The sequence below is a fragment of the Tursiops truncatus genome, chromosome 6, assembly GCF_011762595.2.
Source record: "Tursiops truncatus isolate mTurTru1 chromosome 6, mTurTru1.mat.Y, whole genome shotgun sequence".
NCBI classification, from domain to species: Eukaryota; Metazoa; Chordata; class Mammalia; order Artiodactyla; family Delphinidae; genus Tursiops; species Tursiops truncatus.
In genome coordinates, this window is record NC_047039.1 from 15,427,942 (window position 1) to 15,666,367 (window position 238,426).

A 238,426-nucleotide genomic window follows, 5' to 3' on the forward strand; every position below is an offset into this window, starting at 1 on the left:
GGGCAGAAGGCTGTAGTGAGAAGCCCAGAGCGGTAGCTCGGGAGCGTCGTTGGCCCTGGTAAGGGACCCGCTTCAGGAAGGGTTTTTAACGCCAACTCCGTCTTTTGTCCAGTTCAGAGGAAGAAGGAGCTTCTTATTCGCCCGGCACTGATTGCGCAATACCCGCGTAAGACTAGGCGGGGCCACCAGCTCTCCTCATTCACCCCAAACCCGCGAGAGTGGTGCTTCGGAACCGCGGTATCCCGCAGACTTCCAGCAACTAGCAATCAGAAGCGGACTTTCTCGCGTTCAGCAAAAGACACTCTCGATCCCTGATGGCGCTGCCGGCTGTCCCCTCGAGGCGACCTGAACAGCGAGCGCTCCCCGACCGCACGAGGCAGCGGGGACGTACCGCGCCGGCCGCCTCGGGCTCCCGGGCCTCGGTTCCTAGTCCCAGGCCTCCGTTCCGGGGCCCCAGGGCTCTCATCTTCGTCCTTTTGGGTGTCCTGCAGTCGGTGAGTCCCTATCGCGGATCCTGGCTCCGGAAGGCGCGCTTGGCGGCCGGGAAAGGGGGTGGGCGGGACGTGGGGACACGGTGGGGTGCCTGCCCGAGTCACCTGCGGCCCGGGTTGTCTGAGCGGGACCAGCAGTGGGTAGAGTCGGGAGAAGGAGCAGAGTCATGACCCGGCAGGACCGACCGGGCCCAGAGGGAGAAAAGCCCGCATTCCTAGGCTTGTCTGGCTGTCCCCGAAGTAAATTCCAGAGAGAAGAGTTGAAAACTCCTTAGCAAGCCTTGATATGGCCCAGCCCTTCCCTCTCATTACCTTACTCCGCTTCGCACCCCCTCCCCCCCTCCCCTCCCCTCCCCTCCCCTCCCCTCCCCTCCCCTCCCCTCCCCCTCCCCTCCCCCTCCCCTCCCCCTCCCTCCCCTCCCCTCCCCCTCCCTCCCCCTCCCCTCCCCTCCCCCTCCCCCCTTTTATGCCTCTGTTTAAATTCTAAAACATGTTCATTGCATCTATTCTTCCCATTGATTTTTACAGATAAGTAGCTTTCCCATCCTCCGTTGCATTCAGCACCCGTTCTTGGCTGCTGTGAGCAATTTGCCAAATTCCTTCCGGGCACTTTCTTCCACAGCAACATACAGGGCTTACAGGGTAAACCACCAGTAATCATACAGCTAACCCCAGGGGCTCTGTCTTTAGTTTAGGAGGAAAGGGTGTGAAGCTTTTATTTTTATTTCCATTTTGAGATCGAAACAGGTAAGGTGTGCATTCTGGAAAAACTATTTAATGGCTGCCCTGAGCTAGGAGGCGGAAGGCTTTAGTGTTATCGTAGCTTGTCTTTTTACCTATACAACAACCATCCAAACCCACAAAAATCTCAGAAGAAACAGACCTCAGACCACAAGAAGACCTTGAGAACAAGTCTGACGCACTATGTCACAGCTGCTCAGGTTAAGAGTAAAAGACAAACACTGAATGATATTACCTATATGTGGAATCTGAAAAATACAACAAACTAGTGAATAAAACAAAAAAGAACCAGACTCACGCATATAGAGAACAACCTGGTGGTTACCAGTAGGGAGAGGGAATCAGGGAGGGGCAATATAGGAATAAGGGGAAAAGAAGTGTTGTTATGGGATTATATGAAATCACGCGTGTGTGAAACGTTTGAAAATTGTAAAGCACTAGAGAATTTAAAGAATCTTTAAAAAAAAAAAGAGTAACGGTGTAGCTTTAGGGTGTGTTTGTCTCGTCAAGCAAAGAGTAGTGTTTGTTTGGTTGACTTATCAGGAAAAAGAGAGAGTGAAGATCAAACTAGACTGTTTTGCAGTCTAAGGGGGGGGCGGGGGGGGAGGGCAGGAAGCGACGGGGGCGGGAAGCAGGAGAGGGAAATCCCTGCTCATGATTCATCTCTGGGCAGAGCAGGGTCAGTAGAGTCTACACAGGGCTCAACTTAACACACTTCCACATCTCCTCCTTCCTTCTCATTTCCTCCCTCTTTTTTTTTTTTTTTTTTTTGCCATGCTGGCAGCATGTGGGAATCTTACTTTCCTAACCAGGGATCGAACCCTTGACTCCTGCAGTGGAAGCGGGGAGTCATAACCACTGGCCTGCCAAGGAAGTCCCCTTGTTACCTTCTCTCTTTTGTCCCACGCTGCTGCTCCAGTGCAGCCCTCCTGTCTCCCTCCTCTGTCTCTGTCTCTGTCTCTCTCTCACACACACACACACCCCGCCCCCACAGACACACAGGTCTGTGGGTCGGCAAAGCCTCAGATCTCCACCACACCCGGGTCCCTCAAACAGGGTGCAGTGGGGATTACACACTAGGAAGCCTCCTCCTCGCCCACCCCCTCCCCCTTTTACTTTGACTTCGTTCTTGTCTGTGATCCTGTCCGTGTGGACTTTTCACCCCATGTCCACCAGTGTCCCTGCCACCAGTAGCATTGTCACCTCTGTCTTGCAGCCCCTCCAGGCTCTTTTCACCTTGGTGACCTTGGTGGTGTTTATGGGGGTGCGGGGGGGTCTTTGTGTCTCTGCCTCAGCTCCCTGTGGCCGGAACTGTCCCTGCACAGGGCTGCTCAGCAAGCTCCAGACGTGCCTCCCCTGAACGCACATGGGTTCTAAGATGCCTGCACTAATGCTGGTATGATGTCCTTGTCCTGTTCTAGGGGGTATTTATGGTGGGAAATATGACTGGCAGGTTGGGAACAGAACAGAGGTAACTGAATGTCCTGTTGAGGGATTGCCCAGGTCCAAAGGCACCATGGAGTCAATTTCAAGTTTTCACTTGATGTTACCAAAGATTTTTAAAAAGGCACCATTTGTAGTGTTAAAAGTGTCAATTCATCAGGAAGACATCTTAATCATAAATATTATGTGCCTAATAGTAGAGCTTTAAAATATCAATACATAAGGCAAAAACTGATGAAATTAAAGGACTATCATATCACCCTTTAATGAAAATGAGAAAGGGTAGTAACACTATCAACCACCATGGGAATTGCCCCGCAGTCCGGTGGTTAGGACTCTGTGCTTTCACCACAGAGGGCACCTGTTCACTCCCTGGTTGAGGAACTAAGATGCCGGAAGCCCTGCGGCACGACCAAATTAAAAACAAACTTAAAAAAAAAGAACAAAAAAAAACCTATCAACCACCTTGACTTAATTGACATTCAGAGAGCACACTGCAACATCTAATGAAGTCTCATTCTTTTTTGACGAACGTGGTACTTTCATCAACCTAGACCACATTCTGGACAATTTTAAAAAGTCTAAATAAGTTTAAAAGCAATGAAATCGTATAGACTCTGTTCTCTGACTTCAATGAAATTACATTACTAGTCAAGAATGATCTCTAGAAAAAAAAACTCCAAAATTTGAGTTTAAAGCAACATACCTCCAAAGCATTCATGGTTCTTAGATGAAATCAAAAGAGAATTTTTTTTAATTTCAAAATAAATAATACTGAATACATACCACATGGAAATTTGTGGAAGACTGCTAAAGCAGTGCTTAGAGTAAACTGTGTAGTTTGCAATTAAAGACCTTCCTTCTGTTAAAAGAAGAGGGGGTTGGGAGAAATAGGGAGTAAAATTTTAAAAAATAAAATAAAATCAGTGACTGGAAGATCCTCATTAATCACCATAAAATAAGTGCAAATTAAACTCAAAAGAATAAGAAGGAAATAATAATATGAGTAGAAATCAATGAGATAGAATACAAACAGTTAAAGGAATTGACAAACCAAGCATTGATTCTTTGAAATAATCAACAAAATGAATAAAATAAAATCAATAAACCAAATTTTAAAAGAAAAAAAACCCAATATAAAGAAGTAACGATGGGATATTATTACAAACTCTGCAGCCATGAAAAGGATAAGGGGATCTTATGAATAATAATTTTATGCTGATAAATTTGACAACTTGAATAAAATGGACAAATTCCTTGAAAAATACTACTTAGCAAAACAGATACAAGATGATTCTACTCAGGTTCTGGACATTGCTCTAAGTCAGAGGAGAAAGGCATAAAGATCGGAAAGGAAGAAATAACCAACTGTATTCATTTGCAGAGAACACCTGCTAGAACTAAGTGAATCTAGCAGGTCATAGCATGCAAGTCCGGGAGCATAGGAGGCAATAGGATTGTGTGAGCAGAAAAAGAGGACGCAGCCATTACCTAAACTCAGAGGAGGCCCAGCCTGGAAAAGGGAGGACTAGAGGGACACACATTAGCATAGCTGTCTCTAAGTTCTTCAAAGAATTTTAGGTGTCAGAGGGCTGCATTTTGTCTTATTTGGATCCAGCCAGTCAAACTGGGCTCCACATAACTTGTTTTTGGTTCAATCTTCTTCTTTTTAAAATTTAACATCCTGACTTAAAACACTCTCAAATTACAGGAAATTGCAAAAACCGTACTAAACACATTTCCTTGAACCATCTGAGAACAAGTCAATGACAGAATGCACATCACCCCTTAATGCTTCGGTGGGGGTTTCCAACAAACCAGAACATTCTACCCCCATAGTTAAATGCAGCCTTCAGAATCAGAAAATTAACATCCAAAGGGTACTATCAGCTAATCCTCAGACCCCATTCATATTTCTCCAGTTGTCTCTATGATATCATTTATTGCACAGAGATCCTATCCTGAATTGCTGTTTCATCTTTTTCTGTGACTCCTTGATATTTAGTGGGAAATTGACAGACTATTTTTGAGGACAGGTTGTCAACTTCCTTTTTATTTTATTTACTTATTTACATGTATGTTAGATGATTTTGTATTTTTCCTACGTGCCTGTTATGGGCTGAATTGTGCTCCTCCACCACCAAATTCATATGTTTAAATCCTAACCGACAGTAGCTCAGAATAAGACTATGTTTGTAGATAGGGTCTTTAATTTATTTAATTTTTTAAATAAAAAATATTATTCAATTTATTTAAACTGAAAACCAAAACCATACAAAACAGTTCATCCATTTCACCCATCCTGCACTCCTACCCCACCTGTTGCAACCATCAATCTGTTCTCTGTATCTATGAGCTTTTTTTTTAAATTTTTTTTTAGATTCTGCATATAAGAGAGATCATATGGTATTTTTCTTTGTCTGACTTTTTCACCAAGCATAATGCCCTCAAGGTCCACCCACGTTGTCATGCATGGAGAGATTTAAATTTTTGTGGCGGAATAATATTCCACTGTGTTTATATATATATATATATATATATATATATATATATACCACAATTTCTTTATACATTCACCCATCAATGGACACTTCAGTTGTGTCCATTTCTTGAGTATTGTAAATAATACTGCAGTGAACATGGGGTGCTTATATCTTTTTTAGTTAGCGTTTTCATTTTCTTTGGATAAATACACAGAGGTGAAATTGCAGAATCATATAGTAGTTATATTTTTAACTCTTTGAGAAATCTGCATACTGTTTTCTATGGTGGTTGCACAAATTTGCATTCCCACCAACAGTACACAAGGGTCCCCTTTTCTTCACATCCTCCCCAACGCTTATTCTTTTTTTGTCTTTTTGATAATAGCCATTCTAACAGGTGTGAGGCAATATCTCATTGTGGTTTTGATTTGCATTTCCCTGATGATTAATGATGTTGACCATATTTTTATGTACCTATTGGCTATCTGTATGTCTTCTTTGGAAAAATGTCTATTCAGAACTTCTGCTAATTTTTAAATGGGATTGTTTGGGGGATTTTTGCTATTGAGTTGTATGAGCTCCTTATATATTTTGAATATTACCTGTTTATAAGATACATGATTACAAATGTTTTCTCGCATTCAATATGTTGCCTTTTCATTTTGTTAACAGTTCCCTTTGCTGTGCAGAAGCTTTGTAGTCCCACTTTTTTATGTTTGCTTTTGTTGCTTTTGCTTTTGGTGTCAGATTCAAAAAATCATTGCCAAGATCAGTGTCAAGTTGCTTACTGTCTATGTTTTTTTCTAGGAATTTTATGGTTTCAGTTCTTATGTTCAACTCTTTAATCCATTTTGGGTTGATTGTGTGTATGGTATAAGATAGTGGTCCAGTTCCATTCTTGTGCATGTTGCTGTCCAGTTTTCCCAACACCATTTACTGAAGAGAATGTCCTTTCCCATTGTATATTCTTGGCTCTCGTGGCATAAGTTAATTGACCATATGTGCATGGGTTTATTTTGGGGCTCTCTATTCTATTCCACTGATTTATGTGTCTGTTTTTATGCCAATACCATACTGTTTAATTGAAATAGCTTTATAATATAGTTTGAAATCAGGAAGCAAGATGCCTCCAGCTTTGCTTTCCTTTCTTAAGATTACTTTGGCTATTCAGGGTCTTTTGTGGTTCAGTACAAATTTTAATTCTTTGCTCTATTTCTGTGAAAAATGTCATTGAAATTTTGATAGAGATTGCATTGAATCTATAGATTGTTTTAGGTGTATGAACATTTTAACAGTATTGATTCTTTAAATCCATGGGCATGGACTATCTTTCCATTTATTTGTGTCTTCTTCAATGTAGTTTTCAATATACAGGCCTTTGACCTCCTTGGTTAAATGTATTCATAGGAATTTTCTTTTTTAGATGCAATTGTAAATTAGATTGTTTTCTTAATTTCTCTTTCTGCTGGTTTTTTATTAGTGTAAAGAAATGCAACCAGATGTTTTCATCTTGATTTTGTATCCTGTAACTTTACTGAATTCATTGATTAGTTCTAAGAGTTTTTTTGATGGTATTTTTAGGATTTTCTATACATAATATCATGTCATCTGTGACATGTGACAATTTTACTTACTCCTTTCCAATTTGGATGTCTTTTATTCCTTTTTCTTACCTAATCACTCTGGCTGGGACTTCCAATACTATGTTAAATAAAAGTGACAAGAGTGAGTGTCCTTATCTTGTTCCTGATCTTAGAAGAGGTAATTTTAGCTTTCCACCATTGAATATGATGTTTGCTGTGGCCTTGTCAGATATGGCCTTTATTATGTTGAGGTCTATTCCCTCTATATCTGCTTTGTTGAGAGTTTTATCATAAATCAATGTTGAATTTTGTTAGATGCTTTTTCTTCATCTATTGAGATGATCATATCATTTTTATTCTTCATCTTGTTAATGTGGTGTGTCACATTGACTGATTTGTGGATTTTGAACCATAGTTTGCATCCTTACAATAAATCCCACTTGATCATGTTGCATGGTCCTTTTAAGGTATTGTTGAATTCAGTTTTCTAATATTTTGTTGAAGATTTTGGCATCTATGTTCATCAAGGATATTAGCCCGTAATTTTCTTTGTGCATGTGTGGCTGGCTTCCAGTCATCCTGAATCTAGGCATTGAGATTTTCTCCTTTGGGATAGGACACGTCTTGGCACATGCTCAACTACTGGGAACACTTAAAAAATATAATAGGCTGCTTCAGCAATCCCAAAAGTTTGAGAGATGACTAAGAGCTGGGGGAGGGCTGAACAAAAAATTCATTGCCTACACAAGGCTACTTCTTCAAGACTGGGAGAGAGATGGTTGTTTCATCTACTGTATAGAAACAAACACAGAGAGTCAAGTGAAATGGAGAAACAAAGAAATCTGTTCCAAATGACAAAATAAGATAAAACCTTAGGAAAAACACTTAATGAAATGGAGATAAGTAAGTTCCTTGATAAAGAGTTCAAAGTAATGGTCACAAAGAAGCTTGCCGAACTGGGGAGAATGAATGAACACAGTGAGAACTTCAACAAAGAGATGGAAAATATAAGAAATCTAAAACATTGGGATCCTTTTTTTTTTTTTTTAAAGACTATCTTTGAAATTCAGAGTGTATTTTTCACTTGCAACACACCTTGATTCAGAGAAGCTATTTGAAGTGCTCCATCCCCACATGGGCCTAATGATTACTGTATTGGACAACACCACCTGGGTCTCTAGAACTGAGAGAAGAAAGTCCTAATCCCTGTCCTCAACGAGCTGCCAGTCAATGGAAGACACAAAGAGGCACAGAAGTAATACAATAAGGAGGGAAAAGCCTTCAGATAAAGCTCATGCCATCTGCCCCGGCAAAAAAACAATAGGAAAAAATTTACGCTGTGAAGAGTCAAATGGTGACCCAAAGAAAGGGGGTTCTGTGCTCTGGAATGCAAAGGTATTCTCCAGGAACTGAGCTGAAGACTTGCAGGAGCTGTCACGACCTGGGAGCCCATGTCCCAAGGCTTGACCTTCACCTCCAGGCTCTCCTCCTTCAGGTGACCTCACTCTTCCCTGCAGGATCTATCTGTCATTCTCATCTAATTCATACTTATCAGTAATGAAAGATACTCTAAAAAAACCAACTTTCAAAACCTTTCCTTAATAGTGTGTTATGATGATGACACTTCCTATCAATGATAAAAAAGTGACTATTCAATAATGGTGATGGAGCAACTAGGATGACTTCTGAAAAATAATAGTGTCTTCCTTATGCTCTTCTTATATTAGAAAATTAAGACTAGATGGATCAATGAATTAATTGTAATATATGAAACAAAAAAGTACTGCAAAAATATGAGAAAAAAATTCTTACAAGTTCGGAGAGGGGAAAGGCTTCTTCAGTATGACAAGAAACTATAAAACTTGCCTAAAGTCAACTATATAAAAATTAAGAAGAAAGCTGCATGGAAGAAATCATGACAAAGTTAAAAACAAATTAGAAAAAAAATACTCAGAATACAAAGCACACTTAGAAGTGCAATTTCCTTAATCTATAAGAATTCATAATGGGGACTTCCCTGGTGGTCCAGTGGTTAAAACTCCGAGCTTCTACTGCGAGGGGCACAGGTTCAATCCCTTGTCGGGGAACTAAGATCCCACACACTGCATGGTGTGGCAAAAAAAAAAAAAAAAAGAAGATCAACAAGGAAATAGTAGACTTGCACAATACTATAAACCAACTAGACCTAGCAGACATCTATAGAGTACTTTAGTCAACCACAACAAAATACACATTCTTTTCAAGTGCACATGGAACGTTCTCCAGATTAGACCATATGTGAGCTCATAGAACAAATATCAATAAATAGCAAGCAGAGGAAGGAAATAATACAGATTAGAGCAGAAAGTAATGAAATTGAAAGTAGAAAAACAACAGAGTGTGTGCTGATGAGTGTGTGCTGGGCCTTGTGGTGCCCTAGCCCTTCTGCTTGCCCATGACCATGGTAGAAACAGGGAAAAGCCGATGCTGGTCAGGTCTCCTGTGCCATGGGGAAGGGGTGAAGGAGGGAGATCAGGGTCACGGAGGGGAAAGGAACCTGCTCCCGGCTATGGTAGACCAGCAGCTCTGTGAGATGTTATGCTACTTATTATCTGTCTTCTTTTCACTAGCTATATTCCTAAAACCTAAAACAGGCAGGCACAGAGTGGGTACTCCCATGTTTGTTGAACGATTAAATAAAGGCTGCATAGTATTCCACTGTGTGGCTGTTACATAATTTAGTAATAATCTGCATAACACTAAGAATTTTTGATTTTTTTCAAAATTATTATTACATTGAATATATGTGAAAATAAATCCATATATATTTTTCTGATCATGTAAATAGGGTGGCTTTCTAGAAGAATAGAATCTGGGTCAACCTGCAAAAGTATATTTTTACCGTAGACCTGCATACACACACTCACGTGGTCACGTGTACATCCGGTTGTGGTTCATATAGTTCAGTAGTTTTGATCTTATGTTGTGGGCCTTTTTTCATTTTTGCTAACTACAAAAAAATCGGTTTAAACTTGCATTTCTTTATTTTCATTATTTTTGTTTATGATTTTGGTCTTTTCTGCTTAGAGTCTTTCAAAGAAGACAAGCTATCATGCCTGTGCATTTTCTCACATACAGACAATAAGTTCCTAATTTTTTGTTATCATTTTATTTAGTCTAATATTTTAGTGTACAGAAATTTTCATTTTTAACTAGTGAAATTTGTAGATACAACACTTTTTAATTGCTTATAAGCTTAGGGAGACCCCATATAAGATGAAGTTCTCTAATCTCGTAAAGAATTTTTAGTTTTTTTAGCGTGTAGCTATAACCTAAATGGAATTTATTTTGTGATTGATATGATGTATTCCCTGAATTGTTCTGAGTCACTTTCTGGTTCTTCCAACCCCATTTAGCAATGGATTCTCCTATTTCTCTCTGCTTTTGGTCTGTCCTTGATCACAGTTCAAATGTTTATACAGACATTGGTCTCTTTCTGCCTAGACAGTTCCTTTTTGCTCATTTCTTGCTCAGTACACATTTTAACTTAATAACGTGAATGTAAAAAAAAAAAAAAGAAAGAAAACAAACATTTAAAAGGTCAGTTATCCCTGCATCCTGATTAACTGCTTTGATATTTTTAAAAAGAGGTCAATACACGTTCAAAGTGAGAAAATTGAAATAGTACAGAAAGGTTCTCAGACAATAGTGAGATCTCTTTCACTCTTTTCCCAGCCCCCTGGCTCTTTTTATTTCAAGTAACTAGGAGAGGGAATTTCTTGTGATTGTTTGCCAGAATCTTTATGTATATGCCATGTATATATGCATATGCATATGTACAGCTGTATATTTTTACATGCAAGACATTATACTATGTAATATGCTCTTCCCAATGAAATTTTCTAATATATTTTAGTATGTAACAGAGCAAATACCTTTTCCTTACTTTTTTAAAACTTATAATTTTACCCAGGCAGAATTTAGAATTGTTTCACAAGATTTCCTCCACTCCCCCCCAAAAAATCATTGAAGTTTTTATTAAATTTATCTTAAAATTAAAAAATAATCTAGTAAGAATTTAGATATTGTCAATATTCAACATATTTCTTATGAAGATAGAATGTCAAGTCAAGTACAGTCGTCCCTCGGTTCCTGCAGGAAATTGGTTCCAGGAGTTCCCACATATGCCTAAGTCTGCAGATGCCCAAGTCCCTGATATAAAATGGCATGGTAAAGGCAGCCGTCCATACCCATGGGTTTTACATCTGTGGATTCAACCAACTACAGATAGAAATTTCAAAATGTGCAAATATGGAGAGCTGACTGTATATGTTTTGAAAATCCACATATAGGTGGATTCACAAAGTTGAAATCTGTGTTGTTCAAGGTTCAACTGTATTATAACTCAATTAAGATTTATGCTTTTCTTCACATAAATTATTACATTTTCTGGTCAAGGCTGTTCTCTTTGTATTTTAAGCATTTTGTAAGTTGGACCCTCTTGTCATAAATTTTCTGATTCAGTTTTAAACTCTACAATCATATCTAAAATAACGACTGTTTTACCTGCTCCATCCAAGAATCTGCCTCATTTTTTTTTTCACAACATGCTTCATAGGCTAGAGTTTTCAGAATAATGTTCAACTATCCTTAGAAAAAGCAGGTGTTTTCATATTGAATGGACTCTCTTGGAGAGGCCCTTAGTATTTAACCATTAAGAACAAGGTTGGGGATAAAAGGTCATACTGTATAGCACAGAGAACTATGTTCAATATCCTATGATAAACCATAATGGAAAAGAATATTAAAAAATATATATATGAATAACTGAATCACTTTGCTGTACAGCAGAAATTAATACAACATTGTAAATCAACTGTACTTCAGTAAAAATTAAATTAAATTTTTTTTAAAAGAATGAGGTTGGGACTTCCCTGGTGGCACAGTGGTTGGGAGTCCACCTGCCGATGTGGGGGGCGCGGGTTTGTGCCCCGGTCTGGGAGGATCCCGCATGCCGCGGAGCAGCTGGGCCCGTGAGCCATGGCCGCTGAGCCTGCGCGTCCGGAGCCTGTGCTCCATGATGGGAGGGGCTGCGGCGGTGGGAGCCCTGCGTACCGCAAAAAAAAAAAAAAAAAAAAAGAATTAGGTTGGGTCTTGGGTTCATGTAGAAATTCTTATCATTGTGGATGCAGCCTCCGATTTTGAGATGGTTTCAAAAAATCAAAATTGGTGCTTAATTTTACCAAATATCTTTCCACCTTCCATAGAGACTATCAGATGCTTTCATTCCCTTATTTAGACTATTGATATGGTACATTATTACTGATCAAAGCACCTTTGCATTTGTGGAATAACCTTTACTTCTATTTTCCAAAGTGCCCTCATGTATATTCTTCACTTGAGTCACATATAGCCTGGGATGGAGTGCCTGTCTCCTGACGGGTTGGTGAGAAAGGACTGGAAGGGGCAGAAGGGAGCTGTGTGGAGTGCTGGGAATGTTCTGTGTCTTGATTGGGTGATAACTACTCAGCTGCATACAGCTGTCAAAGCTGGAGCAGACACTTAAGAAGTGAGGATTACTGTAGGGAATGTGTCCATTAAAAAAATATCAAAAGGAACCAAAACGAAATTGTAGGGCTGAAAAGTCAAATAGCTGAAGTGAGAAATCCACACTAGAGGTGTTTAACCACACATTTGACAGGTAGAAGAAAGGATCAGTGAACTTGAAGACAGGACAAAAGAACACAGGGCAGATAGCCCATGCACGTGCATGGGAGTGGAAGAATTGATTTAGGAAATCACAGTGTCCCTGGTTTATCTCTTCTCCTTGAAAGGGAAGCAGTTGATAATCCCTTTGAAGAGTTTGTCAATAATATCAAACAATACAAGAAAGGCCATCAGCTACAAAATATTTACATATTTATGAATCCATGACCAAAATATGTAATTTTAAATAAAAATAAGTGTGTGTATTTTTCTCCCCCATCCTCCTGCTCTCCTCTGGAGCAGTGCTGAGTGACCCAGGTGCAGGGGTGTGTTTTCTTGCTGTGTGACCGGCTCCTTCCTTCTACCCTTTATGCCTCAGTCTCACCTTACATGAGTGTGTCTCCTGCTCTGACTCTGGATTTCCAGGCGCCAGGTTCCTGGGGAACTAGAGTCCAGCCCCTCCTCCCTCCTTCTCCTCCCTGCCCTTCCCCTGGGAGAGGGACCCCAGCCTGGCCTGGCTTCCCACAGCCTCCCCAGGTGATGTCTCTGGGCCACACCTGGGCCTGCTGGGCTCCCTTGAGGTGCAGACCGGCTCTGACAGAGCTGCTGGGAAGGGGGGGTGGGGCCCTGCTTGCTGGGGTCATTCTGTGACCCCTCACCCTCCTGCAGCTCCTGGGCCACCTTCCCTTTCTGTCCCCACTGTCCTTTCTGCATCCTCATCAGTGGGCCCAGTGGCTCAGCCCTGCAACCTCACAGAGACCCATTTCTTCTCCCCTGGACTTTAGGCCCTAGCTCTCCTTCTCACTTAGAGTTTCTGGAAGGCTTCATGGTCCCACCTCTGTCCCCTTCCCAGAACCAAGGTGCTGAGTACACAGCTGCATCCCCCACACCCAGAGGCTGCCCTTCTGCCCCTGCCCATTGGTACCTCAGCCTCACCCTGAAGACACGGAAACCACAACCTGCTGTTTTACTCTTCCATAGTCCTCGAGTACCATCTCTCCCCTCCTCCACAATCTGCTCCTGCTCAGTTATCCCCCTTTCTCCTTCCCTTTTGCTCCAAACCAGTACTACGTGTCCTCTTACTATAGGGCATTCCCATTCTCCAGCCTTGTACCTTTTCTCCTGCATTTCACATTTGCCCCAACTTCCCCACCCCAACGCAGACAATAAACCTTCTGTGGGGTCACCTCTGAAGGTGAGGAAGATACCCTGCCTTCCCAAGATGGCAAGTGTCCATTGCTATGTTGGAGCCCTGCAACCATCCCCTCCCCCAATGCTCAACAATCACCAGCATCCTGATAGCCAAGAACTTGTGAATATATTTGAAAATATATCTTCAGTTAGATTCTTGATCATGTTCTTAAGGTAACTTCCTAGAAGAAGTGGAATATTGAGTTAAGATATAGAGGTATTTTTTTCCTCTACACACACACACACACACACACATACGTGCACACATGCACATATGCATGCACACACACACACACACGTGCACTATTTTGGTTCCTACCAACAGCTCGTTCATTTTGGTCTGGAGATTTTGGGGGAGCTATGGTCAGGGTTCCTCACAATTGATTCCGTGCACTCGTTTATCCCCATGCTGGAGAAAGGTCAGGCGCAGGACTGGGGTTGAGGAGGCAGAGGGTCATGCTGGGGCTGGGAAGCGGCAGGTCTGCACAGAGCTCTCCAGGGCCCTGCAGGTGGATGAGGACAGACCCTGGCAAAGTATTCACACCTTGAGAGGGATCAGGGCATCCTTAGGGAGGGAATGTCCTCACCACAGGGTGGGAAGATCCCTGGAAGGGAAATGGCCCAGACAAAGCTCACCTCCATCCCTGGTTTGCAGCAGCAAGCAGGGACCTACATCTCCTGGCTCCTGAGGTTTCCCTGGGAAAATCCCTTCCTGCACCCACTGCTGTCTTGTGAGTTGTTCAGTCATTACTACCATTATGGTTATTCTAACTTCCCTTATTCAAAGAAAAGAAGTGTACTGAAATTAGTGTATCAATTTAGAGGAGAAAAATATTCACTTATATACCTGATCATTAACTTTACGCTTAACATCTTCCATCTATATCTGCTTACTTTTCTCTGTCATATGGGCCCAAGTCCTAATCTACCTTACTGCCATTTAGAATGTAGAATATTGCAGTACTGCCAACAGGTGGGATCTTTAACAATATCCAAAGGTATGTTTAAGGGAGAACATGCAGGATTCTTATTTCATTTTGAAAGTCAGGCACAATATATATCCAGTATTTCAGTGTACATTAGGAAAACAACCAGCTCATCAAACTTGTGCTTTAGGGTTTGGAACCCTTTCTATTCTTGTACCTTGTCTTGTACATGTTTTAATGATCCATTACTAGGTTACTTTTACGTCAAATTTTCTTCTGATTTTAAAATAATCCATGAGGCAGACACACCCTGAGATGACCACCAATGAGTCCAGCCCTGTGTAATCCCACCTGAGGGTATGGACAGAATCTGACTTCCTTCTCACCAAGAAAATGCCAAGGTGATAGGATGTCACCCCCTGACTGGGTTACATTATGTGGACAAAGGGATAGGATGCCACTCTTTGTTTCTATTAGTTGCATCCTCCGTCCACTAAATCTCCAACCAGACTCCTTCTCTCTCCACATACTCCCTGTGTCACGCAGTCACTAGGGGGCCTAGTGATGGTGACACTCAGCATACGCAGGAACGTCATGAGATTTCCTCTGAGGCCAGAGCACTCAGAAGTGCTCCTACAGCACCCACAAAGGCTGTTCAGACCCTGACCACCAGGCAGGCCCAAAAGGGCCAGAGGTAGGGGGCGGTGGGTGAACTCATGCCCACTGGCTCCAGTGAGGTGGTCTCTACACTTGCGTGGTTCTGATTCTTCTAGCTGGCCAATAATCCAGGCAGAAGAAGTTCTGGAGGATCCTAGGTCACCTTCCTCATGGAGAACCTAAAACCCCTTCAACACTCACCATGCATTTAATTTTCTCCTTCTCTCTTTTGGGAATATAAGATGAACAGGATGTTGTTAGCAACAGTTCTCAAATAAGTCTCATCAAAATTTGTGTGTACATATTGTAGAAAATAAATGTCCCATTATTGCAACAATCAGATAATACATAAATGTTCCTATAAGAAATCTCTCTCCAGCATTGTCCTGGTTGGCTCTTGACTTAAGCTAAGGACAGGGAGGAATCTGTCCATGAAAAGATGCCCAAAAGAGGTGATGGGGTGACACATGAGGTCACCCATCCGAGTCACGTCTGTCCCGGGAGAAAGAGTAATGAGTGTCACAACTACTGCCCTCCTGAAAAGCAGATTCACTCTTGTGGAGGGGAGGGCTCCACATATGACTGGGCTTTTGAAAGCATAGTTCACTCACAAGAGAGGTCTGAGAGCAGCCGAGTGGTATTTGAATGTTGTGTAATGTTTTTTGATTGTAACTAAAGGGCAGTAGTTACCCTTTGCTGATCTAGATGTGTCTTCCTTATCTGGAAGGTCTCTGCGTGGTATAATTCACAAGAATCTGAAAACTCTTCCTCTAAGATCAGGAATAAGACAAGGATACCCAGTCTCACAGCTTTTATCCACATAGTACTAGCCAGAGGAATTAGGCAAGAGAAAGAGATAAAAGGCATCCAAATAGGAAATAAAGGGAGATGCAAGAGGGAGGAGATATGGGGATATAAGTATATGTATAGCTGATTCACTTTGTTTTAAAGCAGAAAATAACACACCATTGTAAAGCAATTATACTCCAATAAAGATGTTAAAAAAATAGGAAAGTAAGAAGTAAAACTGTCACTATTCTCAGAGAACATGATATTATATATAGAAAACCCTCAAGACTCCATCAAAAACTCTTAGAACTAATAAATGAATTCAATAAAGTTATCTTTATTGATATAAATATCTATTGTATTTCTTTACACTAATAATAAACCCTCAGAAAGTGAAATTAAGGAAATAATGTCATTTACAATTGCATCAAAAAGAATAATATTCCTAGGAATAAATTTAACAAAGGAAGTGAAAGATCTGTATATTGAAAACTACAAGACATTGAAGAAGACACAAATAAATAGAAAAATAGTAAATGTTCATGGAATTGATGAATCAATATTGTTAAAATGTTCATATACCCAAAACAATCTACAGATTCAATGCAATCCCTATCAAAATTTCAATCGCATTTTTCACAGAAATAGAAAAAAATGATCTTGACACTTGAGGTAAGGAAGATGGCAGAGTAGAAGGACATGCTCTCACTCCCTCTTTCGAGAACACCAGAATCACAACTAACTGCTGAACAGTCATCGCCAGGAAGACACTGTATCTCACCAGAAAAGATACCCCACATGCAAAGGCAAAGGAAAAGCCACAATGAGATGGTAGGAGGGGCGCTATCAGAATAAAATCAAATCCCATAACTGCTGGGTGGGTGACTCACAAACTGGAGAACACTTATACCACAGAAGTCCACCCACTGGAGTGAAGGTTCTGAGCCACACATCAGGCTTCCCAACCTGGGGGTCTGGCAACAGGAGGAGAAATTCCTAGAGAATCAGGCTTTGAAGGCTAGCGAGATTTGATTGCAGGACTTCGGCAGGACTGAGGGAAACAGAGACTCCACTCTTGGAGGGAACACACAAAGTAGAGTGCATATCAGGGCCCAGGGGAAGGAGCGGTGACCCCATAGGACTGAACCAGACCTACCTGCTAGTGTTGGAGGGTCTCCTGCAGAGGTGGGGGGCAGCTGTGGCTCACCAAGGGACAAGGACACTGGCAGCAGAAGTTCTGGGAAATACGCCTTGGTGTGAGCCCTCCCAGAGTCTGCCATTGGCCCCACCAAAGAGCCCAGGTAGGCTCCAGTGTTGGGTCACCTCAGGCCAAACAACCAACAGGGAGGGAACCCAGCCCCACCCATCAGCAGACAAGTGGATAAAAGTTTTACTGAGCTCTGCCCACCACAGCAACAGCCAGCTCTACCCACCACCAGTTCTTCCCATCAGGAAACTTGCACAAGCCTCTTAGACAGCCTCATCCACCAGAGGGCAGACAGCAGAAACAAGAAGAACTACAATCCTGCAGCCTGTGGAACAAAAACCACACTCACAGAAAGATAGACAAGATGAAAAGGCAGAGGGCTGTGTACCAGATGAAGGAACAAGATAAAACCCCAGAAAAACAACTAAAGGTAATGGAGATAGGGGACCTTACAGAAAAATAATTCAGATTAACGATAGTGAAGATGATCCAGGACCTTGGAAAAAGAATGGAGGCAAAGATCGAGAAGATGCAAGAAATGTTCAAAAAGACCTAGAAGAATTAAAGAACAAACAAACAGAGATGAACAATACAATAACTGAAATGAAAAATACACTAGAAGGAATCAATAGCAGAATAACGGAGGCAGAAGAACGGATAAGTGACCTGGAAGACAGAAGGGTGGAATTCAATACTGCAGAACAGAATAAAGAAAAAAGAATGAAAAGGAATGAAGGCAGCCTAAGAGACCTCTGGGACAACATTAAACGCAACAACATTCACATTATAGGGGTCCCAGAAGGAGAGAGAGAGAAAGGGCTCGAGAAAATATTTGAAGAGATTATAGTCGAAAACTCCCCTAACATGGGAAAGGAAAGAGCCGCCCAAGTCCAGGAAGCACAGCGACTCCCATACAGGATAAACCCAAGGAGAAACACGCCGAGACACATAGTAAGCAAATTGGCAAAAATTAAAGACAAAGAAAAATTAAGGACAAATTTTATACACTGAAGTGTATAAAATGGATGAGTAATAAGAAAAAAAATAAAAATAAACATTAAATAAATAAAATAATCTTAAATTTGTATGGAACCACCAAAGACCCCAAATAGCGTAAACAGTCTTAAGAAAGAAGAACATAGCTAGAGGCATCCTGCTTCCTGATTTCAAACTATATTTCCAAGTTATTGTAATTAAACAGTATGGTATTGGCATAAAAACAGACACATGGATCAATGGAATAGAATAGAGAGCCCAGAAATAAACCCATGCATATATGGTCAATTAATTTATGCCAAGGGGGTCAAGAATATACAATGGGGAAAGGATGTCTCTTCAATAAATGGTGTTGGGAAAACTGGAAAGCCACATGCAAAAGAACGAAACCGAACCGCTATCTTACCCCATACACAAAAATTAACTCAAAATGGATTAAAGATTTGAACGTAAGAACTGAAACCATAAGACTCCTAGAAAGAAAACGTAGGCAGTAAGTTCCTTGACATTGGTCCTGGCAATGATTTTTTGAATCTGACACCAAAAGGAAAAGCAACAAAAGCAAACATAAACAAGTCAGACTACATCAAACTAAAAAGCTTCTGCACAGCAAAGGAAGCCATCAACTAAACAAAAGGGCAACATCCTGAATGGGAGAAAATGTTTGCAAATCATATATCTGATAAAAGGCTGATATCCAAAATATATAAGCAACTCATACAACTCAATAAGATAAACCAAACGATCCAATTAAAAAATTGGCAGAAGATCTGAACAGATATTTTTCCAGAGAAGACATACAGATGGCCAGCAGGTGCATGAAAAGATGTTTAATATCACTAATCATCAGGGAAATGCAAATCAAAACCACAATGAGATATCACCTCACACCTGTTAGAATGGCTATTATCAAAAAAACCCAGGAAATAACAAGTATTGGTGAGGCAGCGGAGAAAAGGGAACCCCTGTGCACTCTTGGTAGGATGGTAAATTGGTGCAGCCACTATGAAAAATTATGGAGGTTCCTCAGAACATTAAAAATGAAACTACCATATGATCCAGCAATTCTACTTCTGGGTATTTATCTGAAAAAAATGAAGACACTAACTGGAACACACCCATGTTCATAGCAGCATTATTTACAATAGCCAAGATCTGGAAACAACCTAAGTGTCCATCAATAGATGAATGGATAAAGAAATTGTGGCATATATATATGTATACACACACACACACAGACATACACACAACGTGCTATTATCCAACCATAAAAAGAATGAAATCCTGCCATTTGTGAAAACATGGATGGGCCTTGAGGGCATTATCCTAAGTGAAATAAACCAGACAGAGAAAGAGAATACAATATAATCTTTCTTACATATAAAATCTTAAAAAAAAAAAACCCAAAAAACCCCCAAATCAAGTTCACAGATACAGAGAACAGATTGATGGTTGCCAGAGGTGGGGAGGGCGGGTGGGCGGGGGTGGAGAAATGGGTGAAGAGGGTCAAAAGGCAAAAAGAAAAGAAAAAAGGACTGTATGCAAACGGAGAGTTAAGAGACTCAGAGACAGCTCCATGACTGTGGGCTTTTGCACAGGGGCTGGGGAGGATTTCCTCTGGCTGGTTGGAATGTCTCTTGCTTCCTCTTCGTTCTCAGTGCCATGGTAGGTGACGAGGCTGGGGGGTACCCAAGACCTCCACCAGCCTGAGTCATCAGTTCCATCCAGTCTGCCTTGGATTCTCTCTGGCAGCTCCCCTCCCCAGGAGCAGCTTAGACTCCCCTTCCTCTAGTTGGACTGTTACTAGAAGACCTGCCTCAGGCCACCGGCGTCAAGGGGCAGTGTGTAAAATATTTTAAAAATGTTTTTAATTAAAAAAAACTTTCCTCAAGTCACACAGGGATTTATTGACTCAGGGATGATTAGAACCCAGAGGTCTCCAGTGGACATGTTGGTATTCTGGTCCGCAATTAAAAAAAAGAAAAAAAAATCAAATATAGGGTCTGGTTGGGGGCATTGCTGTGACAAACAGCTAATACAGAAGCACTTCCCTACGAGGCTTCTGGGCCCTCACCAGGCTTCTGAGGGGGCAGCTTCCAGAACACCTCCCAGTTGTGGTCCCCCCCCACTTCACCCCACCACTACCACCATGCAGCAAAGGACAGGGACCCTTGTTCCCAATCTGCAACATCCTAATAGGAAGTAGGCCTGTGGAGCAAAATGATGAAGGAAAGAAAGGAAAGGCATAGAGGGAAGAGGAGGATGACTTACTCTGCTTTGAACCAGGCTCACCGGGAATAGATTATTCCTTTCAGTGGAAGAGGTTTTCATAATAAAGGTTCCTTTCTCTTTATTTTGCATCATTATATCTGAAAGGTGCCATAACAGACTTTGATGGAACTTTAAAATTTTTTTTAACAAAGTATTTGTACCTGCATTGTGTTGTAAATGCTCATACCCCCCTAGGATAGAGGGCCCAGCACCAGTGAAGAATGGGGGACAGACTCGGGCTTGGGAACAGCACCATGGAGTCCATGGCAAGAGCCCGCAGATATCAGAGGCCCAGACACTGGAGGGTGAGGGAGAGGGTAGAGGAAGATGCTGGGAACCCTGAGGGGGTATTCACCAGGGTCCAAATGTTCTATCAGGTACAACTTCAGGTTTATAAAACAAACGTGATGAAAGTAAATTTATACAGCCATGCTAATGATAATTAAGGTCCTTAAAAAGTAGAGTTCACAACAGGAAAATATAGTGTGTATCCTTTGCCTTTAAATAAATACTTATTTGTAATTCGATAGTAAATTGATCATTAACATTAATTACGTGAATAGGCCCAGGGCAAAAAATCCCACCAGGTCTCTCTCATTCTCTAAGCACTTAAATCTCAGAAAGTGCAAGTGAGTCTGGCAGTCTACTCATTTTTCTAACAATTCAAGGTTTCTTAGTTCACACCCCTACAATACGTGCAGGGCATCCACTCTGTGCCAAGGGGGGCTGGAGGCGCTCCGCAGACTCTCGCGGGGGGGGGTCTACTTCTTGGGAGTCCCTGTTCTCTGGCCTCCTTGGGGCCCTGGTCAATGGAAGGGGGGCGGGGAGGAGCAGAAGCTGAGAGTGGGCAGAAGGCGGTAGTCAGAAGACAGGTGGTTCAGGGTTTATGAACGGGTGGGGCATTTGCCCTGCAAAGGGGCAGGGTCAGGACCCGCCTTGAACGCAGATTCTGAATCTCACAGCCCGGATCACAACAGAGCATGTGGGAGGTGCCCTGTCCCCACCTCCAAAGGCACATCCCCGGGCATCAGCCGCCAAAGCAGGCAGTTTCCTCTTTGAAACAGAGGTGCCGTCAAGGTCGCTGGGCTCCTCTCCTGAGCCACACGCGATTGGCTAGAAGTGGTGAATGTTTACGTCAACTCGACGGAAGGCGTAGCTCATTCGCCCCCGCGGGTGACGCAACCCGAGGATATAAAGCTAGCGTCAGGCTGACTCATTAGACCATAGAGCCCTGCCCCGCGCATCCCATAGGCGGCAGGGACGATCCCGCGCCCCACGAAGCACACTTTCATTCCTGATGGCTACTCCGCGGCGACCTGGACAGCGAGCGCCCCGCGACCGCACGTGGCAGCGGGCACAGAGCACACAGGCCGCCTCGAGCACCCGGGCAGGGCGCACCCCCGGTCCCAGGCCTCGGCTGCGGGGCCCCTTGGTTCTCATCTTCTTCGTCCTGGGTGTCCTGCTGTCGGTGAGCTCCCGCCGCGAGTCCCGGCTCCAGATGGCGCGCTCCGTGGCCGGGAAGGGGCGGGGGCGAGGGGGGCGGGACACGGCTGGGCATGTCCCGGCAGCACCCACCCGGGCGAAGCCCAAGTACAGGGGGTGAGGGGGTGGCGGAGTGCGGATCCGGGGCTGGCAACATCTACCTGCGGCCCCGAAGGAGAAGAGCCCGCTCTCCGCCTCCGGGTCCTTGGAGGGTCTGGCCTCCAGATTGGTCCCAGGAGAGCATCAGCGAGTGACAGACAGATCGCCTTTTCTTTCTCTTCCCCTTTCCTTCCTCCGATCCTCCTCACTCTTTTTCTCTCTCTCTTTTTATTTTGCACTACGTTTAACTTTTAAAACGTGTCCTTTGTAAATCGATTAACCGTGTAGGCCCCTGCCTTCCCCCACCACTGCCTTAAGCTCCTTTGAATTTCCTTTTCCCTGAAAGGGGAGCAACCCTTAACGTTGCTTGCTGTTTGTTGCAATTTATGGGTGCTGTGTAGAAACCATCAATCAACCCACAGTTGGGACCAGATTCTCACCACTTCTTTAGGAGGCGAGCTGGAGGCTCTGGGGGCGATTTATCACTATCAGTGTGCATCCTAAAGAAACTCACTATGGAAAAAAATGTGCCTCCTTCCACTGCTTTCTCCGGTGGTTTGAGGCTCTTTTCGAAGTTTCTTATATGTTCACAGGAAAAAAAAAAAAAAATTAAGGGCCTAACAAGGTTACAGGAATCATGAAAATGTGTACTTTTCATTGTACAAATTAGTACTAAAAATCAGAAAAGAAATAGCGTTTTGTATTCACAAAAAAATATAGACTTAGTTTTTAAAATTATCAGTTTATCATAGGTAGGATTCATGTTGAACACGGCTTGATGAGTGGCTCTGGGTGCCTGTACGCACTGTCGAGTATCCCTGTAGCCATGTGCATTGTCCGTTAGGTAGCTCCTTAGAAGTGGAACTGCTGTCAGCAGGTTAGATAATTTTACACTTTTGTTTAGATAAGGATAAACTGGCCTCTAAAAGAAGGCTGGACGATTTTACCTCACACCGAGAGTCCACAAGTGTGCCTGTTTCCCTACCCCTTTGCCACATTAAACTTTAATTCTTTGCTAGTCTAAGAAGTAAAAATGGGGCACCACAGTGCTGTGGTTTTGATTCCTCAGTGCCAGTAGAGATTTTCAAAGATCCGTGACATTTCTGAGACTGGGGGTGGATGACCAGGAGACCCCAGATTAGGCAGCAGGGGAGGGGGCAAAAATACAAACAGTAAAAGAACTGACAAAAATCTTGCACAAATTCTTTCAGACAACATAAGAGTTCTTCAGTAGATTCTAAGCCCAGCATAACCCTAATAGTGAAACCTGACAAAAACATTTGAAAAGAAGAAAAATATTAATATGTTTCAATATCCTTCCTAAAAACAGAGGCAGAATTCCTTAACAAAACAAATAGTAAACTAAATTCAGGAATATTTAAAGAAGAAAACATGCCATGACCAAGTGGGTTTAGTCACAGGAATAACATCTGAAAATGAGTCTGTTTTTCACTATGCTAACACCATGAAGGAGAAAAACTATATGAACAGCTTAACAGATGCAGAAAAAGCATTCGACAACTCTTAACCTCCCTGTCATGCTAAAACCTCTCATTATATCAGGGCAGAAGAGACCTTCCTCCATCTGATGAAGGCCGCTTCCTCTTGGAGTCACATAGGAGATTAGGATAACCTAGAAAGGGGTGTGAAGGAATGTTCTGTAGTCATGCTAATTTCCAGGATCTAGATAGAGGGTTTGGGTTTCCCAAGTGTATGTATTTTTAAAAACTGTTTGAATGGTACCCTTAAGAATTGTGCATTTCTTTCTTTGTAAATCTTAACACTGAAAAAAACTGTAAAGAAATATGGAGCTCAAGTTACTGACAATGCTGAAGTATTGAGTTGCAGACGTGAATTTCATCATAAAAATAAGACACATAGGAGAATGGACAGAGGGATAGATAAAGAAAGAAATTTGGGGCTTCCCTGGTGGCGCAGTGGTTAAGAATCCGCCTGCCAGTGCAGGGGACACGGGTTCAAGCCCTGGTCCGGGAAGATCCCACATGCCGTGGAGCAGCTAAGCCCGTGCGCCACAACTACTGAGCCTGCGTTCTAGAGCCCGCGAGCCACAACTAGAGAAAGCCCGCGTGCAGCAACGAAGACCCAACGCGGCCAAAAATAAATAAAAATTAAATAAATTAATTTAAAAAAGAAAGAAATATGTGATAAAGCAAATATAGCAAAATGTTAGTTACAGAATCTAGGTGGTGAGTATATGAGAGTTTACCGTACAGATCTTTAAACTTTGTTGGATGCATGAAAATGTTCATAATAAAACATTGAGGGAGAGCGCCTGTGAGAGGAGAACCAGGAAAGAGAGGAGGGAATAGGACTGTGAAGGCAGGGAAAGGAGATTCCACCAACTTGTGGGGAGTCAGAGGAGGCCCAGCCTGGGGAAGGGACGACTTAGAGGACGTATGTGGGCTTAGCTGTCCCCAAATACTTGACAGACTTTTCTGTGGAAGAGAGCTGCATTTTATCTTTTTTAGATCCAGGCAGTTGAACTGGGCTCAACGTAAGCTGTTTCCATCTTAACTGTGTTTTTCTTTCTTTCTTTTTTTCCCTTAATTTCACTTTCTATTTTGTCACTCCCAGGTTAAAGCAAAGTTGCAAAGACTATACAACCCCCACCCCTTTTTCCTGTACCATGTGAAAAATAGCTGCTGATATGATAGATCCCATGACTGAAGAATGTATATTTCCTACAAATGAGGACATTCTCCCCCAAAACTACTACACAGCCTTCAACATCAGAACACTAACATCAACACGTTAATCCTCATCAAATCCTCAGACTCCATTCAGATTTTTTCGACTGGCCCCATTGTGTCATTGTTAGCGTGGAGACTCATCTCAAAACTCTGTATTGCTATTTCTTCTTCCTCTATGTGACTCATGTGGAACGCTAGCAGCTTCCTTTCCAGGACAGCTTGTCCGGTTAAAGCCAAAAGTTCATTACTCAACTGTGATCCTGTATCCTGATTTTGAAAAAGTGTGTGCATAGTATGACTCATTTGTGAAAATGTGTGTGTGCGCGCACGGACGCGCATGTGAGAAAGAAAGAGAGCGAGCCTGAGAGTATTACACGTATGGTCAAATAGAAGAAGTAAAGACACAAAATAATGGATGTTTTCTCTAACTGGGGGGATCCCTGTGGTTTCTGTGTTCTTATAAAAAATTTTTCCTTGCCCATGCTTTCTGGAATAAACATATTTTATTTTATTATAAGAGAAAGGAATACCAGGAAAAAAATTTATGTGTAAGTTACTTGGTAGCACAAAAGGCCAGGGGACAAACATGAAAAGAATGAGAGTTTATAGCTGGAAGAAAGGCCCCAGTTCTGTTTCATTTTGCAGGCTGTGGTCAAGGGACTGTGGGATACATCCTGGGAGGGATGAGAGTCTGAAAGCCACTCATGCCTGTCCCTGCTTTGTCTCCACAGATTGCAGCTGCTTCAGCCATGCCCATAAGGCAGGAAAAATTTCACCAGCAATTAGCTTCCCCGCAGGGAGGGAAACACAGCCGCTCAGAGAAGTGTCTACCAGGTACATTCTAAGACTGATCTCCAACCCTTACCGCACCCTTATCTTCATGTCCTTCTGGTCCTCTGATTCCTGCAGTTCCCGGCTCTTATTCCACAGGCATTTACTGGAAGTCTTCCGTGTGCCAGGCGCTGTGCTAGTGGAGGGCACGAGGCCCCCGCCCTCCTGGAACACTCCTCCTAGGATGGTACCCAGACAGATGGACAGATATGACAGTCAGAGAGATGAGATAGAAACCGTGAGGATAATTGAGTGATGGGTGGGACAGAGTCGGGGTTGGTGAGGCCTCCTGGGGATGGTGACTTTGGTGCAGAGAGCCAGGTAGAGTGCTCCTGAGGGGGCCCCGGGAACTGTCACCCCAGGGGGCAGGGCTGGGCTTGTTTGAGCAAAGCTAGGGGGCAGCTGGGGTGAGTGGAGGGTGGAGAGGTCACCGGGACAGGTGGGAGGAGGCCATAAACCCTGAACACTGTGAAGGGAGCATGAGTTTTATTTTTTTAGTGAGGTATTAAAGTAAGTAAAAATCTCACTGTTTTATATCGATACATGTTGAAATGATACTGTGTTGGATATTGCCTCTTTCTTTTTACTCTTTAATGTGCCAACTGTGAATGTGCTTTTATGTGTGGCTTGTAATATATTCCTGTTGGCAGTACTGGTCTAAGGTACGTGGTAGATGCAGAATCAAAAGATTAAAGCCAGGTCAGGGAGAGTTCTCTGTGTGGATTCCACGGATGGCCGAAAGAGGCAGCCCTGTCCACACTGCCAGCCTCTGGGAATCCTGTGGGGATTTACTCACCAGCTTTTCCCTTCCTTCCCAGGGTTCCACATGGAGGAAGCCAGTGGAGATTGTGTGCCGTGCACGGATAAGGTGGATTACACCAATTATTCAAACACCCTGTCTTCTTGCTTACTCTGTAAGACTTGCAAATCAGGTACAGAACCTGTCCCCATGCCTACAGTTGGGTGATGAGATGGGATTTGAATGGAACGGGAAGTCAGCAACCTGATTTCCAGCCCAGCTAGGTCTTCGTCCTACCCTGTCTTAGGTCAGTAAAATAAATGAAAACAGAAATTATTTGTATAACGTATGCCACCTGGTAGGGAAGTCTTCCAGAGCATCAGTTGGAAGGGGGGGAGTAATGTGTCCCGTGACGGAGGGGCTGGTTAGTGACAGCACGGGAGGCCTGGGTGAGTGGGACAGGGCTGGGTTTGAGCTGTGTGGCGAGTCTGGCTCTGGGCCGGTCCCCTGTGAGCCCTGTGACTTCTGCTCCGGGATCTCAGCCTCTCTCATGACCAGCTGGGCCAGGTGTTGGGAAGTCACCAAAGCTGTCCTCTCCATCCAGAGTGTCTCGTATTACACCCTGCCCCACCCCCACCCCAGCACTTGCTCCTGATTTGTGACCTAAAACCTTTTTCTTCCCAATCCTGATGTGATCTGTAATGACGCATGGTCCCTTTCATATGCCTCCATTGGTGACACGTGAACAGTGGCTGTCCTTTGGATGGTCTGTGTGTGTTGCTGCAGAAAATGGCCCCCAAATTACTTCCTGAACTGAGTAGAACTGAGTGGGTGGGGATCTGGGTGGTGAAGAATGGCTGAGAGACACGTGAGGGAAACACACCCCCAAAACCTTACCTTTGGTCTCCAGGGGAAGAAGAGAAAAGTCCGTGCACCTCAACCAAGGACACTGAGTGTCAGTGCAAACCTGGCACTTTCCGTAGAGAAGATGCACCTGAATTCTGCTACAAGTGCAGAACCCGGTGAGACATGGGAGCCTAGGGGGCTCCCAACCCACAGAGACCCCCAGTTTCCTTGTACCCCTTTCTCCGGTTTCCATGCAGCCCCTCCTACCTCCTCAGGGCTCCCTTGTGCCTGTGGGGTCTCCTGAGCGTGCAGCAGCCCCTCCCCATTCCTCTGTGTGTCCTTCCCCAGGGCCCCCTTCCCACACCTCCTCAGAAGGAGCCTAGAAAGACAAGTGTCTACCACAGACAGAAGTCATAATGAGGCCATATGTGTGCTCCTTCAAGGTTCCCATAAAACCCGAGCCAACTCAGCTGGCCTCACATCCAGCCCTTGTTCCCCAATAAGATCTGAATCTTTCCTATTTGGGGATGTAGGAGCCAATAGTAATTTGCTCTCCTCTGACGCTCCAGTGCTGGCTGTGATTGGTAGGAAGAGTCAACAGGTGGAGGACAAGAGGATCCTTGTATTAAAGCTTGACTGGAGGATGAGGCTTGGCTTGTGCCCAAACCCTTCTGACCCTTGACTTGGATGAGATGCCCCCTCACATAGGCTTCCCCTGCAGCCCAGGGAGGCCAGTGCAGGCCTTGCAGAGAAGGCCCAGCTCCTGAAGGGGCAGCTCTGAACACTCAGCAGGAGCCCTGGGGGCTGGAGTGCACAAGCCCAGATCCTTCTCCCCAAAAAGGGGGACTGAAGGGACCCTGCCCTGAAGACAGGAGAAGCCCGTCCCTCCTGCACTGTCTTGTCAGGGTACCCCAGGTGGGAGTTTTCTCCCTCTTTCTCCTCATCTGGCCAGTTTTCCCTGACGGATCCCCTCCATGTCCTCCCTGTGTCTGTACCCAGGTGCCCTGATGGGATGGTCGTGGCCACGCCCTGTAGCCCCTTCAGCGACCTCACATGTGTGGACCGAAAATCAGGTACCCAGGCCAGTGGGGAGGCCCCGGTTCCTGGTGAGACAGTGACCATGCGCCCAAGACTGCCCACCACTCCCTCTTCCTCCTCAGACACTTCACAGCGGGTGATCATACCTGTAGCTGTAATTATAGTTGGCTGTGTCCTGCTGCTGATCGCATATGTTTTCCGGCGGTGCTACATTCAAGGTGAGGTTCTGGGAGGGAAGGGGGAGGTGCTGGCCCCCTCCTCCATCTCCCCAGTCCTCCTGGCTTGGCTCTGATCTTGTTCCCCGGGATCCCCCTCCACCTCCCACCTCGCCTGCTCCTACGAAGCCGGGATCGCATGAGTCCCCCATCTCAGCTGACGGTCCCCTCTTCCCCCTGGCCAAGTATGGTGGGCGGGGAGCAGGGTCAGTTCTTAATGTCTTTAGGACCCCCAGCCAGGGCAGAGAGGTGGTCAGCACCTTGACTGGGTGACAAGAGTCAGGGGAGAGGGTCGTTCAGCAGAACCCCACAGAGATTTTACATGGGTTTCATTTTCCCCCTTCTCTTCTCCCTCCCTGAGTGTTCTCCAGGTTTGGAATGGCCCGCTCCCTGTCACCAGGCCCGGGGCTCCTTGTTCAGTGTCTGAGCCCCCAGCCCACACCCTGTCCCTGGCACTGTCCCTGGGGAGGGAGGTGCTGCAAGAGGGCGCTCCCCACGGCTCAGGCGGATGCCTCTTCTCTTCTAGGTCGTGGTGTGGACCCTAAGTGCATGGACAAGGTGAGTTGGTTTCTCCAGGACCTGGTGGCATCAGGCCCTCAGTAACTGTTTGGCCCTGGGTGGACACGGTCCCCAGTTTGTCCTATGCTGTTGTCCCTGGCTCTCTCAAGTGGCCTGAGGGCTCTGGGCTGACAGTAGGAGAGCAACTGGCCTGTTGAGAGCAGCTCTAAGGCTGGTTGGCAGTGCTAGCCCTGTCCCTCTTCCTGCTTGTGAGACGCCCTCACCCCATAACCCTGGATGCACCCTGGGGCACGGAGGGTGTCAGGAAGGGGTGCTGAACCCCCCTTAGCACAGCACTAGGGTCCAGGTGCCATCAGCAGAGCCCTGGATGTCTTGAGTCTGTGCCCACCTGGGGGGACACAGCATGGGAGTAGGTGGGGAGGCAAAACCCACAATGTCCCCCGCAGACACTACATGGATCTGTGGGTATGGATTCCTGAGTCAGCTCTTTGCCTTCCCAAGGTCCTCTTCTGGCGCTCACATCCCTTAAGAGGTTCTGGGGCTCTGGACAATGCCCACAACAATATGCTGATCAACAGAGATTCGCTGATTGAGCTGGTCCCTGAGCAGGAGGCAGAAGAGCAGGTGAAGCCGACAGATGCCACGGCCCAGTCCCAGGGGGAAGCAAAGCGTCTTCTGGTGAGTGTGGTGCCCTGGCCCTTCTGCTTGCCCAGGACTGCGGTAGAAACAGGGAAGGGCCGATGCTGGTCAGGTCTCCTGTCCCATGGGGAAGTGGTGATGGAGGGAGATCATGGTCATGGAGGGGAAGGGAGCCCACCCCCTGCTATGGTCGACTGGCAGCTCTTATGCTACTTATCATCTGTCTTGTTCTCACCACGTTCCTGGTGTCTAGAACAGCCAGAGTGGTCCCTCCCATGATTGTTCAGTGATGGAATTAAAGCTACGTGATATTTTTCTGTGTGATTGTTACATGCTTTTAAGCCATTCCTCATCACGTTAGGAATTTCACATTTATTTCAAAATTATTATTAAGTTGAATCTATTTGAAAATTAGTATTTGTCTCAATGAATAGACATATTCGTGGGGTGGCTTCCTAGTAGAAGTAGAATCTCTTTGTCAACGTATAGAAGTATTTTTCACTTTACACACACACACACACAGACGTTTGGGGTCATATCATTTCAATAGTTTTGATATGACATTAATATATTTCTTTTTTGGTAACAAGCAAAAAACTGACTTAAACTTGTATTTTTTTTGTTTTGATTATTTTGAGATGATTGTTGTCTTGTCTGTTAAGAGTCTTTCTGAGCACACATGCTCTTGTGCCCATGAGTACATGCATGTGTGTTTTTTCATTTGGTTTAGTATTTTAATGTGCAGAATTTTATAATATTAACTAATTAAATCTGTCGATACATTTATTTTTTCATTGCTCAGAGCTTTTAAAGTCCTTCATCGGGACTTCCCTGGTGGCGCAGTGGTTGAGAGTCCGCCTGCCGATGCAGGGGACACAGGTTCGTGCCCCAGTCTGGGAAGATCCCACATGCCGCGGAGCGGCTGGGCCCGTGAGCCATGGCCGCTGAGCCTGCGCGTCCGGAGCCTGTGCTCCGCAACGGGAGAGGCCACAACAGTGAGAGGCCTGTGTACAGGAAAAAAAAAAAAAAAAAAAAAAAGTCCTTCATCAAACAGAAGATAAAATTCTCTAATTTCTTAGGTAGGCTTTTAATTTATTTTATTTTATTTATTTTTTTGGCTGTGTTGGGTCTTCGTTTTTGTGCAAGGGCTTTCTCTAGTTGTGGCAAACGGGGGCCACTCTTCATCGTGGTGCGTGGGCCTACCAGGGAAGCCCAGGTAGGCTTTTTTAAAATGATGTGATTGGTAGCATAGAGCTTATAAGCTAAATGGAGGGACTTCCCTGGTGGCGTAGTGGTTAAGAATCCGCCTGCCAATGCAGGGGATACGGGTTCGAGCCCTGGTCCGGGAAGATCCCACATGCCATGGAGCAACTAAGCCTGTGCGCCACTACTGAGCCTGCGCTCTAGAGCCCACGAGCCACAACTACTGAGCCCACGTGCCACAACTACTGAAGCCTGCACACCTAGAGCCTGTGCTCTGCAGCAAGAGAAGCCACTGCAATGAGAAGCTCGCACACCACCACGAAGAGTAGCCCCGGCTCGCAGCAACTGGAGAAAGCCCGCATGCAGCAGTGAAGACCCAACACAGCCAAAAATAAATAAATAAATAAAATTAAAAAAAAAAAGTTAAATGGAATTTATTTTGTGATAAATAAGATATGAGGAGCTCCCTGAATTGTTCTGAGTTACCATCTCATTCCTTATACTCGATTTAGCTGCTAATTTTTTGAGTATTACCTTAATTTATAAATTAATCTAGGAAGAACTGAGGTCTTTTAGATATTCTGTATTTTTCTTAAGAAGAGAGGTAGCATTTTCAAGTCAAGGGTTTTATAATACCTCAAATAGATGTGTGTTTTTCTTTGGTAAATTTCTCATTTCTTGTTGAGGCTGTGTCTTTGTACTACAAGTGTTCTGTAACCTTATAAGTTTATCTGACTATTGTAATTCTTTATATAATTTATTATCTGCTACAATTTTTAACATTCATCCATCCATACATTCACATTTAAGTATTGTTGCTAAACCATTAGAGTTTTGTAAGAATACAATCATATATCAAATAATGACTATTCTGTCTTCTCCCTTCAAATATCCTACATTGTGTTTTTGTTTCATTTATGGCTGCATATGCCAGAATTTCAGAACAATGTTTGCTAGGCTCAGTTCTGGAACCCAGGACCCCTGATTAAGACCAAGGCTGTTCTCCACTGTGTTTTACAGGAACCAGGAGAAGCTGAAGCGTCTCACATGAGAAGGCTGCTGGTTCCAGCAAACGGTGCAGACCCCACTAAAAGTGAGTGCTTTCCCCGGGCACTGGGGCAGGAGTGGAGGGAGGAGGGACAGTGCCCTAACTGCCGTCCCCATAGCTGTTAGGGCAACTCAGAGCAGGGATGGCTTGTCACTGGACCTTTGGGACTCTAATTCCCTCTCTGCCCCCTCTTCTTCTCCCCACCCTGCACCCCTCTGTCCCCTAACAGTGTCCCCTAACACCTCCCTGTCCTTCCCTGCCCCCCATCCTCCCTCCTCCCCTGTTGCTCAGGGCCAGGTTGGCCCACCCTGAGGCATCTAAGGGGCTGTGCCGTCCAGCAGGGCACCCAGGGGCCGCAGGAGGCTGTGGAGCATCTGACCTGTGGCCAAATCTGATGAGCTGTAGTGTAACTCGATACTGTATTGCAAAGAACTGGTAGGAAAAAGGACTGTAATATGTCTCATTAACAGTTTGTTGTATACTGATTACATGCTGAAATGAAAATTTTTAGAATATATTGAGTTAGTACCCTATTTTATGAAAATTAGTTATTACTTGTTACTTTTCACGTTTTTCAGTGTAGCCGTTAGAAAATATAAATTTGTATCGGGGCCCACCTTATGTACCTATGGACGGTGGTGTGCACTGCATTTCACACACGTCTCATTGAATCCCCAGTACAGTCCCGTGAGGTGGGTGGTGCTTGCTCCATTTTATGGGTTAAATTCTTGCTCCGAGTCTGTCCCCATCTAGCTCTGCCACAGTGTCAGTCAGCGAGGCCGAGCTGGGTGTGAGGCCAGAGACCTTCCTCCCTCCAGGCCCTTGCTCTGTCCCCACTGCAGAGGTGGCAGCCAGGGGACCTCACTCTCGTGAGAACGGCAGGTGTCCTCCTCTGAGGTCTGTTGCACCACTGTGTCCCGCCCTCTGTCTCCTACCACAGACTGCCTTCTCCCTCCATGACGTCCATCTCCCCTCCCTGGTGGGCCCTCATCCCCCCTTAGGGCAGGACTCTCTGGAAACCTGGACTCCCTGCAGTGCCTTGGGCACAGGTGAGGCCCATGCAGTGTGGCCTGATTCTCTGCTGATGGGAAGCATGTCAGGGACGCAGAGCAGCAGGTTCACCAGCAGGGGTCACTCCTCAGCTCGCACCCTGGGGTCTAGGCCTGACTGAGGGTCCTCTGCCCTTTCTGAAGCCTGTCCCAACTCTGTCTCTGTGACTTTCCCCGAACTTAGGCCTGAAGCTGTTCTTTGATTACTTTGCAACCATCGTGCCGTGTGACTCCTGGGATTTGCTCATGAGGCAGTTGGGCCTCACGCAAAATGAGATCCTTCTGGTCAGAGAAGGGGTCCGGGTCCCTCGGGATGCCTTGTATGAAATGCTGAATACTTGGGTCAGCAACAAGGGACGGGAGGCCTCAGTCAACACCCTGCTGGACGCCTTGGAAAAGCTGGGGCAAAGATTGGCAAAGGAGACAATTCAGGACCACCTGCTGGACTCGGGAGAGTATGTCTATGAAGATGGTGAAGCAGGCTCTGCTGTGTCCTGAGTGTTTGAGGACCTCAGCCTTTCAGTTGAAGACACTTTTTTATCATAATAGACTTGCACTTTTCATTTGTATTTGTTATTTGTATTTGTCATTCATGTTGATATGTATGCATTTAATGATGTGTAACATAATACACATCATTAAAGTGCAAACATATTGTGAATCTTCATACTTTAATGTTTATATATATATATTTATATAAGTGTAAAAAAAAATTTGCAAATATACTTTCTAGGTTGTTTATGTGGGTTACCTGGATGAGAGCTGGGAATCAAAAACAATTAGAAATACAAAAGGAGGAAATTCCCTGGCAGTTCAGTGGTTAGGACTCTGCGTTTTCACTGCTGAGGTCCCAGGTTCAATCCCTGGTCGGGGAATTAAGATACCAAAAGCTGCGAGGCAAAAAAAACAAAGCAACAAGAACAAACATAAAACAACAACAACAACAACAAAAGCAAAAAAAAAAAAAAAAAAAGGAAAGGAGAAAAAGCCCACTGTGGGGAGAGCACTGATAGCATCTTCTCCCTCAAAGGAAGTTTGGTCACTTTTGGATGCCTGGTGACTTCTCCAGGGCCCACTTTAAACATGTCAATTTTATAGCTGTTGAATAGTTACATTTTTTATAGGTAGGAGTTTACATCTGAGCAGAGAGTGAGGAGAAGTGGCATCCACGTGCAGCCCTGCATCTGGGATCCGTGAACTGGGCTGTGGTGCCTGGGCCTCCTCCTGTTCACCTGAATTGGCTATATAAAGGATCTCATGGCCTTCTGCAGAAGAGACTCACACAAAACTACCAGCTCTTAAATACTGTGAGAATTGACCTAAAATGGCTGCTATATTAAGGTTTGGTCCTTTTATTGCTTTTTAAAAATATCTTTCTGCCATTAAACCCTTCTCCATAGTGTTCCAACTGCTGCAGGATAATTTAATGGTGGAAGCAATTCTCAGGGGTTTTTGGTCTATTCCATCTCAAAGCTTTGTGTGTTGTCTTCCCTAAGGTTGATGTGGCTAATGTGGCCAAACCTGGAACTGCCTGAATCTAGGCACATCAGGATATAGCATGTGGAGTCCACTTGAGTTTCTAGAAGGGCCGACCCTGTGGTCTTGGTGCTATATGCCCCTGGCCCTGATGTCCCTCCCTTTTCTGGAAGTCAGGTGTTTCCTGCCTTTGCTGTTCCTTCTGTGCAGGACACTTTGCCTTCATCTTCAGTGGGAAGTATAAATGGATTCTTGTCAATCAGGTGTTGGGTCACTTGTCCCTTTCTCAGAAGACTTCCTTGAGTGCCAATCTAAAGTATTAGCCTTGCCAGTGTCTGTCAGCTATATTCACTTGTTCGCATGTTTATTGTGTGTTTTACCAATGAGAATCTTTAAGAAACGTGAACTCGCATCCTGTATTGCTTCATGCCAGTGCAAATATGATACTTTTGAAGTTTTACTTGAAAATTGGATGTCTGTTCAAGTCTCTTCTCAATGAGAGGACCCCTTCTTGAAGATTTTGTTAGAAATATCAAGCAATACAAGAAATATCATTAGGTATAAAATACTCATGTGTTTATGAATTTGTGACCAAATTATGCAATGTTATATTTAAAATTTTATAATTTTATATAAATATGCATTTTTATGAATTCGTGACCAAATTAAATATGCAATTTTATATAATTTTATGTGTGTTTTTCTCCTCCATCCTCCTGTCCTCCTGTAGAACAGTGCTGAGTGACACAGGTACAGGGGTGTGTGTTCTTGCTGTGTGACCTGCTCCATCCTTCTCCCTTTTATGCCTCGGGCTCAAGCTCGCCCTGCATGGGTGTCTCCTGCTCTGACTCTGGATTTCTGGGCGCCAGGTTCCTGGGGGACTGCAATCCAGCTCCTCCTCCCTGCCCTTCCCCTGGGGGAGGACCCCAGCCTGGCGCGGCTTCCCCACAGCCTCCGCAGGTGATGTCTCTGGGCCACACCTGGGCCTGTTGGGCTCCCTAGAGGTGCAGACTGGCTCTGACAGAGCTGCTGGGAAGTGGGGTGGGGCCCTGCTTGCTGGGGTCATTCTGTGACCCCTCACCTGGGGGCCTCCTGCAACTCCTGGGCCATCTTCCCTTTCTCTCCCCGCTGGCCTTTCTGCATCCTCATCAGTGGGCCCAGTGGCTCAGCCCTGCAACCTCATGGAGCCCCAGTTCCCTTCCCCTGGACCTTAGGGTCTGGCTCTCCCACCCACCAGAGTTCCTGGGAGGCCCCATGGTCCCACCCCTGTCCCCTTCCCCAGAGTGAGGGTGCTGGGTGCAGAGCTGCACACTCCCTTGGGCCCCCCTCCTGCCACTGCCCCTGCCTGTGAGTTACTACATATTACATCAGGATTGGGAAGAAAAATATTTTAGATCACAAATCAGGAGTAAGAGGTGAATTTATAATTACTTTAAAATAAATTCTTGAAAAGAAATTTTGCCTGTATGAGGCCCTTGTATCGAATCATCTGAATTGTCCTTGAACTGGGCAGTCTGATTGGGCCTCCATCTGTTTCTGTGTCTGTCAAAGTTTTACTGGAGCCTGCGGGGTGAGAAGGTGAAGGTGTTAGGGGCGATATTCCATGGTCAACAGGCTTTATTTCACAGTCCACTTGGGATGAACCTGAGCAGTTTTGCAGGATACGTAAAAGCCCGTGTTACTAGAAATTACTCTAAAACTTAGTGTTTTAAAAACCACAGCCTTTATTACATCACCATTTCTATGGATCAGGAATCCAGGCCCAGCGTAGTTGGGTTCTCTATTCTGGGTCTCACAAGACTGGGGCTGCTGTCACTGCAAGAGCTGAGTGGGGAAGGACAAGCTTCCAAGCTCACACACGAGGTGGTGGCAGGATTCAGTTCTTGGGGGGCAGTTGGCAGGAGGCTACCCTGGGTCTTTGTGCTGTGCGCCTCTCCATAGGGCTGCACACCACATAGCAGCTTCTTTCATCAGAGCGAGAGAGCAGGGAGAGACTGGGGGGAGTGTCAGGGTGACTGAAGTCACCGTCCTTCTACCCTGATCTTGAAAGAGACGTCCCACTACTTCTGCTGTTCCATTTCTCAATATTTTGTTTGAAACCCTGACAGGTCTGAGATCCTACTAGTGAGTTAACAAGTTACCTTGCCACAGTTATATACGGGAGTCCTTGTGTGTCTGTGTAGACCTGGGTAGCATGTATGTATTTGTATCCATGTATACGTGTGTATATGTATGTATACAAACATACATGCTAGCAGACTATACACACACCATCACGTCGTGCAATTTCTGGATCAAGGATCAGACTGTTTAGTTGCCAAGCAAACTTAGCCCCGGTTACCCAAGCCCCAGGTCCCCATGGAGTGAGGGGGTAGAGGCAGACGTACCTGAGCATGCAGTGGGGTTTATGCCACTGGAGAGGAATCCCATATCATGAAACTCAGAGCTTATATAGATGGTTGACACACCTGCGCCTGCTCTCCTCCTCAGTAAAAAAGATCATATATTTTACTCTGCAATAGAAACAGAGTCTCTTGGAGGAGAGAAGCCTAGAATGTGAGCACATGCCCCTGACAGGGAGGGGACAGCCCCTAAATCGCTCCAGGGAGGTAGCCAATCTCTACCTTCTAAGGCATGTTTACCACTCAAAGAGCCTTTAAACAAAGTAGCCCACAATCGTTGATCAGAAAGCTTAAACTTTAAGCAAATCTGAAAAATGTCATCATGTCCATTTTATAAAGGCAAAACAATAGTATGAAAGGCCAGAAATTCATCCCAAGTAGTAAAGAAGATAACCAGAGTGCACACAGCCTCATGGCCTGGATGTTAAACATTCACTCTGGAATTTCATGAAATACAGATAAACTTCTAAACCCACACTATCTTGAGATTGGACAAATAGAAAACTCATTTTTAAAAACAGATTTCCACAAAAGCGTTAAGTGACTTTTCACCCACCCCTTTCCTGTGTCCTGAGTCATCTTTGCCATTTTTGGATTCCTCATACCCAGGTTTTACCATCTTTCATCACTTGTCTGCTGGTCTTCAGGTTTCCTCTTCTCTGTCCTTGTGGGCGCACCTCATGTTCTCCCTGCTGAATCACTGCAAAAGGTCTTTCATTTTGACAGCTGTCTCTCTCCTCCACTTACTCTTATAATCCTGTAGGAGCTCTGGAATCTTGCTGATCCAAACCACTTCCCAGGATTTCCACCCCTCCCCATGCCTCCCCCTGGAGAGTGTCCAAACAATGTCTTATTAAGTGGCTTTTGCTCCATTCTCTGAGTCGCTGAAACCATTTCCAAACGAACGACCATTTTAATCTACCTATTAGCCTAGTTAAATAATCATGGATTATAGAAACATATGCACACCAAAATGTTTCTTGTAGTATTATTCAAATGTCAAAAACTTCAAAATAATTAAAATGTTCCCAATGGGATTCTGGTTAAATTACTGGTGTTAACACTCATGCAGTATGTTAGGGAGTTATTAAAAGTAATACTGTAGCAAAATAATTAATGAAATGAAAAAATGTTCAAAATATGTTAAGTGGAAAAAATAAGATTATTAATAGTATTTACATGTGGTGGTTTTAAGACAGGTGCACAAATTCTTTGATATTTTTCTTTCAGAAGAAAAAATACCTGTCTGGATGACAGATCATCCAGACAGAAAATTAATAAGGAAACACAAGCTTTAAATGACAGAAAAGACCAGATAGATTTAATTAATATTTATAGGACATTCCATCCAAAAACTCAGATTACATTTTCTTCTCAAGTGCACACGGTACATTCTCCAGGATAGATCACATCTTGGGTCACAAATCAAGCCTCGATAAATTTAAGAAAATTCAAATCGTATCAAGCATCTTTTCCGACCACAACACTATGAGATTAGAAATCAATTACAGGGGGAAAAAACGTAAAAAACACAAACACATGGAGGCTAAACAATACATTAGTAAATAACCAAGAGATCACAGAAGACATCAAAGAGGAAATAAAAAAATACCTAGAGATAAATTACAGCAAAAGCACGTTGATCCAAAACCTATGGGATGCAGCAAAAGCAGTTCTAACAGGGAAGTTTATAGCAATAAAAGCCTACCTCAAGAAATAAGAAAAATCTCCAATAAACAATCTAACCTTACACCTAAAGCAACTGGCGAAAGAAGAACAAAAAACCTTCAAAGTTAGCAGAAGGAAAGAAATCATAAAGATCAGAGCAGAAGTAAATGAAATAGAAACAAAGAAAACAATAGCAAAGATCAATAAAATTAAAAGCAGGTTCTTTGAGAAGATAAACAAAATTGATAAACCTTTAGCCAGACTCATCAAGAAAAAGAGGGAGAGGACTCAAATCAATAAAATTAGAAATGAAAAAGAAGAAGTTACAACAGACACCACAGATATACAAAGCATCCTAAGAGCAACTCTATGTCAATAAAATAGACAACCTGGAAGAAATGGACAAATTCTTAGAAAGGTATAACCTTCCAAGACTGAATCAGGAAGAAATAGGAACAGACCAATCACAAGTAATGAAGTTGAAACTGTGATTAAAAGTCTTCCAACAAACAAAAGTCCAGGCCCAGATGGCTTCACAGGTGAATTCTATCAAACATTTAGAGAAGAGCTAACACCCATGCTTCTCAAACTCTTCCAAAAAATTGTAGAGGAAGGAACACTCCCAAACTCATTCTATGAGGCCACCATCACCCTGATACCAAAACCAGACAAAGATGCTACAAAAAACATAAATTACAGACCTATATCACTGATGAATATAGATGCAAAACTCCTCAACAAAATACTAGCAAACACAATCCAACAACACATTAAAAGGATCATACACCATGATCAAGTGGGATTCATCCCAGGGATGCAAGGATTCTTCAATATATGCGAATCAATCAATGTGATACACCATATTAACAAATGGAAGAAAAAAACCCATATGATCATCTCAATAGATGAAGAAAAAACTTTTGACAAAATTCAACACCCATTTATGATAAAAACTCTCCAGAAAGTGGGCATAGAGGGAACCTACTTCAACATAATAAAGGCCATATGTGACAAACCCACAGCAAACATCATTCTCAGTGGTGAAAAACTGGAAGCATTTCCTCTAAGATCAGGAACAAGACAAGGATGTCCATTCTAGCCACTATTATTCAACATAGTTTTGGAAGTCCTAGCCATGGAAATCAGAGAAGAAAAAGTAATAAAGGAATACAAATTGGAAAAGAAGAAGTAAAACTGTCACTGTTTGCAGATGACATGATACTATACATAGAGAATCTTAAAGATGCCACCAGAAAATAACTAGACTAATCTATGAATTTGGTAAAGTTGCAGGATACAAAATTAATGCACAGAAATGTCTTGCATTCCTATACACTAACAACGAAAGATTAGAAAGAGAAATTAGGAAACAATCGCATTCACCACTGCAACAGAAAGAATAAAATACCTAGGAATAAACCTACCTAAGGAAGTAAAAGACCTGTATGCAGAAAACTATAAGACACTGATGAAAGAAATCAAAGATGACACAGAGAGATGGAGAGATATACCATGTTCTTGGGTGGAAGAATCAATATTGTGAAAATGTCTATACTACACAAAGCAATCTACAGATTCAATGCAATCCGTATCAAATAACCAGTGGCATTTTTTACAGAACTTGAACAAAAAATCTTAAAATTTGTATGGAGACACAAAAGACCCTGAATAGCCAAAGCAGTCTTGAGGGAAAAAAACGGAGCTGGAGGAATGACACTCCCTGACTTCAGACTATACTACAAAGCTACAGTAATCAAGACAATATGGTATTGGCACAAAAAGAGAAATATAGATCAATAGAACTGGATAGAAAGCCCAGAGATAAACCCACACACCTATGGTCAACTAACCTATGACAAAGGAGGCAAGGATATACAATGGAGAAAAGACAGTCTCTTCAATAAGTGGTGCTGGGAAAACTGGACAGCTACATGTAAAAGGATGAAATTAGAACACTCCCTAACACCATGCACAAAAATAAACTCAAAATGGATTAGAGACCTAAATGTAAGACCAGACACTATAAAACTCTTAGAGGAAAACATAGGAAGAACACTCTTTGACATAAATCACAGCAAGATCTTTTTTGATCCACCTCCTAGAGTAATGGAAATAAAAACAAAAATAAACAAATGGGACCTAATGAAACTTCAAAGGTTTTGCACAGCAAAGGAAACCATAAACAAGACGAGAAGACAACCCTCAGAATGGGAGAAAATATTTGCAAACGAATCAACAGACAAAGGATTAATCTCCAAAATATATAAACAGCTCATGCAGCTCAATATTAAAAAAAAACACACAACCCAATCCAAAAATGGGCAGAAGACCTAAAGAGACATTTCCCCAAAGAGGACATACAGATGGCCAGGAAGCACATGAAAAGCTGCTCAACATCACTAGTTATTAGAGAAATGCAAATCAAAACTACAGTGAGGTATCACCTCACACCAGTTAGAATGGGCATCATCCGAAAATCTACAAACAACAAATGCTGGAGAGGGTGTGGAGAAAAGGGAACCCTCTTGCACTGTTGGTGGGAATGTGAATTGATACAGCCACTATGGAGAACAGTATGGAGGTTCCTTAAAAATCTATAAATAGAATTATCATATGACCCAGCAATCCCACTACTGGGCATATTCCCAGAGAAAACCATAATTCAAAAAGACACATGCACCCCAATGTTCATTGCAGCACTATTTACAATAACCAGGTCATGGAAGCAACCTAAATGCCCATTGACAGATGAATGGATAAAGAAGATGTGGAATATTACTCAGCCTTAAAAAGGAATGAAATTGGGTCATTTGTAGAGATGTGGATGGATCTAGAGACTGTCATACAGAGTGAAGTAAGTCAGAAAGAGAAAAACAAATACTGTATATTAATGCATATATGTGGATCCTAGAAAAATGGTACAGATGAACTGGTTTGCAGAGCAGAAATAGAGACACAGATGTAGAGAATAAGTGTATGGACACCAAGGGGGGAAAGTGGCGGGGGGGTGTGGGGGTAGTGTGATGAATTGGGAGATTGGGATTGACATATATACACTAATATGTATAAAATGGATAACTAATAAGAACCTGCTGTATATAAATATAAATAAAATAAAATTCAAAAAAAAGGAAAAGAAAATACTGTTCTCTTCAAACCATAATTTATACCTTCAGTATATTGCGTGTTACTAAGTAAAGTAACCTTACTCATCTTTGCATTGTGAAAGAATACAGATATCTACTCAGTGAATGGATGAGGAAAATCTCTACCTCCATGGCCTTAAAAACTTATATTTTGTCTATATCCACAACTGATATTTTATGTATAACTTAGGACTTCTTAATGTCATTGAATAAAGTTTTACAGATTACTTAAAAAAATAAAAATAAAAAAAGGAACAAAATTGGGTCATTTGTAGAGACGTGGATGGATCTAGAGACTGTCACACAGAGTGAAGTAAGTCAGAATGAGAAAAACAAACATCATATATTAACACGTATATGTGGAACCTAGAAAAATGGTACAGATGAACCATGAGAGACAGAGATGAACCAAATAGAGACACAGATGTAGAGAACAAACATATGGACACCAAGAGGGGAAAGTGGCGGTGGGGGTGGGGGTGGTGGGATGAATTGGGAGATTGGGATTGACATATATACATTGATATGTATAAAATGGATGACTAATAAGAATCTGCTGTATAAAAAATAAATAAAATTCATAAATTAAAAAGAAAAGGTACACAGTGCAAAAGAACAGATGGTCAGTGTAAACCAAGAGATGGAAATTCTAAGAAGGACCCCAAAAGAAATGCCAGAGACAAAAAACACTTTAACAAAAATGAAGAATGCCTTCGGTGGACTTATTAGTAGACTGGACATGGCTGAGGAAATAATCTCTGAGCTTCAGGTTACCTCAGTAGAAACCCCCAAACTAAAAAGCAAAGAGAAAAGGACTGAAAAAAACAAAACAAAACAAAATCCAGGAGAGACTATCCAAGAACAGTGGGATAACTAAAAACTATAACATAAACATAGTGGTAATACCAGGAAGAGAAGAAAGAGAGCAAGGAACAGAAGAAATATTTGAGACTATAATGAATGATGATTTTCCCAAATTATTGTCAGACACCAAGCCACAGATGCAGAAGCTCGGAGTCTACCAAACAGGATAAATGACAAAAACTATACCTAGATATATCATATTTAAACTACAGAAAATCAAAGTTAAAGAAAAAATCCTGGAAAAAACCAGAGGAGAAAAAAAAAAAACCTTACCTGTAGGGGAGAGAAGATAAGAATTACAGCTGACATCTAAGAACCCATGCAAGCAAAAAGAGAGTGGAGTGAAATGATTAATGTGCTCAGAAAAAAACCCCACCAAACTAGAATTCTGTACCCCATAAAATTATCCTTCAAAAGTGAAAGAGAACTAGAGACATTCTGGGACAAACAAAAATTGAGGGAATTTTTTGCCAATAGAATTGTACTGCAAGAAATATTAAGATCTTCAGAGAGAAGGAAAATGATATACTGACTCCAAACACATGCATACACCTAAATCTTAAAGTCCTTTACTCCCTACTCTCTGATTTTGATAATGACTCAGCCAGCTCTCAGGTTAGGAAATCCTTCTCTCTCTTATGAAACGTATCTTATCACCTCCAGTGTTATAGTGACCATCTCTCTCAGATCCATGTCTGCCTCCACTTTCCTCTTTCTCACTGGTGCAACCTAACCATGAGGACACAGGCCAAATACTGCTCGGGCCAAGTCTGAGTTCACACATCTAGTCCACCATCCACTGAGAAAACAATTTTGTCTTTATCAACAATTATCTTAGTGCTGGTTTGATCAGGGCCCACACAGTGAAAACTGGCTCTGGGAGCCTATAACCGGGGCAGTCCCTCAGCATGACATTCACTTGCCTCTGTTCTGTTGCCAAATTGTTGCAGGAGACAGAATGTGGGGCGCGAGAGGATGGTCACATCCCAGGTCTCAGGCGAGTCCCTGGGACGGCCGCCAAGTGTGGGTTCTTGGCTTCAAGCAGGGAAGAATTCAAGAGTGAGCCGTGGGCTTCCCTGGTGGCGCAGTGGTTGAGAGTCCACCTGCCGATGCAGGGAACAGGGGTTCGTGCCCCGGTCCGGGAAGATCCCACATGCCACGGAGCGGCTGGGCCCGTGAGCCATGGCCGCTGAGCCTGCGCGTCCGGAGCCTGTGCTCCGCAGCGGGAGGGGCCACAACAGTGAGAGGCCCGCGAACCGCAAAAAAAAAGAGTGAGCCGTAGTCATGAGAAAGAAGGTTTATTCCACAGACAGAGTATGGGCCATCTCGGAAGGCAAGAGCGGCACCAGGGTATGGGGTTGTCCGTTTTTACAGGGGTGGGTAATTTCATAGGCTGATACGTGTGAGGAATATTCCAGCTATTTGGGGGAAGGGGTGCGGATTTCTCGGAATTGGGCCACTGCCCACTTTTTGACCTTTATGGTCGGCCTTGGAACTGTCATGGCGCCTGTGGGTGTGTCATTGAGCGTGCTGATGTCTTACAATGAGAGTATACTGAGGCTCAAGGCCTACTGGACTCGTCCGCCATCTTGGACCTATTTGGTTCTAATCAGTTTCTGTTGTGCCCTCGGGCTATGTCATTCTTTTAAAGGCTGTGCCCTACCCACTTCCTGTCTCGAAACCGTCGGTCATATTTCCCACCACCCACGTAAATACCCTCTAGAACAGGACAAGAACATCGTACTAGCGTTAGTGCAGGCATCTAAGAACCCATGTACGTTCGGGGGAGGCACGTCTGGAGCCTGCTGTGCAGCCCTGTGCAGGGCCTGTGGGGCATCGGGGACAAGGCATGGCCTTTCCTTTCCTCAGGACAGTTCCAGCCACAGGGAGCTGAGGCAGAGACACAGAGACACCCCCCCCGCCCCCGCCACCTCCAAGGTCGCCAAGGTGAAAAGAGCCTGGAGGGGCTGCAAAGCAGAGGTGACAATGCCACGGGTGGCAGGGACACAGGTGGACATGGAGGGGAAAGTCCACACAGACAGGATCACAGATAAGAACAAGGTCAGAGAGATGGGAGGGAGGGGTGAAGTGAGGGAAGAGGAGGCTTCCTAGTTTGAGGTCAGCCGTCTCTGCTTGAGGGATGCAGGATGTATCCAAGGTTGGATGTGTGTGTGTGTGTGTGTGTGTGTGTGTGTGTGTGTGTGTGAGAGAGAGAGGGAGAGAGAGAGGGAGAGGGAGAGAGAGAGAGGGAGGGAGAGAGAGAACCAAATGTGAGAAGAGAGGAGGCCCTGTGTTCCAGTTCTTGGGCGGCATAAGACTCCATGGACCCTAGCTCTTCCCAGAGATGAGGGTCAGCTGGGAATTTCCTTGTCTTTTTTTTTTTTTTTTTTTTTTGCCTCAAAGCAATGCATGCTTTAGACTCTTCTAGAACCAAATTTGATCCTCACTCTAGCTCGGTTTGTTGGATCAAGAGTCAACTCAAGCAATCTCCTTTATCCCCTCTAGAGCATACAACCCTTAAAACTGCCTTGCTTATCTTAAATTAAGCTGTAATTTGGTAAACTGACATCAGCTTCAGATCTGTCCTCAAGGTCTTCCTGTGGCTTGAGATCTGACTCTGAGGTTTATGACTTCTTTTTAACTGTGTAAAAAGACCACAGGGTGAGAATCCAGGCGTCAGGCTTCTCATCCAGGGCCAGACACTAAACAGCTGCACGATCCTGGGAAGTCACTTCCTTTCCTCTCCAACCTCACATTTACCCTTATTCAGGTAAATAAGGGTAAATGTGAATAAGGGTAAATATGAGGTTGGAGAGGAAAGGAAGGGACTAAATGACCTCTCAGGGACCCTCCAGTGGTGGCCCTGTGCTGCCTGACTGCACGCCTCAGAGACCAAATGTTCACCTGGAGAGTGGTCAGCAGGGGACCCAGTTCCCAACCTTGGGGCTGCTCACCTGCCCGCCCCTCCACCAAAGAGCTGGGGGACCTCCAGCAGGCCACGTCTACCTATCTTCATCTCACATTGCTCATCGGACAAGAATAATCAGAGATCTTACCCAGCAGGGCTTTTGTGAGAATTCAACGAGTGTCTATGTGTATAAAGACCGTGGCCTGTGGTAAAAGCTGTATTTCAGTACAAGCTCTCTTTAGTGTAATCATTACTCAGAAAGCTGATTTTAATTTAAAAAAAAAAACAAAAAACCCACATCCTCCAATAGTAATATCATAACCCAGGGCCTCACCTCTGTCAGAGGAAATCTATAGAGGAATCACATCACAGGCTCTCTGGAGGTGGGGCGAGGCGAGGGTGATGGGATCTCAGGCCATTTTCTTTTGGTTATTTAGGTCCCTGGTCTCACTTCCTCCACAGACGGTGAGCTCCCAGGAGCAGGGAAACATGGAGTCGTTTGTTTCCTTCCCCCAGGGCCCAGACTTTCCCAGAATGAAGAGCTCTTCAAGTATTGGGTTGACCAAAAAGTTCGTTCAGTTTTAAGTAAAAATGAGACACATTGTTTCATTTTCACCAAGAACTTTATTGAACAACATGTTCATTAACCAAATGAACTTTTTGGCGAACCCAATACTTGGTGGGTGAATAACAGCACCCTCCCCAGGACACAAAGGAGGTGAGCCTAGGGTTGGCCTCAGCATCCTGCCTAAGGACAGTTTCCAGGCTGAAGCTCAGGAAGGGACCCGACAGAGACCCCGTGGCCTCTTAAGGGAGTGAGAGGAGTTCCAGGAGGCTGAATGCAGGGCGAGAACTGGAGAAGAAAAGCTGCCCAGAGAGAGCTCTGGAGACGTGCAGAGGGGCCCATCCAGTGTGTGGGTGAGTGCTCATCTGTGCACGCGCGGGAGGGACCCACCCCCGGCTGAGAAGAGACCGCTAGAAACCAGCCGGCTGACAAGGATCGAGGCTCGCCCGGGGCTGGCACTGTTCATGCTGCCATTAACCAGAGTGGACAGACTGCATAATAGGGGTGCTGCCTAGATATCAGTGGTTAACTACTGACTAACCCTTAATACTTAACTGAACTCCAATGACTTAGTAATGAAGTTCTTCTAGCTTAACACTGAAATTGTCTTTATATTTTACTTTTAAAAATAAACATCCCTATTTTCCCCCTCTCCCTCTCAGTTCCTCTCTAGAGACTTCAGACCCAGTACACTTTTCCTCTCTGAGCTATAGTTTCTCATCTGTAAACTGGAATTAGCTCACCTCCCCTAAATGTCCAACATGGTTGTCTAAAGTGTTAGCACACTGGGGTGTTAAGTACAACGTTGACCCTTTCTTCCTTTCCCCCCTTCTCACATATACCTGAAGAGGAACTGGCAGGAGATGCTATTCCCAGGGCAAAATATACCTGCTATTATAAAGATGGTCATGGGCTTCCCTGGTGGCGCAGTGGTTGAGAGTCCGCCTGCCGATGCAGGGGACACGGGTTCGTGCCCCGGTCCGGGAGGATCCCACATGTCACGGAGCGGCTGGGCCCGTGAGCCATGGCCGCTGGGCCTGCGCGTCCGGAGCCTGTGCTCCGCAGCGGGAGAGGCCACAGCAGTGAGAGGCCCGCGTACCGCAAAAAACAGAAACAAAACCAAAAACAAACAAACAAACAAAAAGATGGTCAGGCCAGAAATGTATTCCTTCTGAATCTCATTTTCTCTATATTAAACACAGGTTAAAAACCATCCCTATCTCCCTGAGTTGTTAGGAAAATTACACTGAATAACGGATGCCCAATCCCTGGTTGAGTGCAGGATACAGCTGCCCAACGGCACATGCTCCGTGCATGTCACTGGCCCTACTCCTCCAGCCCTGACACAGAAGGTTGGAGCCATGCTTCTCTCCATCCCTGGCTGAGGGGAAGTGGTCCAAGGACAGGGACTGAGGCCTTCTTAGCAGGGGCCGTGGTGACCAGCCACGTGCAGCCTCATGGATGGATACCTTTACCCTTCAAACTGCACCTGTGCAAGGCGCTCACCAGAGGGACAGCTGAGAGCACTTGGGCTCACCAGGCCCTAGGCCCTGCACTGCCATCCCCGACACCATCTGACGCTGGGCTCCTCTGAGTTCCTCCAGGATGCCCCCAGCGCAGCACTCCACCCTGTGATTCAGAAGCTCCTGCCCCACCCCAGGGAGCCCACAGCACAGTGCCAATACATGCAGGTGGCAGCCACTGCGGGGCTGGGGGGTGGGAGACCACGTACCCTGTGGCCCTCCCAGCACCAGCGTGACCGACACCAGCCCTGAGGATGGGATTCGTCCTCCCACACAGCCTCACATAGCGCCCACACAGCTCTCAGCAGCTTCAGAGGGCCCTGCAGACGTTCACTTCCTCCCGTTTTACAGCAGGAAGCAGGGGTACACAGGGTCCCAGAGCTGGAAGGAGCAGAGCAGGCCTGCAGTCTCCAGCTGCAGTCCCAAGACTCCTGTGGCCTGACTGAGCCTCTGAACCTCACAGTTCCCACTTTGAAAGAGAGAGAAACCTGGGGTAGAAGACCTACAACAGAAATGGGGCCCCATCACATGTGCAGAACAGGGACCTGGGTGAGGACCAAGCTCAGCTCTGCAGCTCATCTCATGTCATCCTTCCAAGAGCCCAAAGACATGGGCCTCATCTCATGCCAGGCAGGACTGGGGGCAGTAACTGGCCCTGGGTGACACCATTCAAGTGCAGAGCTGGGACCGCTGTCCCCCTGTCCCCTCCCCTGCTGCCTAACCTGCGGTCTCCTGGCCACCCACTCCCAGTCTCAGAAATCTCCTGGATCCTTGAAAATCTCTACTGGCACCGAGGAATCAAAACCACAGCACTGTGGTGCCCCATATTTACTTTAGATAAGCAGAGAAGTAAAGTTCAGTGTGGCAAGGGTGCGGGGAAACAGGCACACTTGTGGACTCTTGATGTGAGTTAAAATGGTCCAGCCTTCTTTTGGAGAACAGTTTGTTGTTATCTAAAAAATTTTAAAATCATTTATGCCACTGATGAAACAATTCCACTTCTAAGGAGTTATGTAATAGACTGGTACACAAGTCTATATGGATGTGTGATATGTACAAGTGTATTTACTACCATGCTGTTGGAATTAGCAAAAACATAAATAGGATATAGTTGAAACAACTATCCAGAACAGGGGAGAGTAAAAGTGTGGTTCATTCAAACAATAAAATACTCTGCCATTATTTAAAAGAATAAGAAACGGCTTCCCTGATGGCGCAGTGGTTGAGAGTCCGCCTGCCGATGCGGGGGACGTGGGTTCGTGCCCCGGTCCGGGAAGATCCCACATGCCGCGGAGCGGCTGGGCCCGTGAGCCACGGCCGCTGAGCCTGCGCGTCCGGAGCCTGTGCTCCGCAACGGGAGAGGCCACAACAGTGAGAGGCCCGCGTACCGCAAAAAAAAAAAAAAAAAAAGAATAAATCAATGTACTTATAAAAACATCTAATATAATTTGTTATTGGCTTCAGATTTTCCAGAATGATGGCACATATAAATGCATAGAAATGGCAGGACTTATTGGGGGCCCAAGTGGAACTTTTTTCCATAGACATTTAAAATTATTTGTTAAGTAATGACCAATTTACCATTGAATTGCTAAGACGATTTTATGTATAAGCAAAGGACTGTATTTTACTATTGTGAATTAACTTTGGCCTCTATAATTTTATAAATTTAAAGCTCTACATCATAGAATATTTTGGACATGTTAGACAGTTATTTTTCTTTCTTTTTTTTTGAATTGAAGTAACACTGGTTTATAATATTACATAGGTTTCACGTGTACTGCATTATACTTCTACTTCTATATACACTACAGCATGCAAGTGAGATCCACAAGAAAGAATGTGGCCTGGATGTGATTACAGAGCTCAAACACTATTTTATAGATAAATAAACTGTGTATTATTTATTTTCATGACTCTCTGAATGTCTCTCCATGGCAACAGGGCCCTGATTTCACAATTCCATGTCACTATCCACATTGGGGCAAGGCTGTGCTTCCTGCCACCAGGCTCAGACATATGTCCAGGTCACCCTAGACTGCCCCATCTCTCTAGTTTATCAGGACTAAGCTGTTTCCAAGCCCCCATCCCACTCCTCACAGTTCCCAGCATCTTCCTCTATTCTCCATCTCATCCACCAAGATCTGGGTTGGGCCTCTGATATCTGTAGGCTGTTGCCATGGACTCCACAGTGCTGTTCCCAAGCTCATGTCCCTCTCCTCTTCCTCGAGCCGCACAGAATCATGGGAGGCATTTTGTTCACTGAAAGGAACTTGGCACTGGCCTTGACTAAAGTGCAGAATCGGTGCCTGGGCTCTGTGAGAGGATTTGAAGACAATGCATGAGGGAAAAAAACTCTGTTGCTATGTCAGGGATGATATTATCAACATAGTTCAGAATTAACAATGCAAAAAAAATTTTTAAACAAAAAAATCTTTATTATACAATCTTTCTCCTTTGAAAGAAAATGCACTCAGGAGTGAGCATGAAATCAGAAGCACGACTGGTGTTTGTTGGGCTGTGAGCCTCAGCTACTTTTGCCAAAACATGCTAACTGGATGGGTCTGGTGCCCTGTGCGCTGGACTGCTGGCCCGATTCCATAATACAGGGCAGCTCGCATGGGCCAACCGTGCCTGTGCTCGGCGGGCAAGGCTGACCCACCCTCCTGTCCTCGTGGGGCAGTGGGAGGGACAGATTAAAGACATATTTCCATGGATTACACTTCAGAGGGGCGCTAGGCAGGAGAATGGTGCTGATTTTCTTGATTGCAGTCCAACCCCACCTCCTCTTCCATCTTCCTGGCCTCCTCCAATCCTCCTGGATTTAACACCAATTAATCCTCTACTCCAGCCCCTTACCTAGTTCTTCCAAGAATTTGTTTTGTTCTTGGCTAGAAATGGGAGGGGAAAAAAAACCCAAAAAACTTTCTGGTTTGTTCAAATACTCTGCATGATCAGGGATTTCCTGCTTAAAAATACAGGATGTAGCAGCAGAACACTACATTTTATTCTCTTTTACTTCCTTTTAATAGTTAAAAATATCACAAGGTGCTTTGGCCGAAAGCCAAACTTGTTCAAACTCTGTGACCCTACCCTATAAAGCGATAATCACAGAGACTCTGCAGAGCTCCACCCTCTCACCCCACCTCACACAAACCCCAGACCCTAGCTGGGACCTAGGCCAGGCTGCATTTCTTGGTCAGTCTGCTCAAGATGGACACTTACGTAATTTTTATCTTCTTATAAGCAAAAGCAGAAAATCTGGAAATTATTTTTCTAAAGCAAAGCAAGGCACATTCAGGGGATGGTTAAAACGGCAATAGTTTCATACTAATTACTTTTCTAGGTCATTATTTTTCTAAAATCATGATATTGGATGCTTAATACATGGTACCATTCAGTAAGTTCATTCTGTTACTGCTGAATCACAGTGATTACTGTAAATGTTGGTAAGCAGTTGACTCTTCAGGAAACTGGCTGGAATTTCCCTTTCAAAAATGTTGTCTCGGGTCTAAAAAATTTTAGTATTTTTCACGGTAGTGCTTGCTTACAAGCATTTGGTTTGTTGGGAGAAATAATTACATGAAAGTAGATTCTATCATACTAAAAAGGCTTCTCTTATAAACAGGGTAGAGCATTGTACATTTAAAAACAATATTTATATTTTAAGTTAGACATATTTGCTGTGGAAGATTAAAATGATACATATATACAGAAATCTCACTGGTTTTCCATTATCTAGATATATCACCCTCAGCATATTAGTGCATTTCATTAGACATAGATGAATAAACAGAAGGGAGGGACAGAGGTGGGAAGGGAAGAGTGAGGTTGAGTGATTCATTGGTATCCGGTCCTCATTGCATCATGTACACTGTACTTGTTATCTATTGCTGCCTACATATCTCCTGAAAATGTTGAAGCTTAAAACTACAAGCATTTATCCGACTGGGGCTGGAGGGTCTACTGCCCAGATGGCTCATCACATGGCTACTGAAGAAGCCTCCATTGCTTGCTGGCTCTTGGCAGGAGGACTCAGTCACTTGCTGCAGGGATTTCTCCATAGGACTGCTTGAATATTCTCATGTCAGGGCAGTTGGCCGCCCCAGAGAGAGTGATCTAACAGAGAGAGGAAGGAGGAAACCACAATGCCTTTAATGATCTAGTCTTAGGAGTCACACACTGCCACTTCTGTTGTACCCTATTCATTACAGGCAAGTTACTGATTTTAGCTTATGCTCAGCTGAACCATTTGAAGAGAATGATAAAAAAAATTTTGAACTTCTCCTAAAACCGCAAAATATATACTCTATTTAATCCTCTCATGTTTTCCTCCTGCCATATTTTGATCATGCTGTGTATCATTAATTATCTTGCTACATTATTTTAATAACTCTCTAATATTACACTATCATTTACTCAACCAGAATCCTATAGGGATTCTTGCAATGTGCTTGATATTTTATATAATGCTTCAAGAAACATTTTTGTACATAAATGTTCTTATAATCTATGATTATTTCCTTAGGTTAATTCTTTAGACTACTAGGGTAGAGCAAAATGGTCATTAGTGTGAGAAAGGTTTTGGTGACCCAGAGAAATGAAGCAAAAGCCACCTGACAAGACATTGCCTGAACACTCTCTAGGAGGCTTGGAGAGGGTTAGAAATCCTGGGACGTGATTTGTTATTTATTTATTTTGATTTTTATTTTATTTATTTATTTTTTATACAGCAGGTTCTTATTAGTTATCTAGTTTATATATATTAGTGTATATATGTCAATTCCAATCTCCCAATTCATCCCACCACCACCACCCGCCCCCCACTTTCCCCCCTTGGTGTCCATACGTTTGTTCTCTACACCTGTGTCTCTATTTCTGCCTTGCAAACCAGTTCATCTGTACCATTTTTCTAGGTTCCACATATATGCGTTAATACATGATTTGTGGAAGTCATGTAGAAATAGTAGAAATTAATAAATTGGGTCTACAAATGACCCAATTTCATTCCTTTTTATGGCTGAGTAATATTCCATTGTATATATGTACCACATCTTCTTTATCCATTCATCTGTTAATGGGCATTTAGGTTACTTCCATGTCCTAGCTATTGTAAATAGTCTGCAATGAACATTGGGGTGCATGTGTCTTTTTGAATTATAGTTTTCTCTGGGTATATGCCCAGTAGTGGGATTGCTGGGTCATACGGTAATTCTATTTTTAGATTTTTAAGGAACCTCCATACTGTTTTCCATAGTGGCTGCACCAATTTACATTCCCACCAACAGTGTAGAGGAGGGTTCCCTTTTCTCCACACCCTCTCCAGCATTTATGATTTGTAGACTTTTTGATGATTGTCATTCGGACTGGTGTGAAGTGATATCTCTTTGTAGTTTTGATTTGCGTTTCTCTAATAATCAGCAATGTGGAGCATCTTTTCATATGCCTGTTGGTCACCTGTATGTCTTCTTTGGAGAAATGTCTATTTAGGTCTTCTACCCATTTTTTGATTGGGTTGTTCCTTTATTTTGATATTGAGTTGTATGAGCTGTTTGTCTATTTTGGAAAGTAACCCCTTGTCGGTCACATTGTTGCAAATTTTTTCTTACAGTCTGTAGGTTGTCTTTTCATTTTGTTATGGTTTCTTTTGCTGTGTAAAAGCTTTTAAGTTTGATTAGGTCCAATTTATTTTTGCTTTTATTTCTTTTGCCTTGGGAGACTAATCTAAGAAAATATTGCTATGATTTATGTCAGAGAATGTTTTGCCTATGTTCTCTTCTAGGAGTTTTATGGTGTCATGTCTTATATTTATGTCTTTAAACAATTTTGAGTTTACTTTTGTGTATGGTGTGAGGGAGTGTTCTAATTCCATTGATTTACATAAGGCTTTCCAGCTTTCCCAGCACCACTTGCTGAAGAGACTCTCCTTTCTCCACTGTATGATTCTTGCCTCATTTATCAAAGATTAATTGATTGTAGGTGTGTGGGTTTACTTCTGAGCTCTCTATTCAGTTCCATTGATCTATATGTCTGTTTTTGTGCCAATACCACACTTTTGCTTACTGTAGCGTTGTAGTGTTGTCTGAAATCTGGGTGAGTTATGCCTCCACCTTTGTTCTTTTTCCTCAGGATTGCTTTGGCAATTCTGGGTCTTTTGTGGTTCCATATAAATGTTAGGATTATTTGTTCTAGTTCTGTGAAAAATGTCACGGCTAATTTGATAGGGATCACATTAAATTAAAGTCTGTAGACTGCTTTGGGTAGTATGGCCATTTTACCAGTATTAATTCTTCCAATCCAGGAGCGTGGGATATCTTTCCATTTCTTTGGATCATCTTCAATTTCCTTTACCAATGTTTTACAGTGCTCAGTCACCTCCTTGGTTAGGTTTTGCATATATTAAATATAAATGGCCTAAAAGAGGAACCAGAGGAAGGAAGTGGATGAGAGAAAAGACACTGAGAGGGAGTTGATGATTCTGCCTTGTTCTTGAATGAGCTAGCCCCTGCCTCCCATTTGCCCCACCCACCACTCTGGCCACCTTCATCGAGGACCTTAATAATTAGAAATAACAGCCATGGGGACTTCCCTGATGGTCCAGTGGTAAAGAATCCACCTTCCAATGCAGGGGAACAGCGTTCGATCCCTGGTCAGGGAACTAAGATCCCACATGCCATGGGGCAACTAAGCCCATGCTCCACAACTACTGAGCTCACGTGCCTCAACTGCAGAGCCTGCGTGCTGCAAACTACAGAACCCACGTGCTCTGGAGCCGGTGCACCACAACTAGAGAAGAGAAAATCCTCACGCCGCCACAACTAGAGAGAAAATGTGTGCGCCGCAACAAAGAGCCCGCGTGCCACAACAATCAGCCGGAGCACCGCAACAAAAGATCCCGCGTGCCTCAATGAAGATCCTGCATGCCGCAACTAAGACCTGACACAGTCAAAAAATAAATAAATAGTAAGTGAATAAAAAAATAAATATTAAAAAAAGAAATAACAGCCATATGGGAAGCTTAAATAGTCCCAGTGAAGAAAAAATGTATTGGGTCAAGCTTATGTCTCCATAAGATCAAGATCTATGATCAGTGAGCAAACTGTGTTAGACAACATATGTAAGACACAATGTGGAAATAAAAGAGATATCTGAAGTAAGAAATAGGGAGGTGGAATAAGAAAGATTTTATAGTAACAGAGTTATCTGGTCAGAATACATGCAGTCTGCAAACAGAAAATAAAATAGAAGGTAATACATGTTTGTGTCAAGTGAGTAGGAGAGATAATAGCTACTATATTTCCAAGAAAGAAGAAATCTTTTGAATGAGATGGAATAAAGAATGAACCTTAAGGTAAATGCCATCATGATGGAGAAGATAAAATAGGACACTCCCTTTAAGAACGAGGTATAAAGTTCCAGTTATAAATTAAATAAGTCCTAGAGATGTCATGTACAGCATGGAGATTATAATTAATAATACTGTATTGCATATTTGAAAGTTGCTAAGAGAGTATGGTATGGAATGGCCATCAAGGATCCCTCTGAAAATGTGGGCACAGGATCCAGAGAAGTCTGCTAGAACTCTTGATAGCCTGATGTTCCATTATGCCAGGAGCAACTTCTGCTCTAACTCTAAAACAGAAAGCAAGTGTGAAAGATACGACCATGTTCATTTAAAGAAGAAAACTGAGGATCGGAGAGGCCAAAACTTAGTCCCAGGGAGTAAAGAAGATAGAGCAGGCGCACACCACTTCACTGCCTGGATGTAACATGCCCACTACATGAAATTTCATTAAATAATTTATATATATGTATATATATATATATTTAGTTTTATTGAAAACCCATAGTATCTTGAGATTGGACAAGTTGTGGTATTTCTAGCACGTGTTCTGAATCCATTACTACAATAGTGTATTTTCATCCACCCCTTTCCTGAATCCCAAGTCATCTTTGCCCTTTTTCTTAGGCTGCACATATTCAGGTGTTACAGTCTTCCATTACTCGTCTGTGGTTTCTCGGGTTTCCTCTTTCTCCTCTACTCCTGAGGGCGCACTTCGTCCTTTCCCTGCTGAATCACTGTAAAGGGTCTGCTCTTTGACAACTGTTCCTCTCCTCTACACATTGAACCCAGGACACCGGATCCATGCATTTAGCGTGTTTTGGTCCCACCAGCTGAGGACCATAGCCAGACAGCCACCAACCCCGCTCTGAACCAGGCTCCTTCGTATAGATTTTCCCTTTTAATAGAGAAGCGTTTCATAATAAGGGTTCTTTTCTCTTTCTTTTTATTTTGTGTCATCAAGTCTGAAATGTACTGTAACAAACCTTCCATGGAGCTTTTTAATGAAGTATTTGTACCTGCATCGTATTAGCAAATGTTCACACCTCCTATAGGATAGAGAGCCCAGGACCACCAAATCACACAGTGTCAGAGCCAGCCTTTTCCTCCCAGTGCCAACTGACAAATTATTTTCACTGGAGCCGCCGGTGTCCCACTTCCTCCTTGGCATGAATAAGAGAGGAGGGACGTGGGCTTGAGAACAGCACAATGGAGTCCTTGGCAACAGCCTACAGATAGCAGAGGCCAAACCCAGACATTCCAGGATGAGATGGAGAGCAGAAGAAGATGATGGGAACTTGAGGAGAGGGATGAAGGTTTGGTACCTACTTGGTCCTGACAAACTAGAGAGATGGGACAGTCTGGAGTGACCTGGACATATGCCTCTGAGCCTGATGGCCCAAAGTGCAGCGTTGCCCAATGTGGGTGGTGTCCTTGGATTGCAAAATCAGGGCCCTGTTATCATCAAAGGACATTCAGAGAGTCATGAAGATAAAATAGGCCAGGCACAGAGACGGAGGTATAGGGACAGCTGAAAGGGCCTGACCCACGTGGGGACCCCCTCTTGGCCCATTTGGTTTAATGTGCCAATTAGTCTCCAGCAGTTCTGTTTCCCAAGGGCTTTATGGAATCTACAGGGAAGGAAAATCCTGAAGAAAGGCTGAAATGGGTTCCTCCAGCTTGCCTGACTGCAGGAGCAGTAGGGCTGAGACAAGATAACATGAAGTCCTGAGTGTGAAAGTCAGATGATGGACCTGAAACTACCAGAACATGCAAGGTGGTGATGGGGGAGGTCGGAAGCCTAATGGTGACCTGAATTCAGACCCAGCGATCAATGCCTCTGTGAACTTCATTTGGTCGACTCACCTGTTCATTGAGTGTCTGCTCCAGCCAGACACCTGGCTACAGAGATGCTAAGATCAAGGCCCTGACCAAGAAGCTTCGCACTGGGACAGAGCTGCAAAGTGACCCTGGGTGCAGTGAAACATATCAACTCAGTCAATGAGACTCTTGCGGTGGCGGTGGGGGGGGGGGGGGGCGGGTGAGGGAGTAGCCGTGTGAGGAAAACGCCAAAGTCAGGGCAGGTTAGTTCAGAGTTTATAAACACGGGAGGCTTTGGCTCTGGAAAGGGGACGGGATCAGGACAGGTCCTGGGTTCGGACTCAACCTCACTACCCTGGTCACAGCTGAGGGCACAGTTTCTGGGAGTGGTCAGCTCCCACTTCGTCCCCCCAAACTCCTCACCACCACCTTCTGTGCCTGTCCTGGGAAGGACAGGATCCAGAAACAAACCACGTGCCCAGGGTAGCCAGAGGGTTAGTTCTATGTCCAGCCCCCCACCTTCCGGAGGTGTACCTAGAAGACGACGGCCTTTTATTCAGAGCCTCTCTGCCAACACATCACGTGTTTCAACAACGGTGTGCCTATTCGCTAGCTGGCTTCCGTTCTTTGCCCCGCCCAGGTGACTCAACGCCGCCGAGTACAAAAGTCAGGACGGTCCACCCTCCCAAGAGAGTAAAGAGAGAGACAAGAGTGAGCTCCCGCACACCCCACGGGCGGCAGGGACGATCCAGAGCCCCACGAAAGACACTGTTGCTTCCTGATGGCTCTGCAGGCTGTCACGCCGCGGCGGCTGGGACAGCGAGCGCCCCGCGACAGCACGGGGCAGCGGGGACAGAGCCCACCGGCCGCCTCGGGCTCCCGAGCAGGGCGCCCCCCCCGGTCCCAGGCCTCGGCTCCGGGGGCCCTTGGCTCTCATCTTTGTCGTCCGGGGTGCCCTGCTATCGGTGAGTCCCCGCCGCGGGTCCTGGCTGGGGGGAAGGATCGCCTGGTGGCTGGGAGGGGGCGGCAGAAGCGGGGGAGGGAGCGGGGTGGGGGGAGTGGGCAGGCGGACATGGCTGGGTGCCTGCCCGGGTCACCCGCGCAGGACCAACAGTGGGCAGAATCGGGGGAAGGAACAGGGTCACGGCCCGGCAGGACCGACCCGGGCCCAGAGGGAGAAGAGCTCGCGCTCCCCTTCCCGGTCCGCGGCCCGGCTGGCCTTCTGAGCGGTCCCAGAAGTGTATTCCAGGCATTGGAGCGGGCAGTGTCAAGCTGGAAACTCCCTGGCAAGCTGCCTGGAGCGACAGAGAGATTGGCTGTCTTTTCTTTCTTTCTTTTTACTATTTTACACTTATGCTTAAATTCTAAAACATACTCATGACAAATTGATTAAACAGCAGCCCAAGAAGAAGGCTGCCTTCCACACGTTTTGTTCTGACCCTTGAGTTTCAACAGGAAGGAGGTTCCCAGTTCCTTCTAGTCACATTGCCTGCGAGGCTGCCCTTAAATGACCATCAGGCAGCCAGGAACTGGAGCCGCCCCTCCTTCCTTAGAGGTGGGTGATGCAAACAGGAAAACCCATGGTGATGCACATCCTAAAGACACTTCAAGTGGAAAGGCTCCACCCCTGCATGTTCCAGGTTCCTTATATGTTTAAAAAAAAAAAAAAAATTAAATGTGAAACCAACATTACAGGTGTCATGAAGTTTTAAGTACTTTCATTTAACAAATTAATTCAAAATTCAGAGACGCAATAACATATAATCACAAAATGATTACAGAATTAATTTTTTAAAAAATTAGTCTATACTAGACGAGACCCATGTTTAAGGCTGCTGCATGAATGAATCACTTTAGTACAACAGGTGTTTTTCCAGGTGAATGTGAGAATACCTGTGTAGACAAGGTCAAAATATGATCTTGATGGTTTGGGGAATGTGAGACCTAGGCCTCTGACATCCCAAACTCCCGTTCTCATCCCTTCTCATGGCTTTTTTAAAAATGCATTTACAGTCATGATCACTTTTGTTATATTCTGAGTTAATAACCAATTCCGTTAGATGTCTCAGGTCAGTACATGCGGATTTATCCTATTCTTTTTAACAGCATAACATTTTATTGTATAGGTAAAGCAGATGTGGGTGAACCAGTTTATTTCATTCTTGTCTTTCATGAATATCTTTCTAGATTATATCTTTTTTTTTTTTTTTTGCTAATTCCAACTGTACTGTAGTATATACCTTTGTATGTGTCATACATGCATGTGTACCGTCTACTGGGTAACTCCTTGGAAGTGAAATTGTTGTGTCAATGGGTTAGGTAATATTATACTTTCGTTATATATAATGGCAAACTGTCCTCAAAAAAAAGGCCAGACCATTTTAACTCACATCAAGAGTCCACAAGTATGCCTGTTTCCCTGCACCCTTGCCACACTGAACTTTACTTCTCTGCTTGTCTAAAGTAAATATGGGGCACCACAGTGCTGTGGTTTTGATTCCTCGGTGCCAGTAGAGATTTTCAAGGATCCAGGAGATTTCTGAGACTGGGAGTGGGTGGCCAGGAGACCGCAGGTTAGGCAGCAGGGGAGGGGACAGGGGGACAGCGGTCCCAGCTCTGCACTTGAATGGTGTCACCCAGGGCCAGTTACTGCCCCCAGTCCTGCCTGGCATGAGATGAGGCCCATGTCTTTGGGCTCTTGGAAGGATGACATGAGATGAGCTGCAGAGCTGAGCTTGGTCCTCACCCAGGTCCCTGTTCTGCACATGTGATGGGGCCCCATTTCTGTTGTAGGTCTTCTACCCCAGGTTTCTCTCTCTTTCAAAGTGGGAACTGTGAGGTTCAGAGGCTCAGTCAGGCCACAGGAGTCTTGGGACTGCAGCTGGAGACTGCAGGCCTGCTCTGCTCCTTCCAGCTCTGGAACCCTGTGTACCCCTGCTTCCTGCTGTAAAACGGGAGGAAGTGAACGTCTGCAGGGCCCTCTGAAGCTGCTGAGAGCTGTGTGGGCGCTATGTGAGGCTGTGTGGGAGGACGAATCACCATCCTCAGCGTGGTGTCGGTCACGCTGGTGCTGGGAGGGCCACAGGGTACGTGGTCTCCCACCCCCCAGCCCCGCAGTGGCTGCCACCTGCATGTATTGGCACTGTGCTGTGGGCTCCCTGGGGTGGGGCAGGAGCTTCTGAATCACAGGGTGGAGTGCTGCGCTGGGGGCATCCTGGAGGAACTCAGAGGAGCCCAACGTCAGGTGGTGTCGGGATGGCAGTGCAGGGCCTTGGGCCTGGTGAGCCCAAATGCTCTCAACTTCGGATCTGTTTTATTTCTCTCTCATTTTGAATAGTTTCTATTGCTTTCTCTCCAAGTTCACTGATTTTCTACACATCCTAATCTGCTGTTAACCCCATCCAGTACATTTTTTTCCTTTGTGTGTGTGTGTGTGTATTATCATGCTGTTTGTTTGTTTTGTTTTTAAGACTTTATTCTTTTAGAGCAGTTTTAGAGTCAAAATAAAATTGAAGGAAGGTACATAGATTCCCCGTATACCCCCTGTCCCGACACATACATGGTCTCCTCCATTATCAACATACCCACCAGAGTGGTACATGTGTTATAACCAGTGAACTGACACTGACACATTCTAATCACCCAAAGTTCATAATTTATATTATATTATGGTTTATATTTATATAAACCATAAATTTATAAATATAAATTTATAATTTATATTATGGTTCACTCTTAGCGCTGTAAGTTCTATGAGCTTGGACAAATGTATACTATTGTTACGGTATCATACAGAGTATTTTCACTGCCCTAAAAATCCTCTGTGCTTTGCCTATTCATTCCTCCCTGGCCCCCAACTGCTGGAAACCATTGATCTTTTTACTGTCTCCATAGTTTTGCCTTTTCCAGAATGTCATGTCATTGGATTCATACAGTCTGTAGCCTTTTCAGATTGGCTTCTTTCACTTAGTGATATGCATTTGAGGTTCCTCCATGTCTTTTCATGGCTTGACAGCTTATTTCTTTTCTGGCCTGAATAACATTCCATTGTCTGGATGTACCACAGTTTATTTATCGATTCACCTACTGAAGGAAATCTTGGTTGTTTCCAAGTTTGGGCAATTGTGAAAAAAGCTGCTATAAACATCTGTGTTCACGTTTTTGTGTGGCCATACATTTTCAAGTCATTTGGGTAAATACAAAGGAGCACAATTGCTGGATTATATGGTAAGAGTATGTTTGGTTTTGCAAGAAACCACAAAACTATCTTCAAAGTGGCTCTTCCATTTGCATTTTTACCAGCAGTAATTGAGAGTTCCTGTTGCTCCACCTCTTCATCAGCATTTGGTGTTGTCAGTGTCCAGGTTTTGGCCATTCTTATAGGTGTGTACAGCATCTCATTAGTGTTTTACTTTGTATTTCCGTGATGACATATGATGTGGATCAACTTTTTGTATGCTTATTGGCCATCTGTATATTCTTTGGTGAGGTATCTGTTAAGGTCTTTTGTCCATTTTTTAACACAGTTGTTCGTTTTCTTATTGTTGAGTTTTTTTTAAGTTCTTTGTATATTTTGGAAAACAGTCCTTTTTATTTATTTATTTATTTATTTTTAATTTTAATTTTTTTTTGTGTGCAGTATGTGGGCCTCTCACTGTTGTGGTCTCTCCCGTTGCGGAGCACAGGCTCCGGGCGCGCAGGCTCAGCAGCCATGGCTCACGGGCCTAGTCGCTCTGCGGCACGTGGGATCTTCCCGGACCGGGGCACGAACCTGTGTCCCCTGCATCGGCAGGTGGACTCTCAACCACTGCGCCACCAGGGAAGCCCCTGGAAAACAGTCCTTTTTAGATGTATCTTTTGCAAATACTTTCTCCCAGTCTGTTACTTGACTTCTCATTCTTTTGATATTGTTTTTTTCAAAGCAGAATTTAACTTTAATGAAATCCAGCTTATCGGTTATTTCTTTCATGGATCATGCCTTTGGTAGTTGTATCTAGAAAGTCATCACCAGGGACTTCCCTGGTGGTCCAGTGGTTAAAAATCTGCCTTCCAGGGGCTTCCCTGGTGGCACAGTGGTTGAGAGTCTGCCTGCCGATGCAGGGGACACGGGTTCGTGCCCCGGTCTGGGAGGATCCCACATGCCGCGGAGCGGCTGGGCCCGTGAGCCATGGCCGCTAAGCCTGCGTGTCCGGAGACTGTGCTCCGCAACGGGAGAGGCCATAACAGTGAGAGGCCCACGTACGAAAAAGAAAAAAAAAAATCACAACCTGAAAGTTGAGAGTTATGTTTTATTCAGCGGGAATTTTTATTTAATTTAATTTATTTATTTGGTTTTGGCCATGCCGCATGGCATGTGGGATCTTAGTTCCCTGACCAGGTATCAAACCCACGCCCCCTGCATTGGAAGCATGGAGTCTTAACCACTGGACCGCCAGGGAAGTCCCTCGGTGGGAATTTTTAGGACTTCAAGCCCAGGAGGCAGCATCTCAAGTAACCCTGAGAGAACTGCTCGGAGGAGGCGAAGGGGAAGCTAGGATATATAGGAGTTTGCAACAAAGGGCAGGTAGTTGGGAACATCAAAAGATTACTGTTAATGAAAGAAAACCCAGATATCCCAAGTTAAGGAATTTAGCACCTTTCTATATATGGGAAGATGCAAGAGTCAGGTCTCACGGAAATCATTCCTTTAGTATGCACCTAACCTATCTGGGGCCAGAATCCTGTGTTTTCAAATCCTGAGTTTCCTCAGGGTTTTCACATCCTGAGCTTCCTCAGGCCACAGGTGGCCGCAGCTGAAGGCTGCTAGATGGCAGGTATTCTTTCCTTCCTGAGGTCTGTATCTAGATTTGTTTTTTGCATGTGGACATCTAGTTGCTCCAATCCCGATCACTATATCTGTCATTACAGATATGGTTACTTTTTAAATTTCTAGAAGTTCCATTTGGTTCTTGTTTGTTTGTTTGTCTTTTATATGTCATCCATCTCTCTCCTGATTGTGTTCATTTTATTCTTTTATGTCCCTGAGTATAAGATTCAAATAGCTGTTTTATAGTCTTTGTGGATTAATTCAATGGTCTCTGTCACTTTCTACAATTTCTATTGATTGAATTTTTCCTACTTATTCTGATGTTTTCCTGCTTCCTGCTCTGTCACTTTTTATTAAGTGATACAGATTGTGAATTTTGTTTTCTTAGGTATTCATTTTTGTTGTGTTCTTTTAAAGAGGGCTGGATATTGTTCCAGTCATAGTAAAGAAAATTGAATATCAGTTCGATCTTCCAATATTTGCTTTTAAGTTCGATGCCTGGGCTACACTTGCCTTATTTGGGCATTAAATTCATTAACTACAAAGGACATAGTAGTTAACCACTGATATCTAGGCAGCACCCCTATTATGCAGTCTGTCCACTCTGGTTAATGGCAGCATGAACAGTGCCAGCCCCGGGCGAGCCTCGATCCTTGTCAGCCGGCTGGTTTCCAGCGGTCTCTTCTCAGCCGGGGGTGGGTCCCTCCCGCGCGTGCACAGATGAGCACTCACCCACACACTGGATGGGCCCCTCTGCACGTCTCCAGAGCTCTCTCTGGGCAGCTTTTCTTCTCCAGTTCTCGCCCTGCATTCAGCCTCCTGGAACTCCTCTCACTCCCTTAAGAGGCCACGGGGTCTCTGTCGGGTCCCTTCCTGAGCTTCAGCCTGGAAACTGTCCTTAGGCAGGATGCTGAGGCCAACCCTAGGCTCACCTCCTTTGTGTCCTGGGGAGGGTGCTGTATTTTTATTCTGACATATTTTCTTAATTTATTAAAACACTCAAAATTACAGAAAATTTGCATATATTGTACAAAACCCTTTATCCTGACCATCTGAAAACTAGATGCTAACATGATGAATATCATTCCTGAACACTTTGGTGTGTACTCCCTACAAACAGGAACATTCTCCCTCATAGCCACAATACAACCTTCAAATCAGAACATTAACATCGACACATTACCATCTAATTCGCGGACCTCATTGAAATTTCTCCAATTGCTCTTATGTCATTTATAGCTCAGAGATTGTGACACAAATTGTCACTTTTCTGTGACTCTCTGGTATTTAATAGATCCTGGACAGGTTCCATTAGGGACAGCTTGTCAGGCACCTTAAATTTTTTTTTAAAATTGTGGTAAAGTATACATCGCATAAAATTCACCATCTTAACCATTTTTCAGTGTATAGTTCACTAGCATTAACTATATTCTCATTGTTGTGCAACCAATCTCTAGAGCTATTTTCATTTTGCAAAACTGAAACTCTCTACTCATTAAACAACAACATCCAAATTCTCCCCTCTACCCAGACCCCGGCAATGGCCATTCTACTTTCTCCATGAATTTGACTACTCTAGGGACCTCATGTAAACGGAATCATATGGTATTTTGGTGATTGGCTTATTTCACTTAGGATAGTGTCCTCAGGTTCATCCGTGTTGTAGCATGTGCCAGAATTTCCTTCTTTTTTAAGGTGAATAATATTCCATTTTATGTATATACCACATTGTTTATCCATTCATCCACTGATGGACATTTGGGTTACTTCCATCTTTTGGCTATTGTGAATAATGGTGCTATGAACATGGGTGTACAAATAACCCTTTGAGACCTTGCTTTCAATTCTTTTGGATATATACCCAGAGATGACATTGCTAGATCATATAGTAATTTTATTTTTAGTTTTTTGAGAAACCCCCAAATTTTATGGAAACTGTTTTCCATAGGGGCTGCATCATTTTACATTCCCACCAACAGTGCACAAGACTTCCAATTTCTCCACATCTTTGCCAACACTTGTAGTTTATGGGTTTCTTTTTTTCTTTCTTTTTTTAATAGTGGCCATCCTAATGGATGTGCAGTGGTACCTCATTGTGGTTTTGATTTGCATTTCCCTAATGATGCGTGATGTTGAGCATCTTTTCATGTGCTTATTGGCCATTTGTACATCTTCTCTGGAAAAACATCTATTCAAATCTTTTACTTATTTTAAAATGGTTGTTTATTATTATTATTGTTGTTGTGTTGTAGGAGTTCTTTATATATTCTGGATATTAACCCCTTATCAGATATATGATTTGCAAACATTTCTCCCATTCTGTGCGTTGCCCTTTCACTCTGTTAATTGTGTTTTTTTTGATGCACAGAAGTTTAAAATTTTGATGTTAGCACAATTTATCTATTTCTTTCATGTTGCCTGTGCTTTTGGTGTCATATCCAAGAAGTCATTTCCAAATTCCAGTTCATGAAGAACTGCCCCTATGTTTTCTCCTAAGTGTTTTATAGCTTTAACTCTTATGTTTCTATCTGTGATCCATTTTGAGTTAATTTTTGTATACGGTGTTAAGTAAGGGTCCAAGTTCATATTTTTGCATATGGATATCCAGTTTCCCCAAGATTGTCCTTTCTCCATTAAATGATTTTGGTACTCCTTGTCAAGTCATTCGACCATATATGCAACAGTCTATTTCTGGGCTATCTGTTCTATTCTATTGGTCTAGATGTCTGAGGCACCTTTTTAAACCAGAAATTCATCATTTAATCAATATTTGGTGAACAAAAAATTATTTAATGTTTGACTCTGTATCCTGATATTTTTAAGTTTGCATATTATATAACCCTCATTCGTAAATGTGTGTGTGTATGTAAAAGAAAGAGAATATTCACACATATGGTGAAATAGTGGAACTAAATGAGACAAAACATTAATGGATGCTATTTCTAAGATGAGGGGATCATATATAGTTTTTGTATCCTTATAAAAATTTTACCTCCTCCTATTTTCTAGAATAAACACGTTTTCTTCTATAAGAGAAAAGGATAAAGGAGAGTTTTTCAAGGGTATGTTACTTGGCTAGCCCCAAATCATGAAAGTTCAAACATAAATACTGAAGAATATTTAAGACTTTGGAGCTGGGAGAAAGGTGTAAGTTCTGCTTAGTTTTGGAGGTGAGGTGAAAGGATTGTGGAATGGATTCTGGGAGGGGTGAGAGTCTGGAAGCCACTCATGCCTGTCCCTGTTTTGTCCCTATAGGTCACAGCTGCCTCAATCATGCCCACAGGGAAGGATGGAGTTCACCAACAATTAGCTGCCCCACAGGGATGGAGGCGCAGCTTCTGGGAGTTGTGTCCCCCAGGTAAATTCTACGACTGATCTCCAACCCTTACCTGACCCTTGTCTGCCTTATCTTCATGTCCTTCTGGTCTTCTGATTCCTGCAGTTCCTGGTTCTTATTCCACAGGCATTTACTGGAAGTCTTCCGTGTGCCAGGCGCTGTGCTAGTGGAGGACGTGAGGCCCCCGCCCTCCTGGAACACTCCTCCTAGGATGACACCCAGACAGATGGACAAACGTGACAGTCAGAGAGATGAGCTAGGAACTGTGAGGATAATTGAGTGATGGGTGGGACAGAGATGGTGTTGGTAAGGCCTCCTGGGGTTGGTGACTTTGGTGCAGAGAGCCAGGTAGAGTGCTCCTGAGGGGGCCCCCGGGAACTGTCACCCCAAGGGGCAGGGCTGGGCTTGTTTTAGCAAAGCTAGGGGGCAGCTGGGGTGAGTGGAGGGTGGAGAGGTCAACAGGACAGGTGGGAGGAGATCACACAGGGTCCTGGACACCGTGGAGGGAGCATGGGTTTTATTTTGTTAGTGAGGGACAACTCCAAAAAGTTTTAAGCGAAAGACTGAAGGAATCAGGTTTGTTTTAGGCAGAGGACCAATGCGATAAGAGCACACTCTTGGATTGAAAGGGGGCAAGACCAGAAACAGGTGGAGAGCCTTCCAGGGCATGTCTGTGAAGTGCACCCCTGGTTCTTCTACCTGGTGTGATGTCTGTTCCATGTGGTTCTATGAGCCACAGGAAAACAGCAGAAACCATGCCTGGCAGGGTGGTTGACTGGGGTTTTTGCTTTGCACGTGTTTCCTTTACCCCAGGAAGGAAAGTGAGTTAGAAGTTGATTTTCTGCACAAGGGCTTCCGGAGCTGGCAAGAGTAGTACTGAGGGGTGCTTAAAAACCCTTTAAGACTGTGCATTTCCATGAGCATTATAAGAAAGACTCTTGTGCCTTTCCATTTGATGTTCAGTGTGGGCTTGTCAAAGTGTCAGGATGTGGACAGGGAAGAGCTTAGCCCCAAACAAACACAAAAACGAAACTGTAAATGCACAAGGGCTTCCAGCACCTGTTGCTGTGGTCCGGGGTCAAGATGGGTGGGCTTTAATATGGTGGTGAACAGAGCAGATTAGGAAGGATGAGGGATATACTGAGATAATTCTTTCTCTTTATAAAATTGTAAGAGAAATTTCTCATATATATATATTTTTTTAACATCTTTATTGGGGTATAATTGCTTTACAATGGTGTGTTAGTTTCTGCTTTATAACAAAGTGAATCAGTCATACATAAACATATGTTCCCATATGTCTTCCCTGTTGCGTCTCCCTCCCTCCCACCCTCCCCATCCCACCTCTCCAGGCTGTCACAAAGCACCGAGCCAATATCCCTGTGCCATGCGGCTGCTTCCCACTAGCTATCTACCTTACTGCGTTTGTTACTGTGTATATGCCCATGACTCTCTCTCGCCCTGTCACCGCTCACCCTTCCCCTTCCCCATAACCTCAAGTCCGTTCTCTAAGAGGTCTGCGTCTTTATTCCTGCTTTACCCCTAGGTTCTTCATGACATTTTTTTCTTAAATTCCATATATATGTGTTAGCATACGGTATTTGTCTTTTTCTTTCTGACTTACTTCACTCTGTATGACAGACTCTAGGTCTATCTACCTCATTACAAATAGCTCAATTTCGTTTCTTTTTATGGCTGAGTAATATTCCATTGTATATATGTGCCACATCTTCTTTATCCATTCATCCGATGACGGGCACTTAGGTTGTTTCCATCTCTGGGCTATTGTAAATAGAGCTGCAATGAACATTTTGGTACATGACTCTTTTTGAATTTTGGTTTTCTCAGGGTATATGCCCAGTAGTGGGATTGCTGGGTCATATGGTAGTTCTATTTGTAGTTTTTTAAGGAACCTCCATACTGTTCTCCATAATGGCTGAACCAATTCACATTCCCACCAGCAGTGCAAGAGTGTTCCCTTTTCTCCACACCCTCTCCAGCATTTATTGTTTCTAGATTTTTTGATGATGGCCATTCTGACTGGTGTGAGATGATATATTTGCAGTAGTTTTGTTATTTTCTATTTTATAATTAAGTCATTGATTCACCCAGATTTTATTTTCTTATAAGAAGAGAGTAAGAAAGACATTTCATTGTTTTCCAGTAGTCTTCTTAGTTGCCCCAGCACCATTATTAAATAATCACATTTTTATCATTGATATAAATTGTTATCATGATAATACATTATTAAGTTTTCTGTAAGGTAGGGTTTTTAGAGTATATTCTTTTTTTTTTTTTTTGTGGTACGCGGGCCTCCCACTGCTGTGGCCTCTCCCGTTGCGGAGCACAGGCTCCGGACACGCAGGCTCAGCAGCCATGGCTCACGGGCCCAGCCGCTCCGTGGCATGTGGGATCTTCCCGGACCAGGGCACGAAACCGTGTCCCCTGCATCGGTAGGCGGACTCTCAACCACTGTGCCACCAGGGAAGCCCTAGAGTATATTCAATATTGATAAAAATAAATCAGGGAACTCACAGACAACATGTAGAAGAATTATGGTTTTGGTTTTTCTTTCCCCAGTCTGACCATCTCTACCTTTTAATTGGAGAGTTTAAATTATTTACATTTAACACTATTACTGATAAGGTAAAACTTACTTCTGGTCTTAGGTATTTAATTTCTTTATGTCTTATGTATTTTGTTCCTTAATTTCTCCATTACTGCCTTTTTAAAAATTTGATTGATTTTTTTTAGTACTATTTCAATTCCCTTTTTTCCTTTTCTGTGTATTTTTTAGTCATTTTCTTAGTGGTTACCATGGAGATTACAATTACCATCTTAAACTGATAAAATTCTAGTTTTTATAATTCTGACAACATTTCAATGGAATCCAAACACTGTGTTCCTATACATCTCCATCTCTCCCCTTATATATTGTCGTCAGAGATCACATCTTTGTACATTGTGCGCCCATTAACAGGGATCTTCTGGAGATGTGTATGGGTGTCAAGTTGACAAGGGGTGGCCTTGTGATGGTTAATTTGATGTGTCAACTTATTTAGGTCACGGTACCCAGATAATGTTCTAATGTTTCTGTGAAGGTAATTTTTTTTTTTTACGTCTTTATTGGAGTATAATTGGTTTACAATGGTGTGTCAGTTTCTGCTTTATAACAAAGTGAATCAGTTATACATATACATATGTTCCCATATCTCTTCCCTCTAGATATGATACCATTTAAATCAGTAGACTTTGAGTGAAGCATATTACCCTCCTTAATGTGCGTGAGCTTCATCCAACCTGTTGAAAGTCTTAATAGAAAAAGATTCACCTTTCTGGAGAAAGAGGGAATTCTGCCAGTAGACTGCCTTCAGAATCAAACTGCAACTCTTCCCTGTCTGCCTACTCCGTGTGAACCAGTTCCTTAAAATATCTTTTTCTTTCTATACACACACGAGCACACACACATACACACTCCATTTCTCTCTGTTGGTTCTATTTCTCTGGAAAACAAATAGAAAAATTTTTAAGATTTAAAATCTTTTTGACCATACTCAATCTTCAAATAAAGACAATAACAAGGTCATAGTTCTAACATGATCCAACACTGCTGCATACATCTGAAAACACACCTATATTTTCTTTAGAAGAGGATGCAATGTCCTTGGGTGACTTATACTCTTCTCCATGTTATCTCATAACTTAAATACTATGATGTAAGTTAACAATACTTAAATACTATGATATAAAGTCAATATATCTTATATGATAAGGGGATAAGAGAGGGAAGAAAGCAAAGATATTTGCTTAACATATATAAATACAAAAGTACAAGCATAACATAGTAAAGAAGACATTTATAACAATTACAACCCTTGTTTCCGTAACTGGTCATGCAGTCGTAGCTGGTATTTAAACCATCTTCTACTACCCATTCCATTTTCCCTGCCCTCAGCAAGCTTCTTAGCTGATCATATGCATATATGCTGTGCATATTAGAGTGAGACAAGCCTTCATTCCTGAGGGGTCTAAGCCATTAGTCCTGCCTGAATCGAATTGTTACAGATTTCCATTGACTTTAATCACAATGCACGGTAATTCTAAGAAACACCCTAAGGGATCTTTTGGATTCTAGACACGATCTTCCTTACCTTCATTGTGTAGCAGTAGTTCAATTTCCCCTTGGCAGTCAGGGTCAGTACAGTAACTTCTTTGCCTGCTAATTCAGAGACATGAAGAGCCCTACGTGGCTGGGTGGCATTCTTAACTGCCAGTTCAATTGAATCATCGTTGTGTCTTCTGGTGGAAGCATTCCTCCCTTTAGAACTAACCCTCTAGGCCAGTAGAGCATAAAGTCATGGGAACAAGAAGCAAAATTTTGGCTACTGTATAGTTAGCGGTAATAGTGAGTAGTAACACTCCCATTTCCACTCCTTGGTTCCTGGATCCATGAATGCTGGCCATGGAAGAAAATATTACACATTGGATGCTGATTCAGAGCATATATGGCCTTATGGAAAACCTTGTCCCAATCTTACAAGGTATTGCCATCTAGATGGCATTGTAACTGAGTCTTTGAAAGGTCATTCCACCATTCTATCAAGCCAGATGATTCAAGATGGTGGAGAGCATAAGACCAGGGAATTCCTTGAGCATGGGCTCATTGCTGCACTTCACTTACTGTCACGTGAGTTCCTTGGTCAGATCGATGGTGTGAGGCATACCACAGTGGTGGATAGGTATTCTGTAAGTCCATGGATGGTACTTTTGAAAGAAGCATTGCATGTAGGAAAGGTAGATTCGTCTTCAGAGTGTCTATTCCAGTAAGAACAAAATGATGCCCCTTTTCATGATGGAAGTGGTCCAGTGTAATCAACCTGCACAGCATTCTCTTGTTCTGGGCACTGCTCAAAATTAGCAGCTTTTTGGGTCACTCAGTAATAGGCTGGAATAACACATCAAAATGAGGAATATGTTGCCTCTAAAACTGAAAGAGGCCCATTAAATGTTGTACCTCTTTCTCGGTTGTAGGGGGAGCGAGAGGGAACAGCCTATCCTTTACCTTGGAAAGGATATCTCAACATGCCCCACACCACTGGACCCCTAGACATTTCAATGAGGCAGAAGGCCCCTGAATTTTTGTTGGATTTCTTTCCCACTCTTTAATATACAAACATCTTACCAGAGTACTTACTACTCCTTGCTCACTAGATCCAATCAGCATAACATTATCAATGTAATGAACCAGTGTTGATGTTGTGTATAAGGGAAAGGACATCAAGACCTTGTGAATTATGTTATGACACAGGACTGGAGGGCTGATGTACCTCTGAGGCAGGACAGTGTAGGTATATTGCTCGACTTGCTGGTTGGTGGTCTTTACTAACAAATATGAAGAAAAAAGCATTTGTCAGATCAATGGCTGCATACCAGGTACCAGAGGATGTGTTAATTTGCTTTTGCAGTGAAACCACATCTGGTGCTGCAGTTGCAATGGTTAAACTTACAATAATCCACTGTCATTCTCCAAGATCCATCTGTCTTCTGCACGGGCCAGATAGACAAAATGCATGGGGATGCACCCTTCAAGTCCTGGATGGTGGCACTGATTTCTGCAGTCTCTCCAGAAATGCAGTATTGCTTTTGGTTTACTATTTTTCTAGGTAGAGGCAGTTCTAGTGGCTTGCGCTTGGTCTTTCCCACCTAATAGCCCTCATTCTACATCTCAGGAAACATTAATATGGGGATTCTGCCAGTTGCTGAGTATGTCTCTTCCAATTATGCATTTCAGAACTGGAGAAATCATGGCAGGATGTATTTGGGGGCCCACTGGACCCACTGTGAGATGGACCTGAACTAAAACTCCATTGTTCACCAGACCTTCATAAGCCCCTATTCTGAGATGTGGACCATAGTGATGTTTTGGGTCTTCTGGAATTGGTGTCAGTTCAGAGCCAATGTCCAGTGATCTCTGAAAGGTCTGATTATTTCCTTTTCCCCAAAGCACAGTCAGTCTGGTAAAAGGCTGTAGGTCCCTTTGGGGAAAGCTCAGAGAAAGATTAACAATATAAACTTTTGGCAGTATACCAGGGTTTTTCCTCAAGGGTACCCAGATTCTCCTTCATTTGAAGAGTTCTAGGTCTGTAAACAGGATGGGAATTGATTGAGGGGACATGACTCTGTTTTTATGATTCAAGTTAGACTTTTGATCACTTGACCTAGAATTTTTCTACTTATACATATCTTGTACAAATTTAGTAGACTTTTCTATGTATTTCAGTTCTAGGAATGCCATGATCAACCCACCAATGTCATAGGTTTCTGCAAGTAAGACTATTCTGAGCACTACTTTGACTGCTGTCCATTTAATAACCACACCCAGCTTACGTTTGGCCACTGAGTGCCACCACTTGGCCCCTGCCACCCTGGGATCCAATTACCCTCATTACATTTAGATTTCCCAGTTCAGTAGCCGCAGTTCCCATAGTACTTTCTGGTCTACAGAGAAGAGCAATCACAGAGCTCTTCAAGGATGCTAGGGACCCTTCACAAATTTATTTCCCAGAGTACTAGTGAAAGATGTGTCCTCTGGAACATCCCAGAGTGTGTGAGCAGGTCTTAAATGTCAAACCCACTCTAACATTCCAATCTCTTTGAGTCTTTCCCTTCCTCTGTAGTATACCAAGGCAGGTCTGGCATTTCAACTTCATTTACCGTGAGCTACTTTTTAGTCAATGTTTCAGCCAGCCAACAAACTGAAGAAACAAACAATTAGAGCCCTTTGTAACTCCCAAATTGCAACATTAGTTGACCCATATCAATAAATGTGGCCTAATCCAACTTTATGTTCTTTCTACCATTATTTCACAACCTTAATATCCATCCCACACATATTCCCGAGATTCTATTTAAATTGGAAAAATCAAGCAGCTCTTTTGGCGTGTACTGAACAATTTGTATTGTGATTCAGCCACTAGATACTGGGTTTGGTTTTCAGCACACTCACCTCTGCAGCTACAGGAAATAAGTGTCTCTTTCAGGGCAGACATAGAAGCTCTCATGTCATTTATGCAGTGCTTAAGCTGGGAATTAAAATCCTTGAGCTTATTGTTTTCTACCCCCATTGTGTCCAGCAAAATTAAAAGCAGGCAGCCAATCTCACTTTGTTCATTAGTTTTATAACAATGTTCAAAGGAATCAGCAACAAAAACAAAAAAAAGACAAATGGAACTACATAAAACTCTGAAACTGTGCATCATAGGAAACAATCAAGAGTGAGAAGACAGCCTACTGAATGGGAGAAAATATTTGCAAGTTGTATATCTGATAAGGGGTTAATATCCAGGGTATATAAGGAACTTTTACCACTCAACAACACAACAAAGATAACCTAATTTAAAAATGCGCAAAGTTCTTGGATAGACAATTCTCCAAAGAAGGCAAAAAAAAATGGTTAATGAACATATGAAAAGATGCTCAACTTCACTAATCATAAGAGAAATGCAAATCAAAACCACAATGAGATATCACTTTACATCCATTAGGATGGCCACTATCAAAAGAACAGAAAATGACAAGTGTTGGTGAGGATGTGGAAGGACTGGAGTCCTTGTGCACTATTGGTAGGAATATAAAATGATGCAGTCATTATGGAAAACAGTATGAAGACTCCTAAAGAAAGATTAAAATAGAATCACCATATGATCCACCAATTCCACTTCTGGGAATATAACCGAAAGAATTGAAAGCAGGATCTCAAACAGATATTTGCATACTCCTTCATATATGAGCTGCATTATTCACAATAGCCAAGAGGTGAGAACAACCCAAATGTTCACCAACAGTTGAATGGATAAAGAAAATGTGTTATATACACACAATCGAATATTATGCAGCCTTGGAAAGGAGGGAAATCCTGTCACATGCTACAACAAGTAGCCAGTCGCAAAAGGACAAATACTGTACGGTTACACTCATAGAAAGTATTTAAAGTACTCAAAATCATAGAAACAGAAAGTAGGAAGATGATTGCCAAGGGCTGGGGAGAGTGGGGCAGGGAATTAGTCCTAACAGATACAGAGTTTCTATTTTGTAAGATGAAAGTTCTAGAGATCTGTTGTACAACATACACTGTGAATATACTTAACACTACTGAAATGTACACTTAAAAATGGTGAAGATGGGGCTTCCCTGGTGGTGCAGTGGTTGGGAGTCCGCCTGCTGATGCAGGGGACACGGGTTCGTACCCCGGTCCGGGAAGATCCCACATGCCGCGGAGTGGCTAGGCCTGTGAGCCATGGCTGCTGAGCCTGTGCGTCCAGAGCCTGTGCTCCGCAACGGGAGAGGCCACAACAGTGAGAGGCCCGTGTACAGCAAAAAAAAAAACAAACAAAAAAAAACCGGTGAAGATGGTAAATTGAAAGCTGTATATTTTTACCACAATTTTTAAAAGAAATTCCAAAAGTTATTAAAATAGTAAAATAAAATATACCTTTAAAATATAAAGATATAAAAGGTATTATAAATATAAATGGTCAACTAGACCTTGTCTCTTTTATTTTTCACTTTTAACATTTTATTAGAGTTTATAATAAAAAAATTTTCCAAGTTACCATCTTCATAGCTGGATCACAGAAGCAAAGTGTGAAACTAAACTATGAAAATGCAAGTGTAGTAAAGCTATTCCATGTCTATTGATATTTTTAATACCTTTTTTTAGTTATAAAGGTAGTACACATAAGAGAAGGTCTAAAGGGGCTTCCCTGGTGGCACAGTGGTTGAGAGTCCGCCTGACGATGCAGGGGACATGGGTTTGCGCCCTGGTCCGGGAAGATCCCACATACGGCGGAGTGGCTGGGCGCGTGAGCCATGGCCGCTGAACCTGTGCGTCCGGAGCCTGTGCTCTGCAACCGGAGAGACCACGACAGTGAGAGGCCCGCGTACCACAAAAAAAAAAAAAAAAAGAGAAGGTCTAAAAAGGATATTCATCAAAAACTCTTTATAGTGTTAACCTCTAAGACTTTGTAAAGGGGAGAAATTGCACTTTTACTTCTGAATTTAAATTTTTTTTTTACAGTAGGTTCTTGTTGGTTATCTATTTTAAATATAGCAGTGTGTACATGTCAATCCCAAATTCCCAGTCTATCCCTCCCCACTGCACCCTTCCCCCCAGTAATCATAAGTTCATTTTCTAAGTCTGTGAGTCTGTTTCTGTTTTGTAAATAAGTTCATTTGTATCACTTTTTTTTAAAGATTCTGCATATAATCAATATAATATGATATTTGTCTTTCTCTGTCTGACTTACTTCACTTAGTAAGATAATCTCCAGGTCCATCCACGTTGCTGCAGATGTCACTATTTTGTTCTTTTTCATGGCTGGGTAATACTCCATTGTATATATGTACCACATCTTCTTTACCCATTCATGTGTTGATGGACATTTAGGTTGCTTTTGTGTCTTGGCTATTGTAAACAGTGCTGCAATGAACATTAGAGTGAATGTACCCTTTCGAACAATGTTTTTCTCCAGATATGTGCCCAGGAGTGGGATTGCTGGATCATACAGTAGCTCTATTTTTATTTTTTTTAAACCTCCATACTGTTCTCCATAGTGTCTGTACCAATTTACATTCCCACGAACAGTACAGAAGGATTCCTTTTTCTCCACACCCTCTCCAGCATTTATTGTTTGTAGATTTTTAAATGATAGCCATTCTTACTGGTGTGAGGTGATATCTCATTGTTTTGATTTGCATGTCTCTAATAATTAGCAATGTTGAGCATCTTTTCATGTGCCTATAAGAGACCTTGTCTCTTATTTGATTAGAAGATCCAGTGGTGATATTTTGCATATCCTCTATTGTAACATCAATCCATGGACTATCTGTGCACTCTTTTTTCTTAATTTATTTTTTATTGAAGTACAGTTGAATTATAATGTGTTAATTACAGCTGTATGGCAAGTGACTCAGTTATACATATATATATACTTTCTTTTTCATATTGTTTTCCATTATGGTTTATCACCGGATATTGAATATACCTCCCTGTGCCACACAATAGGACCTTATTGTTTATCCATTCTATATATACCAGTTTGTATCTGCTATTCCCAAACTCCCAATCCAACCCTCTCCCACTCCCCTCCCCCTTGGCCATGCACTCTTCATTATAGGAAATAAAGGCATCAGTGTGTTTAAGTCTAATCAGATTAGAGAACCAATTCTAACCCATCATCCTTAAGATTCTGTTCTGCTAGAATCTCTCAAAGTACCAAAAATTTGTTTTAGTAAGAATTATCCAGAGAAAAAGATCCAATAGAGATTGTATGTATAGACAGAGATTTATTTTCAAGAATTGCTCATGCAGTTGTGGAAGCTGGCAAGTCCAAAATCCAGAAATCGGCTAGCAGTCTGCTGGATATAGAACTTCATGGTTGACAAGTTGTTTCTTGTTTTTGTTTTTTTTCCTTTAGCACTTTGTATTTTTCCCTCCACTGCCTTCTGGCCTCCATTATTTCTAATGAGAAATCAGCTAATAACCTTATTGAGAATCCCTTATATGTGATGAATCATGTCTTACGTGTTGGGTTTGTGTTTTTTTTTACTTTTTTCGATACTACTTCCCCAGGTTGGGAGTGGGTAATTTGCATGCCTGCTGCTTTCCTTGGCTCCCTCTCTGGATTCAAACCCTGATTCCCCATCACCCATGGTCACCACTGTCCAGGCAGCTACTACCATCAAAAGTTGATAGGGCAGACATTTGAATGGGTCATGGCCCCCATGGGGCCTGCAATGGGCCGAGGTTACCTAGAGTCACTGAAGCCGGCAGCACTGCCCTCACTGAGGCTAGTGGGGAGGCTGACCTGGTTGCTTTTGAGCTGATAAATGCATGCACCACCCCCAAGGGGGTAAGCACTCATTGGTATGTATTAGTTTTTGAATTACCACAGTTATCCAAGTAGGAGAGGAGTGAGGGACCAAAGGAAAAATATATATATTTATATATATTATATCAAAAAATATATCCTAGTTTGATATAGTCCCATTTGTTTATGCTTTTGTTTCCCTTGCCTGAGGAGATGTATCCAAAAAAATATTGCTAAGACTGATGTCAAAGAGTGAACCCCTGAAGTTTTCTTCTGAAGGTTTTATGGTTTCAGGTGTTACATTAGTGTCTTTAAACCATTTTGAATTTAAATTTTTATATGGTGTGAGAAGGTAGTCCAGTTTATATGTAGCCTTACAGTTTTCCCAACACCATTTATTGAAGAGGCATGTTTGTTCCCATTGTATATTCTTGCCTCTTTTGTCATAGATTAATTGTCTATATAAGTGTGGGTTTATTTCTGGACTCTCTATTCTATTTCATTGATCTATGTGTCTGTTTTTGTGCCAGTACCATACTGTTTTGATGGCTGTAGCTTTGTAGTATATTTTGAAATCAAGGAGTGTGATACCTCCAGCTTTGTTCTTTATCAAAATTGTTTTTGGCTATTTGGGGACTTTTGTGTTTCATTAAAAATTTTAGAATTATTTTTTCTATTTCTGTGAAAAATGTCACTGGTGTTTTGATAGGAATTGCATTGAATCTGTAGATTTCCTCAGGTAGTGTTGTCATTTTAACAATATTAATTCTTCCAACATATGACCATAGTATATCTTTGCATCTTTTTGTGTTGTCTTCAGTTTCTTTCATCGATGTCTTATAGTTTTCCAAGTACATTTCATTTACCTCCTTACTGAGATGTATTCCTAGTTATTTTATTCTTTTTGATGCAATAGTAAATGGGATTGTTTTCATAATTTCTATTTCTGATAGTTCATTGGTAGTGCATAAAAACAGAACAGATTTCTCTACAGTAATTGTGTATCCTGCAACTTTACAGAATTCATTGATGAGCTCTAGCAGTTTTTTGGTGATGTCTTCAGAATTTTCTATGTATAATATCATGTCATCGGCAAACAGTGACAGTTTTGCTTCTTCTCTTCCAATTTGGATGCCTTTTATTTCTTTTTCTTGTCTGATTGCTATGGCTAGAACTTCCAGTAGTATGTTGAATAAAAGGGACAAGAGTGGGCATCCTTTTCTTGTTCCTGATCTTAGAGGAAATGCTTTCAGCTTTTCACCATGGAGTATGATGGTGGTTGTGGGCTTGTCATATATGGCCTTTATAATATTGAGGTGTGTACCCTCTATATCCACTTTGTTGAGAGTTTTTATCATATATGGAGGTTGAATTTTGTCAAAAGCTTTTTCTGAATCTATTGAGATGGTTTTTATTCTTCAGTTTGTTAATGTGGTGTATTACATCGTGTATTGAGCCATCTTTGCAACCTTGGGATAAATCTCAATTGATCATGGTGTATGATCCTTTGAATGTATTGTTGGATTCAGTTTACTTATATTTTACCAAGGATTTTTGCATCTATGTTCATCAGTGATATTGGACTGTAATTTTTCCCATATATTTGTCTGTTTTTTGTATCAGGGTAATGCTGGCCTCATAGTACGAGTTCAGAAGTATTTCTTCCTCTGCAATTTTTTGGAATAGTTTGAGAAGGATGAGTGTTAACTCTTCTCTAGATGTTTGGTAGAATTCCCCTGTGAAGCTATCTGGTCCTGGACTTTTGTTTGTTGGAATTTTTAAATTATTGATTTAATTTCATTATGGGTAATTGGTCTCTTCAAAATTTCTATTTCTGCCTGATTCAGTCTTGAGAGATTGGACATTTCTAGGATTTTTTCTTTTTTCTTTTTTTTTAGGTTTTTCTATTTTATTGCTCTATAACTATTTGTTGTAATCTCTTGTGATCTTTTGTACTTCTGTGGTGTCAGTTGTACCTTTTCCTTTTTCATTCCTGATTTTATAGATTTGGGCCCTTTCTCTTTTTTTCTTAATGCGTTTGGCTAAAGGTTTATCAATTTTGTTTATCTTTTCAAAGAACCAGCTCTTAGTTTCATTGATTTTTTTCTATTGTTTTTAAAATCTCTATTACATTTATTTCTGATCTGATCTTCATGATTTCTTTCCTTCTACTAACTTTGGGTTTTGTTTGTTCTTTTTCTAGCCCCTTTAGGTGTAAGGTTAGGTTGTTTATTTGAGATTTTTCTTGTTTCCTGAGGTGAGGTTGAATTGCTATAAACTTCCCTCTTAGACTGCTTTTGCTGCATCCCATACATTTTGGGTCATTGTGTTTTCATTTTCATTTGTCTCCAGGTATTTTTAAATTTCCTCTTTGATTTCTTCAGTGATCCATTGCTTGCTTTGTATTGTATTATTTATCCTCAACTTGTTTATGTTTTTTGCAGTTTTTTTTCTTGTAGTTGATTTCTGGTCTCATAGCGTTGTGATAGGAAAGGGTGATTGATAAAATGTCAATTTTTGTAAATTTACCAAGAATTCTTTTGTGGCCTAGCATGTGATCTATCCTGGAGAATGTTCCATGTGCATTTGAAAAGAATGTGTATTCTGTTGCTTTTGGATGGAATGTTCTCTCTATATATCTATTAGATGGGATCTAATGTATCATTTAAGGTCAGTGTTTCCTTATTGATTTTCTGTCTGGATGATCTGTCCATTGATGTAAGTGGGGTGTTAAAATCCCTTACTAAATTTGTTACTGCCATTTTCTCCTTTTGTGTCTGTTAATATTTGCCTTATATATTTAGATGCTCCTATGTTGAGTGCATATATATTTATAATTGTTATATCATCCTCTTGGATTGATCCTTTGATCATTATATAATGTCCTTCTTTGTCTCTTATAACAGTCTGTGTTTTAAAGCCTATTTTGTCTGATATTAATATTGCTACCCTGGCTTTCTTTTCTTTTCCATTTGCATGGAATACCTTTTCTCAGCCCCTCACTTTCAGTGTGAATGTCTTTAGTGCTGCAGTGAGTCTCTTGTAAGCAGCAGACTGGAGCATTTAGTCCATTTACATTTAAAGTAATTATCAATAGATATGTATGCATTGACATTTTGTTGTTTTGGCGTTGTTTTGTAGTTTTTTGTTCCTTTGTTCTTCTTTTCCTCTCTTCCCTGTGATTTGATGACTATCTTCAGTGTTTTGTTTGGATTACTTTCCCTTCGTGTGTGTATCTAATACAAATTTTTGAAATATGGTTACCATGAGGCTTATATACAGCAATCTATGTGTGTGTGTGTGTGTGTGTGTGTGTGTGTGTATGATTAAGTTGATGCTCTCTTAAATTTGAACACAGTTTAACAACAGTGCAACTGTATTTTTACTCTCCAACCCCCAATCTTTACTTTTTTTGACATCATATTTTACATCTTTTTGTTTTGTGTATCTCTTAATTACTTATGGTGGATATAGATGATTTTACTTCTTTTGTCTTTTAGCCTTCCTACTGGTTTTATAAGTGGATTTACAACCTTTACTGTATATTTGCCTTTATCAATTAGCTTTTTACTTTCAAAATATTCCTGTTTCTAGTTGTGGTCTTTTCTATTATGCTGAGAGAAGTCCATTAACATTTCTTGTAAAACTGGTTTGGAGGTGCTGAAGTCATTTAGATTTTGCTTGTCTGTAAAACTTTTGATATCTCCTTCAAATCTGAATGATAGCCTTGCCAAGTAGAGTTTTCTTCATTGTCGTTTTTTCCCTTTTATCACTTTAAATGTATTGTGCCACTCCTTTCTGCCCTACAGAGTTTCTGCTGAAGAGTCAGTTGATAGTCTTATGGGAGTTCCCTTGTGTGTAACTTGTTGCTTTTCCCTTGCTGCTTTTAATACTCTCTCTTTATCTTTAATTTTTGCCATTTTAATTTCAGTGTCCTTATGTGGTTCTCTTTGCATTTATCCTGTTTGGGACCCTCTGTGCTTCCTGAACCAGGATGTCTGTTTCCTTTCCCAGGTTAGGGAAATTTTCAGCTATTATGACTTCAAGTTTGTTCTCTGTACCTTTTCCTCTTTCTAGTCTCCTTCTGAGACCCCTATAATGCAAATTTAGTACACTTGATGTTGTCCAAGGTCTCTTAAAATGTCCTGTATTTTTAAATTCTTTTTTCTTTTTTGTGCAACTTGAGTAATTTCTACTACTCTGTCTTCCAGTTCACTGATCCATTCCTCTGTATCATCTAATCTATTGTTGCTTCCTTCTAATATATTTTTTATTTCAGTTATTATATTCTTCAGCTCTGTTTGGTTCTCCTTTATATTTTCTAACTCTTTGTTAAATCTCATTGTGTCCATTCACTCTTCTCCCAAGTTCTTTTATCATCTTTGTGATCATTACCTTGAACTCTTTATTGGGTAGGTTGCTTATCTCTATTTTCACTTAATTATTCTGGGGTTTTATCTTGGTCCTTCATTTGGAACATATTCCTCAGTCACCTCATTTTACTAATTCACTGTTTTTATTTCTATATATTTGTATGTTGGTTACATTTCCCAATCTTGGAGAAATGACCTTTTGTAGGAGATGTCCTATGTCCCAGCAGCACACTCCCCTATCATCACTGGAGCTATATGCTCTAGGGGTGCCCCCATGTGTGCTGTGTGGGCCCTTCTGTTGTGGCAGGCTGACTACTATGGGTGGGCTGGTAGGCATGGCTGGCCCTCAGTCCACTTGGCTGCTAGTCCCTGCCTAATGTGGTGTCTGCTCGCCACTGGTGGGCAGGGCTGGGACACAAGGTGGCTGGCTGTGAAGCCCCAGGAATTCCAGGCCTAGTTCTGGCCCACTGGTGGTTGGAGCAAGGTCCCAGGGTGGCTGGTTGTGGGACCAGGGGTCCCAGAGCTAGAGTCAACTGCTGAGAAGTGGGACCAGTTCCTGACATGGCTAGCTACAGGGTCTGGGGTGTCCCAAAGCTGGTGTCAGCCCACTGATGAGTGTGGCTGGATCCCAGAGAGAGTGGCTGAGGGGCCTAAGATGTCTCAGAGCTGATGTCAGCCTGCTGGTGGGCAGGGCTGGGGCCCAGGTGTTCACAGGGCTAGTGCCAGCCCACTGATGGGCAGAGATCATTCCTGGGGCCTTTGGCTGCAGGTTCGCATTCCTTGCTAGATTTAATTCTAGCTACCCTCTTGAAAAACTGATCCAGTGATGTCTGGGTAGTAGCCCTTTTTTTTTCTCATCAGAGATGACACAGTAGTCCTGGATTGCACTCTGAACGGCTGCTGCAGCCTTTGTGTACCAATCTACGTTCAGATCCTGTGCCTCAAAAACTAACAGTGCCTCCTCAAGTAAAGAAAATCCCCTTGCCATTTCCTGCATCATGAAACTCTTCAGTTCTTCAGTTACTTCTTCTTCGTCTTGTTGCTCCACTCTCTCAATTATTTTCACTTTTCTTTCCATCATTATCGCTTGGCGCTTCTTAGTACCAGATACATCACTGCTGCTTTTATGCTTGCTTCCGGACATCCTGGGCTTGAAATAAAGATACTGTACTACTGTATTCTATATAGTATGTACAATAAAATACACAAAAGCACAACCACTTGTAGAGGATGCACGCACGTGACGATGTATGCCAAACACATGAACTAACTTACGTGATTGGACATCCAAAAGCATGTTCATATCTTTGAAAGTTCGCAACTTGAATGTTCGTATGTAGGGGACTTTCTGTACATCAAAATTTAAAACTGTGCATCAAAGGAAACAATCAATAGAATGTGAGAAGATATTTGTGAATCAAATAACTGATAAGGGTTTAATACCTAGAACATATAAATCAATCCTACAACTCAAGAACAAAAAGACAAACATCCCAATTTAAAAATGGGCAAAGAGGGCTTCCCTGGTGGCGCAGTGGTTGGGAGTCCGCCTGCCGAGGCAGGGGACACGGGTTCGTGACCCGGTCTGGGAGGATCCCACATGCCGCGGAGCGGCTGGGCCCGTGAGCCATGGCCGCTGAGCCTGCACGTCCCAAGCCTGTGCTCCGCAACGGGAGAGGCCGCAGCAGTGAGAGGCCCGCGTACCGCAAAAAAAAAAAAAAAAAAAAAAAAAATGGGCAAAGGACTTAACTAGACATTTCTTCACAGATGATATACAAATGGCCAACAAGCATACGGGAAGATGCTCAACATCATTAATCATAAGAGAAATGCAAATTAAAACCACAGTGAGTTATCACCTCATACCAATTTGACGGTTACTATTGCAAAACAGAAAATAATGTGTTGGTGAGGAGGTGGAAAATTGCAATCCATGTACACTGTTGTGAGATTGTAAAAATTGTGCATCTGTTGTGGAAAACAGTATGGTGGCTCCTCAAAATATTAAAAACTAGAAATACCATATGATCCAGCAATCCTGCTACTGGGTATATATCCAAAAGAATTAAAAATGAGGTCTCAAGGAGATATTAGTACACCCATGGTCATAGCAATATTCATCATAGCCAAGAAGTGGAAGAAGCCCAAGTGTCCATTCATGCATGAATAGATAAACTAAATGTTTTATACACATGCAATGGAATATTATTCAGCCTGAAAAAAGAATGAAATTCTGACACATGTTACAACATGGATGAACCTCAAAAACCTGTGCTATGTGAAATAAGCCAAAAACAATTTTTGTATGATTCGGGACATACGTTCCCAGGCAGCAGCAGCTCCTGCAAGGTCTCACCTCAGTGCCTGGAGAATGCCTCTGTATTCCAAGGCACAAAGCCACACTTTCTCTGGATCTTTCTTTGACTCTTTACATACAGGACCCATTTTTCTTTCCATTGTTTTGGAGGATGGCATGAACTTTAACTGAAGGCTTGTCTGTGATTGTCATATTACTTCTGATCTTGTTTGTGTCTTCCACTGACCTGGACCTCATTGAGGACAGGGATTAAGACTTTCTTCTGTGACTCTCTAGGGACCTGATGGTGCTGTCCAATTTAGTAGTCACTAGGTCCATGTGACTACTGAGCACTTGAAATATGGCCACTCCGAATAGTGAGTGATGTAAGGGAGAAATAATCCCTGTATTCTAAGACATACTTTGAAAAATGAATGTAAAATATTCGACTGTTTTATGTTTATTACATCTTTAAGTGATATTATTTTGAATATATTGATTAAAATGCATTATTAAAATTAATTTGAGCTGTTTCCTTCTGCTCTTTTAACGTGGCTCCTATAATATTTGAATTTTTTATTGACTTGTAATATATTTATGCTGCATTGTTAGTCAAGGGTATATAGTAGATGCAGAATTGATGAACTGGCTGATGCCAGGTAAAATGAATTTCCCCATTTGGATTCTGTTGATGGCCAAAAGAGGAGTCTCCCAGTCACCACTGCCAGCCCCTGGGAATCCTGTGGGGATTCATTTACCAGATTTTCTCTCCCTTCCCAGGATACCATGTATCAGAAGGTGGAGAAAACTGTATATCCTGTACAAATGGAGTGGACTTTACTAATCACTGGAATATGCTCCCTTCCTGCTTACCATGTACAATCTGTAAATCAGGTACAGAACATGGGGACCCATAACAAGTGCAGGCATGATGAGGTGGGAATTGTATCCAACATGGAATCAGGACATCTGGATTCCAATTCCAGTCCTTCTTGGTCTTCATCATACCCTGTTTTATGATTATGTCTTAGGTCAATACAAAAAATAGAAATTATTTTTATAATGCATGCCACATAGTATGTAAATCTTTTAAATCATCAGATGAAAGTGGTGGGAAAGTAATCTGTCCTTTGATGGGGGAGAGGGATGGGATATGTATAGTTACAGCATAAGAAAAGGCCTGGCCAAGTGGAAAAGTGCTAGGTTTGAGCTTTGACGTGGGTCTAGTCCTGGGCCAGGCCCCTCTTAGCCCTGTGCTCTGTGCTCCTGGCAGGGACTTGGCCTCTCTCAGCCTTTACAACTTAGGGCCCCTCTACCTCTCCAGCAGGGCTAGGTTTTGGGAAGTCACCCAAGGGTTCCTCTCCATCCAGGGTCTCTCAGATTATACCTGGCCCTTCCTACTGACCCTGTGAGCTATAAGATTTCCCTCCTTGTCCTAATGCATTAAATAATGAATCATGGTCCTTTTCTCACACCTCTGAGTATTGGTGACAGGTGAACAGGGGCTGTCCTTTATGTGCCCCACATGTGTTGCTGCAGAATTTGACCCCCAAAGCTACAGTGAACTGAGGAGAGCTGAGTGGGTGGGTGTTTGGTTGGTGAAGAAGGGTCGAGGGTCACGCAAGGGAAACACATCCCCAAACCTTATCCTTTGTCTTCAGGTGAAGAAGAGAGGACCCCTTGCACGGCGACTAAGGACACACAGTGTCAGTGCAAACCTGGAACTTTCCATGAAGAAGACTCACCTGAGTTCTGCCAGAAGTGCAGCACTGGGTGAGACGTGGGAGCCTAGGTGGTTCCCAACAGTTCAAGGGAAACACTACAGAGCCTCGCTTCCGCCCCAGGGAAGCTTCCGTCCCTGTGCTGGTGGGGTCTCCTGAGCCTGCAGCAGCCCCTCCCCATCCATCTGCATGTCCCTGCACTGCCCCCTGCATCTTCCCACACCTCCTTAGCACCGCTTCCCTTTGGCCAGGTCGGCTTTTCTATTGGACACAATAGGCCACTGATTAGATCCATGATGCAGTCAACAGAAGTTTTAATTTCTTTAAAAAAAAGATATCAAGAGGGGAAAAAATGAGTAGAATGCAGCTGGGCTTATATTCATCTTTATAACAATTCAGTCATAAAATGGAACCTTTAATATTTTTTTATGCAGGAAAGGGCCCATGAATACAAAAGTGCCCACAGCCAAGTCATAATAAGATTGAGCATGTAGCTCCTTCAAGGTTCCTTTAAAGCCCTGAGCCAACTCAGCTGACCTCACATCCAGCCCTCATTCCCCCAATAAGAGGGAATGAATCTTTCCTATTTAGGGACATAGGGGCCAATAGTAATTTGCTCTCCTCTGACGCTCCAGTGCTGGCTGCGATTGGTAGGAAGAGTCAACAGGTGGAGGACAAGAGGATCCTTGTATTAAAGTTTGACTGGAGGATGAGGCTTGGCTTGTGCCCAAACCCTTCTGACCCTTGACTTGGATGAGATGCCCCCTCACATAGGCTTCCCCTGCAGCCCAGGGAGGCCAGTGCAGGCCTTGCAGAGAAGGCCCAGCTCCTGAAGGGGCAGCTCTGAACACTCAGCAGGAGCCCTGGGGGCTGGAGTGCACAAGCCCAGATCCTTCTCCCCAAAAAGGGGGACTGAAGGGACCCTGCCCTGAAGACAGTAGGAGCCCGTCCCTCCTCCACTGTCTTGTCAGGGAACACTGGGTGAGAGATTGTTCCCTCTTTCTCCTCATCTGGCCAGCTTTCCCTGACGGATCCCCTCCATGTCCTCCCTGTGTCTGTACCCAGGTGCCCTGATGGGATGGTTATGGCCAAGCCCTGTAACCCCTTCAGTGACCTCAAATGTGTGGACCAAAAATCAGGTACCCAGGCCAGTGGGGAGGCCCCGGTTCCTGGTGAGACAGTGACCATGCGCCCAAGACTGCCCACCACTCCCTCTGCCTCCTCAGACACTTCACAGCTGGTGATCACAGTTGTAGCTGTAATTACACCTGTCTGTCTCCTGCTGCTGGTGATCATATATCTTTTCTGGCGGTTCTGCATTCAAGGTGAGGTTCTGGGAGGGAAGGGGGAGGTGCTGGCCCCCTCCTCCATCTCCCCAGTCCTCCTGGCTTGGCTCTGATCTTGTTCCCCGGGATCCACCTCCACCTCCCACCTCACCTGCTCCTACGAAGCCGGGATCGCATGAGTCCCCCATCTCAGCGACGGTCCCCTCTTCCCCCTGGCCAAGTATGGTGGGCGGGGAGCAGGGTCAGTTCTTAATGTCTTTAGGACCCCCAGCCAGGGCAGAGAGGTGGTCAGCACCTTGACTGGGTGACAAGAGTCAGGGGAGAGGGTCGTTCAGCAGAACCCCACAGAGATTTTACATGGGTTTCATTTTCCCCCTTCTCTTCTCCCTCCCCGAGGGTTCTCCAGGTTTGGAATGGCCCGCTCCCTGTCACCAGGCCCGGGGCTCCTTGTTCAGTGTCTGAGCCCCCAGCCCACACCCTGTCCCTGGCACTGTCCCTGGGGAGGGAGGTGCTGCAAGAGGGCGTTCCCCACGGCTCAGGCGGATGCCTCTTCTCTTCTAGGTGGTGGTGTGGACCCTAAGTGCATGGACAGGGTGAGTTGGTTTCTCCAGGACCTGGTGGCATCAGGCCCTCAGTAACTGTTTGGCCCTGGGTGGACACGGTCCCCAGTTTGTCCTATGCTGTTGTCCCTGGCTCTCTCAAGTGGCCTGAGGGCTCTGGGCTGACAGTAGGAGAGCAACTGGCCTGTTGAGAGCAGCTCTAAGGCTGGTTGGCAGTGCTAGCCCTGTCCCTCTTCCTGCTTGTGAGACGCCCTCACCCCATAACCCTGGATGCACCCTGGGGTATGGGGGGGTGTCAGGCAAGGGTGCTGAACCCCCCTTAGCACAGCACTAGGGTCCTGGTGCCATCAGCAGAACCCTGGATGTGTTGAGTCTGTGCCCACCTCGGGGGGGACAAACGGGAGTAGGTAAGGAGGCAGAGCCCACCATGTTCCCCCAGACGCTGCAGGGATCTGTGGGTATGGACTCCTGAATCAGCTCCTTGCCTTCCCAAGGTCTTTTTCTGCTGCTCCTGTCCCCCAAGAGGTCCTGGGGCTCTGGACAATGCCCATAACAACATGCTGATCAACAGAGATTTGCTGTCCATTCTGGTGCCCAAGAAGGACCTAGAAGACCAGGAGCAGGACAAGCTGACAGGTGTCATGGTACAGTCTCCAGTGGAAGCAAAGCATCTACTGGTGAGTGTGTGGTGAGCTTTCTTCTTGCCCAGGACTGAAGTAGAAACAGAGAAAGACCAATGTTGGTCAGGTCTCCTGTCCCATGGGGAAGTGGTGATAGAGGGATATCAGGGTCCTGAAGGGGAAAGGAACCTGCTACCCTGATATGGTAGACTGTCAGCTCTATGCAATATTGTGCTGTTTATTATCTGTCCAGTTCTCACTGTTTCCTCAGTCTAGAACAAGGAGGCACAGAGTGGGCACTCCCATATTTGTTGAATGATTGAATGAGGGCTGCATACTATTCCACTGCATAGTTGTAAAATAATATAGTAAGCCATTCCTCCTAATAATAGGAATATCAAATTTGTTACAAAATTATTATTACACTGAACATACATGAAAATAAATCTTAGTCCTGGGCTTCCCTGGTGGCGCAGTGGTTGAGAGTTCGCCTGCCGATGCAGGGGATACCGGTTCGTGCCCCGGTCCGGGAGGATCCCGCATGCCACGGAGCAGCTGGGCCCGTGAGCCATGGCCGCTGGGCCTGCGCGTCCGGAGCCTGTGCTCCGCAATGCGAGAGGCCACAGCAGTGAGAGGCCCGCGTACCGAAAAAAATAAATAAATAAAAAATAAATCTTAGTCCTGATAGCTGATCATATTTGTATAGTGGCTTCTTAGAAGAAGTAGAATTTTGGGGTCAACTTGTAGAAGTGCTTTTCTACTGTCTACACACACATGCACATCCAGTTTGGGTTCATATCTGTTCATCAGTTTTGACAGTGAGTAGTCAACCTGTGCAAACATTTCTCATTCTTCATAAGGTTGGAAAGTCATTCCCCACAACATAAGATGAAATTCTTTAATTTCTTAGAGTTTTTAAATTTAATGATGATTTTTAGCATTTAACAATTTTAGCTAACTGGAATTTATTTTGTGATATGATATGATGTGAGGAGCTCCCTGAATTCTGAGTCACTGTCTCCTTCCTATAACCCTATTTAGCAACTGCTTCTCCCACTTCCCTCTGTTTTAGGCCTCTCCTTTATCACATGTGAAATATTTATACGGACAATGATCTCTTTCCATCTAGAGTGTTCTTTTTGGGGTTTTTTTCCTGCATTGACAGTTGACCCTTGAACAAAGCTGGGGATAGGGACACAGACCCTCCAAAATCCACATGTCTGTGGCTCTGCATCCTCAGGTTCAACCAACTGTGTATCATATAGTACTGTAGTGCATATATAGTGAAAAAAATCCACATGTACATGGACTTGTGCAGTTCAAACCCTTGTTGTTCAAGGGTCAACTATATACTGCATTCTTTTTAAAGAGAAAGTATAAAAGGAAGCAAACAAAAAAGACAAATAATCCCCCCATCCTGATTAATCACTTTTCACATTTTTTCACAGTAGTTAATACATATCCACAGTGAGAAAATTTAAACAGTATAGAAAGTTTCTCAGTGAGTCATGAAAGCCTCATCCTATAATCTTTCTCTAGCCACTTAGTTCTTTTTATTTCAGGTAACTATGAGGTATAATTTTCTCTGATTCTTTGCTGAAATTGTTATGCATGTCATCTATATACTATACCAATGAAACTGTTTAGTATGTTTTAATATCTGAGAGAGCAATACCTCTTACTTTTTCAAAATTTATTGTTTACCCAGATAAAATTTAGAATTATTTTATAAGATATCCTCCACACCTAAAAAAATTATTGAAATATTTTGTATTACCTTAAATTCATAAATTAATCTAGGAAGAATTAAGATCTTGTTAATATTCAATATTGCTCTTATCAAAGAAGATAACATTGAGAGATTAAACATAATGGTGGAGTAGAAAGACCCTGAGCTCACCTCCTCTCACAGGCACACCAAAATTATAACTATTTACAGAGGAACTATTGGTGAGAAATACCAGAATCTACCAGAAAATATCTTCTACAACTAATGATATAAAGAAGGAACCACAAGATGGCTGAGACATAGTACAGTAAAAACCCATATTGCCGGGTGATCAACCCACAATTGGGAGGCTAATTACATTTGCAGAGGTTCTGCCCAAGGAGCAAGGAATCTGAGCCCCACATCAGGCTCCCCAGCCCAGGAGTTCTGCACCAGGAAGACAAGCCCCTAGAACATTTGGCTTTAAGGCCAGTGGGGCTTACTTTCAGGAGACCCAGAGGTTTGTGGGATATAGGAACTGCATCTTAAAGGGTGCACATAAAATCTCACAACCACTGGGACCCAGGGAAGAGCAGAAATTTGAAAGAAGTCTGGGTCAGACCTACCTGCTGATTTTGGAGAGTCCCAGGGAGGCAAGAGGCAACTGGATCTCATCCTGGGGACACTGACACTGCTGGTAGCAATTTGGGGGAGTTCATTCTACCACATGGACTCTGGTGCTGGGAAGCACCATTTTGGAATTCTCCCTCTAGCTTATTAGCCTTGGGATCCAGCCCTACCCCCACCCACCAGCCTATAGGCACCAGCACTTGGATGCCTCAGGCCAAGCATCTAGGCAAGCAGGGACACAGCCCCACCCACCAGCAGGCAGCCTGACTTAAGACCACCTGAGCCGACAGTTGCCCCTGGACGTCCTTGTCCACCAGTGGGCCTGGGACCCAGCCCTGCACACCAGTGTGCGGGCACTAGTCCCAGGAAATCATAGGGCCCTGCAGCCAGAGACCCAGCTCCACCCACCAGTGGGCAGACACCAGCCCCAGGATCTACTGCGCAGCAGCCCCAGGAACACTGCAGCCCCTCAGCTGCCTTGTCAGGACCCAACCAATACATCAGCAGGCTGGCATCAGCTCTGGGACCCCACTGGGCTCCAGCCATGCACAACAGCAGGCCAACTACAGGCCAAGGGGACACCTTGAGCCCCTCAGCCAGTGGCCCCAGGATCCAATCCCACCCACTAGTGGGCTGACACCAGCTTCGGGACACCCACAGCTCTGCATCCAGAGATCTCAGGATCTGGTCTGCATACGGGTGACTGGCACTAGCCCTGATAACCCCTGAGGGGGACCACATCAACATACATTGTAATTAAAATAGCAAAAATTAAAGATAAAGAGCGAATATTAAACCACAAGGGAAAACAACAAGAAACATACAAGGGAACTCCCATAAGGCCATGAGCTGACTTTTCAGTAGAAATTGCAGGCCAGAGGGAGTGGCACAATATATTTAAACTGTTGAAAGGGGAAAACCGACAACCAAGTATACTCTAACTGGCAAGTCTCCCATTCATATTTGATGAACATATCAGAAGTTTTACAGACCTAATGAAGCTAAAAGAGTTCAGCACCACCAAGCCAGATTTACAAGAAATGTTAATGGGACTTCTCTCAGTGGAAAAGAAAAACCCACAACTAGAAACACAAAACTTACAAAAGTAAAAAGTTAATTGGTAAAGGAAAATACACAGTAAAGGTAGTAAATCAACCACATACAAAGGTAGTAGGAAGGTAAAAAACAGAAGTAGTAAAATTATCTATATACACAATAAGTAGTAATGAAATATAGAAAACAAAATGATATAAAATATGATGTCAAAAACAGAAATTGAGGCACAAGAGGAATAAAAAAGCAGGGTTTATAAAATTCTTTTGAAATTAAGAGATCAGCAAATTAATCACACAAATACATACAGATAGTTTGATTATATAAACCTCACAGTAACCAGAAATCAAAAATCTATATTACATACACACACAGAAGAGAAAGGAATACAAACATAACAATAAAGAGAGTCATCAGTCACAGGGAAGAGAACAAAAGAAGAAAAAAGGAAAACTAAAAAGAATTACCCCCCAAATCTGAAAACAATTAACAAAATGACAATAAGTACACACTTATCAATAACTACTTTAAATGAATAAAGACTAAACGCTCCAATCAAAAGACATAGAGTGGTTGAATGGCTACAAACCAAGATCCATATATATGCTACTTCCAAGAGACCCACTAGCTCTAAAGACACACATAGACTAAAAGTGAGGGGGATGGAAAAAAGTATTCCATGCAAATGGAAATAAAACAAATCCAGGGTAGCAATACTTATATCAGGCAAAATAGACTTTAAAATGAAGACTGTAACAAGAGAGAAAGAAAGACATGACCTAATGATCAAGGGATCAATCCAAGAAGAAGATATAACAATAGTAAATATATATAGACTCAATATAGTAGCACCTAAATACATAAAGCAAATATGAACAGACATAAAGGGAGAAATTGACAGTAACACAAGAGTAGGGGATTTTAACACTCCACTTACATCAGTGGACAAATCATCTGGACAGAAAATCAATAAGGAAACACCGGCCCTAAAAGACACATTAGACCAGACGTACTTAATTGACATATATAGAACATTCCATCCAAAAGCAGCAGAATATACATTGTGCTGTACAGAAGTGCTCATGGAACATTTCTCCAAGATGGATCATATACTAGGCTACAAAACAAACCCAATAAATTTAAGAAATTTGAAACCATATCAAGCATCTTTTCTGACCACAACACTATAAGACTAGAAATCAACTAGTAGAAAAATAAACTGCAAAAAACACAAACATGTGGAGCCTAAACAGTATACTGCTAAGCAACCAATGGATCACTGAAGAAATCATAGGAGAATTTAAAAAATATCTGGAGACAAATGAAAATGAAAACACCATGATCCAAAAATCTATAGACACAGCAAAAGCAGTTCTAAAAGGGAAGTTTATAGTGATATAAGCTTACCTTAGGAACCAAAAAACATCTAAAGTAAACATCCTAACCTTACACCTAAAGGAACAAAAAAAAAAAAAAAAAGAAGAATAAATAAAATCCAAAATAAGTAGAAGGAAAAAACATCCTAAAGATCAGAGAATAAATAACTGCAATAGAGACTAAACAAAAAAATAGAAAAGATCAATGAAATTAAGAGCTGGTTCTTTGAAAAGAAAAAGAAAATTGAGAAACCTTTCACCAGACTAATCAAGAAAAAAAGTGAGTGGACCCAAGCCAATAAAAATCATAAGTAAAACAAAGAGAAGTTAAACCAACACCACAGAAATATAAAGGATCATAAGAGATTAATACAAACAACTATATGCCGATAAATTGGACAACATAGAAGAAATGGAAAAATACCTACAAATGTACAATCTCCAAAGACTGAACTAGGAAGAAATAGGAACAGACCAACTACCCATAATGAAATCAAATCAGTAATCTAAAAACTCCACAAAAACAAAAGTCCAGGACCTGATGGCTTCAAAGGGGAATTCTACCAAACGTTTAGAGAAGAGTTAACACCTATCCTTCTCAAACCATTCCAACTAATTGCAGAGAAAGGAATGCTTCCAAACTCATTCTATGAGGCCAACATCACCCTGATACTAAAAGCTGACAAAGATATCACAAAAAAGGAAATTATGGTCCAATGTCACTGATGAACATAGATGGAAAAATCCTCAACAAAATATTAGCAAACTGAATCCAACAATACAGTAAAAGATATATACACCATGATAAATTGGGATTTATCCCAGGGATGTAAGGATTTTTCAACATCTGCAAATCAATCAATATGATACACCACATTAACAAACTGAAGAATAAAAACCATATGATCACCTCAATAGATGCAGAAGAACATTGTGACAAAATTCAAAATCCATTTATAATTAAAAAGTGGGCATAGAGGGGACACACCTCAACATAATAAAGGCCATATATGACAAACCCACAGCTAACAACATACCCAATGGTGAAAAGCTGAAAGCATTTCCTCTAAGATCAGGAACAAGACAAGGATGCCCATTGTCACCATTTTTATTTAACATTGTGTTGGAAGTCCTAGCCACAGCAAACAGACAAGAAGAAATACATATAAAAGGCATCCAAATTGAAAGGGAAGAAGTAAAACTGTTACTGTTTGCAAATAACATAATAATATACGTAGAAAATCCTAAAGACACTCCTAGAAAACTGCTAGAGCTAGTCAATGAATTTGGTAAAGTTGCAGGACACAAAATTAATATACTGAAATCTGTTGCATTTCTATACACTAACAACAAACTATCAAAAAAGAGAAATTAAGGAAACAATTCCATTTACCATTGCATCAAAAAGAATAAAATATCTAGGAATAAACCTACCTAAGGAGGTTAAAGACCTGTACTAGGAAAACTATAAGACACTGATGAGAGAAACTGAAGATGACACAAACAAATGGAAAGATACACTGTGTTCATGAATTGGAAGAATTAATATTGTTAAAATGACCACGCTATCCAAGGCAATCTACAGATTCAATGTAATCCCTATCAAAATACCAATGGCATTTTTCATTGAAATAGAACAAATAATCTTAAAATTTGTGTGGAAACACAAAAGACTTGGAATAGCCAAGACAGTCTTGAGAAAGAACAAAGTTGAAGGTATTATATTCCTTGATTTCATACTATACTACAAAGCTACAAAAACAGTCACACAGACATACTATACTACAAAGCTACAAAAATAGAATAGAGGGCTTCCCTGGTGGCGCAGTGGTTGAGAGTCCGCCTGCCGATGCAGGGGACACGGGTTTGTGCCCCGGTCTGGGAAGATACCACATGCTGCAGAGCGGCTGGGCCCGTGAGCCATGGCCTCTGAGCCTGCATGTCCAGAGCCTGTGCTCCACAATGGGAGAGGCCACAACAGTGAGAGGCCTGCGTACCGCAAAAAAAAAAAAAAAAAAAAAAAGCCCAGAAAGAAACCCATGCACTTAGGGTCAAGTAGTCTATGACAAAGGAGGCAAGAATATACAATGTAGAAAAGACATTCTCTTCAGTAACTGACGCTGGAAAAACTGGACAGCTACATCTAAAAGAATGAAATTAGAACATTTTCACACACCATATACAAAAATAAACTCAAAATGGATTAACAACCTAAATGTAAGACGAGAAACCATAAAACACCTAGAAGAAAACATAGGCAGAACACTCTCTGACATAAATCATGACAATATTTTTTTGGATCTGTTGCCTAAGGCAAAGGAAACAAAAGCAAAAATGAACAGATAGACCTAATTAAACTTAAAAGCTTTTGCACAGCAAAGGAAACCATTGACAAAACAAAAAGACACCCTACTGAATAGAAGAAAATATTTGCAAATGATATGACCAATAAGGGGTTAATATCCAACATATATAAATAGCTCATGCAACTCAATATCAAAAACAACAACAACCAGACAACTCAATTAAAAAACAGGCAGAAAACCCAAATAGACATTTTTCCAAAGAGGAAATGCAGATGGCCAACAGGTACCTGAAAAGATGCTCGACATCACTAATCATCAGAGAAATGCAAATCAAAACCACAATGAGATATCACTTCACACCTTTCAGAATGGCTAGCATCAAAAAGACCATAAATAACAAGTTTTGGCAAGGAAGTGGAGAAAAAAGAAGCCTCATACAGTGTTGGTGGGAATGTAAATTGGTGCAGCCACTGTGGAAAACAGTATGGAGGTTCCTCGAAAAACTGAAAATAGAACTACCATGTGATCCAGCAATTTCACTACTGGGTAAATATTTTATTAAAAGTGAAAACACTAATTCTAATGTTCACAGCAGCATTATTTACAATAGCCAAGATATGGAAACAACCTAAGTGTGCATCAACAGATGAATGGAGAGGCAGAGTCAAGATGGCGGCTTGGGAAGATATAGAATTCATGTCTCCCCACAACTAGGGTGCCTGCTGGACTCTAGTGGGGGACCTTGATGCCCACGGAGAAAGGAGGAACCCCCAAGCAAACCAGTAGGACATGCGGGGCCTGAGTGGGGAGGAGAAGTGAAGGCTGGACAGGACCAGCACCCCTGAGGGGTGACTGAGAGGGAGGGGTTCCCCATGTTTGGAGGGACCCTCAGGGGCTTGGATCAGGGGGTAGCACACTGAGAGTTTCCCCTGCCCAATCGGCTGGGGAAGTCTGCCTGGCTCTTGGGCCAGGTCCTATCCCCTCAGAGGCCCCCTCCAGGCTGCATTGGTCCTGGGAGCATAGGAAGGAGGCCAGGGGGGAGAACAGGAGAGGCAGGCAGGAGGAGCCCTCCAGGACCAGAGGAGCTGGAGAGGAGCAGAGAATGTTTGCCCCACCTACTCAGGTCTGGGAAGCCTGCTGGGCTTCTAGGTTGGGCCCCCACCCTCTGAGACCAGAGACCTGGGCCCCTTTTCAGGCTTGAGCCTAAGCCCTACCCTTCACACACCTCAGGGTGTGTTCCAGCCCTGTGAGCCCTAACCATAGGCCCCACCCAGTGCCCAAACCCCGCCACTGCTTAAACCCTGATGTCCACAGCCAAGGCCTTTTCCACCTTTTATTTTTTCTTTTCCTCTTTTTTAATACTGTGGTCCTGTTTTACCTTCCAGTTGTTGTTTCATCTATATTTTTATTTTTATATACTTTCTAACATATTTGTTAGTTTCTGAGTTTAATTTTATTTTTTACTGTTTATTATTGTTCTCCTTTTTTTTTTTTTTTTCTTGAAACCCTCTGCATCTTGTGGGATCTTGGTTCACGAGCCAGGGGTCAGGCCAAAGCTCCCGTGGTGGGAACTCTGAGTCTAAAACACTGGACTAACAGAGAACCTCAGACGCCAGGGAATATTCATCAGAGTGAGGTCTCATGGAGGTCCTCATCTCGGCACCAAGACCCAGCTGTACCCAACAGCCTACAAACTCCAGTGGTGGAAGCCTCAGGTCAAACAAGTAGTTAGACAATCCCACCAATCAAAATAATAATAATAAGATGGCAAAAAAATAGGTCACAGATGAAGGAGCAAGGTAAAAACCTATAAGACCAAATAAATGAAGAGGAAATAGACAATCTACCTGAAAAAGAATTCAGAGTAATGTTAGTAAACATGATCCAGAATCTCAGAAATAGAATGGAGGCACGGATTGTGAAAATACAAGATATGTTTAGCAAAGATCTAGAATAACTAAAGAATAAACAAACAAGAGATGAATAACACAATAACTGAAATGAAAAATACACTAGAAGGAATCAATAACAGAATAACTGAGGCAGAAGAACAAATAAGTGAGCTGGAAGACAATATGGTGGAAATAACTCTGAGAAGCAGAATAAAGAAAAAAGAATTGAAGACAATCTCAGAGACCTCTGGGACAACACTAAATGCACCAACATTCGAATTAGAGCAGTCCCAGAAGAAGAAGAGAAAAAGAAAGGTTCTGAGAAAATATTTGAAGAGATTATAGTGGAAAACTTCCCTAACATGGGAAAGGAAAGAGTCATGCAAGTCCAGGAAACACAGAGAGTCCCATATAGGATAAACCCTAGGAAAAACACACCAAGACACATATTAATCAAACTAACAAAAATTAAATTCAAAGAAAAAATATTAAAAGCAGCAAGGGGAAAACAAAAAATAACATACAAGGGAATCCCCATAAGGTTATCAGCTGATTTTTCATCAGAAACTCTACAGGCCAGAAGGGAGTGGCAGGATATACGTAAAGTGTTGAAAGAGAAAAACCTACAACCAAGATTACCCAGCAAGGATTTCATTCAGATTCAACAGAGAAATCAAAACATTTTCAAACAAGCAAAAGCTAAGAGAATTCAGCACCACCAAACCAGCTTTACAACAAATACTAAAGAAACTTTTCTAGGCAGGAAACACAAGAGAAGAAAAAGACCCACAAAAACAAACCCAAAACAATTAAGAAAATGGTAATAGGAACATACATATCACTAATAACCTTGAATGTAAATGCATTAAATGCCCCAACCAAAAGACACAGACTGGCTGAATGGATACAAAAACAAGGCCTATATATATGCTATCTACAAGAGACCCACTTCAGACTTAGGGACACATACAGACTGAAAATGAAGGCATGGAAAAAGATATTCCATACAAATGGAAATCAAAAGAAAGCTGGAGTAGCAATATTCGTATCAGATAAAATAGACCTTAAACTAAAGACTGTTACAGGAGATAAGGACACTACATAATGTTCAAGGGATCAATCCAAGAAGATATACCAATTATAAAAGTTTATGCACCCAACATAGGAGCACCTCAATACATAAGGCAAATGCTAACAACCATGAAAGGGGAAATAGAAAGTAACACAATAATACTAAGGGACTTTAACACCCCACTTATACCAATGGACAGATCATCCAAACAGAAAACAAATAAGGAAACACAGCTTTAAATGACACAATAGACCAGATAGATTTAATTGATATTTATAGAACATTCCACCCAAAAGTGGCAGAATACACTTTCTTCTCAATTGCACATGGAACATTCTCTCCAGGATAGATCACATCTTGGGTCACAAATCAAGCCTCAGTAAATTTAAGAAAATTGAAATCATATCAAGCATCTTTTCTGACCACAACGCTATGAGATTGGAAATCAATTACATGAAAAAAAAAACTGTAAAAAACACAAATACATGGAGGTTAAACAGTGCACTACTAAATAACCAAGAGATCACTGAAGAAATCAAAGAAGAAATTTTAAAAAATACATAGAAACAAATGACAATGAAAACATGGTAAGCCAAAACATATGGGATGCAGGAAAAGCAGATCTAAGTGGGAAGTTTATAGCAATTCAATCTCACCTCAAGAAAGAAGAAAAATCTCAAATAAACAATCTAACCCTACACCTAAAGCAACTAGGCAAAGAAGAACAAAGAAACCCCAGAGTCACTAGAAGGAAAGAAATCATAAAGATCAGAGCAGAAATAAATGAACTAGAAATGAAGAAAACAATAGCAAAGATCGATAAAACTAAAAGTGAGTTCTTTGAGAAGATAAACAAAATTGATAAACCCTTAGCCAGACTCATCAAGGAAGAAGGGAGAGTACGCAAATCAATAAAATTAGAAATGAAAAAGGAGAAATCACAACTGACACCACAAAAATATAAAAGATTATAAGAGACTACTACAAACAACTATATGCCAATAAAATGGACAACCACGAAGAAATGGACACATTCTTGGAAAGGTACATTTTTCCAAGACTGAACTGGGAGGAATTAGAAAATATAAACAGACTTATCACAAGTAATGAAATTGAAACCATAATTAAAAATCTTCCAACAAATAAATGTCCAGGACCAGAGGGCTTCACAGGTGAATTCTATCAAACATTTAGAGAAGAGCTAACACCTATCCTTCTCAAATCCAAAAAACTGCAGAGGGAGGAACACTCTCAAATTCATTCTACGAAGCCACCATCACCCTGATACCAAAACCAGAAAAAGATATCACAAACATAGAAAATTATAGACCAATATCACTGATGAACATAGATGCAAAAATAACATAAACCACAGCAAAGAGAATCCAACAACACATTGAAAGGATCATACACCATGACAACTGGGATTTATCCCAGGAATGCAAGGATTCTTCAATATACGCAATCAATGTGATACGCCATATTAACAAATTGAAGAATAAAAACCATATGATCATCTCAATAGATGCAGAAAAAGCGTTTGACAAAATTCAACACCAATTTATGAAAAAAACTCTCCAGAAAATGGGCATAGAGGGAACCTACCTCAACACAATAAAGACCATATATGACAAACCCATAGCAAACATCATACTCAATGGTGAAAAACTGAAAGCATTTCCACTAAGATCAGGAACAAGACAAGGTTGCCCACTCTCACCATTCTTATTCAACATAGTTTTGGAAGTCACAGCCACAGCAATCAGAGAAGAAAAAGAAATAAAAGGAAGCCGAATTGGCAAAGAAGAAATAAAACTGTTACTGTTTGCAGATGACGATACTATATATAGAAAATCCTAAAGATGCCACCAGAAAACTACTAGAGCTAATCAATGAATTTGGTATTGTTGCAAGATACAAAATTAATGCACAGAAATCTCTGGCATTCCTATACACTAACAATGAAAAATCAGAAAGAGAAATTAAGGAAACAATCCCATTTACCATCATAACAAAAAGAATAAAAAACCTAGGAATAAACCTACCTAAGGAGGTGAAAGACTTGTACTCAGAAAACTATAAAACACTGATGAAAGAAATCAAAGATGACATAAACAGATGGAGAAATATACCACATTCTTGGATTGGAAGAATCGATATTGTGAAAATGACTATACTACCCAAAGCAATCTACAGATTCAATGCAATCCCTATCAAATTACCAATGGCATTTTTCACATAATTGGAACAAATAATTTTACAATTCATATGGAAACATAAAAGACCCCAAATAGCTAAAGCAATCTTGAGAAAGAAAAATGAAGCTGGAGGAATCAGGCTCCCTGACTTCCAACTACACTACAACTACAAACTACAAAGCTACAGTAATCAAGACAGTATGGTACTGGCACAAAAACAAAAAGAGAAATATAGATCAATGGTACAGGATTGAAAGCTCAGAGATAAACCCACACACATATAGTCACCTAATTTACAACAAAGGAGGCAAGAACATACAATGGAGAAAAGACAGCCTCTTCAATAAGTGGTTCTGGGAAAACTGGACAGCTACCTGTAAAAGATTGAAATTAGAACACTACCTAACACCATACACAAAAACAAACTCCAAATGAATTAAAGACCTCAATGTAAGGCGAGACACTATAAAACTCTTAGAGGAAAACATAGGGAAAACACTCTTTGACAGAAACCACAGCAAAATCATTTTTGACCCACCCTCTAGAGTAATGAAAACAAAAACAAAAATAAACGAATGGGACCTAATTAAACTTAAACTCTTGCACAGCAAAGGAAACCATAAACAAGACGAAAAGACAACCCTCAGTTCTCACTATGGAGAACAGTACGGAGGTTCCTTAAAAAACTAAAAACAGAACTACTACATGACCCAGCAATCTCACTGCTGGGCACATACCCTGAGAAAACCATAATTCAAAAAGAATCATGTACCACAATGTTCATTGCAGCACTACTTACAATAGCCAGGACATGGAAGCAACCTAAATGTCCATCGACAGATGAATGGATAAAGAAGATGTGGTACATATATACAATGGAATATTACTCAGCCATAAAAAGAAATGAAATTGAGTTATTTGTAGTGAGGTGGATGGATCTAGAGTCTGTCATACAGAGTGAAGTAAGTCAGAAAGAGAAAAACAAATACCGTATGCTAACGTATATATATGGAATCTAAAAAAAACAAAATGGTACTGATGAACATAGTGACAGGGCAGGAATAAAGACGCAGACATAGAGGAGGGACTTGAGGACACCGCGGGGAGGGGGAAGCTGGGGCGAAGCGAAAGTAGCATCAACATATATACACTACCAAAAGTAAAATAGATACCGAGTGGGAAGCAGCAGCATAGCACAGGGACATCAGCTAGGTGCTTTGCAATGACTTAGAGGGGTTGGATAGGGATGGTGGGAGGGAGGCTCAAGAGGGAGGGGATATGGGGATATATGTATGCATATGGCTGATTCACTTTGTTGTACAACAGAACCTAACACAGTATTGTGAAGCAATTATATTCCAATAAAGATGTATTTAAAAAAAAAGAAAATGTGGTATATACATACAATGGAATATTGTTCAACCTTAAAAAATAAGGAAATCCCGCAATATGCTACAACATGGATGTGCCTTGAGGACATTATGCTAAGTGAAATAGGCCAGTCACAAAAGGACAAATACTGCATGATTTCACTTATATGAGATATCCAAAATAGTCATACTCACAGAAGCAAGAAATAGAATGATGCTTGCCAGGGGCTAGGGAGAGGGGCAAATGGGTAGTTGCTAATCGACTTGTATAAAATTTCAGTTGTGCAAGATGGATGAATTCTAGAGCTCTGCATTACCACAATGTGCCTATAGATAATAATAAATGTATTGTACTCTTAAAAATCTGTTAAGAGGGTAGATCTCATGTTAAGTGTTCTTACCACAATAAATACAAAAAAGAAAGAAAAAAACCCAGATTAATGGATACGAAGATGTGAGATATACATGTATACACACACACACACACACACACACACACACACACACACACACAATGGAATACTACTCAGCCGTAAAAAAGAATGAAATTTTGCCATTTGCAGCGACATGGATGGACCTGGAGGGTATTATGCTTAATGAAATAAGTCAGACAGAGAAAGACAAATACTGTATGTTATCACCTAATGTGGCATTTAAGAAATAAAAAAACAAATGAATATAACAAGAAAGAAGCAGACTCACAGATATAGAGAACAAATTAGTGGTTACCAGGGGGAAAGGGAAGATGGGAGGCCAAAATAGGGGTAGGGGATTAAGAGGTACAAATTATTATATACAAAACAAATATCTACAAAAATAGATTGTACAGCACAGGGAATATAGCCAATATTTTATAATCACTTTAAATGGAGTATAATCTCTAAAAATTCTGAATCTGCATTGTACACCTGATACTAATATTGTAAATCAACTATAACTCAATGAAAAAATATATGAATGAAAAAAGGAGATAGCATTTCAAGTCAAGGGTTTTTATTATGACTCAATAAGATTTGAGTTCTTCAGATAAGTTATGACTATTTCTTGTCAAAGCTGTTTCTTTATTACTCTTAATGGTTGGATCCTCTTATAATCTCATTTTCTAATACGTTGTTTCTGCTATGTTTTTAACATTCATCAAGACATGCACTCATTTTTAAGTACTGTAGCTTAAACCTTAGGTTTTTAAAATGTACAGCCATATTAAAATCATAATTATTTTTTCTGCCCCCTTCCCCTAGTCTGGCCTCATTTTTGCTTCACATCTTGCTTGCTGCATAGTCCAGAACTTATGTTCAAAGATGCTTAGAGAAGGCAGATATTTTGATTTGATTCCATTGGGAATGCCTCCAACATTTCACCATTAGGAATGATGCTGACTCTTGTGTTCATATAGAAAATTTTATCATTGTGGATGCAGCCTCCTATTTTTAGGTATTTTTACAAAGTCAGAGTTCATGTTTACTTCTACCAAATGCCTTTCCAGTCTCCATGGAGGCTATCAGATGCTTTCATTCCCTTATTTAGGCTATTGATATGGTACATTATTGCTGATCAAAGCACCTTCATGTACATGGAATAGACACTTACTTTAGATTTTCCAAAATGCCCTTGTAAATACTCTTCATTTGAGTCACAAGAAAGCTGGGATGGAGTGCTTGTCTCCTGACGAGGCGGGTGGGAAAGGACTAGAAGGGCAGAAGGGACTGTGTGGGTGCTGGGAATGTTCTGTGTCTTGATTGGGTGATGGCTACTCAGCTGTATACAGTTGTCAAAACTGGAGCAGATACTTAAGAAGTGAGCATTACTGCAGGGAACATGTCCCTCCATGAGTACATGAGCCTGTGAACTGCTCAGGGTGAGAGGTTCCTCTCCATCTCCACAGAGACCCGGGAGGGAAGGTGGCTGCCCATGTCACGCAGCGGGCTGGTTGCCGGGCTCAGTTCTGGAACCCAGGACCCCTGATTAAGACCAAGGCTGTTCTCCACTGTGTTTTACAGGAACCAACAGAAGACGAAGCATCTCACACGAGAAGAAGGCTGCTGGTTCCAGCAAACGGTGCAGACCCCACTGAAAGTGAGTGCTTTCCCGGGCACTGGGGCAGGAGTGGAGGGAGGAGGGACAGTGCCCTAACTGCCGTCCCCATAGCTGTTAGGGCAACTCAGAGCAGGGATGGCTTGTCATTGGACCTTCGGGACTCTAATTCCCTCTCTGCCCCCTCTTCTTCTCCCCACCCTGCACCCATCTGTCCCCTAACAGTGTCCCCTAACACCTCCCTGTCCTTCCCTGCCCCCCATCCTCCCTCCTCCCCTGTTGCTCAGGGCCAGGTTGGCCCACCCTGAGGCATCTAAGGGGCTGTGCCGTCCAGCAGGGCACCCAGGGGCCGCAGGAGCCTGTGGAGCATCTGACCTGTGGCCAAATCTGATGAGCTGTAGTGTAACTCGATACTGTATTGCAAAGAACTGGTAGGAAAAAGGACTGTAATATGTCTCATTAACAGTTTGTTGTATATTGATTATATGCTGAAATGAAAATTTTTAGAATATATTGAGTTAGTACCCTATTTTATGAAAATTAGTTATTACTTGTTACTTTTTACGTTTTTCAGTGTAGCCGTTAGAAAATATAAATTTGTATCGGGGCCCACCTTATGTACCTATGGACGGTGGTGTGCACTGCATTTCACACACGTCTCATTGAATCCCCAGTACAGTCCCGTGAGGTGGGTGGTGCTTGCTCCATTTTATGGGTTAAATTCTTGCTCCGAGTCTGTCCCCATCTAGCTCTGCCACAGTGTCAGTCAGCGAGGCCGAGCTGGGTGTGAGGCCAGAGACCTTCCTCCCTCCAGGCCCTTGCTCTGTCCCCACTGCAGAGGTGGCAGCCAGGGGACCTCACTCTCGTAAGAACGGCAGGTGTCCTCCTCTGAGGTCTGTTGCACCACTGTGTCCCGCCCTCTGTCTCCTACCACAGACTACCTTCTCCCTCCATGACGTCCATCTCCCCTCCCTGGTGGGCCCTCATCCCCCCTTAGGGCAGGACTCTCTGGAAACCTGGACTCCCTGCAGTGCCTTGGGCACAGGTGAGGCCCATGCAGTGTGGCCTGATTCTCTGCTGATGGGAAGCATGTCAGGGACGCAGAGCAGCAGGTTCACCAGCAGAGGGCGCTCCTCAGGTCCCACCCTGGGGTCTAGGCCTGACTGAGGGTCCTCTGCCCTTTCTAAAGCCTGTCCCAACTCTGTCTCTGTGACTTTCCCTCAACCTAGGTCTGAGACTATTCTTCGATTACTTTGCAACCGCCGTGTCCCCTAACTCCTGGGACTCACTCATGAGGCAGTTGGGCCTCACGCGAAATGAGATCCTTCTGGCCAGAGAAGGGGTCCGGGTCCCTCGGGATGCCTTGTATGAAATGCTAGAGACCTGGGTCAGCAACAAGGGACGGGCGGCCTCAGTCAACACCCTGCTGGATGCCTTGGAAACGCTGGGGGAAAGACTGGCAAAGGAGACAATTCGGGACCACCTGTTGGGCTCGGGAAAGTATGTCTATGAAGATGGTGAAGCAGGCTCTGCTGTGTCCTGAGTCTAAAAGAATCTCTTTATGAAACTACAGCTTCCCTACTTTACCTTTTCTTCTGGAAAGGGACACATGATTGGACACCAGCCTGGATGAAACAGCCGGTACTTGACGAATACTTGAAGGAACACTATCATCCGATATATGCAGAAGTTGTAGAGTTCTAGAACTTTTCAGTAAAATGAGTAATTTTTATGAAATGTCATTGATAAATGATGGTGGAAATATTTATAAATATTTATGCTCGTGTATGTGCTGAGAGTTGATTTAGGATGTCATTTAGTTCAGAGCACTTTGTCATCCTACCAGAACTGCACGTTTTACTTGTATTTTTTATATTGGGACATCCACCCATGTTATGTGCGTACTTAATTATGTCTAATGACGACTTAATATTTTATGATAAGCATCTTTCCATTTTAATATTTTTGTATAGATTTATATGAACGTGGGAAACCTTTTGGAAAGGTTACTTACTGGGTTGACTACGTGGGTTCCCTGGAAGGGAGCAGGCAACCATAAAATCAGTAAAAATACAGAGCAGGGAGGACGAAGCCCACTGCAGTGGGAGGCACTGGTGGGATCAATTCTCCCTCATACGGGAGTCTGACTTTGTCTAGGATTAGATGACCAGCAACTTCTAAAGTGTCCATCATTTCCAACTGACAATTTTATAGGTGTGGGATTATTTATATTATTTATTGGTAGATGTTTACAAAGGAGGAGAGAGTGAGGAGAAGTAGCATCCACATGCAGCCCTGTGTCTGGTATCCATGAACTGGGCTGTCATGCGTGGGCCTCCTCCTGTTCATCTATGGACCTGAGTGGGAAGGGTGGGACATGGGTGGGACACGTGAGTGTCAAATAGCTTCTATGTCATGTGCCACGTCTGGTTTTGTTAGTGAACCTTCAGTTCTATCTGGGCTCCAGGGAGAGAGGACAGGGATCTGCTCCTAGTGTCTGCCATGGTCTCTGGGAGGAAGAGGGGACAGTGCTCATGGATTGTGTTCAATGTTGGCTGACTCAGCACTACTAGATGAGCCCTCTCACTTACGGTGGTCTGTGAATCTGGGTCCCAGAACAGCCTTTTTAGGGTACAGATTCCAAATATGAGGAGCTTAGTGCCTCTGTAAGCATCCCACTTCTGCATGAAAGGGAAACATAAACACAAATTCTTATTTTCTTTTTACCATTAGAATGTATACTTTATTTTTTAAAAATTTTCCATTTTTAAAAATTGAACTATAGTTGGTTTACAACTAAGCCTTCACGCCACAACTAATAATCTCGTGTGCCTCAACAAGAGAGCCCACGTGCCACAACTACAGAGCCCACACACTCCAGATCCCTGCACGCCGCAACTAGAGAGAGAAAACCCGTACGCGACCACTAGAGAGAAGCCTGAGATCCACAACTAGAGAGAAACTGGAGCAGACTACGCACCGTAACGAAAGATCCCGCATGCCTCAACAAAGGTCCCTTGTGATGCAACTAAGACACAACATAGCCAAAAAAAATAAAGAAAATACATAAATAAAATAAATAAATATTAAACTCTCATCCACTGCTGGGATGAGTGGAAAGTGTGCAACCTCTTTGGAGATGTCTGGAAATACCTGCCAAAGCTGAATATACACATACCTTTTAATCCAACAATTCTACTCAAGGGCTTCTGTGAAATACAAGAGAAAACATTTGGAAGTGAAATGAAATGAAAAACTGGGAAACCTCTAAAATACCCATCAAGAGTAGAACTGATCATAGAATTCAATTCACACAATAGAGTCCTCTAGAGCAAGGAGACTGAACAAACTATAACTACATGTAACAGTATTGATGAATCTCACAAATACAATGTTAAGACATGAAAGATTGACAACTGGAAATGAATTCTACTTATGGAACATGCAGAATCTAAGGTGTCAAAAGTGAAGGTGGTGGTTTCTGTTGGGTGTTGATGATAGGAAGGAGGTGTGAGTGGGGCCTCTGGGGTATTGGTCACGTGTTGCGTCACTATGTGAAAATTCATCCAACTTATGAAAAGAGCACAAATATATTCTTTTGTATGTATGTTATACTTCAATAAAAACTTTAAAGTGTGCCTCATAAAAAGATGCTGTTTGAGGGTGCTGCCAGTAGATGCCCTTATGTGCAAGGGGCTTAGGAAGGGGCTATCCTGGGGGACTCTGCCAAGGAATGGAGGCCAGGAAGACATGTAGAGGGAGGAAATGGGAAGTCCCAGGGGTCTCCACAAAGACAGTAGAGGCAACACAGCCCCTCCCCCAGAGAAACTGAGGCCCTGACAACAGGCAAGGGAAGAAAGGAAATGGCCTTACTCACTCGGCAGATGGCCTTCCCTCTCGAGAAGTCCCCAGCACACAGCATGTCCTCGTGCACAGAGAAGTTCTTGCCTTTTCTAGGTCCATATAATATATTACAGAAGTTGTAATTCATCTACTCACCCCTCCATCCATTTGCCCATGCACCCATCTTTTGATCCGTCTCCACTCACTCCATCTATCTCTGCCTACCATCCTTGCACCCACCCACCCATCTTCCCTTCCAGCCACTCATCCTCCCACCTACCTTTCGCCCATCCATCCTCTCATCTAATCACACATTTATTCCTCTGTCCTTGTGTTCAGTATCTTTTAGACACTAATGATACACAAGAACATTTTTACTTGGGGGAGCCAGTGACACCGAGCAGGGCCCTGTGGGGCTCCTGGGCACAAAGCCTTTCTGTGTCCCCCATTTCTTTGATCACAGGAAATAGACTTCATTCAGCCTCCATGACCTTCTCTGAGTTCCACCGGGCAGATTCAAGCAGTTGTTAATTAGGGAAGGGAGGGGATGCGAGACCAGTGAGAAACAGTCAAGAGAAACAACAGTGCAGCCTTGGGGCAAGGTCCTGGCTCCCCATCAACGGATACACAAAACAGTATCTTTGAGCTGTTTTCTGATACTGAAACCCCCTCCAGGTGGGAGAAGTTAATGACTAACAATGGTATGCTGCCCACAAGCATGTAGACCCCAGACCAGTTGGAACCTGAAGGTCGATGATGCTGACTCCTACTTACCTCACAACCACCTCATCAGAAGAATGTCTAAGGGCTGATCATGCATCTTTGAACCATTACTTTAAAACTTCTCACTATCCTCTCCAAGGAGACAGTTTTTCGAGGCAGGAGCCTGCTGTGTCCCCCTTTGCCTGGCAAAGTAAGAAAGCTATCCTTTTCTACTTCACCCAAAACTCTGTCTCTGAGATTTGATTTAGCGCCGGTGTACAGAGAAGCTGAGCTTTTGGCATCAACAGGGTAAATGAAGTAAATAAGACAAATTGTTTTAGATCTAAGAAGTGGTGTAAAGGAAGTAAAACAGGGAGATGTGCTATTATGGGTTGCCTGTTGTAGCTCATATGATCAAGTAAAACTCCTCACAGGAGCAGCTGAGTTGTACATGTAAAGAAATGAGTCATGCCAAGGTTAGCAGGGAGAGCAAGTGAGGACAGGGAGGCAGCCAAGGTGGAGGCCCTGAGGTGGTGATGGCCTTGGCATATTCAAGCAGGAAGGAGGCCTGCTGGCTGGGATGGTGTGGGTGAGGGATGTAGTAGGAGATGAGCAGAGAGGAATAGGGGCCAACATTACGCAGGGCCTGAGAGCCAAGGTAAGGAGTTTCGACTTTTTTCTAGGCATAAATGAGAAGGCACTGAGGGTAATGAGCAGGAAACTGGCATGAATCCTGCTTTAAAGCAAACACTCAGACAGCTATGTGGAGACTAAAGTATAGCACACAGGGTGGGATCTCGGAGACCAGTCTGGAGGTCCAGGCAAGAAATGAGGGTCTACAGGACCAGGGTGGCAGCACCTGGGGTATCTCCTAGGTGCCAGGCCCTGCCTGGGGCAGAAGCTGGGATATTAAAACAAGAAATACAGGGTTCCTGTCCTCAGGGAGGAACAGTCTGTGTGTGTGTGTGGTGTATGTGTGGTGTGTATGTGTTGTGTACGTGGTGTGAGAATGCTGGGAACGTGGTTGTTTGTCCTATGATTAGGGACTGTTCCTGACACACTACTAGGCAATGGCCAGGGATGCTGGCACATCCCACCCAATGAAGACAGGCTCTGTTCAAAATGCCTGTAGCACCTCTGTTGAGAAACACGGTACCAAATTATGACCCTACAAATAATTAACATATATATTCTTTTTCCTCCTAATATGGAACCATAAGCATATCCTCAAACCATAAACACGCCTTTCCTTAATAAAGACTCTGGCTCATAAGTCTTTGCCTACATTTCTCCTCTTTCAATCTTAAAAACCATAATTTTTTTCCTGTGTTACTCAGTTCACCTAATAAGCTTACGAAGTAGATAGCTGAGCTGGGTTGGGAGAAGAGTAAAGTGAGGTTCAGAGAGTGAAACACTCTTAAATCATAATCATTCTAACTTCATCAGGCAGGCTCAGAGGGGAGAAGTCATACATGTGTTTTCCTTCCACTTTTCCCAAGCTCCTCTTATAGCAACGGGAAATCAGCATATTTGTCAGTGGCCTGCAATGGGCCAGAGCCCAAGCATGACCTTTGAGTTGAAGCAAGTCCTCTCAGATCCATGGTTGATTAAAACCTTGGAATCCAGAAACAGAAAGACTTCAAGAACCCAGTCTTGATTCAAAAACTCAAAGATTCCCACACTTTCAGTGCAAAGATTTGCACTTAGGGAAACTGAAGCTTCATTTATTTATTTTTATCTTATATTTTTGTAACATCTTTATTGGAGTATAATTGCCTTACCATGGTGTGTTAGTTTCTGCTTTATAACAAAGTGAATCAGCTATACATACACATACATCCCCATATCCCTTTCCTCTGGCACCTCCCTCCCTCCCACACTCCCTATCCCACTCCTCTAAAGGTACATGGGATCTTCCCATGGGATCTTCCCAACAGGTTATGGGATATTCCAATCAGGGAATGCTAATGTAAAAGACAGTTCATGGTGGCTTAAGGAAAGTAGGATGTGTGCTTTCAGAAAAGAAGGTATGAGGAATGGAAATGTATTTTGTTAGAAGGAAATATGTGATTTTGTCCTACAGCTGGTTATTTCTGAACGGAAGAAAGAAGGGACAAAATACGGCTACAGAAAGTTGCAGAAGATTTGTGGAAACGGAACATTGAGAAAAGAATTTTGTATGTGGTCGGGATTTTCTAAGGTTGGATTAACTTTAATTAGGTAACTGGGTCTTATCAAGAGTAGGCTGATATAAGACTGGATTTGGTTTCTTTCTCTCATAAGAAAACAACATTTTCTGGGAATGCTCCTTTTGATAACAGATTGTGTGAGTTTCTGTGCCTTTAAGTGAGCTGTATTTACTTTTGAAATCTTTTTTTTTTCCACCTTTGGTCAAGGAATAATTGTATCACAGCAGCCTATGATTCTATTTGACTGGGTGTTTTAAAAGTTCTGGAAATGTTTGACAGATTTCCCAAATATCAAATTCTAATTGGAATTCTTTTGACTTCAGTTAATTTTGCGATGCTTCATGGGGCCCCTGGAGCCTCCAAACAGAGTTCCTAAACTAACTGTGTTCACTTGGTATGTTAAATTACATGGGAAACATTGTCGAAACTCATTGTTGCCTGTGTCAGATGGAATCATCAGGCTCTCCCCAGTTTTCTCATAGCTGCCAAACAGATAGGGGAAAAGGTTTGGCGTTGTTCTGCTGTCTAGTCTGTCACCTTATTCTATGTCCAAAAAAAAATCCCCTGTGGGAATACTCCCAATGTAGGCCCATAGGTCCTGACCTCCGTAGCATTTCCCATTGCACCCAACTCCAATTCCTCCAGGACTTCCTGTTTTGCACCTCTAGGACCCCTTTCACTCAAGGTCTTGGCAGCCCATACCATTTGTTACAGACTACCTATTGGACGGCCACTTCCAAGCAGCCCACATCCTAGGGTTTAGAGGTGCTCAAACTTGAGGAATACCCCCAACATAGGAAAATATTATAGGACAAAAGCCTCCTGGTAGACGTCTCTGGGACACTGTACTTCATTTCTAGGAGCGCTTTTTCACAGTTCCACGTTATTCAACATGGGATGATCCTCGTCTAATCCAGAAGAAACACTTCTGGATTGTATCCTTAAAAATTGGAAATTTTCAAAAGAGACGGCTGAAAAGGGAAAAACTTAAACTCTATTGTAACATTGCCTGGCCATTGTATAAGTTGGGGAATGGGGAAAAATGGCCTGAAAATGGGTCTCTGTAATATTACCTTGCAATTGGATCTCTACTGTTGTACGACAGGGAAATGGGCTGAAGTTCCCTATGTTCAAGCCTTCATGGTCCTGGGAATTCCCTGGCAGTCCAGGGGTTAGGACTCTGAGCTGTCACTGCTGAGGGCCTGCCTTCGATCCCGGGTCAGGGAACTAAAATCCCACAGATCATGTGGGGCTGCCCAGAAAAAAAAAAAAAAACCTTTCACATGGCAAAAAAATACCACAAGTAACATCAAAAGACAAATGATTGGAAGACAAGTATATCACCATATAAATCAATCTCTTTCACAGTTGAAGGGTTAATATCACCACTTTATAAGAACTTTTAAAAACCAAGAAGAAAATACCAGATGTCCTATAGAAAAATGGACACAAGACATGATCAGACAGTTTACCAAAAGAGGTATAAAGAAATGAGAAGATGTTCAACTTCACTCATGATAAGAGAAATGCAAATTATAACTACGCTGAGATACCATTTCTCACTCATCAGCTTGACAAAAATTCAAAAGCTTGACAGTGCTCTGTATTAGTGACACTGTTAGGAAATAGACATTTTAATATATTGTTGGTGGGAATGCAGAATGGTAGAAGCCTTTTAGAGGAGAACTGGCCAATATTTAAACTGTATACACACACATACCTATTGACACAGCAAGCACACTTCTAAGCATCTAAAGAGTCACTTGCAGTTTTATGAATATACACAGGCACACGGTTCTTTTTCACAGCATTATTTACAGTTGCAAAATATTGAAAATGGCTTGAATGTTTAAGTATAGGAGGCTCTATCAACTGCAGCATATACACAATGGAGTAAAACGCATGTGAGAAAAAGTCTGAGAAAGAAGATATTAATGAAATATTATGGAGGAAATGTTATTAAGTGAAAAGAGCAAAGGGAAAAAAGCATATATAGTTTGTTACCTCTTGTGTCAGAAAGAAGGAAAAATAATGAACATAGTATTTGACTATATATCCTCAGTCTTGGGCAGTTTATCTTTATATGTTTGTTAGAATTACAAAGAACTCTTCAACTCTTCAGTAGGTTTGGTTCTTATAGCAGTACGGTGAAGCAGTTTTGAAACTACTTTGGGTGCATTATAGGATTCAGCAAATGAGTACATGTTGTTGGGAGCCTGGGTTCTCACTGTGGAAGAGAAGTCATACAAATATGGAATGGGACAAAGCAGGGAAGAATCCCACGAGGATGAGCGGGAGTTGGAAGTACTGGTGTGAACTTAAGATTTGGTAAGATCTGTATACGTGTGTCTGTACATGCTTATGTGCCCATGCATATTTGTATGCATATATATTTGTATATGTGTGTATACACCCATGTATTTTCTATGTCTGTCCACTGAAAAGTCCAAGAAGAATGCTCCAGTAGCAGTGAGCACATCTAGCATCCAGATCTTAGTCTCTTTCCAGATCACATCTTTGCTTTGCTTTTTCCCCCTGCCCTATCCTGTCTTCCCCACTCCCCTGTTGATGAGAGCATTCTCTCAATCATTGCCCCATGTGTCCCCGTTGAAGTTTTGCTTCTGGTGAGCCTGACCCAATGCAGTTGGTACTGGCAGTAGTCCTAAGAAGCAGATGAGATTGTAGAGATGAATCACCTTTTAGCTAGAGGCAAGGATGACCCCACGTGTAGTGTTAGATGGAGTATTCCTAATCCCTGGTATGCTTCAGCAGTGACTGCTGATAAGGAAGTGGAGGCACTGGACAGTGCAACCTCTAGCATTGCACAAGTCCTGAAAAAATAGTAACCAAGAACAATGGCATTAGTGCCACTGCTGCTGTAGAGGAGATGATGAACCCCAATCTCCCTTACAGGAGAATTCACAGTGTGTGGTCTCTGTAGGGGCATGGGGTAAACTTTTCTCCCTCACAAGGCTCTCAGCATCCTCACATCAAGCCAGATGTGACCTGAGTTAAACTCATGTTGCAGATCCCAGCTCTATTTCTGGTGCATCCCACATGGAACAGTCATCAACTGTTTTTTTCGTAACATTTTTAAGCCTGTTAAGATTTTGCATTTATCAGCTGGCCTCTATGATTTATCCCCTCTTCCCTTAACTGAATTGCCTTGAGGTAATGATGAACAGTCCCACGTGTTCGCTTAAGAATGGCTGGGCATTCTCTTCTTATACCTTGTAAATACGGGTAGTAGCCACTCTGTTATATTTTTAGTTTGGGGAAGAGAAGTGCTATAGGGTAGATTTGGAGATCATGGAATTTGCAGCCAAATAACCAGAGTTCAAATCACAGTTTATATGTGTGACCTTAGGGGCAAGGTAGTTAACCTCTCTGGGCCTCCATTTAGAAATCTGTCAATACGGGAAGGATGTTGCAGATAATGGCACCCATCACAGGGCTGTTGTGAGGATTAAATATGTTAATAAATGTAAAGTGCTTACAACAGTGTTTAGCATGTAGGCAGTATCATATAAATGTTAGCTGTTATTATTTCAACTCACAGAAATCCAAATCATAACTCTTTGACTCAATATACATTACAGCCTTCAGTTAGAGAATGTTCCCTTAGCAAAGCTATATTTCATTCTTCTATGTTTTGAGCAGAATGGTTGGCTGAAGTCTGAAATCATCCCTGCCTTTGAGGACTGCATAGAAAGTAGCAAAATATAACACACCCAAGTTAAAATTCTCGATTTTTTTTCTTTTATCATTTCTCCTTACCCTATATTTTGTGTCCCAGGATAAGTACGTACCTGTTTGAGCACACATTTTCATCACCATGTAATAAAGATGTCTAATTTTCTTGCCTGGAATAACTGAATATTCTCTTCTACCCCCATTCAGCCAATTTTAAATATTGAGGTCTGCACCTCGAAATGCCATTTCCAGGTGGGTCATTCTTTACGAAGAATACAGGAAATTATACAGCAGTGGCTTAAATATATTGCAGTTTATCCTTCTTACCTAATAAGAAATCCAGGGCTGGAGAGATAGCTCAATGATGTGATGAAGAACCCAGGTAAGTTTTATCACCCTGCCACAGCATCTTTGGAAAGTGTTATTTTGCTTTCAAGTGTGCATGATTGACCTATAAAGGACAACAGAAGTTGGAAGGAGCCATGCTGGATCAGGAAAACAAGTAAGTTCTCAAAATCTCTCAGGTGGTATTTCATTGGCAAGTATTGTGTCAAACTGTAACTATTTTGTGGCCAGTGTTCAGAACAGAAACAAAGCGGGGGGCGGGGGCGGTGTCACACTCTAAGTAATTAAAGGGAAACACCTGTTCTTCTGTTTCTTTGCATTGTAGCTTAAAGAGAAAGAAGAGACAAGTGCACCCCAATGTTCACAGCAGCCCTATTCACAATAGCCAGGACATAGAAACAACCTAAATGTCCATCAGCAGAGGAATGGATAAAGAAGATATGGTACATATATACAGTGGAATATTACCCATAAAAAGCAACAAAATTGGGTCATTTGTAGAGATGTGGATGGACCTAGAGACTGTCATACATAGTGAAGTAAGTCAGAAAGAGAAAAACGAATATCGTATATTAACGCATATATTTGGAATCTGAAAAAATTGGTATAGACGATCTTATTTACAAAGCAGAAATACAGGCACAGATGTAGAGAAAAAACGCATGGATACCAAGGGGGAAAGCGGGTGTGGGATGAATTGGGAGACTGGGATTGACATATATACACGCTTGATACTATATATAAAATAGATAACTAATGAGAGCCTACTGTATAGAACAGGGAACTCTACTCAGGGCTCTGTGGTGACCTAAATGGGAAGGAAATCCAGTAAAGGGGGCATATATGTATATGTATAGCTGATTCACTTTGCTGTACAACAGAAACTAACACAACACTGTAAAGCAAATATACTCTGATTAAAAAAAAAAAATAGACTCCACATTCCCAGTGCAGGGGGACTGGGTTTGAACCCTGATCAGGGAACTAGATCCCACATGCGGCAACGAAGATCCCACATGCCACAACTGAGACCTGGAGCAGCCAAATAAATAAATATTTAGAAAAAATAGAACAGAAACAAAAGCGGGGACTGTCATTCTGTTTCTTTGCATTGTAGCTTAAAGAAAAAGACTGCCTGCAGGAAATACTATTTTTAGCTTCACTGTGGGCCAGCATGGAGTCAATGAGAAATGCCTGATACGAATTTTTGAAGTGTCACAGGACATTTTCAATAATGGATAGAACATACAGACCTAAAATCAATAAAGGAACAGTTAACTTTCAACAACATTATAAACCAAATGGACCTAAGAGCCATATATAGAAAATTCGAACCAACAGTTAGATATTATTCTCAACTCTACATGGAACTTTCTCCTAGATCACATATTAGGTCACAAAACAAGTCTTAATAAAATTAGCAAGACTGAATTATAGTAAGTATTTTTTCTGTTCACCATGGAATGTAAATAAAAAGCAAGATAAAAAAAGCTGGAAAATTCACAATGTGTGGAAATTAAATAATATAATCTTGAGAAAGATTATTTTGTTTTCAAAAATGAAAACAAAAGAGAAATTAGAAAATATCTTGAAAAAAATTAAAATGAAAACAGTATACCAAAACATATGGGATACATCAAAAGCAGTTCTACAAGGGAAGTTTATAGTCATAAATCCCTAGATTAAGATAAAAGAAAAATCTCAAATAAACAACTTAACAGCATACCTCAAGAAACAAAAAGAACAAAGTAAGCTCAAATTTAGCAGAGGTAAGGAAATAAAGAGCAGAGTAGAAATAAATGAAATACAGACTAGAAAAACAATAGAAAAGATTAATGAAATTAAGAGCCGAGTTTTTTAAAAAGAAAAACAAAAATTGACAAATCCTTAGCTAGTCTAACAAAGACAGAGAGAGAAAGAGATCCCAATAAAATCAAACAGGTATGAAAGGAAACATAAAATGGTTTCCACAGAGATACAAAGGATTATAAGGGACTGTTATGATTAATTGCATATCCAATTGGATAACCTAGAAGAAATGGATAATTCCTAGAAACACACAACCTGCAAAGATTAAGTAAAAAAGAAATAGAAAACCTAAGAGATCTAAAACTGGTAAGGAGATTGAATCAGTAATCAAAAGAATCTCAGCAGAGAAAAGCCCAAGATCAGATGTCTTCACAGATGAATTATCTCACCATTTGAAGAAGATTAATGCCAATCTTTCTGAAACTCTTGCTTACTCCATTTGGGATACTCTAACAAAATACCACTGACTGAGTAGCTTATAAATAATAGCTCACCATTCTGGAGGCTGGAAGTCTGACATTATGGCATCATCACACTTGGATGAGACTATTCTTTCTGACCCATAGTTGGTACCTTCTCTCTGTGTTCTCACATCATGAAAGGGGCTAGAGGTATCTTTGGAGCCTTTTATTAAAAAAAAAAATAAGGGCACTAATCCCATTTATGAGTGCTCTGCCCTCATGACCTAAGCAACTCCCAAAGGCCCCACCTACTCTTACTATCACATCAGGCATTAGGTTTTTAACATATGAAATTTGGAAGGACATATTCAAACCATAGCAAGCTCTTGCTAAATACTGAAAAACGGTGAACTCTTCCAAACTAATTTTACAAGTCCAGCATTACCCTGATATCAAAACCAGATAAAGACACTACAAGAAAAGATAAAATATCCCTGATGCACACAGATGTTACAAACCTCATCAAGATACTAGCAAACCAAATTAAACAGCACATTAAATGGATTATACACATGACCAAGTGGATTATACATATGACGCTGGGATTCAAGGATGGTTCAACATCCATAAATCAATCAATGTCATGATACATGACATTACCAGAACGAAAAAAACAAAACAAACCCCCACCATGATCATCTCAACAGATGCAGAAAAAGGATTTGGAAAAAACTCAACATTCTTTCAGATAAAAATCCTCCATAAACTAGGAATAGAAGGAAATGAACATAAAGAAGGCCAAATATGAAAAGGACACAGCTAATATCAAACTCAACAGTGAAAAAGTGACAGCTTTTCCTTTATGACCATGAAGGCAAGGATGTCCAATCTTGCCACTTTTATTCAGCATAGTTCTGGAAATCCTAGACAGATAAATTAAGTAAGGAGAAGAAATAAAAGACATTCACATCAGAAAGGAAGAAGTAACATTATCTTCTAAATGACACAATTTTTTTGGTAGCAAGTCTTACCAACTCCACAGAAAATGAATTCACTACAGTAGAAATATATAAAAATCAACATACAGAAGTCAATTCCATTTCTACTCACTAACAATGAAAAATTTGAAAAGTAAATTAAGAAAAGAATCACATTATCAACTTCAATGCAAAGAATAAAATACTTAGAAATAAACATAACCAGAGGTGAAACACCTGTACACTCAAAAGTATAAAAAAATGATGAGGAAAATTAAAGAAGACACTGATAATACAGAAAGACCTCCCATGTTCATGATTACTATTTTCAGAATGTACATACTACCATAGTGGTCCACAGATTCAATGACATCCCTATTAAAATCCCAATGGTGTTCAATACAGAAATAGAGAAAGCAATCCAAAAATTCATAGGGCACCACAAAAGACCCCAAATAGCCAGAACAATCTTTTGAAGAATAAACCTTAAGGGATCATACTTCCTGCTTTCAAAACATATTACCGGGCTTCCCTGGTGGAACAGTGGTTGAGAGTCCACCTGCCGATGCAGGGGACACGGTTTCATGCCCCAGTCCAGGAAGATCCCACATGCCGCGGAGCGGCTGGGCCCGAGAGCCATGGCTGCTGAGTCTGCGTGTCTGGAGCCTGTGCTCCGCAACAGGAGAGGCCACAACAGTGAGAGGCCTGCGTACCGCAAAAAAAAAAAAAAAAAAAAAAAAAAAAAAAAAACATATTACCAAGCTACAGTAATTAAAACAGAATAGTACTGGGTTAAATACAAACATATCGACCAATGGAACAAACTAGAGAGCCCAGAAAGAGACCCATGTATATACAATAAACAAAATATCACCACTGAATACTCTCAATCAAATACTTATGAAAAGTCCTAAATACACTTTTGTCAAATGTTTGAATCTTAAATGTTAGTAGCATGGAACATAAAAATATATCCAATAAACCAACACCATTTTATATTAATTTAAAATAAAGTCACAAAAAATGGTATGGGCTTCTCATATCATAAAGCTTACTTCCAACCTGTAACAACCATTACATCTTCCCAAATGCAAGCTGGATTTCAACAAACAGGAGCAATACCACCACCACCAACAACACCAGCAACAAACAGCTATAACAGAAAATCCTGATGGGAAGGGAGAATCTGATTTCCAGAATTTCTACTTTATATTATTTAACATATAAATTTTCAACAAAGAGTTATGAGGTATGAAAACAAACAACAAAGTATGATCCATGAATGAGGAAAAAAATGTGTATATATATATATATATACACTGTCCACACAATGTGGACATACACATATACACATTGTCCAGGCATTAAAAAGACTTTAAATCACTCTCTTAAATATTCCCATAGAACTAAATGGAATTTTGGACAAAGAACTAAAAGGAAATCAGGAAAATGGTGTCTCACCAAGTGACGAATACTAACAAAGAGAAAGAAATTACAAAAAGGAATCAAATATATATTCTAGAGTTGAAAAGTGCCACAACTGAAATAAGAAAGTCATTAGGGGGATTCATTAGCAGACTTAAGAAGGCAGAATAAAGAATTGGCACATTTGAAGAAGAACTGATTGAGACTATCCACTCAGGGGTGGAAAGAGGAAAGAGTGAAGAATAACGAGCAGAATGTAAAAGACCTACGAGACATCATCAAGTATGACAACATATCCATAATAGGAATCCTGCATGGAGAGAAAGGGATAGAAAGTCAGGGAAAATATCTGAAGAGATAATTGTTCCAAACTCCTCAAATATGATAAAATACATGAAAGTACATATCCAAGAAACTCAGTGAACTCCAACAGGAGATCTACACAAAAACACTATATTAAAATTGCAAAAACTAACAACAAAGAGAATTTTCAAAGCGTCAAGGGAGAAGGCTGGTGGATTTCATATTCACGTGTTGAAAGAAAAACACTGTTAACCAAGCATTCTATATCTGGTAAAACCATCTTCCAAAAATGAAGGACAGCAGTGATATAGGTAAGATGGCAGAATAGGAAACTCCAGGTCTGTAACCCCATGAAAACACTGACCTAAACAATAGAATACAAATAGCTTTGTGGGAGCTCTAGAAACCAGTCAGTAATCTGAAGCAACAAAGTGAATGCCCAATCAAGAAAGAGTCACTCTTTAAATGATAGCAAATTTCGTGACATTTTTGCTCACTCTTATCCTAACCCATTCCTGATTCAATATGGTGCAGGAGAGTGAAAGCTGCCCAATTACTGGTCCTCCATTGGGAGAAAAGTAAAAGAGTGCAACTTGATTGCAATGTGTGGCATGCCAGGCAATGTCTGAGAGTCTGATTTCTGTCTCACATGACTCACAGCTGAGATAGGAATAGTGGAATATTTTTTATATCAGATTGGTAGCTGTGAAAGCAATGATGGATTCAATGGCCCATGAAAACTTCATGGCAACTGTAGACCTGCACACACCTGGAGGGCAGAGATTACTAACAGAGGAATACAACAGAACATTTAAGGGCCAAGAAGACAGGGGTGAGGCTCTTGGGGAAATGAAATATTTAAAAGGAGCTCTGTGTGTGGCAGAATTAGGGGACTGTGGCTGGGCTTCATACACAGGCCCAGTGAAGTCACATCCTCAGAAAAGATCTGAGAAGACCTTAAGTCATTACACCAGGCTGAGTAGTGAAGGCCTTCCTCTGCAAGTATCCAGTCTACAAGGCTGGGAGAGGTGGCTGTTTTTTTCAATATGCAATTTTTGACAAAAGCTCACAAAACACAGAAAAAAACAGGGAAATGTGGCCCATTCAAAGGAACATAATAAATCTCTAGAAAGTGACACTAAAGAAAGACAGGCTTCAGAGTTGCTGGATGAACTCTTGAAAACAACTGCCTAGGAAATCAGGAAGATGATATATCAACAAAGTGAGAATATCAACAAAGACAGAATTTATTTCAAAAAAGCAAATGTGCAGTTAAAAGTGTAACTAAATTGAAAATTTCGCAAGAGGGGTTCAAAAGCAGACTGAAACAGGCAGAGGAAGGCATCAGCAAACTTGAAGACAAATCATTTGAAATTATTAGTTCTCAGAGCCAAAAGGAAAATTAATGAAGAAATGTGAACCGACCCTAATGGAATTATGGGAATCCAAAAAAGAAGACATTATGGGAATCCAGGAAGAAAAAAGAGTGAGAAAACAGCAGAAACCTCATCTGAAGGAATAATGGACAAAACCTTCCCAAACTATGAAATACTTGGATAAAAAAATACAAGTTAAATGAACTGTAGAGTAAAATCAAATAGACCCACACTAAACCACATTATAATCAAACTGACAAAAGTAAAAAACAAAGAATCTTGAAAGAATCAATAGACAACTGAGTCATCATGTATTAATGATGCCAAATAAAATTTTTAGCAGATTTTTCAGCAGAAACCTTGCAGTCCAGAATGCACTGGGATGATGTATTTTAAGTACTGAAGGAAAAAAAAAAAGCCTTATAAACTAAAAATCCTATATCGGCAAAACTGTACTTCAAAATAAAGGAGAAATTAAGGCATTCCAAGATAAACAAAACTTGGAGGGAATTACTATCATTAGACCTTCCCTACCAGAAATACTAAAGGGAGTCCTTCAAGTTGAAATGATAAAATGCTAGACAAGTAGCTCAAAGCTAGAAGAAAATATATAGCTCTCTGGTTAAGGTAAATAAATGGCGAAATATAAAAAACATGAGTATTGCAACGTGGTTGGTAATCACACTTTTTATATACTATAGGATTAAAAGTAAGAAAATTAAAAATTAACATAATTTCTATGTTAATGGATACACAATATATAAGGATGTATTTTTTAACGTCAATAACAGACTGGAGGAGTGGTGCGGTGAAGGAGTAGAATTTTTGTATATTATTGAAGTTAAGTTGTTGACAGTTTAAAACAGATTGTTATGATTTTAGGATATTGTATGTAACCCCTGTGATAACCAAAAAGAAAATATTTACAAAGTATACAGAAAAGGAAGTGAGAAGGGAATCAAAATGTGTCACTCCAAAAACAATAAACACAAAAGAAGGCAATAAGGAAGGGACAAAAATTTAATGAAGCATACAGAAAACAAATGTCACAAATGGCAAAAAAAAGTCCTTCTCTATCAGTAATTAAGTATAATGGATTAAACTCACCAATTAAGATGCATAAGCTGGCAGAATGGATAAAAAACAGAATCCAACTATAAGCTGTCTACGCTGTCTACAAGGGATTCTGTTTAAATTTATGGACATCCACAGGTTGAAAGTGAAGAATGGAAAAATATCCCATGCAAATAGTAAGCAAAAGGGAACAAGGTGCCTATACTAATATCAGACAAACTAGATTTTAAGTCAAACCTTTTACAAGGAACAAAAAAGGAATTTATATAATGAGAAAAGGATCAATTCTCTAAGAAAAAATAAAAATTATAAACATTTGTACCAGAGCTCCTTAACACATGAAGCAAACCTTGACGGAAGGGAGAAACAGGAAGAGTTGGAGACTTTGATAGCCTTCATTCAGAAATGGGAGAGAACAACCACACAGAAGATCAGTAAAGAGACAGAAGACTTAAACAACAGTATAAACCGATGGACCTAACAGACACATATATACACAGCTCTCTACCCAAAGATAGTAAATTACAGATTTTTCTCAAGTGTACGTGAAACATTTCCCGAATAGGCCATATGTGAGGCCACAAAACAATTCTTAATAAAATTTAAAACTACTGAAATCACACAATGAATCTTTTTCCATCACAATGGGATAAAAGTGGAAATCAGTAACAGAAGGGAAACGAAAATTCACAAATATGTGGAAATTAAACAGCACGCTTTTAAACAACCAATGGGTCAAGGAAGAAATTACAAGAGAAACTACAAAATAACTTGAGACCAAAGAAAAAAAATACATAATAGCAAACCTTACGGGATGGAGCACAAACAGTGATGAGAGGGAAATTTATAGCTGTAAAGGCTTACACTGAGAAAGAATAAAGATCTCATATCCACAATCTAACATTTTCCTTAAGGAAGTAGAAAAAACTTAACCCAAGGCCAGCAGATGGGAAAAATAATAAATGTTACAGCATACATAAACAAAACAGAAAAACAGTATAGAAAGTCAATGAAACCAGGAGTCGGTTATTAGAAAAGATCAACACATACCTCAAGATGGACACAGAAGAGACTCCTGAATTTCCCTCCTTCCATGGATGCACTGAATATACAGCTACACACAGATCAATTCCCTCTGAAAGATATCAAGAAACTAACTTTAGTGACTCCTACACATTGGGAAACTGAGAAAATACCCACTCAGAAATGTGTAGGAAAGGATGAAACACACTCTTACTATAAACCCCACCCAAGAACAGCGCCTTATAATCTTTCTGAAAACACCAACTCCTAGCTCCTTCCCAATTAGCGTGGTGTTTGCACCACATTTCTAATGTCCCAAAATTTAAGGCTGCTGCCTGAGGGATGGACCCCCAAATCATCTAGCTCTGAGAGCCAAAAGGGCTTCCCTTCACAAGTCCCATGATATTATAGCAAACAAATAAGCAGTTTTTACAAGGTGCTTGAGCACTCCCTCTGGCTATCTCCCCAAACGCAGAGCAGAGGGAACACACACAAATGCTTATCTCCCAATTTCTTCCTGGAGGGTGTTGGACTACATACTTTCCCAGCTACTGTCTGAGGGTCCAGCTTCTAATCAGCTTGCATTTCAGCTGACTGGAATCCTGCCCAGAGCCCAAAAGAGCCGGTGGGTACTTACTCTGCCCTCTCCCCCAGCTTCCTTCAACAATAAAGCCAAATCTCCTGCATGAACCTGGAGGGAGCTTGTCTACACATTTAGAATCCTGACTTTTAAAACTGCCACCTGAGGGATGGACCCCCAAATAACCTACCTCTGAAAGTCAATTGGGCTTGCATTCCTGAGCACCACAGTACTATAGCAAACAAAGAAGCAGTTTTTAAATGGATGCATAAGGATTCCCCGTAGCTATACACCCAGACCCAGCATGGAGGGAGATGACAAAAACATGCCCATCTCCCAGCAAGAATGTTTCTCCCTGGAAGGAAGTCGTATATTTTCGTAGCTGCTGCCTGTGGTTATGGCTTCCAGTTAGTCTGCATGTGGAAGCTCACGGGGATCCATTTGGGAGCCTGGTAAAGCTGGTGGGCATGTTCCCTGCTATCTCCACCAGCTCCAAATAAGACCAAATTTTTATCTTCTCTCCTGGAAGGAGCTTGTTCACACATCTAGCACGCCAGTTTTCAACTGCCACCTAAGGGACTAGCCCCCAATTCACCTAGCTCTGGGAGCTGAAAGGGCTCAGCCTTCATGAGTCCCTGGGACCACTAAAAACAAAGGCTGTTTTACTTGGACACAGAAGCATTCAGAGCAATTATTTCCCTTGGCTCAGCACAGAGTGAGGAAGAAGAAACTCTTCCAGCTCTGCATTCTTCTTCATAGAGGCAAGACTACATATGTCATGTTCTGACTTTTCCAGCTCCTGCCTGATAATTGGGCTTCCAATTAACCTGCATCAGGGAGTTAAAGCAGCAGGCAAGTGGCAGTTGTCCAGAAGCCTAAACAGGCATATGAGCATTAACCACATGGTTGAGGACACTGATGGGTCTTGGAACACCCTCAACTGCTGCAAGTCACTAAGAACAAAGACAATGATTTCAACAATCAGGCCAGGCTGATTAAGGCCAATCTGTCAAAACTGGGAAAAGGGGCTGTTTTATACAAAAAGCAACACAGAGAGTCAAGGAAAGTAAAGAAACGGGGATGTTTCAAACAAATAAAGAGATCTCTAGGAGCTGACCTTAATGAAGTGGATATAAGTAATTACCCAACAGAGTTCAAAATAATGGTAATAAAGATGCTTACTGACCTCAAGAGAATAAAGCATGAGCAAAGTGTTTCAACAAAAAGACGGAAAATATTAAGAAGTACCAAACAGACATCATAGATTTCAAGAATAAATGAACTGAAAAATTCAATACGGGGCTTCACAAGCAAACTAGACCAAATGGAAGAAAGAATCAGACAAGGCAGTGGAAGTCATCCAATCAAAAGAGCAAAAAGAAAGAAGAATAGAAAAAAGTGAAGATCACATAAGGGACACCAGTAAGTGGATCAATATATGTGTTACAGGTCTTCAAGAAAGAGAAGGAAAGAAAGGGCAGAGAGCATATTCAAAGAAATAATGGCTAAAAAGTTCCCTAATGTGGGGAAAGAAAGAGATATCCAGATCAAGGAAGCCCAAAAATCTCCAAAGAAGATTAATCCAAAGAGATCTACAAATAGACACACTATAATGAAATTATCAGAAATTAAAGACAGAATCGTAAAAGCAAGAATAGCCACTTGTTTATACATGGGAATCCCCATAAGATTAACAGATTTTTCAGCAAAACTATTGCAGCCCATAAAGGATAGGAATGATATATTCAATGTGTGCAAAGAAAAAAAAAATGCCAAGAATGCTCTATCCAGCAAACATGTCCTTTAGAATTGGAGAGACAGAGTTTTCATAAACAAAGAAAAGCTGAAGAAGTTTATACAAAAGTTGTTCAAAGGAGTTCTTCAATCTGAAATGAAAGCGTGCTAATTAATTAGGAACATGAAAACACATGAAAGTATAAAACTCATAGGCTAAAAGATAGTTCAGAATACTCTAATATTGTGATGGTGATGGGTAAATCTCTTATAACTTTAGTATAAAGGTAAAAGACAAGAACAACTGTAACTGCAATAATTTTTAACAGATTCACAATATAAAATGATGTGAATTGTGACATCAAAGCATAAAATAAGGAGAGTGCAAAATTGTAGTGCTTTTGTATGTATTCAAAATTAAGTTGTTATCACCTTAAAATAGTCTGTCATAACTCTAAAAGGTTGGATGAAAGGCTCACGATAACAAAGAATCAAAACTTTAGTAGATACCCAAGAAACAGAAACAAGGATCAAAGCATACCACAACAAAATGATCAATTCACAAAGAAAGACAGCAAGAAAAGAAGGAGTAAAAGAATGACAAAAAAATCCAGGAAACAATTAATATGATGGAATTAGTAAGTCCTTCCCTGTTAATGATTCCTCTATATGCAAATGAATTAAATTCTCCCATTAAAAGACACAGAGTGGTTTTATGAATTTAAAAAGAAGACCCAAGTGTCTGCTGATACCAAGAATCTCATTTCAGCTTTAATGACACACTTACACTGAAAGTAAAGGGATGGAAAAAGATATTCTATTCAAATGGAAACCAAAAGAGAGCAGTGGTAGCTATACTTACATGAACTTGAAGTCAAATACTGTAACAAGAGAAAAAGAAGGTCATTATATAAAGATAAGGAGTAAATTTACTTATAAGAGGACATACAATTATACATTTTTATCCCTGAACTATCAGAGCACCCTAAATATATACAGCAAATAGTAACTAACCTGAAGGAGGAAATGGGCAGCAAATCAGTATTTTGGGACTTCAATACCCCATTTTCATCAATGGATAGGTCATCATCCAAAAAGAAAATCAGTAAGGAGACATTGGACTTAAACTACACATAATACCAGATGGACCTAACAGACATATGCAGAACAGAAGAATACACATTCTTCCCAAGCATACATGGAATACTCTCCATGACAGATCATCTGTTAGGTCATAATATAACTGAAATCACTGTATCGTTTCTGACTACAATGGTATGACACTAAAATACATTATAGGAGAAAAACCAGAAATATCACAAACATGTGGAAGTTAAACAACAGGTTCCTGAACAAAAGGGTTGAAGAAGAAATAAAAGGGCAATTGACAAGGTATTTTGAGACAAATGAAAATGAAACACAATGTACTAAAACTTATGAGCTGCAGCAAAAACAGTTCTAAGAGGGAAGTTTATAATGATAAAAGTCTACATTAAGAAAAAAGAAAGGTCTAAAGTAAACAACTAAGAAAACTCAAGGAACTAAACAACATACTAAGCCTAATGTTATCAGAAGGAAATAAAAATTAGGGCAGATATAAATGAAACAGGGACTAGAAATACAAGAGACAACCACTGAAACTAAGAGCTGGTTTTTTTAAAGGTTAGAAAAAAAAAGATGTGCAAGCCTTTAGCTAGACTAACTAGGCAAAAAGGAGAAGACTCAATATTGTCAGAAGTTAAAGGGGATATATTACCACACGTAACAACAAAGGTAAAGGATCAGAAGAAATTACTATGAGCAATTTTATGCCAACAAGTTAGATAACCTAGAAGAAATGGGTAAATTCCTAGAAATGTACAACCTAACAAGAATGAATAATAAGGAAATAGAAAATATGAACAAATTACAAGTAAGGAGATTGAATCAGTAAATAATAAACCTCTCAACCAAAAACAGTTCCAAGACCAGATGGCTTCACTGGTAAATTCTACCAACACTTTAAAGAAATTAACCATTCTATCTCAAACTCTTCCAAAGAACTGAAGAGGAGGGAAAACTTCCAAACTCATTTTACAAGGCCAATATTACCCTGTTACCAAAGCCAGGCATGCAAACTACAAGAAAATAAAATTAATGCTCAACATGATTGATGCACAGATGAGCACAGATGCCAAAATCTTCAACAAAATATTACCAAACAAACTTCAACAGCACATTACAAGAATCATACACCATGACCAAGCAGGTTTATTCCTGGGATGCAGATATGGTTCATCACATGTAAATGAATAAATGTGATATAGCACATTAATAAAATGAGGGATAAAATCATATGATCATCTCAATGGATGCAGAAAAAGCTTTTGACAAAAGTGAACATAATTTCATGATAAAAACTCAGCAAACTGAATGGATACAAAATCAAGACCCATATATATGCTGTCTACAGGAGACCCACTTCAGACCTAGGGACACATACAGACCGAAAGTGAGGGGATGGAAAAAGATATTCCTTGCAAATGGAAATCAAAAGAAAGTAGCTATAATCATACCAGATAAAATAGACTTTAAAATACAGAGTGTTACAAGGACAAGGAAGGACACTACATAATGATCAAGGGATCAATCCAAGAAGAAAATATAACAATTGTAATATATATGCACCCAACATAGGAGCACCTCAATACATAAGGCAACTGCTAACAGCTCTAAAAGAGGAAATCGACCGTAACACAATAATAGTGGGGGACTTTAACACCTCACTTACACCAATGGACAGATAACCCAAACAGAAAATTAAGGAAACACAAGCTTTAAATGACACTATAGACCAGATAGACTTAATTGATATTTATATGGCATGCCATCAAAAACCGCAGATTCAACTTTCTTTTCAAGTATGCATGGAACATTCCCCAGGATAGACCACATCTTGGGTCTCAAATCAAGCCTCAGTAAATTCAAGAAAATTGAAATCATATCAAGCATCTTTCCTGACCACAATGCTATAAGAAAGGGAAAAAACCGTAAAAAGCACAAACACACGGAAGCTAAACAATACATTACCAAATAACCAAGAGATAACTGAAGAAATCAAAGAGGAAATCAAAAAATACCTAGAGACAAATGACAATGAAAACACGACGATCCAAAACCTATGGAATGCAGCAAAAGCAGTTCTAAGAGGGAAGTTTATAGCTATACAAGCCTACCTCAAGAAACAAGAAAAATCTGAAATAAACAATCCAACGTTAAACCTAAAGAAACTAGAGAAAGAAGAGCAAACAAAACCCAAAGTTAGCAGGAAGAAAGAAATCATAAAGAGCAGAGCAGAAATAAATGAAATAGAAACAAAGAAAACAATAACAAAGATCAATAAAACTGAAAGCAGGCTCTTTAAGAAGATACACAAAATTAATGAACCATTAGCCAGACTCATCAAGAAAAAGAGGGAGAGGACTAAAATCAATAAAATGAGAAATGAAAAGAGAAGTTACAACAGATACCGCAGAAATACAGAGGATTATAAGAGATTACTACAAACAACTATATGCCAATAAAATAGACAACCTGGATGAAACGGACAACTTGTTAGAAAGGTATAACCTTCCAAGAGTGAACAAGGAAGAAATAGAAAATATGAAGAGACCAATCACAAGTAATGAAATAGAAACAGTGATTAAAAATTTTGCAGCAAACAAAAGTCCAGGACCAGGTGGTTTCACAGGTGAATTCTATGAAACATTTAGACAAGAGCTAACAGCCATCCTTCTCAAATTCTTCCTAAAAATTGCAGAGGAAGGAAAACTCCCAAACTCATTCTATGAGGCCACCATCACCCTGATACCAAAACCAGACAAAGATACCACAAAAAAAGAAAATTACAGACCAATATCACTGATGAATATAGATGCAAAACTCCTCAACAAAATACTAGCAAAGAGAATCGAACAATACACTAAAGGATCATACACCATGATCAAGTGGGATTTATCCCAGGGATGCAAGAATTCTTCAATATATGCAAATCAATCAATGTGATACACCATATTAACAAATTGAAGAGTAAAAACCATATGATCATCTCAATAGATGCAGAAAAAGCTTTTGACAAAATTCAACACCCATTTATGATAAAAACTCTCCAGAAAGTGGGTATAGAAGGAACCTACCTCAACATAATAAAGGCCATATAAGACAAACCCACAGCAAACATCCTTCTCAATCGTGAAAAACTGAAAGCATTTCTCTAAGATCAGGAATGAGACAAGGATGTCCACACTCACCACTGTTATTCAACATAGTTCTGGAAGACCTAGCCACGGTAATCAGAGAAGAAAAGAAATAAAAGGAATACAAATTGGAAAAGAAGAAGTAAAACTGTCACTGTTTGCAGATCTCTATACATACAGATTCCTAAAAATACCACCAGAAAACTACTAGATCTAATCAATGAAGTTGGTAAAGTTGCATGATACAAAATTAATGCACAGAAATCTCTTGCATTCCTATACACTAATGATGAAAAATCTGAAAGAGAAAATATGGAAACACTCCCATTTACCATTGCAAGAAAAAGAATAAAATACCTAGGAATAAACCTACCTATGGAAACAAAAGACCTGTATGCAGAAAACTATAAGACACTGAAGAAAGAAATTAAAGATGATACCAAAAGATGGAGAGATATACCATGTTCTTGGATTGGAAGAATCAATATTGTGAAAATGACTATACTACCCAAAGCAATCTACAGATTCAATGCAATCCCTATCAAATTACCAATGGCACTTTTTACGGAACTAGAACAAATCATCTTCAAATTTGTATGGAGTCGCAAAAGACCCCAAATAGCCAAAGCACTCTTGAGGGAAAAAAACGGAACTGGAGGAATAAGAGTCCCTGACCTCACACTATACTACAAAGCTACAGTAATCAAGACAATATGGTACTGGCACAAAAACAGAAACATAGATCAATGGAACAAGATAGAAAGCCCAGAGATAAACCCATGCAACTATGGTCAACTAATCTATGACAAAGGAGGCAAAGATATACAATGGAGAAAACACAGTCTCTTCAATAAGTTGTGCTGGGAACACTGGACAGCTACATGTAAAAGAATGAAATTAGAACACTCCCTAACACCATACACAAAAAGAAACTCAAAATGGTTTCGAGACCTAAAGGTAAGACCAGACACTATAAAACTATTAGAAGAAAAGACAGGAAGAACACTCTTTGACATAAATCACAGCAAGATCTTTTTTGATCCACCTCCTAGAGTAATGGAAATAAAAACAAAAATAAGCAAATGGGACCTAATGAAACTTCAAAGCTTTTGCACAGCAAAGGAAACCATAAACAAGACAAAAAGACAACCCTCGGAATGGGAGAAAATATTTGCAAATGAATCAATGGACAAAGGATTAATCTCCAAAATATATAAACAGCTCATGCAGCTCAATATTAAAAAAACAAACAACCCAATCCAAAAATGGGCAGATGACCTAAATAGACATTTCTCCAAACAAGACATACAGATGGGCAAGAAGCACATGAGAAGCTGCACAACATCACTAATTATTAGAGAAATGCAAATCAAAACTACAATGAGGTATCACCTCACACCACTTAGAATGGGCATCATCAGCAAATCTACAAACAAATACTGGAGAGGGTGTGGAGAAAAGGGAAGCTTCTTGCACAGTTGGTGGGAATGTAAATTGATACAGCCACTATGGAGAACAGTATGGAAGTTCCTTACAAAACTAAAAATAGAATTACCATATGACCCAGCAATCCCACTACTGGGCATATACCCAGAGAAAACCATAAGTCAAAAAGACCCATGCAGCCCAATGTTTGTTGCAGCAGTTTACATTAGCCAGGTCATGGAAACAACCTAAATGCCCATCTACAGACGAATGGATAAAGAACATGTGGTACATATATACAATGGAATAGTACTCAGCCACAAAGAGGAACGATATTGGGTCATTTGTTGAGACATGGATGGATCTAGAGACTGTCATACAGGGTAAGTAAGTGAAAAAGAGAAAAATATCGTATATTAACGCATATATGTGGAACCTAGAAAAATGGTACAGATGAACCGGTTTGCAGGGCAGAAATAGAGACACAGATGTAGAGAAGAAACGTATGGACACCAAGGGGGGAAAACCGCGGTGGGCTGGCGATGGTAGGGTGCTGAATTGGGCGATTGGGATTGACATGTATACACTGATGTGTATAAAATTGATGACTAATAAGAACCTGCAGTATAAAAAAACAAACAAACAAACAAAAAAGCAACTAATACTAAACTTTCTTTGGGTTATTTGTATGGAAATATGTTAATATAAATGTTTCAGACATTACATGAAATTTCTAAAAATCTTATATGTTCTGGTATAATGTTACAAGTCATAATTGTAGTTATTACTTTAAAATGTATATCTCAGCAATAACTAAATTTCCTTGTCAATTGCATTATTATGAACTTTCATCAAATCTTTAACCGTGGTCATTTTTAAGTCTTTTGTCATTTACAGACAGTTCTGGGTGTACTCTGATGCTTTTGCAAAAATGTTCCTATAAAAGGGTTTCCTATTCAAGGCATTCATGGAAAAGACTGTGACAAGTACAGGTTTCTGGTAACTGACTATACTTCTGAACTGAATGAATAAGCATTTTCAGAACTCTAATGTAAAACTGATGAATTCATAAAAGATGAAAAAAATTAATTACATGGGACTGAGTGACCTGATGAGGATGATTATAATTTTTGTGACTTTCTGTTTGAATAAAAAAAAATCCCACAAGGACTCAGAGGCAAAAAATATACAAATCAATTTTCACTGCAAAGTAAATGAGCTGTTACAGTGGAGGTTTACTGGACTGAATGTCAATATTATGACATAGTATGAGTGTGTTTTGTGTTTGGTAATTGCAATCATTGTTTATTTTGTTGTGGTCATCCATTTACAATGCTCGGTGTCAGTTTATCTCTTGTAAAAATAAAATAGAGAGTGTGTGTGTGTGAAAAAACAACTCAGCGAATTATGTATAGATGTAATGTACGCTATCATAATAACGGCCATATATGATAAGGCTACAGCTAACATCACACGGAATAATGAGAAGCTGAAACAAGGAACAGCATCCTCTAAGATCAGGAACAAGACAAGGATGCAACTCTCAGCACCCTCATTCACCATATGACTGTAAGTCCTAGCCAGAGCAATTAAGCAAGAAAAATGAATACAAGGCATCCAAATTGTAAAGTTATAAGTAAATTAAGTCTGTTTGCAGATGACATGATATTATATGTGGAAAACCCTAAACACACTGCCAAAAAAAAAAACCTGTTAGAATAACTGAATTCTGTAAAGTTTCAGCATCAATATACAAAAATCAGCTGCATTTGTATATCAACGAATATCAACTAACAATGAATTATCAGAAGGAAAATTAAGAAAATAATCTCATTTACAATAGTATGAGAAAAAGTAAAATACTTAGGAACAAATTTATCTAATGGGATGAAAGATCTACACACTAAAAACCATAAAACACTGATGTAAGAAATGGAAGAAGACACAAACAAATGGATAGATATGCTGTGTTCATGGATTGGAAGGGTTAATATTGTGAAAATGCCCATACCATCCAAAGTGACCTACAAATTCAATGCAATCTCTATCAAAATTCCAAAGCATTTTTTAAAGAAATGAAAAAAAAATCCTAAAACTCATATGAAACCACCAAAGACTCCAAAGAGCCAAAGCAATCTTGAGAAAGAAGACCAAAAGTACAGACATCACACTTGCTGATTTCAAACTATAATACAAAGCTATAGTAATCAAAAAAGTACTGTATTGGCATAAAACAGAAACACAGATCAACAAAAACGAATCGAGAGCTCAAAAGTAAACCCATGCATATATAGTCAATTAGTTCTCAGCAAGGAAGTCAAGAATAAACATTGGGAAAAGGAGAGTCCCTCCAATAAGCGGTTTTTGGAGAAACTGCATCGCCACATGGAAAAGTCACATTATGCCAGCTATAAAAATAAAATCAAAATTAATTAAAGACATGAACATAGGACCTGATCCTTAAAATTCTTAGTAGAAAATATAGGGGGTAAGCTCCTTGACACTAATCTCATCCATGTTCTTTTGGATTTGACACCAAAAGCAAAGGCAACAAAAGCAAAAATGTACAAGTGGGACTACATCAAATGAAAAAGGTTCTGAACAGCAAAGGTAACCATTAACAAAATGAAAAAGCAGCCTATGGAGTGTGAGAAAATATCTGCAAATCACGTATCTAAAAAGAAGTTAATATCCAAAGTATACAAGGAGCTCATACAACTCAGTAGCAAAAACACCATATAACACAATTTAAAAATTGGCAAAGGACCTAAAAAGACATTTTCCCAAAGATGACAAACATTTGGGGAACAGGTATATGAAAAGGTGATTCACATCACCAATCATCAGGGAAATGCAAATCAAAACCACGAGATATCACTTCACACCTGTTAGTATGTATATTATGAAAAAGATGAGATAAATGTTGGCAAAGATGTGGAGAAAAGGGAATCTGTGTGCACTGTTGCTGGGAATGTAAATTGGTTCAAACAGTACTGAAAACAGTATGGAGATTCCTCAAGAAAATAAAATTAGAATACCATGTGATCCAGCAATTTCACTTCTGGTCATATAGCAAGAGAAACAATATTTTTTAGGAATTCCCTGGCTGTCCAGTGGTTAGGACTTTGTGCTCTCACCGATGAGGGGAGGGCCCAGGTTCAACCCATGGTTGGGGAGCTAAGATCCCACAAGCCACATGGTACGGGAAAAAAACAAAAACAAAAAAAACTTTGAAACGTTATTCACAGTAATGGTATGGAAAGAACCTGCCTGTCTCTCATAGATGAATGGATAAACAAATTCTGATACACACACACACACATACACACACACACAGAAATATACATACATAACATACACAATGGGATATTATTCAGCCTTAAAGTAAATCCTGACACTTGCAAGAACATGAACGAGTCTGGAGAACATTATGCTAAGTGAAATAAGCCTGCTGGAGAAAAGACAAATGCCGCATGGTATCACTTATGTGTGGAATCTAAAAAAAAGTTGGAATCATAGAAACACAGCAGAAATTGTTGCCTGCGGTTGGGCATGGAGGGAAATGGGAACACGCTGGTAAATGGATACAAATTTTCAGTTATAACATGAGGGATAAAATGAAGGAATAAGGTCTGAGGAGCTAATGTATAACATGGTGACTAACTGATGATGCTGTATTCTGTAACTGAAAATTTCTGAGAGAGTAGAATTTGTGTCCTCACACACAAAAAGTAAATATATGACAGGTGATGGGTATGTTAATTAACTTGATTGTGAGAATCCTTTTACAATATATACGTATATCAAAGAATCACGTTATACATTTTAGATATATTACAGTCTTGTCAGTTATGCCTCAAAATAGCTGTAAAAAGAGGAAAACGATCAACAAAATTGACAAAACTAGTTAGACTGACTATTAAAAAAAGAGATAAGAACAAAATATGTAAAATCAGAAATGAAGAAAGGGACATTACTACCAATTTTGTAGAGACAAAAAGGCTTACAATAGAGTACTATTAACAGTTGTATACCAACTAATTTGATAACTTAGATGAAATAAACACATTCCTAGAAACACACATCTTAACAAGAAATACAAAATCTGAACAGATCTAGAAGTTAAGATATGGAATCACTTATCAAACATCTCCCAACAACTGAACGCCCAGCACCAGGTATCTTCATGGTGAATTCTACCAACTATTTAAAGAAGAATTAACACCAATCCTTCTCAAGCTCTTCCAAAGAATTTAAGAGGAGAGAATGTATTTTCACTCATTCTATGAGGTTAACATTATATCAATTACAAACCTAAAGACACTACAAGAAAAGTACACTACAGACCAATATCCCTTATGAATACTGATGCAAAAATCCTTTAAAAAATAATAAGAGACAGAACAGCCCATTATAAGGATTATACATCATGACCAAATGGGATTTATTCTTGCAAGGCAAGGTTGGTTCAACATATGAAAATCCATCAATGCAGCATAGCATGTAAACAGACTGAAGGGACTAAACTCCATGTGATCATCTTCATTGATGCAGAAAACACATTTGACAAAATTCAATGCCATTTTATGATTAAAAAACTCAACAAACCAGCAATACAAGTTGACGACTTCAACATAATAAAGGTCAGAGATAGAAAACCAACAGCTATTATATTCAGTGGTGAAATCTTCCTCCCTAAGATCAGGAACAAAGGAAGGATGCCTGTTGTCACCACTTCTATTCAGCAAAGTACTGGAATTCCTAGCAAATAAATAAGGAAAGATAAAAAATAAAAGGCATCTAAATCAGAAAGGAAGAAATAAAATTATATTTGTTCAGAGACAACAAACATGCACCGAAAAAAAACCTGTTAGAATTATTAAATGAATTTAGAAAAGTTGCCAGATACAAAATCAACACTCAAAAATCAGTTGTGTCTGTATACACTAACAATGAAAAGTGTGAAAAGGAAAGCAAAAAAAAAAATAGCATTTAAATTATCATGAAATATAGTAAAAGACAAGGAATAACTTAACCAGGGGGACAAAAGACATGTACATTGAGAACTAGAAAACATTGCTGAAGGAAATTAATGAAGACACCAATAAATGTAAAGGCATCTTGTGTTCACAGTTTGGAAGACTTAATGTTGTCTTCCAAAAGAAATAAGAAGAGAATCAAAATGGTAAACTAGGAAAAACATCAATCACAAAAGAATGTAATAATGAAGGATGTGAACAACAAAAAGGATATAAGATATCCAGAAAATAAATAGTGTAGCAGTAGAAGTAAGTCCAAAGGGCTCAATATAGGATCAACACAAAGAAGACTACACCCAATCACGTTATAATCAACTTCTTAAATGTGAAGTACAAAGACAGAATATTGAAAGGAACAAGAGAAAAGTGACTTGGCACATATGAGGGAACTCCCAGAAAACAATTTGTGAATATCTCAGCAGAAACCTTACAGGCCAGGAGAGAGTTGGATGATATATTCAAAGTACTGAAAAAAAAAAAAAAACCTGTGAGCAAAAATGACCATACCTAGCAAAATTATGCTTTAAACATAAAGGAGAGATAAAGTCAACAAAATCTAAGTGACTTCATCACTATTAGACCTGCCTTATAAGAAACACTTAAGGGAGAGCACTTTGAAATGAAAACATGTTAACAGAAATGCAAAAGCAAACAAAAGCATAAATTTCAATGTTAAACTCATACACACACACACAAATATAGCATAATGACACTGTAATGGTGCTGTATAAAGTACTTTAACCCTGATATAAAACTTAAAATTTGTTAACAATAGAAAAAGAAGGAAACTGAGTATAAGGACACTAAGTTTGGGTGGGAGTAAAAGAACAGATGTTTAGAACTACAAGATTTCTATGTAGCCTTCAGCTAACCACAAAGAAAAGGCCTAGTATAAATAAACAAAAGATAAAGAGAAAAGGATCAAAGTAAATCACTACAAAAAAATAATCAAACAACAATGAAATAAAGCTACAGAGAAAGAGGACAAAACAGCTGCAAAACAGACATAAGACAATTAACAAAATAGCAAGAGTAAGTCCTTACTGATCGATAATTAGTTTAATATAAATGGATTAATCTTCCCAATCAAAAGGCATAGACTGGCTGAATGGATAAAAAAACAACATCCAACCCTATGCTGTCTACAAGAGACTCATTTTAGATGAAAAGACACATATAGGCTCAAAGTGAAGGGATGGAAAAAGACACTCCATGCAAATGGCAACCAAAACAAAGTGAGAGTTCCTATATGCAGACGAAATAGACATTAAGTCAAAAATTGTCTGTATAGACAAAGAAGGTTTCTATATGATAATAAAAGAGTCAACTCAACAGGAGGATATAACAATTATATATGCATCCAGCATCAGAGCACATAAAACTCTAAAGGAAATATCGAAATTAAATGGAGAAATTGATTGCAGGACACGAATAGTAAGGGACTTCAATAACCCAGTTACAATAATGGATAGAACACCCAGACGGAAAATCAATCAACAAACTAACTTGAACAACACTATGGACCATATGGTCCTTACAGACATATACAAAACAGTTCATCCAACAGCAGCACACACACGTTCATTTCAAGAACACACACAACATTCTCCAGAATAGATAATATGTTAGGCCACAATCAAGTCTTAACAAATTTTAGAAGTCTGAAATAATTTCAAGCATCTTATCTGATCACAATGGTATGAAACTAGAAATCCTATAATAGTAACAAAACAGTAATATTAGGATATCCCTGGTGGCACAGTGCTTAAGAATCTGCCTGCCAATACAGGGGACATGGGTTCAATCCCTGACAAGCAAAGATCTCACATGATGCAGAGCAACTAAGCCCGTGCACCACAACTACTGAGGCTGTGCTCTAGGGCCCACGTGCCGCAACTACTGAACCCAAGTGCTGCAACTAATGAAGCCTGCGCGCCTCAAGTCTGTGCTCCGCAACAAGAAAAGCCACTGCAATCAGAAGCCCGTGCACCACAACAAAGAGTAGCCCCCGCTCACTGCAACTAGAGAAAGCCCGCATGCAGCAACGAAGACCCAACGTAGCAAAAAAATTAAATAAAAGAATATTTTTAATAAAGAAAAGAAAACAAGAAAATCTACCAATATGTGGAAACTAAACAATATATTCTTTTCCCCCATTCCACTTTTATTGAGATATAACTGCCACAGAGCCCTGCATAAGTTTTAAGTGTACAGCATAAAGATTTGACTTATGTACATCAAGAAATGATTACCACAGTAAGTTTAGTGAACATCATCTCATATGGCCACAAAATAAAAGGAAAAGAAAAAATTGTTTTCCTTGTGATGAGAACTCTTAGGATGTACTCTCTTAACCTTCATATATAACACACACCTATGTTAATTATATTTATCATGTTGAATAATACAGTCTTGAGCAACCATTGGGTCAAAGAGAAAATCAAAGGGGAATTTAAAAAGAATCTTGACACAAACTAAAATGAAACACAACACACCAAGATTTATGGGATGCAGCAAAAGCAGTACTACAGGAGAAGTTTAGAGTGATAAATGCATACATTAAAGAAGTAAAACCACAAGTAAACAATCTCACTTTATGCTTTAAGGAACTAGAAAAAGAAGAAAAAAGTAATCTCAAATTTAGCAGAAGAAAGGAAATAGGAAAGATTAGAGCAGAAATAAATCAAATAGAGAATAGGAAAACAATAGAAAATAGAAACAAAACTAAGTGGTGTTTTTTGAAAAGATAAATTTGAAAGACTCCTGGCTACACAAATTAAGAAAAAAATACAAAAGACAACTCAATAATATCAGAAATGAAAGAGGAGACAATACAAGTGATGCCTCAGAAATAAAGGAATCATAAGGGTCCATTATCAATTATGCCAACAAATGGGATAATCTAGAAGAAATGGATAAATTCCTACAAACATACAACCTACCAACACTGAATCAAGATGACATAGAAAGTCTGAACAGTCCAATAACAAATAAGGAGATTTAATCAATAATATTTTTTAAAAAAATAGAAAATCCAGGACCAGATGGCTTCCCTGGTGAATTTTGCCAAATATTTGAAGAGGAATTAGTACCAATCCTTTTCAAACTCATCCAAAAAATTGGATAGGAGGGAACACTTCCAAACTAATTTTACAAGGCTAGCATTACCCTGATACCAAAGCCAGACACGGACACTACAAGAAAAGAAAATTACAGCCAATATCTTTGATAGACCTAGATGCAAAAATCCTCGACAAAATATTAGCAAACCAATTTCAACAATAAATTAAAATTATCATACCCCATGCTCAAGTCAGATTTATTCCTGGGATGCAAGGATGGTTCAACATACACAAATCAACCAATGTGATACACCACATTAACAAAATGAACGAAAAATCATATGATCATCTCAATAGAGGCAGAAAAGGATTTGACACAATTCAACATCCTTTCATGATAAAAACTCTAAACAAATTAGGTGTAGAAGGAATGTACCTCAACACAATAAAGGCATATGACAAAGAAAAGACCACAGCAAACATCTTACTCAACAGTGAAAAAGTAAAAGCTGTCCCTCTAATATCAGGAAGAACGCAAGAATGTCCACACTTACCACTTCTATTCAACACAGCACTGGAAGACGGAGGAATTAGGCACGAAAAAGAAATAAAATGCATCCAAATCAGAAAGGAAGAAGTAAAATTACCTCTGTTTGCAGATGACATGATCATACATGTAGAAAATCCTAAAGATTCAACAAGAACAGCAGTAAAAACTGTTAGAACTCATAAGTGAGTTTAGTAAAGTTGCAGGATGTAAAATCAGCATATAGAAGTCATTATACAAGAGGAATGACCTACCCAAAAAAGGAAATTAAGAAAACAACCCCATTCTGAATTTCATGACAAAGAATAAAATACTTAGGAATAAATTTAGCCAAAGAGGTGAAAGATCTATACATTGAAAAGTATAAAAAAGTGATGAGGATAATTAAAGATGACACTGATAATACGGAAAGACATCCCATGTTCATGAACTGGAGGATTTACTATCATGAAAATATCCATACTACCCAAAGTGATCCACAGATTCAATGCAATCCCTATTAAAATCCCAATGGGGGACTTCCCTGGTGGTGCAGTGGTTAAGAATCCACCTGCCAATGCAGGGGACACGGGTTTGAGCCCTGGTCCGGGAAGATCCCACATGCCGTGAAGCAACTAAGCCCACACGCCACGACTACTGAGCCTGCACTCTAGAGCCTGCGAGCCACGACTCCTGAAGCCCGCGCACCTAGAGACCATGCTCTGCAATGAGAGAAGCCACTGCAATGAGAAGCCCGGGCACCACAACAGAGTAGTCCCCACTCACGTCAACTAGAGGAAGCCCACGCTCAGCAACAAAGACCCAATGCAGCCAAAAATAAACAAAATAAATTTATTTTTAAAAATGGGCAAAGGACTTGAATAGACATTTCTCCAAAGGAGGCATATAAATGCCCAACAGATGTATGAAAAGGTGCTCAACATCACTAACTGTCAGAGAAATGCAAGTCAAACCACAATGAGATATCACCTCACACCTGTTACAATGGCGATTATCAAAAACACAAAAGATAACAAGTGTTGATGAGGATGTGGAGAAAAGGGAACCTTCGTGCATTTCTGTTGGGTATGTAACTTGATACAGCCACTAAGGAAAACAGTATTGAAGTTCCTCAAAAAATTAAAAATACAACTATCTTATGACTCAGCAATCCCACTTCTGGGTATACAGCAAAAGGAAATGAAATCGGTATCGTGAAGAGACATACGCACTTCCATGTTTACTTTTCACAGTAGCCAAGATACTGGATCAACCTAAGTGTCTGTAGATTCATGAACGGATAAATAGCGTGTGGTATATAAACAGGCATATCTCGTTTTCTTGTGCTTTGCAGATACTACGTTGTCTACAGATTGAAGGTTTGTGGCAATCCTGCACTGAGTAAGTCTATCGGTGCCATTTTCCCAAGTAGCATTACTTTAAAATTAAGGTATGTACATGGGTTTTTTAGACATAATGCTATCGCACATTAACACACTATAATATAGCATACACATAACTTTTATATGCACTGGTAAACCAAAACTTTCATGTGGCTTGTTTTGTTGCAATATTTGCTTTATTTTGGTGGTTTGGAACCAAACCTGCAATATCTCCAAGGTATGCCTGTATACAATGGAATATTATTCAGCCTTTAAAATGAAGGAAATGCTGCTATTTGTGACAACGTGGATGAACCTGAAAGAGATTATGCTAAGTGAAATAAGCCAGATACAGAAAGACAGCTACAAACACTTCATGATAGTACTTTTATGTGGAATCCAAAATAGTCATAGATGTGGGTGCAGAACAGTGGCTGACAGGAGATGAGCGGATGGGAAAACTGGCAGGTATTGATCACGAGGAACAAAGTTTCAGTTATGCAAGGTGAATAATTTCTGGAAATCTAGTGTACAACAATGTGCGTATAGTTAACAATGCTGTATTGTGTACTTGTAATTTGCTAAGAGGGTAGATCTGAAGTGTTCTCTCCATAAAGAAAGAAAAAAGAAAATGGTAATTATATGAGGTGATGGATATGTTAATTGGCTTGATTGTGGCAATTATGTCAAAAATGGATATGTATATCAAAACATCAAGTTGTATATCCTAAATATATAATTCTATTTCTCTATTATACCTCATTAAAGATGGGTAGAAGAAAGAAATGAGGTAATGATACATACTACAATATGGGTGAACCTTGAAAATTATGCTATGTGAAAGAAGCCAGACATAAATGGTCACATACTGTATAATTTACACTTACATGAAATATCCAAATAGATATATCTATAGAGACAGAAAGCACATTGGTGATTGCCCAGGGCTTAGGTAGAAGAAAGCATGGGTAGGGCTTCCCTTTAAAGCGATAAAAATATTTTTGAACCACATAGAAGTAAGGGTTGCACAACATCGTGAAATGTACTAAATGCTATTGAATTGTGCGAGTTAAAACGGTTAATTTTATCTCAGTAAAAAATAAAACTTCTATGTATAATTGATTCACTTTGTTATAAAGCAGAAACTAACACACCATTGTAAAGCAATTATACTCCAATAAAGATGTAAAAAAATAAATAAAATAAATACAACTTCTCCCCAAGTTACTTTTAGTTAATTTACTGTGTCCTGACAAGTTTTAATGTGAATCATATCGTTAAGAAAAAACAGCCTCAATTCACACCAAATAAATATTCAGTTTAGCAAGGTATCTGTTTTCTAATGGTTTTTCTAACGTCCTAACTTTAGCATACCACCCCATCCTATTGTGGTACAGCAAATGGCATGAACCAGAGGTGGAAACCTAAATCAGACCTTAGAACTCTAACTGAATTTTTGAGACAATGCAACTGGGGGGTTTATCTGTTTTTGCTTCAACATGTTTGTACCTACAATTTCTTACCTTGTTCTACCTGACTTTTTAAAATCTTTAATTCATTTATCTTAAAATATGTAAATGGTTTAAAAAAGCAAGTAAATATCTATGTATTGCTAGAAAAGAGATAATTTAATGATGAGCTTTCTTTATTAGTCATATTTTATACTGTTAGAAGAATGAGGCCATCAACTGAATTCTGTCCCCCCAAAATTCATATATTCAAGCTCTAACAAAGTGATGGTATTTGGAGATGGGGCCTTTCGCAGGTAATTAGATTAAATGATGTCATGAGGATTAGGCTCTATTAGTGCCCCTATAAGAAGAAACCAGAGAATTTTTTCTGTCTCTCTCCACCATGTGAGGACACAGTGAAAAGACAGTTGTGTGCAAGCCGGGAAGAGAGCCCTCACCAGGCACTGAATTGGCCAGCACCGTGATCTTAGACTTCCAAGCCTCTAGAACTGTGACTTGTTAAAGTCACCAAGCCTCTAATATTATGTTATGGCAGCTTGAGCTATAAGAGTACTAAATGGAAGAGACGTGGAGGAACCCTAAACGCATATTGCTAAATGAAAGATGCCAAACTGAAATGGATACATACTGTATGATTTCAGCTATATGACATCCTGGAAAAGGTAGGGCACTTAAACTATTCTGTATGATACTGTAATGGTCAATGCTTGTCATTCATTCCTCAAAACCCATAGGATATACAACAGAGTAAACTGTAATGTAAACTATGGATATTAGTTAATAATAATGTATGAACATTGGCTCATCAATTGTGAAAAATGCCCCACACTAATGCAAGACGTTAATAATAGGGGAAACTTTGGTTTGGGGAATAGATGTGAGGGGGTGTATGGGAACTCTATACTCTGCTCAAATTCTCTTTAAACTTAAAACTACTCTAAATATAGTCTACCAATTTATTTAAACAAAATACATCTAAGTTGCCTCATCATATTGTGAGGTTATTAACCATCTTAGAGCTTTTCTATTTGACCTACTTCTTTAATGTTCATTTCTATCTTCTTTTATCCTTGTAAAAAATATATCAAATGTTTCATATTACTCCACTTCCCAGCCTATTATCTTTTTAGCTATATGTCTTTCACAAACCTTCATTGGAAACTACATTAGATATCCTTGACTTATTACACTCTATGCCCACTACTATTTTCACCACCTCCCTCATAATGCTTGAACCTTGGCTATGACCCATTGTCACCTCTGGACAAATAGTTTCTGCTCTATTTTCTGTCTTCTGTCCTTCTGGGCCACTTCTATCTACCATCATTACCCAAAGAACTGACTTTACAGATTCTATATGCCAGTGTGTAAGACTTGCAGTGTTTTAAGTAGTATCCCAACCTCATGATGATGATTTGGGGTCATTACTAAAGCACTCGGGATCATACATATTATTTTAAGGTAGTTTTACAGGACAACGCACATTGGTATTTTTCTCCTATTAACAGAGTAGGAAATTGTGGGTTGATCTGCAGTTACTTCGATTAAGAAAGCAGGATATGAACACTGCTTCTTTGCTGGGGTACTTGGCACTGCTCTTTCTCGTGCGGGGACATATTTTGCGCCTTTACAGCCTGGCATCTAGGCGTACTGATCAGACTAATGCTTGGCTTTATTGGACTCGTTGACCAGTCTGATTGATATTGTGGTACATACAGGGTACTTGGTCATGGTTGCTCACCTCTGAACCTCAGCTTCATCACCTGCAAAGTGCAACTAATAGCATATCCGCTTTGTGGGGTTTTTATGGACTTGGCAAGCGTCATAGTGGCTGGCACATGCTAGAGACTCAGGTGATGCAGTAATTACTAAAATTTGCATTTTCAGTGGATCCTTCCCACCTGGACAGGGTGACTCACAGCCTTGGGGGAGGAAGAGCAGGACAAACAGCAATGGCAGCATGGGCCAAGGGAAGGAGGTGAGAACTGACATGCAGGGGGGCCTCTTGCTGGTATCACCAGAGGGCCCATAGTGAGCCAGGATGTGGGGAGAGACTGGCCACTCAGTAAGACCAGGCCAAGAAAGGCCGTGTGAGGGGGCTTAGCTTTTACCTTGTGGTAGAGGCCATCCAAAGGAGAAAGTGGAAGATGGGTAGGTATACACTTCTCCCTTAGGAATTGTCCTCAGGGTCTGTTTATCTCCTGGCATGGTCCGTTCAATGAGTTGGCCCCTCCAGCACGTTCTAGAGACGACTGGCCATGTCTGACCTTCTGGAGATACAGCCCTGACCTCCGGGCCACCTCACTGAGGAGAGGGCTCATGGGCGAATCAGCCTCACTCTGCATCTGTCCGCCAGTCCTGCACCCTGGACCACTCACTTGCAAGAGGCACATCCAGCTGCCAGAGGAAGTGACATTTCCTGACTCATCTGACTAGGAAAGAGCAGAGTATCGCTGACCATTCCAGGGGAGTAGCTGCCACAGAAGACCAGGATGCGTACGAGCCATAGAAGATCAGAAGGAACAAAGGTCAGTCCACGTGGGAGTTCACATGGGCGCCTCACAGTCCCCAACATGCCCTCGAGTTTCCCTTCCAGCCCAACACACACTCCACCTGCCCACAGTCACCTGTGCCACCATCACACAGCCCCACAGAGCTCCAAACATCCTCAAACACACAAACTCCCTGCCTATAAGCAGATGCCTGACTGTGTGCCCAGAACCCTCCTGCTCCAATATACATGCACTACAAACCCCAATAAAATCACAGCCACAGTCTTCAATACAAAAACACACCCCCAACGGCCCCTGATAATCAAACACCTAAATCCTCATATCCCACAAAAATCTACCCAACCCCATATAACCCCTCAATGCAAACACACAAACCCTTCAACAATAGCCAAATACATTCAAACCAAACTCACATACTTCTTCATATAAGACACAACCCCCCAAATCCAAATAACACATACAGTCCCCCCACAGCTCTCAACATCCACGTATGTACAATGCCTCAGAAGCTCAGACACACATAAAATGCCATCAGAGAGACACAATGTTTCCAACCTTTCCCTAAATACTCCCCGTAGAACACATGACGACCTCACACCCCCAATACAAACATACACCCATCTCCCTCTTGACATACTATAAACAGCCTCTGTCACATCCTGATTATACACACACAGCTAGCAACCCCAATTTACACTGACAACCCCAATCTGCAAATTCCTCCACACCAAAAATACACTCCCTGAACTCTTACCCTACAGGATGAGCATGTGTATAACCCCTGCACTCTGAATACACACAGATCCAACACACAAAGCATTAAGATGCATACCCCTACCTCTTCTCAAATGCCTGCACACATAGCCTCACAACACCCAGAAGCAGCCCACCACCCAGCCACACCATACTACACCAACCGTACACCCACAAAGGCACTCATGCCCCTCGTCTCTCCCCAGATCACACATACACAGTCTCTACACAGCTTTACTATTACCCCAAACCATCCTATACCCTAAACATACATCCAAGAGTTCCCCACACAGCCCTAACCCATGACAGAGGCAGCTCTACCAGGGGCATCATGGCACCCCGAACGGGCAAATGCCACTGAGGTAAGTGACTCCTGTGTTGCTGCATTTCTTGCTGCTGTTGCAAATCATCCCTTGACCCCACCGAGGCTGACTGGGACACCCTAAACAGGAAGTGGCAGCATATAAGTCAGGGAAGAGGAAAACTCCATTCCAGGTGTTCCCTGTCACTACCCATTGCACCGAAACATCGGATGACCAGCATGAACAAGAAACAGAGACGTGTAACTATACGATGATCGAAATGCAAATGTTGCTAGAAAAAATTAGTCCAAGGGAAGGGGGAGAAGGGTGTTCCCCCTAATTATAAAGCCATGCTGTTACAATTCAAAGAAACATCAGATACAGTACAACAGGCATGGGACTGCATCCATGTTGTAGCTAGATATGAAAAAGATAATTTTTCTGAAGCCCCAAACCTCGCTGGCCAGTAAAGGCACATGGGCCCCGCTGCCCCATTGGCCAGGAACCCAAGAGAGGACCCTTAAGGGATATAGGGACTTCTGGGACCCTTACTGGTCTCCACCAAGGGGTGTTGCCATCACACAGCTCCATCCTTCATGAGATGACTAACAGATCTCCCTGTATTGGCAGCTCTGGAGATCGGGGGTCCCTGATGACGTAACCTTGGGAAAGCCCAAGCACAAGTTAGAAATTTTTGCTCAGGCGCTACAGACTCTTCAGGAGACCGGAGTGATGGGCAGCTGTCACCTCTCCGAATCCTGTACCCTGACCTCTGCCAAGGCCTCTGCCTTAGGGACCTGGCAGATCCCTGGAGCGTGGCCCTCCTCTGGGACACTTGCCCATATACTTCTCTAATTATCCTTGGGACACACATAAACAACTTTTCTTATGGCTCTCATTGACAACTGGAGCTCAAATTACAGTGCTTCCTGGGAATCCTTCCAATTATAAGCAAGGGTCACACTTTAGATTACAAGGCATAATAGTCAGGGGAGTAGAAAGCATTCAACTTCCATTGAATGTTACTATTGAAACAATATTTATTAAAAACCTTTTAGTGCTGGTAGCCCCTTTGGCCCTACCCTTTCCCGTTAGAGCTATGGATGCCTTGATGTACTCAATGACATTTGGAACAAACCCAAATTCCTGGCCTTCCTGGTGGAAGCTGAATATTGGGAGCCCATAAGACTGCCACCTAAGACAGTAAATATCCCCCAATAACATGTATGACAGGGGGCTGTGGGATTGCAGCCCATAATTCAGAATTTATGAAAAGAAGAAGTCATTAAACACACCATTTCTCCTTTTCAATTCCCCCATTTGGCTGCTATTAAAGCCTGCTAGTAATGAGCGGCCCCTTATAATCAACTACTGAAATATAAATGCTGATCCCCACTATTAAGGCTCCCATTTCCAACACTGTCCAGTTCATTAAGGATATCCAAAGGGCTCCAGGGAATTACTTTGCTGTGACAATCTAGCTATGACTTTCTATTCAGTACCAGTTATTAAGGAGTCCCAGCTGCGGTCTACTTTTACTTCAGAAGGCACCCAGTATGTTTTAACCTGTCTGCCTACTGGCTATCTTAACAGCCCAGCTATTGCCCACAGTCTTTGCTGGCAAGACCTGGTGTCCCCTTGCACCGTCTGGCACTATACTGATGTTCTAATCCAGAGCCCCTCAGGAGATTGGTGCACGAGGCCCTAACATGGTTGGTGACCCACCTATAACATACAGGCGGGCTACTTATTGCCCCACATAAAATTCAAGGGCTGTCCACAACTATTAAATTTCTGGGCATTAACTAATCCTCTAAAAGCCAGGAAATTCCTCTTGCAGCTAAACCTCAGCCGTTAACTATTCAGCCCCCCAACACACTATAGCAAGCCCAACACGTCTTACTTAGGTCTCTTCACACTTTGGAGGCAACAGATACCACGCTTGTCCATCATTCTTAGACCCATTTATGCAGCCACGTACAAACCCTCCATAGTTTATGGGCGAAGAGCTAAACAATAAGCTTTATAGCAGGCACAAAGGTCAACTGGCCAAGCCCTCCCGCTGGTTTCCCCTGGCTGCTCCTTCTGGGCTGAGAATGGACTATGTGTCCTGGAGCCTTTGGACTAACACAGCTCCTCCTAGCTGCCTGTGGGCTTCTGCACCAGACGGCTGCTCTCTACACCACTACACACCCTCAGAACCGATTTGGGAACTGGTTCGTTGGTTTTTGATCTTGCTTTTGTGTGCACTGATGCCAGAATTTGTTTGCGACTTTTGCGTTTTGGTGTACAAAATGGGAAATACTCCATCTACCCTGAAGGAGAGCCCTTTGGGGCCTATTTTAGATAAATGGGTGTAACATAGCCCTGAGCCTATGACTAAGTAAGACATGGTATACTACTGTAATAGGGTGCAGACCCAAAATATAGGATCAGAAGGGCGGTCGCCCCTAAAGGGCTCACTCAGTTTTTATAGGATCTCGCAGTTAGAAGTGTTTTGCAAAACAGCAAGCTGCCCTGGCAGTTGTCCAGCTGCCCACCCTCCCTCACGCCGCCATCATATTCACCACCTCCTGTTTCCCCTACCCACGGGGATCAAATAGAAGTTTCCGCGTTAACCCCCAGAGCACAGGAGCCTGATTTAGTATCACCATCTAAGACTCCACAGGACACCCAATTTGGACCGGGAGCCACTTCCACAGCAGGGCAATTTCCCTCGTGCTGACATCCTATAGAGGCCAGGGGACTCCCTTGACTTGAGGCGTCCGAATCTCATCTCCCCACAGGAGCCCCAGGGAACTTTGACAGTGGGGAACCAGTTGATTGACTCTCCAATAGATACCACTCCCCAAACCCTCCCTGTTTATCTCAAGAGGCTTGTAAATATTAAACAAAGGGGAAACAAAGTCATCCTAGGAAAAACTTGCCTGTATCTTTGAGATGCAAATGTCCTTTCTGGTCTTCTCAGGAACCCTCATCTCTGCCATCTTTTTAAAATGCATCTTTTTGAAAGAGGGTAAAGGAATTTAGAAATGGACGTATCAAGGATAAATAAAAAACCTAAGTGTCTTTTCTGTAAAAATTCAGCCATCTAGACAAGTGAGTTTGATTTGTTCCATCTGCCAGAAACCTAATTTGAATCCAACCTCTTTTTATAAACTGATGGGCTTCACATGGCTGTACCTGACTCAGTGCTGAAATTCTGAAATGACAACCATGGCGTCTCTGTACGTCTGTGTCCTTGTATGTGTCTCTGTCTTTGGATAACATTGCTGAGCTCTATTTAACTGGCTCAAAGAAAAGTAAGCACTTACAAACCAAACTATTCTAAATACAAGAGAAACTGAGCTAAATGAGCTTCAGGATCACGTGAACTGGGAAATATTCAGTATTAATTAAGACCTGGTATTAACGTTCGTTTGTGGATCTAATTAATATAGACATGCTGTCAGAGTCATCAACATTAAGTATAATACTTTTATTGTGCCTAGGTTTAATATAAGCTAAATAAAATCTTGTTATATCTGTTGCAAATTTGTCAGCAAGGAAATAACTTGATGTGAAGAAACTTTTTTTTTTTTTGCAGTACGCGGGCCTCTCACTGTTGTGGCCTCTCCGGTTGCGGAGCACAGGCTCCAGACGCGCAGACTCAGCGGCCATGGCTCACGGGCCCAGCTGCTCCACGGCATGTGGGATCTTCCTGGACCGGGGCACGAACCCGTGTCCCCTGCATCGGCAGGCGGACTCTCAACCACTGCACCACCAAGGAAGCCCGTGAAGAAACTTTTAAGGAAAGAAAATGCAAATGAGATAAGAGCTTTAGGTGAACTTTTTAAAATACTTATCTTTTAGGAAGGTCTATCTAAAATTAATCTCTCCAGATATCTGATCACTTGAAAGAATTGTGCTAAAATAAGTGACAGAAGGTTTATGGAAAGTGGACCCTGAAAAACGGAGTTCTGTACGTGGTCAGGACTAAGTTTAAAATAAGTTTAATTGGGGCTTCCCTGGTGGCGCAGTGGTTGAGAGCCCGCCTGCCGATGCAGGGGACATGGGTTCGTGCCCCGGTCCGGGAGGATCCCGCATGCCGCGGAGCGGCTGGGCCCGTGGGCCATGGCCGCTGGGCCTGCGCGTCCGGAGCCTGTGCCCCGCAACGGGAGAGGCCACAACAGTGAGAGGCCCGCGTACCGCAAAAAAAAAATAAATAAATAAAAATAAAATAAGTTTAATTGAGTAAATAAATTTTAAAAGTAAGCTGGTGCACAACTTGAATTTCACTTTTCTCTCTGTTAAGAAGACAAGGTTTCTTAAGATTTTGGACTGCCTTTGATACTGGATTTTAAGTTTTCCTACCTTTTAAGAGATCTGTTCTGTACTTGCCTTTGAAATCTTTTATTGTTACTTTGGCTAAGTGAATAACTATTGTTTCACAGTGACATGTGACCCTATCTGACTGTTTTAAACCCTTTTCTTATTTTTTTGACAAAACTTCCCAAATCAAATTATAATGAAGTTCCTTTGACCTCTAGCTAACTTTGGGGTGCTTCAAAGGGCCCCTGAAACACCCCAAAGAGAGATATTAACTAATTAGGTTGACTTGGTATGTTGAATTACACGGGAAGTCTTGTCAAATAAGCAATAAATCTTCTTAGGTTATATTGTATGCCGAATGATACAGGTATTCTACAGATTAGATGGAGTTCCTAAAATTTGGTATGGCCTGGTAAAATGTTACCAGTCAGAATTCTCTTTATTATCTGAAAGTGTGCATGTCACTGCAGTAACCATGTTACTTTGTCAATTGCACTGTAATCAGATTTAAACGTGCCTTCTTAAGTCTTTTGCCATTGTACACAGTTATGGTTTCACTCTGATGCCTTTGCAAAAATGCTTCCTCTTCAAGAAGATTTATAGAAGGGACCTTTGCATAAATACAAGTTTCTGGTTTTCAAACCATAAAGGTGCAGTGGGTAAGAACTTGAAGAATTCTAATGGGAAACCTGATGGCTTCATAAAGCTGTTAACAAAAACGATTAGTTGCACATGACTGGGTAAACTGGTGACTATGGTTAGAAGTTTTATGGTTTCTATCTGAAAAATGACTGTTTTAAATCTGTGTTTTCCACATGTAAGCAAAACCCTCCCCTTAAACTAATTATGACTTACAGTAATTTCTTAAATTATACCCTTGTAAGCAGAACTGAAACATTTATCTTTTTCTCTCTACCTGGTTGATCCTGCCAGTAGTATAGGCTTGTCTCAAAGATTAAGCCCTGCATGTCTAAGTACGCACTGCTGGTACACTGAAACAGCGGATGGCTCACTAAATCAGTTATGGTACCTCTGGTCGCTCGCTATTGCAATTGCATTACAAGTAGTTATACTGATCATTGTTCTTTGTTTCCAGATTGTTTGCTCTTTGTGTCTCCCTGCTGCACTGTGTCTTTGTTAACGTTACTAGCTGCATTACTTATATCCTGTCTACTTTATAAGACTGGTGTCTCTTACAGTACCCAGTATGTAACCAGGCCTCCAACAATACTTCTATGGCTAAACATCTTGAGGAAACAGACCACATTTATAACATGAAATAACTGTAATAGTGTGATTCTAGGTATGGGAGGAAGCAACAAGCGAAAATGTCTCCTGGATCATAATTAGATAGAGGATCCAGAGGATCTTTAATTATCAATAGGGCCTAATCCAAAAACTAGCACCTGGAGTGGCATATCAAGAATTCTCCCCTGACCTGGGATGAGCCTCCCAGCGCCGTGGGACAAAATTTGATCCTGAAATGTCTCCCAAATATTGGTCAAAATCCTGACCAAGAGGAGAGGATCTGAGAAATAGAATATTTCCTGACACATCAGTCATTAGCGACTGCAGCCCTCCAACATGAGCCGGTGAGCCCTGACGAAACTCAGGGTATGAGAATATAGTATACAGGCCCCGGATAGCTGAGGTACATATCAAATGAATGATTTCAGACTCTTGCATCTTCCCATACATAGAAAGGTGCTAAATTCCTTAACTTGAGATGCTGCCTCCCAGGCTTGAAGCCCTCAAAATTCCCATCAAATAGATCATAACTCTCAACTTTTAGGCTGAGAATATTTTTTTAAGGCTACAGGTGTAAAGGAGACACTTTCCAGAGAGGAACAACAACAACAAAAAAACGTTTGGAACACTGGCACCCATGGTGGACACTCCCGGAAAGATCCATCTGACGAAGCAATTAGAAGGGCCGTCACCCCTTTTTCCACAAGACTGTGGAATGGACATTGACAGTAGGGAATTGTAACAGGGAAGAGCCAAATCTGACTACACGTTGGATCTGTTTCTTTTGCTTTAACCTTTGCCTTCAGCTGCTTTCGTTCACTAAAAGGATACTGTGTGTACATAATGGCCTGCCTCGGGGAACCCTGTCCCTCTGTCTGAATGTTAAACCAAAGTGCCTTTGTTCAGGGAAACATATGGACTCTGTCCACCTGTGGATGGCTACAATTAAGAAGAAATTAACACATCTCCTCCCCGAGGCTGGCCATTCCAGAGGCTATTCGCAAAACTTATGGCCTTCTTACTTTACCTCCTCATCTCCTCCCCATCTCTGTGCTATGAAAGAAACTGGCATCCAAACCCCAATAAGATGGTTATTTTGAGACTTTACTCCGCCATCTTCTCCGTCTGCTGGCTTTCCGAATAAAGTCCTATCCCTTGTCTTAACACCTCATCTCCGATTTATGGCCTGTCGTGCGGCAAGCAGAGCAAGCTTGGACTTGGTAACAATTTTACTCAGGACACGGTGTCACAAAATGGGACACTGCTTTCTGTTTGTTTGTTTTGTTTTTGTTTTGGGCCGCGCCATGTGGCTTGTGGGATCTTAGTTCCTCGACCAGAGATCGAACCCGCGCTCCCTGCAGTGGAAGCTCGGAGTCCTAACCAATGGACTACCAGGGAATTCCCATGGGACACTGTTATGGCCCTCAGTCATGGCCCTCACCTTTGTGAGACAGAGGTAGTAGTGTAGCAGGATTGAGAACGTTGTAAAGTTTAAGATAAAGATTAGGTGGTGAAAGCAGGATTTCACAGGAAGTTAATCTAGTGATACTTGCAGTGAAATGTTGTCAATTCAGCGTTAAGAAGACTGTGGACAATGTGTGGAGTTTGCAAATAAATTTCATTTTCTACAGTCAAATCTGCCAAGGCTTCCACTAAATTTGCAGTTGTGGCTATAACCTGAAGACAACTGAGATAGGCAAAAGCAACTGAATCAAGTTGCATGCTATAACAGGCAACAGGCCTATGTTTACTACCATGCTCGCACAGTTCTGCGCGGCCTGATTATGCCTTGCATGCACAAATAAAGTAAAAGGTTTTGAATAACCTAAAGTTAATCTATTAAGTAGAGATCTCTTTTCTAACTTAAAAGGGCTAATATATTTTGCCTCCAGTGGAGATCTCACCTTAAAGTTTCCGGATCAACCTGAACCTGATCATTTGGGCAACCCTAAGGCAGGCAGCTCTTGCAGCGCTTGTTTTAGCCTTATAAAAGCCTGCTTATGTTTATCTTCCCAAGCAAAGGATTCAGGAACTACATCTTTAATAAGTTCATAGAGTGGAAGAGGTAACAGAAAAATTTGGAACCCAGAGCTTGCAATAACCAGCTAAACCTAGAAATCCACAATGCTAGCACTTAGTTGTGAGTCTAGGAAGTTCCTGTATCAGCCTAATTCTCTCTGGAGATAGCTGAATTCCTTCAGTGCTTAGATTACGTCCTAGGTAATGAACAGCGTCTAGAGATCATTGTAATTTTTCCTTTGTGTTCTTTCTCAGCTAACTGTTGCAGCAAATAAATGGAATCTTTTATGAATGCCTTATGGAATCTTTACAGTAGCTGAGTACAGCAGGAGGTTATCTTCATATAGTAAAATGGTTGATTTCTCAGGGAACTAGAGGGTACTTAAATCTTGGTGAAGTACTTGGGAGAAAAAAGAAGGGGTCCCAGTGAACCCTTGAGGCATAAAAGTGCAGGTATATTGTTGACTGTTCCAAGTAAAGGCATATAGATATTGGCTGTTGGGTCTCCGGGATGCTGAAGAAAGGTGAACAAAGGTCTCCAACAGTAAACCATTTCAAGTCAGTTGAAGCTTGTGACAGAAGGGTGGCTAGGTTTGGAACAACAGGAAAACAACAGGGAAAAACTATTTTTATTAACAGCTCCCAAGTCCTGGACAAATCGCCATCCTGCCAGGTTTCCAACCAGGCAAGTTTGGCATGCTGCAGGGACGAGTACAGGAATGATTACCTCCCGGGCAATTAAGCCTTCTACAATAGGTACGAGACCTTGTATGACCGCATGCTTTAATAGTTGCTGAGGAAACCTAGGGAGAGGTTTAGCTACATCTATCTGAATCTTTATAGGTTTGCATTTTTTGATTCTTCTGATGTTAACACTGTCAGAAGTAGCCCCCAAATTTGCAGGCATCTCCATCCAATTAGGGAACTTTTGTTGAACTTCCTCTTTTATGTCCAGGACAGGTTTTAAGGAACATAAATGATCAGGTTCAGGTTGATCAGGAAATTTTAAGGTGAGATCTCCACTGGAGGCAAAATGTACTGGCCCTTTTAAGTTAGAAAAGAGATCTCTACCGAATAGATTAACTGGGGCTATATTGCATAGCGAAAAGGAATCTTGGTGGAGATAAAAATTCTCTCTGAACTGTATTAGGTACTCCCACTATGGAAACATCCTCTTTACTCAGAGGGACCTGTTGTTCTTTGAGGGCGGGATTTAGAGTAGAAAGCACAGCTCTGGTTAGGGCTAGGGGTAGGGTGTTAAAGGTTAGGTAATTCTGTTTACAGTTAGGGTTAGGGTTTAATGGAGATTTCAAAGTGAAGTATGAGAGTGAGGTCTAACGTAGAAAGCACAGCTCCAGTATCAACTAAAAGTTGGCAGTTTTTCATTATATTTTCCTCTGGGCTGTTCAAGGTAATTGCTGGTAATAGTTTACCAGAGAACCCCTGGAGTTCTGCCAACTATGGGAGAGGGTTATGGGGGGCCCTCCCTTTGAGACAGATATGAGAGCATTCGTGAAGAGTTTGCATAGGACCTTTGAGGACACCTTTTTTTCCAGTGTCCTCACTGATTACAAATGAAACATCAACTTTGGGTCATCGAATTGATCATGGACCCCTAGGAGGTTGTAATGGGGGAGGCCCAGGTGTTATTTTGTGTCTCTTGCCTTAGAGCTGTTGTAACTGTAAGGCTATGAGCTCGGTGGATTTCTGTTTGTGATCTTGCTCCAGGGTCCTTTCAAAATGCTCAGCTATAGTCACCAGTTCAGTCAGGCCTACAGCCTCCCACCCTCTTTTCTGCCCTTTTATCAATCCACTAATCTCAGAAGATAATCCATTTACAAAAAGGGCAGTTAAAGCAGGCTGAGTGGCCTTTTTATTCCTTGGAACACCAACTGCTGTAAAAAGAGAGCTTCCAAACTGGCTCTAAAGTCTTCCACCCCTCTTTTGTTTGTATGAGTGAATAATAGACCAATCACTATTAGGCCAATTACTAACAGACCAAGTGTGAGCAGGGAAGATTTTAGGAATAGCTTATAAAAGGTCAGTTGTTATTCTGCAAGCCTTTTCAGGTTGAGGATCTTGAATATCATCCTAGGGATTATGTCATTTTGCTTCCCGCATCCATTCTGGGGCTTCCCCCAGTCCTACCAACACGGGTACAAGCGGATAAAGATCTAGCAGTTTGGGGACATGCGCCCTGACAGTGACTCTAAATTCTTCAGTAACTGTTGGGGGTTCCTCCCTAGGTTTAGAGAATTCTTGGACTATAGCTCTCAGCTCAGTCTTTGACCAAGGGGTAAAGGACACCTGAGGGGGCTCACCTGCAACCTCAGGTAGTTTTACTTTAAATGGCAATTGTTAAATATTCTCTTTGGAATAGAAAAGTATTTCAGACAGAAAATGAGTAAAACAAGAGTACTCAGGTGAAAAAGGAAAGGGGGAGTTAAACCTGCAGTCACATCCATCCTATGGTCTTTTGTTTCAGGTACCTTTTGTCTCTTTAATTTTTCATTAGCTTTTTGTTCTAAGTCTCTAAACGAAGCTATTTTGGAATCTTGAAACCTTCTGTAAACTTTTACATATCAATTAAAGCAGGCATCTCATTCTCCCTGTCCAATTTGTGAACCCTTGCTCTCTAGTGTTTTCCTTAAATGAACAATCTTGTCTAACTGGAACATGCCCCACAATGACCACTGTAATTCTAGATCAATATTAGTATAATTTTGCCATCTTTCTAAATATCTACAACCTCCAGGACCATAGTTCTTAAATATAAAATAAGAAGGTGTGCCAGAAGCTGGCATTCTCAACTCTTTGGCGATAAAGGATCTCATTTCCTTAGCTAGCCTTTGTCAACCCAAAAGAACACACAAAAAAACTGCGCCTTAATATATCAGCAGTAACAAAGAGATGTTACTATGTCCTGGACAAAAGAAGGCCTGGTATGCACCACCACCAATTACCAGGGATTCTTGGACTGAGGAAAAAGATCCAACCAGCAAATCCCAAGGAATGGGGACTGCAAACTGATTCCAAACAAAATGGAGAACTATAGCCGCCACCAACAGTTCCAAGCATGGAAACTGGGGGCTGATTCCAAACAGATGGGCAAGTGCAGACTACACTGTCAGCAGTGCCCAATGTGGAATCCAGGGAACAAAATTAGGGGCTAGGGTTTACCACTAAAAAATATACTGGCAATAACCAAGAGATGTTACTGTGTCCTGGGAATTTCCATCTGAAAGGCTAGGCCTTTGGCCTCAGGGAGAATCCTCTACCAGCCCAAACTGTCCTGCCCTGTAAAGGAAAGCCAATTAGATTGGGAGCACAAACGCAAAGAGAATGGAGCTCAAACCAAGAGGAGCTTACCAACAACCTTCAGGAAGGGCAAGAAACACAGGGAACTCAAAGGAGTTGTGGGCACCACACCTGTTCCTCCTTGTCCCAAATGTTATCAGAAATTTGCTTCAGATCCCATCACTGCCACCAATATATTTATCTTTTTCTTTTTAAAAAGATAAGCATTTCATCATAAAATCATCCTGTTAGCAGTAGCAATCATAAGAGTGGATTTTAGAAAAGTGCACGTACATAGTTTTATACAGAACATTTCTGGAGGGATACATATTAAACTGTTAGTGGCCACCTCTGCATGCTACCAATGTATTAAAAAACAAAATTTAACTGAGTAAATTTGAAGATTTACTTTGAATTTTGAATAAATTGGCTTTATTAAACGATTCATGAATCAGGCAGCATCTCATCTGATAGAAAGGGACATACTCCAACGGGTTACACAACATGGAAGGCTTTTTTTTTTTTGGCCATGCCACATGGCATGTGGAAATCTTAGTTCCCCGACCAGGGATCGAACCCATGCCCCGTGCATTGGAAGCGTGGCGTCTTAGCTGCTGGACCACCAGGGAAGTCCCAGAAGGCTTGTATAGTAAGGAGGGTGGGACAAGGAAAGAAAGTCATCATCAAGGGAAAAAATGAAAGTTCACTGGAGGAAAGGAAAACTTCAGGTGACAATGGCGTCTCATTGGCTAAACTGCGGAATTTTCTATTAGCTATTTCTATTTTCTATTTCTTGTTGCTGGCCAGGAAGGAAGTCTTCCCTCCTCCAGCTGGGGTAGTAAGGTGGTTGCACTTCCTCTTTGGGGTCAGTAAATGACCTCTTCCTGTTGGGGTAATTGATGATGAGAAGGCATGAGAGCTCCCTCTACGGGGGGGGCCTTCCAGACTCCAATTCTAGTTGAGGTTTCCTTTTGTTAACATTCACAGCATGTTTTATTGGCAGGAGGATTCACAATGAGGGAGAAAAGGCCACAAGACTCACCAGAAAGAAGGCTCAGAAATTCTTGGGTGGGTCCAAGGGAGGCACAAGGTGGCTGTGGGGTCAGCTGGTGGCTACAATGATCACATGGTTCCCTCTGATGGGTTTGCAGCTCGATGTGGAATAGTGAATAAAAGGGTCAGTTCATCCTATCAGAGAAACATGAAACTGAGATAAGCTTCCCACTGCTAGAAGCATCTTGAGCCTTCAGAAAAGAACAGAGAACATGTCTAAAGGGTTTGGCAACATCAGAGCCATATCTCCTCAGAGTGGGACTCCCCAGGCTCTGAAGGTCTCAGTCCCCCACTCTCCCTCAGTGACAAAGCCTCCCCACCTCTGTCCTTGTCAGTTCAGTGATCCCTAGAGGTCCTGCCTATCCGTGAGGACTTAGGTTTCCATGGAGACAGGTTGGTTGAGACCTAGTGATACAGTTAACCAGCCTGATACGCAACAGTTCCCACCACCCTGGGGCAGTTGGGCTCAGGGACACATGGCTCTGGACCCCATGTGGAGGGTGTCCTTGCACGTCAGCTGTGCCACAGAAGACCCAGTAATGCCTGTAGCTGTCCAACAGATTCTCAGGGGGTTTTCCTGGGAAAGCCCTTGGTCATCTGACCTCCTATCCAGGAAGCCCCACGACTTTCTGACTGCTGCCTGTCACACCAACAACACACCTGTGAAGGTTCTGCTCTGCATGGCCATCTGTCCACCAGGCCCCCACTTCTAGGGACCCAGATGCTAGGACCACACAAATGCTGCAGGACTGTCCACCTGCCTAAGGTACAGACACCCCTGTATCCATCTGCATGATTTCTACTGGGAATCAACAACATTTATGGGGATTCTCTGGCCCTAAAGAACAGGATAGGAGCAATGCAATGATTCACAATTACCAGGGTCAATGCACATATACAAGGGCCCAGAGCCCCAGATGCCCCACTCACAATTCACATGAGTGTCCCATACGTACCCACCGATGCCCAAATATTCTTGCTCCATACATACATACATCCAAACACGCACATCAGTGGTACGCTGGTAAGTGCTTGATAAGAAGTTCTCCGAGAAAGGTGGGAAAGACTTCACTTATGGTATCTACATGGTATAAATATTCCCAGCATGACCTATTTCAAGCTACCCACCTGACATCACTAAACACAGAGCTGGGAAGAGATATGCACCATTGACTATCCCAAGATAGTATGAACCAGTTCCAGCACATCCCATACCTTTTCCTATGAATATGTGCACAGAATCCACTTACACCCCAAGTAGAACCCTCAACTCCCACCACACATATATAACCAAAAGGATACCACATATACATATGTGTTTGTACACACACACACACACACACACATATATATATCCTGCACACACACGTACATTTCTACCCACACCCTGAATAAATACACAAACAGACCACCTCTTACTACCTACATTTTTACAGACAAAACCTTACTCACCCTGAATATTCACATTCCACTCTCACAACTATATATACACACACAACATGGGCCTGAAAACAAACATGTGCAACCGATATGCCATCCAGATGTACACACTGAGTACCTAAACACACAGGCTCACCAAGTACTGTCTCATGTGCAATCCCAAAAAAGACCCATATGCAATCCCACAGCCCTGGAATACATACACTCCAGGATTCCTGCACACACACGTAACCTACACGGTCTACTGGTTTCCAAACACACAGACTAAACTCTCACATCCCGCAGAATACATACCCCAAAAGCCCCAGGAACTCAAAAACACACACAGACACAAATAACCTATACTTATCAAATACAGCTGACCCTTGAACAGCTTGGGGGTTAGGGCCAACCCTCCATGCAGTGGCTCTGTGTCCATGGATCCTGTAGTAGTCCTGTAGTATTTACTGAAAAAGAAATCCACTATAAGTAGACCCGTGGGGTTCAAACCCGTGTTGTTCAAGGGTCAACTGTACATATAAGTCCACCTCACTAATACTGACAACACACATACAAGCAACACCACTAAATTCTTCAGGCATTACATTTCAAAATAGACACATAGAGGACTCTAAGCCTCCTGATATACTCACAAATCACAAATACACACACCCACAAACTCCTCATGAGTATACACCCCAAATGCTCAGACACATTCAAAACAGAAAAACACCGACAACTTCTGCAGTCTTACTAATATACATACACAATTCTCACACACCTATGGATACACACATGCAAATATTCCTAACCCCTGAACATATGGATCCCCTCCCAAACACTATACATTATGCTACCTCTCCAGAAGACAAGCTCCCCACCACTACCCCAACATATAAACTGTATATGTGTGTGTGTGTATATATATTTCTACCCTCACCCTGAATATATAGACAGACCACCTCTTATGCCTACCAAACTCATGTATAAACACCCTAGCATTCTCCAAAGAAATACACTTTGAATACTCCTAACAACTCCATACCTTATGAACAAGCTTTGATAATGCACGCACCTGATGATGGACACACACACGGATTAGAATACACAAGTAAGATACATGGAAATATCTCCAGCAAACCATTTATGAAACAACTTCCATATATCAAATTATCCCTAGCTATCAGCCAGCTCACACATATACAAGTACTAACAAATACCGGTATCACATATTTCTAATACATATAAATGCAATTGTCCATCTTCCCTGTAGAAACATAGAACCCCACCTCACTATCAGATACACATATACTCACTTCCCAAAATACATAAGCCTAAGAGGCTCCTACTGAAAATTACAACTGCACAACATCAGCAAATATTCCTCCAAGTGGCCATGAGCCTTGAATACTCACACAAACTCATTTAACACACAACTCTCCACAAGTCCCAAATACAACCACAATTACCCAGTACACTACAAATATGCAATAACATCACCCTGTACGCCCTTTCTTCCAAATACACATACAGTACCACACTACTGGCGTATACACAACACCACATTCCCAACCTCTCACACAGAATTAACTCTGCCATCTTGCAGAATACAGAATCATACAAACACAACATACCTACATATACAACATTCATCAGTCCCATAAAATAGTCACAGACTTGCCCTCTACACATCCAAATATACATAGACAGCTCCTGAAAATGCACACACACAAACACCCCATAACCATACAACATGCCCTGAATACACAAATGATCAGCCTACATTCCCCAAATATACAAAATAAACAGACTGGACACCCAAAGTAATATACACCACTACTTCTCCTGACATTGCCCTTATGCATACGCAGATAATCCTTCCCAACCCACCATTCGACACACACAAATCCCCAAATTCATGGGAGAAAAGAACACATGTAAACATATTCCCCAAACACCAAATTACAAACACCTAACCACCAACTCCTTGAGTATGCCTGCGTCACATCCCAACACCCTCCAAATACAACACTCACTCTTACACACTCACAAAAACACAGGCATGACCTCCCTTCAAAGACAAATAACCACAGACAAAACCAACCCGCACATGTGACTACACATCAGATTCCCACCAACCAATTAAATATGTACAGACCCCATCTATGCTTGCAAATCAGTCAGGATTTGACATCAGGTAATAAACATGTAAAAATACATGTTTATTACCACATTCAGCAAAGCTGCTCCCATCGCTGACAAAAGAATGCAGTTTGAACATAAGTGTTGATTGATGTTTTTATGATAAGAAGGAAGGCACTAGTGAAACTATGAGTGTGTTCCCTCGATCTTCACGCATTTTCCAATCACCTGAGCTACACCTCTGGAAGCAGATGAGGGTTTTCAACTCGCAAGAACGTCCCTCTAGCTTTTGTACTCTTCACAACGCGCAGACTAGCACGGCACCTGTTGAAGAGCTCGCACACACTATTTACCCCCACTGGAGGCCCCGCAGTCACGGAACCCTTCATGCAGCCGGCTCCCCAGCCGTGCCAATAACCCTGGGGCAAACACCTCAAGGGAATCGAGCTCTATGGGGGCGTGAATCCACATTGTGGCGAGTCTCCTTACACGGACAAGGGCACAAATAACGCACAGGGTGAACAACAGCGCAGAGCGGTGACACCTGAGGGGTGAAAAGTGCCCGTACCCCTTACCTCAGGATTCCTATAACTGACCCTAGAGGCCGCCATGACAGGCCCCTCCGCCGCCTGACGGCCGTTGAGGCCCCACCGTCCGCGCTCGCGCATGCGCTCTTGTCTTCCGGAGCAAACTGCCCCAACAGACGCTGGGAGCCGTTGGAGGACGGCGGTCCGCGTGCCCGAGAGCCCCGCCCCAGTGGGCGTGCGCAGGCGTGCGCAGGCGTCTAGGCGCGGGGAGCGCGGGCATCTGCTCCAGGCGGTCTCTGCAGGAGAGGAGAGAAATGGAGGGTCGGGCACGCTGCGCAACTTGACTGGCGACGCTCCTCGCCGGGAACTTTCGTGACGGTCTCTTCTTAAAACCAGCTCTTGTGAGATGTGCACTCGTGATTTTTATATTGCACACGTGAAACCCATGCACTCAGCTACAAAGCGTTGTGGAGAGCTCCGCTGTAAGCACAGTAGCCTCAAATTGGGGCAAGTGCTTTCATGCCCTTTGGACTGCAGTTCCTTGGTTCTTGCTTATGCCTTTCAAAAAGCAGTAGGTCCTTTTGCCTAACATGCCTGAAGTTTCCGTTAAAGAACAATTCTAGCAAAGAATTTCAGACCTGGGAAACACTCTTAAGATACTGTCTCCTGACTCCGTTCCTAGAGTTTCTGCAACGCATTTTACTCTACTAGAATATTTTTTCTCAGTGTATTTAAGACATGGAGGTTGTTCAATAAATGTTGATTTACAGCTGTTTCCTTTGTACGGGCTTGGGTTTTTTTAAATAATTTTGAGAAAGAGTTGACAATCTGGGCCAATTTCAACACAGCAGGTAGTATGGGAATAATTTTACTTTCCCTCCCTCCTTTTTTAATAATATCTTGCAGAATTTCGGTTGACAACAACAACAACAACAACAACAAAAATAGTAGCGGGATCAACTTACTGACCTGACTTTGTAATACTTCCCAAAGAAACTTCAATCATCAGATCCGCTTTCTGGTCAGTCGCAAGATTAGAGCATTTCTCACTCAACAGGATGCCCCTGAAGACCCCTCACATCTAACAGCACTAAGCACTTCCAAGTGCACAGACTTGAAAACTCCACAAGACACAAACATGTTATCTCTTCGTTTCTTTAATGTTTCGTGATTGCGTGGAAGATGAACTGTCTTCTGAGGCTTGTGATGCATGTCCAGAGATGTTTTTTCTCAGTAGTCAATGCCTGCCCCCAGCCTCTGTGCAGGAATAGTCAGAGATCATGATCCAAAGGACTTTTAGATATTCCCTTCTGTGACTGGTCTTCCCAAATTACATTTGGGCTAATTTGATTATCTCTGTCTCTGGGGTGTAGGATTTTGAAGTATTACCAAAGAGACTGCAGAATTGGGACTGGCTAATTTTTGCACAGTGCAATTTTTGTATCAGTGGCCTTGAGAAGAGTCCTTCAAATACTGTATCAGAGTTATGAGTGCGAATCTTGTAAATAATTGGTTGAATGACTGAACAAAGGGAGGAAGCAACAAGGAAGCCTGCCTTTCTCGAGTGCCTGGGTACAATATTTTGCCTCACCATCCCTCTAATATGAAGTTATTGGTTGAAAATCATTTAAGTTTTCCTTCATTATAAAAGTTCCAGTACTGAGCGATATTCACAAATCGTTTATTTTTTTCAGTCCCCAACAGGAGTTTCCTTAGATATAAAGTTCACCATGATGTTGCTTGAAATATTCTCACCTTATCTTCTCATCTTCTTCTGAGTCAATTTCTCCTGACAAGGGGCAAGGAACTTCTTAAGCACCAACAGGAGTCTTTTTCACACTGTGGAACAGTCCTTCTAAACCTCTGTTTCCCTCCCCAACACCCCACAATCAGTAGGAGTTCTACTGCTGCTACAGCAGTCAGTGAATCTCGTCTCCCAAGAGACTTGGTTGCCATCTTCTGAGGTTTTCAGCTTTCATCTCCCTTGACAAGTTTCCTAACAGTCCGCTCCTCTATGAAAATAGATCGCCTTCATTTTTAGTTGCATGAATATCTCTGGGAAGATTTTAATGAAAGAGAGAACACTGGTTTCCTCCGGGAAAGAGGATTGGGTTGACAGGGGAAAGAGGTGGGAGGAGGACTCGCCACTGCATATTCCATTTTGCACAATTTAATTTTGAACCATGAGAAGGTGTTACTCGCTTAAAATATTATACTAAAATCATTTACAAGGTAAAAAACTAAATCTTTAACAACCATGGAATACTATGAGAAAGACATTTAGTGAATTCTGGTCTTGGACATGGGGGCTGCATGACAGCTTTTTGATGGACGGGGGCTTTCCAGCACAAAGGATCATTAGTAAGGCTGGTCCTGCTGGATGTTGGTTGGAGCACAAGGACCACTTCCTTAGGAGTGATGTACATACAGCAGTCAAAGACACTGGATCTGCTGAGACAATCCTAATTTCAAATACTCACTTCCATGTGGCCATAAGTCCCCAAGTGTTTATCAGACTAACACTTGGGTATTTTGTTCAGAAAGTCTAGTCTCTGTTGAAGTAAGTCAAGAGCCAGGTAGGAAGCAGAGTGTGTTGAGGGACACAAAACTAGGTTGATGGATAAAGACGTGAAAGGAAGGGACCGTCATGTCCAACGTCGGTGCCGTGAATCAAAAAGTTTATAAACTGCCTAAAGAGGCACACGCCAATTGTGTTGCCACTGTGTGAGGTGGAAGGAACTTCCGGTTCTTGCCTACCTCCCAGAGCCCTCGTGGAATGTCCCCCCACCCCACCTCACCGGGACCCACGTGCCGTCTGCCCCTCCCCCACTGCAGAACGTTTCAGCCCACATGCTACTGTTTAAATGTAAACGTGGCTCTCCTTGGATCCTGAGCAACTGCTGAAGCAGGTCGCTCTCTGGGTCCTGGTCTTGACGTTTCTCATTGAGGCTACCAGGCAGCAGTAGTCCGTGCCCAAGCCTGCAGGATGGCTTCAGAAGGAGGTAAGCCTATAGGCTGGGGGGGTGTTCCCAGAGACCCTGCCATCTCTCACATCCTTCGGGTTCATACATGACACTTCACTGTGGGCACATAGTTGGACTGAAGTAGAGGGAGAAGAGAGCACTGGACCCACAACGACATTTCACCTGGGGAGACTGGGGAGCCTGAAGAAACCTGAGACTGCACTGGGGAGGAGGGGTCATTGGAGGTGGATCAAGAGGAATTGCCCTGGCTATGGAGAAAGGATGGCAGCAGACGGTTGATTGTTTCTAGAAGGGAGACAAGCCACTTTGAAACGTGTGTGTAAGGATGTGTGTGATGTCCTGGTGGTGACACAGGGAGGGTCATGAGGAAAGCCTAGACCTGTATTGTGTTCCTGAGGTACCTGAAGCTTGCCTCACCATATCTTTCAAAGGGATTTGAACAGGAGCATACTGTATCTCAGGGGGCCCTGGGGAGAGATGGTCTCGGTGAGAAAACTATTCAATGGGGCTGTGTGTGGCCACACCTGCAGTGAAGTGTCCTCTCCGAGAGCTAGGAAGGAGGTTACTCTAACTGCCGCAGCCCACACCTCATCCACTCCTCCCAGCCCAGAGCTCACTTCTCAGTTCAGGTAACTGTTGCCTTGGATTCAACAGGGGATGGGCAACCGTGTAACTTCAGCCAAGAGAGGGCTCAGGTTCCTGAGTTGCTCTGAATTGTTCTTCCTTTTGTGGTCCAGTATCTCATGGTGGACCCTCAGGCTGCCTTGAGAGGAAGAGTTTGTTCATATTTCATGTCACTCCTTCATGGACAGGGAACAGATGTGGAGAGGGCTTGTTTCGGGTGGAATGTCTAGGAAGGCTGCTTCCTCTTTTAAAGGGGGAAGGAGTGTAGCCCAGGGTCAGGAAGACGATCTTCTGTGTTACTATTAAACGTCCCATGACACCTATTCTGGTTAATTAGGTGCACCGTGGTGTGTACCTTGTTCTCCTGAACGGGAATGTGTTTCAGACAAGTTGGTCGCCATGGCACCTGGCTTATGCTTGCTTATCAGATTGTCTCTCCGTTATTGGGAGCTGGAAGGGGGAAGGACCACCGGCGGTCTATACTCCCACGACCAATGTAACATGACAATTCCCTGGCCCTTGTTTAATCCTCTGCAGCCATCAGTGGCTGTGAAATGACAGGATCCAAGGGACATGCGCCTACTTCTCCGACCCCCCCCCCACCTCCTAGGAAGAGAACTCCTGAGTGATGACAGTGACTCTGGGCACTGGGAAGGGGGTGGCAGGACCTGGCCCATGTTACGTACCTGCTGTGGGTTGTTCTGAGATGCAGGTGCATTCTGGGCCAGTGTTATGGGTTTGTATCAGGATTCCATTAGAGGGATATTTTCCAGCATTTTGTTTTGTTTTGTGAGGCTAGGCAAGAAAGAGGGGATTTATACTGAGCGTCAGGAAAAGGAGGACTGAGCAGGAGGTGGGGCCCTAATATTTTACACAGTGCCTTTGGGTGCCTAGAACCTACCTTGCAGAAGGTCCCTACCTGCTGGTACGCCAGCTGAGGGGCATTTCCCACAGAGCGGATGTCCACACAGTTCCAGGTCTTGGGAGACAGCCTGTGAGGCTTAGCTGCCAGGAGGCGCCTTAGGGAGGCTCTCCAAGTGAGTGCTTGTTGAGGCAATTTCTTCTCGGCAGGCAGGGGTCAGGGACCTTGGTGGATGGGCGCGGGGTCCCCAGTGGAATAATTCTCAACTGGAGGTCAGGGCATGAAAAGCACTTGAAGACATTTGCACGCTGCAGTTTCCCTTGTCCAGGTGTCTCTCACCTGTGGAGACTTACACTCTGATGCCGCAGAAAGCCTCTGTCCCACTGGCCCCTTCTCCTGCTCCATTCACTCCTTTCCTTTGCCTCAACAGCAGCTCCAGTGCTGGGAACGGATGTCATCATGAACCCTGGTGCCTCCTTGTCTGATTTCATGGCAGTGCTCTATCCTCCACCCATTCCTGGCCCCCAGGACCGGCCACCCTGGGGGCAGCACCTGCCACCTCCCATCACCCCAGCATTCCCTCCTGGCAGCAGCCTGCTGCTGCCAGCTTTCCCCACGACGCCTTTGGTGGCTAATGGTGGCCGTGGAGCCAGTGCCCCTGGGGCTTGCAACCTCACTGTCCAAGTCAGGTCACAAGGGAGGCCAGTGGAGGCCCCCCAGACTCAGACCTTTATCATAACTCAGGGCCCCCTCACCTGGAGCGCTCCAGGGGCCCTCAGCGGGACTGCTGCATGTCCTGCACCCGTATTCTTAGCACCCCCTGCGATGGAGACCATTGTGACTGCTCCAGCTGTTGGAGTTACTCAGGCTGGCAAGGGAGGCTGGACCCCAGGCTTTCCTCCTCAAGCTCCACCACCAGCTGCCCAGTTGGCCCCTATCATTCGCCCAGTGAACTCTGGGCCTTGGCCACATGGCACTTCCAGGGAGGGCAGCCTGGCCACCAACCAGCCCTACGCCTCGCAGGGTGACTGCTCTAACCCCCAGAGCGTGTACAGTAACTTCCGACGTTGGCAGCGCCTCAAGCCACTGGCGCGGAGACACCTTCCCCAGAGTCCTGATGCAGAAGCTCTGTCCTGCTTTCTCATGTGAGTGAACGCTCAGGGGGTCGTGAGCTTATCGGAGCTTTTAGATAAAGAGGACCTGGGGATGGACTCGCAGGTTAGGTTTCTAGGGATACTGGAAGCAAGGTCTGAGGGTGATGTCCATGCTATGAGAAGGCACATTGTCGGTCATATGGGTGAGCCGCCCAGTCCATGACATCATGACTGAAATGTGCCTCATCTCAACTGACCCCACCACCCTGAGAGTCTAGCCAACTTGCTCTTCCATGATTCTCATGGTAATATGGACTGCAGACTTGCAGTCAGAGAGGGTCGTGCTGTAAGGTGAGGAGCCAAGGAGTGGATGCCGCACTCTCCTGTGGTGCGGTCTCCTTTCATACAGGACTTGATGTACATGGCCAGGGGAGGTCACTTCGCAGGAGGGGGAGGAGTGCGGGGCCCAGGAGAGCGCTTAATGCATGCCTCGACTTCATTGTTGTGGAGAATTCCACTAGGAACAGGGTGATGGTAGAGCTCTCCTAAGGGCGTGGGCTCTCTCCCACTAGAGTTGTGAGCCTGGCAGGCATTTCCATCCTAAACCTCCGGTCCCTCGTAAAAAGGGGACAGTCACACTTCACTCAGAGGACTGGGCAGAAGACTCCTTGGGCTAATCTATGAAGTGTTAGCAGATGGCTTGGCACATGCCACGTCTCATTGATGATAGTGATTTTCCTTATGAAAAGGCAGCCTTGAAGAGGAAAAGAGCTCCCCAAGGCACAGTGTCCCAGCTGTAGCCTGGGAGTGGATGGTCATCCTCGAGTGAGTGTGAAGCGGTGACAGCAGTAGCCGGGAAGGCTTGTCTTTGCCCTCCCAGACACCTGCCTCTCACCCTCCTGTTGCTCAGTCATGCTGCGTTGAGTGATGTGTGGTCCACATTGGCGGGTGGGGTCAGGCAGGTGGGGGCTGGGCTGGGCACGGAGACTGACCCGAAGGTCTTACAGCCCAGTGCTTCGATCCCTGGCCCGCCTGAAGCCCACCATGACGCTGGAGTGGGGACTGTGCAGGGCCGTGCAGGAATGGCAGCGCATAAGCAACGTTGACCGGATGATCTACTACAAGATATCGGAAAAGTGAGTCAGCGCCCTGGGCCCAGGGGCTGCGTGGAGGCTGAGGCGAGTGGGTGAGGGCAGGGTCTGGCCGTGGGGGTGCTCATCAGAGAGGACAAAGGAGAAGGGCTGTCACTCAGAACAGGGGCCCCGCAGCCCAGAGGCCCTACTGTCCTCCAGAAACCCCTCCCTCACCTTGAGAGTTTGGGTCTTCTGTCCTTCCTCCACCAGGAGCTCTGCCCTCCCCTGATTTTGACCTACCCTTGCCTTGACATGAAGGTCTCAGGATGGGGCAGGGTGACGCTGTGAGTCCAGTTGGGGTCCAACTCCTGCCATATGGGCTGAGCCGGGGAAAGAGCTCCACCCGCCAGCCTGCTGCTTCCTTAGTGGTGGGTGGCTGGCGGCCACTGACATAGATTTGGGACCCCCTCTCCTCATGAAAAGTGGCCTGAGTGGGTACACTGGCATCCCTGAAGAGGCTGGGGAAGCCAGCTGTCGTCAGCCCGAGGGTCTCTGGCCCTTCCGTTGTTTGCTCCATGGTAATCCCCTTGGTTTAAGAAAGAAAAGCAAACCAACGAGCGCCTCTCAGAGGAAAGGAAGGCCTCTCCTCTGAGCTCAGCATCCACGTCGCCCTGCCTCTCCTGGGCCCTGTCTCCAGGTCTATGTTCCAGGACTCTCAGTCCCAGCCCAGGGTCCTGGATTCGGGCAAGGACCCCTGTGGGGAACACATACCTGTTCCAGCCTCTGGCTGTCAGCCCTTCATGTGGTTCTGGATGGGGACGGGGTGAGGAGGGTGCCCCCTGGGTCAGCCAAGTGTCCCGTTGACCTGGTTCGATTCAGCGACCTGGGTCTATGCTGTTGAATGGCCTCCAGTGCTGGTGAGGCAGGAAGGGTCCCAGATCTTGTATCAGTTCCAGGAGCAGCTCTCTGCTGTTGACAGCACCTCACAGGGCCTTGACAGCCCCAAGGCACATCCTCTCCCAATCCCTCATCCTTGGCTGCCTTTGTTGGGCTCCAGAACCCAGGCCTTTTTCTCAGGGTGGCCTGTGCCTCCGTCATCCCCCAGGTTCGTGGAATTTGAGGCCGAGGAGGAGATGCAGATTCAGAAGGGGCAGTGGATGCAGTGCGCGCAGGACCTGCCTCCTCCAGCCCCACCGAAGCTGGATCCTCGGGGGCCCCCAGCCCCGAAAGTGGGCCTTCAGCCAGGCACCCAGGTTCCCACTGGAGTTGAAGGCACAGGTAACAGGGGCCTAGGGTGGGCCACTGTCCCCACGTGGATCCTTTTCCTTCAAGACAGGGGCATTGGTCTTTCAACCGAAACAGCCACCGAGGCAGGGGGTGGGGGCGTGGGGTCTCAGCTGCCCTTTGTCACTGCGGGGTATTGACTTGGTCAGTTTTGTAACTCCTCTCACACCTCCCTGTCAAAGGACCCCACACAAAGTCTGCCTAGGAAGTGGGCTTGATGGGGAAACCCCTAGAAAATTGGAGGTTCCCCACTTCCTTACTTGTGACTCTCTTAGATGCCCCCCTTACCTCCCCTCTCCAACAGCACATGAGGCTTCAGGTGGTCCTGACCCCCCCACACCCACATCAATGTCCCCCAAACAATGCCCTCACCAACGTGTGCTCGGTGGTCAGGAGGTGGACCGGGAGTCCCTCACCTTCCTTCCCTTCCTCCCGCTCTGCCTCAGCCTGTGCTCCCAGGATGTCCGGCCCCAGGGCCCAGCCCTCCTGCCCAGAGCCACACAGGTCCCAGCAGCCCCCGGAGCCCAAGGCACCCAAGGAGATTCCCCCTGAGGCTGTGAGGGAGTATATGGACATCATGGATGCGCTGGTGGGGCCCGTCCACTCAGCCACAGGCGAGTCAGATGCAGAAGGTGGAGAGGACGGAAATGAGCTGAAGCAGGAAGAGGACGGCATCTACTCCGACCCGGGCCTCTTGAGCTACATTGACAAGCTGTGTTCCCAGGAGGACTTTGTCACCAAGGTAGGCTAGGCCTGGAGCCTGGGATCTACAAGATGCCAGGGCATGGAACACTCAGCACCCAAGATCTGGGTTCTGCTCAGGCCGTTGGGACTTAAGCTCAGCTCCTTGTTCCTGAGCCTGGTGTTAGGGGAGGTTTACGCAGATGTATGTGTGTACGTGTTTGTGTCTCTCTGTGTGTATGCCTTTGTGTGTCTGTGTATGTGCCTCTGTATATGTGCTCTTTTGTGTGTGACTGTGTATGTGCGTGTGTGTGCGTGCGTGTGTGTGTGTGTGTGTGTGTGTGTGCTGACCATCCCCGCCTTGTGGAGGAGAGTGGGGTGGGTCTCTGCTTTTCACTTTCCCTCCGGGTCTTCTTGTCTCACAGGCCACTCCTGGCCAAGGATGCTCACAGCCTCTTCTTTCTGTCCGAGGTGGAGGCAGTCATTCACCCTCGATTCCTGGCAGAATTGCTTTCCCCAGACCCACAGCTGGATCTCTTGGCCCTAGTGGAAGAGCTGGAGCAGGAGGAAGGGCTCACGCCAGAAGAAGTGAGCCAGGGGAGAGAGAGGGACACTCAGGGAGCCAGGGGACCCCACGGGAGGGGAACCCCAGCGGATCCAGGGGACAGGGGAACCCATATGACAGAGGAGGGAGGGATCCCCGGTAGAACACGGGAGACAAGGGACACCCAGGAAGACCAGGGCACGGAGGGACCCCAGTGAACAGGGGAGAGGTAGGGCCCCAGAACTGTAGGGCCACCTGGCGCTGTCCATCCCTCCCCTGCCTGGGAGGCCTGGCATGGGGAAGGGCCCGTTTTGGGGTGGGTGCAGTGCAGGGTGAAAGGAAGGAGAGGATGGGGAGCCGGGAGGGGAGGGAAGGGCACAAAGCTGGGAATAAGGTGCAGGAGGATGGCAGGAATGCCACAGTGTCTGTATCTGGATTCGAGTCCTGGGGTCCCCCGTCCCCTCTTTCCCCCAAGGGCCATTGTCCCACTGCCCAGGGCTCCTCCTCTCACATGTGTGTGTGGAGCCAACACTGTCCTCCTCCCTCCTACCAGCTGGTGCAGAAACGACTCCTGGCCTTGAAAGAGGACGAGGGTGTGCAGGCAGCCCCGAGTCACAGTGCACCCGGAACGCGCTCAAGTCCTTCTGAGTCCGACGCCGGCCAACGTGCCCAGAGGCATGACCAAGACCCCCATCTAGGGGTCAGTGATGAAGCCTGCCCACCAGAGATCGATTCTGAGGCTCCTCATAGGCTCATCCAAACAGACGCTGGCCTGTGCAGGCCCAAAGCCTTTGTTCCCTCTCGAGGACCTCAGGAGGTCTCTCCATTCTGGGCCGGACCGCCCTCCCCTCCCCAGGGTCAAAGGCGCGCTGGCCCTCTACGGGGACCCAGGGATGCGTCTGTTCTCAGAGAGGCCTCTCCTGTTCGGGAGGCCCGAGGGCCCAGGGACGGCTCCAGTGACGATGACGAGGAGCTCCCCAGCCTGGCCTTCCTGTTCGGCTCTCTGCAGAGCCTACTGCCTGGCTGGGTGTCCCAGAGTCCTGCCCATGCCTCAGGCCTGGCCTCCCCTGGAGGTTGGGGGGCCCAGAGTGCTCCCCACGCCCCCTCCCATCAGAGAAGAGGCCTCAGCCCAGCTCCACCAGCCGCTCCCAAGTCGAGGAAGCGGGCTCTGTGTGGACGCCCAGCCGCTGCTGAGAAGCTGCCCATCCCCGGGGCTGGCCTCGGGGTGTCTGGGAGGCCAGGCTTGGCTCTGGGGCCTGCTCGCCCCTCACAGCCGAGAAAAAGAAAGTGTGACCCGTGTGTCACTGAGAAGAGTAGGAAGTGGAAGAAGCACTGCAGCCAGTAGGGAACAGCTGGGCTGGCCCTCCAGGGCGAGGCCCAGGGCGGCCGCCAGGGGAGCCTAGGGGCTCCTCCTCATCCCAGTGCTGACCCTGGATGATGTGGGGGGAAGGGAGGGAGGGCAGGACCACCAGGGCGGGGAGGGGGAGCGGGATTGTGGGAGGTTAGGGAGGTGGGGGAGGTGGGTGTGGCCAGGTGTGTGTGGAGCAGGACCTTTGGAGTGATGTATATCAATTGTGAATAAAGATCGTCTTGGTGGCAAATGCTCTCAGGCCACTGTCATCTTGTTCGTGTTGCGCTGCTCCACAGAGAGCGATCCAGAGAGGAAGGAAGGATGAGGGAGGTCACAGGAGCTCTGGATCTACAGGTGGCCGAACCTTTCCTCCACATAGACAAGGACTCCTCAGGCTGGCCCTGGGAACCCACAGCTCTCACTTTCCCCAGGGACCCCCTCATCATCCCCTTCTCTAAAGCCTGCTTGGCTAGGGGCCTTCTGGGGCCTCTGTACCATCTTCTGCATCCCTGAACCTTCTGGGGAGGCAGAGCTGCTTTTGTGCCTTTCAGCCCTCTGGACACTCACCAGTTTCTAGGATGGAGCCTGGAGACAGCCCTTGTCATTATGGAGCTTCTCTCTGCTTCCCTGAAGTGGCCAGGCGACGGCGCTGGGATGACCCTCCGCTCATCCAGGGTTTCCTGTGTGGGTGGCGTGAACAGAGAGGAAAAGTCCTGGCCATGGGGACAGGACTGTCTGCCTCATCGTAGCGGGAACAACCTCTAGTCCCGCTGGGATTATTGCAATGTGCAGAGTGGTGGAGGCAGCTACCTCTTAATCCCAATGAGGATGCAACAAGGGGAGTGGGTGCGGGGAAATTCATGGGGCACCCGTGAAAGGTGTGGATAAGGGTAATGACAGTTGGGCCCCTTTGTGGAACTTGTGGGATTTCTCTGCAGCAGCATCTCGTTCAACTGAGGGAGGAGGACCCATCTGGCTGTGGCTGTGGGGACTGGCCTCAGGGGCCTATGGGTGTGCAAAGACACCCCAGAACTACTGTCCCGTCCCTTTCCACCCACGGCTGGACATGTGTGTGTATTGGTATCAACACTGATTTGTATTCCCATATAAAACAGTTCCTCCTAACAAACTATGACCACGTTTCACAAGAACAGCTTGCTCACAGGGGCAGCAGGGTTGGGGGAGAGGTGTCTGTGGCCCCAGATCTGGGTGGGAGCTGGGATCCGTGCAGAGGAGTGTGAAGGCCTCAGTCACTGTCCTGTGGGTGCTGGCAGAGACTTCGAATCATCAGAGCAGGGGAAATGACCCGCTCATAAGGGTGAGATGAGCAAACAATGAGGGGCAGGGCGCAGACCCCTACTGTCTCCCCGAACTGCCCCCCCTTACAGCCTGCTTAGCCCCCATCATGGCCTGTGCTGGCCCACCTCTGAAGCCCCTTCCTCCTAACGCACTCAGATGCTCTGGTCCTTTGTGAACCCACCCTGGGGCTCACCCGCCCTTCCCTGCTGGCCAAAGCCTCTTCCCCTGCTTCTGAGTTCTGATTCCTTCCCCAGGACCCAGGCGGGGGTTGGGACAGCAGAGACTCCCTAATTCTCCCTCCTCCTCCCGGAGATCTTGACAATCACCTTTGTATGTTTCTATGATTTTAACTATTCTAGATACTTCATGTGAGTGGCTATGACATGTCCTTTTATGAGTGGATTAGTTCACTTAGCATAATGTCTTAGAGGTTTATCCATGTTGTAGCATGAGACATGGTTTCCTTTTATTTCAAGGAAGGAAGTATTTCATTGTATTTATAGACCCCATTATCCATTCATCTGTTGATGGACATTTGGGTTTCTTCACATCTTGGGTATTTTGGATAATGTTACGATGAATGTGGGTGTGCAAGTATCTGTTTGAGATCCTGCTTTGAATTCTTTTGGATACAAACCCAGAAGTGGGACTGCTGGATCACATGGTAGTTATAGTTTTAATTTTTTAAAAATTTATTATTTATTTATTTTTGGCTGTGTTGGGTCTTCGTTTCTGTGCGAGGGCTTTCTCTAGTTGCGGCGAGCGGAGGCCACTCTCTTCATCGCGGTGCGTGGGCCTCTCACTGTCGCGGCCTCTCGTTGCTGAGCACAGGCTCCAGGCGTGCAGGCTCAGTAGTTGTGCCTCACGCACCTAGTTGCTCCACGGCATGTGGGATCTTCCCAGACCGTGACTCGAACCCGTGTCCCCTGCATTGGCAGGCAGATTCTCAACCACTGCACCACCAGGGAAGCCCCTAGTTTTAATTTTTTGAGGAAACCTCATATTGTTTTCCGTAAGGGTTGTCCCATTTTGCAGTCTCACCAACAATGAGAAAGATAGTCACTGTCAAGAACTTGGTAAATATCCATCTTATAAAAATGTTTATGCTTTTCGCACAGCTGTAGATAATCACAATTATGTATAATAATAATATTTTGGGTTATATATGGTGTCATGTAAATCATATTGCCTTTGGCTTCTTCTTTCAACATTCTTACTTTAAGAAAAATGGGGGACTTCCGGGAAGATGGCGGAAGAGTAAGACGCGGAGATCACCTTCCTCCCCACAGATACACCAGAAATACATCTACGCGTGGAACAACTCCTACGGAGCACCTACTGAAGGCTGGCAGAAGACCTCAGACCTCCCAAAAGGCAAGGAACCCCCCACGTACCTGGTTAGGGCAAAAGAAAAAAATAAACAGAGACAACAGGATAGGGACGGGTCCTGCACCAGTGGGAGAGAGCCGTGAAGGAGGAAAAGTGTCCACACACTAGGAAGCCCCTTCACGGGCGAAGAGTTCGGGTGGCGGAGTGGGGGAGCTTGGGAGCCGCGGAGGAGAGCACAGCAACAGGGGTGTGGAGGGCTAAGCGGAGAGATTCCAGCGCAGAGGATCGGGCCGACCGGCACTCACCAGCCGAGAGGCTTGTCTGCTCGCCCGCCGGGGCGGGCGGGGCCTGGAGTTGAGGCTCCGGCTTTTGTCGGAGCGCCGGGAGAGGACTGAGGTTGGCGGCGTGAACACAGCCTGCGGGGCGTTAGTGCACTGCGGCTAGCCGGGAGGGAATTCGGGCAAAAGTCTGGACCTGCCGAAGAGGCAAGAGACTTTTTCTTCCCTCTTTGTTTCCTGGTGCGCGAAGAGAGGGGATTAAGAACGCTGCTTAAAGGAGCTCCAGAGACGGGCGCGAGCCGCGGCTAAAAGTGCGGAGCCCAGAGACGGGCATGAGACGCTAAGGCCGCTGCTGCCGCCACCAAGAAGCCTGTGTGCGAACACAGGTTACTATCCACACCCCTTTCCGGGGAGCCTGTGCAGCCCGCCACTGCCAGGGTCCCGGGATCCAGGGACAACTCCCCCGGGAGAACGCACGGCGCGCCTCAGGCTAGCAACATCATGCCGGCCTCTGCCGCCACCGGCCTGCCCCACTCCGTGACCCTCCCTACCCCCCCGGCCTGAGTGAGCCAGAGCCTCCGAATCAGCGGCTCCTTTAACCCCGTCCTCTCTGAGCAAAGAACAGACGCGCTCCGGCGACCTACACGCACAGGCGGGGCCAAATCCAAAGCTGAGCCTCTGGGAGCTGTGAGAACAAAGAAGAGAAAGAGAAATCTCTCCCAGCAGCCTCAGAAGCAGCGGATTAAAGCTCCACAATCAACTTGATGTACCCTGCATCTGTGGAATACATGAATAGACAACGGATCATCCCAAATTAAGGAGCCCTGTGGATGAAAGGCTCTTGGTGCTGCAGCCAGGAGTCAGTGCTGTGCCTCTGAGGTGGGAGAGCCAACTTCAGGACACTGGTCAACAAGAGGCCTCCCAGCTGCACATAATATCAAACAGCGAAAATCTCCCAGAGATCTCCATCTCAACGCCAGCACCCAGTTTCACTCAACGACCAGCAAGCTACAGTGCTGGACATCCTAGGCCAAACAACTAGCAAGACAGGAACACAACCCCACCCATTAGCAGAGAGGCTGCCCAAAATCATAATAAGTCTACAGACACCCCAAAACACACCACCAGACGTGGACCTGCCCACCAGAAAGACAAGATCCAGCCTCATCCACCAGAACACAGGCACTAGTACCCTCCACCAGGAAGCCTACACAACCCACTGAACCAACCTTAGCCACTGGCGACAGACACAAAAAACAACAGGAACTACGAACCTTCAGCCTGCAAAAAGGAGACCCCAAACACAGTAAGATAAGCAAAATGAAAAGACAGAAAAACACACAGCAGATGAAGGAGCAAGATAAAAACCCACCAGACCTAACAAATGAAGAGGAAATAGGCAGTCTACCTGAAAAAGAATTCAGAATAATGATAGTAAAGGTGATCCAAAATCTTGGAAATAGAATAGACAAAATGCAAGAATCTGTTAACAAGGACCTAGAAGAACTAAAGATGAAACAAACAATGATGAACAACACAATAAATGAAATGAAAAATACTCTCGATGAGATCAATAGCAGAATAACTGAGGCAGAAGAACAGATAAGTGACCTGGAAGATAAAATAGTGGAAATAACTACTGCAGAGCAGAATAAAGAAAAAAGAATGAAAAGAACTGAGGACAGTCTCAGAGACCTCTGGGACAATATTAAACGCACCAACATTCGAATTATAGGGGTTCCAGAAGAAGAAGAGAAAAAGAAAGGGACTGAGAAAATATTTGAAGAGATTATAGTTGAAAACTTCCCTAATACGGGAAAGGAAATAGTTAATCAAGTCCAGGAAGCACAGAGAGTCCCATACAGGATAAATCCAAGGAGAAATACACCAAGACACATATTAATCAAACTGTCAAAAATTAAATACAAAGAAAACATATTAAAAGCAGCAAGGGAAAAACAACAAATAACACACAAGGGAATCCCCATAAGGTTAACAGCTGATCTTTCAGCAGAAACTGCAAGCCAGAGGGAGTGGCAGGACATATTGAAAGTGTTGAAGGAGAAAAACCCGCAACCAAGATTACTCTACCCAGCAAGGATCTCATTCAGATTTGATGGAGAAATTAAAACCTTTACAGACAAGCAAAAGCTGAGAGAGTTCAGCACCAGCAAACCAGCTCTACCACAACTGCTAAAGGAACTTCTCTAGGCAAGAAACACAAAAGAAGGAAAAGACCTACAATAACGAACCCAAAACAATTAAGAAAATGGGAATGGGAACACACATATCGATAATTACCTTAAATGTAAATGGACTAAATGCTCCCACCAAAAGACACAGATTGGCTGAATGGATACAAAAACAAGACGCATATATTTGCTGTCTACAAGAGACCCACTTCAGACCTAGAGACACATACAGACTGAAAGTAAGGGGATGGAAAAAGGTATTTCATGCAAATGGAAACCAAAAGAAAGCTGGAGTAGCAATTCTCATATCAGACAAAATAGACTTTAAAACAAAGACTATTAGAAGAGACAAAGAAGGACACTACATAATGATCAAGGGATCGATCCAAGAAGAAGATATAACAATTGTAAATATTTATGCACCCAACATAGGAGCACCTCAATACATAAGGCAAATACTGACAGCCATAAAAGGGGAAATTGACAGTAACACATTCATAGTAGGGGACTTTAACACCCCACTTTCACCCATGGACAGATCATCCAAAATGAAAATAAATAAGGAAACACAAGCTTTAAATGATACATTAAACGAGATGGAGTTAATTGATATTTATAGGACATTCCATCCAAAAACAACAGAATACACATTTTTCTCAAGTGCTCATGGAACATTCTCCAGGATAGATCATATCTTGGGTCACAAATCAAGCCTTGGTAAATTTAAGAAAATTGAAATTGTATCAAGTATCTTTTCCGACCACAACACTATGAGACTAGATATCAATTACAGGAAAAGATCTGTAAAAAATACAAACACATGGAGGCTAAACAATACACTACTTAATAACGAAGTGATCACTGAAGAAATCAAAGAGGAAATCAAAAAATACCTAGAAACAAATGACAATGGAGACACGACGACTCAAAATCTATGGGATGCAGCAAAAGCAGTTCTAAGAGGGAAGTTTATAGCAATACAATCCTACCTTAAGAAACAGGAAACATCTCGAATAAACAACCTAACCTTGCACCTAAAGCAATTAGAGAAAGAAGAACAAAAAACCCCCAAAGTTAGCAGAAGGAAAGAAATCATAAAAATCAGATCAGAAATAAATGAAAAAGAAATGAAGGAAACGGTAGCAAAGATCAATAAAACTAAAAGCTGGTTCTTTGAAAGGATAAACAAAATTGATAAACCATTAGCCAGACTCATCAAGAAAAAAAGGGAGAAGACTCAAATCAATAGAATTAGAAATGAAAAAGGAGAAGTAACAACTGACACTGCAGAAATACAAAAGATCATGAGAGATTACTACAAGCAACTCTATGCCAATAAAATGGACAACCTGGAAGAAATGAACAAATTCTTAGGAAGGCACAACCTGCCAAGACTGAACCAGGAAGAAATAGAAAATATGAACAGACCAATCACAAGCAATGAAATTGAAACTGTGATTAAAAATCTTCCAACAAGCAAAAGCCTAGGACCAGATGGCTTCACAGGCGAATTCTATCAAACATTTAGAGAAGAGCTATCACCTATCCTTCTCAAACTCTTCCAAAATATAGCAGAGGGAGGAACACTCCCCAACTCATTCTACGAGGCCACCATCACCCTGATACCAAAACCAGACAAGGATGTCACAAAGAAAGAAAACTACAGGCCAATATCACTGATGAACATAGATGCAAAAATCCTCAACAAAATACTAGCAAACAGAATCCAACAGCCCATTAAACGGATCATACACCACGATCAAGTGGGGTTTATTCCAGGAATGCAAGGATTCTTCAATATATGCAAATCAATCAATGTGATACACCATATTAACAAATTGAAGGAGAAAAACCATATGATCATCTCAATAGATGCAGAGAAAGCTTTTGACAAAATTCAACACCCATTCATGATAAAAACCCTGCAGAAAGTAGGCATAGAGGGAACTTTCCTCAACATAATAAAGGCCATATATGACAAACCCACAGCCAACATCGTCCTCAATGGTGAAAAACTGAAAGCATTTCCACTAAGATCAGGAACAAGACAAGGTTGCCCACTCTCACCACTCTTATTCAACATAGTTTTGGAATTTTTAGCCACAGCAATCAGAGAAGAAAAGGAAATAAAAGAAATCCAAATCGGAAAAGAAGAAGTAAAGCTGTCACTCTTTGCAGATGACATGATACTATACATAGAGAATCCTAAAGATGCTACCAGAAAACTACTAGAGCTAATCAATGAATTTGGTAAAGTAGCAGGATACAAAATTAATGCACAGAAATCTCTGGCATTCCTATACACTAAGGATGAAAAATCTGAAAGTGAAATCAAGAAAACACTCCCATTTACCATTGCAACAAAAAGAATAAAATATCTAGGAATAAACCTACCTAAGGAGACAAAAGACCTGTATGCAGAAAATTATAAGACACTGATGAAAGAAATTAAAGATGATACAAATAGATGGAGAGATATACCATGTTCTTGGATTGGAAGAATCAACATTGTGAAAATGACTCTACTACCCAAAGCAATCTACAGATTCAATGCAATCCCTATCAAACTACCACTGGCATTTTTCACAGAACTAGAACAAAAAATTTCACAATTTGTATGGAAACACAAAAGACCCCGAATAGCCAAAGCAATCTTGAGAACGAAAAACAGAGCTGGAGGAATCAGGCTTCCTGACTTCAGACTATACTACAAAGCTACAGTAATCAAGACAGTATGGTACTGGCACAAAAACAGAAATATAGATCAATGGAACAGGATAGAAAGCCCAGAGATAAACCCACGCACATATGGTCACTTTATCTTTGACAAAGGAGGCAGGAATGTACAGTGGAGAAAGGACAGCCTGTTCAGTAAGTGGTGCTGGGAAAACTGGACAGGTACATGTAAAAGTATGAGATTAGATCACTCCCTAACACCATACACAAAAATAAGCTCAAAATGGATTAAAGACCTAAATGTAAGGCCAGAAACTATCAAACTCTTAGAGGAAAACATAGGCAGGACACTCTATGACATAAATCACAGCAAGGTCCTTTTTGACCCACCTCCTAGAGAAATGGAAATAAAAACAAAAGTAAACAAATGGGACCTAATGAAACGTAAAAGCTTTTGCGCAGCAAAGGAAACCATAAAGAAGACCAAAAGGCAACCCTCAGAATGGGAGAAAATATTTGCAAATGAAGCAACTGACAAAGGATTAATCTCCAAAATTTATAAGCAGCTCATGCAGCTTAATAACAAAAAAACAAACAACCCAATCCAAAACTGGGCAGAAGACCTAAATAGACATTTCTCCAAAGAAGATATACAGAGTGCCAACATACACATGAAAGAATGCTCAACATCACTAATCATTAGAGAAATGCAAATCAAAACTACAATGAGATATCATCTCACACCAGTCAGAATGGCCATCATCAAAAAATCTAGAAACAATAAATGCTGGAGAGGGTGTGGAGAAAAGGGAACCGTCTTACACTGTTGGTGGGAATGTAAATTGATACAGTCACTGTGGAGAACAGTATGGAGGTTCCTTAAAAAACTACAAATAGAACTACCATATGACCCAGCAATCCCACTACTGGGCATATACCCTGAGAAAACCATAATTCAAAAAGGGTCATGTACCAAAATGTTCATTGCAGCTCTATTTACAATAGCCCAGAGATGGAAACAACCTGTGTCCATCATCGGATGAATGGATAAAGAAGATGTGGCACATATATACAATGGAATATTACTCAGCCATAAAAAGAAACGAAATTGAGCTATTTGTAATGAGGTGGATAGACCTAGAGTCTGTCATACAGAGTGAAGTAAGTCAGAAAGAGAGAGACAAATACTGTATGCTAACACATATATATGGAATTTAAGAAAAAAAATGTCATGAAAAACCTAGGGGTGAAACAGGAATAAAGACACAGACCTACTAGAGAATGGACTTGAGGCTATGGGGAGGGGTAAGGGTAAACGGTGACAAAGCGAGAGAGAGGCATGGACGTATATACACTACCAAACGTAAGGTAGATAGCTAGTGGGAAGCAGCCGCATAGCACAGGGAGATCAGCTTGGTGCTTTGTGACCGCCTGGAGGGGTGGGATAGGGAGGGTGGGAGGGAGGGAGACGCAAGCGGGAAGAGATATGGGAACATATGTATATATATAACTGATTCATTTTGTTGTGAAGCTGAAACTAACATACCATTGTAAAGCAATTATACTCCAATAAAGATGTTAAAATGAAAAAAAAAAAGGATATATTAGATGTTCTTTAATTTTTTAAGTCTTTATAATTTTGCATTGTATGCATACATTAAAAATAATTTATCAGTTCCCTTGTTAGTGAACTTTTATAAATTATAATGTGACAGGGTAATCAGTTCCAGAGGAAAAGTTTTTCCTTTTAGAACTTTGAATATTTATTCCATCGAATATGGCTTTTGTTACTGTTTTTTCAAATTATGCCATCAGTACACCCTTTCATGATGGGTGATCAGTTTCCTTGCTAATTGTTTTTTTTTTAAGATTGTCTTTTGTGTTCTCCAGTTTCTTGATGTGTGATTAGTTTCAGGTTAAAAAAATTTATCCTCCATGTGATCTATTTTGCTTCATTAACTGATAACACATTCTTCATCTCATCTAGAACATAATATTATCTTTTTCAAATGTTACTTCTACTCATCCTCTCCTGCGTCTACTTCTAGAACCCTGGATATATGTATATTAGACCATCTTATATATTCTCTGTGTCTTCATCAGCTTGGACGGCTATAACAAAATGCCATAGACCTGGTGGCTTGAAAAACAGACGGTAATTTCTTAACAGTCCTGCAGGCTGGAAGGCCAAGATCAAGGTGCCATATTCAGCTCCTGGTGAGAGCTCTCTTCCTACTTTTCAGATGGTTGTCTTACTGTGTCCTCCCGTGGCAGAGAGAAAGACAGATCTCTCTTGTGTCTTTTCTTCTAAGGGCACTAAACCCATTATGAAAGCTCCATTCCCATGACTTAATTACCTCCCAAAGGCCCTATCCCCAAATACACTGAAGGTTAGGGCTTCAACATAAGAATTGGTGGGGGGGATACACGTCCACAGCATTCTGCCCCTGGTACCCAAAATTCGTGTCTTTATTGTATGCAAAACACATTCATTCTATCCAAACAGCCTCAAAAGCCTTAACTCATCCCAACATCAACTGTAAAATTTAAAGTCCAAAGTCTGATCTAAACGCCATCTAAATCACATATGGGGGAGACTGGAGGTACTATTCATCTTGAGGCAAAATTTCTCTGTAGTTGTAAATCTGTGACCCAAACAAGTTAAGTGTTTCCAAATACAATGATGGGACTGGCATATAAAAGACATCCCTACTCCGAAAGGAAGAACTAGGAAAGAGGGAAGTGGTGACAGTTTCCAAGCAAGTCCAAAGCCTAGCAAGGCCAATCCCATTAGATCTTAAGGCACGAGAATAATCTTCTTTGGTTTGAGGCTTTGCCCTCCAGGCCCACTGGGGTGGCAACATCATCCCCACAGCTCGGTGGGGCAGCCCCACTCCTTCAGCTTGGTGGGGTGCCACTCACTCTGCAGCTCTCTGTAGGGCCTCCGCCTACACCATGACTCTCTGTGAGGGCGACAATCTCACACTTTGAAACTGAGGCCCCCTGGGCCTGTGGTGGGATTGACAGACCTGATGACCTCGGAATCACCTTTGGGGTCCTTCTTCCCTTTTCTTCAAGAGGAGTACACAGGGCTTCCCTGGTGGCGCAGTGGTTGAGAGTCTGCCTGCCGATGCAGGGGACACGGGTTCGTGCCCTGGTCCGGGAAGATCCCACATGCCGCGGAGCGGCTGGGCCCGTGAGCCATGGCCACTGAGCCTGCGCGTCCGGAGCCTGTGCTCCGCAACGGGAGAGGCCACAACAGTGCGAGGCCCACGTACCGCCAAAGAAATAAAATGAGGAGTACACATTCACAGCCGAATTGCTCTAGTCTCCCATTCTGTAGAATCCAAGAATTCTGACAGCCTTCCCTCATTCTGCCTGGCTGTCTCTGTCCCCTTTAGTTCAAACTGGCAGTGTCCCTGCTGGTTTAATCCTTCTCTATTCCTGGCCTCTGCTGAGAGTACAAATTAAATTAATAGCACACCTGCTACACCCTTCGAGTTTTCTTCAGAACAAGCTTTCTCACTTTCAAATATGGATAGGCTGAGAAGTTTCCAAATCTCTAAGTTCTGATCTCAACATACGTTAGTACGTTGAATTTCATCATACACTATAAAATATTCAATTTCAATGGTCAAGATTTACTAACATAAATCATTTTTACTGTTGAAGACAGAGCATTCTTAACTGGAACTGGCACTGGTAATACAAGTATATGATAGTGAATACAAGCCCAACTAGTACAGTTTGGTGCCACTCCTTGATTTGGGTTAAGGTGCCAGCACTTCTGCCACCTTTGCTTTTGCACCATCAGTACCTATGTCAACACAATTGTTCCAGAGTAAATCATGAGATTAAAAAAGTTTCACCAACAGTTTGAACATTACAGCATCGTGTTGTTCGTGATCAAGCATGAAGATCATCAATATTATCTAGTGCTAGTACTAGACAAATTCAAGGAAAACAGCAAACCCAGTCATTTTTTGTTTCCTTTCCCATTTGAAAAGCTGCAAGCAACTTTTTTTGGCCCTTTAAAGGACTCATATGTCTCTGTTTAAAATATTCCATTCCTCTCTGTCTTTTTTAAAATTCATTAATTTATTTATTTGTTTTTAGGTGCGTTGGGTCTTCGTTGCTGTGCGCAGGCTTTCTCTAGTTGCAGTGAGCAGGCTTCTCATTGCCGTGGCTTCTCTTGTTGCAAAGCACGGGCTCTAGGCATGCGGGCGTCAGTAGTCGTGGCACACGGGCTCAGTAGTCGTAGTTCGTGGGCTCTAGAGTGCAGGCTCAGTAATTGTGGAGCACGGGCTTTGTTGCTCAGTGGCATGTGGGATCTTCCCAGACCAGAGATGAAACCCATGTCCCCTGCATTGGCAGGCGGATTCCCAACCACTGCACCACTGGGTAGTCCCAATTCCTCTCTCTTTAAACGTAAAGTGATTGGACTTAAAGCAGTGCTTAAAGTTTACTGGTACTATAATCCTTGTTCAAAATTGCTCTGTGGCATAAGCCACAATGCAGTGAATTGTTGACACCTCCAAATCCCAGGGAGGCCCCTGAGTGCTCTCTCAGGAGGAAATTGAGGTCAGGTGTATCTGATGGCCTGCGTGCTCTCTGTGCTCCTGGTGATGTGTGGGGGCTTTCAGGTGAGTGCAGTGGGTAGACTCATGGACTCAGTCTTGGCTGGGGGAGACAGCACTGTCGGGTTTATCTTTCCACATTTGCCTCCTTTTATGTTGCCTTTCTCCCAGTTGCGTTTAGCCTGATTAGAGGGAAGGAGGAGATGTCGGTAGCTGGGCAGGTGGTTCTCCAGGAGCAAATGTCAGGGACGGTTGTGTGGGCAAGATCCCTAGGCCCTATCCTGGCAATCTTGCTGTGCACTGAGCAATCCAGATGAATCGGGTCCTTGATCAGAAGTCCATGGAACTTTTGGCAATCTGTGCAAAATTGGGATCTGAGGATGGGCTCAGAAATTTCAGCAAGGATTTGGCGGTATCTTACCCTCGGGCTGTTTAAGAGCCCCTGGTTTTGAATGGCATGAAGCAACAGAGAGCCTTTGATCACATTCTATACAGCTGTCCTGTGTATGGCCCTCCAGCAGCAAACCTTCTCTGCTGTGACCTCAGGGCAGGCCCCATCCCCCCAGCCAGGCTCCTGCCCTGTGAAACATGAGGGTGTAACGCAGGCTGATTGTCAGGGCTTGGCTCCTGGCTTGCCTGACTCAAAGTATGGAGCATCTGTTCACCTTGTGCTGGTCCCCTTCCCAGAATCAATGGGCTCACAGCCCAGACATTTATGCTGAGTCTGGGGGCAGCTGTGCCCTGAGAAGCCATGTCTTGTCACTTGGCCCAGGGAGCACCTCCTCAACGGACCACACTTTTCATATGGGCCTCCTGCTCTCGTGCCCTCTTGTTTTGTTCTGAGGCAGGTGGTTGTGATGGCCAGTATTGTGGGGTCTTGCGATCTCAGAGCAGACACTGGAGCTGACTGACCCCACAGAGGTGCACAAGGATGTGGCCTCGGGCGATGGGTCCCTTCTTGGGGTTCTGCCTCTCCTCCCTGACACCTGACCCTTGCTCTCAAAAGCTCACCTTTCTGTTGTAGTTGCCTCACCAGGGGGAGTGACGGGCTTTGCCCTGCTGACCTATACCCTCGGAGTAGGTGGCCACAGCCTGGCTTGTCACACACTGGCGAAATCCTACACTGGGGAAGTCAGGATTGTGCCTTGCTGGGCTTGGAACCCAGGTAGAAAGGTAGATGGTGTGGGTCTGAGGGACTGATGCCCCAGCCCCAGGACAGGTGACTTCTCCTGGGAGAGGTTGCCCATGGCCCCCTTTGGCCCCTCACCCCTGCAGAGGTGCTGATAGACGCCCCCTGCAGGCCACAGCCTCTGTGCATAGGATCTGCCCAGTATCACATGAGAAGCCAGGCCCAGGAGCCTCGCTCTCTCTGAGAGCAGCTGGTCATCCCACACTGAGGGGCGTCTTCTCGGACAGAGGGCACATAGCTGACCTGCAACTGACATATGGACTCTTCCCTGGGCTTTACCCCTGAATTTACCTCCATTCTTGTCTCCTGTCTCACAGCCCCTGCCTTTTCCCCCAGACACCAGAGATCTCCAGGCTTGGGTGGAGTACGGCATGTTGTCAAGCTCAGTGGTGTCCACCTCACCAGCCCACTGGAATCAAGCCCCAGGAAGCCTCCGAGAGAGCAAGACCAAGGACTTTAAGAAGACTAGGGTTAATGTTAAGGAGCATAGATTGTAAGATGAGGAATTTCACTAGTGTTTTTCAATCCGTAAGAAGAATGAAATAGAAATTGCAGAATTGAAACTTGCACAGACATCAAGAAATAATAGTTTACAGGCCTCAAGAAATAATAGTTTAACAAGTGACACATTCACAGCATCAGAGAAAGGACCACGATCCACAGGGTGTGCAAAGGAGGTGCCTAATCCCAGGAGCAGCAGCGAGGCAGGTGCTGGGCAACCTTTGGTACGTAATATTCACCAAAGGGAACCTCGGCCAGTGATACCAGGGAAAGGCTATCATGGTGAAGGTGCACTCATCTCCAACACCCTCACTTGAAATCAAAGTATTGGCTGAAGAAACAGACTTGACAGAGAGTTTGGCCACCTGGCCTGGGTTCTCCCTACAAAATGTCATGTTTCTCCAAGAACAGGGCACAATTTTCCGAAGCACAGACTGCATATCTTAACGGTACAGCTATTACAAATTTGCACCTTTCTTTGAAGGGAATTGTTAAGTGGTGGGTAGGGAGTGATGTGTTCCAGGGCCCTCTGGCTTGCAGGTGACCCTCTTATCAGACAGGGCAATTCTGCCAATAATTCATCACTGCCTTCATTCCTCAGGTGGTAGGGATACAAAGGGATTAAAAGAGGTGTGGGCAGAGGACAGCCCTCACTGACAGCACAGAGACATCACCTACTGTCTCAACTCCTCTGCCCATATAGCCACCAAGGATGCCAGCTTTTTCTTTCACAGCAGCTGCTGATAGCACACCGTCATCCAAGGAGTTCTTGAGCACCAACTTTGCACTACTCAGCAGCATAATGGAGAAATCAAGGATGGTCCATGGAAATACCTAAGGGTCTTGTTTTAGGGCAAACGCGCTTATTCTGCAATATGTGCTTCTTAGTTAATAGGGGTTCGAATGTCCTTCCTTTTATGAAATGATGTTGATAATGTTTGAAAAATAAAAGGTTGGCAACCCCATGAGAAACTATGCTTTTGTCTGAGTGGGGTTGGAGACCAAGAGGGAGTAATGAAAATTATGGCTGTTGAAGTAGTGAGAGGACAGGGCTAACTTGTTCAAGACTGCCTCCCTGCAGGAGGAAGGCCAGCCTTCCTCAAGACTTCATGGACACATAAAGCACCAGAGCCCAAAGTTTGGGTCCCTCTCCTGGACCCTGGATCCCTACTGGATCCCTGTGTGCTAGCCCAGAAAAGAGTGTGCAGTGGGGACCCACAAACGCCCCACTATTCCTGTGTCTGTGAACTTCCCCTGATAAACACGGCTCCAGCAGCCAGGGTTACATAGTTTTTGGGAATTCACTTATGGTTACAAGTGCAAAAGACTGAGAACTACTATGTAAAATTAATATTTCAAAACTTCACGTCAGTGATATTTGAAGAACCTCTATAAAGTAACTAAACAAACGTAATGGCATTTTATTCCACTGTGTCCAAAGTCGAAGCTTTAAATTGTATAAAAATGAGACTGAGAAGTAGAGAGCTTCCAAACGTCTGGAAATTAAGATGCACACTTCTAAATAATCCCTGTTTTTACAAACAACAAATGCTGGAGAGGGTGTGGAGAAAAGGGAACCCTCTTGCACAGTTTGTGGGAATGTACATTGATACAGCCACTATGGAGAACAGTGCGGAGGTTCCTTAAAAAACTAAACATAGAATTACCATACGACCCAGAAATCCCACTCCTGGGCACCAATATGTCTGCCATAATTGAGTGTGCTTCTGATGCTTGCTCTGTCCTTCAAACTGTTTTTTTATGTGTGTGTCTTTTTTTATGGCTTGCAGCTTTACGTCGAAAGCTGGACGTGGTGGACTGAGTGAAAGAAACTGAAGTAGATAGGCCTTGAGTGTGAGATTTTATATTTATCTGGCTGGTAGTTACTCTTCTTAATATTTGGCATAGCTATAGGTGTCAGAGGATAAAAGTTTTTCTCATACCCTTGTTTTGGTCCCCCCTGTTGTCTTTGGACTTCCCTAGAGACTTCTTAAATAAGGTCTAAGGTATGCGTTTCCTTTAGTTGTAATCCCCTCTTATATAGGAGCTCTATTAGAGGTGGTGGTGAGGTTTGTGGTGGGTAGGATATATTCTGTAGTCTATAATTAGGTCTCTGTGAGCCTGTGTCCATGGCCCCGAGACCTTCACAAATGATTCTCTGTACCACTCCCTCCATGAGTTGAGACAGGAACGGTTGAGGGCGACGGAGTTGGGGATTACCCTTTTTCCACAGTCACTTAGGCTATTAAAAACAACCCTATAGATTACGTTCTGTTTAAATCGTTTCTCTTGAGGGCAGGCTTTTGTTAAGTAGAATAGAATGCTCAGAGCATATTTCAAAATGGTTACATTCTCCCTCCCCCCACCCCTTCCCCCCCCCCCCCCCACTAGAAGCAGGAAGAGATTTTCTCTGATCTGTGCTTTGAGAACCTAATAAGGCTGCTGAAGGAAAAATCATGAAAGTGTGGGGCCTCCCTGCAACTGGACTCCCCTGGAGTTTTAACTCTCAAGCTCATTTACGTCAAGCCTCCAGCACTTCATCAATGAAAATGTAAGTTCTCCTGCACCACTACTGGCTCTGGCATCTAGCTTCCACTCCTGGGCTTCACTCGAGTAAGCTGTGACACTGTGTGTCTGCCTGTTTCACTAATTTTCAAGGCAGTGGTTTGCCCTGTGACCTCAATTCCCTGAGGAGTCTAAGAAAAGTTGTTGATTTTTCAGTTTGTTCAATTTTTCTTGTTTTGAGGATGGAAGTGATGACTTCCAAGCTCCTTATATCCCAGACTGGAAACTGGAACCCTCTAGTCGATTTTTGTTAGTTTCTTCTCACCTCTGTAGCTTGTCAGTGCTTGACTTTGGCAGTACCAGTAGCCCATGCCAGTGCACCATTTGGGAGGTCAGGGAGTCCCTGATGACAGACCTTTCAAGTCCCTCTCTCTGCCAATGACTTCAGTGATCCTCCAGGCCCTACTCCCAGGCTCCCTGGCTCCTCCTGTCCTCTGCTCAGCCCTTTCCCTCCACCTCTGCCTTAGTCTCCCTATTCAGCAGTGGGTCCCTGGGGCTTGCTCTGGGGGCAGGTCAGAGTGAGCCTTTCCCACGTATCTGAGGAGAGGTCAGAGAGAGTAACAGGCAAAAGGGCACAGCCTGCAGGAGTAGGAAGAACAAAGATGTTCAAGTTCTCTCAAGAGAGATCAAGGTTTGAATTCCTGTTCCTACTACTTCCCCCCTGTGTCATCTCTGAAAAGCTACTTAACCCTACTAGGTTTCAGTTTATCTTTAAAAAGCAGCTAACCCAGGATAATACTGAGACCTAGGTTGGTTTCAGTTCATGGGGAAACTGGCTAGGCTGGAGCTGAAATTAGGTCTATCTGTTGTGTGGATGGGCCCATCTGTGTTGGGATCCCTTGGTTAGAGGTGTGAGAACATCCAGGAGGGGCAGAGAATCACCGAACTCCAGCAATATGGTGCATGAAGGCAAGGACCCCAGGGCCCAGCCAGCCTGAGGTTGCTGTGTTTGGGAGGAAAATAGGAGCTTAGGACCCGTGGAGCGGCTACTAGTCCAGCTGAACTGCCTGAGCTCCCCTGATCCCGTGGAGAGTCACTGACAGCCAGGGGCCTGAGCAACCTTGCCTGAGACCCCATAGCCGAGTTTGCCACCAAGGGAGGGAATATTTGTCTCCCCCCGTCCAGAGACTGCTGGGCTTTTAAGGGCTGATGCTGGTGGACACAGAGCTAGGTGTGGTGGTACCTCAGTGGTAGAGCTCCAGCCAGAGGGATGGCCAGAGGCAGGGAGTGAGGCAATGCCTAGACAGGTGTGGATGCTGGGAAGACACTTTCTTGACGCCTCCCAAGATCATCTTGGGAAGGGAGTTCCTGTGCAGGGTCCTGGCTCCAGCCAGTGGCATCCCAGTGTTCACGTGCATACGAGTCCATGTGTGCTCACCTGCCAGTGAGGGTTCAGGATATTTGGGCAATGCCAGGTTTGGAAAGAACTTGCACTGAACCCTTTGAATGGCATCTAGTCCATATTGGATATGTGCTAAATGGGAAATTTACCACATTATCATGGGTTCTGCAGGCTGGGGCGGGTGCATTGTGAGGCCTCCTGGGATCTGTTGGCTGCACAAGGACTCTGGGTCAGGCGTATTCATAGGAAGGATGACTAGAGCATTGCTTCAAGGCTTATTGCCGGGCCACTAAGTCCCGAGTAAGGTGGCTGAAGCCAGGTCCTGGGGTTAGTGTCAGACTACTGGCATGCAGAGCTCTGTCCTGGGGTTTTATGAGGAATTCCAGAGCTGGTGTCATATCGCTGGTGCAGGGGAGCTAGCTCCTGACACAGTTGGGTGTGGGGTCTGGGGTGTCCTGAAGCTTGTGTTGGCCTGCTAGTGGGCAGGACTGGGTCCCAGCTGTTCCCAGGACAGGGTCTTGCCTGCTGTGTACAGTCTGCAGGATTGTGGTTTTCTTGCATTTGGTGTCTGTCCCCTGGTGGGTGAGGCTGTCCAGAGGCTAGTGAAGGCTTCCTGGAGGGCAGGGCCCCTGCCTGCCCACTGGTGGGTGGAGCTGGGTCTTGGCCCTCTGGTAGGCAGTGTCATATCTGGAGGCACACCTACAGGTGTCTGTGGGCTCAGGAAGTCTTTAGGCAGCTTGTCTGCTGACGGCTGGGGCTGTGTCCCAGCTCAGTTAGCTGTTTGGCCTGAAGCATCCCAGCACTGGTGCCTACAGGCTGTTGGGTGGGGCTGGCCACCCCCACCCAACTCATTAGCTCTTGGGGCTCATGAGCTAGAGGGAGGATCCCACAACGATGCCTATCAGCACCAGTGTCCAGCAGTAGAAGGAGCTTCTAAGTATGGCTGCTACCAGTGTCCATGTCCCCAGGGTGAGCCGCACCCATGCCCTACCTCTCTGGGACGTGCTCTAAGACAAGCAAGTAGGTCTGGCCCAGGCTCCTATCAAATGACTACTTTTGCCCTAGGTCGCGGTGCATTTTATGAGATTTTATGTGTGCCCTTTAAGAGTGAAGTCTCTATTTCCCCCAGTCCTTTGGGACACCCAAAATTAATGGCCCTGCATGCCTTGAAAGCCAAATGCTCTGGGTGCTCATCTTGCTGGTGCAGGACCCCTGGGCTGAAGAGCCCGATGTGGGGCTCAGAACTCTCCTGTGGAAGAACCTCTGCAATATAATTCTCCAGTTTGTGGGTTGCCCACCCAGGAGTATGGGACTTGATTACACTGTGAGTCTGCCCCCTCCGACCCATCTCATTGTGGTTCCTTCTTTTTGTCTTTAGTTGCAGAAGATCTATTCTGGTAGGTTCCGATCTTTTTCATCGACGGTTGTTTTGCAAATAGTTGTAATTTTGGGTGCCTGTGAGAGAACAGGAGCTCAGGGTCTTTCTACTCTGCTATCTTGGTCAATCTCAACTGCAATCTTGTTTTGAGAATAAAGGCTTGCAAGCTGGCTTCCCTCTGTGATTCTTCCTCTCCTCCATCTGCCCCTCCCAGCGCTTGCTGGGAGGTTTCCTCACTTGACTGCTCTGCCTAAATAAGGAACATGCATGGCAGTACCCTCCGCTGAGGGACAGTAGACCACTTTCTCTTACTTTTAAAAAGATTTTGTAACCACCTCAGCCCTCCTTCCACCCCACCTATCTCTGTAGTATTCCAGTCGTGGCAAGATAATGTTATGGAAGTAGTCATTCTCAAGTTTTTGGTCTTTTCCATCTCAGAACTTTGTGTGTCCCAGAGTGGTATGGCTGGGCCCAAACTAGAATTGGCTGAGTATTTAGATATGTTCAGGGCATGGTGTTCTAGTGGAGTTTGGTAAGGGTCCTGCCTCGGTGGCCTTGGTGCTGCAGCCCTTTCCCTGTTCCTTCCAGAGGTCACACTTTGCTGCCCCTCCCTTCCCTGGAAGTCCGGCGTTTCCTGCCTTTGCTGTTGCATCTGTGGACACTCTGCATTCATCTTCAGAGGGGGAAATAAATGAATTATTGCCAATCATGTTTCACCTCACTTGTTCCTTTCTTGGAGGACTACCTTAAGTGCCCATCTAAAGTATTAGCCTTGTCAGTGTTTGTCATGTTTATTTATTTAAGGTAAGCTGAATGAGAGCATGAAGTTGTCTTTTTTGTTTTATATCCAGTCCAAATAGCACCTGACCCACGATAGGCACTTAATAAGTGTTTCATTAGTGGTTGGGTATCTTTTCATGCTCCTCTCCATTGGAAGTTCCCAGCTCAGAAGAGTTTGTTGGAAATATCAAACAATACAAGAAAGGCCATTAGGTACAAAATATTCATGTGTTTATGAATTCATGACCAAATTAAATATGCAATTTTATATAAAAAGAGGCGTGTGTGTGTGTGTGTGTGTGTGTCCTCCCCCATCCTACTGTTCTCTGGAGCAGTGCTGAGTGACCCGGGTGCAGGGGTGTGTGTTCTTGCTGTGTGACCTGCTCCATCCTTCCCCCTTTTATGCCTCGGGCGCAAGCTCGCCCTGCATGGGTGTCTCCTGCTCTGACTCTGGATTTCCGGGCGCCAGGTTCCTGGGGGACTGGAATCCAGCCCCTCCTCCCTGCCCTTCCCCTGGGGGAGGGACCCCAGCCTGGCCCAGCTTCCCCACAGCCTCCGCAGGTGATGTCTCTGGGCCACACCTGGGCCTGTTGGGCTCCCTAGAGGTGCAGACCGGCTCTGACAGAGCTGCTGGGAAGTGGGGTGGGGCCCTGCTTGCTGGGGTCATTCTGTGACCCCTCACCTGGGGCCTCCTGCAACTCCCAGGCCACCTTCCCTTTCTCTCCCCGCTGGCCTTTCTGCATCCTCATCAGTGGGCCCAGTGGCTCGGCCCTGCAACCTCTTGGAGCCCCAATTCCCTTGCCATTGGACCTCAGGCCCTGGCTCTCCCACCCACCTAGAGTTCCCGGGAGGCCCCCCGGCCCTCCTCTGTCCCCCTCCCCACAGTGAAGGTGCTGGGGGCAGAGCTGCACCCCCACCTTGGAGGCTCCCCTTCTGCCCCGCCCACTGCTCCTCAGGCTCGCCCCGAGCTCGGCGGCAAGGAGCTAACCGGCCACTAGAGGGCAGCACACGTCTGCTTTCCCAGCCCGCCACCTGGAGAAGGACTTGGAGGGGAGGCAGCCATGGCCTCCAAGTCTGGGGCTCCGACAACACGGGGCACAGTCACTCTAGACCCGCTTGACCTGCCACCTCCTGCTCCTTCTCTTGATGAGGACTTAATTTCAAATCCCTAGGTCTTGGCACCAAAAAATTGATGCAGAGTTTCCACTGTTTCTGGGTTTGCTCTATCCCAGACCTAAAACCAGCCTCTTGGTGGTGGAGCCCACCTAGGGCCCTGGGACCGAAAACCAGTTCCTCTTCCTAAAGCATCTTTCTTAGACGAGGTGACTCCTGAGCTCTGAGGCCAGGAGCTCAGTCTCTCTGGCTCCACCTTCATCAGAGGGACTCCGTCTTCTAAATCTACAAAGGGTGTGGGGAGTGAAATACGAATCAGGATTAGAAAATGTGGAGAGGGTCAGTTGCGACCCCAAAGCTACCGTCTTAATCCTCCAGTCCTCCAGTCTCCTCCCTCCTCTTCTCTGGACTGACCTTGGCTTCGCTCCTGTTCAATTCCATTTTTTCTCCTTCCCTTTTATCACGAGCCAGCACTGAGTGAGGCCATGTGCTATGATCCTTCATTACAGGGCCTCCTATTCTCCATGTCAGTGCCTTTCTCCTGACCTTTGACCCCTACCACACCCCATCCCTCCAACACATTCATATGTTATGGAGTTACCTGATGAAGGTGAGGATAGCCTGATTCTCATGATGGGCGAACGCATGGCTCCAACGCCACAGAGATTCCTGGGCCCACCCTCCCCACCCCCGAAACCTCATCCCCAGCATGCTGAGGGCATGCAACGTGCTGCCCAGGGTCAACCAGCAGGGCCGGAGCGTCCTTGGTCACAGCAGCCGGTGACACTGATTTCCTGAAAAGCACTGGAGTCAATTCTACCTCCTCAACCGTTGCCTCATCCACATGGGGAACCCTGTTTGGCTTTATAGAAATGTAAGCCATACAGGGACTTTTCTTTCTTCCTTTGAGGGCATAGAGGCGACAACGTTTTTGTTGGTGGTGATTCTGTTCATTGTTGTTTGGGGTTTTTTGCTAAATTCACCCCACGAGAAGCCGTGCTAACCAGAGGCAGGGGGAGGAGCCCAAAGGAGCATGGGATTGCTGTACCCAGGCCCCCATCACTCCCTTCCTTCTCTCCCCCTGTTCCAGCTGTTTCCTTTCGTTTCCATCTCCAAATCTGAGTGGTGAAGGAGGGTGGAGAAAGAAGTTTCTCATTGCACCAAGAGGCGCTGCTTCTAGGCCTGCAGCTCTAAGCAACCTCTGCCGCCCTTCTCGGGCCTGGATGCCCACAGCCCTGGGAGGGATGCTGGCAGAGGGCCAGTCTTCCACTTGCGGCCTCTGGCAGCCGCACCCCAGGGTGGAAACCTTGAGTTGGGTTCTGAAGGCTTAATTTCTACCCTGACTTCTCCAGTGAGGATTTGAGTAGGGTCCACGTGCAAATGCCCACAGAACATTTGCAACCCTCTAAGTCCACTGATGCAAACACACGATCAACGGAGGTAGGACCCTGCCTGCTCACGGCCGCTCACGGGGAGGAGGCTGCCTCCGCAGACCAAGACACACGGCCTCACGGCTGGGAGAGTTTCCCTTGGATTCTAGGGTTCTCCAACTCAGAGACCAGAGGCCACAGCCCTCAGCCCTTTCCCCGCTCCCCACCTCCCAGGAGCCGTCTCCTGCCCTGCTGTGGAATCGGGACCTCTCCCCGGGCGCCTGTTCCGACCCACGAGGCCCGGCTCCTTCCTCTCTCTGCTGAGCTATGCTGGGTGGTGAGAGCAGCTCCTCCCCGTAGGGTCCCGGTTATGTGAGTCCTTTGTCCCTGGAAGGTGGAGGGGGCGATGCAGAAGAGCCGAGGGGCAAGAACAAGTGGGGGCAACAGCAGCGGGGTCAGAAGAGGGTGGCAGCATCTCAGACCACAGCCGAGGAGGAAGATGGGGAGGACGAGGAGGTGGCTGAAGAGGCCGGCGAGGAAGGGCTGTTCCAGAACAGCCAGCGCCGCTTGGGCTGCCGTCTCAGGTGGAGATAGTCCTCCTTCTGACGCTCCTTCCGGGCCCGCTGGTAGTGGTCTTCCTCCTTCAGGTACCAGACAGGCGGCCACCGGTGCTTCTCAAAATACTCCTGGTTTTCTGGAGCAGAACGCAGTAGGGTTTGACGAGGAGGATGTCAGGAGAAGGGGCAAGAGGGACTCCCACCCCTGCCCTGCTGCCACGGGACCCGCAGACGGCCTTCGGTCCTGCAAGGACCACATCCCTTCACAGAGCCCCCTAAAGAGAGTCAGGTGCCCAGGGAGTGGGGCTGACGGTACGTGCCGGGGAAAGGCGTTCCCACTTGTGTTATTCTTCAAAGACAGAGGGAAGATCCCCACAGGGCTTTAGTGTGTGCTGAGAATAAAGCAGGCTGAGGCAAAGTAGGGGGGAGAAAGGGCAAGCAAAGCTGTCGGCAAGAAGATGCGCGGCTTGGCTGGGGTGACAGCAGAGGTGGCGGCAGAGCTGAGGTTTCCAAGGCAAGTGGGGATGGGGGTGTTGCAGGAGGTCAGACGGGAGGGAAGGCTGGACTGAGGGGTTTGGACCTATTCTGGAAGGCCGGGGGAGCACCACGGGAGTTTGGAACCGGGGGAGTGATGCGATTGGAGCTGTGCTTTAGAAAGAAAATGCTAGAAGGGTGAAGAGGAGAGAATGGGGGTGGGAGAACTGGCAGCGTACAGCGAGAAGCTGCCAGCGGGGAGGGGGTCACAGCAGAGTGGAGGGCGCCCAGCGAAGACCTCAAGACGGAGCGGCAGGAACTCGGGGAGGCCAGCGACACCTCTCCCTGGAGCCCATGCGCTTCCTGTGGGCCCCAGGACCTGAGACGTCAATTAAGCAGAGGCCAAGCTGCAGGGATCCCAGAGGATACCCAGACCTGTGCTGCCCAGGCTGGGACTTGTGCCCATTCCTAGGTTATGAAATTAATGTCATGGGTCACGAGTAGCATTAAAAACAACTGAGGTATTTTTCTATATGTGTACTGGGGTCACAAGGTAAAATGTACTGCTTACTGTGGAGTCTGATCCAAAAAGGTCTGAAAAATACCAACTCTAGTCTGACTGTGCTTAGGAGGAACAGAAGCCCAGAGGGGCAAAGTGAGTTGCCCAAGGTCCCCGAGGGAGCCCTGCCCTCCACGCCAGCACTTTTCCGGGGCCCCCCTCTGCCTGGCCGGATGCACCTCTGCAGGCTGCTCCCCACCCACAAGGTCAAGTTAGGCCCAAGGGTCTCTGGCAGTCTCCGGGTGCCCTGGGGTCAGGTCAGAGATTTGGACCCAAGCAGACGGAGGAGCACAGGTGCAGCCGGGGGTGCTCACCTGGGGACATGGCCTTCATGTCTCGTGGGAACTTGCGACACACGTTGTTGTAGTTGGTGCAGATGTGGTGGAGACACCAGTCAGCCAACTGATACGCGCAGTGGAACTGGGAACAGACGGGAACGCGTCTGTGCTGGGACCCCAGGGGCGGGGTCTGCACACAGACATCTACAGTTGCCTTCAGAGCCAAAGCTTTGGCACAGGTGGGCAAAGGCCCTGAAGTCATAAAGACTCGAGAGGTACCTCGAGAGGCAAGGCCACACAAGACCGTAAGGGAATGACGCTGGATTTGCTCCTTGGCACTGTCACGACCACCACCTCACCTCCGACCTGTCCCTGGCAGCCCCAGAAATCCACATTCCTATGTGGCGGCATCCTGCTGTGTCTGCCCTCCTCAGATACGACCCCTCGTCCTCTCCGCTGTCAGGGGCCGAAGCAGCCTGCACTAAGGTGCTGACGACCAGGCTTAGAAAACTGACTTCCCAGGTGTGTCTGCCATGCTTTAACTTCGTAAACTAATCTTTACTGGTAGAATTTCTGGCACCCGGAGGGCCAGTGTGGGAGATTTTGCTTGCCTGTTTGGGAACATGGAGGTGGGAAGTTCATTTTAGAGGGAGAGTCCTCAGTGTGCCTTAAATGACCTCAGCAGGCAGCAACCACGTCTATACACGATTCCGGGCTTCCCTCCCCTGTCCTACGGTTTCCTGAAGTCTCTGTCCCTTCCCCCGCCACGGCCAGCCTCTCCTCTTGGCGGGGTAGGGTGCATCCTCTGGCCTGGAGGATGAGATGGGCTCTGCCCACTCAGGGAACCAAGTCTGACAGTGGGTTCCCTTCCTACCCACCACCTCCCAGCCCCTCCCCATTCGCGGCCAAATGGGCAGGCAGAGCCCAAAGCTGAGAATGTTGGAGGGATTCCTTCCCCTGCCATCCTACCTGAGCCAGTTCCAGGAACACAAGGACGTCCCCATCGATGTCCACCATCATCTGAGTTGCTTCCATCAGCCCGGTCACTGTGTATTGCTCTGTGACACACACACAGCCAGGAATGGGCTGAAGGACCACAGGAGTGGACAGGTACTTGCTTAGCCCCCCTGGCAGGGGCCCATCGCAGGGCAAAGGGGTGAGTCCCAACAGGCCAGGAAAGGCCACAGGAGATATAAGTCTGCTGCTACCAGTGAGGAAACTGGGATTAGAGCAAGACTTTCCAGGTGGAGTGGAGGTGGGAAGTGAAGGAGATCAGAATCACCTAAAAGGGTTTTTCAAGCTACGTATGTTGCACCTAGTAGTTACATGGGTGGGGTGAAAGCCCCCGCCCCCCAGAGCAGCCACTGAAACTGACGGGAGAGGGTATTAAACCTCAGGTTTGCTGAGAACTATGAATTAGAACTAAGGATTAAACCAAGCTGTTCGTATTGATTTAAATTTTGTAACAAATTGTGTACTGACCTTGCATTTCATGTTAAAACGTTTCTATGGAAGAAGTAAACACTCTTAGTCCTGAATTTTAACTGTATCACTCTAAACTCATAAAGTATTTTATCTTTAAAAATATATTTCCCAGCTCAGTCCACGGAAAAGACCTAGAAACAAGAGCCATCCCAATAGCAAAAGCATCTCTAATGCACAGATTGCAGCCTTGAAATCCCATTTCCAGCTACAAGAAACCAGGACTCCTTAGAGAAACGGCTGATTCCAGGTCTGGGGCAGGAAATGTACAAGAGGAACCTGGAACACCTTGTCATTCCTGATAATCAGAAAGCTCAGAGACTCTGCAGCCAACTTGAAGAGACTCCTACAGGCTAAGGGAGCAGTAGGGTATTTGAGCTTCCATAAAGCTTCCATTTGAGCTTCCATAAAGCTAATTGCAGTTATTTGAGTATGTTCAAATCTGAGAGTTCATAAGCATACTTAATAATAAGGAACTAACTGGTCACTCTCAAAGGATGATAGGAAAACAAATGTATCTTGAAAACTGGTAAATAAAAGAATCAAGCATTCACCTGCCTGCTCTACATGAACTACACCACTGGGTAAATGAACGGTAGGTGAGGGCAAGTTTCTCTCTTTTTAGAAGTGTTCCAACAGATAAAGAAAAAAATGACTGAATTGGAATATTACCATTTCACAACACCTAATAAATTAATGGATCCAGGCAATGACATTCAATGGTTGCTAACGTCACAAAGAGAGAGAAAAGCAGACAGTCTATGCTTCTTGATGAAAAAGAGAAACAATGTATGAAGTAGTCTTACCGAAAGAAAACTGAATGTGAATCCGATCTAGCCTCTAGATCCGATGGCCAGTTTACAGGAAAGATGGTGTACTATAGAAACGCAATCAGTAAAAAAAATCTAGATTTCCTAGATCAGTGGGGTTTTTCCAACAAATTGCAAGGGAAAGTTTTTTCATGGACAAGGTACTTAGAGATTAAAAAAGAAAAAACGTAAAGGATATATAAAAAATAAAATCATGCTATAGTGTTGAAGGATGCACATTTGGATGATAAAACTATGAGGAAGTGTAAGGAAGTGAGGCCATAAAAAAGAGTAATAGGCAGAGTGGTTCCTCCTGGGGACGGGGGAAGGGCCTGTGGTTGGGAGGGACAGGTGAAGGGCTTCTGGTATGGCCGGCAAGGGTCCCTTTGCTTTGTAATACTTCATTAAGCTGACCATATATTATGTGTATTTGTGTTATATTTAACATTAAAAAAAATTTAAGCTTGGGACTTCCCTGGTGGTGCAGTGGTTAAGACTCCACGCTCCCAATGCAGGGGGCCCGGGTTCGACCCCTGGTCAGAGAACTAGATGCCACACGCATGCTGCAGCTAAGAGTTCACATGCCACTGCTAAGCCACAACTAAGGAGCCGGCAAGCCGCAACGAAGGTGCCCACGTGCCATAACTAAGGAGCCCACCTGTCACAACTAAGACCCAGTGCAACCAAATAAATAAATAAATGTTAAAAAAAATGTTAAGCTTGAATTAATAACTTCATAGGAAGCATATATCACTAAACACAAAGCACCACTTATTACACCGTACTTGGCATTTTCCACTGACAAGGTACATACACAACGCATTTTTTAAATATGTTTCTTGCACGTATGGCGCATTTCACTGGAAAAGTCATTCAGTGTTATTTTCTAGAAGCCTTTCCACGCAGCAGTGATTAACATGTTTCATCGCTACCTTGTGAAAATTACCCATGTGTGCTTAACCGATGGTGTCTATTTGACTTGTATCTGATCGCCTGCCATGATGAAAGAAACTTAAACACCTTTATACGTTTTTTTTCACGTGGGTCATTTCTTTGTCGACAGCCTTTCGAACGTTGAATTACTCGGTCTAAGCGTTTGGACGGTTTTCTGTGCTCTGGGAAGGCCGCAGCACTTTCTCATGGATGACATATTGCTGCAGCTCTGGCCTTTATTATTTATTTATGTATTTATTTATTTACAGGCCACACTGTGTGGCATGCGGGATCTTCGTTCCCCAACCAGGGATCGAACCCGTGCCCCCCTGCAGTGGAAGTGCGGAGTCCTAACCAACCACTGGCCCGCCAGGGAATTCTGCAGTTGTAAGCTTTAGAAGCCTGTCTCTCGCTCCCTGCCCTGAAGCCCTTGGTGGCCCCTGGACTCCCTCTGCAGAGGGGGTTGAGCTCCTGAATGGTAAGGCTCAGCTCTTCACATGTGGTTCTGATCAATGATTTCTCCCTTCTTCCTGGGACCACGTCCCAGCTTCCAACTCATTTCTCATCATGGGATCACTGCTTCCCTCATAGCTCAGTCCCAGCCTTGATCATCTGCCCAGGGCCCCAGCAGCTCTGACACCGGGTCCTTCCCTGAACCTCAGCTCAGTATCTGAGGCCCTGCTCTCTGCCCCCTGACCCGCCCAAGAATACTAACCTCGACATCAACACCAGTACAGGTAGCAACGCCGACACCAACGCAATGCAAATGTCGACTCCAACATCAGCAGACCCCAGACACCCCTCACCGGGATGGCGGCATCTCTCCTCCAGCCCTTGGACCCTGAGCTCCTGCACCTTGGTCTCCCTCCTGCCTCAGTCCCTGCTCCAACCCATCTCTGAGGTTGGTCCATCCTGAAAGCTGAGCTCGAGCTCTCAGGATCTACAAGGAATAAAGGAATTAGGAGCGGCAGGTCAATGTTTGCTGTCTTATTTCTAGAAGAAGAAAGGGAAAGTGAAGGTGGAAGAGAAGAAGGAGGAAGAGGGAAAGGAGAAGAAGGAGAAGGAAAAAGAAAGGAAGGAGGAAGGGGAGAGATGAGGAACGTGTTCTTTTCTTTTCGACTTCTTAAGCTTGCATGAGTTCGGCCAAGCTAATAAGAACACCGGGCCCTGGCGTCTGCTGGAGACCACTTTGCTGGGCCAAGATGCCCTCTGGAGAGAGCCTGTAAGGTGATCCCACCGAGCGCCCCTCTCACATGTTTCTTTACATCCATGTCCTCACCCAAACCCCAGTACGCACCGACGTATTTCACTTTATGTAAACGTATTCCCTGGGTGCTCATGGCCTGTCCCCTAGGAGGAGACAGGTGAGAGAAGAAATCACGGCTCCTGGGGGTCCCCGACTCCTCCTCCCGGGAGGCCCCGGAGCTTAGTTACCTGTGAGGGCGACCAAGTGTGGCAGGCAGAGGCGGTTGGCCAGGATGATGAGCTTCATGTCGTCCAGGTCGGGGCTGGAGGTGAACATGCCGGTGTACAGGTATTCCAGCACGGCCCTCATGCAGCTCTTGCTCGTGTAAGGAAACACCACCTGCGGGTGGGAAGGGATAGAGCAGGCTGCGGTGAGGTCCAGCTTTAGGGAAAGAGTAACTCAGTTCCGAGGAACTCAGAAGACTCTGGCCCACCTAGCTGGGCTACTCCAGGCAGCCACCCCTTCGCGGCCCCTGGACCTGCTCAGAACCCCCCTTCCCCAAAGGCTGGTCTCCCACAGCAACAGCCTGTGCTGAGCCCAGCTGCTGAGCACCTATGAGCAGGGCTCCAACAGCTTTTTTTTTTTTTTTTTTTTTTCGCGGTACGTGGGCCTCTCAGTGCTGTGGCCTCTCCCGTTGCGGAGCACAGGCTCCGGACGCGCAGGCTCAGCGGCCATGGCTCACGGACCCAGCCGCTCCGCGGCACGTGGGATCTTCCCTGACCGGGGCACGAACCTGTGTCCCCTGCATCGGCAGGCGGACTCTCAACCACTGCGCCACCAGGGAAGCCCTCCAACAGCTTTTAAAAGGACCTGGACTCTTGCTAGCATCCTTCCGGCTTGGAGGGTGTGTGAAGGAGTCCTTCTGGTCCCCTGCACCAGCCCCTCCCAGCCCTTCAGGGAGCAGTGTAAGTGGGATGCGAATGAGCAAAGCAGACATCAGATGGTGTCTCCGGTCTGCTTGAAGCTGCTGTTCTGGGCCTCTGGGATCTCTTCAGAGCAGAACCAACACAAAAACTGCTTTCTCATCAGACGCCGGCCTCTCCAGGCTACACTGGGGATCTGCTGGAGCTTTACAGCTGCTTCTGTGGTAGTGGTGGGCCCCGCGGCTTTGGAGAGTCCCCAGCCTCACACTTTTGCACATCCCAACCCAACTCACGCTTCAAGGAGCACAGACGACTCAAATCTGAACCCCTCCACTTCGCCTGCCGGAAGGACGTCCTTCCCAGAAATTTTAGGAAATCCCTATTCTGTATCATAGGACGCTCTGCTGCACTGTTCTTCGTCTAGCTTTTCATTCAAGTGTTTGCTGAGCACTGACTAAGGGACCAGCGCTGAGGAGGGTACTCAGCAGAAGTAAAAGACCTAGTCCCTACACTCAAGAGAAACCACAAACCAGCTGGGGAAACGGGGTGTGGACCCTCAGAACTTGAAGTCACTGCACAAAGAAGGACCTTGTTAATTGCAAGGCTGAGTGATGGACAGTCAATGTTGCAGGAGTTCAGAGAAGATGGAGAACAGGGCCATGGCCTGGGCTGCTCGGCTTGGCTGGGAGAATGGAAAGGCGAGAACAGACTTGAGAGAACAGACTGAAGAGGGTATTTCTAAGGACACACTGATAGGCGCCTTCCAACTCTGTGTTTCCAGTCTAGGTGCCCAAGAAAGCAGCGGTATCAGTGAGAACAGGGGGTTGGAGTGGCCCTGATTAAGGGAAGGGTGATGGCATGAAGTGTTTCTTTCTAGTTTCTGTATTCTGATGCTTTGCAGTTTGGGGCCTTGCTGACCCTAGAGGGACTTCCTAGAGATAATGAAGGCCTCCCCTGAGATCATGCCTTTCATATGCAAACCAAACAATCCAGAGCCCACACCCCCAGGTGTCGCCTTCATCTGCTCTCACACTCCAGGCCACTCTCCCCCTGCCCTAAGTACCCCAGGGCCAGGTACCAGATGACTCAGGACAGCCCCTATGCCCCAGAGCCTGATGAAATTATTCAAACTAGCCAACCCTAAGCCTGTTTACCCTGCTTCACCTCTTCCTTCCCAGGGAAGGGACAATAAAGGCTCCTGCCCACAGTCCCCCTTACTCCCTCTGCCGCATGACCCAACCTGGTGCTTCCCTGCATGTCCCCAGACGCTGTGTGTGCCCCTCCCATTGAGATCTGTGAGTATAACAATCTATCTTTTTAATGGTAGTTTTTGCCCGATCTGTTGGCTTCACCATACCTCAATTATAATAAAACCTACATTTAAAAACAGTGATGGATTCAGTTTGGGACAGACTGCATATTTTTCTAGTTATTTCACGTGCGTCCAGGAGAAAGCAAGGTACAATGTATACAGCCAAGGAATCAGAAGTCTTGAGTTCAAGTCCTACCCTCTCCTTTCTACTTACAGAGCTTTGCATGAGTCGCTTAACTTCTCAGGTCCTCACTTTCCTTACACGTGAAGTGGAAGGCTACGCTATAAGAGTCTCGTGTGAGACAATATAAGACAACGAATCGAAAGTGTCTTCTCAACTGTAGAGTTAAGATGTTACCGTATTTCCCTAGCCTGGTATACTGGAAAGTCCTTGGCTGTGGGAACCATCTCATAAACTTCTCTCGGGCCCATCACTCAGTGACGAGCACACAGTCAAGGCTGAGGAAAGTACCATTAAGTGACAGATGCCTCAGATGGGAAGGGAGTAAGTCCCTCTCTTTCCCAACCGTTCCCATCCTAGCCTTACCTCCCTGGTGGAACTCTCCACAAACGGCCCCCCAAACATGGCAGCCATCCAGTCACAGCTGGAGATCAACAGGGGCTTGTGGGCGCTGATGGCGCCGTCATCCAGGATGAAGGTCACATCTGTCCGGGTGGAGAAGAGGCATCACGTGAGCACGTGGGAAAGAACGTGGGACACCCAACCCCAAGGGTCAACAGCGCGCCCAGACAACCTGCTTCCTTCCGAGCCACAGGCTGTGAAGCACAATGTGACCACGCTCTCAGGCTGGGGACGCTGGGCTTCAGGGGCAGAGCCACTGCATCTCCAGGACATCAGCAGCTGAGATGACTTAGAATGCTACGTGGACCTCAGAAGGCTCCTGGAGGGAACTCCCCCGCCTTCTGGACATCAGCTCCTAAGCACGTTCCGTACCTGAGAAGGTGCCTTTTGCCAAGCACTCCTTAACCCGGTTGGTCCGGCGGACGTGGAAGGCCTTGGTGATCTCCTGGTTCATGAAGGCCTCATTGTTGAGAATGTTGGCCACCATCATGCGCAGATCAAAGACCTCGAGCAGCTCAGCAATGTGGGCGATGTGCATAAGGTCCCGCTCATTCTCGTCCAGCTCCCCTGTGTACAGGTACTTGAGAACAGCCCGGAAGGGCCCCGGCTGGATGGAGTTGTCCATTTTCACCACCACCATCAGCCGGGATTTATAAGTCAGTGGATCCTCTGCCATCTCTTCCTGGATGCTCACAAAAGCTCGGCTCCAGGAAGATAGCACTCGACCCCTCCCAGGCAGGTACCCTGTCCCATTGCCCCGTAAGATCCCATCGCTAGTTGAAGCCCGGAGCCCAGCGGGCCCGGAGCCCCCACTCTCCTCCACGCTCTCGCACACATCAAAGCTGGCTGCCCGAAGCAGGAAGTCCCGGCCGTGGTGGTGGTGGTGATGGTGGTGGTGTTGATCAGGGTGACCCCGGTGGTCCTCCGGGCAGGGGCCCCCTGACCCTGAGGGGCCCCCCAGATCCCCCTCACTCAGGTCCATGAGGAACAGGTCGTAGAACTTGGAGGAGGAAGTGGAGAGGTAGATCTTGTGGGCAAAGATGCGCACACGCTCCTGCAGCACCAGGATGACGTCCGCGCACAGTGGGTCCTCCAGGAGGTGGGCGGGGCACTCCTCGCTGCTGGAGGGGGGGTCGGGCACCACAATGATGGGGGGAGGCGGCTTGGGGGGCAGGAAGGGCGCCTGCAGCAGAGGCCGCTGCACATTGCGGAGGTGGGACTTCCAGAATTGCAGGTGCCGGCGGGAGATGAGCGCTGCACGGATGGCGTTGTCAAAGACGTCCTTGATGCCGAACTGGGCCACCACGCTGGTCTCGTAGTAGGGGATGCCCAGTTCCTTGGCCACCTCCCGACCCTTCTCCGGGGGAAGGATCTCATTGGGCTTGATGGGCCTGGCAGGTTCAAGAAGGGAAGCCAAATTCATGTTGGTGGTAGAGAGTGGGGGCAGGGAGAGGTAGCTCTCCAGCGCCTGTCTGTTTTTCACCAGGCTGGAGGGTCTCTGCTCAGGATCTGTGTCCTAAGACCCATTCCTGCCCTGCTCATTTCCACTCCCTTTCTCCTCCGTCTCGCTAAATCCTACTAGTCCTTCAAGGCTCACTTCCAATCGCCTCTTCTTCCAGGAAGCCCTCCATATCTATGCCAGGCCCTGGTGATCTCCCCAGCTCAAAACAGTGGTAGCGATAACCACCTGTCTGGCAATTAACATGCAACATTCCACGTTGGTTTTTAACATTTTCACCTATCAAGTTCACCTCCCAGCAAGATTATAAGCTCCTTTCATGCAAAGACTCCCTCTCCTTCTCTCCTCGTGATGCTTAGCCCAGTATGGCCCACTCAGTGTAACAGATGGATAGCTGGATGGATAGATGGATGGATGGATGGATGGATGAATGAAAGAATGAGAACTCTTGTTGTCTCCCTACATGAGCTCGCTTCAAATGGAGGGAGAGATGTGAGGCTTAGTGGATTCCCTCAGGACTGAGCAGGAAGCCTGGAGACACGCCCCGCACCCCATCTGCCACCTTCCCCTCCCTAGGCCCCAGCACCCCCTACCTAGCCAAGGGTCTCCTGGCCCTATTGACAGCCTCCAGGTCGGCGTAGCGCAGGTCCAGCTGGCAGCCCACCAAGATGACAGGTGCTCGGGGGCAGAAGTGTTTGATTTCTGGGTACCACATGGTCTTGACATGGTGGAGGGAGTTGGGGTTGGCAATGGAGAAGCACAGAACCACCACATCGGATCTGGCGGTGGGAGAGTGAGGTTACAGGCAAAGAAAGCTAGTGGTAGGTTACCTGCCCCTGGAACGAGGGAGAACACACATACCCGCCTGCACCCGCTACACTGCAGTCCCACGTCTGTCATATGGATCTGCTCACACGATCTTACCCAAAACGTGTAATAATAGAACCTCTAGTTTATGCACCCCTAACTTAGCATTTTAGAGCTTCCAAAGACTCTTGTTTTGACCTCACAGCTCTCTTGTGAGTTAGAAATGACCACTTTTTACCATTTCATCTGCGAAAACTCATCTCAGAACAGCAGAACAGCTCTCCTAATTGCTCAGAGTCCCAGAGCCACTGCTTAACAGGGTAGGACTCAAACCAGGCGTCCTGATCGCAAGCCACCCAGGCTGCCGCCCCCTCACGGGTCTGCCCGTGCTGCTTTCTGCACTCCTTCCTGCCAGGCTCAGGGTCACAGAGGCGCTTCATACCTCGGGGAAAGCAGGGAAAAGCCATCCACTTGGCTCCCCGCAGGCAGCCGGGGGCCTTCCCTACCTCCCATAAGCAAAGCGACGGTCTTTGTGGTGATCTCCAAAGGTGTCCCAGAGGCGGAGGGACACGCTGACATCATCTACCACGTCTCGGGAACGTTCCAGCACCTGTGGGGGCAGGGAGGGGGACAGGAATCTAGGGCAACGGTTCTTGGAGGCCCTGCATGCCTGCTCACTCCTGAGGGTCCTGCAACATGGGGGCTGGAGGGACAGCCAGTGCCTCCCAACGTGTGCCTTAAAACACCTTCATCCAGGTGCCATCTCTGCAGACTCACTAACAAGAGCTGGCCAGGAGGTGAGAGACTCTCAGAGGGCAGACCGTTACGGCAGTGGACGGGATCTCTCAGGGAGCCTGCCCTTGTTCCCAACTGTACCTGCCAATTGGACACTTCCAAGCCTCTGATCTTTTGGTATCGTTAGCTGGCAGCTTCTTCCCTACCGCCAGCTCTCATCTCTCCAAAGCACCACCCCTTTCCCCCTTCAGGGCTCCCCATTATTGGGGGCTATGATTACACAAGATGCTACGCCCCAGGCACCAGCTCAGCCGTGCAAAACACAAAGGGCCAAGGACCCCTCCCCTGGAGGGGGGCACTCCTCTCAGGCCTCCCTCCCAGGGCTCCTTGCTCTTCAGCTGCCTCCACCCGACCCCTAAGGGGCTTCCATGAGCTAGGCACAGGCCCCGTTTGGAGTGATCCCTGGGGAAGAAGCCCAGATGCGCGGCGCGGACGCCCAGCCTTACCTCCTGACACACCCGGTACTGGTCGATGGCCCAAACTGTGGGCACGTGGGTGGCTAGCAGCTGGTACTGGGTGAGGGTGGCATTGCAGGCCCGGGCACAGATGAGCCTGGTCTTGCCCACAGCGTTGTCCCCCACTACCACGCACTTGATGGTCTCTACGTTTGGCCTTTCATAATCCATGTCAGAATCCATTAATTGGGACCTGAGGGACAGGAGAGAAGCGGTGAAGACAGCTATGCATGCCAGCCCCTGGAGGGCCGGGGCCAGCTGCTCTCCTCAGCCAGGGCTGCCCCCTCTCCAAGCATCGGAGCGGAGAGGAGGAGGAAGGAGCGGGCGGCTTTCTGGCCAAGAGCTCTGCAGGGGCCGAGGAGACGGGAGCCCCTTCAGGCTGAGAGGCGCAGCTCCACCAGGTGAACCTCTGGTCTCCCTCCTGTTGCCGCCATCCTCCGCTGGGGCTTCGGGATGCGGGGGATGCCTGAGAGAGATACCAAGGCGGAGTCTGCCCAGGGCCAGTCCCCACCCTCCCGGGAAGAGAAGTGTCTGCCTAGGAAGCTCAGTCATCATCCGCGCTCCTTCTCCAGCCAGCAGGGCTGTGGCAGCAGAACAACAAACAGCTGAGAGAAGCGGAGTCACGGCCAGGTCCCCACCCCTTCCCAGCATGCCCGAGGGCAGGGCCGCTTTAAAATTTAATGGACTTGTCAACGCTGGGCAGCAGCTCTCCTGGCCTCCACCTTTGTCCCTCTCCCTCTCTGGTTGTGGATTTCCAAGCCCCAGCCTGCCCATGGCTATCCTTCAACCCCGGCCCCCTTTATGGAGATGCCAGAGTCCTTCAGCCCAGGCTCTTGGGGCTGAGGGGGCTTCTGCATGCACCCGAGCAGTCCACAGGCCTCCCCTCTCCTCCTCTGGGTCTGTCCCGTTGCCTACGTGGCTCACTCAGCAGCAGGCCCCGTTTTGAGATGGCAGTGGGGGTAACTACGGGCCTGGGATGATACACCCCATGGCTAATAGACCAGTGGGCCTTCCCATCCCCTACCCAGGCCTACCCTCCAAGCATCCTGCATCCAGTTTCAGGGGAAGTGAGATACGCTCCTTTCCACACTTCTCCTTCCTGGGGAGGAGTATTCTCAGGCTGGAAGCCCCCAGACACTGGCAACCCTGGAAGGATGCTCGCTAACTTGACTGCATGGGTAATGGGGAAGCAGAGAGTCAGAAACTTGGGCCTGAATTTCTGGGCAAATATTTGCCTTAGTTTCCTTCTGTGTTGGGTAGAGAGGAAGTGGCTTGCCCACCCACAGAGAGGGATTGCTCAGATTAACAAACAGAAGTCCCTTCTGTAGTCAAAATGTCATGTCAGTGTTTAAAAAGCTGTCACCAGGAGGGGGCCCTCGGCTTGAAGGGGCTCTTGCTGGCAGCCTCCCAGTTGGCATCCACCTCCTGGAAGAGTGGAAGAGAGAGGGTAGGGGTAGATGCGGGCGTTACTCGGAAGCGTGGTTTTGCCAGGGTCATTGGCCTGCCCCTGCTCACATTCCCTGTGCACCTGAAGTCAGCTGGGGGTTGGAGCAATTTGGAGGAATCCTTCCTAGGCCAAGAAAGGCTGAGCTCAGAGGAGTCCTGGAGGCTGCCCAGGCACCCTCACTGCTGAGCCATCCAGCCCAGGAGTCAGGCCACCATGCTGGGCTGTAACTGGATGCCAGCAGGCAGGAATGCAGACCTGAAATATCCAAGTAACGATGGCAACTGGGATTTGCTCGAGTAGATGCATCTCAGCCACCTAAGCAAAAAGTACAGCAAGGACTTTTCAATGAGACAAGCGTCTCCCCCTTGGAATTTTACAGGATCTAAACAACAAGGGGTCTCCGTGCAGGTTCCCCCCCACCCCCCGCCAGTCTCCAGCGCAACTGTCTGCCTCATTCCTTCTCCTTCCTCTGCCCCTGCTCGCCCTCCCCAGCAAGCAACCACCATTCTACCGACCATCTTGCCTCCCCGCTGCTCTCTCTCCTGAACTGAGGACCGGGAACCCCATGTTGACAGCTCCTGGTCTCAAGTCAGGCAGTGGGGAGGATGTGTTGGCGCTAGGAGGAATCTTCTGGGTTGTGGTTTCTGTTTTATGGATGGAAGAACAAAACAGATAGAATCCCAAATACAAATACATGCAGCTGTAGGAGAAAGAGAAAAACCTACTAGCCCACAGAACTTCTTTCTCGAATTCAGATTCCAGCAGCATGGAGGTGTGTAGGCAGAAGGGGGGGATGAGGAGGTACGGAGCAGGCACATCGGTTCTTACATCCAGGAGCAGCTGGATGGCGAGGAGGATGTCAGAACACCAGCAGAGCAGTTCAGTGCTGGTCCAAGATCATCGAGTCTATGACTCAAACACTCAGGCACACCTTATGCACCTCTATGGTTAAGTAGGGGACAGCTAAGCAACAAGCAGGAGAGCGACACTGTGCTGTGAGTTTAGCCAGCAGACCTGCTGGGTGCAGCTCCAGCTGAGCAGCCCCTCCCCATTCGTTCCCCAGCTGCCCCTGAGGCCTTCTCCTGCATGTCCTTTGACCTCCTCCTGATTTTTATCATCATCACCCACTCCACGCCTGTGCCGGCTGCCTGACTGGCAAACTTCATTGTCAGATCTGGGAAAGGGCAAATCACTTCACTCGTCTGGGCCTCAATCTGCCCTTCTGGAAAATGGGTATGAGGGCTCCCGGAGAAAGTCTCCTGAATCTTGGTAAATCCATGCCAAGAGAGCCTGGGCCGAAAGGAGGTATTTGCCTTCTTATGTAATGTGGTATTATATAATGCTGGATTACATATCTATATGTGTAATTATATCTCTCTTTAAGATACACACTGGCCCAATTAAGCCAGCAGAACTCTTAGTCTAATCAGGCCTGTCTTTAAAAGGACCTGTACTGGAGATATGGTGCCATTGTCAACAGTAATGTAATTTTTGCTCAAGAATATTGCTACTTTACTGTATCACCGCTTATGTACAACGGCACAGCCCACTCAGTAAGCTTCTCAACTTCCCCTTTCCTTCTAGCACTCTCTCCTTCAATGACTCTAGACTTTTCTGCACAATTGCCTCATCCCCATTCCTTCTGAGCCTCCTGGCCAACCTCCGTACGCTACGGCTTCCTCGCCACCCTGCCCTGGCTATCATGACCCCCAGGCCACTCCTTTCCCTCAATGATTCCAGCGTCACGTAGGTGTTCCCTTCCCACCCCAACCCACAATCCCTGTTCCCTTCTCCAAAAACAGCCTCCTGCCCACTGCTCTCCCAGCTCTTTGAACTCAGGACAGGCCAAAATGAAAGGTGTGCTCAGATTAGCTGCAACACTCACGGGCTCCCAGTCCCACACCCACACACCTACACACACTCTTTGCAGAGCCCAGAAAAGCCCCTCTTTCCCTCCCACAGCTGATAGGAGGCTTGTTCATCTGTAGCTGCCCTAGTCTGGTTGTCAAGGAAACAACAGAATCTCCCTGGGAGCCTGCTTTGTCTCCTAGCAACCAATATCCCACATCCTGCATCTTACACAAAATACAAAATATCTTGAAAATGAAGGTAAAAATCAAGGAGGATGTATACGATCAGGAAGAGAAAAGCAGAGAGGGTGGCCTTCCAATTAAAAGAGGCCACTGACATTGTAACATGGGGGAAGGCAAAGAGATGAATCCCTCCACAGGCCCGATGGGCAGCGGGGCCCAAATGGATCCTGAATGGTCATATTAACAAAAAATGCAAGCCTAAACACAGAATAAGCCTCTTCAAACATCAACAAACAGCCCTAAGGATTTCTCCCAGTAGTTTGCCAGAACTCAGACGCACAGACTGCAATGGAGTGTGTTGAAAGAAACATCTCCAGAACAGCGAGCAAAATACATTCCATTGGTTTTTAACGGAAACATTTCCACCACTCTGGACCTTTTTTCCTGCACGCTGCTCTGCACACACATACAAAATAAAATTTTTTAAAAATTTTAAATGGGGAAGGGGGAAGGCCACGACACGCCACGGCAATCAAGTCATCTTCCCTTCCCTAGATAAACCAAGAAAATGTTAGTCCCCCGCCCGCTAAGACCCCAGCAGCCGAAGCTATAGCCCAGGCAAGAGCGGAAGCCCAAGGGAAGTCAGGAGGGGCGCAGACAGGGCCCGGGAGGACGCAGAGCGGGGAAGCGGCGCGTTTCCAGAGGCTGCTTGCAACCCAGCCATAACAGAAATTAATCATTTACTTACACCGCTACATGTGACGGGGTAATTTCTAGTGTAAGGAACACATCTCTTCCTGCTAAGCACGCTCATTTTAGTGAAATGGCTGGGGTCACTCCGCGCGTGCAAGTTAGGACGATGCCGGCGCCGTCGCGCTGCTGCCGCTCAGGTTCCGTACCCGGTTCGCGTTAGATCAAAAACTCTTACAGAGAAGCCCGGGCCGGACGGCGGGCAGGGAGCGGCCACGCGCGCGGCACTGCAGCCATTGCCTCTTCCGGATCAGCATCTCCCCGCGCCCCCGGCGCCCCGTGTCATGGAGGCGCGCCGGAGCCGGGCAGCTGGCCGGCCGCTCCGACCTCCGCGACTGGGCCGCGCCGCCGCCAACGGTCCTCTGGCTGCGGAGGCTGGAGGCGGCGAGCAGGAGTGGGCTAGAGTGGCGAGGCCGCCACTGCTACGCGCCCGGGCCCGCTCCGAAGGCGCGGCCACGAAGACGCCTAGCGCCGCAGTCCCAGGGACCGCTCGCGACCTCCTTTTTTCATTCACAAAAAAGGGAAAAGGGAAAAAAAAAAGAAAGAAAGAAGGCAGCAAAAAAAGGTGGGGCAAAATCGTACCCAGGACGCCAGCCGTGACAGGTGCCGCCCATCTCGGCGCTCCGTTGGTGGAAAGGGGGCGGTGGGCGGGGAAGGGGCGGAGAAATAAGGGGATTGGGCGTCTCGGAGGCCCCGCCCCCTGCCCCGCCTCGCGACGCCGCTCGCTCCTTCTACTCTTCCCCCCACCTCCCCGACTCCGGGAGGGAAGCGGCGTAGGGGGTCTCGGCTCGCCACCCGTGCTGGGGCAGCGTCCCTCTACCTGGCGAGGATCAAAACCGCACTGGACTCCCACGGGGTTCCCCCCTTTCCTCCGGGAGGCTGAGAAAGAACTCCTAGAGCATCCTAGTCCGCCCTGAAAGGGGTGCGAGTTAGGGAAGGGAAACTCGACATTTTTGCCTTGACCCTTACTTAGCCCCAGGCATCCACCGCTTCCCATGGGAAAAGGAAGACAGCGTTTCCTCTGCCGTCAGGGTCGTTCTTCTGGCATTTGAGGACCTTCCTCCCTCCATCATCACCCCTGCAGCTACAGCCTATGTCTCCAATTTCCATGCCCTTTAATGAGTTTCAGGGTGGGGCCCTGTACCATCTGCACCCGTTTCCCATCTAAGCCTTCCCCCCCCCTCCCCCGCCCCCCGTCCCTCTTCTCCAGCAGGCTCCACTTCCATCCCACATTCATCCTATTGCCACCTGGCGTTCACCAGTATCTTCTGCCCTCTGAAAGAAATGCCACGAAGACACTAGCCCTGGAGACGTTACCTAAAGCACCTTTGGGCTCTCTGTCTCAAAATTCTGTAAAATAGATTACAAGGGATGACATCTGTAACGTGAGTGGTCCTCAAAGGAAGTTTCCATGTTCAAGGCTAGTTTGATTATGAGGATCTTGACTGCTAGTAATTACGGTAGTCAGCTCAGTCTGGTTTTATCCATCTTGTCGATTACCTCTGGACAATTTTTAAAGCCCAGATTGACGTGCCTCCCCCTTAACCCCCTCCGTCACACCTCCAACTTGTGCTCTGAGAATGCAAATCCACTTTAATCCTAGTTTCTGCAACATATAATTGCCAAAAAATAAAGCCAAATAAAAAATGAATTTTGTATTGTCTGAAGCATGCTTCCCATCTATGAATGCATATAATTGGAAGTTGCCCACCAAGGTATTCATGCTTTCCGGCCTGGTCCACATTCAGTAAGTGCGTGATTGGTGAGGGATGCTTCCCCCACCTCCTTCTGAATCTACCTAGAGCTGGAAAAGAGATTAAGCATGATCGAGGGTGCTACTAGTTAGGATCGCCTCTTCATAAAACAGAGTAGTGGTTTGAACACAAGCTTAGGAAAGAAACTCAACTGTGTACAGGTGTGCTCCTCCCACAGGTTTGGTGTTGAAGAGCCTCACCCCAACCTCTGCGCCAAGAGCACAGCATGGGATCTCTGCATGGGCACCATTGGGGGGCCAGGGTGTCTGACATCCTGATCCCTCCACCCACTCCAGAGCGCCAGCCTGTTGGCTTCATGTTTCACACATCCCAGCAACAGGCAGAGCCCCGATGCAGCACAGAGCAGGAAAAGAGAACTGAACTCTCCCCAAAGTCATGGGGCAATAGGGCTTGCAGCTATGCGCCCTTTCTCTTTTTGGAGAAAGAGGCACCAGATCCCAGCTTTTTCTCCTCATCAGGGCAACTGAAGATTCTCAACTCGAGAGGCAGATCACTACCAAGACCCAGCCCTCAGCCTCTGCCCCAACTGTGGCCAATGCCAGGCCTTCTTCCCACCCAACCCTGGCCCTCAATTCACGCCTCCCAGCTACTCAAGACAGCCTCAAGATCTTGGCTCCCAGGCCAAGGATCTGGCTACCATGTTTGCTTCACCTTTGCCAGCCCTCCGATGGAAAACAGGGCCATTCCCTGAGGCTGGGTCCCTCGCCAGCAACCAAGGAGTTGTCAGTGGCCCGCTCTGAGCCCTCTGTCCCAGGCCCCAGCTCCCAGCCCTCAGCAGCCTCTCATAGCGCAGGCGGCCTGCCCCCTCCCCCTCCCCTTGCACCCGGCCCACCCCAGCCCTGGGACGTCCATTTTCCTCCCTTCAGATTACAGTCATTCCTTGGTATCAGCTAGGGATTGGTTTCGGGAGCCCTCCGGGAATAACAAAATCCTCAAATGCTCAAGTCCCTTATATAAAATGGCAAAGTACAATGAACATAGTTGGTGTTCCCTATTCTTAGGTTTCTATGCAGATGCAGAAACCTGTGAATACGAAGCACCAACTGTGTACATATTTATTGGAAAAAAATCTGCCTGTAAGTGGACCCGCACGGTGGAAACCCTTGTTGTTCAAGGGTCAACTGTATGTCTCAAGTCAGGCCTGGGGGGGAAGTTTTTCTAGAAAGGCTCCTGGCCTTTCCTCTCTGCCTCCTGCTTTCTTCTGTTACACACACCACACACACACACACACACACACACACACACACACACACACACACACACACACACACCAGCCCCCTCTTCCCAGTTTCTGCAGCTTGGAACCATTGTGTGTTTCTTTGGAGCACTTCAGGACAGGCTGTTGACTCCCCCATATCACTGGCTGCCTGGGTGTCCGCACTGCCTTTCTGCTGGTGGCCCAGGCAAGGACCTCCCTCGCCAAGCTTACGTGCCCTGAGGGGACAGTGCCTGGCTGCAGCCTGAGGGGTTCTTTCCCTTCTAGTTTCCCAAAAATCTCTTCCCTTACCACAGTCCTCTTGTGACTCCTCCTGCCCAATGACACAAACCCCTTGAACTTGTCCCCCAACGTCACCCCCTCCATCTATCCCCATAACCGCCCTCCTCCAGGACATCACGCGCTGCCGTTTTCCTGAAGCCCGTGGGCAGGAGGCTGGTCTGGGGAGAGAACTCTCCATCGGGTTCTCAGGAATGCACCCATGCAGCAGGCTCTCAGCCAGTGCCACCAAGCCCTCCTCTCCCTGTGGCTCTGAAGGTCCCTCCCTGGTACCAGCCCAAGCTATGCAGACCCCTCCCACTGTGCCTTCCTCCAACCTGCATGCTCCATTTGCTTCCCAAGCAGCTTCAGCCCTTCAACTATTTGTGAGCTGCTAGCCTGTCTTCTCTTTGCCCCTCTGCTGGAACACTCGAGCCTCTGTGAAGCCCACCCCACAGGCCTTCTGACGTGGGCTGAAGGAGCCGAATCTGGAAGCCTGGAGTCTCTCAGCCTCCTTGCCCAGGGCTCATGGGGAATTTCAGGTCTCTGCGAGGAGACAGGGATCTTCTGGGCCTTTGCTCAAGTGACTCCCTCAGGCTGAACACCCTTCCTCTTTCCACCCCCTTCACTTGGATAATGCTTACTCATCCTTCAAATCTCAGCCTAGATGTCACTTCCTCCAGGAAGTCTTCCATGAGTATCCCCTGCAAAGTCTAGGTTCCCTGCCCTTCCTCTACACTCCCCTAAGAATATCAGTCACCCTGCTGTATCATTGGGTCTCTCTGTCCCTCACAGTACTGAGGACGCTTTAGGGAAGGGACTATGCTTATTCAAAAGAGTACCATCCGTGCTGGTCTAGCGCCTGGCAACAGACACTCAAGAGGGACTCAAATCCTGGACGCGTGGATGAATGTTTGGGGTACAGAACTTGATGGGGAAGGAGTTGACATCACACAGTGGCTACTCACATGCTGTCCAGAGAGGGCTTCCACAGGTTGTACTGGCCTTTTCTTCGGGCTGCCATTGCTCTGTGCTCCCTCCAGGCTCCCGGTTGGGCTGGGTGGAAGGGAAGGGGGCAGGGCAGGGGAAGAGAGTGGGAGAAGGAATGAGCACACTGTGAGTAATGCAAAGAGGCACCACCAGGTCGATCAGCCCAAACAGAGGGTCCTATTCAAGGTAAGAGCATGGCTTCTGCTGTCCAGGCTCGATGGGCTGAGACACTCAGCCCCGGGGCCAAGAGAGAGGCCATCAAAGGGAGACAAGGGGCTCCTTGAGGGGCAAGAACTGGGGTCATGGGCCATCCCATGCTGCAGGCATCTGCACATTCTGAACTGGTTTGGTAATTTGGAAAGATCGGTCCACTGTCCATCAGGAGGCCTGGATTCCGTCCTCACGCAACTGTGTGACGTTGGACAATTCCCAGACCTCTCTGGGCCTCAGCTTTCTTATGTATGAGGGTTGGGTCAGGTGACCTTTGAGGCTCATTCCAGCACTGACATCTGATACGAGTTCCTAACATGGAAGGCCTACGTCTAATTGGCTGTCCTTTTCACTGGAGCAGCTCCTGACCCAAATTGGGACTCTAAAATGTCAGCTGACGGCTGCCAAGGCTGAGCGCAGAAGGAAGCATTTTGGGCTGGAGGGTGGAGGGATTAGACACATAGTAAGAGGCAGAGAGAGAACCTCATTCTGCCATCATCCCCACTTTCAGCTTCCTTACGTGGTCAGTCACAATTTGGGGACCAATTCAGACACAGAAAATTTTAGAACTTCCGGAGAAATAGGGAATGATGAAGAAAGGGCTTGGAGAGGCCAGCCATAGACCTCTGGAAACAGATGGCACTGTGTCATTTCAGGGTAATGGAAGGGTATCTCTGTGACAACCCCCTAGGGGCAGGGTGGTGACAAGACAGAAGGAAGCCAAGGGAAGAGGAGCCCCCCCCCCCAAGCCCAGTGAGGGCAGAGATGTGGACCACAGCAGCCCCAAGAGCCCAGAGTGAAGGAAACCAAAACAGAGGAGGAGCCAATCTCAGTTCTAGCAGCCGCTCCATCGGGAACTGGCTCTGTGACTTTGGTCAAGGAACTTCATCTCTCTGGTCTCCCACTGAGGATAACAGTATTCCTTGCCCGAAGTCAGAGGGTGGCTAAATGATTTTCTCATCTTCCCGGGCTGAGATCAGAGACTGTGTGGTCCCTTGAACTCTTCCTCCGCTTCCGCCTTCTCTCCATCACAGACCTACGCTGGAACGGAGGACCAGTGCCATGTGTTCCTGTGCCCCCCAGGGCTGCCTATGGAAAGCAGACGGCACAGAGGGCATTGGGGTGAGGATCGGTGTGTGTGTGTGTGGGGGGGAATTCTGACAGTCTGACCTACCAGGGTTGGAAAATTTCAGGCCCACCTTGGCCCAGCGCCTGGGGGTAGCAGGGATGGGGGGGCGGTCCTGAGAAAATGACCAAACCAGGTGAGGCAATGAATTCTGCTTGAGATCCTCCAAGCCCAGCTGGTCCTTGCAGCCTTCCTACAGCCACATTGTGGGGCTGGCAGGGCTGCTTCCAGCAGGAACTGAAGAATCCATTCCCATTCAGGCCTGGCCAGGCTACCGCCAGCCCTTGCTAGCAGAGTCCTGAGCATGTAGACCCCTCTGCCCACCCACCCAAGCCCCTCTACCCTGGCTCTGCACAGCTGGCTGAGGCCTCCATGAGACAGATATTGCAGCTTTGAAACAGCGCTTCGTTCAGTAGAGAAATTGGAGCACTTGTTGGCTTATGTCTTTAAAGAGCTGCAAGTACCATCACCACGAATGCCATGGGGGAAAGACGTGATCCACTCCGAGTCTCCTGGGATGTTCATTTCTCAGGACAGTGCACCGGAAGCCCCTGCGAGGCCAGCTGGAGGCAGCAAGAAGCTAGATGGTGTTTCTTCTGCCCTGCTTTCTAGGCAGGAAAATGACAAGAGGGGGGAAAAATGCGTCCCCTAGCCAGTGCATTTGGGCCCGGGATCCTGAACTTCAGGCCGGCTGCAGAACTTCTGAGAGAGGGCAGGCCCATTCTCGGAGCCTGCAGAGCTGCAAGTGAGAAGCTCTGAGGAGGCCGATCACCCCAAAATAGACTTGTTTTTTTTCACAACATTTTCATGAGGCATTGGCATCACTTGAAGCATGAAAAAAAAATAGCCTGAACTGTTAACAAATAAAATTATAAAAAGCCCCAACTGTTCCCCACAGGTTTCCATGTGGCTGCAGTGTTCGAGAGGGGGCAGGGACGGGTCTAGGAGAGAGGGGCAGGGGAGGTGTGTGTCCAGGAGCCCCCAACCTCCTCTCTTCTGACCCAATTTTCTCCCTCGATAGCTGGTTGTGCTAGAGCTCACAGAGGTAATAATTAGTGTCAGGGATGGGAAAGTTTTCTGTTGTCCCTCAGAAGTGGTCCACTGTGAGCATGTATTACTGTTTCCTGCTTCCAGATAAAGGAATGGAGCATCTTAAAAACATAATCGCATGGCAATGAGGCTGGGTTAAATTTGGCTGCCCTACTCAGAGGACAGGGTTTGTTTAGTAAACACTTAGAGAGCTCAGTGTTCTTGTCAAGGTCAGCTTAGCCTGAACAGACACCCCCTTGGGCATCGCTGCATGTCAGTAGTCAGACCTGAGTTTGGGGTTGGAGCTGCTCTTGACCCAGGTTAAAGGATTGTGCGGGGCTATCCAGGAAAGGACCTGGTCCTCCTCTGCGCCCTGAGTTCCCTGAAGACCCACCCTGTACCCTTTGCCCTGGCCCTGGCATCTTCCTGGTGCTTGGATTCCAACAACACAAGAAAGAGAATGGTGTGAAAGGCACTGGAGGTCAAAGCTGGATTCCCATGCCCTTGGGGTTCTCAGTAAAATCGGGTGTTGACTTGGAAGATCAGCTCTGACCCTGCCTTTTTGTAACCAGAGACAGAGAATTCCCCAGCTCCCCGGAGCTCTGTCCCCACAAAGTCTGGGATCTGTCAAGGACCCACTCCATCCATATTTACAGACCACTTCTTTTCTGCTTCTCTCCCCTTCTCTCTCCTTCCCCCTCTTCTTTGTCTCCCCATCTGCTCCCCTCCCTCCCCACAGCTCCTGGCAGAGATTTCTATAAGAATACACACACATGGCTCTGGCTTGGTCAGAGGACGAGGGCAACTGGCCAGTGGACCACCAGGTATTACTGGACATTATTATAATGCCATATGGGCATTATTCAACCCTGCACGGTCCTCTAGGGTGGGCGGCCAGGGAATGCTGACCAGGAGTTTCCTGAGGTGGTGACAGAGGTGAGGGACCAACCAGGCAATTGCATTGTCTCTGGGCTTCTCTGGACCCAAAAGTCCTCTCTTAGGCTCCAACCAGTCAGGGTTAGCAGCCAGCTACCCCGGGAAGTTGCAGCCCCTCCCAAGATCATGGTCAAGAAGGGGCTCAATGGCTAAGAAGGGGGAAGGTGGGCGTGGAGAGTCCAAGGTGACTTGTCCCAGCCAGAGCATTGCTCTGCAGGGCAGGGTCATTCCCGCGTACTGGACCCCCAGGGCAAGACACGGAGCGAGTTGGGGAGAAGGGTGGCGGACCAGGGCACAGTGGGGCTGACAGGAGGACACAGAGGGTAAAGGAGCGTGGTGCTCAGAGTTGCAGGCTTCCCAGAGAACAGGTCAGCCCGTTACAGCCTGTGACACGGGCCCCTGGGCAGAGTGGCAGGGATGGTGGCTGCCGCTATGTGGCCACTTGGAACCACAGTCCAGGCACTTCGGAGGCCACTGAACATGTGCCTCAGCTTAGTCTGGTAGTCTGGGGCTTAGCACTTTCTCTGGAACATTCAGCCCTGGTCACCCTACCTTTCTGCCAACCCATCCCTCTTCTTCCTCTTAGAGGAGGCCCACAGAAAGCTCTTGGGGAGCTGGAGCTCTGGGTAGAATCCTAGCCCCAAAAGAAGACCCTGCACCGCCATCTCCACGCTCTGACAGGGAACCCCTGGGGAGGCAGGGTGGCTTCAGCGGACCTCACTTACATCCTCCCCATCCGCCGTTTGATACACACAGCACCGAGGGTCGGGGAGCCCTGGTGCCGGGGGGCATCAGTCAGAGCCCAGACCACACTCTGCCTCTGCAGGGCCCGTGTGGTGGCCGTTTGGCAGGCAGAGGCCACGTGGGTCGCTAACGGCCCTGCCAGGCTGAAGGCACAGGACCTGCCGTGCAACCCAAGTCCCACCACGTATCCTGGGTGTCTGGAAAAAAATGAGACCTGTTTGCTCATTCGTTCATGTAGCCTTTCTTTCAATTATCACACGCATGTTAAGTGCATTTTAGGGCCAGACACTGCTGGAGGTTGTGAGGATTATAAAATGATAGTGATGCCATCCAGGGATTTAAGTTTAATGATAATGATAATAATAATTTTTATTAATTTATTTATTTTTAAAATTTTATTTATTTATTTACTGGCTGCACCATGTGGCATGTGGGATCTTAGTTCCCCGACCAGGGATTGAACCTGTGCCCCCTGCAGTGGAAGCTCAGAGTCTTAACCACTGGACCACCAGGGAAATCCCAGTAATAATTTATTGAGAGTTTCTTACATGCCCACTATTGGGCTACAGGTACTACTTTATTTAAACTTCAAAACCATCCTGTAAGGAGGTACTATTAGTATCTCCACTGGGGAGATGAGGAAATTGAAGCTTCAGGAAGTGATGTCACTAGTCAGGGCAGTGCAGAGCGAGGATTCCACGCTGGCAGCTGGCTCAGAGCCTCTGAGAGGAGACCGCACAGCCCCTGAGCCCCTTCCAACCTCATGCCCTGATTTTAGAGCATTAACGTGTTCTTAATTCATTTAAAAATAACCCTCTTCCTCTTACAGATGAGAAAACTGAGGCCCAGAGCAGAAAACGGCCTGGGAAAGTCACCCAGGGAGTTTGTGGCCCTGCCAGGCTATTAGCCTCTGCACCATGCTTTAATCTCTGGGCTTCAGTTTCCTCCTGCGGGAGACCAGACAAGGCTGTTAGGTGATGTTCCCCCAGTTTTGAAATTCTGACTGTGTGATGTTATCATATGATGTTTTTAGGGAAACAGAAAGCACAGAAGCAGGAATGGACCAGCTGAAACTTGCCTCAAAGTCCCCCTCCAGCCCACACTTACCCCAGCTTGCCCCACAGGGAGTCAAGAATGTGGAAATGTTTTCGTGCCTCAAGGCATGGGTTTTTAACTCAGCTGATGGGATGTGTGTGTGCATGTGTGTATATAATGTATATATATACTAAATATAATCTCCAGCAGTGGAACTGACAGGTCTTAACAGCTAGAAATGAGGAAATATGCCCTAGTGTCCTAGAGGTCTGATGACAAAGAGAAGACCTAAAATTACTGGACCTTAGAGCTTGGGGCAAAGGTTATCTGTAAACATGATCTGCTGGATCCTTAAATGGTGACCTCACATGGCCCCTGTCAGCCAAGCTGTGCTCACCTCCACTTTTGCCAAGGCCCATGGCCGCCCACCCGTGAGCTCCACACACCCTCGAGTCCCAAGAAGCCTTGGTCTCAGCCTGGTTCCTAAAACAAAAGAACTCCCTCACTCTGCTGCTCAAACCTTTGCAAGGAAGTAACAACAGACTGGCCTGGAATCTTGGCTGCCCTGGAAGGAATTCCTAGAGCAAGCCTGAGATTTCTTGGCCAGGTGTGACTAGAAAAAAAAAGAACGAAATTGGGTGAGCCGGGAGTATGAGAGGGTGAAAAGTTGGGTTAGGGATGCGCTCAGTTTCTTTTTGGAGAGATGGATCCCATTGCCTGAAAAATCAGGGAGCTCCCAGAGTGGGGAGGGGGTCATTAAGGGGCCACAAGGGCCTGGGGGGTAGGACTGAAGGAAAGGCCAGGCTCAGGGTAACTGGCAGAGTGGAGGCATCCCTGGTATGGGCAGTGGCTCTTCAGACTGCAGAAGGGCAGGAGATAGAGTGAGCCTGAGGGCCAGGGTGGGCCCAGAATCACAGGCTGTTCCCCCACCTCCCCTTCCCTCCTGGCTAGGTTCACAGGGAGAAAGTGGGATCCAGGCCAGGTGCCTGCGCAGGGCACCTGTGGACACTCCTCCCGCCCCGCCCCCACCCCCGCCCTGCTTCCTGCCCTGAGTCTGGCTGCCTCTGGTTGCTGGGCCACCGTCAGGGGGCTGCTGCACCTTGATGGGGAAGACACCTGATTCCTAACCGACCTGCCCCTCTTGCTGCCTTCACGCCTCCCTCCTTCCGAGAGATCACATCCTGAGAACCCCGCGTTGTACTGCGTGCTAGGAGTAACCAGGTGAGGACAGGTGAGCACAGGTGGGGACAGGTGGGGCAGCCAAGGCTCGCTGCAGCTCCTGTCTTTTCCCCAGGCACAGAGAAAGGGCCCAGGGTGGTCTCGGGACCGGTGGGACATGAGTGATGGACTTACCTGCCGTCTCTCCTCTGGGGCCCGGCTGGCCTGTCACCATTCCCTGTCCGGAAGCAGTGTCCTGGGCCAGGTCAGTGGGAGAGAATGCATGAAGAAACAACCACAGGGATTTTTAGGGGCTGGGATCCAAAGACCAGCCTATGGGGAGCCAGGTGAAGGGCATGGTTACTGTATCCAGGGGTGGAACCAGCAGGCAGGCCTCCTGGTCAGTTCCTGCCCCACCCAGGGCTGTGCAGAGCTCAGAGATAAGCTACCTGGGTAGGAGTCCTATAACCCATCTTTGGGCAGGTGAGCATTCCTGCTGCCTCGCCCAGCCCCTGACCCCCAGGGCCCTGCTTTGCTCTGCCCTCAGGCTCTCATTGTGACTTCTGTCCTGGTCTCGCTTCCTCCCCAGTGACTCAAATTGCTTTGGAATTTCACCCACCAGCTTTTTTCTGACGCACATCCTGGGAGCCTGGCTCGGAGCCAAGGAACAACGCTGTGCTCCAACCCCACCAGTGATTAATTTTGGCTCCCCGAGCTAAAGGCTATATAGAGCTGTGGTAAAGGAAGCCAGGCCGGAGAAGCAAGGGGGGACGCAGGGGGGGACCCGGGGTTTGGGGTGGGGCTGGACAGGAAGGCTTTCTTCCTGCTTCTGCTCACCTGCACGCAGGTGGAAAACAAACAGCAGGAAAGCTATTGGCTTGTGGTGATTAGACATACCTGGCTGGCCAGCCAGGGAACTCAAGAAGGTGCAGCAAGGAAGTTCAAAACCTAGGCCGACCTCTGTGCTTCTTGGATTTCTGGGTCTCGGTTTACCCTTTTGTGAGTCTTAAAGATTTGACAGCCCCTCATTTTAAATGCTGAGAACAACAGCCTGGTTACTTCTTTGATGAACCACCCATATCACTCCCAACGGCTTGAACTCCGTTACCTCCCCATTTTGAATATTATGTAAGGGACTGCCCGTGGGTGGGATTGTGGAGAAGAAAAGGGAGTGTTGTCATGACAGTGCCCTGGGCTGGGAATTGAAGAGCTGGATTCATTTCCAGGTCAGCCATCACCCCGTTAAGTGTCTCATCGGGGAAAAGGGAGAGGATTCCCACGGTCCTGCCAGCACTCACGTCCCGGGGTCTCTGATGTGTGCCGCAGTGGCTGCTTGACTTAGTGTCTCCCTTACCTCCCCCTCCTCCAGAAGGCAACTGCTTTTCCCATCCCCTCACCAGACTGCCCCTGACCTCTGATCTCCCCCAGCTGCCCAGGACTCACAGTCCCACCCTGTCCCCACCAGCAGCTCTGTTGAGAAAGAAAGGATTCTGTGGTCTAGCCCCCCAAATGAATTCAGGTCAAGAGGATTGGCCTGTCAGTGAAGGTGATGCCCAGAGGTCTGGCCAGTACGCTATTCTCTGGTAGGGTAGGTCTCATGTGCAGGGGGCCCTAGAGAAGCGTGTTGTCAGCCTTCATCCCACCTCCACCCTCTTAGGTACCCTCGAGGGGCCATGATCATTTGGGAAGATGTTGAGAAGTAAAGAGTGGGGATGAGGGAATGGGTCTGTGCCTCCATACCCATACCAATGATTATAATCAGGAAATATTTTCAAATTAAATCACCTTTCATAAGGCAACAATGTATCATGACCAGATAGGTTTAAGAGTTTGGAATCCTGAGTCAAGACTGAGTTCATATCAAAGGAGTTCCACTTACAGGCTTTGGACATGCTGCATGTTTCCTTCTGTAGTTGTTACATTTCTAAGTGATGTGATATATGATATATTAAAGTGTTACACATATCCAAGCTATAAAACACAAGGACCCAAACAACTGTGAACCCCTTACTCAATTTAAAAAGTATAACACAACCAATACACTGCATGGTTGAAGCTACAAATGTGTAATTCCCCTTTCCCACTGCCCGCCTCTCCAACAGAGGGACCCCTGGTCTCCATTTCGTATTTGTCATTTCCTTGATGACTTAAAAATGTTTATATCATATAGTGTGGGCATCCCTAAATAATATACTGTTCAGGTGTGCTTGTTTCAAAGTTTTGAGAAGTGTTGTTGTACTGTATGTACATCATCTTGTTGGACTTGTGTTTTTCTCAGCCTTATGTTACTAAGATACAGCCACACTGATGTGTGCAGCTGGGTTCCATCATTTTCACTGCAGCGTCATCTCCAGGGCTATAGCATATTATTCTGCTGTCCAGTTTTTTGCTATTATGAGAACCGCTTCTTTGAATCTTCTTGAACTTGTTTTCAGGTGCACATATGCAAGCATTTCTCACCGGGGAGATATGTAGAACTGGGATTGCTGGGTTACAGTGTACGCACACGCTGAACTTGACAAGATCACACCAAAGTGTTTTCCTAAGTGGCTGTAACACCAGCAGTGTAGGAGAGTTCTAGTTGCTCACATTCTCATCACCACTTGCCTTTTCAGACCTCAGCTTTGCCTCTTCTCTGTTGGATGCATGATGGTATCTCTGTGTTTCTCTGATTACTTACAAGGCTGAGTGGTTAGCTTCATACATTTTGGTACATTTGTGTTTCTTCTTCTATGAGGTGCCCATTCATGTCCTTTGCCCATTCTTTGGACACCATCACTTTGTTATCATGAGTGATTTGTATGAGTTATTTATATATTCTGGAACTAATATTTTTTAGTAATATAAACATTATATATCATAAAACATTATATATTTTAATATAGAAAAAATATTTCTAACTTTTTCAGCTGTGTGTGTGACAAATGTTTTCTCCAGGAATATGTCTTGTGCTATGACTCTCTCTCTTTTTTTAAAATTAATTAATTTATTTTTGGCTGCGTTGGGTCTTTGTTGCTGTGCGCGGGCTTTCTCTAGTTGCGGCGAGCGGGGGCTACTCTTCGTTGCGGTGCGCGGGCTTCTCATTGCGGTGGCTTCTCTCGTTGCAGAGCACAGGCTCTAGGCACGCGGGCTTCAGTAGTTGTGGCTCGTGGGCTCTAGAGCGCAGGCTCAGTAGTTGTGGTGCAATGGCTTAGCTGCTCCGCGGCATGTGGCATCTTCCCGGACCAGGGCTCGAACCCATGTCCCCTGCATTGGCAGGCGGATTCTTAACCACTGCGCCACCAGGGAAACCCTATGACTCCCTTTATGGGAGTTTGATAAACATGCATTCTTAATTACATTGCAGTTGAAATGATCAAGTTTTCTTTCCTGGCTAGTGTATGTTATGTCTTGATGAAGAAACCCTTTTCCTATCCTAAGGTAATAAATATAGTTTTCTGTATTTTTTTCTCAAACACGTTAAGCTTCCTTTCCTGTTAAGATCTCCATCTGAGTTCATTTTTATCAATTAGGTTTTCTGCTTGTTTTCATTAAGAAAAAAAACGAGTGTTTTATTTCTAAAATATTTCTCTGGTTCTATAATTAAAAAGTGCTCATTAATAAATATTAATAATTGCAGAAAACGTGGAAAATATGAAAAATTAAAAGCCACTAAAATTTTCACTACCAATAGATATAGCTGTAAAAAATACATAGTGTAGGGCTTCCCTGGTGGCGCAGTGGTTGAGAGTCCGCCTGCCGATGCAGGGGACACGGGTTCGTGCCCCGGTCCGGGAAGATCCCACATGCCGCGGAGCGGCTGGGCCCGTGAGCCATGGCCGCTGAGCCTGCGCGTCCGGAGCCTGTGCTCCCCAACGGGAGAGGCCACAACAGTGAGAGGCCTGCGTACCGCAAAAAAAAAAAAAAAAAAAAAATACATAGTGTAACTCCAGGTATATAACGTTACATTCCTTTTTATATCTTATTTTTTCTGATTATACAGGCTCATTTAGAAAGTAGAAAATAAAGGAAAATAGTGTGTATTTATGCTACCTTGAAAGTATTCAATGTGCCTCTCCACATTCCAGCTGGTTATTCAGAAGCAGAGTTCTCCACTGCTGAGAAAATTCCAGACCGTGGTCATTACCCCCACCAGTGCAAAGAATTTCTAGCCTTTCCTCGGTCAGCAAGAGACTCACGTGCACCCCGTGGAATAAGCATATTGTGAGGGGGACCCTCAGCAACCCAACATAATTTGAAACGGGCCCAAGCAAATCCTACAAAAACAAATTGGATTATTGAATACTTTATGGAACCATCCAAAGTACATGCAATCAGTTATTTATTTATTCACTTACTTACTTACTTACTTTTTTTTAATTTTTTTATGTGGTACGCGGGCCTCCCATTGCGGAGCACAGGCTCCGGACGCGCAGGCTCAGCGGCCGTGGCTCACGGGCCCAGCCGCTCCGCGGCATGTGGGATCTTCCCGGACCGGGGCACGAACCCGCGTCCCCTGCATCGGCAGGTGGACTCCCAGCCACTGCGCCACCAGGGAAGCCCCTTACTTATTCTTAATCTGTAATTTTTTTAACATCTTTATTGGAGTATAATTGCTTTACAATGTGTTGTTAGTTTCTGCTGTATAACAGAAATCAGTTATTTAAATGATAAATAAGTCCTACCTCTACCAAAAACATTTTTTTTTCCTTAAGGTAGAAAATAAAAACGTGGGTTATGATCATCATCACCAAAACCAAATACTCTCCCCCCACATTTTACTCACGCTTTGCTATGGCCAAACTGTGAACCTCAGACTTTCAGCCCTTTTTGGCGAAACTCTTTGAGCTCTATTTCACTGGATTGGTGTAAAAGTAGGGTCCATATTGGTGCAAACATGCTACCTGTCACCTTTATTCCCACTTAGGCATGTGGCCGGCAGAGCTAATCAACCAGATACCCACCATGAGGCTGGAAGCTGCCTCACAATCCCCAAGAAGGACTGTCTGTGACAATGAGCTGGACTTGGCCCAAAAATCTGAAGTCTGGTTTGCTAGGTAGTTCCACCTTGCTACACTAGAAAGGCTTGAGAATGAGAGAGCAGAAAGAGGAAGCAGCAGACAGCTGGGAAGACAGCCGAGCCCTCCCGGGCAGGTGGAAAGGCCAGGGCACTGGGGGAGGAGTTCCAAAAAGACATTGCCATCTCGCCTAGACACTGCCCTGGGCCTGCGTGATGGAAACAGTGGTGATGGCCTCAGGCCAGCAGCCTCTGAGTTTTCCTGCATGTGGGCTGGGTGGAATGGTGAGAGGACAGAGCTGGGAGCAGTGCAAGGCTTCTCCTAGTTCTGCTGCAGAAATGCCTGGGCAGGTCCTGATGCTTTAGCCTCTCCAGTGACAGACATCACCATTTATAGATTGGGGCCTTTGAGATCCCAGCGGGGAGGCCAGGAGTTGGGGGCATGGGGGGAGGGGTGCCAGCTGCACTGGAGTGTGAAGTGGTCCAGCTAGTGGGCTGCCTGGGCTGAGCAGTGCGGTGCTGCGGCAGCTAGAGCTCAGCTGACTGGGCTTGGGGCCAAGCCTGGGCCCTACACTCCCCTGCAGAAGCCAGCACTGCGCCATAAGAACAGTCCAGCTAGAGTGGGCCCACTGCTCATTCTGCACCCGCTGGAGAGCAGGTGGAGTTTCTCCAGGGGCAGGTAGGAGGAGGAAGGGGCTGCAGACGGTACAGATGGTACCTCACTTCTGTCCCCTTTCACCCTTGACACCACACCCCCCCACCCTGCTTCCACCCCAATGCTGCAGCTGTGAATTCCTGGCAGGGATGTGGCCGCTTATTCACGTGAATCTGGTTGGCAGAAGGCTCTGCTCTCGAAACCAGCCTACTTGGAACCATCTCGAGGGGGCTGCCCTAGTGAGGAGAGCATCTCACGGCTCCAATGAAGCAAAGAAGAGTGAGGCTGGGGGAAGGGTGGCCACCACAGCTCGGGAGGCTGCCACGGCTGGGAATGAGCTGGGGGCAACTCCACCAGACTTGCCCCAAGCTCCCTATCCTTCTGTCAGTGATATAATTTAGCATAGGTTTGAAAATCATTGTCACCACAAGCAGAGTTACAGAGCCGTTTCACTTTTACCAGCAGTTGAATCAACTCCAATCAACATAATCATTTATGGAACTGGTTACTTATGGCAGACACTTTGCCAAGCACTGACAACTTGCTTTTGTGATAGAAAATGAGACTGTAAGGAAAAAATATATTCTGACAAGCAGACCTTTTGTATATAATGCAGTAGAATTCTGGAAAATACATTTATAAATCTCAGAGGAAAATCAGTAGGTGGTTTAGAACTGGAAAAATTGTGACCAAATTCTTTTGCTTTAATCTCGACAAACAGATAATGGATCACACTTGAAAGGAGCAGCTTAGAGCGATGCAGTGTTTTCTTTGGATTGGCTATGACTAAAAAAGAAAGTTAAATATAGGAAATTTGAGCAAATTAAAAAACATTGTTTTGGGGTCAGAGCTATGGAGTGAACTGAACTTAATGCAATCAAGTTGAAACACAAATTTGGAATTTGGAATTGCTGAAGTATTTGGGACATCACACAAAGCTGTTAGAAAATTCGCTTCCATGGAATTTGGAGCACTAAGTTTAAATATCCACAGAGTTTGTTTTTTAAAAAAACTTGGTGTTGGACTTTAGTCCAGACTTTCACTTTGAAGATGGCTAGGATAACAATCAAAATTGTCCTGATTAAATGAACTGACCCTTCTGTTTTTCAAAATTATTAAGGAATTTGACGATTAAATGAATTCTTATTTCTCTTCACACTGGTAAGATAAATACACATTTTTCAGTCTGTCCTCATAAATATTCTAGTGTACCAATCTGAAGGATTTTAATTTACTAGTAAATTTTTTTAGCCAATGAAAATAGGTAAAGAGCGTACAAATATAATTCATTTCAAAAGGAAATAAATATGGAAGCAAACATTTTTTTCAAAGGCTTATCCTCAGTTATTTTTAAAAATTGAAAATTAGATCAATCTTAATTTATTAAATCCGTAAGGATTTTTTTTTTTTAATGATAATACTCAACTCCATTTGCTTGGTGAAAGCATAAATTAGTAAAACAATCCTGGAAAATAATCAGATGATACATGTGAGGACCCACTTAAAGTCCAGGGGTTGGTATAAAGATTATTTTAAGCTGAAGGACATTTAAGGTGCAACAGATGCAGAAAGAAGCCTCTTAGAGCTTCCCTTATCTGACTAAAAGCAGAAATTTCTAGGAAATAAGTCTGCCAGAAATTATTTCTTCAGGGTGGACCTATTCCTCAAATAGATCAGATAAAACTTGCCCCACATCCCTTTTCTGGGGAATTTGTATGAACCTGAAGGAAACAGAAATACATCTAATGAAATAAAATTTATACTTTAAGGCAGGACAAGAAAAATTAAACATAAAATTCTCTTTCTGTGTCTGTTTGGGCCTCCTCCTTCCCCGATACACCCTGTGCATCTGCTTTGCACGTTAACCAGAGCTCCTCAAAGATGGGAGTGCCTACTCAACCCTAATGATCTTTTTTTTCTTTCTTTCTTCTGATGCTATCAATATAACTTCTTAAAATGTAACTTTCCCAGCCCCAAAGGGGGTCATGATGACTTGCTCTGTGCTTTGTACATGTTTACCTGGACTACGTATCCTTGGCCACCTTTACATAAAATACCCGTATATCATTTTGATGTATGATCCCTTGTCTCAAAAATGTATATGACTGTACCTTCGACTGCCAACAAGCAGAACAGTTCTTAGAGCTTTCTGAGAATCTGCTTCCTGGGTTCTAATCCTCAGTTTGGCTCTAATAAAATTCCCTTTTTTTTTCTTCTTGATAGTTAATTGAAATTTCATTGACACGCCTCCTACCTGTATAGACAATATTATCACAAACTTCATCTCTTGTGTGTTCTGAAAATCCATTTATCTTACCCAAAGAAACCTATTTATTCTTCCCAGAGAAGCATTTTACTCCTCCCACCCTTTCCCCTACTAAGTAAGGTACATAAGCCTTTAACTCTGACCATTTAATGAGCCAGCTACTTCATTTGTTGGCTGTCATGTGTACCCAAATAAACCTTTTCCCCCGTTAATCTGTCTTGTTGATTTAATTCACAGGCCTTGGTTACTAAACTTAAGAAGGTAGGGGAAAAGCTATATTTTTCCTCTCCTACATATATACTAAGAGAAAAGAATTCATATACTTCGATCCAAGAAAATTCTAAGCACAAAAGAAGTGAGGAAAAGATGTACATATAGGATGTTCACAACACTAGAAATAGGGAAAAAATGAAGAAAAAAATAAACTATCTTAGTCCATTCAGGCTGCTATAACAGATCATAAACTGGATGACTTATAAACAGAAAAATATTTCTCACAGTTCTGGAGGCTGGGACATCAAGGTGCTGGCATATTCAGTACCTGGTGACAACCCATATCCTGGTTTATAGACAGCTGTCTTCTCCTTGTGTCCTTATATGGTGAAAGGGGGAAGGGAGAGCTCTGGGGTCTCTTTTATAAGGCCACTAATCCCATTCATGGGGGCTTTACCCTCATGACCTAGTCCCTGCCCAAAGGCCCCAACTTCACATACCATCACACTGGGGATTAGGTTTCAACATGAATTTGGGGGGAAGACAAACATTCAGTCTATTGCACTAAGTGCCCTACAATAGTGGAAGGTTTAAATAAATGATGCTGTATCCGTAAGATGGAATGTGTGTAGCATGCTCTCTCTCTCTCTCTCTCTCTCACACACACACACACACACACACACACACACACAAGATACATGATTGTTTATCAGTATGATCTCAGTTAAGAGAAACTCATGCATGAGAAAAAGGATTGAAAGAAATATCACAAAATGTAAACTGTTTTTTCCTAGATGTTGAAATGAAGGGTCTTAAAATTTTCTTTCTGTATATTTTGATACCTTCTACATTTTTAAAGTAAGTCTGTAATATCTTCTGATGGGGGATGGGTGGAAGAGAAGCACAAAAGGTAATTATTTACCAAAGTAGTAAACAAATTAATTTGCAAGGAAGGAAAGAAAGAAGGAAGGAAATGTTTTGCCAGGTCTTTTCTTTCACTTATAAAATGTCACTAAAGCAATAAATTTGGGTGGATTATTTTCTTAAGGTACAATCAGTATTTTAATTGTTTTATTGCATCCCATAGGTTAGTGATAAAAGAAAATGTAATGTAACTCAAGTTGAAACATAAAGTTTCAACTTGGTATGTTAAATAACTTGGTATAAAAGACTCTAATAAAGATATAAACATGTATATTTATATATCATGACAATATACAAAAGATATAAGAAGTTAGGCAGTGAATTGCTTATTATAAATAGCTTTTAAACTTGCTTTTCAAAGATAAGAAAACATACAGGAAGTTAAGGAAAAGATATCTTCCATGACTTCAACATCAGATTGGCAATTCTTTTCAGTTCTTCTACCTCCATGTTATACATTTTTATATATTTTTTGCTTTTTATTTATCAATCATAAAAAATTTTACATTTTCTTATCTTTCTTCTAGCCTCATGTTGTAAGGTGTCCTTTATGTTTATAAACTTTTTAATTATAAATGTTTGAAAACATACAGAAAAATTGAAAAAAAAAGTGCAATGAATACTCATATTCCCATTACCTAGACTTAACAATTGTTAACATTTTTCCTTTGTGCTTCTTTTTTTTTTTTGGCAAAAACTTCAAAATAACTTGTAGATGTCTTAACAAAAGTTTCCTAATATCATCTACTACCCAGTTGATATTCGTATTTCCCAAATTGTCCCCAATACCTTTTTTAAAAATTTATTTATTTTATTATTATTTTTTTTGGCTGTGTTGGGTCTTCGTTGCTGTGCACGCGCTTTTCTCTAGTTGCGGCGAGCGCGGGCTACTCCTGTGCGGTGGCTTCTCTTGTTGCGAAGCACGGGCTCTAGGTGCACAGGCTTCAGTAGATGTGGCACACAGGCTCAGTAGTTGTGGCTTGCGGGCTCCAGAGCGCAGGCTCAGTTGTTGTGGCACACGGGCTTAGTTGCTCCGCGGCATGTGGGATCTTCCCGGACCAGGGCTCGAACCCACATCCCCTGCATTGGCAGGTGGATTCTTAACTAATGTGCCACCAGGGAAGCCCCACTCCCTAATATCTTTTATAGTTATTTTCTTACTCAGATCTTTTGAACAGTTGCCTAATATTACCATCACTGGATGAAATTAACCAATTCTTCTAAAGTTGACCTGCAATTATCAAGGAGCTTCTTTTTTTTGCACATTTGTTCTTTAAATGAGTGTTTATTGAGCACCTACCATGTTCCAGCAAAGTGCTGAGTGCTGGAATGACGGGGTGAAAGTCATTTTCCTGCCTTTGCATAGCATATGGTCAGTGGACAAGGAGCCTTTTTTTCATCGGAACATTTCTAAACTAGTAGAAAGGGGGGATACTGAGTCAAGCAGTGGGAGCTTGCATCTGGATATGTATATTGTTATTCCCTTCCCCCCCCCCCAAAATGTGTTCTACCCATCATGCTGTATCAACAGAAACAATGCTTTTGACATTTACCAACTGAAAATGACAATATCCCCTCTTTTGGAATTTCTCCCTTTTTAAAAAAATTGTTTTCCTTTTTGGTATTTCCCTGAGCAGAAAATGACATGGACTTTTCTTTATTCCTTGATGATCAAAGCAGATTATTCTTCCCAAGTCCCTCCTGGCTCTGCTTCCACCATCCTTTCCTTTGATCCTTTGGTCCCAGTGTTCCTACCTCCACAGCATTCCTGCCCCCAGGGCAGAGATGGCCTTTCACCTCTTGCTGGCTGCCTGCGACCCGCTAGGTTGTCTGCAGCCTGGTCTGCACTGTCTCAATCTCATCCTGCAGAAAGTGGTTTACAGCTTCCATATACCCCCCCACCCCAGGAGTCCCCTCAGGGTGAGGGGCAGCCAGGACTTGTTACACTGCAGTGTAGTGGGAAGGACAGGAACCAAGGGAAGGAAAGGGGCCACCAAACTGGAAGGATCTCCTTAAGCCGGATCCATCTTTTTCTGCTAACCCACTCTTCACCATATTCTCAAGAGCATCCCACATAGTACAGCGTGATGGCCGTACTTTGCTTTGCCCTGCTCTGCTCCTTCTCAGGGCTGTGTCCCTGCCTAGAATGCACTACCCATCCTCTCTTCCAACCAGCCCTCAAAGCCACTCCTCGAGGTCAACCTCAAGTTTTTAAAATCAGCTCTCACTTCTGCTCTTCGCTCACACCCAGCTCTCTCCATCCCTCCCACTCCTCAGTAACTCAGGCATCAACTCTCCCAGGGGAGCCCCCTCCCACTTCCCCAGGTGCTTCCAGCCAGCTCTGAGTCAGGTGTGAAGGCCAAACCCAATGTCTTGAGGGGAGCCCTCCACTAACTCGATTACAAGGGGTTGGAGCAGAAACCCTGCTGTCTGCTTCACACTACAAAGCCAGGACTCCTTTCCAGCAGTTTTGAGGGGATGCAACATTAGCATCTCCCAGCTGGCTGGACGTGCCCCTGTCAGGTCAGTGTCCATTCTGTCCTTCTAAGGTAGAAACAGCGTGCAGCACGTGGCAAGGCGGACCAGGCAGCATCCCAGGGGCGGGGCTGATTTGGACGTGGGGGAGGAGTGAGGTTTTGCTTTGAGATTTTTGATTGTGACGTCTCCGTGGGACAATTGTTTGGAGATATTGGCTTGACTCCCAGGAGGCAGGAAGCACAGAGCTATAGGTTTGGGGGTCAGCAACCTGGGGCCCAGTTTTAGACCCTACTGGAATCAGACCTCTACTCCCAGGGAGACAATGAGAAGGGGCTCCAGGGAGAAAACGGTGATCCAAGAAATACCCCCATTGAAAAGGGGCAAATGGGGTGCTTAGTGGGTGAATCACTTCTCTTGTCATTTTGTCCACGGGCCCTCAAAGTGGTGGGAACTCCGAGTAATACCTGTTTGTGCTCAGTACCTGGGCCAGTGGCTCCCAGCAACCCTTTCTCTCCCCCTGCTGGTCATGTGATTTAATCATTAACTCAGGAAAGAGAATTCCCCATGGAGGTACGTGATGGCCAATGAAAACTCTACTAACTGCATTTCACAGGCCCAGGCCGGGACTCATCCTGGCCCGGCCTGGTAGATTCTAGGCCTGCAGGGAACCTAAATTCCTCCCTGACCAGTGCTGAAGTGACTCAGGTATTCTCTGTCAGCAGGGCCTCAGGGGGAGGCAAATCAGAATTGTGAAGTGGGATGGCGGCTTGGGCCTGCACTAGTTACAGGTAGGCTGTCCAGAGTCTAGAGCTTTCTGTAGCTTGCTGCCCTGGGGAGGCCCATGAGCCACTTGAGTCTCAGCTCCCAAACTATGGGCATCAGCTTGTCTGCTTCCCTCACCCGTGACACTAAAACAGCACAAAGAGCAAGCAGGCCACCCTGCACCCCGCGACTTGCCTCTGCCTTGTGACTGTGCTTAATATAGGTCAAATGGAAACAGCTCCCAAAATAGACCTTCTCTGAGAAGCAGCTGCACTTGTGAAATGCTCCACAGAAAGGGAAAGGTGTGGGTGACAGGGGAGCGTAGTTCTCCGCAGGTCTTATGTAACCTGGGCTTGAAAATCGGGGCCAAATATCTATGGAGGAAAAGCAGTCTGCCCCTGCCCCTGCCTCCCCTCCCTCCCATGCCCTCAGGCCCAGAAAGCAGCCCAGCTGTACATCCGCAAACTCGACAGGGGCTCTCCTGGACGGCAAGGTCACCCTGCAAAGCATCACTCTGGGGAGCTTGTCACGCATACCAAAGCGATCACAAGACTCCCACCAGGGGTGGGGAGGTGACTCCCCTGGGAGAGCTGGTGCAAGATGTGGGTCTCATCTGGCCCAAGTGGAGAGGTTTGGGAGGGACAGAGAGAGGTGGGGGGCTGCAGGGGCTGAGGAGAGCAGGACAAGAGTACTAGCCCAAGGGGGCACGTGCTGTCATAGGCTTGGAGCCAGAGGAAGTGCCCCTCGTCCTGCAGACGCAGCCTCTTCCCCTTTGTCTCCAGGAGCTGCCAGTGGGCCCAGCTCACCCCATCAGGGCCTCTTCTTTTGCCATTTGGCCTCAGCCAGGAGGAGGGGTCTCTATGATTAGAGAGCTCTCTAATTGTCTCCCCCATTGTTCATTTCCCCATTCACTCTGTGATGGCTTAGTGAGGGCTGCCTGTGACAGCAGGCAGGGGAGAGGGTCAAGACTTCCTGAAGAAGTGACTTGAGAAGAAACAGGGGAACCACTAGGTGGCGTCTTGGGGGGCTCCAAGGCGCTCCGGTCCTTTATGGCTCAGCAAGGAAAGAATTCAGAGAGAGGCAAAGTGATAGATAAGAAGTGATTTATTAATGGGAGGGAGACGCAAGAGGGAGGAGATATGGGGATATATGTATACATATAGCTGATTCACTTTGTTATACAGCAGAAACGAACACACCATTGTAAAGCAATTGTACTCCAATAAAGACGTTTATTAAAAAAACCCAAAATAACCAAATTGGGCCACACGTTATAAGGTATTAGTTTCACCTACTGTGCTAAGCTGCAAAAAGAGAACTTATAAAAACAACAAATTCAACAAATTGTACATTTAGTCCAAAAAAAAAAAAGTGATGTATTAGAATAGGATACTCGTGAGGCTTCCAAATGGGTGGGCGAGAGGGTGCTGCGCCCCGAGAACTTAGTGGGCTAGAGTTTTATAATCAGAGGAAAAGCGGGGAGGGGGACAAGACCACCTTCCTCCTCATTCTTGAGTAGACGTCATGCTTCCATCATCAGCTCATCCTCCAGGTTGGGCTGGGGAGTTTTCTTGTCCCTACATGGTCAAGCCACGACTGTCATGGCACTATGGAAAAATTATTTTAGGTTTCAGTACAATGAGGGTCTTTCACTTTGAAATGTCACCTTTCCATAAATTATTGTTTTTTAATGCGTGCAGAGAGCATGTCCTAGGGGTCATTAACTTACTGAGCTCACTGCGCAGGATGTGAGTCTCATGCCACCATTGTTTTATTGTTTTGGGGCATATCTCATGCTTCTGCTGCCTGGGTTTTATTGCTAAGCAAGCCTGCTTGGTTTTGTGGTTAAGGGAACCTGCTTTCTTGAGTGATAATTAACTTACTGGGGGCTCCCATCCTTTTTCTTTACTTACAATTCCCTAATGGGGTTAACCATTTAATTGCCTACTTTGTCCCTTTACTCTGTCCCTATCAATAAGAAATTGAAAAGGGGCTACCCAGGCAGGGGAAAGACGTAAGGAGTGTCAAGGTGCAAATAAAATATGTGCAAAAGCCCAGAGGCAAGAGGAGAGCCTATCTCCATGAGAAACCACAACTACTGCAGAGTCACAGGAAGGCAAATTCAGAAACGCATGAGGGGGGACTTCCCTGGTGGTCCAGTCGTTAAGACTCTGCACTTCCACTGCAGGGGCCTCAGGTTCGATCCCTGGTCATGGAGCTAAGATCCTGCAAACTGCGCAGTGAGGCCAAAAGAAAAACAAAAACAAAAACCCCAGAAACACAAAAGGGGAGACAAGGCTAGTGGGGAAACAGAGGCCACACTGTGAAGGGCCCTGAGGGGAAGCTTGGACTTCGTCCTGACAGAATAGGGGACCGTGAAAGCAGGGGTTCTCTAACGTGGGAGCAAATTAGGAAACTGGATTGTTGGGTCTTGCCTCAGATCTACAAAATCAGGAACTCAGAGCTGGAGGTCTGCGATCTGTGGTTAACAAGCCCTCCACATGATTCTGAGTCATGCTGAAGTTTGAGAACAGCGGAGCAAAAGCTGTGCAAGTTGAATTGTGCAAGTGGAGACAATGAGGAGAGGTTGCTCTTTCAGGAAGTTTGGCTGTGAAGGAAAGGAGAGCAATGGATGAGGGTTAGTGGGGCTTAAAGAGTGTCTTAAGTCAGTTCCCTGGAAAACAGATGATGGGATGGAGGTTTGCAGGCAGGAAGTTTCTTGGGGAGTACTCCAGAGGGTGGGGGCTGAGTGAGGGAGCAGAGGGAGAGGTGAACTGTGATGCAGCGATCCAGGTATTGGCAGAGCCCTCTGGGAGCTGTGGAGCTAGGATGGCCCTTCCTGGATGTCCCAGAACCAAGTGAAGGGGGCTTGGCATTTTACCCCATGTATTAATCATGTCATTTTATTTTCTGTATTTTCTGTTGTTTTGACATCTGGAGCCTTGCTGATTCTGGAGAGACTGCCCCTCCCGGGACTAGCTAATTCTAGAGATAGAAAATGACTCCTCTGTGCGCATGACTTTCCTATGCAAATCAGCCAATCCAGGGTCCATACCCCCCAACCATCTCCTTTATCAAGATCTTACACCTGGGCCTCTATCCACCTGCCCTAATCATCTCAGGATCAGACACCAGAGCCATCCATATACCCTAGAGCCCATGAAAGTATCCAAACTGACCAATCCTAAACCCGCTTACACTGTCTCACCTTGCCTTCCTCATGGAAACCATAATAAAGGTTCTCACATTTTCTCCTATTTTCCCCTCTCTCCCTCTGCTTCCTTACCAACTCTGGTGCTTCCCCATGTGGCCCTGCATGGTGTGCCATGTCTCCTGTTTCTAGGGATCTATGAGTATAAACCTATTCCTTCATGACAGTCATCTCCATGCCTGCATGTCTTACTATACCTGCTGAAAACAAATCCCAAGTACCCTTAAAATGCCCCAGCACCTACCAGCCATAGGCTGTGGCCTGCCCTGGAGAATGGGTGTCATCTTGGGCAAGGCAGCTCCCTGTGGCAATTCCCGGAGGGGGCTTGAGCTGCCAGCTGTCAGCAGCCAACACTCCTGGCAGCTGGAAGAATGAATGTCTCTGTGCAGGAAAGGGCATCTGGATTATGTATCACAGCATCCACTACAGAGGGATCTTTTAAAGATGGAAGAGGGGCGGGGCTTCCCTGGTGGCGCAGTGGTTGAGAATCCGCCTACCGATGCAGGGGACGCGGGTTCGTGCCCCGGTCCGGGAAGATCCCACGTGCTGCGGAACGGCTGGGTCCGTGAGCCATGGCCGCTGAGCCTGTGCTCCGCAACGGGAGAGGCCACAACAGTGAGAGGCCCGCATACCACAAAAAAAAAAAAAAAAAAAAAAAAAGATGGAAGAGGGGCTTCCCTGCTGGTACAATGGTTGAGAATCTGCCTGCCAATGCAGGGAACATGGTTTAGATCCCTGGTCCGGGAAGATCCCTCATGCCACGGAGAAACTAAGCCCGTGCACCACAACTACTGAGCCCGCACTGTAGAGCCCGCGTGCAACTACTGAGCCCGTGTGCTGCAACTACTGAAACCTGCGTGCCTAGAGCCTGTGCTCTGCAACAGGAGAGGCCACCACAATGAGAAGCCCACGCACCACGTTGAAGAGTAACCCCCACTCGCCGCAACTAGAGAGAGCCCGCGTGTAGCAATGAAGACCCAACACAGCCAAAAATAAATAAATAAAAATAAATAAATTTATAAAAACAAAAAAGATGGAATAGACATAAGTATACTTAAGTGCTGGTAGGAAGAATCAAGTTGAAGGAGAGGGATTAAAGATACAGGAAAGGAACAACTGACGGGCTGAGTGAGGAGGAGAGGGGGAGGATTAAAATATAGTAAGAGGGATAAGTTTTTGACCTAGGGAGGGACACCTTTCCCATTATGTTGGGA

General features: G+C 44.5%; 4 protein-coding genes and 1 long non-coding RNA gene across 7 annotated transcripts; 3 read left to right on the forward strand and 2 right to left on the reverse strand.

Annotated features, from left to right (window-relative positions):
- Positions 1 to 201: 201 nt before the first annotated feature.
- LOC109550879 (tumor necrosis factor receptor superfamily member 10A-like) lies at positions 202 to 35,045 on the forward strand. Of its 2 annotated transcripts, none has more exons than XM_033857664.2 (9): positions 202 to 494; positions 25,487 to 25,589; positions 26,405 to 26,518; positions 27,236 to 27,347; positions 28,171 to 28,427; positions 28,951 to 28,982; positions 29,445 to 29,621; positions 31,806 to 31,878; positions 32,063 to 33,060. In XM_033857664.2, exons 1-9 carry the CDS (start codon positions 315 to 317, stop codon positions 32,143 to 32,145), a joined length of 1,131 nt encoding a protein of 376 aa, XP_033713555.1. In that variant the 5' UTR covers positions 202 to 314; the 3' UTR covers positions 32,146 to 33,060. The 2 variants fall into 2 exon arrangements, with proteins under 2 accessions (XP_033713555.1, XP_033713551.1); XM_033857660.2 differs by lacking the exon at positions 32,063 to 33,060 and adding an exon at positions 33,067 to 35,045 and having other exon boundaries at positions 206 to 494.
- Positions 35,046 to 37,295: 2,250 nt separating this feature from the next.
- Positions 37,296 to 161,733, reverse strand: LOC141278941 (uncharacterized). 2 transcript variants are annotated; one of them, XR_012332400.1, is made up of 4 exons: positions 161,351 to 161,733; positions 157,204 to 157,349; positions 122,291 to 122,375; positions 37,296 to 37,460 (listed from the first exon to the last, which is right to left on the reverse strand). It is a non-coding gene; the product is annotated as an uncharacterized lncRNA (long non-coding RNA). The 2 variants fall into 2 exon arrangements; XR_012332399.1 differs by lacking the exons at positions 37,296 to 37,460; positions 122,291 to 122,375 and adding an exon at positions 148,800 to 149,069.
- LOC101326346 (tumor necrosis factor receptor superfamily member 10A-like) lies at positions 57,431 to 106,741 on the forward strand. The gene is made up of 10 exons (XM_033857667.2): positions 57,431 to 57,562; positions 65,659 to 65,761; positions 84,058 to 84,171; positions 84,939 to 85,050; positions 86,064 to 86,137; positions 86,225 to 86,323; positions 86,846 to 86,877; positions 87,339 to 87,521; positions 103,070 to 103,145; positions 104,333 to 106,741. The coding sequence occupies exons 2-10, from the start codon at positions 65,677 to 65,679 to the stop codon at positions 104,644 to 104,646; spliced, it is 1,089 nt and encodes a 362-aa protein (XP_033713558.1). The 5' UTR covers positions 57,431 to 57,562; positions 65,659 to 65,676; the 3' UTR covers positions 104,647 to 106,741.
- Positions 161,734 to 164,288: 2,555 nt separating the features above from the next.
- Positions 164,289 to 171,793, forward strand: LOC117312755 (NUT family member 2G-like). The gene is made up of 8 exons (XM_073805694.1): positions 164,289 to 164,304; positions 166,203 to 166,917; positions 167,874 to 168,002; positions 169,045 to 169,184; positions 169,670 to 169,965; positions 170,376 to 170,492; positions 171,002 to 171,148; positions 171,305 to 171,793. The coding sequence occupies exons 1-8, from the start codon at positions 164,289 to 164,291 to the stop codon at positions 171,791 to 171,793; spliced, it is 2,049 nt and encodes a 682-aa protein (XP_073661795.1).
- A 20,104-nt stretch (positions 171,794 to 191,897) lies between these two features.
- On the reverse strand, positions 191,898 to 222,225 carry RHOBTB2 (Rho related BTB domain containing 2). Its single transcript, XM_073805835.1, has 12 exons — positions 221,903 to 222,225; positions 215,448 to 215,535; positions 206,992 to 207,193; positions 206,257 to 206,360; positions 205,537 to 205,722; positions 203,857 to 204,875; positions 203,449 to 203,567; positions 200,915 to 201,065; positions 197,226 to 197,314; positions 196,293 to 196,398; positions 193,620 to 195,082; positions 191,898 to 193,303 (listed from the first exon to the last, which is right to left on the reverse strand). Exons 1-11 carry the CDS (start codon positions 221,940 to 221,942, stop codon positions 194,865 to 194,867), a joined length of 2,322 nt encoding a protein of 773 aa, XP_073661936.1. The 5' UTR covers positions 221,943 to 222,225; the 3' UTR covers positions 191,898 to 193,303; positions 193,620 to 194,864.
- Between the last annotated feature and the right edge of the window lie 16,201 nt (positions 222,226 to 238,426).

What these genes read in the sequence shown, in the direction of transcription:
- LOC109550879 (XM_033857660.2), top strand. Translation starts at nt 315, where the DNA reads ATGGCGCTGCCGGCTGTCCCCTCGAGGCGACCTGAACAGCGAGCGCTC. An exon ending in CTGTAAGACTTGCAAATCAG is followed by an intron (nt 26,519 to 27,235) that starts GTACAGAACCTG and finishes TTTGGTCTCCAG; the next exon opens with GGGAAGAAGAGAAAAGTCCG. An exon ending in GGGAAGCAAAGCGTCTTCTG is followed by an intron (nt 29,622 to 31,805) that starts GTGAGTGTGGTG and finishes TGTGTTTTACAG; the next exon opens with GAACCAGGAGAAGCTGAAGC.
- LOC101326346 (XM_033857667.2), top strand. Translation starts at nt 65,677, where the DNA reads ATGCCCACAGGGAAGGATGGAGTTCACCAACAATTAGCTGCCCCACAG. An exon ending in ATGTACAATCTGTAAATCAG is followed by an intron (nt 84,172 to 84,938) that starts GTACAGAACATG and finishes CTTTGTCTTCAG; the next exon opens with GTGAAGAAGAGAGGACCCCT. An exon ending in ATGTGTGGACCAAAAATCAG is followed by an intron (nt 86,138 to 86,224) that starts GTACCCAGGCCA and finishes CTGCCTCCTCAG; the next exon opens with ACACTTCACAGCTGGTGATC.
- LOC117312755 (XM_073805694.1), top strand. An exon ending in GCTCTGTCCTGCTTTCTCAT is followed by an intron (nt 166,918 to 167,873) that starts GTGAGTGAACGC and finishes AAGGTCTTACAG; the next exon opens with CCCAGTGCTTCGATCCCTGG. An exon ending in GAAAGTGGGCCTTCAGCCAG is followed by an intron (nt 169,185 to 169,669) that starts GCACCCAGGTTC and finishes GCTCTGCCTCAG; the next exon opens with CCTGTGCTCCCAGGATGTCC.
- RHOBTB2 (XM_073805835.1), bottom strand. Translation starts at nt 221,942, where the DNA reads ATGGTGACAGGCCAGCCGGGCCCCAGAGGAGAGACGGCAG. An exon ending in CGTCGCTTTGCTTATGGGAG is followed by an intron (nt 205,723 to 206,256) that starts GTAGGGAAGGCC and finishes TCCCACCGCCAG; the next exon opens with ATCCGATGTGGTGGTTCTGT. An exon ending in CATGAAGGCCATGTCCCCAG is followed by an intron (nt 195,083 to 196,292) that starts GTGAGCACCCCC and finishes GTTCTGCTCCAG; the next exon opens with AAAACCAGGAGTATTTTGAG.